Source organism: Pezoporus wallicus, unplaced genomic scaffold (genome assembly GCF_028554395.1).
Source record: "Pezoporus wallicus isolate ANWC-B61680 ecotype Strahan unplaced genomic scaffold, APGP_CSIRO_Pwel_v1 contig_818, whole genome shotgun sequence".
Classification (NCBI taxonomy): Eukaryota; Metazoa; Chordata; class Aves; order Psittaciformes; family Psittacidae; genus Pezoporus; species Pezoporus wallicus.
The window spans coordinates 1,850,681-2,138,365 of record NW_026636248.1 but is presented as its reverse complement, the minus strand read 5'-3'; the positions used below and the strand labels follow the sequence as shown (position 1 = coordinate 2,138,365).

Here is a 287,685-nt window from a genome sequence, read left to right as displayed (position 1 = left end):
ATTAGGAAGGAAATAACAGGAAGGCTGCTATTTAAATTATAAATGTTTCTATATCCTCACCTGTGCTGAGGTGTGGCCACTGCACCCACCTCAGAGAATGTTTATTGAAAAAGAAAGAATAGAGAGAAAGATGACAAAAATTGCATTGAAATAGATGGAAAAAAATGTGTGAAAAACTTCTACCCCGTAGGCTCCTCTGGGAAAAGTTTTGTCCCCCTCAAGCCTACAGGAAGATAAACCAGCCAGTTGCACAGAAAAGGCTAGAGAAACACTTCCCTTAGCCCACCCGCATCACTTCTGCCTCAGGGACAACCTCAGCATATAAACTGATTTTCTCACCCTGCAGGGTTAACCTGCCCTAAGGCACACCTCATGCCGCTGGCTTTGGGCTCAGCAGAGAGCCTGTCATGCAGGTGAACCTGGCCAGCGATAGCTCTGCCAGTTAGCTTTGAGAAGAATATGAGCCTTCAGGTTTCATAATAGGACGCAAGTCACTGAGTGGTGGTTGTGATGAAGGTCCCTCTCCAGGCAGCTTAACCCCTAAGCGTCTCATGTGAAGTGCTTTCCTTGGCCTGAAAGCCCAGGGTACCCAGCACTGCTGCACTGATCCAGCACAGCATTCCTGCCCTCCAAAAGCATGATGTGGGAACAAAAAAGCCACTTTGCTTTGCCCACTTCACTGTGGGGCTGTGCCCCTTCACTCTCCGATAAAGATGAAAGCCTGGGGGGTTTATTTCTGTTTTGTGTGAGATGCTGCTGTCTGTGGGGATCCACAAACATCTCAGGGCACCCAGTCTGAGCCAGCTTTCAGAAAGAGAGACAGGCAACAGCAACACACCTGGATGAGCTGCCAGACCTTCTGAAGGCTGGTAGGCCTACCACCAGCACCCCTGTGGGAGCTGGCGTAGGATGAATCCTTGAGAAAGTGGAGCAACCTCAGTTTGTTCAGCTTAGTGTAAAAGGCAAAGCCTCAAAATGAGTCATGTTTAAGACTCATGTGGGAGACAAGGAGAGTTATGTTTTAGCATCTTTGATGCTGGAGTCCAGACAATGCTTCCTTGTGATGATGAGGACCAGTATTTTGTCTTCTGCTTAACATGCTGTCAAGAGAAATGGAGTCATGGACCTTGACAGAGATTTATCTCTATTGCAGCGTCACCTACACTAATAACTGCAATAATTCCTGCTCACTTAAGTCTTCTTTTGAAAAAATGCCCTACACACAGGAAGGTTTTCTTTTGTGATACATACGACAGATTCTACACTTTCAAAATGCACTTCTCTGCCTCTAGACAAATCCTGAGAGAGAGGATTATTTTTTGTCCATCCTTATACCACTCTGGGGGCTGTAATTGGTGCCTGGTTCATCCTGCCCCTTAAAACAGCCATGTTTCACTGAGGCAGATAGCCATCAGGCCCATTTCATGCATCTCCTTTATGATTGAATTGCTCCAGAGCAGAGAGGATGCTTTAACTTGCGCTTCTTTTTGCAGCTTTATTCTAACTGCTTCCCTTTATGCTTGTCTTAGTCTGGCTCCCAATTGCCCAGGACCACTTCCCTTTCTGTTCGGGGACAGTTCCACTTTCTTGCTCTCATCTGCTGGCACACTGTGGGTGTATTTAGGTTTCCATCTCTCTACTAAGAAGAGATTTAAAGATGATAACGTGTTCCTGTGGAAACTGCGCCTCTTTTCAAACACAAGAGGACGCCAGGGATTCCCTTTCTAAAAAAGAAAAATCCACTGCATTTTTGTTCCTTCTTCTTGAAGGTGTTCCTTTAACAGCACTCAACAGCTGTTAAATGGGATAATCGCCTGTTATCCTCATGTCGCTAATTCAAATGCTAATGGCTCTCAGTGCATGAGAGGTTATTCAGCCATCCAGCACCCCAGGTACACTTTGCATGAGGAGGATGCTGAAGCAATTAAGCTCCCTTCTGGGATTGTAGAAACATGAGAAAGAAATGTTTCCAGATGAGCGCAGAGAGGAGATGTCCAGGACAGTGAACTGGGTTTGCGTGGCAAGCTTTTGGTAGGGGGGGCGGCTACAAGGATGAATTCTGTGAAAGCTGCCAGGATCTTCCCCTGCAACTGACAGAGCCAGTGCAGCCGGCTCCAAGATGGACCCATCACTGGCCAAGGCAGAGCCCATCAATGATGGTGCTAACGCCTCTGGGATAACACAGTTAAGAAGCTGGGGAAGGAAGTAACAGAGGGGAAAGGAACCACACTGGAGCAGTTCATGGAGGACTGTCTGCCATGGGAGGGACCCGACACTGGAGCAGGGGAAGAGTGTGAGGAGTCCTCCCCCTGAGGAGGAAGGAGCGGCAGGCACAAAGTGTGATGAACAGACTTCAGCCCCCATTCCTTTTCCCCTTTTCTGCTGCTGTGGGGGGAGAAGGCAGAGAAATTGGCAGTGAAGTTCAGCCCGGGAAGAAGGGAGGTGGGGGGAAGGTGGTTTAAGGTTTAGTTTTTGTTTTCTCATTACTGTGCTCTGACTTGATCAGTAATAAATTAAACACTTTCCCCAGCTCCAGCCTGTTTTGCCCGTGACAGTAACTGGTGAGTGAGTGAGCTCTTCCTGTCCTTATCTGGCCCCATGAGCCTTTCATTGTGTTTGCTGTCCTCCATCCAGTTGAGGAGGGGAGTGACAGAGGGGCGATGGTGGGCACCTGGTGTCCAGCCAGGGTCAACCCACCACAGACAGAAAGGAAAACTGGACAGGAAGGAGGCTGGCAGGAAGGATTTGTGTGTTCTGATGCCTCAGAGGGGCTCCATCCCCACATTGAGTGACCCTCAGCTGAGCCCAGACTCTGTGCTAGCAGATTTAGCCAGCGCTCAGTCTGATCCCAAGTAACTACTACTTGTACTTCTGTATTCCGGGCTACATCAAAAGGAGCGTGACCAGCAGGTCAAGGGAGGTGACTCTCCTCTAGTCTGCTCTCATGAGACCCCACCTGCAGTCCTGTGTCCCACTCTGGGGGCAACAACATAAAAGGCACATCGACCTGCTGGAGTGAGTCCAGAGGAGGGCTACTAAGGTGATCTGAGGGCTGGAGCACCTCTGCTGTGAAGACAGGCTGAGAGAATTTGGGTTGTTCAGCCTGGGCATGAGAAGGTTCCAGGGGCACCTTAGAGCAGACTTCCAGTACCTAAAGGAGGCCTAGAAGAAATGTGGAGGAGGACTTTTTACAAGGGCATGTAAGGATAGGACAAGGGGGAATGGCTTTAGGCTGACGGAGGGTAAATTTAGATTAGATTTTGGGAAGAAGTTCTTCCCTGTGAGGGTGATGAGGCACTGGAACATATGCCCCCCCTCAAAGCTGTGGCTGCCCCATCCTGGCAGTGTTCAAGGCCAGATTGGACGGGGATTGGAGCAATCTGGTCTAATGGAAGGTGTCACTGCCTATGGCAGGGGGTTGTGAGACAAGGTTGTGCACCAAAGCACAAAATGTAATCAGTTCTAAGTAAGGTTAAGTTTGATGGCTTTGTAATGGAAAATAACAGAGGTGCTTGAAGGTAGTTGACATAGTTTTAGGTCCTTCGGACCTTAGTGCAAAAAATGTAAGAAAAGCAGAATAGAAAAACAGGATCTGGGGATGGGGAGTATCTGGGACTAGCAGATGCCCAGGATAGGCACAGTTAAACTAACTGATAGGTAAAAGGACAGGAAGATTGCTATGTTTGTGGTGTTAATGAACCCATTAAGCTGGTGTAAACATCTACTGGGGAGTATCAGGGACTAGCAGATGTCCAGGATGGAAGTAGTTAAACTAACGGAGAAGTAGAAGGACAGTATGATTGCTATGTCTGTAATGTTAATTAAATTGGTGCTTCAAAGACTGCCATAAGTGATGAAGGTTGTTGGAAGAAGTAAACGACCCTCAAAGACCACCACCACATTTTACTATGCATGGGGGAAACTTTCTGAAAAATGATGTAATTCATGTGTAGCCTCATGAATATGTATGTACGCCCAACGACTATATAAGGATGGCCTGTATAGCAATACGGTGGTACACGGTAGGAGGAGCTACCCTGCGTGTCTCCCAGCACTGCAATAAGGAATACCTGCTTGTCAACTTGAAAACTATTGGTGAGTTTGCTCCTGGAGTTTTCTCCGAATCAGTTGAAACTGAATGATCTTTAAGGTCCTTTCCAAACCAAATCATTCTATTGTTCTATGTACAGTAGTAGTGATCAACAAGCCCAAACAAGGGTCATCTTTTCACTGTTCCTAGCTGAGGCACTGTCCCAGCAGTGCAATATTTGCTATCTACATGGAAACAGAAGCACCTCTTCCTAAGGGCAGGGTCACTACCACAAGGCTGACAGCAGCAGAGGAGCAACTCTGCTCCTGGCCAGATGACAGCAGGCTCAGTGACCCTCCGGCCATGTAACACGAAGTGGCAAGCTGTTGGTGCACTGTGGGGCAAACCCTCTCGTGCTCCTCACCCCTGTGACAGGAAAGAGGCTGCAGAAAGCACCAGCAAAATCCTTAAAGGTCAACATGGCTCTTGTGGAGCACAGCTAGTAACTAGACCCACTCTTTTGTGTGTGTGTGTACGTGTGTGTACCAAAATGCGCTCCAATGCACTCGTTTACATTTCACAAATGCAATTTCCCCAAGTCCCTACAAAACTATGTACTAGCTGTTACATGGCAATCCACAGATTGCATAGTCACACTGTTAAACAGGTCACGCTATCACCTGCCAGTGATATCAACATAGAAGTAGAGCTGGAGTCAAGATGTTGTTTTAGTCTTTTTTTATGATACTGCTGATAATACGTGGCCCTCAGGAGTTAGGCTACCAGTGTCTGTCCTTCCTTTGCACAGAGACCGGAGGACAGTGTTACAGGTGATGCCAAAGGAAAGGAACAGCAATGGCTTTGGTTTCCATCACAGGAACTGGTGGATGTGCCTCACCCATCCCTCCTGTTCTCCAAGACATTGGTGTCATCTGCATAGAAAGTGGCAAGTGGAAGGAGAAAAGGGGAATTAGCGGAACAGTGTAATACCCTGGAGGAGAAGATGAATAGGGTGAATGGCTGGACAAATAAAGGATAGTTCTTCCATGGCTCTCACCCATGATCACCTGAAATACTCGTGACCGCATTTTCCAAAAGGGTCAATAGTCAATGAACACCCAGTTTTCTCATTTGAAAAACCTATTTTGATGTCAAAACATCAAAATGCATTTCTAAACCTGGTTTTCAGCCCGTGGAGGCCACTATTGTTTAAGGAAATTCACTGGCCAAAGCACCTTCTCAGCCTCAGTGTCCATCCTTGGCTTTCTTTTTATCTTTGAAATGATCCTGTATACAACTCTGCTGGCCTGGTGTCTCCAGTTCCCTCAGTATTTCATTCTTAAGTCTACTTTCTCTATATCTTCTCCTCTGAAGATTACTTATGGGCAAGAAAAGTGAACACGCAATGAGAAAAACTGTTCTTATTGCATGTTCAAGAAAAAAACACATGTATATCTCCGTTGCCACGGCAGTGGTGTGGATTACATCCAACCATTTTAGCTGCACTAAGTTTAAAATGGTAACCAAGTTAACAACTCTTTTGTTTCCTCCTGGGAAATAAAGAATCCGTGCAGCCGGCTCAATAACAAGTGCTGGGACGTGTTTGCTCTTGTGGGCTTAGGGGTGACCACCAGGCAGCCACGGCTGATCCCCTCCACAGGCTGCAAGGCTGACCCAGTTTCTCCTCTGAGCTGTCATGGCAACCCCCAAGGTTGTGTTTGCCACTTTGCATGGCGAAACCTTCAATTTCTGGCTACAGCAAAGCAGGAGCACAAAGCCAGTGGCAGTGTGAGCGGGAGGGCAAATCAGTCTTCCACCCCATGTCCTGCTCCCAGCAAAACCTGTGTCCACATGATAGTGAAGAATTTAGACACAGGAGGGAAAGCAAGCTGTCACTTACTCTTTCCCATTCTGGTATGGCTTTATTCCTCATCAGGAGGCATGTTCAGCCTGGCTTGTTAGAGAAATGAGGTGCATGCAGTCATTTCATGTGTGTGCAGCCTGGACAGAGCCTGCCTCTCTTCTCTTCCAGTCCCCCCTTACCTCAAGGCCAGCACCCACACAGACCAAACTCAGCAGAGATTCAGTACCCTCAGATCTGTGAAATCCATGGGAAGAAGGACAAACAGGGTAGAGTGACAGGGGGAGCTCAGCCCATACTTGATATCAGAGAGTCTGCACATAGCAGCACAGGCTGAGGGGTGCCTGCCAGGCCTGCTCTAGGGACTTCTGGCTCAGAGGTGGTTGCGCATTCACCCATCCCCAGCCATTTATTACTCAGAGAGCTGGCTGCCTACAGCCAGAAAGAAACATCAGCACTTCACACTGAAAACCTTGTCAGCCTGAAGGAGAGAGGTAATTGTTCCACACTGTGGGGCAGACACCCCAAAATCACTTGTGTGTTGTGGGGAGGAGAGAAAAGGAAAAAAGAGGGAAAAAAAAAAAAGGAAGAAGAAAGGCTGGGAGGTTTGATTTATAGAAGGAAATGAGCTGTAGGATAATGTGCCTGGACTGGCTAAGCTGAGGTGGGCGCAGAGAGAGAAAAGCATCAGCCTGCTTGGAGGGAGCAAGAAGCACAGGAAGAGCATGCTAAGTAGGAGTACCAGGGTGACATTTGAAAAGGGGAGAATTTAGGCTGAGCGGCAGGAAAAGCTTCCTGACAGTGAGATGCCTGCACTGGAGCCATCCCGCGGGAGAAACCCTGGAAGCCTCATCACTTGGCATGCAAGGACTGACCTGGAGGAAAGCTGCAAGTCCTGGAAAGGCCTTATCCAAAGCTTGCTGGAAGTCAACAGCGAGGCTTGCATTAATTACTGGAGGGTTGGCTCAGAGACCAACTCCACTGCCAGGAAGCAGGGAACTCCCAGCAAGTGGCTGGGTGGTGGCAGGTCCCTGCCATGAGCATCCCCATCCCAGGGGAGCTGGGAAACAAATGGGAGACCGTGATGGGGAAATGGATGGGGAAATAAAATATCCCTTCTCCTTTAAGGCAACGTTATCTGTCAGCAAGGAGCTGCTATGCTCTGGCCAAGGCACAGCAGATTCAGGGCTCAGGCTTCTGTTAGTCTGGGCCCCTGGGAAGGCCAGCTGCCAAAAAAAAGAGCAATTTAGCTTTAGTCAGGGGGCAGGGCAGGGGTGCATGGGGAGGGGAATGAGGGACAGAGGATGGGAGAGTGAGGGAAAAGGGACATATGCACCGTGTCTCTAGATGTGCAGAAAGAAGCCCAGCAGGACAGGGTCTAGGACTGGGGGAAGGAGGTGATAGCTGCAGGTGGGAGCCAAGGCAGAGGCACTCCAGGGATGATGCCGTTTCCCTCCCATCAAGAAGGAGCCTTGGCTGAAGAATACCGTATTAAAAACAGCTGGGGTGCTGACTCCTTTCCCAGAGCTCACTGACCCACCAGCCCTCCTGTCACAAGAGGCAGGAGGCAATTTCCCCTGTGAGGAGGCAAATGGAGCATTTTCTCTTGCAAGAGACTACCCCTGTGTCTGCATCCCTGGGTATGCTGTGCCCAACCAGGTGAGGTGGAGCCTCTCCACATAGTGGCATATGGAGAGCTACAGCACATAACCCCAGAGTTGTGGATGAGCTCACGGGTACCCTGGTGTGAGCTAAGCATCATCCCACTGATTCCAGTGGCCTTACTGGGAGCTGGCATCATGGCACCACCTCCGTGCATGAAATTGAATTTCAACCTCCGATCCCACGTGGGTTCCTTCTACACCCAACAAAAGCATCTCTGTGTGTGCAAAGGGCATCCACACATTCACATAAGAGAGAGCCAGGCATGGGCAGTTAAAGCAGTAACTGTGCTGTGCACACAGCATCCTTGGAAGTGCTTGTTGTGTTTACAACATCTCCCGTTCATGCTTTTACTACTGTGTTCCTTTATTCGGATACACGGCCTTCTCCATTTCAACAGTAAACCCGTGAGGACAGGAAATGACAGCCCATGCTATTGCCAAGCCAATAGAAATGGAGCTAAAGTGGGAAGCCTAATTGAAGAGTAAAGTATGATACAAAGAGGTTGTACTTATTTCCAGACCAGGCATTACAAACACAGGGAATTCAGAGTTAAAGTTATGCTTAAAATAAATCCAAACTTGTTGAAGTGTGGCAATGCGCAACCAAGGCATACAAATAGCCTTAATTCTGCCCTGAAGTGACACGTAACCATATGACTGTGATTAAAATGTTTTAGTGCTTGTGCTCCTAGACTAGATTACCCTGATAAACACAGTATTTTTTCATATTCCCTTGCTTTGCCCGTCTCCCAACAACCCTGTGCCCCAGATATTGCCACTAGCACCAATTTCACTGCTTACCAGGAAAAAAAGATTTATATCACAGGTCCTTCACATCTGTAATGGGAGCCCCAGGCTAAGCATTGTCTTGGAAATACCCTCCCTTCTACAGCCACCTATTCCCCAGGCTCTGGAGAGTGCAACTTCAGCATGCACCAAAGGAGCATTTACTCCTGCTGAGGAGAAGGGAAAGACTTTCCTCACACCCTTTATACCACTAATCTACGCTCACATATTTATTTTACGAGTGCATTAAAACCTTGGGTTTAAAGCATAGAGAAAATGGGAGACAAAGAAAAATCATCTGGATAAACAATTATGGCTTTTTGTCAAGGATTCAGGAGCTAATCGAGTCCAGATCTGTTCCACATTCACATTTACATGCAAAATTGTACTTACTGAGCAAGAAAAAGTCAGATTAGCATCAAGAGTCAGATCTGCCCTCAGCTATGTAGTACGAACTTCATGGAATGAATGGGGCTCCCAAGGTGTTACAGAGGGCAGAAGTCTGGCCTCAGATACCGAAGGACTGTTTGGCCTAGGTGCACAGGAAAGTGGATGCTCTGCACTTCAGTCTGAAACGACTCCCCAGAAGTTGTATTTGCTTAAGAGTGTGGGTGGCCTGAATTGTCACGATGTGATTAAATATTTGGCAGTAAATCACAGCTGTCCACTTATTTGCACTTTTGCTGCCGGGCAGCAGGAACAACCCTGGAATTAGTCAGCATCAGACATGTTCATGAGTTAACAGATATATCACAGTTTACAGTTCAGACTTATTTTGTTCACATAAACACACACCCCACCTCTGCTTCTTTCCCAGAATAGTCTATCTTTTCAAACATGCTGACTTTCTGTGCTTTATTGTATTTGGCCATTATTAATGAGCTTGCAAAGTTTTCTGTTATGTAGAAAAGCACCTTGCCCCTAGCAGGCTTTCTGTGCCTTATGCCCCATCCTGAGGAGACTCATTGTGCAAGGGGAAATGGTCCAGCCTCAGAGAAGTTCCTCTTCACAAGCCAAAAGCCATCCTCTGCATGCGAAGATCCGAAGTTAAATATGGAACCAATAACAACCATGGGCAAAGACCTTTGCACATGGAAAATATTTACAAAGCCTGTGTTACAAATCACAGTGGCTGGAGGAAAACGTACCTTTGCTGTGCAGAAAGCAGAGGATTTGTGTCACAAAAGGAAAGGAAATCTTGTTCTCTGGGTTAACAGTCCCACATCACATTCATTCCACTTCCCCACTGCCAGTAACCTTTTATAAATCACAGGCATAGCATAGATCATGATTTAGTAACTCACCGACAAACTGCATCCAGTGCGGGAGGACCGCAGTGCTGGTATCAATTCTTTGTGACTTGTATGCCTAATGGATGCTAATTGCAAATCATTAGTTTTGATTAAACAAAACACTAGAGATTTTACCAGGGTAATGCTCTAGCATGGAATCAATGGGAGCCAGTTTTTTGTGTATATGAATAAAACAGTTTTTCATCAAAAAGAAAAAAAAAATGCTTATTTGCTGGCACTGAAGTTTCTTGTGGGAATACATCACTTTTGTAATTAAATTTTCATCTGGAAGATTTTTCAGGTCAAAAATGGAATTTCTGGTCAAAATCATAGCAGGGAGGAAAGCACAGGAAGCCGGGCTCTGAACTGAGGGAAGTCAAGCCTCTTACATCCCAAGCACTCGGCTTAATTACAGAGCTAACAGCTCGTCTGCCGCATGGCCACTCCTCGCCTGGTCATGCTCATTTTTGGCCATCCTGCTCCAGCACCATTTCCCAGTTCTCCCTCCAGCCCCTCCCAGGAGCAGAAGGTGCAAAGCCATGGGCTGGAAGCATCTGCCCACTCTGCAGTTGTATTCACCGGGAAGCCTGCCTGAGCGGGTGGTTGCCTCCAGCTGGAAAAGCACGGAGGAGTAACCTCACCACCAGCAGCCGCTCTCACCCGCACAGCAGGATCTGGGGAAGGATGTCTGGCCATATCTGCCTTCCCCTCCGTGTGCAGGAATGCACCATATCAGCAGAAAGCATCTTCTCTTAAGGGTGGCTGCACAGCTTTATCTGCGGCAGCGCAAGGAACAGGGAGAGCTGGGCTGCCGGCAAGCCTTCCTGCCCTCACAGCCTGCTGCACCACATCAGCCTGGCTGCTCTGGGCCACCATGATGATGACACGCCAGAGCTGCAAACCTGGTTTAACCGGCCAGTTTATGACACTCCTGTGTCCACAAAGTGGTACAGAGTAGCTGGCGAGCCCCTCCATGAGCTCCCCTGCATCGCATACCTCAGCCAGGCTGCTGCAGCAGAGGTGCGGACTAAGCTGTCGCCAGCCACAGCACACATCCTCATCCTCAGTTCACCTGAAGGAGGGTGAAGTGGTTCAGCTCAGCAACGGCAGTCAAGTGAGCCTGAAGCACTGTTAGGAGGGATCAGAATCACGTGTGTGTGCGTGCTTGTGTGTGCATGTGTGGTTTCACAACACCTCCCTCTCCCCACTACCAGCCACACCAGTTTCCTCAAAGAAAAGCAGAACGGTAGAGCTCAGACCCAAAGCTACGCCGTGATGTAAAAGCCTTGTTTTTCCCACTGCTTAAAGAACTGACCCAGCCCCCTCAAATGTTCCCAGCATACTTGAATTGTGAGTCAGAAACCACAATGGAGATACTCGCCTAGCTTGACAAAGTTTTAGTTATCTCCTGCCAAAGAGTAATCGCTGAGTTTTTGCTCTGTCACTCATGACTCCTGTTTCTGCCGCCCTAACAATGCAAAGCACACTCACAGAGGAAGTGAGGATTACTTCTCAGGTGCTTCCCTGTAGCATCCTCAACTTTGCATGGTCCCTTTTGTGCAGAGCCCAGCTAATAAACAGGATGGAAACCTGCAGGTATTGAAATCTCATGTCTCTGTACCCACAGTGGAAGCAATGGAGATAGAGGATGGAAAGAATAGCAGCAATACTGAAAAGTGAGGCCAGGAAAAACTTCATCTTTGCAGGCAGGGTCTAATATTTGAAAGAAATAGTAATTCAAGAACAAAATTTCCAAAGACTGAACTAGCACCTCACTTAGCAAAACATTTTAAAGCTTAGGAGTTAATCTGTAATGGGCTGTCATACCCATCACAATAACCTTTGGCAAAAGGGAGCAGCCAGGAGCAGGAAGCACCAACCCTGTCGTTCACCGTAGCTCAAGTCACCGCCTGTCACGAGTTAGCATCCAGCGTGGCAAAGTTAGTTTTCACTGCTCTCACTTCTGGAGCAGCAGCAGGGCTGCAGCACTGAGCAGGGCTCCGTTTTCTTCCCCCCATCATTAGAACAATTCACAAGACCTTGCTCAGGGCAAAAGGATAGAATGCAATTTTGATTATTATTTTTCTATAGGTCACACTCATTTCTCAATTTTAAATATCTCCACACAAATATAAGTGCTAGAAACTTGAGAGTTTTAATTAGCGTTGTCTGTCAGCCCCCCTTTTTCTTCAGTTGAAAGCCAACTCTGGCAAAGAGGCACAAGGGCTTCAGTAAATCCCTATCACAGTTCAAGGCTTGATCTGCAGCAAAGAGACCTGGCAGCACCACGCAGCACTTCAGCACGCTGGCTGTTGCTCCAGGGTAGTCATGTAGGGAGGATTCAGAGGACCAGCAGCTGAGAAAAACTCAGACACAACCAAACTATTCAGCGTTACACGAAGCCAAGGTCATGTGTGTGTGCGTGCTTGCTTTCTTTTTGTATTTCCACCGCAACTAGACTTAATATTTCTTCAGAGGATTCATGCTCGTACTTGTACCAAGAAATCCTTCCCATTATCTTCTCCATCGCCCAAGCTGCAGTGCAAGAGCAGCCTGCTGCTCTCCATCCCTGCTGCCTGGGGTTTGGGACAGCTGGGCTACAGGGCAGGCGAGATGGGGGAGTTTCCAGGCTCTGAGGTGCACCAGGAGAAAAGAGATCATTTTGTGCACTGCTAATCTTGCTCTGCAGGCACAGTGCATTTTGCCTCCTTAGCGCCTGCCATGGAGAGCTTGGAGGTGCAACACGGGGGCAGCAAGGAAACAAACTTCAAGCAAGATTTACTCCCTTCTTAACTAGTAACTTCTTTATTAGTTAATTCTTGCCTCCAAAAAATGATACAAAGGCAGGGGTTGAATAGGTCTGAGCAGACTGCACAAAGAAGATGCAAACATCACACTTCATCCCTCTGCTTTCAGGAAGGGGAAGTCTGTGGCAGAAGCTGTGTCCAAAGACCTTAGGCAGCGACTCAGAAGGATGTTCTTCCCAGCCCTGCCTCAGGCTTGAAATGTCAGGACTGTGGTTCTTGATGACAAACCTGAGCCCCGCTAAACTGAAGATAACATACCAGTGATCCTTTTAAACTTCCCATCCCCCAGAGCACGCATTGCTCTGAGCTGTGCACATGTACTGACCTCTCCCAGCACAGTCCTGGTGACAGGGTGATGCACAGCACAGACCTGCACCCCCTGAATGCCCCACGGGCTTTTGTCTAGCACGGAGCTAAGACCAGAGGTACTCAAGAGGGAGCAAGAAAGTAAAAGAAGTTGTTGCATTGTGCAACAAATACAGATCCTAGTATGGATCTTAGGATCCTAAACCAGTATGGATCGTAAGGCCATTCAAATCCATCAGTGAGGGTTTCCAATGCTTTTAATGGCCTTTGTCTGAAAACACTAAAACCAGTAGTAAGTGTCATGGCAATAGAAATAGATTTTACAGTTCATGGCTTAAACTCTGGGCGGAACACTGAACTCATCTGTACAGGTGATTCCTCCAGGACAACTGCACTCACAAAGCCATGGGAGGTGGGAGAAGGGTGGGAGAAGGGTGCTTTTTCTCCCACCCATGGCCAGTTGGTAGGTGACCAGCTTATTATATGTCCAAGCTTGTTAATCTTACATCATCTGTGAGCAATAAAATATGTCCATTAAAAAACACCTACACCAGCTACAGCTATCGATGTGAGATAGACCAAAACAGCAGGCAAACAGTTGGAGTGAGAGACCTCAAAGGTCCTTGCGTCACACAGTTCAGATGATGCTAAGCTAACCAAGCTTGGAAGGGGAAATGCTCTTGCAAGGGGGACTTCTGCAACCAGCTGCAGGAGACCACCATCATCTGAACGGAAAGAAAAACCCTGTTGTATGGCCATGGTAAGAGGCTGGACCAGCTAGTGCAGAGGGAGGTGATGTGTCTTTAAAGCACACTGTTCTGGACAACATGTTTTGGACAGTGTTTCTGGAGGCTGAGCCAACCTCACAGCACCGGCCCCAAAACTATGGAGCACGTGCCCTTCTCAAAAAAAAAGGCATTTTAAAGAAACCTGGATTGCAATCTGAATGCAAGCAGCTTCTTTCAGCTCTCCATCCTTAGAGGTAATCCATGCAGGCGAAGCAGTTTGAGGGGCATAAACTGGTGCTGGTAGAGTCTCAGCACAACATCTGGGCTTGCTCCTTCAGTCAGAAAGAAAGAAGGTGGCTGCAAAACCATTGTGTATTCACCTGGAAAGTTTCTAATGCTGCTTGAGTCCCACCAGCAGCACACTGTGGTCTGTCCCTGGGAGTGTGCTGCCATGGAGCCATGGGCTGGGCTGGGATTGTCAGCTGTTAGCAGCCCAGGCTACTTGCATTACAAACTCTGGGAGAGAGAGCGGAGCTGAAACCAGAGGAGTTGCAAATAAAGGGTAGCAGCCTCCCACAGTACAGCACGGCAGAGGTACCTCCATCACTTGGGACAGCACAGACACAGTTCTGGGCACCCAGAGATGCTACATGTGTATTTGTACAAGGTACAATGAACCGCTGGCTCTGGGCAGGTGACATTCAGACATGAGGTTTTCAGAGGCCTACAACAGGGATGCACCTCTCTCCTGCCCCTGCTAACTCACTGCAGTTGCAAGGAAGACCACTGCAAATGCCCCCCTTCCAACCCGCTGCTGGCACCTCCATCCCCAGCGATGTTCCAGGTTGTTACGCCCTTACACACAGGCTTGGCAGGGCACCTTCCCCAGCCAAAGGAAGGTTTGCATCAGGGGCTAAAGATCAAACTGTATCTATCTCTGAACACACCTTTGTTAGTTTTGGCTGCGCCCTTTCAGGTATCACCTGCCTCCCCAGGCAAACAACGTTCCTGTCCCGAGCACCGTAAGCCTGCTGCGCTCCTCCAAGGACTGCTTTCTCCTGGAAGGTATCTGCACACCTACCACATCCACAACAGCACAGGAGGGAGAGTGAGCCCCAGGACTAATGCAGCTGCAGCAAGCACAGCGCAGGGAGTGGAGGAAGGAGCTGGAAGCAGATTCACGGTCAGGCTGCTGTTTGGCTCTGCTGGAAACGAGAGTGGAAAGCTGGCACTGACATCCAGCCGCCCCAACAAACATTGCATTCATATGCAGAGCTACGGAGCAAATGATCTGTCAGTTGTTCATCTGGAGAACAGGTTTCACCAGCCTGGATTAAATGATTACGTTGCTGCAGCCTGTGCTTCTAGCTGCTCTGGGAGATAAAGGAAGTAAGGTGAAAGTACTGTAGAGGGAGGCCTGAACCTGCAACTCAGCTCCAAGCACCTTTATGCTGGAGAAGGTTTGGACCGGAGCAGGGCATGCAGTGAGAGTGCATTTAAAAGGCAGGACTTTGGCACTGATGTGCTGGAATCGCTAATGCAGGAAAGCACCCCTTTCGAGTACAAGAGGTGTATACTTTGCCTCACGTTACTGCCTCCAGATGTGCAGCAGACTGGCTGTATTTCTGAGCCTTCTGCTCCTTGTTCTCACAAAGCTGAAGGCAGGGTGAGTGCAGTTGGAGGTCTAACAGCACATGTGCACCAGCGACAGGCTCCACCAAAGCCTGCGTCCTGCCTTCACAAAACCCCCGTTGAGTGACTCCCTTAGGATGTAATTGCAGTCGACTTCATTCCAGGCTGTGAGCATATGTCTGGATACGGGCATTACTGAGAGCACACAAGGAAAAAAAGCAGAAAGGAGAAAGTGCAAAACAAGACTCTTTAAATCCAAGCCCTGTTAGGGTAATGGGTGTTTTCCTCTATAGGAGAAGGTTACTGCACTACCTTCAACAATCCGGCCAGCCTCCCTGCATTAGCCTTTTGCAAGGCAGAAAAGAAAGGCTGCCATCAGCTTAGCAGACTCGGAAACACAACACTGCACCAAACCCATGGCCCCTGGCAGCACCCCCTGAGCCCTCTGCAGACCATGTGGGCAAAAAGTAGACACCCAAAGAGCTGACACAGCAACTTTAGGACTCTCACAGACCTCAGGGGACCCTGAACCCTTGTATCAGGGAGCCCACAGCATCTATCTCTGCTCCATGGCCTTTGGCAGGCCCCTGGGGCTCGCCCTTTGGCCCCATGTCTCAGGGGAGGATGCATGTGCAGTGGGGGCAGTGAAGGACATAGGGATGCAGCTGCGGCACAATGTGGGCAGCGGGCACCACCACCCTCTGCCCCCACCTCTTGTGTTTCACAAGAGGAGCGGTAGCAGAAGCGCTATTGCTTTTCTGTTTGCCTTTCTCTTGTCCAGAACGAGCAGACCCATGTGTTGGTCCATAGCTCACCCAAGGGAGCTGTGCAAACACTGCTCTGCAGGAAGTTCCCCACAAATAGCCCACGGAAAGCACTCAGCACCAACCCCCCCCCTGCTACCAGCCCAAGTAGTTGCAGGCTGGCAAATCTTTAAGTAAGGTCTTATCAATGGGAAGTGTCAGACAGGCCGAAGCAACGCTGAGCTGCCCTCCCCACATCGAGTGAAAAACAGGATTTGTCCAGCTGGGATGGCTCCCAGTCAGGCATTTACGTTTGTGACTCGAGTCTTTAAAAATACATCCCAGTGCACGTACGGATGTACTCCAAGATACACTTACATCCACAAGCACATGACCTAGGAGGTGGGTTCAAGCTAAAGTGACTCAGCCTCCCGGTTACAGGAACAAAATTAGCAGCCACTCATACACGTCTTATGTCTTAGATGGGGCTAGGTGGCACTGTAAGTTAGTCAATGTGCAAGGCCTTTGCCTCAGGAGACTTCACTTTGGCATTATGATGAGTGGAAAACCAGGAAAACTGGTGCTCCCTAGGGTATATTTTCCAGAGCTGGGCTAGTAATTCACACTGACAGCCTGATTCAACACATTTTCTAGGTGCCTAGTTAGGAGCTTTGTCCAATAATTCAGTCATTCCCTGGAACTTACTTGTTGGTTTGTTGTTTTTTTTTTAGCAAATAATTCTTGGCTTGCAAGCATTTAAACATATGTTTTCCCCCCAATACTTGGCCTGCATTTTTCCTGCTTTAATTTATCCCATTTCTTCTCATTAACCCTTGTCCCCCACCCCCGTTGTTCCCATGCTGGATCCCTCTACCTCTCCCAGGAGAACAGTGATGAAATGACAGTCGCCTCCCAGACCTCCTGGCACATCACCCCTTCTCTTTGGGATCAGCCTGGCGAGGCAGAGAGCCCTCTGGCCGGGAGCCCCTGATCCACTTAAGGATGCACAGCTGAAACAGAGCAAGGCAAAGTGGCAGAGGGAGGCAAGGAAGAAGGCGAGGACGCAGCTCTCAGTGCAAGCGTCTGGCTGTATTCAGGTCAGAGCATTCAGGTCCCATGGCCTCAGGCCTCTGCCTGAGCTGGCTGGGAGATGAATGAGTAAGGATCTGCCTTAATCTCACACCCAGACCTTCCAGAGCCTCTGCACTCGAGCGATCACACCACAGCTAATGGCATTGTGCCACTGCAAGGGAATGGCATCCACATGTCTGGGGGGGCAGGAAGGGGGATGTGCCATCCCGATGCAGCACATCTGTCCCCGGGGCTGGGAAGAAGATGGCCACTTCTTTAACTGAGGCTGTACCCATCACACCAAGTACTCAGATGAGTATCTGTCTCCCATCACTTAGCAAGGGGAGCAGCCCTCTGAAAATAAACTTTTCCCAGCAAGGAATCCCATCAGCTTCCTGACAGCCTGGGTCATCCGTGCTTGTGAATCTGCCTCCCTGTTCCTCAAGTAACAGATTAGTCACGTACATTTGCAATGGCAGCAATCCTGCCAAATAGCTGAGGAGCAGGGCAGGAGGAGGAGAACAGCAGCATAAGCACAGGCAGAGGAGAGGAGAAACGAAACGTTTCTTCCTCTTCACCCAGGCCCCTTTGGTTTTCAACAGCGTTTGCATGCACAAGCTGCAAACCAGCTGCATCACGTGCTGGAGGTGACACCCAGACATTATCTAGCCCAGAGACTTGGGCAGCCCTGTGTCTTCTCTTTCACCCGCAGGCTGGCAGAAGCACCGCGCAGCAGCCAGAATGCTGACGGCTCCTCTGAGGCTGGGACCAGAAGCCTCCCTAAATACGGGTGACGTTTGGCAACTGGGAAAACCTCTCGCTTGAGTTCCCATCTTCCGAGTGACTGACAAATGCCAGATCCCTCCCAGCAGGGCTGGGAAAGGCTCAGGGCTGCAAAGTGTCCCTGCTCAGAGACAACTCACTTGTAAAGGAAAACAAACAGGCAAAAAGTCCCCCAAAACCTTACTGCAAACAGTTACTTCCTTCTTCCACTAACATGCATGAAAAGTCACCATTGTCATTAGAACAGCAGCGCATGGAGCCTGTCAGCAGGTCAGGCTGCTCCTCTGTCCTGTACATGCTGGTGTCACACTGTCCCTGTCCCAGTATGCTTGCAGCTGCAAATGCCCCGGTGGGTAACAAAGGGGCAGATTCAAAGCAAGAGCACCTGAGTGATCCAGCAAGAGGAGAGAACAAAAAAGCAGGCTGTTTCGGGTCATCTGGTGTGTGCACACATTCCCAGACGCTCAGTCTGTCCCCTGTAGCTTGGGGAAATGCTAAATGGGCATCATGGCCTGCAGAAACTGTAAAGAAGGGGAAAGCAGACAAGTGCCTGCGGGAAAGCAGATGAGCAGGTTTTCGAGGCAAGAGCTGCTACTGCAGTAACAGATAGGGGCGTACGTAGGCGGTCCCTATCCTGGTAATAAATAACAGCTACAAACCTCTTATTAACCTCTGTAAAACGTGGTTCTGCCAGTGTGTCCATCACAAAGCTCTGTCACATATTAGCAGTGCAGTACTTACTTAGCTATCCCAGAGAAAGACAGAAAATGGTGGCAGGCTGGTCACAGCATCCCATATGCCAGTCAGCAGGAGTCACAATCTCAAAGGACACATCCTTGTTAACGTAAAAATTGTGCTCTCTTCCTGTATCATCCACCTTATGGGGCAGTGCTGAAAAAGGAAAACAAAATACAAACATCACATTTGAGGCGGGAACCTTACCATAATGTGAAATCATAGACTTATAGAATGGAAGGGACCTTCTCTCTGCCACAGGCAGGGACACCTCCCACTAGACCAGGTTGCTCCAAGCCCAGTGCAGCCTGGCCTTGAGCACTGCCAGGGATGGGGCAGCCACAGCTTCTCTGGGCAACCTGTGCCAGGGCCTCAGCACCCTCATAGTGAGGAATTTCTTCCTAATATCTAATGTAAATTTACTGTCTTTCAGTTTAAAGCCATTCCCCCTGTCATATCCCTACACGCTCCTGTCCCTCTCCAGCTTTCTTGTAGGCCCCCTTTAAGTACTGGAAGGCTGTTATAAGGTCTCTCTGGAGCCTTTTCTTCTCCAGGCTGAACAACCCTAACTTTCTCAGCCTGTCTTCAAGGGAGAGGTGCTCCAGCCCTCTCATCTTTGTGGCCCTCCTCTGGACTTACTCCAAGAGCTCCACGTCTCTCTTGTGTTGTTGCCCCCCAGACTGGATGCAGTACTGCAGAGCAGAGCAGAGGTGCAGAATAACCTCCCTCAACCTGCTGAACACAGTCCTTTTGATGCAGCGCAGGACACAGTTGGCTTTCTGAGCTTCAAGTACACACTGCTGGCTCATGTTGAACTTGTTGTCAATCAACAGGCCCAAGTCCTCATCAGGGCTGCTCTCAATCCATTTCTTTCCCCCAGCTTGTATTTGGATATATTGTGTGAAATACCAAAGAAAACCTCAGAAATCTTCTAGCTTTCTTTCCTAGAAACAAGCAGGCATGGGGCTAGGTGTAAGCATCTGGTCTGGTGCACTCACCCGCAGTCCAGTGCAAAACTGGCCCCATTCACCAGCAGGGATGGAGGCGCATCTAAACACTGTCCCGTTTCAGAAACAGCATGGGGAAGAGGAGGAAGTGCATAAACCAAGGGTCTGATATCTGCCACTACACCAGGACATAGATTAGACTGGTCAACATGTTAATCACTATCCAACAGTAATAATCTATTTGTGCAGCTTACTCTAAAACATGCACAGTGCTATGGTCTGTTTACAACACCATTTGGGGCAGTTACAAACCAAACAGCCACCCTGGGTAGCAAAACTGTGTGTCTGGAGGGGATTTTTCAGTTAACACATACTTGCCATGCATCACAAGGTTATTCTTCCAGGGCACCCACGTCCTGTTCCTGTGTTGTGTATGTATCTTTGTACTCCTGCGAGGACTTGAACGCTCAGGAAAGATGCCATTTTTAGAATTAAAACCTGGACCTCAGTAGCTGGAGGTACATAAATGAATAGTATGCTGAGACTAGAGGAAAGCCAATGGCTTCACTAGGTCATCAGCTAACCTGCACAGCCAGGAGTGCAGGATGTCAGTGAAGGAGATAAGCCAGCTCTAGGACAGACTCCAGCATGCCTCCATAGGAGTTCTTCGCTCCCCCTTAAGGAAGATGGGACATCAAGAGATTTCCTCCCCCTCCATCCACACAGTTAACTCCTCTCTTATTGCACTGGGAAGGGTATGTTGGGTACGAGGAAGCTATTACCTGCCACATACTAAGCAAAACCACAGGGAAAAGGATTGAGCAGCCTCTGTTTTGTCTGTGTCCATCCCACAGGTCAATGGACAATAAAAACAGAGCACTGCAAAATAAACCCCACTGCTTTAAAAAGTCCCCAGGAGAGTATCTTCAATGGTATCATTTTTTTTCTGCTTCTTTCCGATCCTTTTTTTTCTGCTGTTGAAGTTGACATCTTTTCCTCTTGCTGAACCAGCATTTCCTGACAGCAAACAATTGGCAGAAATTTTCCATCCAGCTCTCAATGGATTTCAACACTCGGTGCTTGTGCATGCTTATGAGAAGAGGTTAATGTCAATCTCAGAAAATTATCTACAGGATGTGCAAAAGGATGCCACCAGCGAGGAACAGCGCCTTTGTTTGGAGAAGTTCAGACACTAGCTGGTTTCTTTGCCTCAAAACCAGGGTCAGCGCTTCTCTGCTCAGTTAGACCTGTAATGGCAATCCTCCTTCACATGTTTACTGCCCGACTGACCTGTCGCTGGAAAAAATCCTCCCATGGGGAACACTGCCTTTCGTGACACAGCACATCCCTTTCCAAATGCCCTGGGGATATTTTGATGGTTTTAAAACCAAACATCTCGGAGAATAGCATTGCTCTCCCGATAAACAGCAGTACAGACAGGCCTCAGAAGCCAAACAAGCAAGGCAGGAGCTTGTGGGAGGAGATGGTAATAAATGCAATAGCCAGCTTGTTAATCACGGCCCCTAGTGCCTGATAACCATTACCTTGTCACAGCTGCCCTGTGCCTAGTAATGGCAGGACAGCTCTCCACATTTGGAGGACCTTACCCAGGGATGAGCATGCACTAAAGCGTAAGCACACACGAGGAACTTGTGAAGAAGTTGGAAAAGAAAAACCTGGTGCCAGATCTGAGCCATGAGGCAGCCTGTGAACGACAGCCCCCAGTCTGCAGCAGCAGCAACCCCAACAGCCAAGGCTTTTCTGGAAGTGAGAAGGGATGCAGTGAAAACCAGCCGGTCCCCAATCAGAATTTCTGCCTGCAGGGCACTCAAGCCAAAGCTGCCTTAGTGTGCTTTTAAAGGCAGGCAAATGACAAGGCATCTTCCCTTTCAAAGCCGAGCACTCCTCCTCCACTGAGACATCTATGACTGCTATCATCGGCTTAAGGGGCAATAACTTCACCAGCAGGTGAAGCTGGTTTATGAGGGGGAGGGAAAAGAGCTAACCCAAATTAACCAATCCACCCACTGTCACTGGCCAGCAGCTCTGAGCACACTCACTGGGAGTGGATGCGACATCCTGGCACATCCAAGAGAGGATGCCTTTCCTAAAGGACACAGCTGATTCACCGCTCTGCTGGAGTACCACAGGCAGTTTCAGCTCAGAGGCCTGACCTGTTTGGCATGTGGCCAGTCAGCGTCAGCTGCCATTGGAAAAGGGAAAGAAAACATAAAACCTTTTAAATCACAGAGTGAGCAGAGGAATGGGGGGGGGAGAAAAAGGAGGGGGCAGGTGGAAGAGTTGGACTTGCAGTCTTTGGTTGGGTAAGAGGCTAATTCCCGCCTGCTCCCTGCCCACGACTCCATCTAATTACCCTGTTTCCTCTGAGCTGATTGGAAAGTGGCCTTGTGTCTGGAAAAGGCTGTAAGCATCTTACATGCATCTGTTCCACCTAATCCCTAATAACTAGCGCCTGTGTGCTCGGGGAGAGGAGGAGGAGGAGGCGGAGGGGGATGAGCTGGGAAGGGCCGGGAAGGGTTTCCCATGTGCGCTGGCTGCCATGCGGTGGTGGGCAGGGCTGCCCTCCTGCCGGGGCTAAGGGCTGTCAGGGAACTGACGCTGTTCCTCTTCTGCCCGTTTCACAATCTGGGGCCCTTTCCTCCTTCCCCTTGCAAGAAATGAAAACCTATTCAAAAGGACAGAGAGGGACAGGGGTAGGAAGAAGGACACGTTTTGCTGAGCCTCACTGCAGCTCAGATCTGTTTAAGCCACTCTTTTTCCCCTTGCCCTAATCCTGCCTTATCCTTTAGGAATGACGTTCAATTCCTGAAGGGGGGTAGGAAGTGCTCTCCAGGGCCCTGCCTGGTTTGCCCAGGAATTTGAATTGCACTTTTTATGTGCAGCTCCGGGAAGGGGCTGCAGGACAATTATGCAGCCGTTTAGTAGCAAGGCAGGCACATTTTCAGCAAGCTCTTCCTAGCAGGAGCTAATTCAACGCGAGGAGAGCACAGGGATAAACAGCTCCATTTGCCAGTAAAAGGATTGTCACATCTGGAATTTACACAAGTTACGAGGAGCCAGGAGCCACTATTTTGTTTCCCTCACACCGCGTCATAAAACATGTTAGCACTTTCAAAGTGTTGTGAGGCAGACACACGCAGGAGGATGTCTCGCACGACTCCGCCATGCCCTCACCCTTCCTTGCCATCAGTGGGGGACAGTGGACTCAACCCCACATCTTGCTCAACACCCTCAACTTTGCTCCAGCCCCTGGGAAGGGAGGCTTTTGGCCTCCAGCACAACCACATCGTATCTCTACGTGACAGCCCCGCAGGGCTCCCAGCTGGAAAGGGACCCATTGTTCCACTGCACACCTCGAACGGGACATCAGCCTCCCCCACCCCGGCTCAGCCCACACGGAGGAAGACTCAGTCACTGATCGCTTTAAAGTGATTTCAAAAAGCTTGGCTGCGCCTCCGCGGAGTGTTTATTTCCAAGCACTTTCTGCATTTATCCAGCCAGTTTTCCACTGTTTTGCTTTGGGATTTCTGCAGTTGCAAGCCATGAGCACTCCTGCAAGAGCCTCCTCGCTCATCCCTCAGCAGGCTAACAATGCCAGAGGTGGTAACGAGTCCCATGGGCTGAGCCACACCAGGTTCCCATAGGAAGTCCATGTCCTCACAGCATCACAGATGCTGGGAAACATCCTGTGAATGAGTGGTGGGATACAGGCTGGACAAGTCCTGTCCATTGACAGTGGAAATAAAGAACTGAGGGGAAGAAAGCTGAAGTCAATGGCATTAGCTATTGCTAATGGCATTAGCTGAGGTTTTCACCTTTGGTGCTTCAGACCTGGATGCAGCCCTTAAGAATGAGCAAGGCAAACCCAACGGCTTGCCTTTTCCTATTTATTTGTTTTTCTCTCCTTTTGTGTCACTGAGCAGCAGTTACCCAATAAACCTGCTGCCCACTGACTTTCATGAAGGACTGAGCCAGCCTGGGTGGGAAAACAAGTATGAGCACAGAAGTCATCTTTTGGCCCGCCACGCCAGTTGTGAAACATTGTGCAGAGGTAAAGGCCTGTAGGTTACTGTGTGGAAACCTGGCCCTGATTTACACCTCCTCCTCCTCATCCTCCCACCAAGGGATGAAGGGATGCCTCGGGGAGCATCACGTCACCCTATGGAGGACCAGAAGTATCGCTGCTTGCTTTGTTGCCTACCAGCAAGGTGGAAACCCAGCTGTCTGCCTGGTCCATCCTGCAGCAGATCCACTGCTCAGTCCCACCAGCGCTCACACACGTCTGTTGAGGAGCGAAACGCATGTCAGGGACAGGTTCCCCACACTGGGATGCGCAGCACCAGCCCTGTGAGGGTGGTGTGAGATGGGGAAGGTTGGCTGCCTTCTGCTTGAGCTCTTGTGACCAGCTGGAAAAATGAAGTGAAAAAGCATAACAGGAAGCTGCAAGGTCACACTTCGCCTGTAGCGATGTCCTCCCTCCCGCTTCACAGGCTTTCCTTTTTTGTTGTTTTTTAATCATAAACTGTTAGGTTTTATTTTCTCATCAAGATAATAATTTGTTATCTTGATGAGAAAGATGATACAGTTGAACTTCAGCTTTGTTAGCGTGATGCAGAATGCATCCCACATCACTCTAACTAGAATTTAAAGCCCCTTGAGGTAAGTTGGTGCAACTTTCCCATGAGCACAGGCTCCTGCCACTTCAAGATTAGCAGCTGGGAAAAAAGTCTTCAAAACATCCATCTTTAGGTAACAGATAAGTAGTATAAACACTCAAATGTAGTGTGTCCAGAACCACTGCCCGTTTTCTGTTAATTCAGCCTGGAGTGCTATGAAGAAAACAAAGGCCACCTTCCTCCCAGGCTGCAAAGACGGCTTCAGTGAGGAGTGCTCAAGGCTTCTGAAACTCAGGCCATGCACCTGGAGCCCTGCAGAACCTTCCAGAGCCTGCTTAGACACTTTCTTTTCCCCCATTCTTAGAAGAGAGAAAAGAAACTGTGAAGCATGAGCCCCTAAGCTGCAGAGGAACACCTGAAACAGGCAGGCAAATACAGGTTCTTTTCCCTACCTCTGCCTGCTTTGGTTTGTCAGTGCCTGGAAGTCATTTTGTGCTCACCTGGTCCCTGAGGCTGACCTTGTTCTGGCTATGACCATGGGTGTCCCAGTACCATGGGCTTGCCTGAATGTGTGTGGGTTGGCATGGAATATCAACAGCAGAAAGCAGATGGTGTTTTAGGACAAGGAAATATCCAGTTGATCAAGTTTATGGCCAGAGATTATGCTTCCAATTACAACTGCAGTTTCATTCCCTCCTCCTCAATATACCACTAGCTCCAGGGAGGAAGAGACCAGCCATGCCACAATGGCTCCAGCCCTCTAAACACCTTTTCCACAGCCTGATCATCACACCCATCTGTTGAAAAAAACAATAGAACAACCCAAGCTGTTCCTCAAAAGGCACACTGGCAAGGACTCTACCTCCAGCTACACCTCTGAATGACAGGAGCTGCAGAGGAGTAATGAGGAAGAATCTTAAGCTTGAACAGATCTCCTCTATTAAAGAGTCAGCGCAGGAGGACATTTACTTGCACCAAAATACCAAAGACAAGGTAGGTATCCAAGTACCTCTGAAGACTCAGGTTTGTCCAGCTGGAGACCATGGAGGCATAGCCATCTATGCTTGCCACACTTAGTGACTATAGCAAATGATCACAGTTCAGAAGCTGTGTCTCCTGGTCCCATGCTCTACACAGAAATCTGCAATCGGTCCTTCAATGTCTTGCGTTCTCTGAGATCCCTTTCAAACCCTTTACAAGGGTGTTTAAAAAAACAGAAGTCTTTGCATGACAAATTCCATACACTGCATGCACAGACATGTGATGGTTTTAAAAACTGCTGAAGGAATAAATCCCAATTCATGCTCTGCATATGGAATGATGTTCCCAGCCTAGATACATGAAATAGAACAATAGCTATATTGTATGAAGAGGTTTAGTATGAAATGGGCCTCTAATTTCTCCTCTGCTTTCACTGAGGTCTTATCTTTCCAGGATGAAACCTTCACAAATTTCAGTTTGGGGACACTGAGCAGACTTACCCTGACACCTGTCTCTGGGGAAAGTCTGCAGCTTCCGAAAGATAGGCCATGGATGCAGCATCAGTATGGTCACAGCCTGCTGATGGGCATTCATAATCACCCATCCCAACTGAGCTGATTAGTTCTCAAAAGCAATGGCTTATTTTAATGGTCTGAACTTTGTTAAGGCACGACCGAATCCCCTTAACTCCTCTAATTCTAGGAGCTGGATTTTCAGCTCACTTCATGGTCTGTTTTTTCCTTTCAGCCTTGCATTGTCTTTGCACTAAGTCACACACTGTGGACCGTACGTCAGAAAAACACGTATCTGCAGATACCTGTCCTGGCCAGGAAAAGAGCTGATCTAACTGGAAGGATTGCCATGTTTTGAAGGTGCCCATCCAGAGGTCCTTTCCAACCAAAATGTCTCTGAGATGAGGGCATTATACCACTGAAACAGGGAGAAGCAGAGCTGAAGCATCATGGAGCTGGGCTGACCCAGAGCATGGCTGGTGCATCAGGCTCCCCCATAAGCCTGGAAATACCTAACTGAGAGGACATCACCCAGCAGAGACACTCAGTCTCCTTTAGGACTGTTCATGCTCAGCAATGGTTTAAAAGCCCATAATACCAGGCCAAGAGGCTTCAGGACTGGGCTACCGCTCCTGAAAGTCTCAGCTGAAAGAGGTCACCCATGGCTAGGCAGCGAGCGAACTGGCAGAAGCACAAATGGTGCCTCCATCCTCCCCATTCCCAGAGCTCTTCTTTAGCCAAAGGCTCTCAGGTGGTAAAACCTTAACTGCTGCAACTTTATATTATGTCATCATTAGATTTCAGAAAGCACCTGTAAAATCCAGTTAGCTTACCGCACCAGGAACAAAAAGAGAAAACTAAGGTCCTTCAGATGAAACAGTGGCACTATTTTCAAGGGTGAAGCCTTTATGGTTTGTATTTAAATATAACCCCCCCATTTAAGCTATTAACCTAAAACTTAAATGCAAATCCTTAAGAACTTATTCTGTAATGGGAAAATGTAAATGAGAAATTTCCAAAGCAGATAACAAACTGCTTTTATAAACAGCAGAAAGCATTTCACCCACACCACAAACATTACAGGCGATGCAAGTGAGGGGCTGAGCAGACGCAAACCATACACATTTCTATTTCCTGGTGTAAATCAGGAAGAATTCAACCGGTCATCAAGCACAACAGAGATCTAGGGTCTTGCTCTGGCTGTAGGCTATTGAACATACAGGCTTTATATTTAAATGTTTTTACAGTACCTTTCACATTGGGGTTTCGGAGCTCCCAAGCAGTCAGTGATGCAATTAGAGAAAAGATCAATTTAAGGGCTATTTGACTTCACTTCTTACTGCCTTGCATTTTGTGGGTTTAAAGCATCATCTTTTGACTAATTAAATACATATGAATATTTGTTGCCTGTGCAATGAATGTATAATTAGACACAAGAGAAAAATTATGTGTTCTCTAGCTGATACTAACGCTTCAGCATAAAGGTACCCCAGACATCACTAAATGTAACCTATGAGCTTCTGCTAATAACATGCTGCCTCTGATCTCCAGAGGATTATCTTACTCTGGAGGTCTTATAGGAACTGTACTTTGAAAGCAGCCTGAAACAGATACCCTGTAATTTATGTCCTTTCTTACTGCCTTGGTGAGAAAAGGCAGCCTTTGCTTCAAATTGTGTTTCTTTCCTTCTCTTTTTTGGAGGGGTCTGAAGTTAACACATATGATCTTGAGGGAGCAGGAGGCTGTAAAGAACCTCTGTGTGGTTTCAGGGAAGAAAGCATATTTTGTTGCCCAAGCTCCATCCTTTTGGGTTTTTTTTCAAGTCCAGGACCACTTTCTTGCTTTAGAAACACAGAGAAACCTCTTAAATTATATTAAGCAGGGCCCTTTCTCTCTGCTCCAAAATTGAAGAAGTATGTCTGCTGCTTTATTCTCACTATATCCTCGCTAAGCACATACTTTGTAAGCAGTGCTACCTCCCAGTGCTAGTATTTGCTATACCTCATAAATATCGGAGTCCTTTTCCTTTCCTCTACTTGGCACTTTTCCCATCACTTTTAGGTTGCTGGGGTTTTTGTTGTTGTTGTTGTTTTTTAGCAGAGGTTACCCTCCCAGCCACCCCATGATAATGCTTCCCCCTTCGCCATGGTTAGACCAGCTCAGACAACTAGATAAATATTGTGGGGAACTAACCCTCAAATATCAGGTTTGCCTATATTTTTTCAAGGAGGTCTTTATTTCTTTAAATTGTAGGTGGTCTCCTTAAGACAGCAGGGAGACGAGCCTGATGTATCAAAGAGGGGGGGAAGAAGAAGCAGAAAAATCCCCTCAGGATGTTTCTTGTGGTAAAAGAGAGCAAGGAATATTTCAGGAACAGTAAGAAGTATTTCAGGGCAGCTCCAGACAAATTCAAACCCAAATCTTCTGTGAGGTTTGGTGAACTGTGCAAATTATGCGTTTCCTCCAAAACCAGGCAACTTGAACCTGGGTTTGGAGTGAGCAGAGGGGACACTGGCATTTCTGTACCCCTTGGCAGCTGTGGGGAAGGTTGGGTGGGCTTCTTTAAGATGTCTGTTTTTTCCAGAGCAAAGTTTGCTTAAAAAAACAGGAGGCCAGCTACTGGAAATGAGCCTCCATCAACTAGTGTCAATCAAAGATTCAGACAAAGAGAGGAAAAAGCTCCTTTACTAGAAGTATGGTCTCAGTGTAAGTGATCTACAAATTACCCTCAAGTTAACGTAGCAAATCATGGGATAGCGCTGGCATTCTGTCACTTTTCTGTAGGGTCCAACTCCTTAAATAACTTCCTTTAGCAGGAGACTGGCTTACATTTTTTTTTGTTATTTACATTGTCCTCTGCTGTCATTGACAAGAACGGTACTAGGGAAGACACAGGACCTCTGTCAGTGTACTTGATCTCCAGATTTCATCACACATAACAGGCTTCACTGCAATTGCTTTACTTGCTCAGCACAAAGAGGTACCTGAACTTCAGTCACATATCCATGTTTAAACTTCAAGGTTGACATTTCTGAATATGAAGAATGAAGTGTGGTTCTCTTTTACAGCCCCAAAGCAAGCAACTTGGAAAGTTTGGGGATGAGGCAGGTACTTGGCTGCAGAGTGCTGTGTGTGGTCCCAGATTATCAACCAACTCAAAGTAACTCTGGGGGCGACAGGTAATCAGGTCAGCCCCAGTGCCACACCTCTGCAGCACATCCCCATGACACTCATCACACTCTGCTTGCAATGCCTTGATGGTTGCAGGCACCTGACATAAGCAGGCATTTGCTGGGACCCTTCATTCACTTTTTGCAAAGCCCTTCCCTTTTGCTGGGAAGGAAAACCCAAAGTATCTGCCTACTCACATGGAAGCATACCAGGTATCTCAATCAGGGCTGCTCAGGCAGATTGCTAAACTTAATTACCAGTTCCAAGGGCTGAGACTTTGAATGACAGGTCAATTCATGCAGTGAGCTAGCAAAGATTGCTGATAAATGCTTTCTAATTGAAAGGATGATAAAACACCTATTAGTCACTGAAGAGTTTGAAGAATGAGTTAGTACTGGGGATTTTTTACACTACAGAGATCAAGAGGTGCTAATTTCGTCAGCACTCTGCCATCATTTCCTACCAGTCTAGTCACTCAAAATGTTCAGGAAGGACCTTGACATTGCAGCTGGGTGACCAGTCACTGCTTCCTCACTCCTATTAAGGAGATAAATAGAAATAAGCATTAACAACATAGATGAAGTTGGTTGTACTCTGGAGAACATAGAATATTTTTGTGAGTTAGGAAAACAACAAAGAAGTAAAATATTCTCTAGCACACAGCTCTCTTGGAAAACTAACTGTATTAACAACATGACATATCCTCTGCACAACGCCTTTTAGCCTAAAGCATACGGTGGAGGCTAGTGGGCATTAGGAGTTCAGGTACTTAAGGCCCACCTCCAGCAATACCAATGATCTGCTGTATACAAGCAGTTTGAAACGTGAAGGCTGGATTTTGCCCGAGAAAAACACTACCTAGGCATCAGTACCTGGCTTTCACCGACTCAGGCATTAGGACAGTCCCTCTAGCAGTAGGACACAGCAGTCACACAGGATGAGATACGCTCTTAAATGTCACAGTGGGAAAAGCTGCCAGAGCTGCCCTGCAAAAGCCCTGTGCGTAGATGTGACCCAAAAGTTACCTTCTGCAGCATCAAGTGACACGGCACTCGCTGCTGGGAAGCATGAAAACAGCCACCACCCATTAGCAGTAACCTCTGCTGCCTTCCACACTGTGCAACCCTAGGTGAATTTTTTTCAGCTGATTTTCTTTCCCCTCCTGCTCTTTTGCTGGTCTGTTTAGGCCGTGAGATGTTCAGAATGAGAGTGCCACTCACCGTGTATTTGACCTGCGCCTAACACAATGGGTTACAGCCCTGACTTAAGCCCTCAGGTACTGCTGTCATATAAATAATAATTCGTGACACTTACACACACCACACTGCTGAAATGTAGCCACACTAGAGTTAGGGTTGGGATGTGGCCAAGTGACACAAGCCACAGAGCACGTATAAAGCTAAGCTTTGCCAAAGACAGAATGTCTCCATCCTTGAGGAGCAGACATCACCTTATGTGTTAGGATATGCCTTACTTTCCCCTTTCTCCCCACAGAGAGTTCTCACTCTATGGTATTTAATATCTACATTGTGAAGTTTGTCCAGGAGGCTGGAGCACTCCTGAAACCGTGCTTTACATGTTGAACTAGTGACAGATCTATTGCCTCTGCATCAAAAATTGTGTAAGTTCTTTACACAAAGAAGAGCATTTGCCGTGGAAACAAGTGTGCCTGACTGGCATATCTTAGTAGAAACTGGCATGAAGAAAGAGAGAAAATAGTTGTACTAACCAGTGTGTGAAAGTAGTCCAAAGATGGCTTGATTAGTGGTGTTGTATTTATCAATTCCAATAGTGCAGAAGCTTATAAAACTGTAAGGCCCCATTCTTTTAATTTCAAATCCCCAAACTCAAGAAAGTACATATCAGTCTTGGTTATCTTATTCTTTCTGTACTTGATATGGTTTGTCTCAAGGCTACAAAGGCTACAGACAGCTGTCCTTCATAATCAGATGCACAGGTATGTATTTTGAGTGAAGTGCATGAGGTAAATCAGATCAGCAGCTCAGCCAGTAAATCTTAGAGATTTAAGACTTGAGAAAGGAGACAGTGATAAGCAACTGTGGGCAAAAGATTCTTGCAGCAGCTGGGACCAGAACACGCATTATCTAGTACAGTAGAGCCTGCAGTTTTACACTAGTATATAAAACAGCCTCATCTAGTGCCTGACCACGAATGAAGGTCATCTCATGCCACTCACTTTACAGCACACGTCTCAGACCTGCTCTCCATACACTCTCCACACATTATAATTATGTACCAAATATAGGTGGATGCTATTATATATATATTTTTAATTTATGTGGTCTCTAAGTGTACTCTCCCTGCTGTGCAGGTGCCTATACTAGTGTATAACCACTTTTTACTGACTTAGTATATTATCTTTCTAAATTGAAGATAGGCCATGCCACTCTGTGTCCATATGAACTACTACAGTCCCATCTCACTGCAAGATTTCCTACTAGGTGTTTGGAAAAGTACACCTGCTGAAGTTGTGGTGGTTACACACAAATCTTCAACATACATCCCAATAAAGGCTCCCTAGCCATTTTCACACATACACTGGAATAAAACCCACATATTTCAATGAAGCAGAACCTTTTCTCCCTCCACCCATGTTCCCATCATCAGTGAACATCCTTTGTATCAAAAATTGTTGTTTGATCCCCAGGAGAGGCTAACAGTGACTGCAATGCTTAGGCAGTTGCTCCAACAACTACTGATAGGGTCACACTGCAAATCAGATCAGGCAACTGATCTTTTTCAGATACATATATATATATAATCTCTTTAATTTTTCAAGGTGGGTTTTTTTCATAAAACCTTTTCTCAAGCCAGCTGCAGCTATATCTGCAGCCTCCATCTCATCAAGACACAGACTGAATTAGCATCCATTCAAATGAATAAGACAGATATCCCAAGTTCTATGTTTCATGCTTACTGCAAAGATGAGCAGATGTGAAGTATGTTTACAAATGCAGAGACATCTTGGGAGTTGCCCTGTTTGATGTCTGGACTTGTTTTGTACGTAGTCCTTATATTGCTGCAAGTTCATGGAGGAGGATCCTTCCATGGTGACCTTACTAAAGAAATAAAATAAAGCCTCCTCCTGTGCAAGCCAAAGGGAACTTGGCTTAAAGCTTTTTGTTGCAGTTGCAAGATAGCTCTTTAGCTTGTATCTTACTGTGTCATCGGTAATTAGGCATGTACAGGAAATCGATCTTACAGGGACGTAAGATTCAAAACCTGCCAGTAAGCATTAGATAACATTTTTTTTCAAACCCAAGCTCTACAAAATGATGCTTATTGGGGAAATACAGTGTCTGAGTCAAACTCCTAGATAACCTAGCAATAATACATTTTGTTCCAAAGAGTAAGCCTGAACTGTTTTGGTGACCACAGGAATACAGATCACTAAGATAAAGTCGGAGTTCCTCTAGGCTGAGAAGTATGAATAGGCAGCATGACAATTGCTAGGAGAGATGCCAATGTGGAAAAAAAAAAACAACCCTCCAAACAGAAACTTAGGCCTGGAAAATGCATGTCAGCCAGTAAGGAACTCTGCTCCTGTTAGCATCTCCAGGCTAACAGGACGTCCTTACCAGGTGCAAACCACAAGGACCGCTTTCAAGACATTTGTTTCTTCCAGTGGTGATTTGTGTCAGAAAGGTGACTCTGATGACAGTTACTATAGCTAAGATTTCCCACTTAAGCAGACAGGAAAACATGGTAAAGCATAGATACATTGTGTTCATATCTGTACATTCGTATCTCTAGACCCACAAACGCATACAAACAAACAAACACAGGGAAGGTCAAATGTTGGGCTGAAGGGAGGCAGTGTCACTCCTCTGATTATATGCCTGCACACGTAACATCAGGTTCAAACACTGAGATGTTACGGAAATAACTGGAAATATGTTTTTAAGTCAGTAGAGCTAGGCCAGTTAATGCTGATCCAAATTATCTGCTTTAAGTACACAGGTAGGGCATGCCTCCCTGAATCTGAGCAGATCCACAGTGTCAGAGGTAGTTTGCAAAGAATCAAAGGTACGTCTTTTTCCTTCCACCTGCAGCCTATTAATCCATAAAAGTTGGAAAATCATGAAAACCCATTGCAGTCTATTATTAGATTGTGAAAGGTCCTGTGGTCTGTTGGAGTTACTTGCAGGAGCTGCATTAGCAAAGTCACTCTAGCAACACAATTCTTCAGATGCAGTCAGCAAGCCAAGTCTAAAAGAAACAAAGAACCCACAAATCAAGCCCACAAGGACACACAGCTTGTTTCATTGCTTCTGACAGCAAGGTAGTTTAAGCCTCAGTTTCATTTGGGCATGTGTCCTTCGTGATTTTGTAGCTGGAAAGGACCTATTAGATATGTTGAATTGGGGTACTGCCAGTAGCTATTGCTTTCAAGACCTTTACACACCGAAATGGGAAGAATGCGTCAATGAAATAGATACTGGACCATGTGTGTTTGTGCATGTGTGTGTCAGCTTCGGAGGCAAAAAGGCCTGAATGAGTTAGATCGGTAAACTTAGCTCCCTTTGGGAAAACTCCTCCTCCAGAAACCTTCTACTTTTCGGAAAATACACATTCTTGTTATTCCAGCTCTCCTCATTTTATATCCTTTGTAATTCCAACATGCAGTGAGATCAGTGTTTACACTGGCATAAAGGATTCCTGCAATTATGAATTGCACGAATGAGGAATAAAAGACCAAGACTGCCCCACAGGTACACAAACTGATCTATAGTAAGGCTTAACATGCCGCTTAACATTCATGAATAATAGTTCACGGGTACCTGCGCACATCATCATCTTTGCACATAATAGTTTTTACTTCATTATTTAGTCAAAATTCTTCTGTAACATAGAAAGAGGCACTGGAAGACACTTTGAATGGATATCACAACACTTACTTCTCTGTTTCCATCTTGCATCCATATCCTGTGGTTTCACTTCCACATCCAAGTTGGAAAGAGATGGGAATGAAGTGGAAGATAAACCAGCAGCCCCTCCACAGAGTCACTCTGATGGGGAGAGAAGGACGTGGGTGGGATGGAGAGCAACTCAGAGGATGATGCATAGCTGACTATGGTTGCTCTGCTGCACCCCTTGATTCTGTGCCACTTCCACACTTTCACTTTAGCTGTGGACCATGGGCCCTTTCATCAGCCCTAACTCACAGCAGCTGTCTGTCTTCAGGATTTTAGAGCTACCTGCTCACTCATAGCTAGTAAAGGAAGCAGCCAGCTGGATGGAGGGATACACAAGTCCCTGTCACCCTCCCATAGAGTGGGATATGCCCTCCCATCCACTTGCAGAGCTCTCTGGACCAGGAGTATGGGAAGGGATGATGTCCTTCCCCACATCCAGCCATGGCAGCTGAACTCAGCTGGGAGATGCCTGCAGCCAGCTCCCAGGTTCGACCCCTCCACATCCTGCAACCAGCATTTCTCAGATGAATGGTCCCGCCCTGGAGCTCACTCCCCTTGGCAGCCACTCAGACCTTGAGTCTAATGACCTTCAGGGCACCATACAAGCCTCATTCATTCTGCTTAACATTTGATTAACTGTTTCTGGGTTTCTCCTATAATTTACTCTGAGACTGAGGCCTCAATGGCAAACAGGAATGAGAAATAAGCTTTGTAAATTTTTCTGCAGATGACAGCATGGCAGCAAAATAAATGCAGTTACTCCATAAAACCTAAACCAAAACCCAGTGCTGAAGCGTATACAAGAAAACCACCCTAAAAACGACAAACCTAAAACCACTTTAAGGGGTCTTCAGAGAGTTGACTGCCTCTGCTTGTCTCCTTGGTAAAAAAAACACTTCAGATACAGAATGGAGATATAGCAAAGGGCCAAATAAAATGCACAATTAATTTGTTTGATTTGTTGTTTTTTTTAAAAGCGCCTGTTACGCTAAGGATGCAAGAAAAGATTTTCTATTTCTTTTCTCTCTGAATAATTTCTAGAGCTGCTACAGAGATATTTTGCAATTGTAAATACAAAAGGAGGTGGTTTATCTGGCAGTCAAATTGTGGTTCCCATGATGAAAGAGTCCGAGGACTCTGGCACAGGCATGCACATACCAGCTACTCCCTTCTGTGATCCTCTGTACTGCAGCTCACCCATTCCCCCTTTTTTCCCATGTCAGGACTTTGTCCTAAAGTTTCTGAAAGCCTCGACAGTGGCTTCAGATCCTCTTCCATCACAAATGAAATAACTGCATCAGAAAAAGACAGCCTAGCTAAAGGCTCATGTGCTAGTTCCTAAGACAAAGTAGGGGAGGGGAGAGATTTAAGGGATTTAAGAGATTTAAAAGTATGCTGTGTAATTTGGCAGTTATTAATCATGCTCTCTAAGTGCCCCCAGCTCCTTCATAGCTGGGTATGTACCTGCAGAACTCAAAGGTTTTGTACAGAACTGCATAAGGTGAAAAGAAAAAGTACTGAATGCTTCCCAAAATTAATTGGGTAGTTTATGCTGCTGAGCTTTTCCAATAATCCTGACAATTTACATGGACCAAATCAGGGCAGAGCTGGCTTTCAGAGTCAGCAGGGTTGGAGCACATTGCATTTCCTCAATGATAAGAGGGAGAATCATTTCACACTTAGCCCAGATTTGCAGTAACACTGGAGGTACATGAATCATGATGAAAAGTGTTGCAATGCACAGCACACTCCTCAATCAAAGTCTTCTCTTTATGAAGTTTTCCTGTCTCTAACAGAGCATGATTTAGCTCTTGGGTAGATCCCAGGATGGTGAGAGCCCACTTCAGCACAAACCCTACTGAGACCTTTCTGGCTGAGGCAAGTCCTTTCTTCCTGGGCAGACAGTACAAACACAGCTCAAACATGCTCATCCTCTGTGGATTTTTCCAGGTAAGACCTGATATAAAGAAGACACCAGTGCTACAATTTGTGCTTCAGCCATAGAAAAGGACAATCCGTTGCATGACAAACACTTATATAACCCAGCCGTTAATGGTGTATCCATTGGGCTTTCAGCTTTGCAGATTTTCAGTTTGATCCTTGGTATGGCAAGTTAGCATTCAGCACACATTCCCCCCTCACCATTCTGGTGGAACCAAGCAAAACCCTACACCTTCAAAACCTAGATCTGCACCCATGTTTTGCAGCTATTGCCCAGCCCTGCTTTTCATTAATAGTTTTGGAAAACAACATTACAAGCAGAAGGGAAAATCAATAGTTTCCTACTATCCCTGCAGACAAGATGCCAGGCATTTCACCCAGCTGAACGCAAATACAGATCCCTCTAGTAAGCCTGCAGCTCCAAACACACACAGGCTTAAAAGAAGAGAGGCAAAAACCAAACTCCAGCAAGCATAAGTAGGCACACTGCTGGGGAGCATAGGGAAGCAGAGGTGCAAATCATTTAGCAAGAATCCATGGTGGGAATCTGAGTGACTCACAGGAGTAGCAGCTTTCATTATTTCCTACCATTGAAAAACACGCTTGGTTCCCACAACACGGTGTGGCTGCACGTACCAGCACTGTCTTAGGTGCCAAGTGGCAGCAGTGACTGTGGGGCGCCCAGGTACCCCTGGCGCTTCTCCCTGCCCCGTTGATTCCCAGGCACAGTGGCAGGACCTGCACAGGCTCTGAAGGGCTGCCTGCACTCCCACTGCTTCGGGCAGGTCAGCGCGGCTGGGGGTGCAGGTGCTCCACACAGGGGTGCTCTCCTGAAGGGAATGCTGGCAAGGGGATCGGGGCCTGTGTGCTGCTGTGAAGATGACTTTGATCTTCTTCCATCTTCTGGAAGTAATGTGGTGGGAAGGACAGAGGGGGAAGAGGAGATCACAGAGCATGTGAGCACCCAGATGTATTGCCCACCACCTGGGAATCCCCCGAACATGGGAGAGGGCTTTCTTTGCCAGAAAGATCAGCCAGCTGTTTTCCCAAAGGGCTCTTTTGAGCTGCAAGTATCTACGCATAACAAGGAGCATCTTTTAGCCTGCTCTGCTTTTTATTAAGGACATAGTAAGCAATTTCTTAATTCATTTAATGACATCTTCCCTTTATTTCCCAGACACAGTCATGCACTGAAATCAGACTGAGCTTAGTTTAAAAGAAAAAAAAGAGTATCACTCTTTTCATGGAAAAGCTTGGCATTATTTCCCAGTAACAACTGCAGAATCCTTGTGGAAGAAGCCAATTAAGCAATAAAGCACAATAAAGTGCAGCCTATTACGTTAACATAACAATTCACACCTACAGTATTGCTACTAGAATCACACCTGCAGTGTTACATAAAGCCAAAAGCCAGGAACTATTAAAATAAGTTAGCCAGTTTATTATTACAACATAATTTGTGCCTGGGGATACACTGCAGAAATTATAAAATATTGATATGTATTTTTATTTGAGTGTGAACAAAAATCTGAATTTTAACAGGGAAATGATCAGTGGTTTAAGGGTAAAATCAGATGGAGCTTGATTCGTTTAAAACTACACAAGGCAAAATGCTGACAAGTAGCCATTGGGGTGGGGGTCTGCAGCAGAAGGGAGAAGAATTGAATGAGGTGATGCCATGGCATCTCACATCTGCTCTGTGGCCTGCTCTCATAGGGCAGGTACTCAGCTGACCTTAGCTGAAGGACCTCATTGAAGCCAATAGAGCTATTATGTGCATACAGCTAGCTGCTGGGCTGGAAGTAATTTGATGGAAAAAAATTAAGTGCTTAGTCAGAGTAAGCATGAATTCCCTTTGAAACATCCCCCAGTGATAACTATCATAAATACACTTCCTTGCTCAGATTGGTTACAAAGGAATTAGGCTGCCATCATCCATTCTTGCTCTGCAAAGAGTTTCAGTGGAGTTCAAGGCATGGTACATGGCACAACTCAGCTGTGTCAGCAGCAGGTCTCCCCATCCTAAATAACTCCCAAACAAGGAAGACCTAAAACCAACAGATCCAGTCAAGACTCCCTCTCTTATGACACTCCCCAAATCATTCAGAAAATGAAAACTGTGCTGTTTTGTTACACTTATGGCATGAATGGGGCTGGATGTTTCCATTTCACTTGGTTATGACCCTAACTGAACCACTTGCAGGATGTAAACGAGGGAGGGAGTTGAGTGGTACTCTGGTGCTTGGGATATAGCTTTTCCAGTCCAACTTTTGGCAAGCCAGAGAGCAGATGTAGCCTGCTCCTGCTCTAACACCTGGTGGGTACTGGGGGGCATGGAGTAGTTGCATGCCAGTGTTCATTGTTAGTGCACCTGTAACACAGTGCCTGAAGGCATCCCTGGAATTACAGGCAAAATGAAGGCATTGCCCATTCCTAAGCAATGTCTAAGAAACCATATTCATTACTGTTGGCTCCTTTGGCAGGCTGGGACCCTGACTAACAAGCCCCACAGCTTCTGTGTCTCCTCATCAACCTGATGGCCCGAGGCTGGTCGCCTCAGCTGGCTACCACATCCTCCTCCTGCCTGACCTCCCATGCCTCCTCTTTCCCGTCTACCTACAGAGCTGCCACAGAAATAATCTTCCCCTCCTGTGTCTGACCTTGTCCCCAGGTGCCCCTGGGAGGCAACAGGCACACCAGGTCTGCAGTGTAAAGCCTGCAGCCACCTTCGCTGGTAACACTTTAACTCCAAGCAGTCAGGCAGCCAAGTGAGAGGTCAGAGTGGTCCCTGCATCACCACTGCTGACCGAGTCCATTTCTCCAGGTCCCTCGTACAGTCACCTTCCTCACACTGTTGTAAACCTGTCCATCCTGCCCTTGTCCTGGCCTGCACTCAGGATCCCCTGCCCCAGGTGCCTTCAGGACAATGGCCAGTGATGGGGCTGGCCCCTCAGCCAGAGCAGAGAACTGCGGGGCAATCTGCTTCAAACCATGTCCCTGTGCCCTAGGTGGCTCCTCTGAGATCTCCAGACCATGCCAGACAGTGTCCAGGAGTCTATGTGCTGCAACATCCAGGGGTCCACAGTCTTCATGAGGAGCTGAACACAGAACCTGGTGGAAACACCATAAATTACAGCCCACAGAGTTACTCAGAATTACTACTCAGTAGTTAAACCTTAACCACTGTGATTTCTATGGAGACTCAGTGGCCCCAGCCTCAGCTGCTTTAGTGAAGGTGCTGAGAAGTTACCAGGGGCACTTGGCTCAAAACTGGGTTGTCTTGCAACATGTTTCTAAAGTATTGCTTGTTTTGGCCTGCGGATTTCTGTGTACAAAACAAAAACCAAACCAAGAAGCAACACAACGAGCAAGCAGATAATTTCTAGGAACAAACTAATGGCTGTAGGGATCAAGTTGGTGGAAGGGGGAAAGGAGAAAAACAGTAGAGCTGAGGGACTTAGGAAATGCCTGGAGTAAGCCCAGAGCTTGGGCTAAAGTGAAATGGGGTGAAAATGGGTCAGATCTTTTTCTTTTAAATTTGTATTCTACCTGTTTAAAGGGCTCCTTGAAAAGTTGCAACAGCCAAAAGTGTGTTTCACAGCTCTGAACACTGAAGGGAAGTAAAAGAAATCTTGTCTGTCTTTGTGAAACAGCATCCCTTTGCAAAGGCACAGTGCTGTGCCCAAGCTGCAATATTAAACCACCACACATACATAAAACTAATTCTAAAACCTAGAAATATAGGGGAAGGGGGGGAGCACTTTATTTTCTTAAAGAAGCCATTTCTAAACATGTGGCAAGGGGAAAAAAGAAAAAACGCAGAAAGACACATTTTATATTAGGACCAGATGTGGAAAGGGGGAAAAAGTCAGGTTTGTGCCAACCAGCATCGAGGAGAATTCTTCATATTTCGGCTTCGGAGTTGAATCTGCAGCACGCAGCACCACATGCTGATATCCGTCAGTCTAACGACTGTGGTGTTTTAGCATCATAGCGGTCCTGCCAGCAGAGAGAAGGGAGTTGGTAAACTAAAAGCAACCTCTTCTCTCTGTCTATTACGGTATGAACTTCTGGACAGTTAGTGAAAACCGCCTCAAACTCTGCTGTCATCCAAACTTCAGACCCATTGAAAAGCTTGCCTTGGCCCCAGGCCAAAGTCCAGTGTTTCAATACCAGTCTCATGTCTTTCTGTCCCTCGCCTTCCATTATCCACTTATTTTCTTAGCTTTTTAGAAAAGAGAGAAAAAAAGAAAATAAAAGAAAAAGCATCCTTATAGCACAACAACTATCTTGACAAATCCTGGTACATGTCGTGGACCTCGTTAATTGATTCCACATCCAAAACACAAGACTTTGGGCTATTTTTGTTGTTCAAAGCTGTACATTGGCCAACATCCTCTGCATATAATTAACCCCCTATTTCCATGGAATCTCTGCGTTAACTTATTACAGACTTGGCTGGTAATGAACTCCCGGGAGAAGTCCACATATAAACACTGGCCATTGGCTTCGCTGCCCACGTGGATTAAACAAAAATTAATCTCATCTATTTGGTTATTCATTTGGTGTCTTTAAATTGGAAGCATTTTTCTGCTTCGTTTGATGCACACAAAGAAAGAGGGATCTGGCTACTGAACTTTATCCAGAAACATCCATGTGTGGAGCAGATTAATGGGAACTTTTCATATCCATAATAGCTTTACAGCAGTGAAGTAGAGCACACAGTTCTCCCTAGGTGACTATAATGCTCTGGGAGACCAGGAAAACAAATGTGGCTAAAAGATAGTAATGTTTTGCTCATCAAGTGCTGCTTAGTTTAGACATCATTAAAGTGACATGTTTAGAACCAAACCTGTCTGGAAACTTAGCTACTGGAGTTGGGGGGGGGGGGGTAATGCTTTGAGGGGGTTTTGTGGAGCACTGGAGCTTCTGAGCACTGAAATAAAAAGAAGGATGTGACAGAGAAAGATGTCCCAAAGCAGCTGCTGGTGTCAAGTGACCACATGTGAAATGGTGAAAGGGAACTGACAGGCAGCCTAGCATGGAAAGGCAGCAGCAGGGCTTACCGATTCCCCCTCTACCTGCTTCCTGCTGGAAATGGGGATTTCTAAATACAGAGAGCAGAACACTTATTTTTATGTTTATCACTTATAGCTTATCTTGTAGCAAGCACCTGGCTGGAATCCAAGAGAGAAAATCCTTTCTGGGCCTTGCACCAACCACGGATCAGTCGCCTTACTGTTGCATGCCTCAGTTTCCCCATGGGTTAAGCCAGGGTAAGAATAACAACATCCCCTGGAAAACACTCTGGGAGTTACTAGGACTGAAACTGTAAGTGGATAACTCTAAATGAACTCATTTGTCCCCTCCCTCTCATCAAACTCCTCAAAAAGAGCAAGGCTCTTGGGTCTTGGGGTTACAGTTTTCAACAGCAACCCTCTTCATACTGTGTAGGCATCCCTCTGGTTCATCAGGCTCACATTGAGGTGGCCTGAAAAGGTGGCCCGAAAAGGTGTCACAGGGCTTCACGGTCTCTTTTCCCTGCCACAGACACAGAGGCTGCTTCTTGGCACGAATTGACTTTGTCAGGTTAAAGACAATCCAGCTGTGATAAGCTTCCTCAACTAGTCCTTTCCAAATCCATGGTCTAACTTCAGTAGACAGTACTAGTCCAATTTCTCACATGAGGTCCCAGTGCAGCAGAGCTGCCTCTCCCGTAAACACCCCTTCCCTGCTTCTCATGTGATTTTGGTGTGATTTAGAAAGAATCTGCTGCTTGGAAAGGTGGGAGGTGGGGGCCATGTTCTGTAAAAGCCCACAGTCCTGCCTAAGTTACCTCTTTGTATGATATTCCTGTTGTTGTAGGCGCTTCTGGAAGAGAAGCAGACATAGACACATGCTTCTGAGTCCTTGAGATTTCCCATGGCTCTTCCTCCTGCAAGCCAAGGATGAAGCCCCTCAAAGATCATGACCTTGAATCCACCTCCAGGGTGCAGCCTGGAGGACCATCCACAATGCAGCCCATCCCTCACAAGGGAGCTGCCAGTCGGGATCAGTGCAGAACAAAACCTCTGCCTTGCTCTGCAAAAGGGTCATGCAGTACTCATTCAGGTGATTAAAGATTTGAGCAGCAATTCCCTGCCTACCAGGACTCAAGCCACCTGGATTAAACCTCACTGGCATCTGCTGCCTACATGCATAAAAACCTTGGGCAGCCATGAAGACATCGCCTTTGACAAGCAGGGGCAGATGGGCTAGGAGGAAGGTGAGCATGGTGGCCCAGCTCCTTCATGGAGGCATTTCTTCCCTCCTGCCGCTAACTTACATCAGTAGGAAAGTTGCCAGGCTTCACTGATGTATGGCGAGAAGCAAAAATGGTCAACATGCCACCTCTGAAAACAGCCTGGACTTCACAAAATGCATGGAACACACATGGGTGAAGCCCCTCAGAGAGGAGGGGTCTACCTGCCCTGCACCCCAGCCTTGCTGGAGGGGAGCAAGAGCAGCTGTGTACCCCTATAATACCCCTTTTAGATACATCTGAACAGAAAGTGTTAAAAACTGTTGAAGTACTCAGGAAAAGGGGGCTTAGAGAAAGTGCTCACACCCATGGCCTTAAGTGCTCTTCATCTGAAAACCACCAGATGACCCCCAGGTCCTGATACCTTGAGTCTCACAGTAATGCCTCCAGGGCAGTATGTCCTGGGGTGACATGAACACACATCTGCAGATTGAGAGATGAGCAACAGGACCGTGACTGGGCTTCCTATGCCTTCTGCTAAGTTTTCAGGCCGGGCAGAGAACAGGCAGGCTTTGTTCATCCAACGCATGTCTCTGTCCACTTCTGACAGCCTGTCACAACTCACTGCCAGTGTCTCCTGCCAAACAGCAGGAAGGAAAGGGTGTCCAGAAAACAGAAATCAGACTTGAGACAACACAAAAGCCAGTGACCAAGACCCACCCCCTTCTTCAAAGCAGCTCTGCAAGTTCTTCTGCCACCAATATTTAACCAGTCAACCAGTTCATCTAGTTGTCTACGTCCACAAACATCTCTGCTCCAACCACACTGTTCTTGTCCTCCATGCAGGTGCTGCAGGGACATGAGCACTGCTCAGGAGCACCCCAGCCAGCTGGAAACACACTTGCTCAGGTAATGAAGCTCTGCGAATGGGCAGCAAAGCACAGGGATAGACTAACTGCTGGAAGGCTGACTAACTGCTGGAAGGCTGGAAGTTCTGCAATGAAGCTGCTCCACTCCCTTTTTTCTGGATGGAGGGTGTCTCTGGACAGGTAACAGAAAGTGGAGCACAGCTACACCCTAGCACACAGAAAGAATGAGCAAAGCAGAAGTGGCACTTACATTTACTGCATCAAAGCCAACATTTGAAGAGCATTGCTGCTGTTGACTGTAAATAGTGCAAGATGGTTTCTGAGGCAAACAAATCAGTTGGACATGTCCAGGGCCATGCTTAGTATCAGTTGGAGACGAAGTTGGTGGGATGCCTGTATGCCAAATTACTTGGCTTGTCACAAGCCACATTCGCACACACCAGTTTTTCACCAAACTGCAAGAATCAGTGTGGGCATATTGTGACTTTAGGAGCAGGACTGTGTCTAATCTAGCAGTCTTACTTCCTTTCACATTTCCCATGAAAACAACAGTGTGATTGCCCTTTATTCAATATTTACTAATGGTTCTAGAATACTAGGGAGAATTTTGCTAATCATCCATTTCCTTACACTTCACAAAGGAGCTGAAATAAACCCTTAAAAATTACAAGACATGCAACGACTAGTGGAGGTTTGTAAGCAGCACCGGTTAAATAACCAGCCAGCAGATTACAGCACAAAAACCTTTCAAAGGGAACACGACAGCAGAGCGCTGCCAAAGATGCGATGAATGAAGATTGCAGAGCTGTCTCTGAAGAAGGATTTTGCTGCCACTGAAGTCAATGAGACCCTAGGGGAGAGATTTAAGGAATTCACTTCTCATTCAGCCCGAAGTGTTCTCAAAGCAACTTGGATATCCACACTGATATCAAAAGCTTCCAGATCAAGCACCCAAAATTCAGACCACCCACAGCTCTCACACATGTGCAGGCCCCCCTAGCAGAGTCAAGGGGATCCTGGTGGATACTGAGTCTCCCATTTCTCTGCTTCTCATATTCCCTGACCCCATGGAAACTACCCTCAGCACAGAAGGAAGTGGCCTGTATTAGCAGGGAGCATGGGCTAGAGAAGAAGAGGAGAAACCAACTGCTCTTCAGCTGACTCAACCACCCTGTGAGCCCACACAGCTTTGCAAAGCTCTGTGAGGAAGAAGATGAACCTTGGGTAAACCCCCAGTCACAGTGGTGACAAGCTGCCACAAAGGGGTCAGACATCCCATACACAGATGAGTCTTGACCTTGGCAGGTCCCTCAGAAGAGAAAGCACACTCTGGAGGGAGGTCAAGCTGTAGCTGCTCCACGGTAGGGTGCAGTACATCTTCCTTGCCACCATCCTCCTGGCAGTCCATTAAAGAGAGAGCCAAAGGAAACAGTGACTAGGCAGTGCACTAGTCACTTGGGAAACCTTGGGATTTCAGACACTTCCTCACAGTATAAAGCTTGATGGCAACCATGACACATGCCCAAATCAGACATCCCACAATCCTCATCCATTTTATCTTTACTCTCTCTCTGATGTTGTGGATGGAAGACACCAGTCCATCTGTAATCAGACACACAAAAAAATGCTGTAAAAAATCCTGATAAGCTTCTAGGACCCAGTAGTTTCTATAGATCACATTCACTGTTTAAAATCAGGGAAGGAAAAAAGAAAGTTCATCTACAGTAAATCAGACAATGGTGTATCAGGCAAGACTAGAACTTCCTGATTTATCAGAGCAGTGTCAGACAGGGTTTTAAAACCCAACCTCTACATCTCAAAAATGTAAAATTTACAGCAAAGACAGGTTGCCAGAGGGTTAGCCATGCAGTTGCGAGCCTTGCACAGACATGAGGAAGTTCTAGCAGCTCAACAAATAACATGATTTTTAAACTGAGTTATTCAGGCCAACTCTGTGAATGTGTGTTTCATTTTCAGGTTATTTTGGTTTGTTTAAAATTGACTTCAGGATTGATTATTCAGGTTTCAAAGAAAGGTGTCCACTTTGTAACAATTTTAAACCTTGCTTTCAGTCATGGGAATCAACTCTCCCACAAAACAGGGGACAGGACAAGTTTTAATTCACACCTTTGCTTATTTGAGAATTCTTGTGTGGAGCTATTCTTATTTTAGAACAAAAGGACTCATGCAGGGACCAAAGAACAAGAGAGTTAGAGCCCATATAATTATTTCCGAACATTTTGCGTGTACTCCAGCTTTGTATCACAACACTAGCTCTGTATGCCAGTCCTGATACAACGACATAACACATTGCAATTGATTATTTGGGGATTAAAAACAAAATAAACAGGTATTCTAAGGAAAAAATATTGCCACATGAGGGCATGCTTCACCTCTTCCAAAAGCTTGCATTTTTGGCTCAGACATTTAAGGCAAGCTACATTTTAAGACATAGTTTTAAGAAGGGGAAAACTCAGGTTTTAATGATGATTTGCTAGGTTGCTTACGTACCAATTAAGTGCAAAATTGTCACAAACTCTGAAAAAAAATATTCCTTATTCCCATTCGTGGACATCCTATTTCCCCATGCTGACAGCAGCATACACTTCGGTCTTTGGGCAGAGGAGATGAGCTATCTGTAGTTTCAGTGCATAATACTTGGTGTTTGTACCATTTGGTACAAATAACCACAGGACACAAAATCAAACACAAAGCTATGAAAGACATAAATTTCACCTTTTGCCCAATGGGAACAGATTCCTGGCGATGAGCCACACCAAGGCAAAGGGTGGCACATCTTCTTGTGTTCTTGCAAAAGAAAGGCACAGTTGCAGGGTTCCCCCGGGGTTCCTCACCTCTAGTGCATGGCTAGATCCCTCTCTACCCAGGAATGACCACCTGTGCATCCCCCACATCCTCAGATCACAAGATCGCTCCCAAACCTGCAACGTACCTTTGTCAGATTCCTCAAATTACATGGTTACCCCCAAAAAGTCCAAGTGTCCCCCACAAAGTCCACCTTTTAGGCAAAACTACCTCCGTCAGGCTTTCAGAGCCTGCCAGGTCATCTGTGGGAACAGCCCAGAAATCAGTCTGCAGGAATTCCTGATGGGCAGCAGGAGGTTAATCACTCAATGAGCTGCACCAGAGCAGGAAGGATCCTCAAGGCCACAAAATTTCTCTGGTCTTCAAAGGAGGATTTTGGACAGACCCTGAAGCATGGTGATTAACTAAGAAACAGCAGCATCCAAGGCTTTGAGTCACTAAACTAACTTTTCTTCTTGTGAGTCAGAGTATCTGCATATCCTTGCTTCCTGGAAACTTAAGTATTTAAACATGCAACATCCCACTTGAGTATCATGTACGTATCATGGAAATGATTCTCCAAAACATTAGGCATCTCCCAGCTCTAGCCAATATCCACAGATGCTAACAAGTTGCAAGACCTAGCCTCAGAGTGATTTGTTAAAACCAAACAGGAAGGTGTTTTCCCAAATTCCAGAGGAGCAGAGTCACACACCAAGTTGCAGAGGCCTTCCATTCGCCTGACTTGGGCTTGGCAGTCCCTGCCAGAGGAGCACCATCTCCCAGAGCCTTCATCCTTGGCTGATCCAGGGAACCAGGAAGCTGCAGATGATGTAGCCCTAGCAGCAGCCAGCTGCAGAATTGTGGCAGCTGGGGCTTGCACTAAGACGTTTGCACTTACAATAAGAGCCACCTTATGAGGGGATCTTTATTCAGCTTCTCTCTTTATCCCAGAGATTTAAATCCACTACATGCATCTTTCACATACTCCAAGATGATTTCATCTGGCCATGGAAAAGACAAAACATAATTGCTCTGATGCTTGTGGAAAAAGGTGCAGTAAAAGCCATAGGAGGAGAAGTAAGTAAGTTAAGAGACAGGTTTTTAACCCAATGACCCAAAGAATACTGAATTCCCACAGATTTTTGTCATTGTAAACATGTGTTGCTTATCAAATTGGAAGATGCCAGGCTTTAAGTTCTCATTGTAAAATGTAACAGGAAAATGCACTGTTTTATTGGATGGGAAGATCACTGGTATTCTGTGCTAATGGTGACTAAAATTCTGCTTGCTCTTCTGTGATTTTACCAGTAGCAGTTTTAAATTTATGCTTCAGCACATAAGTGAATGGATATTTATAAGCATGCACAGGCCAGGTACATTGTGCTCCTAGATGAGTAGACATGAAGAAATGGGAACCCTGAATCATAGAATACCAGGTTGGAAAGGACCTCAAGGGTCCAACTTTTCCAGGCAAATCATGACCTAGACTAGATGTCCCAGCACAAGTATCCACTTGTGGTTTAGGGAGGAATCATGTTTTCCCCTAACTCACTTGCCAGGCCATAAATGTTTTTTTGCACATGGCCTGGCTTCCCTGTCAGCTTTTGGGCCACAGCCTGAACCCATCCATCCACTCGAGGCCACCACTGAGCCCTGCAGCTCCCAGTGGGGCAGCAGCCAGCCACTGCTGCCACTTGCCTGAGGGCCTTGCCCAGCCACCTTACTTCCAGAACCTGGAAGGGCCACACTGCAGTTTGCCAATGGGGCAGAAACAGCAGCAGGATCCTTCTGTGCCCACCAGAAATAAAAGCAAGGGCAGGGAGATGACCCAGCCCCGAGCGCACACATCAGTCATGTTATCTGCACCTCTGAGCATCCCAGACTCGCCTGGTGTCAGGAGATAAAGGAATCATATTGTGTCTTTAAAGAGGGACAGGGGGTCAGGAGAGGCAGCCTCCGGCCCCATCTCAGACCTGGCAGGAAAAGGGCAGCAAACATGCAGAAGCAGGAGCACTGGACAACTGAGTCACACGTGGTGAAGACCAGACTGGCACAGGCACTGCCACCCAGTCAAAGCAGTGGGACAGCCTTCCCACAGCTCCTCAGACAAATGATGGGCTACATGCAGGGACAAGCTCCAGTATTCAAGGAACAACCTTCCTATCAAGCAGCAAGAGAGGGAGGTGCAGAGCAGGGAGAGAGGGACTCTCAGCCTAAAGAGCACTCAGGCAGGGAATTAAATACAAAGCAAAATAAAAAAGAACAAAGCAAAATTAAGTATTTTTTTAATAGGAGGAGATGAAGTAAAATAAAATAAATACATTTTGAATGTAAAATAAAATGTGTTGTGGAGAGGGAAGGAGAAGTAGCCAGTTTCTCACTTACTCCTGCCTCAGCAGCACAGCTGTGTCCCAGCTCATGCAAAGACAAGGGTGGGTCCCCAAGGCTTTATCCCTGCCACTGGCATACAGCCCCCACTGCAGTGGTGGGAATCCTCTCTATAGTGGGGAGCTGGCCACCACCCACCGCAGCCAAGGAGGCTGCCCAGTGCCCAGGTGGGTGGCGAAGGGGCCTCCCCTGTGCTCCAGCTTCCTGTGCTACCTCACCATGACTCACAGCGCTGTTTTACAGGCTGCTCTGGCTGGCAGTCAACAGGAACCTGATGGCCTGGTCAAAGGCTGGAGCAGCTCCAAGGCCACAGCAGGCTCCTTGGCAGAGCCAGTGCCACAGGTGCTCCCAGGAAAACATGAGTGGATTTTGGTGGCAGAGGAGGGAAAGTGCTTCACTTTTAAGGTCATGCCTTCCTGCATCAGGGCTGCCCAGCGTGAAATTTCCTGTGAACATAGCAGGGCACAGATGTCCCCTTTCCCAGGACCACAATGTCAAAGGCATTGGATGGCTCACCAGCTTCCCCAAAAGCTGCTGGCAGGATGCACAGAGGGGCAGGCTGGGAAATCTGCAAGCCCTTGGCTTCACCCAAGCTTAGCTGGTATTTCTGCCCATCCACTGCTTCAGCAAGTGGCACTTGAGCTTGTGGACCAGTGTGTGTACTTAGAGACCTCTCTGTTGAAACTTGCTGTTACTTCACATCACTGCAAGTGTGGCCTGTCTGGTAGGATTCCCCAGTGGCTGCGGAGGATGGGAAATGACAGCATTCCAAAAGCTTACAAGGCAAAGCCTTAGCAGGAGTCAGGTACTGAAATTCCTTTGGTACCACTGGAAATCACGTCCAGCACAGGCAGGTCGGACAAGCTCACATGCCCGTACACAGGCACCACTATCACTAGGAATTTTGCCTCATTCACAATGAGTTTATTTATAAAGCACCAGCTCCAGCACCGGTGCTCACAGCATCAATGGCTGCAAGGATGCTCCTCACCATTCACTCCCTGCTCCCAAAAGGAGCCAGCAGGACAAAAAGCCTGCTCTGGTGAAGCCACTTCGCTCTGCATGGCCACAGCCAAGGTTTTGTTTGCTTGATGGCTGGTAACCTGTGGCAGAAAGGTGGTGAACAGATGGGTTGAGAAAGATGCTTGTTCTTGCCAAGTAGACATGGTCACCATAGAGAAAAGCACTAGGCTTTCCATGGAGTAAAAGCTAAGTTTGAGCCTCAACATCAGCCCAGACACAACTGCGCCTGCTTCTCTCTCTACAGAGAATTTCCCTTTGACCGGGGAACAAAACAGGGAACAGGCATAAGGAAAACAGCACATGGCAGCAATCATGGGAGAGTGGCAAACAGCCATCCTAACTGGTGGTCACAAAGCTGTCCAGCAGCTGCAGAGAGGAGCCGGGGGGGTGGGGGAGAAATGAGCCTGAGGGAGATGGAGTGGAGGAGGAGGGGAAGAAGCTTTAAAGACAAGCAGATTGAGGGCAGCTTCTCAAACAAGTCAAAACTCACTGAGACATAGTCACAACTCCTGTTTAGCAGGAGGCAGTCACAAATGAATAAAAAGGAATAAAATCTGGACAAAAAAATAACCCCAAACCTGGACAAGTAGGAAGTCAAAGTCAATTGGATTCATACATATTTAACAGGGACATTCATCCCAATAGAGGCCTGCCTGTAGCGTGTTGGAAACAAGTCACGCTGCCTGGGAGGCTCACACAGAAAACCTCACTCCCAGCCAGAACAGGACAGAAAGGCAGGGGATTGCTCTCTGTGCCTGGGGGAAAAGCAGCCCCCATGTGAATGGAGGAGAAGATGAAGGAGTAATGAAGTATCTCCTGCACTGGTGAGATGCTGGGGAAAGGGCACACTTTCTGGACCCCAACCCAGGGAGGGCAGGATAGACCATGCTCTATTTTGCAACTGAAACCCACCTCCTGGCACACACTGCAGGGAGCAAGCAGGGCTGCTGCCTGTGAACAGCTGAGCTGTGGCCCAGGAGAGAGCACAGCTGCCCGGGCTGGGATAGCCTCAGGAAAAAGTTTTAGCTCTCATTTTCTGGTCCAGAGCTCCTGCTCTTAGTGCAGCAACACAGCTTTGACAAGAGCCCCAGAAAGCTGGAAGAACATGTGCCAGGATCATGGCTGACGTCAGGAAGACAAGGGATTGAGGGATCACATCTCCTTAAGTCTCTCTGGCAATGGCCTGGATCCAGGCATGGACCTGGGTAATAAACATATTGTCACACATCCCAGTGGGTCTTTTCAGACACAGATTAGTGGGAATTTAAGCCTAAGAGACACACACCACACCAAACCAAACCACATTGCTTCTGCTTCACCTCTGCATGGGCACTGGCTGAACTGATGCCCTTGGATAGGGCTCTGCAATTGCATGTCCTGTATCAAGGCTGCTCCACAGCAGCCCTCAGCAACCCCTTGGCATTTGATGCAAACCCCATTAGTACATAAATGGGAAATCACCTTTGGTACTACTGGCCTGGGAAGCATCATCATGGGATTTCCCCTCCTTACTGTCCTCCTCTGGCATCCCTGTTAAACTCAAAACCAATTCCTACCAAGACAAGCTTCCTCTCTGTCTGGCACAAGCTGTCATAGGAGTTCTTCAACCCAGGCTGTGTCCTTGCTGACACCTGCTCAGCCTCAGAGCCCTCCAGGGGTTTGCACAAGCACAGCTGGCTGAACCCTCTTGATGAGGCACAGGAACACAAGCACTCTCATCCCACAGGTATTGCTATGTCCATGTTCACACAGAGGCTGCTAGATGGTGTTTCCAGAGCAGATCTCCCTCTCTCCTAGATCCAGAGGCTCTCCCTTGGGGCAGAAGCAGTGGCTTTGGTCCACGCTGTCACCTGTGGCAAACTAGCAGCAGCCAGACAAGGAGTGGATCCCACCTGGCAGAGGGGAGGGAGGACATAGCTGTGGAAAAAAGGGGAGCACACCTACAACACATGACAGTAGTACGTGATACGTTCCAGAGATACGTGAAAATGACGGTTATGAAAGAGACAGGAGGGGAAGGGAAAGAAAACAGTCTTTTGGCCCGTGTCCAGGGGGAAAGGTTCATTTCTGTCATCAAACTTAATGGTTCCGCTTAGGGAGAAATGCAAACGGCATTGTGTCCTCCCTTCCCAGAGAGGGAGAGCAGGGTCAAAGGCAGCACCACCTTTCCTCTCTCAGTGAGTGCCATCTGCCTCAGCCTGACCCGAGGCAGGAGGTTGTCCTGAACTACCATTGTGGCTGGGTTTAAGGAGAACAGCAGTGGTCTGGTGACGGCTGCATCATGTGGGGAATCAGAAGTACTTTTGCCTCAGGCACCACGGTAAGCTCAGTAGGAACCAGTTTTCATGCATCAGATATATTACATGGATGCCACACATCCCATTTGGCAGTTCCCTCAAGTATTGCAAGCTTCTGGACAAAAGGACTCCAAACTCGCTGAATCTGGCACAGCACTCCCTGGACTTGAATTTAGACTTACATTCTTGGCTGGCAGCCCCGTGCGCTGGGAAGGAAGCATCCTCACCCCCCTCTCCTCCCTCCTTTCCCCTCCTGCCCCCGGATGGAAAGCGTATTGGATTGCTTCTCTCTGCGGGTGAGGGAACACTCTCCTGGAATAACACCCTCTGCATGGGGAGCTCTGCTGGTCCTGCTCTTCTCCATTCACCAGGAAAAAAAATCTCTGCTGGAATTCTGTTCTGCTGGAATCAAAGCATATCACAAAATCCAGCTGATTTCAACAGGATTTTCCTTAAGAAAATCAGGAAAACAAAGAGTTCCATCAGCACTATAGCAATTTTCAGCATGTTTGAAATGCGACATAGCTATCTTCTTCTATTTCAAAATTACTTTCATTCTACTTTTGTGTCTGTATTGCACCAGGTAAACTGCAAAGCTCCAAATCAAAGCTTCCAACTGGTCCAAAACAAAAAAATAAAAGTAAACAAAACAAAACAAACAAACAAACAAAACCCACAAAAAACAACACACACACACACAAAAATATATAATGTAAAAGAATTGGGAATAAAATATAAAAAAAGGATTTTAAATTTTGCCAAATCAAATTCTGAAAAGTAAATATCCTTTACAAAACCAAACCTAAATCTCAGTTTCAACCCTTTGTACAAATGTTAACTATCATGTGAATTCAATTCTCAATCCGGGTGTAGATAAGCCTTTAGTACTAAATAGGAGGGGAAAAGCACTGTATTGTGTAAAAAGCTGTTATAAAATTGTTATAAGGCAAGACAGAAGCTAAATCAGGATTTACAGACTTAGGAATTATATAATGACATCTCCCAGCATCAGTCCTCTAGACCATGACTTTTCAAAACAGCGAAACAACTTCAGCATCGTATTAACTGTGACCTCACGTGCATGTGTGCAGCTTCATCGGTCTTACAGCTGTAAATTAGGGCAGGATTTAGTCCATGACACCCATAGCCCTAAAGAACAACTGCAAATCCTTAAAGGAGACAGAAAAAAAAAAAAAAAAGACAATAGCCCTGAAAAAAATTAATGACATTAAATACAAAAGAAAAATAATAATAATGTTGACAAAAGCAATGCTATATATTAACTTGATCCAAATAAAACCTTGGAGACTGGCTAGTATGTTGTTGAGATCACTGAGCTGAACACTAAAATAAAGCCACTTTGGAGGGGGCAGCAGCTTTACATACCAATTGCAAGCAGCAAGTAAAGAACCCTGTGTTTAAGCAGAAATTGCAGGAAGCATGTGGGCGGCAATAGCCATCCTCCATGGTAGGTTTAGTGGAGGACACCACAACCATTCCTGTGCCCGGTTCAGGGAAATCTCCATGCCATGGTGAGGTACACTGCTAAGGCGCACCCTGCTTTCTAAGGTGCACCCTCCTTTCCAAGTGTTTGGCAGCCAGGCTTGGGATGAACCTCCTGGAATTGCCAGGGACTGAAGCTGAATTAGAAGAGCCAGAAATGAAAGGTGAGACCTTGGACCACATACAATAGATCTTGGATGCTGTACAAAAGTCACAGAGATCAGATGTTGCCCAGCGACTAGGGGAAGATAGGATAATATCAAGGGGAAGGTAGGCCAGATATGTTAAGAGGAAGAAACTCCTTCAATTATAGCCCAGACCTACAAGTCAGAAGACCGAGTTTATACCCTTGGCAAAGCTGAAAACTTCCTGTGACAACTTAAGCAAACTAGTTTGCCCTGCAATACAACAAGATAATAATTTACACAGTCCAGAGCAGTAAATTAACTGAAGACTGCAGACTTCTTGGAACTCCTGAGGTGAAAAGTGCTCTTACCTTTTTTAGCACTTGCTACTTAATGCCATTGACTATAAGGTCCCAGCACACTGCTTCCTCCTTTGCTTCCTTCCCTTTATAAGCAGCTATATCCCACCACAGTCTTCATGAATGGAAACTATTCATATCCTTATACTAGGTATAGCCAAGTAAATAGAAAAAAAACCAAAAGATTTGCTAGCAGATGCTAGGAGAAGGGAGGAGGTGATGGCCAGCAGCAGCTCTGGCAGCTATGTAAATGGTACCAGGCGTGGCAAATTCGTTAACCACCTCCCTGCCAAGAAAGCCGGAACTTGGGGATTCCTATTTAGAGAAAGCTTTCCAACATGCTGTTGGCTCTTATCTTGACCCAGTGTTGCATACGCTACACATCACAAGTCATGACAGAAATTATATCAGCATCAGCAGCAACTAGAGGAGCAGAATGTTCTGTGTGGAAAAACACAATCACCAGAAAAACACCAGTGTTTACCATGAATAATGTCAGTTGTTCTAAAGTTTCTACCTTCCAGTTGGGGTTATTTGACTCTGAGCTGATGGAAGCACTTTCAGAATATAGTCTGGAAGGCAGACAGCATCCAGATGTATTTGACAGGAGTAAAAACCAATGCAAGCGCTACATTTCTTGTCTAAAAGTCACCACCCCAAAATAGCTTGTGATCTAGTTATTTTTATTTAGAGAAGAGCCTGTGCCTTGACTTTGGATCCGAGTTCAAATTCCACTAGAGTTTCAGACAGTTGTTAAGGTAGGATGCTCCATTCTGGCCCCATTTAGAAATAGGATGAGCAGTAAGTTAGGGATCTCAGAGCCAGAGCCAAACATTAGGGTGGATCATTTTTATAGGTTTGTGTTGCACAATAAATCAGCAGCTTTACACAAAAGAGCAAGTTTGCTTCTTGATGAAAGGAGAATTTGAAAATTGTGTGTTCGTTTCCATGTTTCAGAAAGCCTGCAGGTTCTTTCTGGGATGCTGGGAAGACTCATGAGTCTCATCAGTCCTCAGAAGGGACCATGAAATAATAGAAAGCATGTTTCACTACCTGCAAATCATCAGCTCTCCATGTTTAAGTGCTACTTAAGCACTACCAGCACATAGACATGTTTACCATGAGGCCACACAAAGTATTATAACTTACTCCATTTTGTCTGTGCATGCATCAAGGATTCTTTAACAGTTCAGTATTTTTGGATCTGGAAACCCTGTAGGAACTCCAGGATCTCTTAAAAACCATCTGCATGTTTTCTTCCCACCTCCTCCAATTTCTGAATGATCCCTTGAGCACAGGGGCTTTCTTCTTTGCCCCAGCTGGATATTGTTAAAGGTTTTATTGTAACTTGCTGGTCCAGCTTTAACCACAGTGGTACTAACATGATAATTAATGCCAATTACTTATGAATACTTTGTTAGTAAATTTGGATAATAATGATATTTTAGTTACCTGGGCTTCTACCAGACTCTGTACCCATCATAGAGCTCTTATTTACACAGGAGGCTGACACAGCTCCTAATACTCCGTTTTAGTTGCTCCTGTAACAAGCAAGTATTTCACATGTGCTTGGCACAAAATTCCCAAGTACACGCTCACACAAATGAGGAGTAACATAGTCTATTCCAGTAGATGCATCCAGTCCCATAAGCATGCCTTACCCATCTTGAGACCTGTAGAAGGCATGCAGGAACTGTCTGGGGCTGGGGAATTGTTCTTTGGGAAAGGCTGTCTATGCAGCTACCTTCTCTCCCTCCTTTCTAAAACTCAGGGTAAGACTATACTTTCATACAGCTCTCTCTTAAAGGTGAAGCAATGCTATCTGGGTTAACTACCACCATTTTTGTCAGCACTTAAAACTCTGTGAGGCCTCACCTGACCGGTTAGGGAGACTGTGGACCACTTTTTCTAATAGCAGAGCAAGGTGTACAAATGCCATCAGCAGAGAATTGGTAGCAAGCATCTGGAATGGCTCTAAGATCTCCAACCAGCTCAGCTGTTTGAAAATAAATGTCCAGAGCGTTATGGAACTGAGCTGGTACATCTTCAGACACCCCTTACATAAATCTCTTGTACACTCAAGAGATTTATGGTAAACACTTGCTCTTTCCTTAACCTCCAAAACCTTTTCCACCTGCTGAATAACACAAGATTCTTTCCCCTTAGCCAGCCTGTTCTATATCTATATAAAGCCTCGAGATTCGGTGGCACCATGAGCTGACTTGTCAGCAGGACACGTGTGACACCCATCTCTACATCACCTCCCATGCAAATAACACCATTAGCCAGCTCTCCAAGGGCTTGGCTGAGATCAGCAAATGAATGAAGAGAAGCTGGCAGAAGCTGAATTGCTGTAAGATCCTGAGCTGGCAATGGTATAGGAAAGTATTTCACATTCCCATAATGTCTCATCCGTTCTCTGTTGCTGGCATTAAGACTAACTGAAGATTTAATGTTCATCTGGACCCACTGATCCTGGAAACCCCAATAACTGTTGCTGCAACCCTTGATCCTCCAGCATCGTTTCCTATCAGATAACTTGCTAGATTGAAGTTGGTTCTTATGCTTGATTTTTACAACCCAGCGGGTTTAGAAATGACACCTTGTACAAGAATGCTTCAGTCCATTTACTCAGCAGCACAAGACCACCAAACAAGCTAAAGCTTTGTTCTGTGCTCTGATGGCAACTCAGGCCCACCTTAAATTCAAGGCTTCGCCCTTATTTTCAAAGCCTTCATGAGCTTAGCAAAAATTGGTTGAAGGACAGCCACACTTTTAGTGTAATATTGAAATCTGACAGTTGTATTGCTCTGGAACAAAATGAATACCCAATTTGAAGGGTGTGTGCACCAGGGACAGAGATTCCCTACTGACTAGGATACAACTATGGACTCCTGATCCCCTGCAGGAGACAACTGTAAATCTCAAAAGCGCAGAACAAAAGAGAAACTCCAGATTTTCAACCCATCCTTCCCCCCTCTGTTCTAACCATACCAAAACCACCAGTATGAACAAGATGTCCATGACTGACAGACAGGATGAAGTCTGATTTCCAAGGGCACACTCCAGTGGGGGTTCTCTGGTGCCTGATACAACGTGAGCTGAGCTGGCAGCACAAACAGGCTCTCTCACGTACAAATCAGCCTCTCTTTTTCAACCTTAAAAGAACTTCACTTTCAGATCTGTATTCTTTTGCCAAATAAATTGCCAACAGGCTCACACTTCTGGGGAGGTGGGAGGTAGAGCAATGGAATCATATACAGACAGACATACACATAGAGCACGAATTCAGAGGCATTGTTTTACTATCAAATATTTTTTGGCAAAAGTGTCCTCTATAAAATATGAAAGGAAGAGAGAGAGGAATGTTGAAGATGCCTCATGTTCATTTTCGTGAGCTCATAAATTAATTGGAGGCAGATACATAAAGGTATCCAGGAACATCTGAGCAGTTTTTGCTTTCCAACACACCATTTGAGAGGGACTCAGAACATGGACAGAATTACATAAACATTTTCAAATGACAAATGAGTCACTAATGATAATCAGATCAGAAATTTATTTCCTTCTAAAACAAACACAAAAGCTACTTTCCAATTTTATGAGATGCAAAATACGTCAAAAAATCTAGAAGATATCATTGAAATACACCTGAATCTATGCCTATAACTCACTGCTACTCATGAAGAGGAGTATATTTTAAAGTTGCATTTCCATATTACTTTTGAATTTCCTGACCGCTGCACAGTTGCAGTGTATTTATGTTTAAATTGCCTGCCAAGGAAAGTAAACCAGAAGTACCTCAATAGGGGAGCCAACCAGATGTGTATCTATACAGTGTTCAGAATAAATGCTCTGACGATGCAGAATCCTCACGACGCATGTAGCATTGCATGAACCCCTCAGCTGGTTTTGCCTGGAAGGAAGAACATGCATGTATGCATGTATGAGCAAGGATACAATTCAGAGACACTAAAACAGGTTTATAACACTCCATCCTGTTTTCCTCAGCACAAAAATAAGCCCTGAAGAATACATGTCACATATTTATTTCAGACAACAGCTGTCAATAACTTGGCAACTGTGCATTTCAAATGCCAGTTGGGAAGCTTTTCAAAGGGTTAAAAGGTGTATGAAGGTTGAAAAGACTGGAAGTCTTGCCAAGGATGTAAAAATTTGTTGAATTTGTTAAACTTATGTTTCCATGAAGTTTTCACCTCAAGAACTGTTCAACTTGACATATGCTTAAATTTGTACAGACCTCTGAGCTAATCTGACAAGAAACAAGTGACCAAGCAAACCACTAGAAGAGGAGCTTGGAATCACTGAGGAGGCCTACTCCAAGCCTATACTGTTGTGGGGTCATATCTCATTATGTTCTCCCAGTGGTTGATTCCAGCAGCAACATTTGGGTTGGCACACCATGCCCGTGAGTCAGCATTTTTAAGTTACAACTGAGAAAACAAGAAAAAAAAAGAAAAGTTTAATTATTTGGCAAGGCAGCTAGCATCATCATAAAAGTGTTCAAATTTTGGTGGAAATCAACCTCCTCCCCATTCCTTCCCAAAACCCCATCTCCTTTTCTTAAACTGACAATTCATAAAACAGCCAGGGTGCTGCTTCTTTCTGCTTAGTATGCTCTGTCCTGCCTGCATATGTGCTTATCCAGTAACAGGCATCAATAGTGAAACGGGATTACGTTCCACTGGTTTAGAGCATGAGCACAGCCCAGGGTGGGGCTGCTGGAGGATCAGCTCTTAATAAGGTGTCCAATTTATAATCTAGAAGGGCGAGGAGCAACTGGCTTTCAGAATGAATAGCTCTTCTGTGTTACCATCTCCTGAGGCTGGCTGCCTGGCCAGCCTGCTTCATCATTTTCTCTCTCTCTCACACACAGATGTTACTCTTTTCACTAACATTTTTTTGCTGTTTCCCAGACTGGAAATATAAAAGAGGAAGGAAGACAAGAAGTTTCCACCCGTATCTGGTTGGATGCTGCAAACTGTAGCAAAATGAACAAACTATCTGCTAGCTTAATAGGAAACAAACCCCTGGGATTTACTTATTTCAAGGAGGTTTCATTTCCACCTAGGACCCCACTGCTAGGGACTCTCTTTGTGATGTTGTTATAACCAATGGTCTGCACAACAGCCCCGTATCTGTGGGACACCAGGCACCACACACAGCACGCAGCCGATGGGGTGAGGAGGAGTGGTCAAACGGTTGGAGGGCAGGAGACGGGTGAAAGGATGTGACTCCCAGGGTGATGCTCTCTTTGGTTTTGTCTTAAAACTCTTCTGTTAAATGACGCCTGGTGACTCTGCAGAGGAGTGCAAAGTTAATAAATTGATCCTTCTTAACTGCCAGATCGGTTCCCTCAGGCGTTACTTCCGACACACGTCCCCGAGATGCTACCACCGCCTCACCCGCAGCGTAGTTTTCCCCTCGCAGCCCAACATGGCCACAAGCACTTTCCTCAGGGGCAGCCGACCCGTACCCAACAGGCACGGCTAGCTTGCAGGCCAAGCTGGGCACCACCGCAGCGCGCTGCCTCGGGAGGTGAGGGGAGCCCGGCGAGGGCGGCGGTGGCGGCCCGGCCCCCGCACGGCGCCGCGCACTGCGCAGCACCCTCTGGTGGCGCGCCAGAAGCCGGCCGCCGCCGCCGCCGCCCGTGCGTCCAGCCGCCCGCAGAGCGAGCGGTCTTGCAGGGACCGGGCTGGGTCCCGCCTCAGGGTACACCTGCCACAGCACCCCGGGAGGCCAGGAATTACCCCAGGCAGTGGTTTAAAGAAGCACCGAGACTTACCGGGCAGATCGATGGACGAGTACCCGGCTTCAGCTGCACATAGACCTGCAGGGAGACGTAGCAAGTACCGTGAAGACTGGCAGCACAGTTGGGCATCTCCCTGTCATGTTTCTCTGATCTCCAAAGGCGTTCTTTGGCCAAAGATTAACCCTGCTCCAGGAGATGTGTCACAGAGCCTCCCATACCTCCAGGAGATACATTTAATAGATTCCCTTTCCACATGATAATCCAGCCTGTCAAAGTATACATTCAGGAATGACTATAGTCCTCCTTTCTGTCTGCTGCTATTGCATTGTGTGGAATGACTCTTTCCCATCTGCAGCACTTAAAAAATGCAACTCCACCTGAAAACTTTTCATCATCCTGTGCTTCCCCCCTTGCCAAAGCGAAGTGAAAGGTGATACGACCAGCCACTTGATCAGTCTTTGTGAGGGTCAGGGGCATCTGGCTCCTGTAGGATTTTTATGGTGGGAGCCTGTTTCTAGGACCATTGGCCCTTCGGCAGCAAGATGCTGTTTTCAGGATCTGATTTAAGCTGAACTCCAGAAGACCACAGAGAAAGAAGAAGCAGGGAGCGTGCACTTGACTTCCTGGAAAAGACACCCGAGCTGGTCTTACAGCCTCCTGCAACCGCAGTTCATCCTCCCGGGCTCTACAGCTCATCCCAGCCATTGCCAGCCCTGTGGGCTCAGAGGGCACAAGAAGCAGCCCACAGCTGGCCCAGGGAGCCTGCCTAGTTTGAGCAGTGTTTTCAATTAATAGCCTGCTCAGCAGCCACATCATGGTCTATGAGAAATGCTACGTGTCATTAGCAGCCTCTTGGTTCAAAATGTTTTGGAGAGCCACTGTTCTGTCCCATCCTCACAGGGTCTTTGCATTTGGGAGGAATGCCTGGGATAGAAAACACAAAAGGACAAGCTGGACTGGAGTACCCATTACGCCATTGAAAAAAAAAAAAGAAAATAAGATGTCAACAACTTCTATAGGCCTAATTGTTTCTTCTCAAACAGATTGTTAGCTTATGTGAATCAGTGTAGCTCTACTGGGTAAACCAAAGAATGGCAAGGGGGAGGGGGATAGCCTTGAGATCAGAAAGGCACAATATGGGTCTTTATCCCCAGTGCTTGCTGGCTACTGAGTAACATTAACTTATTGCCACCACCCCACCACCCCAAAGAGATAGCGGCACTAAGAGAGATGAAGAGACACAGGGTCGCAAATAGTAAGGCTGCATGAGTTTCTGCAAATACCACCATGCAAGGCTGCCTGAAGGACTGGGCCTTGACTCTGTGACTCCTGCTCTTGCCCTGCTGCTCAGCTCTATTGTGAAACTGAACTGCACAAAACTGAGCTGATTAAAAGCCAGAAATGGTATTTTTAATAAGCCAGATTGCTTCTTTGCTCTGGTCCATCTTACAGCTGCATGCACTCTGGACCAGTTATAAAGAAAATACAACTGCTTCTTTCAACATCAGCACCAGCTTGAAGAATTCATCAAACTGCAGCCTGGTGAAACACTGGGAAATCCCACAGAAAGCAAAAGAGAAGGAAACTGTACTTTAATTTCAGCAGAACACTCAAACAAAGAGCAGGCAGGCAGTGAGTGATGCAAATGCACCTAGTCAGATTTCTCCACTGGACCTTCACGAGAAAACGCAGTAAAACATCAAGCACAAAGGGCAGCCTGAGTCCTCCAAACACAAAATCAGGACAAGCCAAATCCTGCCCAATTGCACAACATTAAAGAGTGATTCTGCGCTCCCTCACCTTGCGCTAAGGGAACAGCAATGTTCTGACCTGCAGTGATTTATGTGTAGCAAATTTGTGCTCATAAACAAGTGAGAGGAACCAAAATCTCATGCCCTAACTCTTCTAAGCAAAACCAAACTCTTTATGGGCAGCAAGCTTGCTGTTGAAGGAGGCAATGTTTATCCGTATTTGAATCCAATAAAAACACAAAAACAAGAGAAACAATGTTCCAAGAGCTCTTCTCCTTACATTTGCAAATAATGCTAAAAAAAAAAAAAAAAAAAAAAGAAATTGCTTCACATGCTTTACAAATATTAATTAATTTAGCCTGATGTCTCCCCAGCTGGACAGGTGTTATCATCTCCACTGAACATATGAGCAAGCTGAGTAAGACAGAACTGGCCCTGTTTTTTCTAAGTATCATCTAATTTTCAGTGCACTTCTGCATTCAGGCAGCTTCTGTTAATTTTGGCTAGAGCTGTAAATTATTAATACATGTGCAAGACAGATTCTGTGCATCTCAGGCTACAAGGCTATTAAAACTCATGCTTGAAAATGTGAACCTAAAGGATTTGCCCATGGCTGGGCAAGACAGGAAATATGTTGCATGATCAGGAAAATAAGCCAAGCCTTCAGATTCCTTGAGGCTTGTCTCCACAAGAAGCGTAGGGAAGCAATGTAAAATTGCAGCACACTAGAAACATGCTCCCCAAGTGGACCCTTTAGTGTTCACTACTTTCAAAGAGCAAATTTTCACCCCTCCAAAAGTTCACCACTTCTAGACAAGCATAGAGAGACCTACATCTCATTTACTGCTCAATACCGTATCTTGTTGCCACTTTCTAAACTGAAAGGTGACAGTGGCAAGAGAAGGATGTGGTGACTCAAGAGGTAGCAATAAGAAAGCCAAGTTTCACTTTGGTTTCAGCAGAAAGCTTCCCCATGAAGATGCTCTTGGTTTGCAATCAATGATGAAATACCTTATCTGCGTTTCAAAAAGAGGTGAGCTACCCCCTACGTAGCATACATAAAGATTATGTCTACCCATGTTAAGCAGACACAGACTATCTGAATAACTGCACCTAATTAGCTGGAGCACAATGTCAGCCCAAAGGAGGAGATGTGTGGTTTCATGCTAGAAATAAGCAGCAGGCCTCTCTGCAATAAACTCTCTAGAGATAATCTAACAGCATTCACACAGGCGGCTGGCCTACAGATGCACATCCGCCCAAGCAAAGGTACTGGTGGAAAAGGCTATCCTCCCAGTCTAAGGTTACCAGCCCTTCAGGTCTGCTTTGTTGAACTGCTCTCGAACGCTTCTCACATTTTTTCAGTCTGAATGACGTAGGTTAGCAGAGGTTATCAACTACCAGCAATCCAAGATGGGAAGTGGTCACCCCACAGCCTCCTCCCTGCATCTGAAGCAGCAGGAACCTCCAGCGTCACGGGAAGAGCTGGAGACAGTAACTTCCACCAAGCCTACATGAAAATCTATGGCCTAAGTGTGGGATGACAGTGTCCACGAAGTTCATACTTGGGCTTGTCCCATGCCAGCTTTCACATGAACCTGAGCCTGGTGCTAGTGCATTAGACATGGCTAACATTTTAAACAGTGCAGGCATAGCTTTGGCATTGTTTACATTGTAAGATTGGCATGATAACAGCTGAACTGGCAAAAATCAGTGTATGCTAGGCCTACAAAAACCAGTGGGTCCAAAGGAAGACACTATGCTGCAGCGGGTACCCTGCAATGAATATGGCAGCCAGTAGGATGACCACCTAGTAGGTGAATACACTGTGGGAGCAGGTGTCAGGATGCTTTATGGTCTTTGTGGACTTGAGAAGAGTAGGAACACCAGAACAGATGTAACACTGTTTTTGACACTTGGAGTTACAGACATACCTCTGTTCAGACTAGAGGAGATCCCCTTGGTGTAGCTTCCCTCATCCCTCACACACCCACAGAGACACACCTGCTGCCCATGACACCCAATCAAGCGTTTGTGTAGCTGAGCTCTAAGGATTTTTTTACGGACTTTGGAGTTAAAAGAAAAATAAGAAAAGACTATAGATGCTCCCTGAAAAGCACGTCTTCTCTTTTAAGTGGATCACTTCACAGAACCAGTGTAAAGGACAGCTAGACAAACAGCTGAATCAGCACAGCCGATGAAGCAGTAACCTAGAGCAGCGCAGGAGTGGACCAGAGCAGCCGCCTCACTCAGCTGCAAGCTGGAGCAGGACACTTGATTGCAGCCCAGCTCCACCAATACTCTTCAAAATGTGTGTTTGGGTTTGGATTTTTGTTGGAACTTTTTGTTGTGGGTTTCTTGTCCTTAGGTGATAGCCACTGCTACCAGTTAGCCGACACACACCTCTGGCCTACAGTTTCAGGGGGAAAGGGAGGGAGCTGAGATGGTGAGCCTGATGCTCACATGAGGCCAGGCTTTATCACTTTGATTGCTTATGCACAGCCTGCTTTAATCCAGACTTTCAAATTCATGGTGTGTAGGCTGCAGTGTGTACTTGTGTCAGAAGTTCCTTCTGTAAGTCATTAAGATGTAGCTAACACTTTTAACTCTATTCAGTGATTTCTGTATCAAGCTATTGTAAGTTTAATTATATTAACAACACAAGTATTAACAGATACCCTTAGTGCAAAAAGGGTGATATTTACTTCTGTGCAGGGGCTCAAATGTACCATTTGTGCAATATGATGCCTGATGCTGTATTTATATGGCTAAAATGCATTTTCTGAAGGTAGCTCAACATGGAGATGAATTCCATCCAACATGAGAGGAAAGAAAGAACTTGTCTGCCGGATAGGTTACTCACTGATCTACAAATCAGAGAGAATAACAAAGTATACTGTATTCCTGCCTGTTCTCACACACTCCTTCTTGTCATCACAAGAGGTCTTTAGTACCCTGAAATATAGCTTGACAATAAAAATTAATTGAAAGTGCGCTAGAATCATTAACTTTTGGAGCTTCACAGTTTGCCCATCCTTAAATAACACTGGTTATAAAATCCTTGTTTGTTCTACAATTCCTTGGCTCTCTTCCATGTAGCATGTACAGAAATCAGCAATATGTGCAGCAGGGACTTAGCTGGCTATAATACGAGTGCACATTATGGACCTTCTTCTTTAGCTCAGCAGCAATACACTGACTCAGATCTAGAGACCAGTTATAGTCCCAGCAGCGTTTATTCCGTGTAATTAGCAGTATCAAGTGTGTTGTCTTTTGGGTAGCCTGATTGTTTCCATATGCACGAGTACCTTCTGTGAACGTAGACAGGGCAAGAAGCAGACAGCATTCAAAGCGCACGCAGCGCTACAGGAAGCACATATGTTTTAAATACATTATCTCTACAATTAAGAAGAGTTTATAAATTGGACGTATAAATCTTCAAGAAAGGGGCCAGCAGAGAGAGAAAAAGACTTTCTTTGCAAGCATGAACTTTGTCTGGGTAACTACCCGCACCCATGTCCCTGAGATGGGGCAGACATCTCACTGCTTGCTGATGGGAGAGCAGCATGAATCAGTAACTCCAGCAGAGCCTTGCTCTAAAGGCGGTGTGCATTGCTCCAGGCAAGAGAAGGCTGTTGGTGCTGTGTTAGGGCCTGGAGGAATATCAGGCTGGTGTTCGTGGTGGGGCGTGCCTGGGAATGCTGCACAACATTCATCTTAGGGGCAGGTACTTGCTGAAATTCCAATTACTGAGAGAGAAGGCTGAGGCAGAGCGAGGCCCTACCTTTGCCGTGCAAAGCGGAGCAGCTTTTTTACCTCAGGGTAATGTTTCTGACCTGTCCCAAGGTAAAAAAAGCAGTGAAGCCAGGCAACTTCAGCCTCAGTGTAAGGCAAACCAGGCAAGATTAACCCCAAAAGGGGGTGTGCTGCTGGCCTCGCCTACTTTGCCGTGTTAGTAGCAGTTACAGCAAGTTGTTCAGGCTTTTTTAAAGATAGTTGAGAGCAGGAAAGACAGGCCCTAATGTCTGTTTTGACATAAAGGGTATGAAAAGGAGTTTGTTTGGGGTTATCTTCCTCTGGTTCTCGCTCTCCCTTCCATGCCCTGCCATGCTGCCATGTCTGATGGACTCTCTCACCCCCAGCCATCAGGCCTTCACCCCACAGCTGGCAGCGTGGCGGAAGGTCATGTGGAAGCAGGGAAGAGACAAGGAAGAGATGGCTGGAGGCAATGGGGAAGTGCTGAAGCTTGGATCCTTCTGCTCCACACTGTTCTTGGGATCCTTCAAGCACCTCTCATTACAGCAGGGCCTCCACACCTCACCCTTCATGGTGGTGCGCCTCGAGGCACACCTTGCTGTTTGGGAAAGGCCCTCCCAGGATATTCCCTCACACGCCTATTTTTATGGCTGCAGTAGGTGCTTGAATAAAGGCCATCTTCAGTAACTGGCTCAGCCTCTTGCCCTTGGCGTGCTCCCTTGTACCATTCAGAGTTCCAGGACAGCCTAAACAGCCTCCCCGCCACACTCCTCTGAGCCTTTCAAAACCTCCTACATACTCATCTTCTTTATCACTTTGCTAATGACATACTCAGTATCTGTTCTGTAGCAAACCACTCTATCCAGAACATGAACTCACCAAAGGAGAGTACTTGTCCGGAGTATTACAGCTGTCATCTTTACTACAGCAGATATGGTCAAGATTTAACCTTGCAATACAGAAAATATACCCCTGCAAAGCACCTTTAAATCTGAGCAGCTGGGGCTGGGCGCCCTGGCTGTACCAACTTGAATGATACAATTTCACTTCCGTTTCTCCTCTATCTCTAGGGACTATCACAAGAAGCTCCCCAAATAAGCTGTTTATTTAATAAATTTTCTCTATAAAGTACTGCAAAGCAATATGTTATGCAATAAATCCAGACAATCCATTTTTCTGTACAGTTCTTCTTGGAAATATCTTGCAGTTTGTGATTTGGAGAGGATCTTTGCAAGCCTAGTAAGAGCTGAAAATCCTTTATAGAAAAAGGCACATGCTGCTCATTGACAATCATTCTTTAAACAGCCTAGCAGTTTGTTTGAATTGTGTTTTCTGACATTAGGAATGGGGATGCTACTATTTTAATAACAAGCTATTAGTGTTGCAAATAGTCACTGTTCTTTAATCTGTAGAAAAGCTCTGAAGAGTTGAAAAATGCCCTTGCAGCGCAGCTACTGCTGTCTATTCATTATCTCAACCAAAAGATTTGGTTATCTCAGCAAAAAATACTGCACTCAAAATTAGTTTAGCAGCTTTTACATCTGTCACTGCTGTTGTTCTGCATTTATTATTTTCTTGGTGCTTTCTCCTGGCTCTTTTCTAATTTTCATTTGCTCGTTTCCACCTAAACATCTGTCATTGACAAACGCACTTCACAGCATGCAGTTGCTGTCATAGTCACAACAGACACATTACCAGGAAGGGAAACAATCTGTGTGCAATCTTGTGTCCTCACATACACCCCTGCAGGTGTGTAAGTCTCTCCTAGCGCATGGCTAGCTATAGATGTCAACTCACCGTAGTGCAGAAATACCTAAGGAAGGTTTAAAGATGCTTGAGCTACCAGCTTAGTACTGGCAACACACAGGAGAGTGCATGCCAATTTAAAGTTTATGTAAATAATAAATATGGTTTAGGGTCCTTTTATGTTAGGTTAAATGAGACATATGAACATTTAGCTCAACTATAATAACTAAAAATATAAATGTACTACATAGTACCTAGAACTCTGCTACAGGCACATTTATAGAGAGAGTATCTGGAAAACTACCTTTTCCATCATGATGGAAATAATGTACTGCTTGTGTGCCATTTGATTTTGAGTCATTATTAACTCGACTAGTTTTGTAAATGTGGTACAGGGCTGAAGATTTAGGGTGACATTGAAGATTCAGGCCCCCTACTCTGCAGACATAAGCATGTGTGTAACATGTGCTGAAGTGCTTACAGAACGGAGCAGAAATATGTATCAAGCCCAAACTTGAAAACAGGTGGTTTTAAGTTATACAAGCACAAAGAACAGTGAACAGTTTCTTAAGCAGCCGCTTTTCGCTTTCAGAAATTAAAGAGCAATCTTTATTCCTGTTTCCACCACCCAAAAGAAAGCCCCGAGCTGAGACGCAACACATCAAATCTAAGTCATAGTTTTAGTTGAGGCTCAGGCTCCTTCCCACCATGGAGGAGGGGGTCACGATCATTTTTTCTGCCTTCTTATTTTCCCAGGGACCTCCCAGCCTGTGTCTGGGGCAGAGGATATCCAGCACTGTGGGATGTGGGACTGGGGTGGGAGTACTTCCCTGGCTGGAACCAGGGCACGCTCGCAGGGTCACCCTCCGTGTCATGGCTGGAGAGCAGCCTGCTCATGGTCATAACCGGTGTTTTGCAATAACTGAACAAAAAGAACCCAACCCAAAATGGTTCCATTAACACCTCTCACAGCTGCTGCAGTAGGATGCCGCATGTCCCAGCAGCAGGGCTTTCCCCATAGTCCCAGGCACACCTGCCTCCTCAGGCACTGCCCCCCTGCAGGTCCGGGTGAGGAGGGAGCTCTGAAGCCTGCCACCTGCCCAGGGACCGGGTGCCACACTCCAAACGTTGGTACCCCCAGGGTGGCACACAGACCCCCACACCATGCCTGCACCCCTCCAGGCAGCAAGGCACCCCCCAACTTCTCTGCATGTTCCCTCCCAAGCAGCAATGGCCTCCTGTGGCCTGGCTAGGCCTGTGGATGCCTGTGGTACAAGGCTGGGCACATATGGGCAAGCCCTGGTGGCAAGGTGAGGCGAGGTGAGATGTGGCACGGGGGTTAATGTCTGCCCCCAGCATGGGGTGAAATCCCTCTCAGCTGCCTGCCGGGGAAGGGAGTGTCCCTCACAAGGTGACAGACGGATGCTGTGAGCAGTCGCCAGGATGCAAAACCAGTCAGGAGCTCACTCCTCTTACTCACCTACCTGCCTGCCACGTTGGGAGGAGGGAGGAGGTTTTGCAATATCTGGGCAAAGGGATGAGCCCCGGGAGCATGAGTGGGAGAGGAATGGCAGGGTTACATAAAGGAGGTGGGCGAGGAGGGGAACAGGACAGCCAGATGCACGCACCTAGGCTAATCCGGAGGCGAGGGGATGGCTGAGGGGGTGTTGGGAGGGGGAACTAATGCTTGTCCAAGCATGGCTGGCCAGCTGGGGAGTGGAAGGAAGGGAGACAACTTTACACTGCGTTTGGTGTGGGTGCGTGCTTTGAAGAGAGTGCATGAAAGTGCTGGACAAAAGACAAAAGACAGAAACACCATCACTGCACATAAAGGGTGGTGAGAGGGAAGACCTCCTTTCCGGGAGGTTTGTGGTTCCCCCTCCCGTTCCCCAGGCGCTGCTGGGGAAACCTGCGCTTCTGCTCCTTGCTAGGAGACAGCACACAGCTTGGTGGCTGCGGGTGTGTGAGGCTTGCTAAATGGAGGCTCCTGCTGCCCTGCTGGTTGCTGCTGTGCTCAGGGAGGGAGGAGAAGATGGAGGAGGAGGAGGGAGGGATGTGAAAGTGGGTCAGGAATGTAACTAGACTCTGCCCCCCTTGTTGCAGGCGCAGGCGGCGCTGCCTTAGCGATGGAAAGCAGGCATTTCACTGTTGATGTTCCCCAGTCCTACCGGCTGACGGTTACTAGGGGATCCTGAAGGATGTGTTTCCCTGTGACCCTTGGAGAAGAAAAACTTAGTTGCCGGAGTAACCGAGTTTGGCTTGGATGCAATGATGCAGTAAATATCATAGGTGAGCATAGCTAATGGAGGAGGAGGAAGCTGAAACTGTATAGGCTGGGTAACTCTTGCAATCAGGTCAGGAAATATGTTAAAAATGTCCCAACAAACTGCATTAGTTAAGTACTCAACGTTTACATTTCCTGACGCAATAAAACTCTCAGGATCCATCCCCTATGTATTGTGAACTACTAAGAAAAAAGAGATAGAAATAAACTGCCTTACAGATACAGCACGAGGTGCAGAGCTCACTCACAACTCTGTAGTAGCCCTGTGCAGCTCTTTTGCATGAAAGTAATTTTTGTTTGATGGCCTGAATTTTTGAAAGTGAAGGGGTGTGAAAGAAGATGAACACTGACTCTAAACCTAAAGTTTGCATCCAAAATTTTCAATATTGATAGTTAGATTAAAAGGGACACCTCATGAACTCCTCTCCTACAAGAAATTCCCAAACTAAATACTTTCAAAGTGGAAAACAAACTAAAAGAACAAGTTAAAAAATATTCAACTTGAGGCCTAGTCATGCATCATTTCTCCTTGCTCCCTCCAGTTCTTATCATCTGATTTCTATCTTGCTCTTACAGCGAAATAGACCTTTATTCACAGGGGTGGGGCATCACTTTTCAGAGTTAGAATGAAGAATTGCAGAAAAAACACAGAAGACAGATACCATGATATATCTGTTTCTTCTTTAGCTTTCTGCCAGAGTCATGTTTTTAATAAAGCACTGGTATTCTGAAGAAAAAATGGGTTGCTGTACATGGGACCAATTCTGCTCCCAGCCTGAGGATTGCCAGTGAGCTGTCTGGCTGACAGATGCAGTAGGAGTGAGGGGACACACTGAGTGTGTCAGTGCAGGCCACGCAGCAGATAGGTATGCATCCAGTCGATGGATGTGGGTATGCGTGTGCATTTCATTAAGGGAACAAAAGTCACTGGAGTAAACTGTGCAGCTATTCCTTTTACTGCTTTGCATTATTTGTCAAGGAGGTATTGCTATAAATGAGCATCCCTTTAGCTTCTTTCATCTCTGAAAGCTACTCTGTGTTTAAAAGCAACCATGCCCTTTAATTCAAGGACATTCAAGGATGCAAAATGAATGTTAAAATTTCGACTTTTTATGTGAGATAAATTGTCAATTTCCCAAATAATTTGCTACTAAAAGCTGAATTTAATAATAAAAGTTACATGGACATGAGCAAATTGCGTTAAAATACAACTAATTTATTGTACCACTACTCCTATTTGAACAAAAAATTAGAAACCAATAATGGTTTAAGTGCTGTGGGCCACAAGGCTTTTCTTAAAACGAACTCAACAGAGGGCCATGGTGACACCTCATAGATGAATGTAGCCCATGGCCTCAAGTTACTTAGAAATTATTTAGAAAATATTTAGAAAAAAATAGAAAATATTTAGACAGTCTTTATCCACAGTTTTAAGATCAATAATTGTTTGGGCATGTCATGCTTATATTTTGTGGAATATTACTTGGGTTTGTGAACTCTCCTGGAAGTACGGACCAATGAGTGGACACAGTCTGTCATGCCATCTGCTTGCATGGGCCTCTGTTGCTGTGCAGTCTTGCAGATCAGGGCAGGGACCCCACAAGTCTCTCTCGTTATCGGGTGAAAATGTCATGTTAGAAAGCTTCCTCTTCTGGGACTGCCACAGAAAGTCTTGATAGTCCCACCTATTATCAGCAGACTTCCACTGTGTTAAGGCAATCCGTTGAGCTGGGAAAACTAAACATTACGAAGAAGAAGCACTTGTGTTAGCAACCATTCCTTCACTTGCTGGCAGGGAGGGTCTGATTTCATTGTTAGGCTGGACCAGTTTTACGCCCCTCTGGACAAGCAAAGGGCATGTTAAACCTTAAGCCTCACGAGAAAACCCTCCTGTGCTCTGTAGAAGCATGGTGTTTCCTATCTATTCCCCCCGCCCTTTTCTGCAGAGAAGATGTGAGGAAGGAGGAGTGGCCAGAAGGTTGCTGCTTTCTAGTTATTCTTGGCTCTGGCAAAGGCCTTTCTATTCAAGGGTAAATGGCAAGGACCTTGACACCGCTCTAAATCTGTATCGATATCTTAGAGGTCCCCAGAAGGATCAGATAATATAACTAGGCACAAAGCATAGCTTAGGTATAATGGAGAATTAGACCTAAAACCTGTGGCTGCTTTCTACAGGAATTGATTATGGCATCTCAGACTAGTCCTTTACTGACAAGCTTTGGGCATGGACCTAGTCTGCAGTGAGAGGCTAGTTAATGCAAAAGTATGGAAAAGGAAACATGGGAAAGTTCTAGGTCTGATACCCGAGCCCATCTGCAAAAGTGTTTTTGTTTTGTTTTCACTTTAACTTGCACACTGGAAAGTTAGGAGATAAAATACACCAACTATTTAAATAAGGCTTTCCCTAGCTGTGTCCAGTAGCATCCCCCGGTTATTAGAGAGAAAAAAGATGTATAAACATTTAACAAATCATGTTAGCAGGCTAGTAAAATTACTTCAGTGAAATACTTGTTTCCTGAGTAATTTTAGCATGTTTTGGCTTTTAAAATCATCATTTCCAACATAGATAATATATTTTTTTTTTTTAAAGTTACTAGTTTATCTTGTTTTCACCTTGCAGGGGAACTATTTTGCATCATACTGATGTGGCTGACTGGCTTCAGGGAGAGGATAGGTTGGACCCTATTAGGATAGACGTAAAGATTTAGCCACGTGCTATTTTGGAGATTTATTTCCTTGGTTAATATCTTGTTCTTACCAGACTGAATCGCAGAAACTTCTGTGTAATCAGGCTGAAATAACAGCAGCAAAGGTGTGATGCCGTGCCATGCTGAATAGGGACCTCAAAGCCAATTACCATTTTAATGATGGCATTGTTAAGCAAAGTAGCCTCAGATGAAATCTTTTACTTCATTAAGAAAAAAAAACATGCTGTCTATTGAGTGTTTTACCTTTAGCAACCAAAATACAGCAATGTCTGTCTTGTGTCTGAAACATGCTCATGTAGTTTCAAAGCTGTTTGCAGCTGGAGACTGCTACTCACTGCACTTACAAAACAGTTTTAAAAGCAGACACGGTTAACAGGATGTGACATAGATTCTCTTCAGCACAGTATGATGTGATGCATCCCTGTATTTTTCTAATAACTTTGAAAGAGGCTGCTTAAGCTTAGAATGCAAAACGTCTCCTTAAAGATTGAATTCAACACAAAAGCCTTAAGAAAGGTATATTCCACATGTATCTTATTGAGAATTATAACAATGAACTTTTGCTTATCAGTACTGAAAAGATGTGTTAAAACCAGTCTGACAACTTTTTTTTTTCTTGTAACGCCATGTGCTGGAGGGCCTTGAGAAAACAGTTTTGAAACAATATCAGAGTCGAACTCCTGAGACGCTTTGAACAAGAAGCATGTTCATTAAACAGATTTCCCTGGGTTTTGTAGTGTCCCAAACAACAGAAGTCAGGTATTTCATGATTTATAGTCCCTCTCCAGTGGGATGCTTCAGAAGGAGCTAGGAAGTTTTGCATCTTGCAAGTAAGAACACGGTGGATTTAAAATGCTTAGCGTACACTATTTCTTCAGAATTTTAGCTGTGTATTTACTGGATCCTGTTTCAAAACATGTATATGAAAGTCTTAATTACCCACCCAGTTCCCCTTATCTTAATTCACTGTAATTCAGCCAACACCCACGGGAGAGGCTATGCAGTGACTGGACCATGGGAGATGCAGGCACCTTGTACTTTATTGGAAGCAGTCACTGAGGTATAATCCTGCTTCTTCAGAGTTCACATTAACTAGAACTCCTTGGAGGGAAATTAGGTTTCATTGCCCAAGGCTGTACTCTTTTCTCTCCTGCAGAAGGGCTGTGCTCCAGGTCACAGGACTCTGCATGGGTCTCCCACCCAACCCCAGGGCATAGTCAGAGTGCCTGACATATCAGATCCTCTGCAGGCACCTGGCAGTACTTGCTCTGTGCTGGAGGTCTGAGGAGAAAATATGTGGATAAGGACTTTGCAAAACACACTAGCTAGCTTCCTGTTTGGTTCTCCCTTTCCAACTGCAGATTTCTTAGTGCTTCTCAGCACCCCTTTCTTTGATGTGTAGCAAAGCGTTTCAGGTCAGAAAGGGTTATTCAGCACTTCTGAAAAACACAGTCTCATTGTATGCAACTTGCTCTGAAAAATCAGAAGCAAGTGGCATCAAAATGCAAAATAAGATTGAGAAGAAACTGTAGATGTCATTTTTCAGGATATGCTTCCTAACACAAAAGATGATGCAAACAGTAGCATCATGTTAGAGCAAATTGAACTGCGTTTGAAATATACCAGCTCAGACTAAAAAATAAATTCTGCTAAAGCAGAAGGACCTTCCAGTACAGCTGGTCAGCAGCATAAGAACGTAAGAAAAATCACAATAGTGAGAGAAACATACATGTTGTAATACAAAATGTAGGCCCTGACTCTAGAAATGTACATGAATCACTGGGGATGCTACCAAGCAGGGAATGGTAAAGGAAGAATTGTATTTACATCTAGGGCTGTTTTGAAGAGCTGTTGATGGTACTTCCTTCTAGGCATTCCCAGGAGCTGTGTCTGCTTTGGCAAGTAGAGAATAGATAGAGGATCCTGGTATTGGCAGGACCATTCACACATCCGTCTTGGTATTTTCTTTGAAGTCTTGGGTAATAGCAAACAAGAGTCTCTGTAGAGATGATTTTTGCAACACAGGAAACACCTGTACGCCCTCCTCAAATTATTTCTCTGCGTGACAAACGCACTCCAGCTCTGCTGTGTCACAAGGCCTTTTTACCCTAAAAGTTAGGGTCAGGAGCGACGTCACAGAGAAGTACTGGAAAAGCAAAATCCTTCCCCTAAACCTTCCATCCTTTCACCTCCTAATCTCTGTTTTGACTCTGCTCTTTTCCTTGCTATTCCTCAACCCACAGATTGCCTTCCTAAAAGCATCAATCCATCATTCCCTATATTTGTTTCTGTGCCTGTTCCTGAGTTGTCAAGGACTAGCAGACTCTTTTTTATTACCAGTGTGTGTAGAGCAGAGGTCCAGCTACAGGCTGGTTTGCATTCAAAAGCTGTAAAGGTAGAACTCCATCAGTCAGTGATGAGATTTCTGCAACTTCTAAAACTTTTTCTTTAAATATGGCTATACAGCTGACACATCTCTTCCTCTTTTAATGTGAGCCTATTCTATTTCATGCACTGAAGTGCGCATGGTTGATATAAGCAGGCCTAGAGCTAGGAGAGGGGGCTTCTGTTCCTGGCCTTTCTACATCTTGCTGATTAGCTCTCCTCTCACTGCCTGTTCCTTCAGCTGCGCAATGGGGCTCACAAAACTGTCCTTTTATTATAAAGTGATTTAACTGGTGAAGAACATGACATGAAATTAGACAGCAGTAGCTGTTGCAGAAGTATTATATACCTCCACCACTGCGTGGGGAGTTCTCCAACGCCGTGTTGCTGTAAAGCAGCAAAACTTTTTTCAAGGTTAGCATCTTCTACTCTTTGGCCTGGCTATGGTACAATAGCATTGTAGATACGAAAATGTTTGCCAAGTGCGATGTCATTACTGTGGTCTTCTTAAGATCCTGTCAGGATCCTGGCAGAAGTTATTTGCAATATGGAAAAGTTTCCATTTTAACCAGTTATTAACCTTGAGACCTTCTGTATTTACAAGGAGGTAGTAAATGTCATACACACAGTATTTATTGTATTTATTCCTTTGTTCTCTGAAATCAGGACTGTTTCTAATCATTTAAGTATTGTTATTTTATTACTAAGTGCTACTGGGTATCTCTTACAGAAAACTGACAGTAGGTGAATCACACAGTTCTGCAATTCCTTACCTTTGGGTATATCATTTCTGTAGCTTCATCTTTTCTAGGAGCAGGCCTCAGAAACTAGTCTCAGGATATGCAGGAAACAGCAGAAGAGTTTTGTAAGCATTTAGACCTGCCAGTTACACTATCTTATTTCCTTGCTGATGAATATGTCCAGCATGACACTGAATTTATTTTATGAGAAACTCAAAGTAACTTGGAATGAAAATCCTTCCAATTAAAAAAAAATAATAAGAAGAATTCATTGCACTCAATGGTGTACACAACTTTGATACCAGAGGCACTGTTCCTTAATCAGGCATCTCAATTTACTGATGGATAGATTTTAATTTTGTTCATAAAGTAATTGAAATGCACATGCAGATTTAGGGTTACGTTGATTCTTGAGCAGGGAAGAAAGTAATTGCATTGTATCTATACCCTCTTCTGACTCATCCCCTAAAATAAAAAGTTCTCCACCAAAGCAACAGGCTACATAAGCTGTGCAAAGCTGTATATGTTGTACATTTTATTAATGTGAAGCTGAGCCTTTTCATTACTCCATTTTGTCTCCAAGTCCTGTAATAGCCTTGCACGGGATCTGGCACACGTTTTCCAAAGAACACCCCAGAAAGCGCTGTGTGGGTGATACTCTAATTCTGTATATTCCTACAATGGAGCAGTGTGCCTGTGTAATGGGATGAGGAATTTTGCTTTGGAGAGTTAATGTGAATGCCAAATGATATATAAAATGTTGAAATGAAAAATAGGCCCTGAAGAATGGTAAGCATTGTAGTAAGACAACATTTACCTTTCTAACTTGGGCCCTCTGAAGTCTGCAGAAAGGGTTTATGGATGAGACGTGACTAGCAGAGAGCATGCAGGATCATTGTAAGAGCAGATCACCAGAATTCTGCAGAGTCACAAAACACATAGCTATTTAATGTTCAGGTTAATAACTCATAGAACCTTGTGTAATATTACTGGATTGCTTGAAGATGTTTGCAGGTCACATTTACAGGTGGGAGTCTGTTATCTGGCATTTTTATACGCAGTATTTTTAACAGCTCTTTTTGCTATTATCTGGACACTAACTTCACACTGTACCAGGAAACTGTATTCCATTCCTAGATAGCTGACTCCATCCTCCCATTTTTAATGCATAAAAGGCTATAGCAGAATATCTCTTCAGGAGATCATTTTGTTATCCTGTTTCCAAATCCCTGTTAGGGGTGCCTGATAAAGAAAACCTTATTAATCATACACATTTTCAAATTATCTATATAAACAGCTCTTACGTTGCACTTCTTTAAAGTTCAGTATATTTCTTCATTAGTATTCCTGAAAGCCTTTTCTTTTGTGTTCATAGCAACCTTCTTATCTCCCTTTAATCACAGTGGCCTCCACCACTTTTCCCAGCCGTTTAGAATTCGTTGGGAAGAATTTAACCTGTTTTCTTAGTAACAATTTTTCAAGTGTTTCAACATGCTGCAGCATATTTGACAAACGGTAGAGGTTTCCAAATTAATATTTCTTACTGAGTTTCACTTTTAAACTAACTTCCTGGTATTATACTGAGAACAGACTATTGGTAAGAAGATTTGCTCTGGAATTTTTCCACAAATTTATGAGATGCGATTTTACTTTTACATCCCAATTTTTTTTCACTCAAATATTTGAGTGTTGATTAAGCCTTTCTTCAAGAGTTTATTGAGTCAAAGGTGACCATTAAACACCCCAGTAGCTTGGGCAATTACCTGAAATGCAGAAAAGTATTTCCATTCATTTCCATCAGAGGCCACACAACTAGTTATATACATTATGCGATTCATTTTTAAAATGGAATTACTACAATTCAGCATCTAATTCATACTCAAGTGCTTAAGTTTCAGGGGTGCTCAGCAGCCATAGAAGTAATGAACATGCTCAACATCTCTGAAAATCAGGCTATGCAGGTGCCTAGAAAATACAAAATCAAATATCCAACTGCAAGCATCCTAACTGGGATTTTTAATTTGTCGAACATGGATGAAGTATGGGTTCCTAGCAGAAGCAGAGCCTATGGATTAATACGGATTTTGCTCATTCATATGTGGTAAATCTGATACATACATTTATGTTTGACAGATGTAATGATTTTTCTATTTAAAAATTAAAATGCAGTTATTAAAATGTAGCCTGATTTTCAACATATTTGTTTCATTTTCTAAATTTGAAAAAAAAGGTAGTGCTATGTTCTGTAAAATTTGGGGAGAAAACAGCTGGCATTGTGAATTGTGACATGACGTATTTTACTGATCATGAAAGCTTAGTTTAGGCCTTCCTAATTACATGAAATTCTCTCTTCTCACACAGCCCTGGGATAATTGGATGGTATGGCAGCCCAAAGCCTTTGGGATGCTAAAATAATCATGCATTAACCCTATAAACATACTTTTGCTTTGATGTTATCACCACTAGCTGTTAGCTGAATAATTACAGTTCCCTTGTGATCAACTTTCATATGATAAGAGTGATAGCAATGATAGAGAATGAAAAAAGTTGCAAGGCAGTCGACATGTGGTTTTAGTTTGTATGAAGAAAGGACATCAGTTTATAGAAGTTGATGTGGAGCACACCATGTAATTAAAGCTTTTGGTCCCCATTTTATTACTGCAGCCAAACGGGGCTTGCACTCGGTGATGGGGAGCAGCCACAGGAACTGGTTGTGGCTCTCTGGCTGAGATAAGTGTATGCTGTTCCCTTTGGCAAATCATTGTCTTTTAAATTCCTCAACACTTTGTTCAAAGTACAGCTGTGTTTCAATAATAACTTATTTCTGTATAATTCCAGTTCAGTGGGGTTTGTTACATATGCTGCTAACATTTTCACACAAGTACTCCAGCTGTACAGCAGTTCTCTGCAGTCATAACTACCTCCAAATCATGCCAGGAACTGTCTCTATTAGTTTCCATGTTACCAGACTTCTGTATGCTGAACTATTATACACCATCCTCATCTTACTTTCTCTTCACCCTTTTGTTGTCCTAGTATTCGAAAACTCTCCATTTTTATGGCTAGCTCCAACTTGCTGCCACAAGATCACAAGATTTTCCTGTAGTTCCTATTTACACGCAACATTATCAAGTTTTACAAGAGCTGTTGTTTTCCAGATATGAAATCCGAGCCCATTCATTCTTTTCCAGTATGGTTGGGTAATATGGTGTTCATCATAGGACAGGACTAATGATACCAGCTCTGCTGAATCACCACATGCAAGTAAGCGCATGGAATATTTCCTCCCTTTTGCAGTGTCAGTAACCTGGAGTCTAGACCAAAAACATCATCTGTGGATCTGCCTTTAAGAATATCCCAATAAAAGTGTGTGGACTGTGGTGAAATGTGTTCATTGGCCGGTGGATCAGGGCTTTAACAGCTAGCACAGAAACAGGGAGGATTTTTACTGAGGAAGTTTGTGCCCAAGACTAGATCTTCTGAGGTGAATCATCCCCACTTACAGCAGAAACCACAGTTCCGAATTTCATGTCACTCACGAGACTGTTCACTACTCAGTTCTTTATTGCATGTAACTATAATCATAGCACAGCTCCTATAAATACCAGGTAAAAATGAACAGGAAACAAAAGCAAGCTTACTTGTCAGTCAGAGAGACCTTTCATGCAACTTTCTAGCCTTATTTAGTGTGTGTGCATGTATGTGTAGGAGATAAGTAATTGTGGAGGACATTGGTGTCCTTCACAGATAGTATTTGTACATGTGGATCACTGCTCAGAAGCCTTGAAGGTGAATTCTTCCCATTCATTTTTACATGTATTTTTAAATCAGGCTTTGCATCCAGATCTCTAGAGGCAGAAAGCCACTTCAATCCACTCTGCTACTGATCACTTTAGCAGTGTTCTCCTCAGCCCTTCTCTTGGATTGCCTTCTGTACAATTCTTAATCTAGTGATGTTTAGAGCTCTACTCTCAGGCCTCTTCTTGGGTTTTGGTGTTTTTTTTTTCATTTCTTTGCATTTGACCATTTTGTACATAATTTTTCTGTACTACGCAGGCTGCTCATCTGCAGTCTAAGAATTACCTTTAGCTACTTCTGTGAGGAAACGGACGTAGAGTAAAACAGACATCTTAATGAAACAAACTCAGAAGGTCTGTGTGAAGTGAGTACATAAGATTGTTCAGAAAATTATAAGAGAAAATCACATTTGCAGTTGCCATTTCATCAAAATTCCTAGCTGAGATTACTCCACCACTGAGTTTAGGGAGCTGCAGTTGTCTATTATTAGTTCCCAAGAGGCTTCAGGGAAAAAATTGCATGACTGTTAGGATTTCAGGATGTTTTCATAGACATTAATCCCAAAGGATTTAATACTTTGCTGTAAACACATGGACCACTGATTGCAAGCTGAAAATTTTGAGTTTACGTGTTTTCTGCACTTTCCAGTTACCTGGAGTTCTTTTGAGAAAAATGCTGAGATCCGTGCCCTGTTCTTAGAAAACACTTGTTTCAAGAGTCGAGATTTCCATTCAGTGAATCATTTCAGGTAACAGCTCACTTATGCTCATTTTAATAATAGTGGTTTGGAGTTTTTTTCCTTTTCAAGTTTCATTTTAGATAGAGCACAGCCTCATCTGACCACCAAAGTAATTGAAAGGAAAAAACCCAAGAAAGTTTAGTAGCACATCTACCTCATTTACCAAATCTTTCCTCTCTGAATGCTCATTAAGAGAGTTTTCACTTTCTTTGTATAGCACAGGAGGAAACAAGATTATGGAATGTGTTATCTGTTATGCAAGTTGAAGACAGGAATGCAAAAAAATGTATTGAGAATATTTTATTCTCAAGAATCCTTTATTTAAAAATGAAAATAAGGGAATGGTGAAAGATAAATGAAGGTAGAAGTGTCGCTATTAGGACTTAGGTGCTCTTATACACATTTTTCTAATACTCAGACACTTTACAACTACTGAGTTTTCTTTTTGTAGAAGCAAGTATTTTCTTACATGAAAGCCCCAGAAGTGATCTAAAATACGTCCCTATCTTACACCCCTCTGGTCCACAGAGCTATCTTTTTCTGCCAGGAGAAACCTTCTGCTGGCAGTTTTTGCTGTTGTTGTGGAAGTCACTTTATTATGTCGGTGGAAAAATTCCTTTTACCTGTTTAAATCATGTCCCTGTAATATATTATCTGCTGATATTGTAAGGCTGATTTGACAATCAAAGAGCTCTGCTGGTATAGTCACACTCCTGCACACTGCAGCAGAGGTTATGTGTACCCCCGATACAATTTACATTAGCAAAACTGTGCTTTTGCCAGTGTCATTTATCATTGTCTGAATGACACAAGCTGCACTGGTGAAAGTATAGTTCTGATTACGTAACTTTGAACATTTGCTGCCTTTTCGTAGGGAGGTAGCTTTGACCTCAGTTCCAAGTTATGTCCCTTTGTACATCTGACTAGTGTAAGCAGGCCTGCACAACTTTATATCATATTCCTCTCCCAAGGCAATTTTGCCTTTGATTTAGGGAGGCATACAGCACAATTTAAGCAGCTACAAAAGCACAGGTGACTCTTTTCATGCCTATTTACCTGAGCCCTACCATTTTCTTTTGCTATTCCCTTAATTCTTTGCCTACTACATCCACTGATCATTTTTTCCCTGGTACCTTGTTTCCATTCCTCTCTTTTCCAAATCCTGTCACTGCAGCCTCCCCAAGTTATATTAATCTCTGCCCTTGAAAGTTGTCCTGCTTTTTTTCTTCCCTGCAGGGTAACTGCTCCCTTGCATACTTTCTTCATGACTTCTGCATCGCTCCCTATTTCTTCACCTCTCTGCTGATTGCTGGCCCTCTCCGCGTATTTTCTGCTGCTGTGTGGGTGCATCTCAAAGCATTGTCTATCATATTTTCCCTGAGCTGGTTGGGGTTTCCTTATTCCCCATTCCCTTTTCTAACTTGCACTTTTTGAGCCATAATTAGCTGTGATATGAAGAAAATAGAAATCTAGGCTGGAAAAATCAAGAGAAACATCCTAACAGAAGAATCTGCAGGTGTACAGACCAAAATTTGCAAGTATCCCAACAGCAGCTGTTGAATCCTCCGGGACTGGGGAGATTTAAAAGTAAACCAAGGCAGTACAGAAAAGTATATTGCATAGAGAAATACAGTGGCAACCTTGGGGAATGAATAGCAGCTATTTTCTGTCTCTAGCCTATAATATCAAATGATAGTAAGTAATGCTTTAGCTGGATATTGCTGCCTGCCTTTAGCTGCTGCTGCCTCTGCTGATGCTGCAGCAGTCCTTTGAATGAACATGAAGAAGTCACTGTTAATGTGAGCATGTATTTTGTCTGTGAGACATTTCAGAATGAGGTCTCCCTAGCAAACAGGACACAGCTGGCTTACTACTTGCATTCAGGAGAGAAAATAATCACATTTAAACTAACTAGGTGTGAGAGTCTGGGTGGCCAGTAAGAATGAAGCATATCATGTTCAGTACCAAATCACATTAAACACTAACTTATTTTTTGCACATCTGTGATTTTTGCATTACCTGGCAACAAAAGCTTCTGGGCAATGATGTAGAGTTTTAAAAGAAGTGAAAGTATTGCAGTGGGTGGTTCTGCTTGCCGTTGCTGTTTTCCCCACTTTGTCCCCAGACAGACACACTTGCTTATGGGCTATACAACCTGTTTTTGAGGCTGTACAGTAGTGATCACAGAACTGTTTGAGAATGTAAATGTCAAACATCTGCTTGCTAAGTTTTTTCATGCTATGTTTTTAAACAGGCTGAGGAATAAGTAGGCTGTCCTGTTCCAAAATTTGCCAAGTATGCAGGGGAAATCTTATTTTTATGCACATAAAACATACTATTTTAAAAAATTCTCCTGTATGAGGAATTTTGGTAATAATGTTCCTTTGTACCCATTTTCTGTTTTGTTAGAAGGCTGAAAGACATGTCAGCTGCTTACGTATCACTTTAGCCGTTCTCTACAGTTACCATCATACAGCAACTTGAAAAAGTAGGTTTCAGTTGCAGATCTTCCCCAGAAAGCATTTAGAAACCTTGGTCATTGCTAAAATAGTTTAGGGGAATAGTTCATGCTACTTTTTACACCCCCAAAATTAGGGCTGTGGAAGTGACTAGGTCATCAAGCTGGTCCAGTCCCAGCAGCAGGGCTGCTCTGCATTGCATCTCTCTGCTAGAGACTTCCACAGTGAAAAGAGAGTAGGAGATGGGGCCAGCAGTTACTGCAGGTAGAGACTTCAGGTAGTCCTGCAATATGCCCTACCGGCTGTGATGTATAGGGGGGGAAAGTGATGTGGGTTTCCAAAACACTGTCTTCACATTGCCAGATAAGTCCTTAGACAAGAGGCAGTCTTACCTGGCTAGGTGGGTCAGCTCAAGGTCTGGTTTGCACTGTTGAAACAGCTCAGAGCAAACAGGGAGCAAATACTTAGTACCTAATCTTTTCTTTTTGCTGTGTGTTATCAATACAGTACCGTCTGGTTAGAACAGGTCACAAAGCAGAGTGTATGGTTTGGTACCTGAAGAACTACACCAGGATGTGGGGAGAAAGAGGTTTTATTTCCAGCTTTGCCATTGCTAGCCTGTTGCGATGTGAGGGAAAACTGCTTAAACACACTGTGTTACCTCAGCTTTTCTTTCACTCACTGAAAGCTGCTGTTAAGGTAAGTTTGGACTGAAGCTTCAGCCTTGACTTTCTGACCATCCAACGCTGCCCTTGGAGATAATGGGTGGGGTTGCTGAAGGAGCAAGTTCCGCCACTGTGCTCATTTGCTCCCCAGCTGCCTGATTTCCAGAGGCTGAGGTAGCTGAGCACAGTGGTGCATCACATTCACCCACATGCAGAAAACGGGAATGCTGTATGATGCTGTGTCATCCAACAAATGCTCTGAGAGAGTCTGTGTTTGGTCTTATGTGATATGCTTTTCTGTGTGGCTTTCCACTGCATGAATTCATCAAGTTTAGTTTTCCAAGCATGTTTTAGGAAAAATATTTAATTGAATCTCCTCCCTTTTATTCTGTATAATTACCCTGCCTGTATGGTGGTCACTCTTGTCAGTTCTGCATTTGTTCTTGAGGAGGTTTTGATTCAAGAAACTTGTATCTCAGATGAAGGAAAAAAAAAGCCCTCAAAAGCAAAACAAAACCCCAACCCATAAGAAGACCCAGCAATGACATGTTTGTTCATTTAAAGAAGTAGCTGGTTGAAATGTAAAGGAACTTCGAGCATTTCTCTTGGTCTTAGGTTTTATAAAGACTTACTTTTCAAAGCCCTGAGGCTGTATTCTCTGATCCTCCAAGCAGGCTTTTCCCTGTCTTTGTATGTCAGCTGAGTTCTGCCTCTTGGCACAAGTGAGGACACCAGGAAAAGGATGGCGGTGAGAGGACTCCGGATGCTGTGCAGGCCTAAGCTCCCGCAGCAGACGGGGCCTCCGATGCCTGACATCCTCTGTGGCTGCACAGCCACGTGTCAGGATGAGGGAGCTGGTTCTTGGCAGCTGCCCTCACCCAGCAGTTGTGAGGTGTTAGAATGTCAGGGCCCAATGCTGCCTCTTATTGCATGATAAATACTTCTGATTAGTAAGAGAACTGATTTAACTCCAAACTGCTTTGGCTGAAAGGGATGTGTAAGCACTGCAAGAAATCAAAGTAACTTCCAAGTACCATGATCTAAAGCAGAGGACATCAATAATGTCTAATAAGACAGAGGGAATATAGATTTTCTAGCTAACCTTCACCCCCTCTTTTAATGGCAATATTAGCTTCAGTCTCTGCAGTTTAAGACATCAGTGTATCCTCGTGTTATGGCCTTCATAAAAGATACACATCCTGTTTTTCTTCTCTCCTTGAATACCTTCAATCAGCATCTCTGATATTTGAACTGCAGGTAGGGGCAGAGTTTTCCTTTTCTTGGGACCGCAGCAGATGGCTTTTATGTCACCAAGACAACTGTGTCACCCAGTAGTTTTAATGGAATTGGTAATGCACAAAATACCTCCACAAAAATTCTGGGTTTATTTCTACTATTGCTCATTGCAGTTAACATCACTATGTAGGACCAGAGGGGTCTGTGAGGGTTGCATAGAAGCTGGAAGTTATACAGAAGTTAGAGATGAGCTTTCTTGCCCCTTATCATATCTGTTATATATACATATACTTCTGTTACATATACATATATATACATACATATGTATATCCCATCGCTGTTCTGATGTCACGATACCCAGAAAGTACACAAACCATGTGCAATCTTAGGAAAAAAAAAGATTTAAACTGTCATAAATAGAGTGATCAAAGGAGATGGGATATAACAGAGCAATGTAGATGGTAGAAAATAGAGTGAAAAGGATAGTAGTTCTATCGTGCAAGCACTGCAGTAATTTTTGGAGAGTGATTTTATTCAAAAAGTGTTTTTTATTAGACAAAAACTATCTCCACTTTTATTGGAATAAAAAAAAATAAAACCATTTGCTCAGAATTTCACATTAAGCCTTAGACCACAGTTTTGACGTCTCTGGAGAATTATAAAAGTTGGGATGATGGAAAGTTTAGAAACCAAGTTATTTTAATTTCTCTTGCCCTGCGATAGCCCAGAATTAGAACTCATTCCTAAACTGTTAGATACATCGCTTTTTCTATTTCATGAACCCTTTCTTTAGTTATTACATAAGGGGCTTTTGTTTTGTTTTGGGATTTTTTGTTTCATTTACAGCATTAACATAGCATGTGCTGGCTCACCCTTCATTACATCTTACTAAAAGAATAGGGATGTTTAAAACAAAAACATAAATGCGATTAAAGAATACCTACGTATTTTCTCCAATCACTTAAATCCTGATTTAGTTCTTGAATGTAAGCTTTACAATACCTGTAGTATTTGCATTTTTATGCTTCTGGAGCAGATTTTGGATGCTGAATTGAATAACGCTGTTTTCCTGTTCTGTCCACCCACTTGCTAAAAACTTCCCATGTGGAAGGCTGCTTACGCACCTCTGAAGTTAGAAAATACAGCAAGCGGGATCTTCATGCAGAGGTGCCCCATGATGCCTCCAAGACTACTCCAGAGCTACCAAGCACAGACCTGTGAGACATGGGTCCCCAGCCTCCAAAGATGATTATCCATACAGGAATTTGCACCAGTTTCAATTACAGCAATTCATGCAAATGTCTGTGCAAACAAGGCCTGAGGTTGTAAACTCGTAGGCCTAATCTCCACCAGTTTATATGGATGCGCCACACAGGCTTAAATCCCTGCAGCCTGCCAATGTGAATAACATGCTTTAAGGGCTGAGCTTGTGATGGGAAACTGCTCAGGTTATCGTTTAATCTCATGCATGACCACTAGAAATACTGAAGTAAAGATGTAAGCTGGCTATAGAGCTGTTGGACTCACCAGCAGTTCTGCCTCTGTGGGCTGGCCAGGTGTTAACGGGGACAGAGATGAAAAGGTTAAAGATACCTTGCAATGAATTTATTGTTAATGATTTCTCGATTGTTTGTTTTGTAAAATAAGAACATTGTAACATAACAATCAAAATGAACTTTCTAATGTTTGCCCCTACTATTGCAGGCAATATTAGCGGCAAACTTGGCTATTATGTAGCTGTTCTGTCAGTCAGCAACCCTGCTTTAACAAAGCTGAATAGTGTTGAAATTTATACGCAAAGCTCATGTATAATACCGCACAAAATCCGGCTGACAGAAAATTCAGCCTGCAGAAACAGCCACGACAACAAGCACACGTAAGTTAAAGCTGCAGGTTCGTGTCCGGAATACACACGTGTGCACCTCTTGGTCTTGCACGTTTGGCATTGCCAGGTTCTGTATCACCAGACCTGCAGGTGTTTCACTTGGAAGAGGGTTATTCCTGACAAGAAGCACAGCTCATGTCTTTGAGACAGGTCCTGTGGGTTCTTGACCTTATGCCTTCATCCAGTATTTGAAAAGAACGGTTCAAAGGAAATCAATAATGACACCTTAAAGACAAAAGACTGTGAAAAGAGCTGGTTGAGGGCTTGCTGTCACATACCAGGAATTTAGCCCTCCTTTCCATGTGAATCCCTTTTCAACCAGGAGATAGGATACCACGTAAACTGGTACCAGCCTTTCACTTACAGGCCAGGACTTGATTTTTTTCACAAAACAGCCTGTGACTTCAGTTTCCATCTCACCAGTAACAGCTTTAAAAGGCCTGGGTTTTTAATAGCTCTAGAAATCGTGCAAATAACCATTTCCTTCAAGTGTAAACCGGTTCCTCCCATCCCCATTATCCCCACTCACCCTTGCTTTGCTTCCCCCCCCCCCATCGAGCTTTCAGGATGGAGTATTTCCAGCTACGTTATTTTCCCGTACTGTTATTATGTTATTAACATAACTCTAAGCCGGTACGGGCTTTAAAGTGCAATCCCCGAGACTCTGAACACCTCTCCATCACTTGTTGAGCCTTCTACACCTTTGAGCTTCCCCTGCAGTGACGGTGCCGGGAAGGACCATACGTGCAGTGCCACACACCGCGCCTGTGCAGCCTCTTAACTACCTCTGGTTGCAAACGTCCCAGTCTCCTTTGATTAGCCACGGGGATATTTGGACCTCCGGTTCCTCTGCTGATGTGCTGGCTCTCTTTGGATTTCACGTCCTTCAGGTTCCGGCAGCCGGGTGGATGAGTGACCCCCACAGGGACCCGAAACGCGCAAGGACGAAAGTTTCCTAAGGAAACAAACCAACCAACCAACGCAAGAAGCTGAGTTCTGCGACCGGAGCGGCGGGCTCCTGCCTGCGGCCGCTGTACCTGGTGAGCCGCCGGGCTGGCAGGAGGAGGAGGATGATGCACAGACATTTCCACAGCCAGCGGAGAGCCCCGATGAACTCCTAAAGCCGGCAGCCGGCTGCGCGGCCGCTCCGGATGCGCTCCAGCGCCGAGCGCACGCCGGCTGCCGGGGGACACGCACGCTCGGGAGGGAGAACAGCGGAGAGCCCCGCGGGAGAGAAGAGAGGGACAGGGCGGGGGAGCCCCGCGGGCGCGGAGAGACGGGGAAGGGGGGTGTCACGGAGCGCCGCGTGGCACCTGGCCGCCCCCCCGCCGGCCTGGGGCATCCCGGCGCGGCGCTGCCGGGGGGCGGGCGGAGGCGAGGCCGGGCCGGTGCGGGGAAGGGGGGGGCCGGGGCCGTGCTCGCTGCTGTCTGTCCGGAGGGGCGCCCCTCCCCGCGGCGAGGGCGAGCGAGAGATGCTGCGTGCAACAGGCGGTCCCCGGGAGAGGAGCCGGGGCGACACGTGATGTGTCTCCTTATCAGGGTGCGCGGGGCAGCGCGGGGGGCGGGCAGGGGGCGGGCGCGGCGCGGCGGGGTCCCTAACCGTGCCCATCTCTCCCCTCCAGGGAGGCGCGGAGGACGGGAAGTTCGCGCGGAGTTGATGAACTTTGCACACATCCACAGAAACGCCATTTTGATTCCTTTTTCCGGAACAACTTTGCGGCTCCCTCCCGTGCGCGCTCCACACACACCCCACACACCACCCCCCTCCCTCTCCGTTCTCACCGGCGCGTCCCCGCGCCCCCCCCCGGCGGCCCATCCTCCCGGCATGTCGCGGCGCAAGCAGCCCAGCCCCAGCAAAGTCCGGCGTAAGTACCGCGGGGGGACCGCCGCCGCGCTCCTTCTCTCTTTCCCTCTCTCCCTCCCTCCCTCACAAAGGGCAGGAGCTGACCGAGCTCCAGAGGGGTCTCTCTCTTTCCTTCTTTTTCTTCGGGAGGGTTGGTGATGGGGGGGGGGGGGGGGGGGGGGGAGGGAAAAATGCTCTCCCGGGCCGGGGAGGGCGCGGGGTCGCAGCGTGTCGGGCGGTCGTGAGAGTTCTTTAAACAACTGAAACGGTTTTTAAAGGAGGAAAAGTTTCCTAAAAAAAAAAAAAAAAAAGGAAAGAGGAGGAAAAAAGTTTGGCTGGCAGCGGTGGAGATGATGATGAGTTCGTGCAGCCTCCCTCTTCCCTTCCCTTCCCCCGCTCCTCCCTCTCCTCTCCTCCCTCCGCGGCTCCTGGATTTTTTTTTTCTCTTTTTTTTTTTTTTCCTCTCTCCCCCTTCCCTGTTGCAGACTTTCTACCAACCAGCGGCACCAGCCGCGGCGTTTTGCCTTCAGGACCTGATGCTCATCCATATTAAATCGTCTGAGCTCAGGAATCCGGCCAGATCATCCCCCCCCTCCTCCTGCTGCAAAGTTTATTTTTAACCAGCCACCGCCACAATTTGGATGGGGCTGCGAGGAAGCAACATCTTCTAGCCCGGCTCGCTCCAGAGCCCGCAGCCGCTTTGCCTTTTAAACTTTTCCTCCGGGCTGCTTTTCCTGCCGCCGGCAGCGGCGGCGGGTCCCGCGGCGGCCCCTGACCGCTTTTCCCGGACGGGAGGGCCGCTCCGGCGCTGGGAAGTTGTGATGAAGGCGACCCTTCGTCGCAGGTAGAGCCGCCTTGCGCCGCGCATCTCTCCTCTGACTTTAAGCCGCGGGGCCGGCCGGCCCTGCCTGCCCTTTCCCGGTACCTCTGCCGGCGCCTCTCCCCCCTCCCATATCTTTATTTTAGTCTATTTTATCCACTTTCCTCCGCTTTATCCCCCAGCTCCAAACTTCTCTCCCCCTTCCTTCCCCCCCCCCCCCCCCCCCCGGGTAGCGACGTGCGTGTCCTTTCCCCTCCCGGCCTGCTAGGAGGCGGGGGGAGCCAGGCCCTGGGGGAAGTAGATGGGGTGGGGGATCGCTGCCCCCAGCGGGTCCCCCCCGTCCCGCTGCCTTTATGCGGTGCCAGCAGCACATCCCAACGCGGCGAGGCCAGCGGCGGGCAGGGACTCCTGGGCGGCGTCACCACTACAGGAAGAAGCTGGGCAGCATCCGAGGCGGATGGACGGCGGGGGTGGGGGGTCCGTCCCGGGGTCGCTCTTGCCCCCTTCTTCCCCATCTTGCCGGAGGGACAGTGGAGTTACCCCCCGCAGCGCCGGAGTTTCGGGTGAAAACGAAGTTTCGCCCCCCTTTCCATCCCCCCCGGCCTGTACCGCCGTGCCCGGTGCGGACTGGCTGCAGCCGCGACCCGTCTCTCAGGCGACCCATCGCCGTTGCTACGGGCCCGGAGACACCCCCTCCTCTTTCCCCTCGTTGGCTCCGCGGTGAGGATGTGAGGCACAGTCTCCCGCCCAGTTAATCGTACACTGGGCTGGGATGTTTCCCCCATCGCCCCGCTGCGGGGCTCTGGGGTACCGGGCTGGGCCGGGCGCGGGGGCTGTGGGGCAGAGCCGGGCCGGGCCGGGCCCCGGAGCGGCGAGATGCTGCAACTTTTCTTTCAGCAGAGGAGGGAGGGCGGTGGATTGAACTTTGTCATGTCGCAGATAAGTTTCCTCTGGCTTCTTCTCCCTGCACTTCTCCCCGCCTCTCCCCTCCGCACGGACGCTTGAGTTTTTTCATTTTTTCCTCTTTTCCCTGCTTTTCCCCCCTCCCTTCCTTAATGTTCCCTGTTTCACCTCTCCGTATCTTCGCCTGCTTGGCATCCTGGCCTCGTTACGCAGCAGGAGGAGGCGGAGAGCGCTTCTCCTGGCTCAGCACTTTTCCCTGCCTGCCCCGCTGCGCTGCGCACCCCACGGAGGCCCCCACTGGTCGCCTCCGTGCCCGCTGCCCTCCCACGGCCATCCCGGGGTGTCCGGCCCGGAGCTGATGCTCTGGTCCTGCCCGGCGAGGAGCCAGCATCCTGCCCTGGAATCACCGATTTCTGGTGGGAAGGGGGAGACACACCAACCATCCAGTTTGGATTCCCGACTCCCTCTTTCCCCTGTCTGCTGTTGCAGATAAGATCTGGTGTGGTTACCCGTTTGAGAAGGTAGTTAAAACTCCTAGTTCAGTGTGATTTGGGGACAGTGGAGAGAAGGCAGATGCGGCTGATGTTTCTTACCATTCCAACATCCAACCCTGTGCCCTGGGAGAAACAAAAATGCTTATTAACGACAGGAGCAGTTGCTAAATAACACCGCCTTGTCACCCCTGCAGTGCACAGTAGACAGCTGTTAATGATGGCTGAAGTTTTTCGTTGAGGTCTGTCGTTTTGACATGAGCACTGAGTTTTGTTACTGCAGTTCCTGTTTTCCACAGGGTCAGCGTGCGTGAAAGGGATGCAGTGACTCAGGGTCATGCCAGCCATATTTGTTTTAGGTTTTAATTTTCTCTTTGAAGACTTAAGGGTATATAGTCTTTTCTTGGTGTGCCTGCATAATGCCGATTAGCTTTAACGGGAGCTGGGTACATCCAGGGAAGAATAGGCCCTTTTGTTTGTTAGAAACCCAGGAACAGCATGAATCCATCATCCAATCAATCAGAGTACCAGGGCTCCCCCTCACCTGCTGCAGAGGGACACATCCAGCCTCCTCTCTTGCTGCGGGGCAGCTGTGCTTGGCACGATGCGGCCTCTTGTTACTCCTTTACCTTCATCCTCCTCTCAGTCATATTTGGAACTCAGTTCATGTCATATAGTTAAAAATACCATCCTTCAAGTATGATCAATTAAACTTTTGCTCTAATTTTGCAGCTTCTAGTTGTTAAGCTGTTGTTTGTCCATCGGGAGTGACTGTTTATGTAGCCACTCTTACACATATCTTTTAATAATGATAAATACATGCGTTTTTGGCTTGGTGTTAAGACAGAATATAACAGGGTGTTTGCTGACTGGTTTTAGCAATTGTTGATTTATTTTTTTTTTTTTTGTTTGCACCCAGACTTGGGTGTTTGAAGCTTTATTTGCTTGCAGGCTTCAGTGTAGTGAAACATCTTATTCTGGCTCAGCTCACCCAGGTTGTGTGCCCATTCTTCACTCTTTACAGTGTTTAGTGTCCGTCTGACCAAGTGGCTTTTTGTTCTGATTTTGAGGGTCAGGAGATTTTTGAAGTTTCCAAACTGGGGAAACTGGGTGTTTTCATTACCTGTTGGTGATACCTATAATCTCCTTTGGTACCAAAGGCACGTGTAGTGTTCCCCAAGGCATACAAACGCTGGCTTCTGTAGTGCTTTTCCCAATCCTTAAGGATTTTATCACTTTGCCGATGTCAGAGTTACACTGCAGTCGTAACAGTAGCTTGACTTCAGTCTGTGAAAGTTTCTTCTTAAGCAGAAATAGTTTGGGTTGCTCTCTATTGGATTTCTAATTTAAATAAAAACTGTCCATGTACTTACACTGTATAGATTAAAAACATACAGATAAATCCCTTTGATTATATTCATTATCCCCTGCAAAAGTAGGTGGTGCTTAGAAGGTCATAGGATAAGTGTTGCTAAGCAGCTAAACAGAAGGATGCTAAAATTAACCTCAGCGTTTTTGTAAGGGACTCACTTTTTAAGTTGCAGTAATTTTTTGATTTACTTAAAATAAATTTTTTGATACTGAAACATCTGGGAAAAAGTACTTAGATGCATGAATAAAACCTTCCAGGGGACCGAGTTGAGTGTTGAAGTTATTGACATACAGGAGTAAATCCACCCTCCCCCAGTATGCCTCAGTTTTACCAGCATTGGGCCCTCTATTTGTGCCCTTTGCAAATGTCCTTCCAGAGTTATCTGTTGCTCCAGGAGCATCTGATATATGTTGGATAGCAGCCTGTAGGGACAGTCTTGGGAAAAAAAGAAACTGCAGAGGTTCCCCGGGAACAGGCAGAAAACAAGTAAATCCTGTTGGTCTGAAATCCATGCGTGTGCAGAAAAAGCCCCTTTTAACTTTTTGATGAATGATGCCCAAGTTTGGAAATCTGTGTTTTAGGTGTACACTCTTAAAACATGTGAAATCATGTCTTCTTCTTTCAGTGAAATAAAGGTTGTTCTAAAATGAGTGTATTATTGGACCATGTTACTGGACCAGTTTGAGAAGGCTGCCTTGATGATGTGGTAGCTTTTTCCTTGGGAGGTGATTGTCTATAGAGGAGGATGGTAGTGCTGCTTTCAGTTCTCCTGAAGGCAGTGAGAATGCCTGTTGCTCTCTGTCTTCTTCTACCTCCTTTCTGAATTCAAGAAAGACGGTCAGTCATGGGATTGCAGCTTTAAAATGCATTTTTCCAAGAGTATTCCTGCAGCTTGGAAAGGGGCCAGGAACTGCTTTGTGTTCTTTTGAGTGCAGCTTCACAGTAGATGGGAGTGCTCAGGTACCCTGCAGCTTTGCTGGGAAGTGCCTCAAGGAGCAGATGTAAACTTTGGTGAGAAGGAATCGCCTTCCGAAGCCATGCAACAGCTCGTTTCTTTTTTTGGGGGTGGGAGATCTGACTTGCCAATTTGTTCAGCAGTTAAAGCAGGTTTTCTTTGGCCAGAGGAATCCTTTCTCTGTGTGTTGGGATATTTTGTTTTGCTTTTAGTATCCTATGTAAAGCAGCACCTATGGGAGCTGTGGCTTTCCCCTCTCATCCCTCCCCCTCTACTTAGACGCATCTATTATAGGCAGTGATTTCAAAGGCAGGACCTTGGTATCTCTGGAAGTGCTGCTTTCTGGTCGTACACTGAAAAGTTAGCTATTTGTGTGGTGCCAGGAAGGGCTTGAAGCTTGCAGAGCTTTGCCAGGCCAGGTTTGGTTATCAGCGTTTGATTACAAGTGAAAATAGGTGAGGTTGGCTGAGGTGGAAGTGCTGGCTTTGTTCTGGGGTACTTCTTCTGAACAGGAATTCCAGGAGCACTGGCTCTTTATTCTTCTTGGGTGCAAGAAATCTGATGATGGCTTATCTTTGATGTCTGCCAGTCATGATGTTTCTCCCACCTGGAGGTGTTCCCTCCACTCCACCCCATCCCTCTGTTTTGAATAGCAGCATTTGAGGGCCAGAGACTTGGAAGAGCGTGGGCTTCCAAGGCAGTAGTACCAGAGCATCTCAACCCCCTTCCCTCAGGATTTTACTCGGAGCAGGGTGACAAAACTTACTTAGAGCTGGTACTAATGCTGTATTATGTAATGTTAAAAGTACAAATAATTGCCAGCTAGGGCATATGCTGTGAACTCCTGCTGGATGACTTTTACGTGTGCTGGAAAAGGGTCAGAACAAGGAAAAGAGCCTGGACTAAAGGGAGAAGAGTCAGTGGGATATTTGGCTTGTGGCTGTGCTGGTGTTAAACCTGTTAGAGCAGCCTCCTGCAGTGAGAAAGGAATTGCCCTGTTGCAGCGCCTGGACCTGTGCTTCCTTCAGAAACAACACAGGCCTTCTGCTGTATCCTGCCTTTATTTTTCTTTTTAATGGTGCCATTTCAGCTTGGCAATCAATAAAGGTGGTTGCCTTTGAATAGGTGCTTTACACAAAATAAGTAGTTGATGGGTGGAGACTGTTTATTCAGGGTGATTCAACTAAGTAAGGCTAAGAAAATCTGAATACCTCTTTAAAGATGTAGGGAAAGGCAGCTGTTTTAACAACAGGATTCACCTGCAGAGTCACAGCCACCCTCAAAGGTGCTACAGTCAGGGAGAACTGTCAAAATCCCCCACGGCACTGTTAGGCTCTTGCACTAAAATAGGTATTCCAAGGACTATTAGAGAGGGAGGTCTTTCAGGCCTTGATTACCTCTCCCATCTCCCCTGCCGATCTTTCCATAGAAACATATGGAATGCAACTTTCAAAGTCCACTGTTTTCCTGAACCTAACCTTCATAAAGCAAAAATGGTTTGTTCTTAAACTTGTTTAATCTCAGGATTTCGAGAGATCCCTTTCCTTTTGAAGAAGACATCCCCTCATCCTGCTGCCTGAAGTTGCTTTGAAGATCCATTTGCAGGAGGGATGCTATTTGTGTAGAGCTCTCAGAAAGTGTGGGAAAGCTGCTTGCACACAATGGCCAAGTGACTTCCTAGTGTAATTTCTGCCAGCTTTGAAACACTGAATTTTTACTTTTAAGTCACTCTGGATAAAAAGTATGTTTAGCATCTTGGGCATTTTCTATGTGATGTGAGCAAGTGACTTGTTAATTTGATTCTAAAAGGGAAATGTACGTTGTGGATAATAGTGGAATTGCCAGCCTCTGATACATTTAAGACTTCTCCACTTGTCATCTCCTGGTGGGTATTTTAACAGGTGTTAGCATGTGCTTTCTTGAAACAGCAGAAATGTGCTCGTAGGTGTTTTAGGAATGGGTGTCCTGCATCATCCGCCCTTTGAAAATGGAGGATGATCAGCCGCTGACAGGCCTTTTTTTAGTTAATTTAGGTATGTGCTTCCTCTCTAAGGGTAAGAGAAGCAGACTGTTCACGTTGGAAGCATAGTTGGCCTCTGCTGCTGCTGTGTGTGGTTAGCTGGCTTTAACTCGAGCCCTTGTTAGTCCTGTTTCGTACAGTAGGTGATGTCAGTGTTCAGGTGTATTGGTACCTGGGAGTGCTTTGCTCAGAGCACTGCATCACAGCAGTAAATTCCATTCCTTGTGTTCAGGCCGTACTCCTTCACACTGATAACGTTACAGCTTGTTCAAGGGAGAATTGCTTTGGATTTTGCACCAATAAATTTCCTTTAGGGAGTAACATCCCTTTTAATTTGGACCACTCACAGCTTTGCATAGGGGAAAGAGCTTAGTTCAAGTTCCTCTTTTTGTTACACAAAATGCATTCTCTTCGTTAATTTAAGTTCATTATGTACATTGTTCTCAGTGTTTTGAGAATATGAGAAGCAGCCAGGACATGAATACCTGTGTGCTGTTCTTGATTTGTGTGTGTATTTTTTTTTCTGATGCTGGTGCAATTGCCTGTGTATTGAGGACAACAGGCGGCTGTGGTATCTTGTGCATGTGCTTGCCTGCTTCGCCTTCTCTTCTTCCCCAAAAGCATTAAGGTATCCTGAATTGGTGTTTACCCAGATAATTTGCAACATAACGCAGGTATTTTGCTGTCTATACATCCTGATGCTTTTGGGTAGAAGGAAGGAGGGCTGCAGGAGGAGGCTTGCTTTTTAAGTGAGATGCTGAAGGTCCAGGAAGTGGAAGCGTGTGCCATAGAGGCTGGTGGTGGAAGAGGTGTAGCTGGGTTACTAAGGGCTTCCATTTGTGAGGTTTGATTGTATTTTCCAGGGGAAGAAGTATGAGTACAATCGCAAGTGTGTTACAAGAGATGTAACTTATGCCTTGTGTTTAGTTGATTTGGAGGGTATATTTCTTTTGGTCTGCTTTTCTAATGGCTGCAGGTACCATTTGTTCTTCCTCCTTACCCGATGGCCCAGCCAGGTGTTGCTTAGTACATCTTACTACATTTCCAAGTAAGGTTCAAAGCTGTGGTCCTTGGCAACTTCTGGAACAAGTGTTGGAGCAACTTCCAGATTTTACAGCAGATTGGTGGCTTTTCTGCTTGGTAAGGTTTCCTAGCAGTCTGTGAACTGGCAGTAGCTTAGGTGTCCATGTTGCAGAAGGTGAAGAGAGCTATATCACAGTGCCCCTATTTCCCTTGTGTAAACTTGGTTCATTGTTGGAAACTGTGCTTTTTCTTTAAATAGCAAAGAATTTATTTTCATATCGGTGCTACCTATACTTTGGGGGAGAAGTCTTCTCCATCCTCTGCCTTCAGTCCTCCTTTTTGGGAAATGGCAGCATCTTTTAGCTGAGTGTGAAGTGGCCACCACGTTCGCCCTCACCAGGAGGTGAATTTCTATGGGTGAGTGAGATGATGTGTACCTCAGTGGATGCTGGTTACCTTGGGAGGAAGCCGTGCAGATTGTAAACTCTGCAGGAAGGAACTGGTGGATTCTGTAAACTGTGCAGCTGTACTAACTGCAGTTTGAGCAGCTCCCAGTCTTGACTTGCAAAGCTTTTGGAACTTATAAGTTCTTTAAATCTAGTGACTAAGGATTTTCCATGGCTCCCTTTTCCTCAAGAAAGATAGAAATAAATGGTAAGGTATTAATTTCAAATGCTCAAAAATCAGCAAACAAGGTGTTCACAGAAAAGTGGGCCAAGCGGAACACAGATCGTGGCCCAACGTCGTTGCTGTTATGTATTTAATAAATCAGTAGATGTGCAAATAGTATGTAGATGTGGAAAACATGGCTTCATTTAAATCGACAGCAAAATTCTTCCAGGCTTCACTGGACTAAGATTACATGTGGGGTATATACAGCTGAAAGCTCTTGAGCATTCACAGCATGAAAGATGCCAGGAAACTTTAAAAAAATTGAAGCACTAATAGTGTCTTTGTACTTTTCTGGTGCTTGAAATTCCTACAGGTGTAGTTACAAAGTCAGCGGTTCTGTTCTAGGAGCTTGCTTGATAAACAGCAAACTGAATTTGCAGTGTAATAGCCTAGGTGACTAAATTCTCTTCCATCCCGGTTTTGGGCATCACTGAAGCAGTGTCGCCATTGCTGCATCCCTTTTCTAAATCCCAGAAGCTGTGCTTTAACTTCCTTGAGTGTATTTGCTCTGGTGAGTGGGAGGAGGAGGGCTTGTCCTTCCCAGGCCTGTCCTTCCCTGTAGGAAAAGGGGAATGTAGAGAATTCTCCCCGAGGATGGATCTGGGACAGAGATGGCCCCTGCATGTTTGGGGCCAGAGTTTTTATTTACACCATTGCATAACTCTTAATCTCCATAGAAAAAGATGCGGGTTAGTAGATCTGCAACACCACAGTCTCACATGTGGACTGTCTGATAGCCAGTGTGTGCTACTATTGCATAGTAGATGTACTGATGACTGCCTGGGATGGTCCTGGAGTATTGGGTGACCCTGTGCTGAAGGATCTGCTTGTTGCCTGACTTCTGACCTTGTGTGCTGGCAGCGTGTCTTTTGCCTGCGCTGCCTGAATGGTCTTGACTTGCAGTAAACGTTTCAGTTTGTGTGCTCACTGTCTTTTCAAGACGATTGCTGAAAAGTAGTGCAGCCAAAAATAATGTACCGTGGGCAAGAAGATGCCAGCAGCATGTGCAAATTGTGCGCTGTAGTTATTGTCCCGGCTAGTAATTCAAACAGACTGCACAGATGTGGGTAAGGAAAGTCCAGGCTGCTGATTTAAAAATTTCCACTATTTCTGGTAATGGCTGTTTATATGAGCTGCCTAGTCCAAGGACCCCAGAAATGAGCTGCTGGTGGTCTTTGTTTAATTCCCAGCATACAGATGCCAAGTGTTATGCTTTGATTTCCCACACTGTAAACTCTTCGGGGCAGGGATCAGCATTCAATTACCAAGTTTTGAAAAGCCACCTAACACATTGTGGAACTGACCCGCTCAGCACTACCTCACTATAAATGTTTAATTGTAACTATCTTCTTACCCAATGGAGGAGTCTTTCCAGATATCATGGTTGAGGCATGCTGGGAACCTGTACTGCTGCTGAGGTGTCCACTTATAAATAGAGAGCTTTGGTTGCTAGGCAGAATTTGGGAGGGTCTCAAAAATTCCTAGTTTGCAGTATAGGTGCTGCATGTGTTCTGGGGTCTGTGTCTGGCTGTTTAGTTTAGAAGCAAATACACTCCTAGCATTGATACATGTTTTAAAGCATCACAGTCAGACTACATCCTTCTCGCTCCCTTTTGCTCCTTTTGCCTTAGGTCTGTATGTAAATGTGACATATGTAAAGGTTCTGAAATTGAGAAATTAGAAGAAGAAACTGGGAATAGAAAGATGTCAACCCTCAGTACGTCACCTTGCCAAGACTGAAATGAAATACAATTGGTGGTTCTCACCACTCACAAAATAATCTAACTCTCTTGCCTTGAGTGACTTGCGTTGTAGCTTTAAACCGAATTCTTAAATCATCCCAACAGTGATGTATGTACTGTTTGTTGTGTTTATACAACATGAAAGCATATGGAGTAATGGAAACATCTAGAAATTAGACCTCCAGAGAAGACTCCCATTTTAATCAGGTTACTTACTTGGATTAAACCAACCCAAATTTAAAACATGTGGGCTCATGTGCTAAACTAGTTGCATTTTCAGCACTCCGGGGGTCCTTCTGGGAGTTTATCAGTGCGTTGTCTTGGTCTGTTCCAGGCAGCTTTGTAAGAGCAGTTTGGTGTTACTAAGGTTGGAATAAGCTGATGTCAGATTTTTGTCCACAGTGCAGAGCAAGTAGAGGTCAAACGCTTGTACAGCCGGTGATACTATGACTTGTTAAGAATGTACGCAGCAGGTTGCTTTTCAAAACATCTTTTGAAAAGCAGCCTGAGAGAGCAGTGCCATGTAGCAGAGACATGCATCTTTCTCTGGCATCAGCAAATGGATGCATCCTATCACATTGGACTGCTGAGCATGTTTAGTCATGTTACTGTAATAAGCTCTGGGAACAGGAATGGGTTCTGCCCTGTTGCGCTTCGGGAAGATTTAAATGAATTTGACTGGTTTGTTCCAGGGAAACTTGTGTTTGTATCTTCTTCTTTTGTGCTTGGTACGGAGAAGGAAGGAGTTGAGTTTGTTTCTTGGCCGAAGCAGGGTTTCTTTGGAGTGTAGGATTGCTAACGTTACTGAACTTAAATTCTTACTCCTTTAAAGAGGTAACATTAAAATGTGACTCCCAGAATCATCAGTGGTTTTGGTGCTGATAGTGCACGGATCGGCTTGGTTTTGAGACTCTTTGCCCAGATAAACCCAGTATTAGGGACCATTCTCTCACTTCCAGCCATAGCCTTCAGGCATCCCTATTTCTCCTGCCCTGGTGAATCATTCTTCAACATACGCAGATGTAAATTTTACATGTGTTGTGGTGGGGGTTGTTGTCTTTATCCTTTTCTTTCTGTCTTAACAAGGCTTAGCCTGGTGGCTCTGAGGGCATTTTTTTCAGTTTGCATCCGTGTGTATGTCAGAGGCAAGTCTGTTTGAAGCCAAGCACTGATCCTGCAAACACTTTAAATACAGATATAATTCTGCTTAAGTAGGTTGTTCCATTTAAGTCAAAATACTGGCATGGGTGAAGTTGGAGGAAGTGTTTCGGGACTGGGGCCTGCATTTAACTTCCAGAAAAAGTATTCCCAACACAAGCCAGAATCTTTAACCCGTGTGAGCTGCAGCTCCAAACTTGTCTCACTGACTTCAGTTTCTGACCTACCTGAGCAGGTATTGCTCAGCCCAAAGAAGTGTCACAGGTCTGGCTGCCTGAGAAGAGCTGCCTTTGAAGGGAGATGGCAAGAAACGTGGCCATGAGGCCAAACTCCTTCAATATACGGTGTCTGCAAGAGTTAAACAAAAGTACTCCAGCAGCTCATGTGCTCTCTGTGTGTGCATACTTTCCTAATCTTGACATGGGGTCTGAGCTGCAGGCTCCGAGGGCGTACGTGAAGTTGGCTTGGCTGTCACCTTTCACTCCCCAGATCTGGCTGTGGCTCAGCACAGGGATGCTCCCTGCTGCTGGGATTACTGGCTGCAGATACCCAGCTGCCTAAAACCAGCCTCCATGGGGCTGGCTGGGCCCAAAGGTGCCCTGGCATGCCTCGCCTGCCCTTGCATTGCTTCATGCCCTTATGGGGAGCAGCTGAGGGAGGAAAAAGTGCTGCAGTGGCCCCTTTGCTGAGCCTGGAAGATGTCTTGCACCCGCGGTGTGCTTTTGGGTGAGCTTTCTGCTGCTCTGCTATCATCATTTGGCTGGAGAGCAGCTGCCCCCAAGGATGGGTCTGCTTTAAAACAGGGCAACAGCTGTATGGAGCGGGGCCTGCTGCAGGGCTTGGTGAGACGGAGGACAGAGCATGTGTTTTTTTCCTCTAAGTGACAAAGTCCTAAGGGCGACTGGGGCCTTGGCTGCCCGGGAAGCCAAACTACATACAGCTCCTTCAACCCACAGCAGGCTGTCAGAAATCACTTGGGTGTTTCTGACCAGGGGCTGCCCATGAAAAGCCGCCTTCTTTTCCCTTTCCCTTTGCCTAGGTTTCCTGGGAAGGGCTGTCCCGGCCACCTCGCTGCACCCTGCAGACGTGTGGGAGGGAGCGGGGGTAGCCGGCAGGAGGGAACATCACCAAAACGGCAGAGCGGCTTGGCTCTGGGCCACGCACAGGAGCAGGAGCAGGAGCAGCTGCCGGGATGGCCCCCGGAGCCTCACTGATGTCAGCACAACCGGCACTCCTCCTCGGGACACCGTGCCACGTGCGGGGGGCCAGGGGAGCGCGGCTGGGAGCAAAGTAGTGGGGTAAGCAGCGCATAGAGCAACCTCCAGGCTGCTTTTGTTGTCCCCCCTTCAAAATACCTCTGCTTTCTGTAGGAATGGGAAGGGTTTGGGTGGGTTGTTCGTGTGAGAGATTCGCAAAAGTAGCACAGGTTACTGAAAGCAAGGAGCAGAAAGAGTACGTGTTGTAAAATCCGTGTGTGCGCCCGGTATGTCTGTTTGCTTGTTTTTATTCCTTTTCAGAGAAGTGTGGGTAGGAACAGTTCGGCGCTGTTGGATAAATCTGTCAGTGCCGTTCCCTTCTCTCTCCCGTGTTGTCTCTGAGAACCTGTCACACGGTGACAGATCACACTGTCAAACACCATACTGTGTTCAAAAAGTATCTGGCTTGCCTCGGGATGCCGTATGAAATACGGCAGGATGTGGCATCCTGCAGGGAGCATGTCATGTGTGCTCACTTGGCCTCCTGCGCTTGCTTGAGCAGAGGAAGGGAATGCACATCAGAAGAACACAATTGTTCGCAGTTCCTTTCCGCTCCTCTGTGTTGTTCCGGAGAGATGGCACTTCCTATTACCCATGAGGTTTACTGGAACTGTCTTTCCTCCCGTGTTGGTACCAAGGTTCCCTCACAGAGAGAGCCTCTGTGTGGTGAAGGGTGGTGGGGCTGTCATTCTGACATCCATGGCGTGGGATGCACAGTGCCAAATTACCCCCGTGGTAGGTACTGAACTTAATGGGTACGAGTTCCTCTCAGGCCTGTGATGACTTCTTCCCATGTAACAGCTAATACAGTAGTTTCTAGAAGTCGCAAGAAGACACGTAGCTGAAGTGCTGAGGGAGGAGGATACCAGCTTTTCCAGAACTGTGCAGCTCAGTCACAGAACGAGGTTGAACTGGACATGGAACTGGATTCCAGGGTGACGTGGTGATTGCAGCCTCCACTGGCTTTGCTGCTTCCCACAGCTGGGGAATTGATTTTCCCAGTAGGCCTGTGCCAAGCATCGTCCTGCTGCTAGTCTTGTGGTGTTACCCCAACACAGAAGTTGTGCTTGAATTGCTTGCAAGTGGTATGCAGTGCGCAGATGGAGGCGACAGGGGTAAGCCAGCCTATCCGGGCTTGTTGCAAAGCTGAATTTGCAGAATGCTGTCTCCATCAAGGCCCATGTAATAATAAGTTGCAGAGATTCCGTCTTGAAAAACAAACAGCGTAACGCAGGTCTTTGGGGAGGAGGGTGTTGTGCTCCTTTATAAGGCTCTGCTTTTTGTTAGCTCAGGTTGCCTCTATCAGTCAGATTAACATTTTGTATATCATTCCAGAATTCTTGTAGTAATTAGCAAAAAATGACACAGGGTCACAGCAGTTGTATGGATTGTAAGCGTCTATTCACAGCTCTTTTCAACTGGGACAGTGGCATGAAGAATTTATTTACTGAAGGTCGCAGAGGGAGACAGTAACAGAGGCAGAAAAAGAACCCAAATGCTCTAAATCCAGTCCCATGTCCTCGCCATTAGATCATGCTTCCTGTCTAGGCAGATGAACCCACATAAAAACCTTGGTTCACAAACAGATGACATTCAAGTACTACCAGCATTGTAAAATATGGCTAGGGCTAATATATTTGCTCTGACTTTCATCTTGAGTGCCTGGTGGAACACCTGTAAGTATTTACATTTTAACATGAGCTTTTGTGCTTGTGAAAGCAGACAGTTTGACAGCAATGACCTCTCGCACAAAAGCCTGAATAAGTGATGAACTTCCAACAAATCCATGACTTGAACTCTGCTGGATGCATGTTGAAGGCGACAAGTTAATATGGCCTCTGGCAGTACCAACAAGAGGCCTGGATCTGTGCTGGACTTTTCTGCTGGAGGTGGTCTGCAGACAAGCCTCTAACCACGATCCGTGCCCAAAGGCCTGGATGTAAGTGTGCTTGTACTCGATGCCTAGGTGAGGGCCTCAGGCAAATGTCTGAGGCAGAAGGGACTTTGTTTCCTCTGGAGGTTTCTCATGCTGCTGCTCTGCTCTGACCCAGGGTGAAGGGCTTGGTTTGTGTTGCAGAGATGGCAGAAGGGTGGATGTGACTCTCCTCTCCCAAATGGTGCACTTCAGAGCTCGCTGTGCTTAAGCTGAATTGCGTGGTAGTTAAAACTTCAATTATGGGCAGCTCTGGAGCTGGACGTGTCTCTGCTGCAAGCGTGGTAACCGCTGGCCGTCAGACAGGGAGGACAGCCGTCGCATGGTAACTAACCTCTGAAATCACCCTGGCCTGAATCACACTGAAGCTGAGGCTCTGGTGACATTTCTTCAGGACTGCCCTGTCCTGGAATGAGCAGTCCTTTCCCCACACCTCTCAGGACTCTGTGGGACTCTGCTCTATCACCGCTGTGGCCTTCCTTCCAGGTTGGACTCCCGATTTGAGTATTGGTTATTGTGCAGAAGTTGTTCTGTGCTTTTGATTACGTTGTCCACCAACACTTGTTAAAGCTTCAGTTGCCTTGTTAACATCTATCACAGGCACATGCCAAAAGCACTTTATTTGCCTGCATATTTATTGCTCTAAGACATACACTTGGACAGGCTTAAAGATTTCCAGGTGCTGCCAGAATTCTCCAGCAGCTTTTTGGGAAACTTTCTCAATGTTGGCAGGTTATAGGCAGAAGATGCTGTTTAGTGAGGGTATTGGCAGGTCCAACTCTGTTACTTCCATCCTGATTGCTTGAGAACTGCTTGTTTTAAATGGTGTTTTGCTCACTGCTTTCCTTCCCAGATACCCTACTGGTTTATAAGAGCAGTATCCATGTATCTCTCCGCTTAATATTCCCTCCCCTGCAGATGTCAGCCTGAAGCATGCCCTGTGTATCTGAAACCTTAGTGAATGCAACTTATCCTGAGACAAGAGAGCTCCACTCAAACCAAGGGATACTACCCACAAAAAAGTTTGCCTGCTTTCCAGTGATAGCTTGCTTGTTTGGGATACTGATTTCAATTCACCCATCTGTTTGGTATCAGCAGGTATCGAAAGAATTGTTTAGAGCTTTCTGAAATAATGTTTATTGATGTAACTCTACTATGTTCTCATCCTTTTTTTTTTCTTTTCTGGTAGTCCCACTTCTCCACCTGTAGGACTGCTCCATGTTGGTGAACTTGGTGATCTTAATTTTTGCGAACAAAAGAGTTTTTTTTTTGCTTGCAGAAATTAACCATACAGTTTGTATTTATTTAGTTAAAGGGTGCTTTAAAAATCAGTGCCTGCACTGCTACTGAAATGCAGCCACTTCTGAAGTGGAGAGTGAGAAAGGAGAGGTTTAGATCAGGTCATGGTAACCCCTTTCTTCCTCTGTGTAAAGTGCTAAGCATTCTTCAGTACTGACATAGCCTAAAAAGGAACCTTGGCTTTTAAAGCTCTACCTTAACCTGCCTATCAAATGATGCATGCAACTTGGTTTGTGTTTAGCTGATGAAAAACTTAGTCCAACTTGCCAGAACTGGGAATGTAGTTGCAAGGGTGGTGCTAGCAATTTCAAACCTTTTGGTAATAAAGAAACTGCTTTTCACAATGAGAACTCAGCTTTATCTAGGTTACTTGTTCCTTTATTAAGCCTCTGGAGGTTGGTGAAATACTGTAGTTTTAGGAGAAACCAGCCCTGTTCATCGTGTAGTACTGATTTATAATTAGAACCTCTCAGTGTCACTGCATATAAAACCATTCTAATAAGCTGTTCAGCATGTAGTGCTGGGCCCTGTGGGCTCTGTGAATTATACAGTGCTTGGAAGTAGCAAGCATGTATGTTTGGAGAAAGGAGGCAAGGGCTGTCCTTTTAAAGTATCAAACTGTGATTGTGGTTCTGATGGTTGAATCCAGAGCTTGTCTTGTATTGCTCTGCTGCTGCTTTACACATTTAGAATCCTGAATTTAAATTTAGTATCCTAAAGGCCGTGTGAGGACCAAGGAATGGAGTCCTGGCATGGCATAGGCTTTGCAGGTATCTCTCTGCTCCTGGGTGTAGATCAGGAAAACCTAAAAGCTAAAATAAAGTCATTGCATATGGAGGGCATGTTTATGTTGCTTTAATTAGAATATTTTTTAAACTGCCTCTTTTTCTTAGGGTATATAACCTAAATATTACAGACCTTAAATATCTTAAAGGTATGCTCTAAAGTGCTAGGCCAAGAAGCTGGTAAGGACTGAAAGTTCCATTTTGGCTGGATCAGTTCTCTGATCTGACTTGCTATGCAGCTGATTTTGATGTGCTGGGACAAGGAGGCAGTGGAGAAGACATAGTAAAAGGGAATAGGACTTCTGATGGCAGTGCAGGTAGAACAGATTTTAAAAGTCCTTTCAACCATCATTAAAAAGATGGGGTGCTCAAAACATCAAAACCACCATGTCTTGGTAGTGAAGCAAAGGCCAGGAGGAAAAGTGGAAGCAGAATGCTTTTTTGCCAGTCCTTGCAGGGGGGCCTTGAATCAACCTTGGATGAAACAGGAGGCGACTGCTTGCTGAGATGGATCTTGGAATCCATGCAGCAGTGATGCTGGGTTGATTAATTCCTGCACACAGAGCCTAATCCAATCTCTGCTCCATGGGTCAGGGAGGTCATCAGCAATGTGTGTTCTGTCCTTGTATGTAGGAACTGCATCTGCCGTGGTGTTGGGCTTAGAATCTTTGCTGGCTTGGAGTTGTGATGTTGAAAAACCAGCACAACCATTTTTTCTTTTCTTTTGAAGATGCTTCATTTTTAACTTGCATATTCTTATATACATTCTGGCTTCTAGCTTTGTTGAAGGCTGAGTGAGCCTCCACTCCGTGGCTGCTTTCAGTTATTGGGTGTCTGTAGCATGATGCTAGTAACTGTAAGAGTGGCAGGCTTATGTTAATAGTCACTTCCCCCTGTATCCCTCCCCCTTTTGATTTTCCCACTTGCCCCTGTCTTTCAGGTCCATGGTGGTGTTTGCCTTCAAAGGCTGTATTTAACACCACTTGTATTTAAGGCTTTCCCCCACCACCACTTCAAGGCAAGTATTCTTCCAGGTATGTGACTGCAAACAACACAAAGGGAGAAATCTCAATGGAAATCTGTGTGAGATCTTTGAAGCTGCCTTTTTCTTAAGCGACTTCTTATTTCTAGGTGCTTCCTCCCAGCTTTCCCCTTTCTGGTGTGTCTTTGCCTGAGTAAGTGAAAAAAATTTGTCCTGATGTTGAATTAGTGACTTCATAATGCTCTCCTGGGCAACCTGAATGTGTGTTTGACATCGTAGGATGCGGAAGCAGTAAAACCAGCTTGCGGAGAAGGGGTTATCTTTGTTTGCAATAATTTGTTTACCCCCTCACGTCTAGTAGTTCATTCCTATTGTAGTGTAACTCACTGCCCTTCAGAGATGCTGGTACAAGGGTTTGTGGGGTTTCTCTGTAAGCCTTTATCTCTAAAATGATCAGGGTAGCCAGTCTTCTTTTCATTGTTTGTGTCTTTCAACACTTACACCTCACCAACTTTTGTTTTGGTCACTAAAGGGGAACCAAAGTAGGCTTTCTCTGGCATGAGAATAAGCAGCTGAAGGAAGGTGAAGAGGTTCTGGAGAGGTGTTGACCCTCAGCACAAAACTACTCTCTGTGTCAAGAGGCTTGAGAGTTTCAGCTCTGAAAATGGTCTCATCTTCCCACCTTACCACACATTCTTGTCTGTTCTCTTGATGCAGATCTCTTTATTGCAAAAATTCTGTTGCTTCTGTACAACAGGTCTCCTTTAGCTGTTCTTTCTGCTCCCAAATGAACTCCCATCTTAAGAGAGTATCCTCCTTAATTACGCTTGATATTGTGTAAGGCAATCATGTTTCATCATGTAAGACTGCGGTCCAGGTTCTGTTCTGGCTGAACAGGTACAAATCTGGTGCAACTTTGCCAGTGTAGGTGCAGCATCTTTTGTAGAAAAAGTTGGTTTAAGTAGCCAGGAGCAGAGTGTCAATCACTGTGCAGGGATACCAGCTTAAAGACAATAATAATGAAGACTGATGTAGGTTTTACTGGAATGCCCAGACTTCTGTTGTAAGATACGGAGCTAAACATATGCTAACGGCCAAGTAGGCACAATAACTACAACAGCAGATTTCCAAGAAAAAAGTTTTGTTGCAAAGGAGCATGGTCTGTGAAGGGGCTTTATGCCATCTGCACACTTAATACAGTCTGTATCATTAGTTATCATCAGTTACAATAGTCCATTTGTTTGTAGATTTCTGAAGTTGTTTTTTATAACTCTTTGGGGGAGTAGAACGTAAAACAGGGCAGCATGCAGAAATCTAAAACTCCAGCCAAAAGACACCTCCTTTTTGTGTCTACGTGTTGCAGCTGTCTATCTTTTGGCAGCAGGCAGCCTGTGTAGAATGTGGGGTTTTAGCACTGAAGTGTGGAAGAGCGAATTAAGGAGTTCTGAACTTAAAACATTCTTCTTCTCTAAGGAATTTTGGTCCTCACCACTGCTTAGCTATTTGGAGACTATTTGAAGGGTGCTTTTTTTTTTTTCTTTCAGTAACTCCTTATATTCACAATGTGATAAACTGCGACAGGTCACTAATTCTTCAATTTCCTCGGTTACTCTGCAGTTGAGTTGGAGTTGGTTACATAGATACCCAGCTGTGAGGAAATATGAAAAAGAACATGCATGTAGTTTTGGCGAGGGAGGGAGTGGAGGAAAGGGGAGATTTCAGTTTTTCACCCTGAAATAGGCTTTTGTGTAAGCCAAATAAATGTTTTGTTTCAGGGATGTCAGCACAGGACATGTTGGTTTTGCATAAACTGTGGATAGCATCATAACAGGTATGGTATAGTTATACATTTTATGGTACTTATTACACCTAGAAAGGCAGGGGATTCTGCGAAATATGTCAGTGCAGCAGTTGCCCTGCAACAACTTTACATATACTATGAGTACTTGCGTTTTGGAGTAAGTAGATGCACACTTTTGTACCGTGCAAGCAAACTGTCAAGGGAAAGGTGTAATAACACATTGTGTGGCTTTCCTTTAAAACCTATATTTTTAAAAGTACATCGTGCATTCAGTTACAGTGGTGGTGTCAGAACAGAGGGTGGAAACTGCATTCTCAGTGCTTTGGGAAATGGGATTTGGGTGATGACCTCCATCTCCCTCACTGATTAAATCCTTGCCTTTTGCCCAGGCTTTTCATTATTCCAGGCTGGTCTGGGATACAGTTTTCCTTTCAGCTGAGACACTTGTACTGCTGTAGCTGTTGCATCTCCCGTGAGGAGGGTGGAGGAAGCCAGCACGATCAGTTGTGTACACCAGTAGTACTGCCTTGCTGGTGAGGGCTGAGCTCTGACTTGAAAAGGTATGGTTAGAATGGGTCAGTGTTTGTGTGCATGGATGAAATCTGACTTTTTGCTCCACAGAAGAGGTTAAACCTTTCCAAACGTGTGTAAGTTGAAGTGTGTAAAGGCAGTGTGGTGCTTCAGCAGGTTTCGGCCTTTCTGTTGTTGTTGTTCCTAACTTCTGCACAGCTTCTGAGCCCTTGGTCTTCGGGAGGCTGGTATTGAGAGGAGTGGAAATCATCCCGGGGAGAGGAAAAGGACAAGCTAACCTTGGCACCTGGGGCCTGCCTATTATGTTGCACTTCCTCTGCGGGGCGGCGCGGGGCCGGGTCCGGCCGGAGTGATGTTCTCACAGCAAATGGAGGAAGCTGCTCTAGCAGAAGCAGAGCTTCTGGATCTCCTCTCGCGTGGGGGATGGGACAGGGTGGTGGAAGGGGAGGGGGACGGGACGGGACGGGACAACCAACCACCCTCATCCCTCAGCTGAAGGGCAGAGCTCGACAAACTTTGTGGAGAGCTGAATGCTTCGTTGAGGCCGGTAGGGGTTGGGGAGCAGAGATTGTTTCCCTGCCGTCCGCTGGCGGCAGGGAAGGTACCAGGGTAAGGAAGGAGCCGTGGAAGGATGGAGGGGGGCGGCTGCTCCTCTCCCTGCTTGCTGACTAAACAGTTATGTCAGCTGGCAGTCGGCGCGGCCTGGGGATTTGCGATAGAGCTTCTGGAGGGTGGGGGTGGCTGCGCAGGGGGAAGGGAGGGGAAGGGCTGGCCCTGCCATAGCGACTGCTGCTCCTCCTGCTTCCCTGCCCCAGGGTAGGCCTGGCCGCCGGTGCTGCAGCATGACCCCCGGAGGTGTTCGCGGTGATGCCCGAGCGGAGGTGCCTCATGGCAGCCCCAGCCGGCCGGCAGACTGGCCTGCGCAGGAGAGCGTTCCCGTCTGACTGGTACCCGTGCCGTCCTCGCCCGCTGAGTCAGGGCCTCCCGAGCACGTGCCGCTGCCAGAATAGCCGGAGCCTGTTGCTGGGGCTCCCGGCCGAGCGTGGTGCCGCTTCAGATGTGGGGGGAGAGGGGCAGAGCTGCTGTGTGTTCATCCCTCTGCCCGGCTCTGGCGGGAGATCGTGCGGTGGTGCGGAGGCAGCAGCAGCCACCCACGGTTGGCCAGTGCGTTGCTGCCACAGGTAGAGGCTTCCCCGTCTCAGCACGGCCCGGAGCTGTTAGAAAGTAGACAGTGCGTTCTGGCTGCTGTTCAAGTTCAGTGTTTCCTTTCTTGGCCTTGAAGGCAGAGGGAGCCCAGGGTAGCCCTTACACAGAGCAGGAGGTATTTATAATGATCCTTTCAGGTCGGTAATGTTCAGATCCTATTTTTCTGTTCTTCTTGTTTTGTTTTCCATAAATCGTGTACTGTGAAGTTGGAACAGCTGCAGCTTTTCACCCGTGTGCTTTCCTCCCCTCCACCCTCTACTAGGAGTAGGTAAAGGATGGGTTGCATGTGAATCACCTCCATACCTATTTCACTTCTCCTGTCCCAGCAGTGCAAGACGGAGAAGGACCCTGTCTTGACAGGCAAAAAGGGTGTGTGTCTCAATTGTTTGAGGTCAACTGAGTTAGCTGAACACAATTAAGGGAAAAAAAAAAGAAGTTAAAGCTCTCCTGATGCTCCCTAAGGTACAGCCTGCTGTGTCTGAAGCCATGTTTGTGGGTGTCGAGACCAGTTAGTGTGTTAGCCTGCATCTTAATGAACATCAAGATAGATTTTTAGTAATGTTAATCCGACTCAACTGAGCTACCATGGTTAGAGTCGTGAGTGAGCCTGTCTGGCCCACATGGACAAGCTGGCTGGAGGCTTTAGCTAGCAGGACAGCACCAGTCAGTGTTTCTAATGGTCTAATTAAGATGTTTGCCTTCTCTCCCCCCCCCCCCCCCCCCAGCTGAGTGCAGTATGAAAGAGGAGAGAAGGTTGTAGAAAAATGTTTATATTGCGATGTGGAAATCTACCGATCTTGCCCAGGAGTTGCTTTGTTGTACCTTTGTGCAGCTCTCATCACCTCAGCGCAGTTCTCAGCTGGGTGTGTTGTGCCTGGCAGTCCTTCACAGCACACCTGGATGCTCTTTTATGCACGAATCAAGCAGTAGCATGATCTTGTAGGGCCTCTCAGTCCTCTGCCGAGTGGCCTTACAGACAAGCTGGGCAGCTGGACTTCTGTCAGCTTGTTCTCAGCAACGTAGGTGTCTGCTAACTGGTGTGGGAAGGTTATAAAGCACTGAAGTGCCTGAGTGATGCCTCAGTCTCCCTTCTGCTTTCAACACTGCTCCTGACCACAAGAGCGAGTGCCTTGTGGGAGGGTGTTAAAATTGATAATGCCTGAATCCTTAAACATGTAGCTTTTTTCTCTGCTTGTTGCATGTAAAAAGGCCTGTTTGGTGGTGGGTGTTTTGTGAGCAGAGGAAAAAGTCTCCAGGAGATACGAAGCCACTCTGAAGTTATTGCTAAGCCAGATGTACATCATCTGGCTTTTTTAAAGCAGTCAGATTATCTGTTGCTCTGCGAAAATGGAGTTATTTTGAAAGGAGAGGGGTATGTGACTGCTTGAGTGCTTAGAGATAGGGTCTGAAATGCTCAATAACCACAATTCTCACAAACTTCACAAGGAGCGCTTCTGGAAACGGCTCTTGATGCGTTGGGTACAAAGCACTACAAGTGCGGGTAAACAGTTCTTTAAAATATTTTGGCACGCTGAGAAAACTTCAGTGAGTGCTACTTGGAAGCTGAACACTTGACTTTCCGTGGATAAGATCAGTTTAAATAGGTGCGTTTTTCATCCCTCTGTGTGCATGAGAGAGGGGAACGGGAGGGCAAGTGAAAAAATGAGAGGAAAAGACCTCATTGCTGACTTGGGAGACTTGTTTGACCTTCTGAGCCCTGTGCGCTTGTCTGTGGTTTCCAGCCAAGGGCTCTCACTTTTAGAATGCCCTGCTTCTTGTGCTGAACTATTTTTTGACGCACTGAATGAATGCAATATGTTAACACTCCTGTAAGTCCCAGAATTGCTTGGCTGCCCCTTGCCCTGCCTGCCTTGCGCTGGCTGAAAAGGTACCATTGTTTGTTCTGCAAACAGTGGGTGATGGTTGTTTCCAAGGTGACTGTGGTGCTGTTGCTGCCCTCTAGTACAAAGGGAAAAATTGGCTTTAAGCACCTGAGCGCATCCCACTGTCACCAAAGAAGGTGGGAGGGAGGAAGGAGCTGTTTGGTAGTGCTCTCTGGGCTCGGTATTAGAATACAGACAGGAAAGAATGCGGGTGAGCTAAGAAAGGGCAATGCATGAATTTGGCTTATGCTACAGAGCATTCTTCCTGAATAGTTCACGGTTACAGCTACTGAAACAGGTGATTATTTCTAAAGCTGTGTCACTAGTGAGTGGAAATTGTGGTGAATTTAAGGTCACAATCATACTGATCAGCTACTGTAGTTTGAATTTACAGTCATAGTATTATGCTTTTTCCACTTAATTGAGAGGATGTTTTGAACACTGCTCTAGCAAGGGTATATGGACTTCCTACAAGGAGCACCCAGCAGTTCTGCTGGACTTGTATGTTTTCAGATTGTTTTGGAAAACAGTTAAATAACTGTATGCATCCCCCCACCCAAAACAGATCCTAAATAGTTCATTGATAGCTTTTGTGTGTTCTTGGAAGGCTTGCGGTACTCAGCACAGTGACTTATTTTGATGTGTCTAGGTGGATGGATGAGAAGCATTTTTTCAGCCAGAGGAATGTGCTGCCTGCCCGTCTACTGATGCAGCTGTTCCGGGGGGGGGGGGGGGGGGGGGGGGGGGGGAGTTTAAAAAGAAAAACAACCAACACTTCTTTTCAATTGGTCATGGATGCTGCTAGCAGAACTTTGCCTCCCCCTGCATCAGGTTTAGTACAGTTCATACACAGGTTTCAGTAAACATTAACCACTTTTATCAGGGCTCGCAGCATGCTGAATGGTTAGCAAAAAGCATGTACTGAGAGAGACAGAAAAAACGAACAAGTCCAAGGTCAAAAGGATGGTAGGTTTTCCTTCATTAAAATGAGGGGTGGAGAAGATTGAAAAAGCTTTGTGGAAAAAGTAGTCCCATGTGAAAACTGTGGTTCTTAAGCTTTCATCCAGGTAAGAGCACGTGGTGCTGCAAGGAGGATGTGAATCTTTGCTGCTGCTTTAGTGAGATGACCAGAACACATCAGCCCTCCTCGTGCTCTTGCTCACTGACAGCATGAACTCCTCATGACTCAGATCAATCAGGAGCAGAGTATGATTTTTGCTATCGCTTTGTTCCATCTTTATACGAGGCTGCTCCTACCCAGCATCCACAAAGCTCCCACTGATTTCAGCAGTGCAAAGCCTGGAGCTGGCAGTAGGAGATCACAATGTCCTCTCCTCCCTGCCTGCATGAAGCAATGGTACAAAGCCATCCTGGTTAGGAGGGGTTGGTTAAGGAACCGAGGTTTAGCAGTTTGCCTCACCTTTCTTTATCTTGCACAACCTGGATGTTTCTTTATTGCTTTTGAGGGATGCAGCGCTGCTAATTTTTTGTGCAAAATGAATTGCTGTAGTGATTAAAAAATAGTTTATCGTCTTAGGAGTGAAAATGAAGTCATTTGCAGGTAAATTAGTGAAATGATTTTTAAGTTCATGTATGGGGAAAAAAGCATTTGAAAAGAGCATATGACCTGCGCTAATTAAATCTGTTGAAGCATCTGATGTCAGAGTTCAAGTTATAAGTTATTTTTACTTGTGCAAATCTGCATATCCTGTCCCTTCTAGCTCCATTCAAATGGTACTTTGCAAAAGAAAAGCAGCAGTGTTCACCTGCGTGTTTCCTAGAAAACAGCATCACTGAAAGGTTGTACCTCAGTAGAAAAAAACACACAGATTTACTTAAATGATACATCAAACACGAAAGAAATCCAAACCGTCTGTGGCTGATCTGACAGTAGTTTGAGAAACACCCTCCTCTGCATGCCCCTCAAATAAGAAACGTGTGCGCACAGTTACAAATCTCATCTTTGTGGTGACACAGATGATTCAGTGCAGGAAACGAGAGGAATCTCATTCAGCAGTTAAGCATTTGTGGGGCGGGGGTGTGAGGAGGTCATGGTGTTCAGCACACTCGATTAGAAACCTTTGGGCTCCTTTCCTTGCTGTCTTTTATACTGATATAAATTGGGGCCAATATTGGCAGCATCACCACTAGGGCTGCAGTGGTGGCCCATGCTCTTCCTGCTACTGTGGTTTCATGGTCCTGGGGGTGGCAGAGGGAGATTCAGATGCAGGCTTGCAATCACAGCTTCTTGGAAGGTGCCATAGTTCATCTAAATATAAAATATGGACTGTGGTTTTGGTCTTAAATATTTGTGGGATTTTACCAAACCACTACAAACAAACAAAAGTGAACAGGGAAAAGGGACACATTTCAGGCAAGATTTATTTTTTATTTTCCTTTCACAGGGTGATGTGCAGACTTGTATTCTGTGACTCAGTGTTCAAGGGAAAGACATTCCTCAAATTGAGAACTTCTTTGTCTCTTATTCACAAACTTCCCAAAGTGCTCTATTTGAAAGCTTTTCAGGAGACCGGGGTGTAATTTCCTTCTTAACTCTGATGTTCTCCCACAGCTTCCCAGATGTTTTTGCCTTCTCCAAATTTAAAGCAAAAACAAACAAACAAAACTGACTTTCCTAATAAGTTGACTCTGTGTTGTAGTGAAGTCTATGGAGGGAAACAAAATCATGCCTGTTACTTGAATTCTGAAATACATTCACTTAGTTCTAAGGGCAAGTTTAATGGGAGCACATACAAAACATTTATGTGTATGTGTAAACTTTTGCCTTGCCTGGAAACTGACCAAGGAATAGGGTCAGAAAGACAATTTTTAGGTTGCTTTGATGCCACTGCAAAAGCATTTGCAGTTTCGTATTTGCTGTAGGTCTCTGACTGATAACCGGTGCTAATGAAGCGGCTTTCCATACAGTTGTATTGAAACTATTTATGCAAATACAGTGAAAGCTTTATTGCAAAAGCAATCATTTACAGTGCACAGCTGGTAAACAAAAACATTACCATTCATTCTCCAGTGCCTCAACAGCTTCTGCTTGGTTCTCCCCTCTGTAGCTGGCTGTGTGTGCTCCCAGCATTTATTCCTTGACTCCAGCAGTGCTCTACTAGCACTGAGGTGCAGGAATGGCACTCTCTTGCACTGTCAGTCTGTGCAACCGCAGTCTTGTTCCCTTCTGAAATTGCTTCATAAAAGGTTTCTAAAGGACCTTTAGGTGCACTGTGGGTGGGAAGAATTGCATGCATCCCTCTTTTAGAGACCTTTGCATAGGCTTCAGTGCAAGAGTACTCTCTTCAATCTCTAACACACAGAGTCTTTTGATAATACAGTGAAGGGACTCATTCTGTCAACCATTACACAAAATTTCTGTCCTCCTTCAGCTGGGCTCCTCTAGGCTGGGGAGGATGGTCTCTTTGCTCCAAGCTGTCATGGTCAGGTTTGGCAAGGCAGGATGTGAGAGACCTCTGTGCCATGTGACTGTCAGGAGAAAAGGAGGTGAATGCCCCATCACAACCTTGGGGCAGCAAGGAGTGATGGGGGAGACTTGGTTCTTGTTTCCTGTCAGCATGCAGGTGGGTCTCAATTCTTTTCTCCTCATACAGAAACTTTCATGGCACTGAACTTCAGTTATAGCGTATGATTTGGTGGTTTTTTTTGGGGGGTGGGGGTTAATTACTGAGCTCAGTAGAGCAGAGCAGGTGATGGGTATTCATTAATAAGCCACGCTGCTTATTAATGAAGGGGCACTTTTGCGTCGACTTTTGTGGGTGTCTCCTGTATCTTGAGGGCAAGCAGGTTTGGCTTCAGCCATACAGATGTCAGGTGTGTTTGGGGCAGGCAGCAGTGCCTGGCATTTCAGCTTCAGGAGCCATTGCTCCCTAGGCTGAGGGCAGACCATACAGCATGCTCCCATCCTGCAGCATACATAGACCTCTCTGGGCCCAGCAGTGCTGACCAGACAAAGCATCTAGATAGGCTACACATGGGGTAGTGGCCATGATCCGAGCATCCCCAGTGTGAGGTAGCACTGGAGCCTGGAGAGATGGCCTGTTGCACACTGCAGTCACTGCTCTGCCTGGCTGAAAAGCCTGGATTGTTTCAGTCTTGCAGCTCTCGTGCAGGGTCTTAGATTCAAAGCACTAATGACTTCCTCATTGGGACCCAGACTCTTTAAATTTTTATTAAAGGGATTGTCTGTGCTGACATTTAGCTAGCACCAGATGTTGGCTTTGAGTTACCAGTGTGGAGGTGGCATAGCTAATAAAGGCAATGGTAAGAAACTTGTGAGAAACTGCCTGTCAGATGCAGCTTTGTGTGCTGCAGCCTGTGTGATGTCTATCGCTTCTTCATGGGCCAGCGTTCTGTAAGAAAGCTTTTTTCTTTCCTCCTTTTTATTCTATACTCTTGACTGGCTGAGTGTTTTCTAAGCACATGTCTTTTTCAGGTGGCCTTGGTCTTTTGTTAGAGACTGGCTAATGCAGGGAGAGTGCAGAGGGAACAGAGTGGCAGATCTGGGGGATTTCCTTTATATTTTGGTATTTCTTCTGTACATAACTTTCCTGTAGATCATACTTCTCCCCCTCAACCTCTTTTGGCCATACCCTCCCTCAGAAAATGTCAGCAAGCGATTGTTTCCTTTGCAGAACTGTGAGCCCCTAGACAGAGGCTTTTCCAGTTTTATGAATGCACCATTTGTTGCTGAGGGCACAACTGTTCGATATAACTGGCTGCATCCCACTCTGCTTGGGACCAGCATGCACTACAGCCAGGCTATGCATAAACCAGATTTTTGTATTAAATGGCACCATTTTGTCCACAGCAGCAGTCTGTCTGTCTTTTGTGTGTGCACGCGTGTGAGACTTGCAGTTTTCAGATGCAGAATACATAAAGAACAGCAGTTCTGCAGACATACACGTTACTCAGTGAGCGTACCGTGCTGCTTTAAAGTTTATTTTTCTTAGGGAGCTCCTGATGAATGATATTTCTTCATTATCCTGTGGAGGCAGGCTGAGGCAAAAGCACATTTTAAAGTGTTTTATAAAATGGATGCATGGTGTAACACTACAAATGTAGTAGCTTCACTGGGGACGTACTCAGTTGTAACTTAACTGAAAATACGTGTAGTGCTTTGAAAGTAAATGTTTTTATGTTTTATTGTATGTCATCAACCCAGAATCTTTTCCCCCTCTTTTTCCTGTTAAGTGCCATAGGGCTGGAGATGTAACCACTTAAAGATGTGCTGCATTCTTAACTACGCCTAGGACATGTCATTTGATATCAGACCTGCAGCTGGAGGGGCTATATAAGGCCATCAAGCATGGCTCCCATCCTAGTTGAGATGCAGTGCAGTATTTCCCAGCACAGATTTCTACAGCACACACACATCTGTGATGCTTGGGTTATACTTCAGCTAACACAACTCAGGCCTTACAGCAGATTGGGAGGTGCATGAGGAGGGGGCTGAGGAGCGGTGGGGATTAGTGGGTACTGCACTGTTTGCATGTTGTTCTCTGTCATTTACCCCTTGGCCCTGAAAAGCAGCTTTGGTAAAGTGCTGTCCACATCGTCAGTTACGTGAGTGCAGGCTGTGGAACAGGGAGATTGCATGAGGCTCTGGTCCCAGCAAATGAATCACAGCTTAGGCTCTTAGTCCACACTGCCTGTCTCATTTGTGTCAATGCCAGGAGTTTCTCCTCTGAAGCACAGTGGACTCTTATCCCCATCTCTCCTCTCTTATACCTGTTGAGTACCCCCAAGCAAATAAGAACACTTCCCAAGCAAACCCACCAGCTTAGAAATTGCCCACTCACGCTTCAGTAAAGCCATTTTCTATGCTCCATCATAGTTGTGTTTAAGAAATGGGGGAAACTGGAAGCATCTCTAATTTTCCCTCTTTAAAGAAGGTCATACTGAGTGGGGAAGGAGGAGGATTCTCCACCTCATCCTGTTCTGGGTGTACCTGAACGAGTCTGAGCATTAGGCAGGCTTACCTGAAATGTAATAATCCATATACCAAAAAGGAGTAATAAAGTCCAGCTTTGTAGCCTTTCTGTGGAGGTTCTCCCCCTAACTCACCCTGTTCCTTCATATATTCACTGCTCACTTAATGTTACCCGTGGGATGAGGGTGGGAGGGGGAAGCTTGTTCTCTTTCATGTGACTGCAGCACAGTTAATAATTGTACCAGACTTCAGGCGCTCGCGTGACCAAAGGGACTGATTGGATTCTGAAGCGGACAGAAGTTTTTTCAGGCACATCTTCATGCCTCAGCATCCCAGCAGAGCAGAGAAGGAGCTAGATCTGCTTTCTCCGTGATTGCTCATTTGTTACGAGCTGGCTAGCATATAACATGTGAGACAAAGGCCGCGCTGGCCTGAAAAGCCTCCCCAAAAAAGCCAGTATAGTAAATACACCTGTAAAATGGTGTGCAAGTTACAGATCTCACGCGTGTCATGTGCTCTTGCTTGCTCTATCTCTCCCCATACTGCCTTAAAATAGGGATGGCAAAATAGTTTGATAAAATGCATCAAGTGCTATACTGTTGATATGATTTTTCTCAAGCACATGTTTCCAACACTTTAATCTTTCATGGGCTGCATACTTGCTGCGGGAGTGGAAGAGGATGTTGCAGGCTTACTTTCAGTGTACTTGGAAATCTTTCCCACAGAAACTCCCCAGAAAACATATGAAATGATGGCCTGGAAACCAGGAAGTTCCTGATGCCTAACACTCATTGCTCTGAGGGATTTACTGTGCTCTGGAGGTCATGTAATAGTCTTTCTTCTTTGTTGGTTTCTCTTAAGTTTTATACGTGACGGCCGAGTAGGTGTGTGTTGCTGAGCTTTTAGGGGCCCTTGTTTCTGTAGCATAGTTTTGCCTCTGGTTCTTTTTTACCAACACTCTCATGATTAATATGTCTGCTGTTTAAAATGGCTACTGAACCACCACCAAGTTCTTACACCTGGTTACCAACTGCTTAACCCCTGTCAGAACCCACCCAGCACATCTTTTGAGTTGATGCTTTTGTTGCTTGGCAGATACGTTTCTGATCTTTGGTCTGTCCATTAACCCTGTGAATACTGTACACAATGAAGACATAAATCTGCTGTGGTGATGATGGTACGTCGTGATGCAGTATCACTGCTGCTGCTCCCACATTGCACTCTGGTTAGATTAGCGTGACATGCAGTCTTCTGGGCGTGTGGTTCTGGGTTTGGGCTTTTTGCTTTGTTTTCCCACCCCTTTACCGCTCTGTGTAGTTTTGGGTTTTTGCGAGGAGCTGCAGAAGTTGGTAATGTAGAAGAGCAGCAACAGAGACAGGAAGTCTGGCACTTGAGGGCTGATGGTCCTGTTGAGTTGGTAGGGAAGATCCAGCAATCTACAGAAATTGTGCATCCAGTTTCAGTCTGTGATGGAGTCCTCTGGCGTCTCCTTTCCATGCGCCTATGTTTGTGCTGGGGTGCGATGGAGCATGAAAGGAGTCGGAGAAGAGAAGGGTTGGAGCTTGGGTTTCGTTGCCAAAATTTAAACCAACCAACAAACAAACTCAACCAAAAGGAGAGTTATCCGGAACATACCACAAAACAGGTTAGGCAGGGCACTGAACCCAGATAAGAACCTTCTCCGTGCTTTAAGGCATCTTCAGTACACCCTCCTCCCTCTATCCTTTCAGGGTTTCCCCCCCATTCCTCCCCACTATGAGATAGTCCTGTGCCGACTGGGTTTGAAGGGGGGCAGGAGGATGGTTGCAGTGCTTGCTTGCCTGCTGCCAGCTGTCTTAAGAAATAGAGGGTGCACTTGTCCGTGCCCATCATCCCGTCGCAGAGGCAGGACTCAGTGTGGCATGTGCCTGTGTGCATGCCTTTATGGCCTCCGCTGTGTTGCCTTGCGAGCAGTCCCATCCCCAGAAAGTATCAGGGGAGGAAGAGCAGCAAGGAGACAGGGAATGCTGGCGGGTGGAGCTTGGAGGGCTGATCCTCCCCATAGTTAATCATTGCTTGCAGCATAACCTGTTCCTGTTTTCTAGAGGTTTCACTGGCACCCGCAGTGAGCAGCATATGAGGAGTATGTGACAAGCTGCTTTCCAAGCAGGATGGTTTGCCTTGCAGCAGGAAGCCCAGAGTCTTAATACAAGACATCGTTTCTTCTGTAACATGTTTATGCCCAATCCTTCAGTAAACATACCATATATAGTCTGGATTGTGCTCGCTATAACACCCTGCTGCAAGGCGACTTTGCTAGTACCACACAGATTCCTTAGCTCCTGGTAACCGGCTGACAAATAGGATGTTGCCATATGTAACATAAATATTCCACACAACTGGGGTCTTTTACACCCTGCTCCTAGTGCATAAAGCACGTGTTTCTGATCATGACATGTCTGGCACTTGGAAAATGAAGAGTCTTCTACAAAGCAAGGTGCCTTACCAAAGGATGGACCAGGTCCCATAGGTGCATTTTTGTTGCAGAATAAGGATTCCACTCTTTTCATAAACAACAGATGAAGCTCGCACTTATGCATCAGTGTTTCGGTGACTTTTCTTTTTTTTTTCCTTCTTTTTATTCCTCTCTCCACTTTTAATGCCAGTTGCCTCTTAGGTCCCGAGCTAGGGCTATGATTCACTGGGAATTTTCTCTTTTCATGTAGCATTGTTTGTAGAACTTCTTCTTTCCTGTTTCTCTGCCTTCTTTTTGTTTACACCATGCTAGCAGGGTGCTGAGCATGGCAGAGGATGTGAGCAGCAGCGCTGTGGCTGGATTCATAGCTTTCTTAATCAGCTGTTACATATTGTTTGCCTTCAGCTTCTTTCTTTCATTTCACACCATGAAATGACTTCAGTAACATTCTGGTTCTTTATTAGAGATTCCTTCACAGATTCTGTGCTAGCAGAAGTGGCTTCAGAGAAGGAGATGGAATCTGCCTGCCTGGGCTGGGCTGGGGTATTCTTGCCTTTTTGTGCCTTCTACTTCTTGCCCTTGGTGTGTGAGAAGACACCGCAGTGGTGTGGACCCCGGATAACCTTGCACAAAGCTTTCTGGCTGTCTGCTTGGTGAATTGCTGTTAGCTCCTGGATCCAGCAGTTTAACTACTGGCAATGACTCCTGTACCACTGAGGTAGTTGCTTAATCAGAGAGGGTGCTGGTTAGATGTAGATTCATAGAGATGGGTTTTCCTTTAGTGACTTGTTCCTTAGTTAGGCAATGCTTCCCTAAGGGAAGACTTTGCAGGGGGGAATGTTTGGGCATTACGTAAATGGACGGGACATGCATTTCTCTGACTTGTCTCTCATTGGCCTCGTCAGAGTGAATTATGTCTGACTGCTTGGCAGTTAATTGGACCATCCTTCCCATTTCCTAAGCTGATAAGCCCCTCGCTGTCTGCCTCAATCAGGCTTCTTTGTTTGAGAAGTTACTAATGCTGCAGCAGAACAGAGTAACTACTTTCCTATGTACTGTAACCAAGTAAGGTGCTGTGATCACTAAGTCTATGAAGATTCATCGTATTTCTGCAGCAAAATCCTTTCACGAGATTTGTACCATCACACCAGTAGCAGTCGGCAGAAAAGGCACTGAAAAGTAGGTGTACTTAATACGCCTCATCCCTTTTTGAAAGAATTACATTTGTGTTTGTTATCTTGAGAGCAGCTTTATTCTGGCAGATCCTTGTAGCTGTGCAGAGTACCACGGGTGTCTGTAGTTGTCGGCCCATCAGGCTTGGGTCTCAAAAATGGCTCCCATTTACCACAAAGCCTTCAGACTGGGACTGTCTTTCTTGATGTGTCTGGATGGTGCCTAGCTTAAAGTGGGTGTTGCCAGAAGGTGAGTAATAAATGATGATTAACCGTCTCTGAGCTATGGATGAGTTTGTATGAAAAAGCACTTGGCTAAAGGCTGTGCTTCAACAAGCTCATCAAAATTAACCATGCAGGAGACAGTAGCGCAGCATCTTAAAGGCCTGATTCTCCTGTCTCTTGTCTAGTTTTGTTTTGTCTTCTGTGGATTTACTACATCTGATTGGTGGAGAAACGTGGGTTCCTTCATCTCCAGTGTTAAATGGTATCAGTATTAGAGATTGCAAATGGGCTGAGTGATACAGAATTGTATGCGCTAAAAGTAAACACCCTTTCGTTAGATTGCTCAGTAATCTTTTTAGTGCAAAGGTGTGGTTATGAACCTTGCAGGTATGCATCCTTGTGTTAGCACCAATGAGTCTATAATACGAATGTGTTGGAAAGATGCAAAGGTACTGATTCCTGTGTTAATTATATCTTGAGGTTGAAAAGTAATTTTATTCCACCATTTGTCCTTTGCTGTCAAATCTGTAAATAAATAGAAGTAGAAAACCTAAAGCCATAATGATTTTTAAAATTATATACCCTCTGAGTTTGCATACTGATTTGAGCAGTGCATTGCATTTGTTTGATCATACAGTTATTTCTAAAACCTTTTGAAAAGTAGGGTTCATCACAGAAATCTTCCTTCTCTCCCCATCCTTAGGCTATTTCTGGCAGCTTTCAGGGCCCTGAGCACACAAAGGGAGTACTGGAGGATTTTCTTCTTGCACAAAAGTCAGAAGGAGTGGGCTTTTTTGTTCTTAAAAGGCTTTCCAAAATGGAGTTTGTCTTGACTTAGGCATAGAGGATGTTGCGTATGCAAAGAAAATAAATGCATATCACATTATGAGCCTACATTTGTAGGTACACTTTGACCTCGGGAAGTGACCACTGATTTATTCTTCGTTGTACTTCCAAGTTGGTGGTGTTGAGCCCCAGGATGTGGCATCACTGGAGGAGGAGGAGAGAACATGGATGCTGTTGAGTTCAAGCTGCTGTTAGTGGCGTTCAGCCGTTATTTGTTTATATTTGTTTGTTATGTCTGGGAGACAGAGGAACTCCAGTGAGCTGAACAGGGGCCTGCCAGTAGGGCAGGGTCTGGTGGAGAGGCTGAGAGAGGCAACTACCATGGGTGGCCGAATTGCTGTCCCTTCCTCCTGAGTTGTCAGCAGTCGTTGAACCCCAGACAGGTAGCTGATGGCTTTTCATCGTCTGCCTTATTTTATTAGCATTGTTACTGCCTGACATTGAAGGTGATGGGCGGAGAATTTGCATTGGGATTTTAAAGTTTGTAGAAGAGTGTTTGTACTCTGTATCTTCTCTGAACCTTACCCAGACTGGTTCAAGACCAGCTAGCAGCCACTGATTGAAAGGCCTTGCCATCTACCATGCAATCAAGTGGGCTTCAGCCTTTCTGAGTGGAGGCGGTGAGCGAAGAGGGGGAGGAGGTGTCCGTGTCTTAAAAGAAGAGTTGAAAACTGGGGAAAAGGCAACTGCTCGCTCTAAGGTTCTTGGAAAGAAACATGCTGTGTATGTAGTAGTTAAGGTGAATTGCACTCTGCATGCATGGTAGCACTCTTACATGGCTTATGGGAGAGCAGCTTGGTAGGTTGCCGTGGAGCCTTAGCGACTGAATGGAGGAAAGCAGGAAGCACCTTGATTTCCCTGAAAGAGGTAAGGGAAATATCAGGGATGGAGAAGTTTAGGAAGTGTTTAGCCTCAAAATTAGGGCAGCTTGAAAATGAATTAACTGCTGGGCCTGTAGCAATCTGTGTGTTCATGTATGTATAGGACCTTAAGCACAGAAAGGTTTGGGGTGAGTCTGGAAAGGGTCCATGTTTAAGGAATGTAGTTCTTCTGGCTTCCGAGATAGCTTTTTGTGTAGACAGCATGGAAAACAATTACAAAAACAAGTATTGCAAGACACTTAATGAGATGGGAAACTGGCAGTGCTAAGGTTGTGGTTCTTGAGCTCGAGTGATTGTGAGAGAATTACAGTTTTTTGATGCTTCCTTTTTCCAGGCAAGCATTTTCTTTCTTGTGAACAACCACGAGTGGAGTTTATCCTCTGGGCTTAAAGTCAGTAACCCCAAAAATGCATTGAAAATCTCTCCTGACTTTTGAAATGAGGGGCTATGACAGCAACTGAACTCGAGGAAGAAAATACACATTAATGTTTGCTGGCAGTTCCACTAGTGTAGTCTGAGACTTACTCTGCTGAGATGTCAGACTGTCCTCTTCCCCCATTTTGGAGCAGGGGTTCCTGGGCCTGAGCATACCGGTTTTTAGAAAACATAGCTTCCTAATTTCCAGATATACCGGGAGAGTCATCAGGGACAGAAAAGGAGGGAGAAAGTCAGAGGTTCCTCTGCATTAAAAAAGCTGGGCTGCCAGGAGGGTTTTCAATTGGAGATCACCAGGCAGCTTTGTTAGGGGTCCTTTCTTTTGCAGGCAGCTCTACCAAGCTTTGTGCTGAAACACTACATCAGGTGTTTAGCTTCAGGCCACATTTGTTTGGGTTGAAAGAAAAATAAGTAGTAAATCTCCATCCATTTCTAAGAATGCAGCTAATGAAGAAGGAACTTCTGGGTCATTTTTTTTCTTCTTTCCAATAAAAAAATCACAACAAACCTAGAATTCCTAAAAAAGAACGGAGAGAGTCCAACTGGTTCTTCTCAAAGCTGTAATGCAGGGGCATTGAGACTTGGGAAGGGCGAAGCGAGTGGTGGGAGATTGCAGTTGTAGCTATTGACTGAATAACCTAGCTATTGATTATCATAGCTGATAATCATTGGCAATGATGATTTCTCCAGTGCATTCTGCTCTTAATGTCTGTTGCTGTATGGATGGTGAAAGGGGCTGTGCATGACTCAGTGAAAGCCCAGCATCCTGAAGTCCCTCTTACTCCAGACCAGGGTTAGTTAGTTCAGCTCTGTCAGTACTGAAGTTGGCAGCCTAGAGCCACATCTTGAAGTAGCAGTTTAGTGATCTTGTGTACCTCTACTTGTCTGCTCTTCCAACTGCAAAATACATGTGAGGGATGTGTGCCTGTTTCTTCTGGACTATGATGTGCAGGTATAGGTAGAGAGTGTCTTTCTGGTTGAGGGGTTTGTCAGCCTAAGATGAAAACACTGTTCTTGTGAATGTGCTTTACTTTGTAGGCACTTCTGTTCCATATGGAGTAAGGGTACTTTGGAGGTTGTCTGACAAGATTTGCACACCTTGCCAAACATGCTGGTTTCCCAAGTAAAAACAAAGTCCCAGAAGCTGGTAAATACCTGTGCATGTGATGCAAACAAACTTCCTGATGCAGGGGCTACATAGCAGTCCCTTGCAGACCACAGCTTGCACTGGGACCTTTTTAGCTTCTGTTGGGACCTTTTTAGCTTCTGTTGAAAGCTATGGGGTCTCTTCCATAGAATACGCCTGGTGGTATCAATTTATTAGCTGGACTGAGGCCTTGATTTGTAATGAGCCCTGAAGTGTAATTTGCAATAGTCGCCTGACTCTATCTTACTAAGCTGCAGTGGGTACAAGGGGGAAACATATCGAGGCTGGAGTAATATTTACCTTCGCTTCCAGTCAGGAGGAGTACCTAGAGCAAAAAAAAAGTGCCACACCTAGGATCTCTGGAGATGGTTTTCCTGGGAACTTGGGCCGCAGAGAGCAAAATACCCCTGATGCTGTATATGCAGGGCAAAGGTGGCTGCTGTCTTTAAAAATACACATGTGAAAATTGAACTGGAAGTTACTGCAAAGCTGAATTTGCAGGTATCACAGCAAGGAAATGTATAGAAACCAGATCTGAGAGGTTGTACAACAGTGAGTATCTCAGGGTACTCCCTGACAGTTCTCATTTGCTTTGCTGAAGTGTTAAATCCTTAGTTATGGGTGGTAATTAATGAATTACTTTAGGCTTTTGTTTTGATTATAGGCAATGTGTGTATGTAATATGTATTTTAATATGCATTTGAAAACTGCTTTTTTTCTTGGTCATGGAAGGGGAGACTGTGGGAAGAGCATTTTAAGTTCTTTGAGAAGACATTTGATTGAAGTAATTTATTCCTGTTAAACACTCCAGAGCAATACTGAATAGCTGTGTCCCCCTCAATTTTGACAGACTCCTCAAGAGGAAAATCCTTTCTTGGTTTGTTTTCCAAGAGAGAAAAACCTGAATTTCCAAGTGGATTAAACAGTTTAGCAATCCCTATTCCATTTCTTGCAAGCTTCCCCCTCCCCACCCCAAGCCAAATCACTCTTCCCCTCTGCTCTTGTCCACAGATTTACTATTCAGCTAATTTTAGAGGTGGGTTTAGGTGTTTGTTTTAAAAACACTGCAGTGTCTGTCTCTGGTAATCCACCAGGTGGAAGCAGATGTGTAGAATATCTGTACATGTATTTGTAAATCTGAATTTGAGCAGAGGGTGTTTCTAAGGAGGGCAGTGTATGTGCAAAGGTGAGGGAACCCTCAGCAGTATAATGCCATGAGTAAAGCAGAAATTTGCAGTTAACCACCAGCTGGATTCGTTGGTGGTTTTTGTTCATGTGGTGGGCCCTGTGACATTGTATTAGCCAATTCCTCTGATGTATGGTTAGAGACCAGTTGCCTGGCTGTTCTGAATTACAGCAGGGAGAAGGCTACCGGGGAGGGGATGGGGAGAATAAGATAGGAAGTGGTTTCTTGGAGATGGGTGCTCTTCTGCTAACAGAAGTTTTGGTCTATCAGCCTTCAGTGTGCTTTTCTGACCTGCAAGCTTGTTCGTACCTTACTGATGTCTTCCCTCCTGCCTGCATTCCCATCAACTGCCTATCATCCCTGTGCCTCTCTGCTCTTGCAGAAAAATAGCTTCTTTGAAGTTTGGGGGTTATCCCTTTTGTATTGAAGTTTGGGGGTTATCCCTTTTGTATTGAAGTTTGGGGATTATCCCTCCCTTTTGTATTCAGCCCTTACAACAATTTTGGTCTGAGTCCATCTTTGTCTGAAATATGCTAAAAGAGCTAGATTTTTATTCAGCTTGGTTGAGGGATGGGTGGAGTCCACGTGGTGTCAAACAGGAGGCTTGAGGTAGCTCTGAGGGACCTCCTGAAAGCATCCCTCCGTCCTGCAAATGCTCATGGTCTCTTAAAGGGAGTAATTTGGAAAGGGGCTGTGCTATACAGATTTGCACTGCCTGCTCCATTTCATGCAACAGAAATGCTGTGGCTGTGCACTGCTGCAGGATTTTGTGCTGTCCATTTACAGTTTTTTGTCATCTCTCCACTGACCTGTTGCACTAAAATTAATGTCACACTGCCTGACAAACTGTGCTCTTAATAACTTAAGCTTTGCTTGCAGGGCAAAGCTAGGGCAGTAAGACATGTTGAATATGCACTGGCTTAAATTATTTCCTTACTGACTTGTCCTCTTTGAGCTTTGCTTAATTCCGAACATGTTACAGAAGCAATCAGAGTGCCTAGAAGTGAAGTGTTCCTTTCCAGCTCCATCAGTGAGGGTGTTTGCATTTTAAGCCCAGAGTTGCAACACTTAGTCCTGTACTTGTACTTCGTGCATGTTAGGACAAATAAAATGGAGGGAGAGCTGAAAGAGACCATTTGCATCACTTGAGTCCCAGTGGGAGCTGAGGGTCAGGATCACTCTGAGAATTAATCAGTTCACTAGAGAATATGATAATACAAGGAAATGATGGTATTGCAATATGGTTTTCTTTTTTTTAATTGGTAGCAGAAGCTTTAAAAATAAAGAGAGCAAGAGAAAGCCTGGGAGCAGAAGTCGCCTGAAGGGGAAATGACCAAGACCAGCTTAGAAGTGCAGAGAATGGTGGTTCAGGAGTGCTGGTTTGCTGTGTCTTTGTGGGAAACTCCTTTCTATCTTGTGGAGGGGGGAGAAAGCAGTCACAGCCCTATGAAATCTGACTGCTTAATGCTGCTTTGAAAAAAGTGCAACAGTTCTGGGCCTTCTGCTTTTCTTGCGGATTGAGGATTTTAAACAGGGAAAGACGGGCCTGCGGAAAAGCGAGTGTAATCACAAAGCTGAAAGCGGGTCTGGCCTTTCTTGTCATTTTTAACAAGCCAAAACATTGCAGAAATCTGCCCAGGCAAACTTTCGGTCCTGCTGTGCCCCAGTGCAATAATTATAATGCAGAAACAGCTGATGGGTCACGTCTCCAGCCCTGCACAGTGTTATGACTTGCTACCTACATTCCATGTTTAGCTTTGAGCGATCAGATGGTGCAAGCAACGTGAGCTAGCAGCGCCTGAGGACATGCAGCCAGGCAACATGTCCTTTCCCTCTGCAGCTTTGGTTTCTTTTCTCCACTTGTGTCTCATCCTGTCCCCTTAAGGTGATGCATTTTACAATAAAGGCTGCTCTTTGGTGAGGGTCAGCTGCCCTTGCAGGAGCATGTGTGCCATTCCCAGTGTGCTGTTAAGTCCAAGGGCCCAAGGTTTGTAAATATTGTTTCTAAAGTACCTGAGAACTCCAGGTGAGCTGCTTGCCCTACTTACCAGGGACTCTGGAGCTGTGGTTGGTACATGTGGTGGCACATGGTGGCAGACTGCATCAGCATTGTTACTGATGTGACTTAATGAAGCATGAGTTGTGTTGGAGGGATAAATTTTGTCTCTGTGCATAGGGAAAGGGTCATTTATGAATGTTTACAGACAGACAAAAAAGTTGAAAATGATGCTTGTGTAAAGAGCGAGGGAGACAGGGAGGGAAGAGGGATAGGTTGGACTAGTGTTTTGTATTGTGCTTAGCACAGTGCAAAAGGTACACACAGTCCTTGATCTAGGAAAACTGGATAAGTAAGCAGTAAGCATTCATTGTCTGGGACTGCTCTTGCTCTCTTGAACTCCTCCAGGGATGCTATGGGAGAGGTGCAGTGCAGACATTTTGCTTGTTGTAGTTTGTATTATTGTGAACTTACATTCATGTAAATGGGTTTAATTAGAGAACTGAACTTCAGGTTGACTTTTAAATGATAGGAGTGTTCTTTATGGCAGAGGGGTTGCAAGCAAGCTCTGAGCTGGAGAGAAGGGAGCGATGGGGAGCAGGAGGAGGGAGTCAGGAGATGGAGCTGGCTGTGGGTACGTTCCACTGCATCTTTTCATCTTTCACCGGTACTGCAGCACCACGGGAGTAGAGTTACCAACAACATTCTTGCTCAGGTCTCTCATCCCTCACTCAAATAGAGGGTGTAATTTGACGATGTCTCAGCTCCCCTGTGTGAAGGCTGTTGATGCAACTATATGTACATACGTTCTTAAGTAAAAAACAAACCCCAACAAACATAAATCCCAAACCAGATCAGTTCTGTGATCCCGGATCACTGTGGAGTTGTTCAAACACCAGGAGTGGCACAAGGCTGGAGGGGGAACTGTGGCAGGAGCTGTGGGGTGAAGTGAGGACTGCCAGCCTGTCCTGAATGGCAGCCATGGCTTACATCAGGTTGAATCAGTCTGTACACCGCAGGCTGAGGCAAAGCAGAATGGATTAAACCCAGGATTTCAGTTCTAGCCTTCAGTTCCCTTGTGACTGCAATTCTACGTCAGCTTGTGGGGGTGCATGTATTTCTGCATCTCTGCTGCTGTCAAATATGAGAAGAATCTTTTTACAGGGCAGTTCTCGCAGCCAGTATTCACTAAAGTTTTCTTTATTCAGACTGCTGTTCCACAACTTTTACAAATAGGTTGTCAATCTGGATTTTTATCTCCTTCTCCGTCCCTATCAGCTGTTATCGGCTGCAAACAGGTTAACAGTGAGGCCTGCCGGGCTGCTTAATGGGTGGCCGCGTGGTGCTGCCTTTGGCTGAGGCAGATCATTTCTATTGGCCAAGGTTATCTCCCTGCTGACCTTGTATCCAGAACTCAGGCTCTGGTGGCACGGTAATTGAGGAGAGCTTCTGAAAGAATTCAGAAAGGGTGGAATATCCTTTCTGCTTTTGTAAAAGCTGTGTTTTATTTTCATCATTGCTCTGAACAAGGAAAGAAAGTGCTCTGATGTTAAGTTTGCAAATTCAGAGAAGGTTATGTTTAAAGGTTCTTTTCTTCTAAAATCTACTATGGATACTGCCCTATTTTAGCATGGCAAGAGGCTGCTGCACCTTCGTCATCTTAAAAGCCTGCTTTTGCTACTGTACTTTCTCAGTTTGCTCACTGAGCACTGGTAGCTTGCTGTACGTGATACACAGCATCTGATTTCTTCCCAGCTGTAGCCTTTTGTACCAGAATGTCTTTTTCTTGCTTGCAATTGGTTCAGTTTACTGGACTAAATATGTTTTCATGATTTTGGGATGAAGAGGGACTTACGTTAGCTGTGTAATGGAATGAGGCACAGGGATTAATGGGGAGATGGGGAGAGAGGGAGGAGTCTGGTGGGTTTTCTTTTTGATTCTTCCAGAGGCATCAGGCTCCTCCCGTAGCGAGGGAGAGCATAGTACATCGAACCTAAAGACCTTTAAAGTACATGCTGAAATGGATGCTGGGAAGATACAGTACAGTGCTTGGGCACAACTCCAAGGCTCCCAAGGCAAGTAATATTTAAACAAGCTGAACAGCCCCTTTCGGCAAGCAGCAGGAAATCCAGCACTGAGCTTTGTGTTGTTGCATGGTCAGCAGAAGATAAAAGCTCAGGCTATGCAGCTGGGGTTCCCTCCTATCACTGGATGGCAAACTGTTAAGAAAAGATAAAAGGAAAGAAAAGAACAGGGGGTCGTCTAACTGAAAAGCATTCCTTCGTATATTAAGCCGTCGAAGTACTTTGAAATACATTGGGCCTGATGTTAGTCGGAAACAGCACCATCGGCAGCTCTGGTGTGTACTGGAGCTTTTACATCAGTTGGCAAGCAATAGGTGAATTCATCTTTCCGCTTCACCAGAGATAAATGTTTAATGTGGGTACGACTGCGATACGCATAGGTGCCTTGCTGCAAGCCTCACAGCAGGCAGGAGCTTCCCAGAACTTTTTTAGGAGCAGGGTGTGTAATGGTGCGGCTGCTGCTGACTGAGAGTTTGTGCTGAAATGCAACCAACATTCAGCCGTAGGTAGCCTTTCCAGGTCTCCCTTTCTGCAGCTGATCCCCTGGTTAGGAGCCATTTTAACAGTGAGGAAGAGATCTTAAATGAATGAGACTGATTGCTGGTTTGAGTCGTCTAATTATTTACTGTATTCCTCCCCTCTGTCCCTCCTCCTTTTTTCCTGCATCACAGCACTGGTGTCTTGGGAAAGAAAATGCTTCAGAGCATTTGTTACCAATTTAGCAGCAAGTACGTGCTCAAATTTGGGATTCTGAGATCTGTGTGTGCCATATGTAGGCAAAAAGTAATATTTGCTAGTTCCAGTAGAAGGGAACAAACACAAGTTTGCTGTTCTGCAGATAGCGTTTCTTTAATCTAGTGAGACTTACATTTGTGCAGCCTTTTTGTTTTGGTAGGACGGTTAACCGTCCTCCCTAGGGTGCCTAATTTCTTATCATGAACTAATCAGTCCCCTGGGTATATGAAAGAATGGAACACTGCCAAGATAGAGCCTGTGACTTCCCCCAGAGGTGTGATAACCCTCCCAATTACCCCACCCTTCAGGGAGCTCCCTTATTGCTATTTTAAAGTCCTCATTACTTCAGAAATTACCCATGTTTAGAGGTTTTAGGAAGTTCTAAAGGGGTGTATGTGCTGAGAAACCTTTGAATTTTTCAGCTTTCATGTTTTAATGTCAAATCTGTATTGAATAATGTTTCAAGTTTGGTATGAAATATACTGAACATGGTGCTGCTGCCATTTCTGTTTATGAGAGTGCCTACCTCCATAGCCTTTGTGGCATGCCAGACACTAACAGGTGAGGAAGAGGCCAGTTTCTGTCTTCAGTTGCCAGTAAGGAGGGATGGTGAAATCTTCGAGCTTCAGAAACCCCATTTGAAGTCTAGATGAAGGAATGAGTGAAACAAATCTGGTGGTAATTCTTCTAATTTTTGTTCGAATGATAGTTGCACATTACCATGTGTGAAATGAGTGGGTAGATTAAGAAAAGTTTTCACCTTACACTGAGAAATAATATATTTAGCTGGTGGTTTTCCTTGTTTTTTCCTCTTCATTTCGTATTTTAACTCATTTAAATACATGCTTGTCTGCTCTACAGGTGAGGCGGCTACCTATTGCTTGAATTCTTCTCTTGATTCTCTTTATATTGAATGGTTGAGCTCCATAAGGCATATAAAACTTTCCACAAAGCAATGATGTCTGAGCTGGAAGTGAAAGATAGCTCCTGCTATTTAGTACCTGAGTGAAAGTATGAGTCCTGTGTAAAGGTTTTCTTTTTTCCTTTCCTTTTGCTCTGAAAGCATAATTCTTTATATGAAGTTTGGAGAATGGGATCTGTCAGCTGGGTAAAAACAGTTTGTTCCTTTAGAGGACTGTAACTTGATCAAAGAGCAATAACAAATTTATCTTTTTTTAATTATTTTTCCTTTTTTGCGTGTTTTAAAACACTTCAGGTCTTGTTCACCTCTGGTCATAGAGTAGATTCTACATAACCTCAACAAGATGAATGTAAATGTGTATACGTAAAATATATGTGTGTGTGTCTATATATATTGTATGTACTGGTTTAAAACTGTAAAGCAAGGTGGTTTCATTTTTAGGATTAAAAGAAAGTGCCTGTGTGGGTGTGTATGTATATATGACTGAGAAAATGTTCACATGGAAATATCACTCCTCAAAAGAACATGAATTTCAGTATCATAGGTCTGATTATGATACTTCAGTGTTGCTTTGCTATGTGGGCATATATGAAAGTGATTAGTCAAGGTCCCACTGGCAAACTTTTGCTGTCCTGCTGCAGAAACTGAGGTGGGTGTGTGTGGGTACACAGGCCACTTGGTTGGTTTTTTGTTGTCATTCATTTTTCTCTATGCAACTTGCAACTAATGTTTTACTCAGGGTTGTGTTGAACCTATGCATAATTCATACGAGTTTGTTTCAGGCTAACTTTATGGTATATTACATGTCAATGGGAGTCAGCAGAAGGAAATGAGTTTGCCTTTTCAGACATGAATTGTGGGAAGAATTGTCTGTATCATGTGTTTGATGGCAGTGTGTGAAGCGCTAGCACTGGAATTGTGTTTTTGGAAGAGGAGGGTGGTTTTGGACTAGCAGCAGACGTTTTTGGCTGGAGAATTAGCAACTTGAAACTTCATTTACTGAAGAAACCTGTTCACAATTTTGTCTGTTTTGTTTTTTGTTTTTTGTTTTTTTTTTCCCCAGCGTTCCTGAAATAAACTTCCTGCAATTCTTTGCAGTGTGCAGGTGTCCAGACTCCCCTTTACTCATGGTCGCCTGTGCAGCCCGTCAGGCGACTGAAGGCTGTACCTAAAATTCTGCCGGCAGTGCAGCACACACTGCAATGGTCTTGATATAGTTACGGTGGACACCTTGCACACCTACTGGTTGTAGCATCCCCTCCTAGTCCGAACGACTGAGTGTTGAGTTCCAGGAGTCTACACGTGTGGAGTACTGCCTGGACTAGAAAAAGGAAAGCTGCAGAGATTGTAAGCTGCTGCTTGATCGGTGTGGCTGTTGTGCCGAAGAGCATCAAAACTTTGCTGGATGGATCCGACAGCTCGTTGCAGAGTAGAGGGTCAGTCTCACTGGTTACTTACAGTTATTAACATTAGTGGATTGTAATTTTTTTTGTTGTTTGCTTTGTTTTTATATTTCTCTCTGCGTGCATAAGAGGATTGTGGCCTCACAACAAGAATGCTCATGTTCAGGAAACTTAAGGCTGTTCCTTCTGACAGGCTTTGAAGATCAGCAGGCGTTTCCTCCAGGGTTTACAGCATTGTTGGAGGAGCCAGTCACTGCAGAAATCGTCAGGCCTATCTGCCTGACTTTGGTCATTCCTTACCTTCCCAGCACGTGGATTATGCTGTTTGCAGACTGTCCAAGCCTCCATGATGACCTCCGTGGTTTCCTTATGAGCTTTTACAAGGCTGGGCCTGTGTACTTTGTAAAATCCTTTAGAAACGCCTGCTAGGCTTTAAAGTCCCAGAGCAAAGGCTATGCTATAAGGAGCATGGAAGGTCAGCAGCTGGATGTGGTTCTGGATGAAGGGGGATTTGTGTGTATGTTTGTGTGTATGCAGTTCTTGTTTTGAAAATACGTCTTTTCTCAAGTCGGATAGAGATACGTCATTTCTGAGGCTTCTTCTGCTCATCTGATAAAGCTGAGGTGCTTCTGAATTCCATGAGAAGCTGCTGAACTGGATCCCTGTGCCCCATCTTTCTGCACGCATGTTGCAGTCTATGAAAACTAACAGATGCTGTTTCATTTTGTGAAGTATGCAGGAAGCACCTCCCACAGGTTAGTTTCACTGTGTGTTCTCCAAAATAGAAAGAAAACTCGTACTGAAGAATACCACAGGCAAGTAGCGTTGCTGTTTAAAATTTTCCTAGTGGCTTTCCTGTGAGGATCTCAACTTGGAGAGGCTTGCCAGCACCATCTGCTGCTGTAATTAATTTACCTAACTAAAACTGAGAACTTTGTATTTCAGAGTTCAGAGCTCTGCGAACAGCCCTGAAGGCTACATTACGTGTCCAGCTGGTATAAGCCAGTGGGCATGCTCACGAGACTGATCATCAGTGACAGCTTGATCATCAGTGACGGGAGAGAGACATTTTTCTAAGGTTGAGTTCTCCCTTTACCTAGAGGAAGCAATACATCCCAGTTTGAGTGATTTGTTGTACTCTAGTATCTATAGCAGATAGATAGATATTGCACCAGGTAAAATTAAACTTCTAGTTTGTATCTTGTAACTCTGGTTCAAAATAAGAGGAGGATAGCAACTGATGGTCATATAAGCTGAATATCACATGGAGATGATGTAGATGGTGTATATCTGTTCCTGGTCCTTAGCAGATTGTAGGAGGTGGTTGACTTGAGACCCGTTTGTGCCTCATAAGGTGCAGGCAGGGGTTGGCTTTGGCTTGTGGGTCTGCAGACAGTCTGCCTGGTGTGGAGATACAAGCTAGGAAGAATTGCTATAGGTTACCTTGTTCATGGAAAAGCTGTGTAGCCGCTTTGGATATTGCAGTTGGAGGCTGGCATCACAAGTGCCGGTGGATGGGAGAGTACAGCATGCTTCTGAATCTCTTTGCTCCAGCACACCTGTCTTTCCTCCCTGTGGCATGTGGTTTCCCCTCTTAAAATTTTAAGCTAAAAATAATTAAAAAATCTATTTTGGGGGGTATGTGTGTTTCTGAATGTTTTAGATTGTCTTGATTGTAGATTTTTGTTGCTGTTGTTGTTTGGGGAGTGTGATAGAGGGAATAGTTCCTGTGCTGACCAGAAACAGAAGACAGGAAGGTAATGATGTTAACAAGGTGGGGGAGAAAAGGAGGTGTTTGTTTAGAAAAAGCCTAGTCACTAAAGCCTGTGGAGCAGAGGAACCCTGCTGATAACACAGATGAAATAGTCTGCGTCTCTCCTAACTTTAGAGGAGTGGAGCTTTGTAGTAAATGGCTGCCATGTGGCAGCTGTCTCCCAGCTTCGTGAGCCTGGCAGTAGTTAATCCTGTCAGCAAGTCATGCTCCCTGGAAAACAGCAGTGAGAAAAGCTGCAAACTCTTGAATCATTCTCTCTGCAAAATATTTGCATGTTGAATCTCCTTCGGCTGAAAATGAGTTTGGTAATGTGGTGGAGGTTCTCATCTTTAAGTAGCATTAAAGTGCAGCTGTGCTGGCTTTTAACTAAAACACTAGAAATGTGCCGAGATGCAGCGATTCTTTTCCCTCCTTAAAAAATGAAAAAAGCCATTTCAGTTTTGGAAATTGTATGTTCCAGGGTACAAAACGTGCTGCTTAAAGATGGGACACAGTCTTGCTATTGGAGTGTGGGGGTTTGTGTGTGTGTGTGTGTGTGCGCGCGCGCGTTAAGAAATTACAGGTTGAGCATCTGAGATGATGATTATCCTTAAAAGCTGGAAGCTTTAAAATTAATCTGTTCACTTCCATTTGCTTTTTGTGTTCTGTTGAGCATGGAATGTTTCTGTCTTTTCTCCACAACACTGAAATCTAGACGTTTTAGTTAAAAAAAAAAAAAGAGTTTTAGATTTTTGTGCAGTAATGTAATGCCATCAGATTTTTACAGGGCTTGTGATAAAATCATGGTGGTTGACAACGCTACCACCAGGAAATGAGTTTTAATCCTTGTAATTTCTACTCTTCTCAAGTTGTGCATCATTTTACTACATTATCTTGCAAGGTGTAAAGTGCTTCAGTATGCTACCTGGTACAGGCTACAAGCACAGACTGGTCTGGCACGTCCTGCAAGCACAGGGCAGTTGGGATGTAAAGGATGTGTTGGGGGCTCTGTGGTAAGCGACCCCATGCTCTCCACCTTGGGCTTGCCTATGCAAGGAAATTTGCTAGCATGTGAATGCAGTTACGGTGGTGAAACACCATGTGGGACATAGCTACTCCAAAAGGAGAGTCTTGGTTTGGATTACCCTGTTTCCAGACCTGGTTTTGGAAAACTGCATGTGCATTCAGGCCCTCTGTGGAGCTTTCTCTAAATCCATCCTGGAGGAAGAGTATTGCAATCAGGGTGCCGCACAAGAAACAGGCACTAGCACAGGGGATTTTCTGTATCTTCCTTGGCATGATTTGTCCTGCCTCTCTAATCCCTGCTCAACTCATCCTGCTGCACACACACAGCTCTGGCTGAGTGTGAAGAGCAAGCATGAAGGGGGTGAAGCGTTTCTTGTTTCTCCCACCAGAGACTTGCTTTAAACCTGCACTTCAAGTCCCAGGTCTGAAGCTGCTCTTGGCTGAGCTGCTGGCCATCAGTGCGAGGGACAGGGAAGGGGATGGTGACAGGGACAAGCCCTCCCTTTTTCCCTCCCTCCCTCCCCGACAGCTGCAGGCACCAATTGCCAGCAAGCAGAGCAGCCAGCATGGTTTCGTGGCTTTTCTTCCTATGGTCACTACTGTTCTTCTTGTTTCCGTGATGCTGTGCAGAGGAACAACCGGATGGATTGTATCCTCTTGGGGTGGGTGCCTGGGCATCTGCACAGCCAGTTGGTATGGCACAGAAGCTCCTGTTTTTTCAGTGACACCAGGGGCTATTGATGGCAGGCTGGGACTGTACTGCTGCTGCTGCACAGATGCTTGCTCTTGGCCCACCTTAAAAGGACAAGATATCCTGTGGTTTAGACTGGCCATATATTGTCGGGGCTCTCCGTCACAGCTACCCAGCCTAGCCCAGTGTCCCACTTTGCCCGTCCTGTGCCCGTGCAGCCTCTCCTCCAGGGGAGCCAAAGGATGCTGTAATCCAGCCTATTTGGAGGGGAGGTCGCTTTTCTTCTCTGTTACTCAGAAATGTTTTCCATTTGGCCTTCCCAAGTGCAATCCATCCAGCTCACCCCTCAGGCTCTTGGACAAGTATCTGGTTCCCCCAGTACAGTGCTTGCTTAGCCATGTAGGTGATGGGATGTCAGGCTATAGCTTCCCCCCCTCCAGTGTTTTAAGTCAACTGGGTTTGGCAGGGCAAAGCAAAAAATGAAAAAAAAAAAAACAACCCAAAACACCAAACAAACCCAAACCCACAGAGCTACATTTTAGATTGTTTCCTCATTTTGCATCTCTCATCCCCTCTTGCTGATCTGAGGCAGCAGCACCAGCAGATGAGGTTTTGTGTCTTGAGCTGGGGCTCCCCTTGGGCAGGCACGCCCCCCCTTCCTTGGCTTGTTCCGCAGGGAGACATCCGTGATAGAGATGGCCCTCACTTCGGCTTCCTCTTGTCCCTCTGCTCTGTCCCCTTGTCCTTGGCTCCACCAGGGCCATGCTGTGGTTTTGGCAGGCAGCATGATGCTGCTCGCCTGACCCATTCCCACCTTCCAAGTCACCTCCATCCTGCCTGCCAAGGGAAAAGCCTTCAGGGTCTGCTCCCTCTGGTCCTGGCTTTGTTCCGGGCTCCCACCCTCTCCCACGCTGTGTCCCAGGGCTGTCCCCTTGCCAGGTGGGGAGAAAGCCAGTCCCGGCCCCGGGGAGAGATGTGGCAGCTGTACTGGGGAAGGCCAGTGGGTGTGGGGAGAGACCCCTGGCCATGTCCCAAGGAACTGTGGCCAGTGCCAGCTCAAGGGGGACGCGAAGGGACTTTCTCGGGTCGCCACTTCATCTAAGGCAAATAAACTGGAGTCAAAGCCAAGAAACACATCGACTTCCTGGAACTCTGTGAGCCGTCCGCACAGCTGTCCCTGCTCCCCGAACACATGCAAAGCAGAGCTTATAAGGACAGACAGTATTGCTTTTGTGTCCTCCTCAGCCAGTGGGGAGGGCGCAGGGGAGGGGATGTGCCCAGTAAGACCCAAGGCCCATCCTGTCCTCTCTTGTCACTGCGTTGCCGGGGTGCCCCGTGACGGGGTTGATGCAGGCCCCCTCCACAAAGGCCTCCTGAGAACGGCTGCACAGGCAGGCAAGGGTGGGGATGAAGGGGTGTTTGCAGTTGTCTGCATCGGAAGGAGTGCAGGGATGTCTGCTTACAGCCACTTGTTTTACTCTGCTGTTGCTCTGACTTTAGTTCTTTTGCCTGTCTTAAAGTAGTGCTCCATGGCCCCAGGTTTGTTAAGCTGTCTTCAAATCTCAGAATCCTTTTTGCTTGAACAAGCTCTCAAAGCTGCCTGCAGTTTGATGACAGAGGCTTCCTGGTAGGCCAGGTGCTCACCCACAAGCTGATGTGAACAGTGAGGATGAGAAACAGCGAGGATGAGAAACAGCTTGTAGATACTTCTTTGGTCAAGGGGGGAGGAGGGCTAAGGCGTTACAAAAATCTCATGTTTATCATCAGCTGTTGAGCCTAAATGTGGCCACAGGTTTTTGCAGTGCTGATCAGGAGCTTAGTGCAGGCTCAGATCAAGCCCTCTGCCCAGTGTGATGGCAGAGACCTAGGCTTTCCTGTTGGGAGCTGGGGGCCGTTGGGTTTTGTTTCCGCTCTCAGTGCTGGAGCAGCATGTGCCTCAGTTCTACTTTCTACCATAGTAAGACCACAGGCACCTGCATGAGGGCTGTTCCCACAGCACACCTCTTGTGAAAGGAGCAAATGTGTTAGTTTGCTCACTGACAAGTTAGCAAACTGAGTGCAGGGCCCAGAAGATAGGTACAACCGCATTTTATATTAAAGTTGCCTGTATCTCTGTGCCTTGCTGTAAAACCGTTGGACCATATAAGTGAATTTAATCCAGGAAATGCGTGCCTGTATGGCATCTCACTGTTACATTGTTTGCCCTTGTTTCCAGTGTATTACATCAATGTAATACCAGAGTAGCGTGGTGATTCAAAGTTGTTGTTAGCTTAAGACATTAACAAAGTTCATATTCTGGTATGCTTTATAGAGAGGTGCTTTCGGTCATTTGAGCCAAAGTCCTGAGGATCATTAGTGGTCCATAAGTCATGAGGAGGTGATTTTCAAAGCCTACATAAAACCCAAATGCAAACACTTACCCATCATGCAGTCAAGGAAATAAAACAGGAGGGGTAAGTATGTCTGAATCTTTAAAATGCAGCCTAACTGTTAGATGTTGTAACAACAGTATACAGAATAATCTAGAAATACAGGGGTCATCTTGTCCTTGTTTGGTGCTTCTTCCCCTGCCCCACTCCCAAAACAGAAGGTGGTCTCTAGCTCAGTTTTAAGGCATGGCCATGAGCATGGGCTTCACTTGTTTATTGTGTGTCTGGGTGTGTACATGCTAGGTATGAAAAGGCATATGGATGTTGTGGACGCGTAGGGTTATTTTAGAAAGCAGAGTATTACAAGTGCTCTAGCACAGATAAAGCAGTTCTATCACTGATAGCTCAGAGAGTTCATAGCAAGAGGAACAGTCTGTCTTTTGGTGCTTGGAGAACACCTTTCAAGAGGTGCTGCTCCTTCTGGTTGCTATCTTTCTTTTGTTTGGTTTTGATTTTCCCTAGAGGAAAATATTAGTTACAGGTACAAGTTCAAAACCTTAGCAGTAACATTCTTGGCTTTTACCAAACTACCACCAGATACTCCTGAGCAACTGTCTTTCCTTTTAGGCTTGCCCTCCTTTGCCCATAGGCTGCTCTGTGCTGATGCTCCAGCAGTGGTGACTGTGAGGTGATGCTGCCAGTATAATTCTCTACCACTGGGGTGCTGAGTCAGCACCAGCACTTGAGTAGCTAGGGCAGAGTTGGTATTAAAAAGGTCAGTTGGGAAAACATTTTTCTTTGCCTTGAGGCGGTGCTTTGATTAGTGTTAACCCTTTTTTCTTCTCACATGACGCCTTCTCACCCGCTTTCCTTCCTGACAGCTTTGATGCAAAATCACGTTCAAAACGGAGTGCTGGTGATCATGTGCATCTCTTGGGGTGGTAATGAACATTTGTGCTTGGCACCATGTACTCTGAGAGTAAAATCTCTGTGTAGAAGCTTAGTAGGAAACCAGTGCATCAGAAATAGTTTGTAGTGCGGTGTAGCAATCCTTAGGTATTACAGTCTCAAGGGTAAACGGTAAAGTTTGTTTATTCAAATGCGATACCCTCTTTGAAGTTCTGTTCTCATCTAAATTTGTATACTAGAAGGTCTGGCCTTCATTTAAATGATCTTTGGGTTTTTTTTCCTACCACTTAAAAAAAAACACAACCCAACAGTGGGAAAGCCTTGAATAAGCTAATAGCGCTGCTAAGATGGAAATGATGAAGACAGCTCAGGATTCCTGTTTGGTCCTCACGGGAAAAAGTGGTTTGAAATGCATCTGTGGGGGGGTGCACATTCCTAAAACTGTCATTTGTTTCCCCTGTTCCTCCTCCGTGTTCTCTAATACGTACTAGGGCATGTTTAATGAAACCAACAGAAATATTTGGCTGAGAGTGTTAATCTTTCCCTGGCCCAATTAGTGCATGGCTTCTACTTTAACGTTAATGTGGATTTTTTTCGGAAGGCGGAACAATGAGCAGCTTTGTGCTACACATCAGGTTTTTCCCCTCCTTGCTTGTATTGTGTGTTTCTTCCTATCTATTCCAAAGGGAGAGCTCATGTGCAAAGACAGTGGAGCAATCTGGAGCAGAGACTTGTACCAGCTCCCAGGGGCTAGGACGTACTGCTCTGTGCTTGTGTAGCCGCCTCTCGGCAGCAAGTCAAGTGACTGTGACTTTGAAGACTCATCATTTCTTCTTCTTCCTTCCCCTATGACCAGTGTTCCTTTTTGTTTCATCCCTGATGCTCCCATTAGAAGGAGAAGCAGCTATAACTGTTGAGAGTGGTCTTAAAACAAGAAAATTAAATACAAATAAATACACTTGAGTTAAGGGGGGAAGATGGGCTCAGGTTTAGCATTCACTGGAGTCATACTTTATCCCAGAGGAAATAGGTCTAGCAAGTGTCTTCCTGTACAGACTGAATGGGAAGCAACAAGGCTTTTTTTCTTGTTTTAGCTCTCTGTTTTCTCGGTAACTCTCACATTAGCTGGTTATGTGGGGCATCAGGAGTGGGCCTCTGTCAGAAACAGGAGCTAAAGCCCCTCAGGTTTCTCTCTAGGATCAAGGTTGCCCCAGTCTCATAGTTTCAGCAACATCATCAGGTAGAGGAGACACCTTCCTGCAGAAGAGCCAGGTCTCTTGGTGTTGTCTGTGAAAATAGGACTGATGCATTGTTTTGTTTGGTCCTGTTGTTTATGTCCCCCCACCTCGCCATATGTTAGTGCTCTTGTTCTGTCACTTGCTCTCTGCTTTTCCTCTTTTTCACAGAGGATAACTGTGTCACTGGGGGGTTTCTTCAAAGTAGAAAATGACTTGAATGCTTGTGATTACTTGCCTGTTTCCTAGAGGCTTTGGTCCAGTGTTGAATGCAACCTGAGGCTGCACTGTTTGCCAGCTTATTTCCTCTTTGTCCTCTTTCCTGGAGGTCTTTGTTTTCTTTTGGAGAGAGGGAGGAAGAAGGCTCCATCAGCATGATCTCCAAGCAGGGGCATTTGGTGTGAGCTGAGAAGGCTTGCAGTCCTGAAGGCTGTGTGGCAGAGGGCATCCGTGTTGGTTGCTGCCTGTCTTATTCCCTGAGTTTCTTAGGTGCTGTGGGAAAAAAACCACTTCCCCATCCTTAGTGATGCATTTATTTAAAGAAAAAAAAAAAGAAAAAGGCCGCAAGAGAAATATCTCAGTATGTTCCTGCCTAAAGGCACTCTGCCATGGGTTTTCCCACAGGAAGGAGTGATTTGGCCCAGTATTCTTATTGTTTCTATATCCTATTGCAAATAGAAAGTTATGCTTCTGAAATCAGTGTGTGCTGCTCATGTAGTTGTCTTTGTTTCAGTGGTTCATTTCTGCTTCATGCAAGAGATTAGAAAATATGTATGTAAAGAAAAGCATGCAACAGTAATAATACCTATTAAGGTTTTTGACTGCTTCCAAAGTAGGAGATTTTTGATGTACAGAAAATGGTTTTAAAAACAAGATCTGTGACTATACATCTTGGTTTGTGTTAGCAGGAAAATTGTAAAATAACTGTTGGTTCATAGAAAATATGAAAGGCTGTAACAGCACAATACATAGTTTTCTTCCTGAAAGAATGGAGAACAAGCTGGCATATGTTCCTAAACCTGGAGGTAGGTTTGTTTATGTGTTCATGTATTCATTCCTCTTCTATGTGATAAACAGTTCCCATTTTCACTGTTGCTAAATGCAGCCCTAGGAATTCTGACTCTAGTTCTCTGGGAAGCTCCTCAGCTACCTTGGCCAGCACAGGAGTCTTCAGGGTTGCACAATAGATTTTCTTCCTGGATGAATCAGTGGTGACGTTAATGTCCTAGGTATTGACTAAAAGAGGAATGAATAGGTCTGCTTTGGAAAGAAGAGTTATTTTGTTTGGTTGGGTTTTTTTTAAGCACTTAGTTGCATTGTTTTAGCGGAAATCCCTCCAAATAATTTAAACTGGTCTTTATTTTTGGCGGTACTAAGCAGATACAGCAAGCAACTTGGAAGATTTGGCCACTCTTGAAAGTAACTCTGTTTATTCTGTTCGAAATTAAGTCAGCTGCCACATAAATGGCTAAAAGAAGATACAGGGTGGAGTGAGAGAAAGAGAAGAAATTACTGTGGTGTTCTTCAATGAGATGGACCTTTCTTTTTAAGGCCAAAAAAATAAAATAAACATGTCCCATAATTACTGGAGAAAATAGTGAAGGATGGGTGCTTGGCCTTGCCTTGGATCAAAAAGTCCCTGTGTCACAGGGACCACTAGTGTTTTTTCAGAAGAAAAGTAGAAAAATTACTAGGGAAGAGTTACTTTGAGTTGTTCAGGGTAGCATAAAAGTAGTCTTTCTGCCTGATTTTGAAGATGCAGAATGAAAGCAATGTTTGTTAACAAGTTGGTGTTAGCCTTAGACACAGGGCTTAGTTGGGTCCTAGGTTTTGTCTCTTGACTGTGCTAGCTCTCTATGTCAAATCATCTGTGTGCTACTTCTAGGAGGGTCAGCAGTTAAATGTAGGAAGCTTGAATCTGCTGCTTTGTCTGGCATTGTGTGAAGTAAGGAGCTGTTTGACACAAGTTGGGCCCTTTCTCTTTGTCTGCCTTTTCTTGTGCGCTTTAAAATGTCAGTAGTTGGGATGATGTAGTCATTTATTGTTTGCAAATGCTGTTCAAACAGCATTTGAAGATGTGTTATGTGACTGAATTGCATGTCATCCTTGAGAACATGGTTTTTTTTAAAGGAAGAAATCCTGCTGAGATAACCACAGTTTGAGGCTGATGGCTTCTGCTTTTTGAAAAAAAAGAAAACCTGTATTAAGTTTGCTGAGTTTGTAAATCTGAGGTGATGAAATGTCCCCAGCGTCTTCATTTCCATGACTATTTTACTTGTAAGGTTGTAAAGGTGTATTTCTCCATTAAAATGTATCAGTAATTTTCCATATTGCAAATAACTTTTTCCAGAGGCTATTACTGCGGGTGCCATGGGAAGAGAACTCCTCTCTTCCTCATGGTTGATCATTCCCCGTCACCTCTAAAAATGATGTTTAACTGCCCTGTCGTTCCCCAGCCAGAACAGGCATCCCTCTTGAAACCCCAGCGATAGCATGATAAGTCTGTGGTTTCAGAAAGGGGTGTGGTGAAATTCTGTCGGTATATATGGTGGTTGCTTATGTCTTCAGCTCATCTGGAAGCCTTGGGCAGTGGGGGCAAGGAATGTGCCAAATGGCCCCAGAAACCTCAGTAGTCACTTCACCAGTGCTAGAAGGAAGAAGAAGGTCACCACGAATTCATGTATTGGAGTAAACATTCATCCTCTGAGAAGGGGGGAGGAGTGTGCGTATATGTGTGTGTGTGTGTGTGTGTGTGAAATTGAACTACTTAAATTCTCTAGCTGCAGAATATTCTTCCAACTTCTTAACCAAATGTCATGACCGTCAGTGATTTTACTGGCTGAATACTGGGGACCAAGCCAGTAAGGGTTTCTTTTCTTTGTCTGCCCAGGTTTCACCACTGGCAGAGGCAGCAACATCTCCCAGCCCAGTGCCTGGCCACTTGTGGGAGTAGGCTGTGCTGGTACTATTTACATGCTTCATCAGACTTCATATAGCAGTCAGGGGAGCCCTCAGACTAAAGGACTGTAGTCTTATTTTTGCTAAAATGGCTTCCAGAAAAACTTAACTCCCTTTTTCTTTTCTCTTCTTCCTCATGCAGTGCTAGAGGGTGCTGCTGAAGAAGAGGCTGAAGAGCCAGACGCTACTATACATACTACACTAAGTGAGGAGACCAGCAACCAAGGAGAGAGCCCCAGTCAATCAGGGGACAAAAACGAAGGTAACTGGTTTGACTAGCTCTGTTTGACTGTGTAAAACTAGGACATTGATTAAGGCTTGTAGAAACATTTCTTACCCATTCGTGCCCCTAATTTGTGTGACATGTATAAGATACATTGAGCAGAAGCACTGGTGCATACATTTCTTTAGTCATCCCTAACCTTTATAGAATCATAGAATCACAGAATCATACAATAGTTAGGGTTGGAAAGGACCTTAAGATCATCTAGTTCCAACCCCCCTCCCATGGGCAGGGACACCTCACACTAAACCGTGACACCCAAGGCCTCGTCCAGCCTGGCTTTGAGCACTGCCAGAGATGGAGCATTCACAACCTCCCTGGACAGCCCATTCCAGTGCCTCACCACCCTAACAGGAAAGCATTTCTTCCTTATATCCAATCTAAACTTCCCCTGTTCAAGTTTTAACCCGTTACCCCTTGTCCGGTCACAACAGTCCCTAATGAAGAGTCCCTCCCCAGCATCCCTATAGCCCCCCTTCAGATACTGGAAGGCTGCTATGAGGTCTCCACGCAGCCTTCTCTTCTCCAGGCTGAACAGCCCCAACTTCCTCAGCCTGTCTTCATATGGGAGGTGCTTCAGTCCCCCAGTCATCCTCATGGCCCTCCTCTGGATTTGTTCCAACAGTTCCATGACCTTTTTATGTTGAGGACACCAGAACTGTACACAATACTCCAGGTGAGGTCTCACGAGAACAGAGTAGAGGGGCAGGATCACCTCCTTCGACCTGCTGGTCACGCTCCTTTTGATGCAGCCCAGGATATGGTTGGCTTTCTGGGCTGTGAGCACGCACTGAAGCCGGCTCATGTTCATTTTCTCATCAACCAACACCCCCAGGTCCTTCTCCACAGGGCTGCTCTGAATCTCTTCCCTGCCCAGCCTGTAGCTGTGCCTGGGATTGCTCCAACCCAAGTATAGGACCTTGCACTTGGCATGGCTAAACTTCATGAGGTTGACATCAGCCCACCTCACAAGCGTGTCAAGGTCCCTCTGGATGGCATTCCTTCCCTCCAGTGTATCAACCGAACCACACAGCTTGGTGTCATCGGCAAACTTGCTCAGGGCGCACTCAATCCCACTGTCCCTGTCACTGACAAAGATGTTGAACAAGACTGGTCCCAACACCGATCTCTGAGGGGCACCACTCGTTACTGGTCTCCAGCTGGACATTGAGCCATTGACCACAACTCTTTGTGTGCAGCCATCCAGCCAGTTCTTTATCCACTGAGTGGTCCATCCATCAAATTGATGTCTCTCCAATTTAGAGACAAGGATGTCGTGTGGGACAGTGTCGAACGCTTTACACAAGTCCAGGTAGATGACATCAACTGCTCTACCCCTGTCCATCAGTTCCGTAGCCCCATCATAGAAGGCCACCAAATTGGTCAGGCAGGATTTCGCCTTAGTGAAGCCATGCTGGCTGTCACCAAGCACCTTGTTGTTTTTCATGTGCCTTAGCATGCCTTCCAGGAGAATCTGCTCCAAGATTTTGCCAGGCACAGAGGTGAGACTGACTGGTCTGTAATTCCCCGGGTCATCCGTTTTCCCCTTCTTGAAAATGGGGGTTATATTTCCCTCTTTCCAGTCATCGGGAACGTCACCTGACTGCCATGATTTCTCAAATATGATGGACAGTGGCTTAACAACTTCATTTGCCAGCTCCTTCAGGAGCCGCAGATGGATTTCATCAGGTCCCATGGACTTGTGCATGTTCAGATTTTTAAGATGGTCTTGATCAAACCAGATCCTTTCCTACAGTGGACCTATGGTCTTCATTCTCCCAGTCCCTGCATCTGCCTTCCAAGACCATCTGTCTGAAAAGCATAAAATAGGTTAGCATGGGCACATGAATACTCGGCTACCATTACTTCCAAACTAAGATTTTCTTGGCTCCTGGTAGCTTGGCACCACATTACTTAGCCTCAAAAAACACCTGTTTATAATACTCAAGCTTATCTTCCAAAGACAGTATTATGCAGAGATCAGATGTTCACAAACATGTTCCTCCTTGTGCACCCTCACACCCTCTTGTGTTTCAGTGACTTTCTCACATCACACATTAAGATGTTTTGCTCTCCATCAGGGTTGACAGAGCAATAGACTTACAGGGTGTTCCTGTTTTTTGGAGAGACTTCTTTTTGAGGAACAGAATGTTCAGTTTGAAAGTATTTCCCATTTCAAACTCATAAGGAGGAAAGTGGAAGGCCTTACCTTGTGTTTGACATGTCTGTATGTTGAGAAACCGGAGATGAGATTTTAGGTGTATTTTGAATTTGTTAGAATCCTTGCTACATACAGAGTGTGATGGAGAAGTCTGAATCTGAGCAGCTTTAGCTGTGGCATTATTTATGTGTGTAGTACATATGCTCCATGGGCCAGCATGGCTTTGTAGAAAGAAATCTAAATAAATGCCAGCTGTGGTAGTAAAGAGGCATTTGGGGGAATTTGGTGTCTTATTTTGGTTGCGTTTTTTTCTAAGTTAGCTTACTCCATATACAGAGCTGGATTAAGCTATACTATAAGGAGGATCCAGTATCCTACGCTGTGTTGCTAATGCCTTAATTGTGCAGTTCCGTTCAAATAAGTTCTTGCTTGAACAATTGTGCTTGCCAGAGCATGCATTCATCTGTACTGCCCTACTAGTTCATGGTGATCACCAGGTACCACGAATAATACCATTTTACAGTAAGTGTGTATCACTCTGTAAGCCCCAAACTGAATTAAAGTTGAAAATGAACATAACGTGCATGTCCTATGTGAAGGTAATGTACACTTTGTCCTATGCTTTCCAATACAAGAAACTTCTCTTGTTAGAAGAATTGCAATTATTATGGGCTGTCGCCTGTACTCTGTGATGATCCAGTAGAGTGTGTTGCAAGTTACAAGCAGCTGGAAACCATGTGGGGGTTTGGGTTGGTTTTATTTTAGATGGCGTAGAAACTCCTATGTGTTTTTAGTTCCAGAGAAGCAGCTGGAATGCTTAAGCAGCTACCAGGTATCACCAAGCCCCCCAAACAGTTTGGACGGAGCAGACTTGTCCTCCATTGACGCCATGATGTCAGCAGTGATGAATGTGGGGAAGATTGCTGAAAATGGCGGGAGCTCTCAAAATGTCAAATCCCCCTCGAAGTCTCCTGCACCAAATCGGATTGGCAGGAGAAACCAGGTATGTAAACCCAAATGTGGGGTTTGTAAACCCAGAGGGATGGCAAAAGGGAGACAACTGCATGGGAAGTGGGAAGACATAATGATGTTCTTCGACTGTTTTGCCGCCTTCTCCCTCAGCGGGTATTTCTTGCCTCCACCATTGCTCCTCTGTGTGTATTTTCTGGTCGCTCTCCAGAACATAACTTTAGAAAACTGTAAATCAAAGGGGTCTGCTTGCTTGCATTCACACATAAAACATTTGAGCATGAGCTCTTGTATCATGCAGTGGCAAAGCCACCTAAGAATTGCTGCTTCTTCCCTGATGCATCCTTTCTTCAGGCTCTTGTATTCACTTCATCTGTTGGGGGACCAATTATTTCATGAAACTAGGGAAAAAGAAGTAGTTGGAGAGGAGCAGAGCAGTGAGGCAGGAGGCTTGGTGCTGCCATCATTTGGGACCCCTCATGAGGTGTGTGGCTGTCCCTGGGAAAGATTCAAGTGATGGAAGATTAAAGGTGGTACTAAAACAAAACATCCATTGAGACACTCATTTCACAGGTGTGTAGTGTAAGGTGCCCTTCATTGTTGATAAAACTGTGAAGAGCTATTGCAGAATGCTTTGTACAAATCTTGCAAAGCAAATATATGTAGCTTTTATCAGTTTTTTTCCATTTACCAGTTGATGGCACTAGTTGATAGCAGTATTACTCTAAAATGAAAGGAGAGAGTCGTATCAGTTAAAGCTGTGATTATTTATATCCATGCTTTTCTCCTGCTGGGCCAAGCCCCTACCAATGAAGGTGCTGCAGCCTATCAAGAAATTCCCCAAATTCATGTGTCCATTTGACTTTAGAGCTTGCAGTGAAGCATGGAAAATTTATAAATGAATCAAGATGTAACAGGGACCAGAAAGGTTGAGAGGCATGACTCATGTGATGTTCCTATAGTAGTTTATTAATAGCTTGTCGAGTAGCTGCCCAGTTGACAGACTTATGACTTGTCTTGGATTTTTTTTTTCTTGGAAGGAGTTAAAAGCCATTAACTATAAACGAACATTCTTAAATGAAGAGCCTGGGCAGCATACGAGCAACTGTGTGGGATTGTTTTGTCTCAACACCTGGCTTTAAGGTTTATTTGCAGTGTTTCCACTCAGGGGCTGCCCTCGTTCCTTGATTTCGTCATGTGAAGTGAGGCACTGGAGTCCAGACTAGTCTCAGTAGCAGTGCTGTTACACAGCCGTCCGTCAGTACACCATGTGGTTTGGCTTCAGGGAAGTTTATTAGTGTTAGTGACCTTTATTCCACCTGATATTTCGATGGGCATCGAATCAAAGGAAGCTTGAGAGTAAATGTGAGAGGATTAAGAGGGATTCTTACAGCGTAAAAATAAACAAATACATTGAAAACATTGTAAATAGCCTATTTGTTTTTAGGCTGAAAGGTCGTTATCGCCAGAGGGGCAAATCGCTACACTGCTGAGAAAATAGAAGTGAGATGTGAAATATTAAGTGGGTATCAGTCTGGTTAGCGAGTTCTAATACAGCAAATTTCCACTTCCAGCATAGCAGAATGAAAGCACTGGATTGTTTCATTGTGTAGCAGAACACAGATCTCAGATTCTGGTCAGAATGTGCCCCTTATTATAATTTCAAGGATAATAACAGCTAGTTTTCTGGGCCTGACCACTGTTTCCCATGAGTTGGCAGTGAAACATTTTGCCCTGAACCTTTGTCCCAAAGTCTATCGTTCTCTTTATAATGCTGACTTTATCTTGGCTGTAGTCTACCCACGGTCTCATAAACGTGTTCTCACATCAGCCTGCATCCACTTTAATTTCTCATTTACTTTGCTCTCCAAGAAAATGAAAAGTGTGATAAAGGGGTTTCTTTGTGCTGGTTTAAAACAAACAGACCTAATGCACAACTGCAAAAGCATTTACCATGAGTTGAATGTAGAGCAATCATGCCAGCTTGACTTACTGGAGAGAGAGTAGCTAACAAATTAGCTGCTAATTCTCTCTTCCAGTTCAGGAAGTGTGTCTTCAGCAACCTGGCTCCAGTGGGGTAGCCAAGTTTTAAATGTTTTAAATTTGTGAGTGGGGGTGCTTTTACAGTAAGGATGCTGATATTTTTTGGTCTGAATTGGGTCACTCAACAGCATTCCTATTGTAGCTACCCTGGATTTGCTTGAGCTGTGTTATGGTATGCAGCGTGTACCCTGTGTGACCATTGGAGAAAGTTTGAGTTTTAGTTAATAATAAACCCCAGGTTCAATACTAATCAGCTCTGGCTGAGCTGTAGTGTGTTTCTGATCTTTGCTTCAAGGTGAACCAGTAATTACTCTATATTCTGTTAATTTGCTGATTTGAAGAGCAGGCAGTCTAGAAAGCAGGCTTTGAAACAAGTGCACTCTATGTAGAACTGCAGCACTTGGGAAGGGGGGGGGGGTGTGTGTGCAAATAATAAAAGTAGTAGGTTGATAATTTCATAGAAATACCCGGGGGATTAAACACCATCTAAACTGTCAGCACAGCTGCAGGGATTTTCCTCACAGAGCACAGTGTGTTTGTTCTCTGTCCTGAGCCAACTTTAACAGGGTTGCAGTGTAATTGGAGCTAAACATTACTCCGCAGAAAGGTGGCATATAGTAAAATTGAAGTTGTATAAGTAATATGGAATGTGTGCAAATTATATGTTTGTATATAAACAGGATGGGGGGCACTAAGGTAATGAACTGGAAATTTCTTGGGATGTTCAAACTTCATAATGGCAGCCTTTCTTGCTTGCTTTCTAATGTTTTGCAAGTAAATAGTATATTAGGCCTTGGCCTGTGTGCATGGGCTACAGTGATTACCTTTAGGATGGAGAGCCCTGAAATAGAGTTAGAAAAGATGTACGTGAGAAATGGTAGGGAGGAGTGGGAGAACCTGATTGTTTCAGTCCCAGTACTTTTAGAGGTGAAGTCACAAGTTTTGTTTGCTTCATGCAAAATGGGAAAATAACTCTTCATCCATGTCCACAGGTCACTGAAGTTAATAGAAAATTATCCTGGTGCTGCTTTTGAAAACACGGTATTAGATTTTAATTGGGGTCTCTGTAGCATGGTTCCCCAAGTCATACAGGAAGTAATATTGCTTTTTTGAGACTTAAAAATGCTTTCTAGAGCACTGTGTCAGCATCTTTCCTCCAAACATGCCAGATAATTTGTCACAGAGACTTGGGTTAGTCATTCTCAGTATTCACCACAAACGCTTGTGTCTGACAGTCTGGAAGTGGTTGTTTCCAAGTTGATAACTTTTGGGATGGTAGAGGGGGGAAAAAAGTTGTGTGGAGAGAGGAAAAGCATAGATACATGCATACCCATCAACTCCCTCCCAAATAAAGAGCTACTGCTAAAGAGCTAAAGCTTCATTTTTTGCTTGTTTTCATGATTTTACTAATGATACTTAAAATAGCCAGCAAAGAGGTCCAGTTGAACATGTCCTTTTGGCATAATTGCTGTACTTTCCCATCAGTCACACAGAGATGGTTTTTGTACTCTCTTTGTCACCAGAAGTGTAGTTAACAGGCAATTAACAGGTTCTATCTAGCTGATGAAGATTTGCATCATTCTACAGAAAGCTGAGATTTAATTTTCAGTGGCTTTTAATATAATGGCTTTGGTGCAGAAGCTGTTCTTGTGCTTCTTAGTAAGGTGGTGAAAATACCCTTTATGCCACGCAGTAGCCATCCTTGCAGACAATTCAGGCAAATGCCTTTGGTTCCTGCGAGAGTGCCACTTCATCCTTGGCTGAAAGAGTGGTGGCTTTGCTTGGTGTCCCAAGGGCATACTTAAATCAGGCTGAGCTCTTGGATTGGCTTCATAGTTTGTACTCGTGGTTTGAGGATGGTTACTCCTGCTTCTCACCTGGGTGGAGAATAATGGGGTTCATAATGTGTTCATTTTGAGTCACGTACACTCCTGCATTGTCACCTCTTTCTCGCTATGATCTCATCAGATCCTGCAAGCTTGTGAAGGGTTGGGCCTGGCTGGTGTGCCTGGCTGGGATGCTTCCAGGAGAAATACAGGATGCTAAGGGAAATGGTGCTGGTGATTCAATAAGCGCCACTTCCTTCTGAGTCAGCCACAGAGCAGAACACACAGCCCCTAGAGAAGGGCACTGAGCTAGTGTCTTGCTGTTGAGATAGGGTGGAAAACCTGAAGTCCCTGAGATTTGTGCTCATTAAAGATCTTTTGGGGAGATTAGTGGCACTTGCTCACATATTCTGGCAGTATTCCAGGGATTACTTTCTGCTCACCTAAATTTCTCCTGGCAGTTTGAGCTGGTCACAATAATTGTCTTCCTGTCCTAAACTGCTACTGCTGAGTATCCGTGTGCTGTTAAAGTAGCTGCTGAACTTCTGCAGTAGTTGAAATGGCCCTAATTATAAATTCAGAAGTTTCTGAAACTTCATGAGGGGTGTAGCAGGATGATAAACATATATGTACAAGTTATTTTGTTAGCAGCAGCAGTGGCCTTTTTATACTTACAATGGATGATTTTTCCATCCCCAGCAGTAACAGCTTTTGAGTTCTTTTATGTCAATATTCCGCCTGAATTTTTGTTTTTGTTTTGTTCACAGGAAACAAAAGAGGAGAAGTCTTCCTATACCTGTCCTCTGTGTGAAAAGATTTGCACTACACAGCACCAGCTAACTATGCACATTCGTCAGGTATGCAGAATACTAGCTCTTGATTTCTGGCTGTTAGTAAGAGTGTCTGGTTTGCCAGGATGCATTTTGCAGTGGTAAAAAACAATTTCATAAGCAAACCAGAAATATTTCCAGTATAACTTTGTTTTTGCTTTTATTTTAGCCTTCCCCTTGTATTTTCTATTAAACCTTCCCCCCAAAACTGAACCCCAAGGTGGGTACTCCCCTTCCTTCCCCAACACTAACCCCCATGTTAGCTCAAACAAGGATGTATGTCCTGTTCTGCATAGTGTAAGGTATCCCAAGGATCCGGAAAACCACTTCCATCATGAGGCACAAGTCCTGTTTTGTTATCCTCTTTGAGTACAGATCTCATTACTGATCATGCAAATTAAGAAGCAGGAAGGAACAATTTTTAAGTCTTCTCAGTGTAGGAAAGGCTCTCCGTTCTTCAGAGGGTCTAGCATTTAATTCTGCCTCACAATCCTGGGAGGCAGAATTGAAAATACACTTTTTAAATAGGGAATGCACATTTTTGTCAGCTAAAGGCCTTTTCTTACTCCTCTTGAAGTATATGCATGCCTAATAAGGAGGTATGGCCTTTTCTGTGTCAGAAGGTTCTGCTTTGGATGCTGAGGCTGTGGTTCACCACTGTGAGTCCACAAGATCCTTACTACCTCAGTTCTCCCTCCTGTATTGTAACCATTGTTTTATTTTATTTTTTACTCTCCTGGCTGGATTTTTTGGTTGTTGTTGTTGTTTGTTTTTGGGGGGTTTTTGTATGTGGAAAAATCTTTAAGTCTCTGAATGCAAGAAAGAAAGAGTGGTGCATATAGCACAGCAGCTAATGGCCATAATTACTTTCCTTTTTCCCCCTTAACTGCTCACCCAACCCCAAGCCACTGCACAGCTCTAAGTATCCCAAGGTACAGTAGTCTGATGGGTTGTTTCTGAGTCCCTTTCTAGCTCTTCTGCTGCACATCCATCAGAAATGCTGCATGTGGCAGGCATTGCAGGCTGTATGAAACAGCTGCTCACGCTGGTGCATTAAGTAGTTAAAAATGAAGGGTAGGGGTGGAGTTGAGGGGAGGGCTGGGAAGGAGTGGTATATACAGAGCACACCTTAATATAAGGTGTTGTGCCTCGTGGCTTTTTAAAGCTGCTTTTTCAAATGTTGTCACTAATATTTTACTGGCACTTCAGAAGGGGCATTCAATGAAAAAAAAATCGTTGCTTTCTCTAGCATAACACTGACACTGGAGGGACAGACCATTCCTGCAGCATCTGTGGAAAGTCTCTGAGCTCAGCAAGCTCCCTTGATCGCCACATGCTGGTGCACTCAGGTGAAAGGCCTTATAAATGTTCAGTATGTGGACAGTCCTTCACCACCAATGGAAACATGCACAGGTGAGTGATGATTGTGATCCAGGAGTTTGGAAAGAATCAAAGGACAGGAACTCTTTTGTTTCCTTGGAAGGACTCGCAAACTAACCAAAGACATTTACTTGGGAAAAAAATGTGGACTGTGTGTGATCTGCAAGTGTGGTGTGACACGCACACACACTGCAACTACTGGGATGCTTTAGTTGTTGGAGGAAGTCAGAATTGAGAAAGGTCTTCTAGCTCTCTTCACATATTATCAAGGGTTGCTACAGATATCCAGGAGTAATGCTTTTTTGGTTTTATTAGTAGTATTACTATTATTTTGACAAGTAGGATGGATTTTTCTCAGAGGACAAAAATATATAGCCAAGCCATGTAGAAGCTTCTCATTTTGCAGCTTCACCATCATGGGTGAAAGTGGTTGTACTGGAATATTTGTGGTGCTGTTGCATGTTATATAGTTAGGTATCCAGGAGCCGTCATGAAGAAGATGCTTTTTCAGAGTAACTGATCTTGTTTCTAAATGCATACATCAGTACTTGCTTGTACTGTAGACAACTTACTGTACTGTAGATCCATGAAATTCTCTGTAACCGAAGTTGCCAAAAAAATTTCATGTAGTTCCCTTCATAGGGATGTAACAATATGTACAGTAGTCAACTGGGGAAACAAAATGTTAAATTACATGGATGTTCCTTCCTCTCTCTCATCCACCGATTCAGTATTCATGTATTTGCATGGGTGGAACACCTTGGAGCTGATTAAGACTTTGAGAATTCCCACATAGCTGTAGTCCCCATATCAAAGAGCTTACAAACTAGAAAGAAACAGCAAGAGAGGTGGGGGAAAGGAATATCGCTTATAAACAAGATTGCAAGAGTGATGGTTCTGTGTGGGAGGGAAAAATCTTGTTTCCTTGATTATTACTAGTCATTTTTCAAGCAATGTGTTACAGATGGAATGAAAAGGGTGATTTCAATGACAGTGGGAAAGATAATGCCATGCAAAGGAGGCAATAGCTGCTTGCAGATTTACCTTTTCTGTATCGTATTGTCCAACTTAAACAGTTACATGAAAACAGAGGAGAAATGGGAGGGAATGCAATTTTGGAATTCTGTATTTATTTAACTTTTACTTGATTGGAATTTAGGAGAACTGGAGACAGAGATGTAAAATGAGAAGGGAAAGACAAAGATGTTTGGAGGAGATACTGGCCTTGAGCACTGAATGAATCACATGTCTGACTCATCTGACCAGAGGTGTTGCAAGCCAGACTGGGTCATTACTCTGTCTGCCATGATCGTGGCAGGGTAGCTGCTGAGTTGCAGCTGATGCCACTGTTGGCACTCAAGGGTGAGTTCCAGTAGTGGGACTCTGGGGTAGTCAGACACTTGTGTCCAGGTCCTCAGCCTAGGCTGCTTGCTGAAGGACTGCTTGCATGAGTTTTTGGCTTTTTGCTCACTAGACATCTCCTCATCCTTTCCCAGAAGCTGGAAAAGGAGTCTTCCCCTAAGACTTGACTCCAGGCCTATCAGATGTTGATGTAGTCACCTTCACTTACACAGGTTTCCCCTTACAGCAACTCTTACTGTACTTTAGTAGCAAATTTGCCAGAATGGCCAGGTTCAGTGACTTACCCAAAAGAAGTAAATACCTATCAGAGCCTTCTGATGAGAAGATTGTTGGGTTTTAATCTTTTCTCCTAATGAGGTGTTGCTTGAAGTTATCAGGATGGAGTGCTGTATTTCCTGTCTGCACTAAGAAGAGCCTAAGCTCATGCAAGGAAAATCATCCTTTTCTTTTCATCTGTTAGGTTCCTGTCTGCTCTTTAAAACTCATCTAGAGTCGGCCCTGACCACAGTAGCTTGGTGGGACACTGCAGAAACCCATTACTGACCTTGGTGGCACTGCAGCAAATGACCCTAGACAGGCAAGATCCTGAGCAAACTGAAACAGGCTAGTTTTGCTAAAGGAGGGTTAGGATTGGCAGAACTGTGCCACCATTTTTTTGCAGTAAGTAAACTTTTCTTATTGCTATAGCAGAATATAGTAACAAAACTTATTGCTGAAGAGGAAAGCATGAATGTGCAAGTAGGCAGATGAGGATAAACGCAAAGTGAAATGAAATTTGTTATCTAGTGCTATGATGCACACATAAGGAAGATGTTCTTATTTTGCCCACTGGATACCTCCTTCTGAAACAGGTATTTCTAGATGGTGTGAATCAACTTCTTTCATAGGCATCTCAAACTTAGCAATAGCATTAGGTCCAATGGCCTGCCAGTGCCTTTCGCATCACATTCAAAACTGCTTCTGCCGCAAGATCCTGGAGCAAGGACCTGCTTGCCAGGTCCTTCCTTGTGTGCAACTCCTGCAGGCCTTGCTTGTGGTGGTGCCATGTCTGTTCTTCTGTGACAGCTGGATGATACTACAACTCCATCTTTCTTTGCTTTTGGGCACAGTTCCTTTATTGTTCACTGTTTTTGTTCTACAGTATCTAAGTAGTGACAGATATATGCCCAAAACAGCAAAGAATAAGATTTCTAACATGCCCCTGGTAGCCAGCATGGTGGTATCCCTGGAGCATTGCACAGAGTGTGGGGTCAGAGAGAGATTTTCTAGGGTTAGCAGAAAGTTGTAAATGTGCTGGTGAAGAATCAACATACCTTGTGAAGGTCCTGCAGGAGCCTCCCAAGTATTGCTGCATTTCCACCACATATGCTCAGTTGCATAGGAGAGGAGTGAGGGAGAAGTTAGTCAGCCAGTGCCTGAATAGGGGGAAAGATGTGCAGGCACATGCTAGGCACATCCTCTCTTCTTTTTCTGCCCCTCTGCCTTGTTTTAGCTCCTATTTAACTGTCTATACTTTTTTTTAATCCAGATTTTTAAAAGATCTTTTAGGGGAAAAAATCCAATGAAATGGTTTTGTCCAGAGCAATATTGTGCCACAGGAGTGCTTCTTGCTTCCACTACAGGATGAAATTTCTGACCCATTTTTCCACCTCATAGGAGCCAGGTCATTAGACATTCAGCTGAGCAGAGGCGGGAAGGAGACAAGTCTTGGTTGTTTTTTTGGGTTAGAAAATACCAAAGTTGCTACACTCTCAAGTGCCCATCATCTCAACTGAAAGTAATTTTTCTCCACTCTTGCTTTATTCATGGATAATAGATAATGGATAACCACTTCCAGAGTTCTTATCTTTGGCTCTTTTTCATGACGGCAAAACTTTTTTTCAGAAGCCAGACTCTTTGTGGAATGAAAATACTATTTTCTGCCTATATCTTCTCTGAGTTAGTTTAGCTGTGCTGGGGTGTTGCATGCACTCTTCACCTGTGAAACTGATGCCGCCCTTACAGATTCCCACAATGCATGCAACACTTCATTTGTAAGTGAGTCATAGCCTCTCACATAAAGTCCGATTTCTTTTTGTTGTATTCCTTGGCTCCTTGTCAACAAGTCAAGTTGAATGGGCAGACAGGGGTGGAGGGGGAAGGTTCTCTTGTGCAGCACCATTCAGAAAAAAGAGGCTAAAACCTGCTTCCTTTTGTGACCATGGTGGCTCTTGGCCAGGATTTTCAACAGGGAACGGAGAGCCCAGGGCATCCCAGAAAACTCTCATACAACTGCCAGACTGCTCAGGAGCGGCCTGTGTGGACAGTTGGAGAGAGCAAAGGTCTCTGGAGAGTGCTCAATGTCACCAGCAAAAAGCTGGTGTTCTCATTCTTCCGAATGTGCCGTCAAGCTAACTGCTTCCATATCAGTGCTGCTCCTGCTGTTTGGGGAGGGTTGTTGCAACCTGGCACAGTAATGAGGATCCTTCAGCATCTGGTATCGGGACATGAGTTGCTCAGGAGGGGCAAATCTGGAGATGATGCTGAATCTTTTACAGAGATTTCTCTTTGACCAGTACTGGAAAGAGCAAGTTTTCTTGGAAATAACAAGTGTTCTCTAGAATCAGGGAATGATCTGGGGTGAGAAGGTTGTGGTATTTTCTCAGTGGTTTTTAGGAATTTGGAGTAAAGAGATCATAGTAATTTTTAGTTCTAAAGGTTCTGTAATAATCAGTACATAAGAAAGTCTGCACTTAGGATATGCTAATCCTTACACTTTCACACTAGAGACACAGGCACTGTGGCTTCTTCTTGGTCACAGAAAATTGAAGTTGAATATTATCAGTTCTTGAGCAGGAACATAAACTATATGGAAGGAGTGTGTGTGACAGGTTGCAATTATTAAAGGCTTTCTAAAGGCTTTCCATCTGTACTGTCACAGTCACAGTAGCTCCCTAGGGAGTTTGTCTGTGAATAGTGGCAGCTCTGAGGAGCCTTTTGGGTCTCAAGACTGCCACCAAATAGGAGGATGAAAGGCTCTTATTCCATCTCCACTGCTGCATCTCCCCAAAATGCAGATAGGGGAGTTAGGCTGCTGCTGTGGGTTTTAGTGGTGTTGGTGGTTTTTAAGGGCCCTTGCTAATGCTTGAGGTAGAGAAAAGACTTTGCTTGACTTACTGTGTTGCATTCCAGCAGAACATAAAGCAAGCTTCAGGGGGAAGGGCGATGCCTCCACTTGCTCCAGAAGGGTTTCCTTTGGGGGTAGGAGACTTTGCCAGCAGCTCTTTTTCCGTTCCTGTGACTGAGGATGGTCCGTGCCTATCACTTTAAAATCACATTTTCTTCCCTGCCAAAGACATGCTCTCCATGGAACTTGAAAATGTTATAGAATATAAATGCCAGAAGGGAGATGAGGAATGATCTTGCTGCCAGTTTCCAGTGGGCAGCTATTAAAGGCCCTCTGGCAAGTCTGAAAAGAGTGAGGGGCTAATAAAGGTATTAGAGCCACAGTTTCCCCAGTTTGGTAAATGAAGCTGCAGTGTCAGTAGCTGGTGTTTGCCAGGATGTCCATATGAGTGTGGTAATGACAACTGTTTCACATGGAACCAAAATATCACATGCACCAATCTTCTTTCTCTTTCTCCATTCCTTACCTCATGCCTAGCAAAATCCTTCACAATGGCCTTTTATTTACATCCTACTTAGGTACTTGTGGGCTGTTCATGCACTGTCTCCGGAACAGGTCTCCAAGTTTGGGGATTTTTTTTTCTTTTATTATTTTTTTTTTTGGCACGTGCAAAACACCACATGCAACAACCACATGCAGAAGTCTTTGAAACTCAAATTGGAAGATCTGGATCACAGAAGCTATGCTTTGAAGCATGCTTACAAAGGGTCCTATCAAAGAAGGTATTTCTTCTTTTAATTAAGAAAACACTTTCATTCTCAATCTCATTTTCAGTGCTAGATAATTTTCCCAAGCTTCTCTTGTTAATCTGCTGTGGAGAGACAAACAGCTGTTTCTATTACCAGGGGATGGTACTATTCTGATGTTCAAATTGAGTCTTTATTATCTGATGTTCAAATTGAGTCTTTATTAAGTGTCACTTTATGAGTGTATATATGTTGCTGAGTGGGTTTTTTTGAGGAAGATAGAAAATGCATGTGCTGGAGGGGAACCTGTGAATTTTGATGTTTTACCTGGCCACCTTCACTGGCAAATGAAAAGTGTATGCTTGTAGGAGATTGTGACATCTTGTTTGGAAGAGGAGTGTTGGATCCTGATAAAGGCACAGATGCGTATGCTCCAGTGGTTTCCCCACTCTCTTTAACACTGGTCTGTGTTTCATCATCAGGCATGCGTGCGGGCTGCCTGTGACTTTGCAAATGCCCAGTAGGCAGAGTGTCCTCAAGATCTGGCTGAATCCATCCTCTCCCTGCATTCCACCTGTGAATTGCTCCTCTGTTATTTATGGCATTGGCCTGCTTCCAGTAAATTGTGTGTGCTTTGTAGGGTGCAGTGCAGTAACAATGCCCAGCCTCTAAGTACAAATAGGATCTCTGCAGTCTAGCACGTGCAGTCTGGCATTTGCTTAAGATGGGAGTTTTTGGAAGCAGAGCATAGCCAAATGTGATGATGAGCTGTTTTTCTTCCAGAAGAGGAGATGAACAGCCTTAATCGCAACATGGTTTGGTTTCTGGTGGTTTTAAAGGTGGCCAAATGGAAATTTGGTGTTGAAGACTGGGTAGCTTTGAAAAACTGAACGTACAAGATCTTGAAGCTGAAAACAAACTCGCCATGCTGAAAATGATTGACACTTCACACGTGTGAAAAGGCCCTCTCTTATTGTTTTGCACAATAGAGATGTCTCTTTGGTCATTTCCTAAGGAGCTTGTATTTCAATGTAGTAGTTGGTAGGCAGTACTCTTAAATATGAAGTAGCACCCTGTATTACAGGCCTTCAGATTCATTCCTTATACATGGGGGGTGATTTAACCACTGTCAGCATGCTAGTGAAAGATAAGCTTCTGCTAATGCAAGTGACCTAATTCTTGAACAGGGATAACAAAAATAAAGGACTGATTTCTGCTTCTAGTAATTGATGACTGTAGTTGCAGGAGACAGGTGAGATGCGATAGCTGTTTTGTTTTTCTTTGCAATTTAAAAGTTTTCCTTATATTTTGGTGATGCATTTTGTAAATGAGGATAGGGAAAGGGGGGAAGTTTTTTTTTAGTCTCTTTCGCATCAGCAGATAGATGCAGAGTAAACATTTGGTATTCTGCTGGGATCCCCATGTTCTGAAGAAGATTGGGGTGGGGGCAAGGAGGAAGGAAAGAAGGAAAGAAAGAAAAGGTCAGGCTTTTTCAGCAACAGTACAGCAGCAAGAGTCTGTTTCTCAGTGTCTTTGATGAGAATTAGAGGACTTTAGTTTTTTAATGGTCCCAGGCAGAATCTTTCTTCTGTCCCACTGTTGCTGAGTAGATTGCTCATTTTTTGTAAAGACTATATAAACTTCTGTTTAATTCACATGATGTATAAATACAGTGCTCCAAAAACACCCTCCGTAGATGTCTTCAGTGGTAGAGACTCTGAAGGAGCTCTTGAGCCCCAGTATCTCTGTGAGAGCTGAAAGAAGATGCCATGGTTTCAGATGTGTTACATGCTGCTTGTAGCCTTGGACAGTATCCCCCTTCAGTTATCATTAAAGAACAGCAAAGGAAGTTAACACAAAAACACGAATGCTGAGATCTGATTAGAATCAAGCGAAGCAAGGAAGTGCAGAGTTAAGATTTATACGCAGACCTTAATTAGCTCCATTGTTCTTGAGAACTGAAGCGTACACAATGAGGAACATTATGCTTGCATCTCCAGAGCTATTCAGTACCTAAACATGAGAGAGACTTCAGTGTGCTTTTTGGTCTTAGATTTTGCATGTGTTGCCTTTAAGTAATAGCTAAGTTGGATCTTGTGCCTTGTAAGGCAGTGGATTTTTGTCTTGGTTTTCTGCAGGTGAAAAAAGGGGACACGCTGCTCTCAGTAAGTTCAGGTTTCTGGTGCGACTTGTGCTGAGGGGAAGGTGGTCTGACACAGCAGAGTAATACCACCCTCCTCACGGGCAGTAACATAAATCTCCACATAACAGAGCGTATTGAGCATAGCTTAGTGCTGCTTTGTTACCCTTGTCACAGCTCAAATAAGCACAAGCCACTTGACAGATTAGACTCTAGCCGGAGAGCACATGGCAGCGCAAGACCTTGATCTTTCCGCATAAGTACCCTTTCAGGAACATCACCTCCGCTGAAGGTCTAGTATTCTCAGGGATGTTACCTCCCCTTCTCACCTTGAAGAGTTAAAAAATAAATACAGGCCTTTACTTAGCAAGCACTAGAAAATCCAGGCAGTCTATGTGGGAGTTGAGGTGCTTTTAGTCCTTTGCCGTAAGCCCAACATTAACATGGTTCTTCAGAGATGTTAACTCTCAAGGTTAACAAGTAACATGTTTTCCTGGCATTTCAGTTGGGGGTTTATCTTCCACCTTGTACTTCAGTTGGGTGATTCTGTGTAGAAAATGCTGGTGGTGAGAAAGTTTGCTGGGAGAGTTTGTATGTTAAGGTAATCTTTGCTCAGCCTGTTGTGCATGCACATCAGAAATACCTGCATTGCTTCCCTGATGAACATGTGTTCACTCTCTTCCTCACGTTGTTTGAAAAGACTCCTGGGCCAAGTGCCCACGAGAATGAGGTAAAGAGCTCTCTCAAACTGCATTTGTGGTTACTGTTGTTCCACCTTTAATGTATGTCTTCCAGCTTTACCTTTTCTCCCCCTAGTACCTAACCTGCTCAACCTGTTCTAGTTCAGCATGCTGAAACCAGCAAACTGTAGAACCCTCTCTCAGGGTCAGCAGGTTTTTTCCTCTTTCTTTTCTCCCCTCTTTTAAAAATAGGCTTATTCATTAACAGCAGATTGTCAGCATTTGGGGAAATGTCTCTAGCTGTAAAAAAAAAAAACCAAACAGGGGAATCTGGTGTGTGGGCTTAGCCAGAGCTAAAACTCGCGTTTTTGGTCCATGATGCTCACTTGGTTGATGCTCACAGCTTAGGCAAAGACGTGGCCTAAAAGTAGTAGTGCCATCATACAGCTGGTAAATAGCACACAATATGCTAATGCTGCTTTTTGTTTCTCAAGGGCATGTATAGATATGCTGAGTTCTTCATGCTGCTGTCTTAGCTGAAGCTTTCTAAACACTCAGTGGATTTTTGGTAAACTCAGAGTCAGCTCTCATGTCTTAAAACAGAGGAGATGTGTAACTTCGGTGTGTCTCATTTTTGACATCCAGCCACCTCAGTGTGTTGTCTTTTCATGACAGTCTCAAACTGAGGGTAAAGAGAGTACGGCAATCCATGTTGCTTATGGACTGCACCAAGATTAATTTCACTTGGGGGCGAAAGTTCCCAAACTCCTATAAAGCAGTACAAGTCACGCAGGGAATTCTATTTCCAGCTACTACACTTCACTAAACAGACATGTAACAAGATGTGAAACCTTTTGCCAGTGCTTCTCTGCTCAGTGGGGGCATGCTGTGAGATCACCACTGGTGAGGAAGGAGGACCACATGTTCAGGAACAGGACAGGAAATGGGCTGAGCAGTGAAACCTCTTTTGCTAGGATGCTGTCCTCGGCGCTGGGAAAAGTTTGCACAACTTGTGTGTTGTGCAGTGATAACCTCTTACTTCCTTGCCCATGGAGTCACATGGTGACTGCTGATATGGGGGTGATGCAGAGACCCTGCTTTAAGGAAGATGTGCTTCTCTTATCTGGTGCAGCTTCCTTGCTTGCTTGCGTGTTTGTGTGCCGGGGAGGGGAGGTATTCGGCTCCATCTGCATGGCATCCCCAGCATTGCTGTGGCCATCTACTTTTTCCTCCTTGAGCAGTGTGACGCAGCCAAGTTGTTCTGTGCTGTGTGCCATCAGGATTGCTCAACAGTGGAGTGTGAGAGGGAAGCAACTGCATAAGGGCTTTGCCTGGTTCTGAGAAGTAGCTGGGGCTTGTGTTTGCTTGGTAAAGGGGTGCGGTTTTAGAGAGGAGGCAGGATGTACCTGGGACTTCTTCAACTGTGTTTGCTCTTAAGGATAAAACTTTTCCCCCTTCTGACATCCTTTCTCTAATTTTCTACCCCACCCCCCCCCGCAGCCTCCTGATGCTAAGATTTAAAACTGCTTTAATTGTCCTCCATTTGTTTTTTTTAAACATGAAGTTTCCTGAAAAATGAGCAGTGAAGTCATTGATCAAGGTTATATACCATGATAACTAAAGGATGAGCCTGAAAACCACAGATTTCAAAAAAAGATGATGGAAAACAGCAGTTGAGAATGTCCCAGGCTAGGTTTTTGATGTACCTACTCCTGCTTAATATTTTTGTAACTGAAAAAGTTTTGTCTCAAAGCTTAAGGAAGGAAGTACAAGGGCCTTGTTCAAGTATCTTGTTTAATACTGTCTCTCATGAAAGAGCTCTTATAGCTTGGAAGTCTCCTTGAAGTATTTGGCATTGTTAATTTAGCTCTGAATCTAATACAGACTGTGGGTGAAGTGATACTGGGAGGCTCACACTGAATTTCCCTCTTGTTTTGCCCTCCCATATGCAAGGACTGATGCAAACTGCAAATGAATGCCTTTTTTTGCTGTCCTTTGGGAAGCTTTCCTTTGGAGGCATGGTTTGAATCACTTCCCTGTCACAGCATCATCAGGCAAATATTTGTCTCCTTATTTTCCTTTGAGGTGTCCTGACAGCGCTGCTGGTAGGGAGCAGGAGTAACTTTAAGCCAAGCTGGGATTCAGTTGTATCAATCTCAGCCTGTTTGAACTTGCTGATCCTGCATAGCAAGTAGTTGCTTAAATGTGAATACAGAGTAATTATTCAGCAGTGGTACCACCCCCCCCCCCCCCCTTTTTGGATGTGTAGATCAGTATCTTTCCTCTCACTCATGCTTACAACTTGCCTTTATTCACAGCAAAGCAAAATTTTACTCTCGGATAAAAATACAAAATGCTTTGTGTGCATGTGTGTGTATCGTATATCCATCCTTAGGTATCGTGTATTGGCAGCTGCATGGCACTGGTTAACTTTGCAAACTGGCCTGGTAGCCCTGAAAAGGGACTTCTAATCTGTCATTTGAATGTAATCATAGGAGGCTTGCAGCCTTAGTACGCCCAGTTAGTCTTGGTGGATCTAAATAATAATGCTCATGTCATCCTAACGATGCTGTCTGCTGCCCCACTCTAAGGCTATTTTTGCTTTGCAGGGAGAGCCTCATTGCTCAGGGGGACAGACAGTGTGGCAGACCTCTCTAAACCTGAGGGGTTGCTTGCACCACATCTCTGTGGTACTTGGGCTGCAGCAGTTCCCGAGGAGAAAACCAAGGGGACTGCTACACCCACATACTGCTGCATGTTGCTGTGTGGAGAGGCTCACCCGGCCTCCAACCTTACAGACAGAGCTAATCAGCACTGGGGCCTCCATGAGGATAATGAGCTATGCCACTACACTGGCAGGACTGCGGCGCCTGGGTGCCATGGGGAGCACTAGCTGAGGCATCATCTCCTGATGTGCCTGGGTGCAGACACACGGCTAAAGTGAGTCAGTGCTTCCCAATCTGATCCTTCCTGGGACCTGTGTGCCCCACCCTGTTCTTTCACTGCATGCATTGCAATGGCTTTACTAGCATAGCTATGGAGGTTTCTTGCTCTTCAGCTTCGTTTTGTTTATCTCATGTGAGTGTTCAACACTGGTAACCACTAGAATATTTGGTGGTACTTTAAATTTGTTTTGATACTGCTTCACAGTTGTAATAGGGCATTTCCCAAATGGTTGGGGTTTTGGTATTTGAATGTCTTTTGACTTGCTGTGAAGTGTATGTGCCTGTCTGAGGGCTTTTTGGGTCATTTGGTTTTTTTTTTGAGGATGCAAATATTAAACAAACCAAGAAGAGAAGACAAACAGAAACTTGTCCAAGTACAGATTGTGTCTTGATTTGCAAAATTACCTGCATCTTTCTGGTTCCTGTGATTGCAACTGGCAAGAGCTGAGTGGATTGCTCTCTTAAGTGGGTGATGTTGGTAATTAACAGTGGAAATACATTGTCAATACAGATTCTCTACATGTTTTAACAAACAAACAAACAACTGACTAAACTCTTTAACCCAAGGGTATAATGTTACTGCACTTTTGACTTAAGTTCCAGTCATATTCACGAGACTGTTAAGGAGGGTGTTAGCAGCAGTGTATTAAATGATTGCTCTTAAAAATGCTGCTGCTTCTCTTTCTGTTTGTTTAGGGTTTACTTCCCATGTGTCGTAGAATCATAGAATCACAGAATCAATAGGGTTGCAAAGAACCTTAAGATCATTTACTTCCAACACCCCTGCCATGGGCAGGGACACCTCATACTAGGCCGTGTCAAATGGCAGAAGCTTTAAAGATGAGCTCCCTGTGTTCTCCTGCACAGAAATTTATAGAAAATTTGGGCTGAAGTAACATTTGTTACACAGAATGAAACAAAAACAGTGCCAAAGATGATGTGACACAGAAATCTCTGAAAAGAGTCATTCACTATCAGTGTAATTTTGAAGGCTGTCTTCTCTTACTCTGTTATCCGCTTTTCTTTCCATGATGCCTGAAGAATGTCATGGTCCAAATTTCAACTTGTCTTGGGTGCATCCTGCATTTTTGCTGATTCTGATTGTGGCATGAAATTGAAGCTTAGACAAGGCAGACTTTGATGTTTGGTCACCTTCTGAATAATAGACATGCTTTTTCTTTACTGTAAATTATTGAAAACATAGGAAGTTTTGATTATTTGTAGATTATTTACTGTTATTTGAAGTCAGCAATAAGTGAAAGATCTTGGGGAAGAAAACAGTGGAAGAGGTAAAGCAATTGTATCAGCTAAATTGTACTTAGGGCATCTGATCACCTTCCCAGACCAGCTCGGTGACCTTGAGTAACTCTTTATGCTGGAGGGGAAAACAAAATGTATTTTAAATAAGGTGAAGGCTGGAAAGCACTAATTTTTTATCCTTAGTCTCTGGATGGTTGGATGTGTGCCTCCCTTGTCTTTAGATAAGCATCAGATGAGGATCATCCCTTGATTTTGATACCAAACTGTTCAGAAATCACAAGGGAGATGAGGAACACCATGTGCAATACAGTAGAGTGTAGGGTACATCTAGTGGTAAAGTGGAGAAACTTAGAATAATATGTGGGATATGAAGCCAGAACCTGAACATGATACTGTCAGATGATCTTTCTGGACTGATAATGCCTGGATTCATTGGCCTCCCCACTGCGTTTCCACAGGCGTGGAGATGTGAGGGAGGAGGAGGGTGTTTATACACTGGATCCTGCTCTCAGGAATTAATCTTGATGTAGATGCTGGGACTTTCCCAACCAGGCCTCAGTGAAATTGCTTGCTGCTCCCCCTCTGGACATGCTGCTCCTTCTAATCAGACCTACCTGGCATAAACCTCTGCTTGACTGAAAGCCAGCAGCACTTATGCTGACATAGTTATAAGGGAGAGGCTTAACCCTGGACCCTGCTCAGAGGCTGCAGATACACCCTTTTGTTCCATACCTTCCTGTTGCCCAGGCCTCTGAGCCAAGCAGGCCTTTTCTCTTAGGGATGTGGAGCACGTCAGCAGCCGTGGAAACCTGGGGTGCAACTATGGTGTGGTTTCTCTCCTCAGAGTTAAGAGGTGAGGGATTCCCACGCATGCAGAGGGATGCTTCCTCTCCAAGAGCCAAAGTGGCGCTGATCAGGTTATCTGCATGCAAAGCAGGAGCTCCTCGTTTTGTTCATAATTCAGTGGGACCCGGAGATGGGAGCAGCTGCATCTTGCAGTTGCCTCTTTCAGGATGCTTTGACTTCTCGTTTTAGCCTTGAACCAACCAGTCAAAACCTGCCCACATTCTGGTTTTGGCATTGAAGCTGTGGGCTGCCCTGTTTCAAGACCTCCTGAAAGCTTATATGATCAACATGCAAATCCCCTTGGCATTAAGAAAATACAGCAGCCCTTTTTGGAGATGCGGTAAAGGCTGGGCTGTGACTAGCAGGAGCTGCATGTCACTTCAGTACGACACATGCCCTTTTTTTCTTCCCTCCTCCTATGAGTCACCTCTCTGAGGCACTCATCCAACACCATCCATGGAGAGAAAAAGGAGTAAGACACTTCAGTTCTGCATTGGTTTATTATTGCAAAAGTCTCTTCTTCAATGTAAAGTAGTGAAGTATTCACTTGCTGCTGTTCTGGTGGAATAGTCACCCTTCTGAAATCGTGCTCTGCATCACAGTGTGTGGCTGAAAAGTTTTTCTGTCCATCTGCTTTAAAAAAGGGGGGAAAAATAAGGAAAGAAGCTGGGGAAATGCTTGTGCAGTATGATTTTGGTCATCCTGTTCATGTGACTATTAGAGGGGAGAGGAAAGCTGTGGCAGGAGAGGGGAAGAGGAAGGTGAGTCTCATGGGGAAGATGGAATGAAAGGCAGTCCAGCCCTTGAAAAATGCGACTGATTTTTGTTGGGAGGGCTGACTGGCACAGAGTCATAACACAGCTGGATCCTCCTGGTTCACCTGAGAAATTCCTTGTATGAGGAGAAGGGAAGAGATTACAAGGAGAGCTTTTCCACATACAGCTGTACTGCGAAAAGCATAGTGTGTAGCAAGTTACCTGCATTTTTGCATAGCAGTTCTTAAACATTAAGAATTTAGATCAGAGGTGGATCAGACCTTGTTTGAAAAATACTTAATTTCCTCTTTCAACTTCGGGAATATTCTTTGCAAATTCTTCTGTCTCTGGTCTCATTTTAAGTAGACTTCCACCACCTTCTCTGAGAGGTTAATCAAGGCTAGCTAGCACTAGGTGCAATAGAGCCCTCCCTAATATTAAGCTCAATTTTTTATCTCCTTCCTTTCATCCTGTGTATTGTAGTTGCATTTTAGTGTTCCACCACCAGTACTGTCCAAGTGTATGTGTACTTGCATGCATGCTGGGGAGACTTAACAACCACCATACAAAGTTCAGGTTTCAGGGCTCTGTACCTTCCTGAGTTTGGCTGCAGTTCTTGAGTTGCTCTGTAGGATGGCTCAGAGCCACGATTCATTTATTTATATTAGGAAAAAGAAAAGCCAGGTTTCATCTGCTGTGGCTCTGGCTCTCTTCTGAGCTGCAGCAGTGGTCACTTGGGAGCTGCTGGTAGTTACTGTAACTTGCATCTGTGGCTGAATATCAGCATTTCTGTGCATGTCCTTATTTTGCCCTTTTTTTTTACACCACATTCTCACTTCCAGTGTTGAGTGTTTATCTTTTTTCTTTTTTTTTTAACTGATGAATGTCATGTCGTTTTCCTTTATCATTGTAAGATGCTGAAAGCCAGGCTGACTTACAAGCCTGGCTTTTGTATTCAAAGTATGCCAGTGTTGTCAGGCCAAAATATGTTGTTATAGTCACAATGGGAAAATAACTTCTAAGCACAGCTTTGTTCCTGTTCTCCTTGTATCTTGGCAGGCTAAGCAGTGAGGTCGAGCATTTTCAGTGTTAGATGTAAGATCTAATCAAGGCAAACTCTTCTAAAGGAGGATAAGGCAACATAAATACTTCCCCGCTTTCTCCCCTTAATTATAGCTAGGAAACTTTTTAAGTAGAAGAAGCCTTGGTGAAGGGAGTGTTTAGCTTTAAAAGAAAGGTTGTAGATGTGGATGTGACTTGGCATCTGCTGTAGTTCAGCCCAAATTGGTTGATAAATGGTTTCTTGAGGCAGAATGACATCCATGTTGCAAAGTAAAATAGAGATGAAGATTGTGTCTATCCTTTGTACTGCTCAGCTTTATCTTCCCGCTTATCTTGGGCTCTAGTAATCTCTTTCCTCTCCACCCTTGCCTTGATGTAGTGAAACTCGCTTACCTGCCAAAGGAACAAACCTGCTGGCTGTGCTGTGGACAGGTTGTGACTCTTCTTGAGAACTCTGGAACCTGCTGCTTTGGTTTCAGATTCTTCTTTTTTCCTTAATGATCGCATGCAGAGAGCTATCACAGTGGCTGTGATATGTGACCTACAGACTAAAAGTCAAAGGTGCAGTCAGGGTGTCTTCCTGTTTATAGCTCAATAGCTCAGGCTGCTTCCTTTCAAATATGCAGAACTAAAACATGAAGGGATTACCACATTCCTTGCTGTGGGTATGGATTCCGCTCTGGCTTTTAGGGCATGGCAAAAGCGTGTGCATTGCAGGGAGAACTGCAAGCTGAGGGCAGCCAGTGAGTGACACCAGGCATAGCAAAGCCTCATCACTGTGGTGCTGCATACACATTAGCAAGCCCTGCCTTATTAGCATACATTATATTCAAACACGGCTGTCCTGCGTCTGGGACTTGCAGGAGCCCGTGTGTTTGCATGCATTAGGTCATGCCAGGCAGAGGTGCCAGGTTGGACTGGCACTAACCTGGAGGTCTCAGCAGTTTCTCCCATTGATATGCTATGGATGTGTCATTGTACCCATCAGAATAGAGTTCAACAGGTGGACATCAGTAGGAAGAAAGAACTTAGCCCTAAGGAAGCTGTTTTTCATAGTAGCTACTAAACAGGAGTTCTTCATACTCATTACTGTGGGAAAAGAGACTTTAAAAGAAAATAGGAACAAAAAGTCTCACACTTAATACATAGCAGGTTTTTTTGTTGTTTGTTTTCTGGGTGAATGTGATTTAGCTTGACTGCTTTTGCTCTCTAGCTATGTTAAAAGTAACTGGCCAAGTAATACTAGCTGTGCATCACCCAAGCAGCCAGAAGGTTAAGCATGCAGGCCATGTGTGTGCATCTGGGGTGGAGGGACAGAAAGGCACATGCAAAACATTGCTGTCTAACTTTAAAGAGCTCATCGAAACTGGAAAGCAGTCCTTACCAGAAAGAAAAACAAAAAAGACCAGCAAACCACCTTCCAGGTTTTGCTTTGCCTGTGCTGTTGCACACTATGGTTTTTTGTTCCCAGATGTTTGTGTTTTATCTTCAACCATTGTAGGCAGAACAAGTAACTGGCTTCTTCTCCCTTATTCTTGTGTGAATACGGACAACTGCTCCTCACACTGTTGACTTATGACCTATAGGAAACTCAAGCTAGCACAAGCAGTTAGATCAGTGCCATGGGTGTGAGGAGGGAGAGACTAAAGTAAACGAGGTAGTACAGTACCTGTAGATGCCTTCCCTGCAGATTTTGTGAGATCAGGGAGCACTGGATTCATGCTGATAAATCAGTTAGCATTAGTGCCTGCGGTGGTAGGGCTACCAGAGGGCCAAGGCAGGAGAGTCCATTGCACTCCAGAGGCTGTGTCAGCACTCCAGCTTCTCCCTGGGTCCTGTCAAACTGGGAAACCCTCAGAGCTTCAGCCTTCTTTCTGCTCCTAGTTGGACCATGGGGAGGGAAAAGAGGTCACAGAAATGAAGCAGCGTTTCCTTGATGCTGTGCCCAACCTGCTGGGCACATATGTGCGCAGATGCTCTCTCCTAATGAACCTCCCACAGGGTGACTGGCAGATGCCACCAGTGTCCATCCACCATTTGCGTGACCAGTGAGGGTTCCTGGCAGGTATGTGGACCTGGTCCTCCAAGCAGCCCCAGCCTTGCTGAGTGTTGACAGCCACTGTAACGTTGCATTGGTTCTGGTACATGTGGTGCTTTTGGCTTGAGGCTGTTCCCAAGAATACCCTCAGAATCCTGGTTGTAGTTTGAGACAGTAATTTAGCTGCCTTCTGTTTGTTTTCTTTTTTTTTTTCTTAAAGGTTCAGCAATTGTGAAAGAAAACATTAAAAATAGCATTGTGTGAAGAGACAGTCCTTCCAGCAGTTCTAGTCCTATTTTGCCTGTGGGTCAGTTTGGTCCAGCATGTTATCTTGAAGCATCATGCCGTTGGCATCCAAAACTAAAACAGATTTTATGTCATAACATCCAAGCAGTTATGAGGACATAGGAGGCTTGTCTAGGTTACAACATTCTCTCATGTTTGAACATGATAGCGTGCAGTCGAGTTAAATGGCACGGTCCTGAGCCGAGCTGTGGGTGTGACTTCTGAAGGATGTGCCCAAATGCCTATGACCTTGTCTCCCTCCTGCTGCTTTGCAGTCAGTCATATGGACAAAGGGCAACTTTCTCCTGCACTCCCATTTCTAGTTATTAGAAGCAAAAATCTGCATTGCCTGTAAGAGCATAAGTTAGATTTTTTCAAAAGCACTATAAATTTGAAGCGAGGCTAAAGGCCCTACATAAAAAAAAACCATAACAATTGAGCTTTGAGAATTCAGAAAAAGCACAGGTGCAATACCCTTCATCTAACTGAAGGGAACTAGGCAACAGTGTCTTCCTCACGTTGCAAATACAGAACACCAAGAAGCAGGCGGGTCAGGTATACAGATATTCATGAGATTGCTTCCTGAGCTATTTTGACCCTCTCCCCTTCCCAGTGTCTTTGTGGCAAGAAATAGTTGTTTTCCTGGGGAAGCAGGTTTGTGAACATACTTTGGCAATAATGGAGTTTTGCAGGCCATACCTGCTGCAGCTTAACAGTGTGACCAGATATATCTTGACTTCAGAGTTGCAGTTGAAATTCAGTATTGGGGTACACCAGTGTGTTAAGGAAGAGAAGGAAATAAATGCATTTAAGAAGTGTTGCTCTGTTGGCATATACAGATGGGGTATAAAAGTTATAAAAGGAGACCAGCTGAAGATGGGAGGCTTTTTTTGCATTGGGTGAAATGGATGCTAAGCCGTAGGCTTTTACTTACTGGACCTCCACCAGACTGGGAGGCAGGGCATGTAAATTACTGTGCAGTATTAACAAGAAGCAGGGCCTCTGGGATGATGTGAGACAGGCAGGGTGCTCCTGGGGCTAGGTGCCAGCAGGGCAAGTGCCATGCTGTGGGCTGGGACATGGGGGAGAGCTGTAGGGCTCCCTGCTGTGGTCCCAAACAGTCCCACATGCTGCAAAGGACCGATGCTGGATTGTACCCCAGCTGTTTTGCAGAAGTTTAGTCCAGTTTATGGGATCTCTGCTGTAGAAATGGTGTTGGCATTAAAATTTACACAGGCTTTCTGCCCCAATTTGCTGCTGACAGCGTCTTCTTCCCCCTCCTGCCCAGGCACATGAAGATTCATGAGAAGGATCCGAACAGCACAGTGACCACAACTCCCCCATCACCACTGAAGCGCAGGCGATTGTCTTCAAAACGGAAGTTTCGTCACGATGAGATGGACAGAGAGGAGAGGATACCTGCAAAAAAGGTTCTTTATGGGGCATGAAGCAAAAAGATGGTTACCTCCTAAACTCTGTCAGCTGTTGAGATCAGGCAGTCAGCATGGGGATACTCAGATATGGGCATTTTACAGCCCTGTATATATATTTTAAGATGCCATGCTTGTCCTGTATAGGCAACACTGTTGTCTGAGATTGAAAAGTAATTTCTCGTTTCAGACACTGAAAGAATTGATTTATTTTTTTTAATTCTTTATTGTTTAAATTTGGGGTTGCTTATGATTTGTATTAGATAATTGATGTTGGATGACAAAAGGATGAACTATTCTTTTGCTACTGCAGTTTTCCTCTAGGTTGTTGTTTTTTTTTCTCTTGTTTAATTTGTTATAATCTTGCTGGATAATGATTTGAACTTGTAAAAAACTAGTGTTTATTCCAAAAGCAGCAACAGCTTAAGTCTGTTTCTGTCTTGAACTGGAGAAGAAAATCTGTAGTACATTTCCCTTTCACAGTAGCACAATCCTGCGTTACTGGAGTTGCAAGAGAAACCAGAAAAATATTTGAAGGCTAGACATTTCCATTAGGGTTTTGTTTATGAAACATTTTAGTGCATTTCAGTAATTTGTACAAAATGTATGGTGGCTGCCAAACTTAACTCGACCCTTTCCATTTACTATCTCTTAACTGGCTAACTAGTAGCAGTTCCATTTAGCACAGCATCCCTTGTTTTGTGCATGCTTTTCTCACTGTAATCAGAAGAGGGCTACAGAAAACTCATTGCTTTTCCCTGGACCACTTGAGTTAGCAGTTGGCAGTATCTGAGCGGCATAAATAATTCAGGCTGACAGCTCGCTTAGCTTTCTAGAGGGTGAGGGTTGCTGGTTCAGTGGTATATAAACATACAGGTTTATAAGTTGTTCAGATCGTAGTTTCTCATTAGAACTGATGTATTAATGAGTTAGCTGCACACTTTATCTCCTACTGAGCCTCCTTTTCTCTCGTGCACGTTCTCACACACACACAGAGGCTCTGTTGCTTACTCTCTCTCTGTTACCAACATGAGTCATTTCTGGTCGCCTGCAGCAAAGTTATGGTTGAAGCCTGCTACTTTGTTTTTAAGAGAAAGACTTCAAATGGATTGCATCTTTGGTTTGTTGCTTAAAATTTGGTCTAGTGAGGCTTTTTCTCCTCTCTCTGAAGGTTGTCGAGGATGGTCACTCCTGTGAAGGGGATAAGAAGGCTGAGGAGGAAGTTTATCATTGTCCAGTGTGTTTCAAAGACTTTTTTTGCAAGTATGGGCTGGAGTCCCACATGGAGACACATCCAGATAATTCTCTGAGGTAAGAAATAGTCCCGAGCGTGTTTCTGGTCACCTGGTGGCCTGAGACAGCCTGCTGGGGAGGGGCAGGAACCATTTACCCCGCTGCTCCCTTCCTGACTTTGTACAGGTTTTTAAATGCTTCTGCTCATCTTGTGTCACCAGGGTGCTATAGCGCTTGGTTTTGTTATTTTTTTGCAAGTATGGGAAATCTTGCCAGTTAATATCTGGGAATGTTTTTAGGAGAAATTAAGGCATCCCTTCCTCCCCTCCAAGCCGATTGCTGATGTTACATAAAATTGCAGAATGCCAACGTGGCAGAATTTCAACAAGTTAAACTAAAAATGCTTAAAACATGAAGCAAAACTTGATAAAAGTATTCAGGTACCAACTTCTAAGATTACTCTGTCGGGGGAGAAGGCGGCAGCTGGATATAAAGGTTTTGTTGTCTGTTGTGGGAGATGAGTTTCTGGTTCCAGACTTTCAATAAAATGTGTTATGCTTTTCTGCCTGTTGAGGTTAGGGAATGGTGTGGATTTTGGCTTAAATCAGCTTCTTTTAACAAGGAAAAATTAGTTATTAATTGCTTGGGAAGGTGCTTGGCTGTTGTGTTTTTGTTCAGGTAATTGCCTCTGGGACTCCTGATACTTTTTTATTTCCAGTTTTTTATCGTGGAAAAATGTAGAGCCAGATACATGAAGATATAAAAGATATTCCAAGTCTGGTTTACGCATGTAGGAAAGCTGCTGTTTCAGAAGAGGATATTGTCCATTTGCAGAAGCTTGTCAGTGTTTTAAGCTTATTTTGGGGCACTGGACTCTGATTTTTTCAGAAGGGTGCACAATTCACCATCTTGAAGGTGAACACCCTCTCCTGAATGCAGTTTCTTAACAGAATGGCGTGGAGCAGAGCCATCCCATTCTGTTAAATGGGGTTACTTCTATTACATTTTCCTTCTTTAAGAAAACCTTGGAAAATACGTGTAAAAACATTTTTTAAAGTCATTGTAAATGCTGTAATTATTGGGAACAGGAGTTGGAAACCTCTTTCTTAAGCTTGGTCCAGCAAATAGTAGTGCATTAAATGGAATTTGCTGTTTCTGAAGTAAATTTTCATTGTAGAGCGAAGCTGAAACAATTGTTCTCTGGGAAGAGTTCTACAATCCCCACAAAAGGGAGTCAGAGATAATTTTGCTATACACTGTACACTTTGTAGAAAGCAACTGTTATATTAGACTTACCCTAGCATTAGCCTCATTTTGAAGCTTCTATGAAGATATGACCTCTTTGCAAAGTTCTGTGCCATGGAGCTGAAAGGACAGGTGGATTCTCTTGCTCCGAGTGATGGATAAAAGTTAACAGAATGAATACCCTTCTAGCATGGCAGCTTTGCAGTCTGCTGTGGCAAGGCAGAAAGACACAATGGCTATGCAAACATGCTGTTCCTCTTCATGCAACTTCTTCTCTATGATTAGGAGACTTGCTTTTGGATAATATTCTCCTAAAATGGATTTTGCTAGCCTTGACTGGGCTGAGCAACAGAGACTAAAATGTGCCCCTAAATCAAAGCCATGATTGTCAAGCTGTGTGGGCATCAGTTAAGGGTGATGCTGGTCTTCATGGACTTGCCTAGATGATGGTGGGGTTTTTTGTCAAATACTTGCTTTAGTAATTTAGAATGTGTTAGTGGAGATAGGACAGAACAAGAAAGCTGTGGTTCTCCCTGGTCAGCTAACATATTCAAACACAGCTTGCCCTGCCTCTATGGTTTAAAACACATCTTTTGTCCTAGTCTAGACAAGTCAAACGTCACTGTGTGCTTGGCCCAACCAGAAAATCCTCTGGTAAGCAGAGCAGTCTGGGCCACTGTTAAGGTGACTGATCCCAAAGGAAATGGGTTAAAACGCTTTGCAGGCAGAGGCTGTAATCTCTGGTTCCCAGGGTTCTGCAAGACAGTAGGAATCAAGAAGATATGCTGAGCATGGCATGCCATTCTGTCCTGAGGTCATGTTAATGAAATAATTCCTCTTGCTGATGCTTAAGGTTGTTTTGTTTGAGTGAAAGAAATGAAGAAAAGGGAAGATTTTGCTGGAGTATCAGAGCAGAAGGTACGTGTGTATGGGTGTGCTCATGGCGAGGGAGCAAACTGCAAAGTGTTAGAAGGCGTTCATCAAGTCCTGGTGTTTCCTTATTGTAGAAGACGAGGAGGAAGAACTCTCCTCAAAGTTCAAACAAACAAGCCTAGCAGCTGTGTTATGAGCAAAGGACAGGGTGCAGAACACCCTTAGTCTATTTTTATTGCCAGTGTTGTAAAAGTAGGGTCATCTTACCAGGACTTCTGTGCTTGGTTTGGAGCTACAGCTTTAAGTAGCCCAGCACAGACTGTTTTGTCATGTGATCATGTAAGTGATGCTCAATCTCCCTAACCGTGCCTTTCTTTGTAAACCACAGGGCAAACTTCTGACTCCTTTTTGCTCCCCCAGTAGTTAGTATAGAAACGATTAGGGACATCATCTGTGGAGTGGTGCACCAGCATGCATTGCCTTGGTGGGGGTACCAGCCTTCCTCCCTTTAGGGATGCATCCGCAGCAGCAGCAGCAATGTGCTGGGGTGGGCAGAAGCTTCTGCCTAGCTTCCCTGTGGTCCTTTAATCCTTCCATTGTAGTGCTGTTGTGTAAATACAGCCTCTTGCCCTCAGAGCTGCCCAAGTCTGTCTGTCCCAGCCCCCTCTGCTAAGCAGCAGAAAAGGTAAGGCTGTCTGGCAGTTGATGATCAGTATGTGAGCAGCTAATTTACAGGGTGGGTCATTACCCTTCCAGATACTGTCAAATGAGCAACTTTAAATCACAGGGTTAGCTGTTTAAAGCCAGATGAAAAGACACCCTGAATTGTCTTCCCCAGTACTGCTTTTTAATGTAAAGCCCCGAGCAGGGAGCTCCTCATTGTTTACTTGCAGCAGAATAAACAATACTTAATCCACTGATTGTGTGAGAGGGGCTCCCCCTTGGGAGAGTATCTCTTGATTATGTAAAATCCTAAATCGTGCATCTTTTGTCTCCTAATTACCGTAAGAACTTCCCTGCTCTTGGGAGCAATAATAGGGCCCTTTGTGCTGCTGACAGTAGGCTGTGGCAATGCATCTCCTTCATGGCATTACCCCCCCTGGTCAGTCTCTGTCCCTTTGAAGCCCTGGGGCCTGCACCCTAATTAGTGACATGAGCTGGTTCCTGCAGGGTTGCCTGCAGTGAGAGGTGGCTCAGGGGTGCTTTCTGACCCCCTTTGCCCTCTCTACCTGGATTATTTAAAGAAGATGCCTGTTTCCCTGCAGCTGGGGCCTCAGAACACCATCTATTTTGGTGAGTTTGTATCTGAGTGCTGATATAATTAGCAGAGCACTGAAACGTTCTGCAGCCAATAGGGAAAATGAGAAAGCTTGAGGAGCAGGGGAACTTCTCTGGAAACTTTTGTGGTGGAGGGTTGCTGTCAAACATGGTAATGTGCTTGTAAAGGTCAGCTGACAGACAGCTCTGAGCAACATCAGCAGTGCAAAGGAGACGGGAGGATTTTCTGGGGAGAAAAGTTTTGAGGCACTATGTGAGGTTTCTCCTCCTTCCTTTGGCAAATACAGTGGAACAGGCTTAAAGTAAAATGTGTGGCTTTTAATAAAGTACATGCACTACAGAACTCCTCTGTTGGGTTTCACTGTAACCAGAACATACCCTTTATATTTTGCTCTCCTCCTCCAGGAGCCTTCTTACAGCACGCTGTACCTGCACCTAAGAGTGGTTTAATTTTTCCTTCCTTGCAGCAGCAGTGAGATGTTTGTGCTGCCTTTTGTGCCCATGTATTTTCCTGAGGAGAGAAGGTGGGAAATGGTGACATTGTGGCAGTTACCTGCTTTCTTGGAGACATGTTTCAACGTTTGATCTTGGCAAGGATGGTTGTGCAATGTGGTAAAAGCCTGGAAATTAATGAGTGTTATGGGGGCTTTCTAATGACATTTGGTTCAGCGTGGCATTGACTTCAGTTACGGGATTTGGTTTTGCTAACTTCTTACAAGAAGAAGTAGACACTGCAGAGTGTGAAAGACGCTGTCTGCCTCAGTCACTGAGCTGACCTAGTGACCAGAACCAGTAGATGCCTGTTGCCATGAATGGATTCAGGGCAGATTAAGTTTTTTGACCTTTTACAGAGCATGTCCAAACAGTGATATAATATATTAAGCTTTGTAACTTGCCAAAATCCCAGGCATATTTTCACAAGGACAGCAAAAGCAGCTCTCTTGCCGCAGGGTAACGTGCTTCTGTAGAACTTCCAAACAAAGAAAACCAAAAGCCATTCACAGCCTACCTTGTTCTTCAAAACAGCTGACCCAAGTTTTGCTGAAACTTGTAAAGTCAAATTGGCTAGAGATTGAATGCTGCTATGGAAAGCTGTTGTTTTGAACAGTTAGATCAGTAACAGGCATAGCAACAGAATAGCTCAGTTCCTGGAATGGAAAGTGTCAGGATGCCCTGACCATTGGTGACTGTTTTCATTTGCCTCCGGTTTTGCCAGGGTAACTAATGTGAGCTTTTGTTTCTGAAAACACTCCCAAGTGGAAAATGTTGTCATTGTGTCTTGGTGTTACCTGGCTTCACACCTGAGAGTGGACAACTTAAGTGTGTTAGAAATGGTGTCTTGGACTCTGTGAGAAAAGTGTTTCACAAGATAGGAAGTGCAGCTTGTGATTCAGTCAGGCTGGTCACCAGGTTTTCCCCTTTGCTAGCACATCCCCATTCTTCAGTGCATGGTGACCGCTGGTGGGATGCTGCAGGGCACCCCAGGCCTATGTCCCTGGGTAATGATCTTAAAGCATTATATCAAATGCACATGAGCCGCCTTTTTAAAGTCAAGACAAAAGGAAGTGGGTTTGAGTCAAAATTATTCCAGCTACTTAGAACATTACATATTTATTGTCCACTTAACTGTTTTTCAGCACAGTTCTGCACATAGGCTTTGGGGAGATAAAGTAACCAAGAAAATAAATTAATGGAAATTCAAAGTGTGCGGAGATGATTTCAATCATTAGCACCAGTAGAAAAGACTAGTACAAAACTAAGTTGTGTATGGAGCAGCAATGTGACAGTAAAAGTACATGGTACAGGATGTAAAAGAAAAAAAACACCAGAAAAAGACCCTTGAGTTTCATTCCTGTTTCTGCCAATGCCTACTTAAGCAGCTTTAGGAATACACTTCCTATCTTTTCTCTCCTTATATAGCAGGGAATAATCCTGCTGACTTAATTCTTGTGAAGCATGTTGCTTTCTACGCATGGTCAGCCTTCTGTGGGAAGAGGGTGTTAGTGACACCCTCTTATTGCAAACTTAGAGGAGTGAATGTGGCTGAAAACTAAATGTTGTTTGCAATTTATATTACTTGTGAGGCAAAACTATGGGTTCATGGTGGGGAGAGGAAGTTCTTTTCCTAGTAGCTGACACTTCTGCTACTAGAAGCAACTTACATGAATGACAAGTAGTATTCATGCACCATCTCTGTCACAGCTGTTGGTGAGCACGTGGATAAGCCTCATTCCTTGTTAGCACTTCAAAATATGTAATACTGTACTCTTTTAATGCAGCTGGATAATTCAGAGGTGGTTGTATCTTACATGATTGTTGAGTACCAAGAGAGGAATGAAGAGCACTCCAGCACAGAGGTTCATGGACCAGCTCTGGTAAATGCTAGGACCAAAAATAGGCTGCGATACAATGCAACTCTTAGTGTTGATAAGGCAGAGGAGAGGCTATGCAAGCAGGCTGGTGAATGCATCCTTTTACTGAGGAAACAGAAGTAAAATCAGTGGGTTGGGCATCTGCATGCTGGCTTGCAGAAGCAGACCATAACTATATTTTAAGCGCTTTCTGTAGTTTCTGTTCAGAAACAAAAATGGGAAATATCTGAAGAGCAGCGTGAGTCCAACGCTGGCCTAGAAGTGGACAGCTCACATCAGGAAGCTCGTTGTGTGAGGAGACTGGGAATCCAGAGCAGCCGGGTAAAAATAGCGGGTAGTGAATGGACACAGGGAGTAATGCTCTCATGTGAAACTGTGGTGTATCACATGGTGTTGAATATCTTAGCTCGGTTGCAAGAATAGAAAGTGGGTAAAATGCAAAGCTGGCTGTAGAGGAAAGCATCTCGTAAAAGGGAATCCAGGAGGGAAGGAGGGTTGTGCCAAAATAGGTTGTTAGCATGCCTGCCTGATCCTGGTGACCAGGGTTTGTTTGTACGCAGGCTCTCTCAAAGTGCTGGCTGCTGCTTACTGTGTTAGCAGTCATGTCTGCGTGCTGAGCATAGCTTACCTGCAAATGTTGATAAGGGCAAGGGTGTGCAGTCCAGATTGGGCTGCACCTATTTGTGAGCCCTGTTGTCATCGGTGGATGGTTATAGGATAGACAAGCACCTCTAGATATGTTTCTACTTGTGAAAATCGGTACCGCTTTTAACATGGTCAGTACATAGGGTTTGGCTTTTTTTTCTCACTCCATTGTGCATTTTAAAACTGCACAAGTACTTGGCTTCCATATATGAAAGATGTGTTGAAAGGCAGGAGGGGCTTTCCTTTTCTTACCCCAAAAGAATACCAGAAGGTCCACTTGAGTTTGTATGCACAAATAATGAGTTTTATTCTGGATGCTGTGCAGCTTCCAATTTTGGTACCTGTAGAGGTCAGGTCAGGATTTTTTTCTTCCCAGGTATGCTTCCTGTAATTATTAAACCCTTCATTGTTACTTAAGTTGATCTTCAGCTCTTGCTTCAGGATTCTGTCCAGCCAATTTCTTGACATGTAAGTCATTGGCTAAATAAAAAAGTCATTATGAGCAAATGAAATACTTGTTTGTGCAAGTGGCTTCAAACCATCCCCCATTTTCCCTTTATTTGTTCTTAGTAGCATGAGAATTCTATTGAAGTAAATGCTAGAGTGAGCTAGCATTCCACTGGGGCAGAGGTATTTAAATATGGCACTGCTGAAGTATTGCTGGTACATAATTCATACAGCTTTGGGAAGAAGTGAAATCTTTTCCTGATTTTACTTTGCTTACACACAAAGAAAAAGATGGCACAGGATGGCTCATGCCTTTTTATTAAATCTTACAGCAGTTAACTTCACTTGAGTTACTCTGTGGGAGTCAAAGTGTAACTGGTATGCTGGTATGGGCACTGGCTCTGCTGTATGCTGACCAGTTTCTGAAGCACGATATCACCCTGGTTTATATCAGATCTGTCCTGGCTCCTACACAATACTTTTCTTGCCTGGACCACAGCGCAGCTGTAGGAATGCACATAGCATTGTGCATCCCTCTATTAATAGAAGGGCTGGTGCAGTGGTTTCAGCCTTTGCTGTACTCAAAGGTGACTTCTTTGAGGGAGAGGATTACAGGGAGTGATAGAACATGTTGGTAACAAAGTCTGACAGCACTGGGGAAGTGGGAGGGAGGAAAAGTTAAAAGTCAAGTCCCACCTTTTCTGAGGAGGTGAAACAGCATGCACTGAGCTTCTGGTGAGCTGTGTCCATCCCCCTACACACTGGAAAGTGAAGGGGAGACTCTCCAGCCTGCCAGGAAGTTGGTTCCTGGTGCTGCTGTGCCGCTTGTGGTTTCAGCACAGACCCATAACGTTGGGCAAGACGGAGATGGGAGAGTAGCAGGTCCTTTGGAGTGAGACACGCTGTGATGCTGCAGGGGAAGGAAGCAGGACCGGTCATTGCAGGACAGCAGGAGGACCCACAGGGATCCCTGGGAGGAGGCAGGAGCGGTGTTCACAGCACTGCTGCTTTTCCATCACTCATCCGAAGCAAGTGGGAGAGATTAGTGCAGCTGTTGGATGTTATTTCCCAGGGCTCTGGGTGGGGAGGCCAGGAACGGTTTTTCATCCAAAAGGAGATAAGTATCTGGACCTGGGTGGGGTTACACAGGAGCAGAAACCAATTTGCTGTCTCTCATCTCCCTCTCTTCACCTTGCCCCCCAAAAAGTGAGAGAGAAGTAAAGGAATCATTTTGTGAGGGGGAATGTGTCTGTAACCAGCTAGTTTTTCTTTCATAGGTGGTGAAAGCCCTTAATGTTTAAAACTGGCCTTTCCCCATCTCCCCCTCCTTGTCGGCCTCCTCTGCAGCACGTGTTAGTGGTGTGGAGGCAGGGAGCCTGCTCCCATCCCTGGTACGGACATGAGTCAACAGCAGGGAATTGCCCATCTTTCTCTTTTGCCCAGTTGTATTATTTTTAGATCAGCACAGGATTTTCTTTTCTCCTAAGGAGAGCTGCATTAATTCTGCCAATAATGTGAGACAGAAAGAATAACAACAAAAGTAGAAATTTTTACACATAGCTGACTTCTATACTTTAGCTGACTTAATATAACGTAACTGTGTATTAATGACTTCTGTCTCAAGATGTGTTTCATTCTTGTTTTGTTTTCCTTTTGTTTGTGGCAGTTGAAAAAGAGCACAGACAGGAAAGGAACAAAATTGTATCAAGCTTTTTATTTTAGATAAGAAATAGAAAATTAACATTGTTCTTATTTGTTGACATCCACAACTTGGGCAACATAGTGTTAGTGAGCTGCATGGGTGAAGACTTTAAGTTTTGGTCTACTCTTGTCTGTTTTCAGCAGTATAAGTAGAAGAATGCTAAATGTCACTTTTCCACTGCAGTCCAGGGTAATGCATAGCAAAGTGTTTGTTGAATTTCTTGGAACAGAATGATGAATATAAATATTTGGCATTTGCATCTTGACTACTGAAATACAAAATTTAGAAGGATTGAATGTTTGACTGTTATGTTAACCTTAATTAAAATGAAGGCTGATTAATTTTGCTTTAAATTTGGCTCTGCATTTCTTTCCTAAAATGTCTTTCCTTTTCTTAAAGAAAAAAAGCTATTTCCAGTGCTGACAAATTGGAATTAGCTCAGTGAAGAGTGTAATGCAAGGCAGCAGGCATTGCTTATGTAAACCTTCCTTGCAACAGGCAAGGTGCTGCTTGTTGTAAGTGTAGCAAATCCTGGCTTGCTTCTTAAGAAGCTGCACAAAGCATTGATTATTTCTTAACACCTGTTAAAATGCTTTTATATCTTATGTAGCATTACAGATTTCAAGAATACTTACTTTAGTAGAAAGCTTTTTGATAGTGTGGTTTTACACAGAGACCTTGTCTGCATTAAAGAAACCCAAACTTTAAGAGGTGCACTGGTGTAGTAATAGTTAAGCAGACTCCCCTGGTATGATAAGTGGCCTGAGCCCCAAGATCAGCCTGGTCATTGCACTGTCATCCTGCAGTTACATCTTCGCTCTGTTTTTGCATTGTTTTTAGCATTTCTGTTTTCCCACCTGCTTGCTTTGTACGCTTCTGCTAGCAAGTCAGAACTCTAGTATTAAGTTTGCATTGAACAGATAGAAGTTGACTCCAAAACGTAAAGGCAGTTGAGAATGAAGCTCACTTTAAAGTGTCCTTATCTGCCAGAAGCAACTGAATCTCTGTGCTTGGAACTGAACAGCTTTCTGATCTTTGTTCTGTAGTCATATTTATAGAAAAATGGAAAACTGGGGCCAAGGCTTGCAATCACGTGCATCAGAGCAGCTTTTATTAGCTACATCTGGAAACTTACCTTGCAAGTAGAGTGCTTTTATCTCCACTCAGGTGTTGAGCCATTGCTCTGCCTGTTCTGCTAACAATGTCAGAACCTGTTCCCATCTCTGTTCTCTGCATCCATACCATCCCTGTTTGACTTGGCACTACACATAAGCAGACGTGTGAATTTGTAAGGAGAGGGGGAGGTTTTTGGTGTTTTGTTTTTTAAAGTTCATCATGAGCAAAGTATTGCCATGTTTCAGATACTTTATTTGATATGCTGGACTTTTCAAACTTCCCACTATTATTTAACTCTGCATTTTTTTAAGCAGTTGAAGCAATATGAAAAACTGGTCCTATCACCTAGGATTCCTCTCTCTTATCCTTCTTAGACTGTAGGTTTAGAATTAAAAATACTGAAGGCATTGACACTACCAAAGATGTAAAATAGTACTGATGGCAAAACAGAGAAATTAATGGTTAGGCTTCCTTAAAAAAGAAAGAAACGCTTCCAGTTAGTGCATTGTTAGGCATGGCAGCTTACTCCATTTTAAATTAACACAAGCCTTAGTGCAGCATGGTGCTTGCCTTAACTAGTTAGGTTTTGAAGTTTAGTACCTGTAATTTTTTCTTGAAGGTGGTACACATCCATAACTGCATCCATAAAGCTCAAGCCGTGTCATTTGAGAGAAACTTGGACTGCCTTCCTACTTAAGATGAGGGGGAGAGAACGTGAGAAAACCACACATAGACATGGACACAAAAAAAGATGATGTGCATACACTTGTGCAGATGTTTCATGTATTTTAAATAGCTTGCACCCGCAGCAAAGACTGACAAGCCCAAGTGAGGTCTGCAGAGCCTGAGAGGCCTCCTGAGCCAGCGACATGATGGCACCCATCAGTATCAGGAAGAGCTTTACAATGACCTCCCTTGTTCTTGGCGAGTGACGTGGGTGCAAGGTGCCAGCACGGTTGCTGTAGCCTGACAGGCTGCCTGCTTGCCTGGGAAGCCTGCCCCAGGGAAGCTGCTCCACATGTTTCTCAGGCTGTTTTTATTCCAGCTCTCCAAGCTGTGGCTGCCTATACAGGTGTGCTTGAACCGTAGAGGAAGGGAAGGCATCCACAGGTCCCTCCGGTGCTCCAGCTCTGTGTGATCCTGTGAACTGTGATGCCAGGGGCAGGTGCTGAGCCAGGGTGCAGTGCATTTTTATGCCTCAGAGTGCCTACATCTTGAGATGACAGGATTTTTCCTTTTTTCTGCCAGGAGCTTTTTGACAGAATGGAAAAAGAGTTTAATCCTTTTCCTGACTTCTCCTTTTTCTTGCTGCTGCTTCACTCACAGCAAGGAAACGAAAAGAGAAGGCTAAAGCAGAAAGAGAAAAATAGAGGGGTTTTTAATTGTATGCATTATAAAAGACAGAAAGTACTAGTACAAGATACTGCTTTTGTTTTGGGGGAGGGGATGCGGTTCCCTTTGAATAGAAAACAGCAATTTTAAATTGCAAATTTTTTACTGTCCTGAGGCATAGTAGTTGATACAGGTGTACTGCAAAGGACTTTCACACGGGTCTTTGCTCTGAAAGATTAACTCTCAAGTGCAGCTTTTGATGGGAACCCTAAATAAACCAGTACTTAAAAGTCTGTGAGGTGAAGGAGTGTAAGATGGATGAAGTGCGCCTTCCTGCTGGTGTGGATGACAGTTGGCTGCTTGGCCAGGAGCACTGGCTCCTGCAGCGTAAACTGTGGCAGGCACTGGCTCTCCCAGTAGCCCTGTGGTCCCATCAGTGGTAGCTGTGCCTGCCCTGTCACAGACAAGGGGATACAGCTTCTGCATTGGGTTGCTGGCACAGGGAAGGCCAGGCACATCAGGGACCTTGGATCTGCATCAAGATGCCCCAAGGTGAGGGTCTGTGTCCCTCTGCAGAACAGCTGGCCCCACAGGCCACCAGTGATACTCCTTTGGTGCAGGAGCATGCCAGAAGCATGGCTTCATCACCTTTAAAAAAAGATTTATTTCATTAGTCTGCAAGTTCTTCAGGTGACTGCTGTAACCCTTTAATGCCTTATTTCTCCAGTGGTTTTGGTGATTGTGTGCTTTTGTTTTCACTGAAGATTAAAGCCTTGCATCATGGAATAGGTGCTGCCAAGCGAGCTGGAGGAGGGCCGTAGATCTTGACATTTGCTTCGTAAATGACATTGTTTTGGCATTTAATGGAATGCAGGGACTATGCTGGCAATAATTATAAAGGTAGGATGCAAGTGAATTGACAGGGAGAAAAGACGGGAGATATTAAACCTGCATTGCATAATATTTATGTCCCAGCCTTCTGGGTACTGTGATAATGAAGGCCATGTTACATATACTTCACACTTGCTTCTTTCACCACTCCGAGACTATGCGTCCAATTGCTTTGTTGGTGACTTGGTTATCTGTTTCATTTTCAGGGAATAAAAAAGGTCTGTGGAAGTTTATGTAGTGATAAAAAGAACAACAATGGGAGTTTATTAGGGACAGGACAGGGAAGGGGTGGTTTCAGGATTTTGTCAGGAGTCATTTCTAATTGCAGGATGTTTTTTTAATGAGTAGGCACATGTCCTTTTCCTTGGTATGGAGGGCGAAGACAGTATGGGTAGAATTAAGGCAGGGGGGACATGAAAAACTCCTAGTGAATATAATATTCTTGCTGACAAAATCCGACTGCTTCACATTCACTCGTGTTTGTTTCTCTGAAACTCATGCTTTGGTTGTGAGCTGGAGCTGTAACCACAAGGAACTGTGTTGAGTGAAACTGTGTCACTTGTTGAGTGCAGAGACGATGTGACCTGTCATGCTGCTGAGCTCCAATCCCAGATATTCAAAAGGCAGTAGGCTTGTTTGTTGACGTGTTGGCCAAATATTGCTGCTTAGTGTTTATTGCCTGCAGCATAACTGCATTTTTGGTATCTTTGATTTTTTAATGCAAATTTACTTTATGTGAGAAACTTCTGTTTAACTGAATTTGGGATTTGAGAAGTTAGGAAAAACAAGAAATCATAGCAATAACATGTCAGTAGGAAAAAACGATGCATCTGCCTTTTTCTTTGGGGCACAGTGACTGTTAAGGGCTGTATGAGTGCAGACATGTTGAATATATTTCAGGTCTTTCTCCTCTGCCTCTCTTCCCCGTCAAGGAGCACTAGTTTTCCTTTTAAAACAGTGTATTTCTCATAACAGCTTTGAGAAAAATCAGTGAAAACTAACGGAAAAGACAGTGTAGAGGAAATTCATACATGTGTGTTTCAGCGGTGTGCAGTAGTATGTTTTAAGCAGTAGTTAAAAAGAAGGTGCTATTTATTCATTTGCAGCAGCTTGCTACTTAGGTCTGATTTAGGCTCCCTTTGTCAGAGGTTTTTAAAAAATGTCTTTTATTTTAGTAGCACTTTTCAGTAAAAATGAAATGGTGTAAAGCCATTGAAATATTTTATGTTGGACTATGGGAAGGTTGTCAGAAGGCAGTGGTCTCAGCTGCCACTTTGCAGTCTGCCCACATGGGATGCTCGGATCTCATGTGCTATATCCGTTAAACTTCTAGGGAGCGTAATGGCCAGAAACTGGTAGAGAGTGACTGTAATTCAAATGGCCTTTCTGTGGTCATAAGTTTTTGACGTGCTGTAGCTTTGTTTTGCATTTAGCAGGTTCTTGGTATCATGGGGTAAGAGGAAGGAGGCTGTCCTAATGCAAGAATGCTAGTTGTTAAGCTTGCAGCAGTCAGTAAGTCATTTCTGTTTTATTCCTTTCCTTTCCAGGTGTGACATCTGTTGTATTACGTTTCGTACTCATCGGGGCTTACTGCGCCATAATGCAGTTATCCACAAGCAGCTTCCCAGAGATCCCATGGGAAAGCCTTTCATTCAGAACAACCCTTCGATTCCAGCAGGCTTCCATGACTTGGGATTCACAGACTTCTCCTGTAGGAAGTTCCCCCGCATTTCTCAGGTACTTTCTGCTCTTCATAGCTTAAGGTAACAGCTGATAATAGCATGTATCTTCTGAATTCATTGAAAGATGTGTCCTTGATGAGGCAGAGATGGGGTGTAGAATATTTTGTGGAAAGCACATTACCACTATCCATGTAGGCTTCAAACGCTTTCTGCTTTTCTTCTTTCCTTTTTCATCTAAAGAATATTGGGATTGGGTTGTGTTTTTTTTTTTTCAGCATTCCAGAGGGTAACTGTTGGTGTAAAGATACGTAAAAATATTTTAAATGAAAACTTTGGTGTTGTTAAGTCCCCTTGCCCCTTCCAGCTTGCCCATTATTTCTCTCCTTCCCAAAACCATCCCACATCTAAAATAAGTAGGGAAGATACATGGTAAGGAAAACATTATTTATTTAATTTCCTGTTAAAAGGATGTAGTTGTGGTGTGAGAGATGTTATGAAAAGCTTCAGGAAATCACCTTACTTACTAAATGGCGACATCTTCAGTGATTTCTTCTCAAAACACTCCCAGGCACCTTTCCACTATGTTCCTTACGTGAGGTCTGAAGATACTGCATGTTTGAGGGCCAGTGGCTGGGGAAAGGCACTAGGTAGTCTGTAAATATTTCTGTGACAGCCGTAAAGCTTTCTGTTGGATAGTATCATTCCTCTTTCTTATCACACCTTGCCTGCCTTAGTTAGTTTGGGTCTTGATGAAGCTGTGTATTCAAAAAGCCCAAAGAAATAAATCAACAGCACAGCCCAGCAGGACCATGCTTATTCAACGGCTGCACTTTTCTTATTCTACTTGGATTAAAGCACTGAGTTCCAGCTCTTCTGGCTTCAAGGTGTTAGACCTGAAATTTGGAAGGCAATTCTCAAGTAGAATTTTGGTGTAAAAGTTACTAAATCAGGACAAGAGATAACTTTTTAAACAACTTGGGTTTCTTTTGTAATTAGTGGCAGACATTTAACATTATTAAGGGTTTTAAATGTTGTGACTTTCCTTTTGTAACAATTTTGCTTGCATTCTGAGGCAAGATCTATGAAGTATCTGAACAAAGTGTGTAGAGTATATAAAGATCTTTCCAGCCCTCTACTTAATTTATCACTTGTGTTCCTCTTTGATGTGGAACCTCTGCAACATGTGAGCTATGTGGATAGCATTTAAATGCAGCATTTGGATTCATGATTGTTTTCAGCGACAGGTATAAAATCTGTTTGTGAGCCTAGTGTTTTTGTTTGGAGAATAAATATGATTAGACTTCACTAACCAAAAGCCTTTCCACTTTGGGCTCTTTGTTTCATTGATTTGTTTTAAGGTGTTATTATTTTGATTGGTTTATGTTATTTTGCCTTCTTGGATGCCTTTTATTTAATCCTTCTAGTTTCTTTGTAGTAATAAGACTAAAGGAGGTAGTCTCAATGAAGTTTGCTGTTTAGTCCAATGAGGCTCCTGTCCTGTCAGAGAAGCGAGAGAGGTTTCTGGAGGGGAAGTTAAGGGTGGAAAAGTATTTGAGAGTCTGAATAACTCTCTGGAGCAGTTTGCCTCTATAGAAAGGAGCTCCTGGAGGATCAGCACCTAATTCAGATACACCACTTAGGTGACTAAAGGCTGTGGAGCAGGAATGTCTCCATGCCAGGTAGGTGATGGCTGCTCTAACCTCCTTAACTTGGGCAGCGGAAGAGGGAGTAAACTGGTTTTGTTTTGCAGAAGCATATGGTACCTTTCCAGTTTGAGATACCTACTCTAAATATTTTTGCATGTCTTGCAGGTCTGGTGTGAAACAAATTTGCGAAGGTGCATCAGCGACTTCCATCGATTTATTTGTGAGATGTGTAACAAGGCATTCCCCATGCTTTCGGCGCTCAAACTGCACACAGAAACTCATGTGTTGGATCAGGGAAAAGACAAGCACAAGCAACAGTCCATGATCCCGCCTGGTGAGAACCCAGACCAGAAAGCCTTCATGGCATCCTTGGGCCTACAGTACACCAAAGATATCAAGCCTGTCAAGCAGGAGGACAATACACAAGATGAGGTCCAAGAAATGCGGCTCAGAGCACTGAAGAGTAACCTACCTCAGGAACCCAGCAGCACCGGTCTGCTCAGCCTCTCTCCTCTGGAAGCTGCCTCTATGGGAGGGTCATTTTCAGTCCTTCCCCCTACAAAAGAGAACATAAAGCTTCTCTCGCTGCAGCCTTTTCAGAAGGGTTTTATCATCCAGCCTGACAGCAGTATTGTGGTAAAACCCATCTCCAATGAGTCTGCCATTGAGCTGGCAGACATTCAGCAGATCTTGAAGATGGCTTCTTCCGCTCCTCCTCAAATCAGTCTTCCTCCCCTTTCTAAGGCACCTTCTGTCCCTGTGCAGTCTATTTTCAAGCATATGCCGCCACTGAAGCCAAAGCCTTTGGTAACGCCCCGAACAGTCGTTGCAACCTCTACACCTCCTCCTCTTATCAGTGCCCAGCAAGCCTCCCCTGGCTGCATCAGCCCGAGCCTCCCACCTCCCCCTCTGAGGCTGATCAAGAACTCAGTGGAGTCTTCTTCCAACTCTCACCTTCCCCAGCCAGGAGCCAGGTCGAGCCCTTCCTCGCAGTTGCTCCTCCAACCCAAAGTAGAGCCTTTAACTCAGCATGAGATGAAGACACAACTGGACCAGGACAGCATCATCGAAGCTCTCCTGCCTCTGAGCATGGAAGCCAAGATCAAGCAAGAGGTCACAGAAGGAGACCTTAAAGCCATCATTGCAGGGGCAGCGAACAAGAAAGCCCCAACCATGAGGAAAGTTTTGTACCCCTGCCGTTTTTGTGACCAGGTGTTTGCCTTCTCTGGTGTCCTGAGAGCTCACATCCGCTCTCACTTGGGTATTTCCCCATACCAGTGCAACATCTGTGACTACATTGCAGCTGACAAGGCAGCGTTGATCCGACACCTGCGGACACACAGCGGGGAGAGGCCTTACATCTGTAAAATCTGCCACTACCCGTTCACAGTGAAAGCCAATTGTGAGAGGCACCTGCGAAAGAAGCACTTCAAAGTGACCAGGAAGGATATAGAAAAGAACATTGAATATGTCACCAGCAATGCTGCAGAGATGGTGGATGCCTTCTGCTCCCCAGACACTGTGTGCAAGCTGTGCGGTGAGGACCTGAAGCATTACCGAGCCCTCCGCATTCACATGAGGACGCACAGTGGCTGCCAGAAGAAGAAGCCGTTTGAGTGCAAGGAGTGTGGCACAGCCTTTTCAGCCAAGAGAAACTGCATTCACCATATCCTCAAGCAGCACTTGCATGTGCAAGAAAGGGAAATTGAGAATTACATCTTAGCGGTGGACTGCAGTGCCCATGCAAGCCAGACAGACCCTTCTTTATTGGAGGACAGCACTTACATGGACCACAAGACCATGACGCCTTTCCTGGAGCCACAGAATGGCTTCTTGCTTGGGACATCGTCTCATGTTCCCATCAAACTTGAACCTGCAGGCAGCTTCCCAATGGATTTTGATGAGCCATTGGATTTCTCTCAGAAGAGCAGAAGCCTGAGTGCTGTGCAAGTGAAGCAGGAGAACCTGTTTGGTTCTTCTCCCGTGCCCTTCTACGACTGTTCCATGGAGCCTATTGACCTGTCCATCCCCAAAGTCCTGAAGAAGGATAAAGATGATGTCCCATATGAAGCTAGAAATCAAGAGCTGGCTGCTTCTGGGAACAGTGATAAAGCCTACAACTGTCTGCAGTGTCCTTTGGTTTTTGGTGCCAACGGGAACTCAGAGAAGAACAGGGGTGTCAGACATACCCAGCCACTGAAAGGTTCGTTGCATTTGACTGTCCCAATCATTTCCCCTGCTCTCCTTGGCAATTCTGCCTTGCTGAGACCCTTGAGGCCTAAACCACCACCTCCACCTCTCTTGCCAAAGCCTCCAGTAACTAAAGAGCTGCCACCGCTAGCTTCCATTGCACAGATCATTTCATCTGTGTCTTCTGCTCCCGCTTTGCTGAAAACGGAGGCTGAAGACACTGGTCCCAAGGCAGTGAGCAGCTCCACTGGATGTGACAAATCAGGGAACGCCAAAGCAAAAGTGACAATCGTGACCACCGTGCAGAGAGACTCCAGCCTGCCCAGTGACCTGGCTCAGGCATGTGATCCAGAGCCGTCTCCCGTTGCCGAACCTGTGTTGACTAAGAGAAGAGGTAGAAAGAAAGGAACAAAAAATAAGCCTAAATTTAGCAGTGGTCTGGATCTGGAGTCAAGTGGGGAATTTGCCAGCATAGAGAAGATGCTGGCTACCACAGACGCTAATAAATTCAGCCCGTTTCTGCAGTCCACTGACAATTTCAAGGAAGAAAGCAGCAGAAATGGAGCAAATGAGGATGAGAAGGACACTGCTGAAGATAAGCTGCTGAGAGGGAAGAGGAATGCTTACTCAGACCGCCTGCAAAACATCCCCTGTCCTTACTGTCCTCAAGTCTTTCCATGGGTAAATTCCCTACAGCAGCACATACTCACTCATACAGGTAAGAACGCCTTGTGCTCACAGTGGATCGTAAGCCCCTGAGAGTATTCCCTATGGAAGGCTCTCCTTGTGGAAGGATGTTCATTTCTTGTCCTCTCTTTGATGTTTGAATGGTATTCTTGGTTATTTTGGAAATCCCTAGCCAATACTTTATAGTGATGGTGGCACATTTTTTAGTAATGGAATAACCTCTGTGCCTTTGAGTATCAAGGGGGCAAATTAAACTGCTAAAACCCATCTGACTTCAGTGGCATACCTTGGCGTACCTGGGTTTGCTAAGACTCTAGTTTCAGATGTTCTGTTATTACTGTCTTATCTTGAAGGTGAGCATGTGTTTTGAATATTTCACTGTACTTTACACAGTTTGTTTGACTGGTTCCAGCAGCTGTTTGTCTGCATCAGTAATGATAAAAAGATCCATAAATATGAGAACAAATAAGTATAGAATTATGGCAGGCAAATAAAATAATACTGTATTTAGCTTTTTCCTTTTTTTAATTACGGTGGCTTTTATTTGACAGATCAAAGAAGGAGGATGCAAGAAGCATCATCCTGATCATTACATAGACGCTCACCTCTAGAAAATGTTTGTTCTCAGTGCTAGGCAACTAAAGGTGGGCTTTTGCCCTAGAGTGTAGAGATGCGTGTGGAGTCTTTAATACTGTGCCACTGTGTAAGTAACCTCAAACCTGGTGTAAACAAAAGGAGGAATTGGGAGGCAGATTTATATAGGTTTGGGGTTATTTCTCATTCTTCCCTGTAGAGGAAATACTTTGTTGAATGCTGTGCCGACTTGAAGTTCACCCCTTTTTCCACCCACACTGTAATAAAGTAATTAGTAGATTCTCATCCTGCTGGGAGAGAGAGGGAAGACAAAGCTGTGCTTGCTGTTGCTCCGTTTTAAGTCAGTCACAGTTGTTGATGCTATTTACTTCATTATGCAATCTCAACTCCTGATGTAAAGAATAGAAGCTAGGAATATTTGTGAGAAACATAGGTGAGCTGACCACAGCCTCATAAAACATAATTTCGTTTTTTGGAAGGTATAGAGGTTTTCTGAAGCAGCTGATTCATGTCTGTGCTAAAGAGGGAAACCTGCTGAAGAGGTAAAAGAGGCTAGCTAAGAGGTTTAAAGGCAATCTGAGCTGTGGAGCAGTCCCTATTACAGTTTGCCTTGGGTGACGCGAGAACGTAACTTGCAAGGTATCAGTGCAACAGTGAGGCTATTGTTTTCTGGCCCACAGAGACCAAGTTATTTCATCTTATTTAGCATACAGTTTACTTTCAATGGTGAAGGAGGGCTCTTTATTTGTATCAATTGTTTTCTAACACCCTGCTCTCCAAAACAAATACATAGTTACTGAAGAACTGTTCATGAGACAAAAAAAAATAGAGAGGCTTTTCCCAGACTTAAGAGGTTTGACCTGCTTATTGATGGCAGACTTCCAAGGGTAGCAGCACTGGTGTAAACCCTCACTGAATACAGGAAAATGCGTTTGGACAGGAGTTACACTGGTAAAACTGATCACTGGCCTTGGAAGGAGACACTGCCCCTTCAGAAGGCCTGTGCTGCAGTCCCCACAAGGAAAGCAAGGGCTGGATCCTCAGTGCAGGTACAAGATTTTTGGTGATACTACAGCAGTGGTTATAATCAGATTCCGTTTGGTGTGTTCCGGCAATGATAATACTGAGCTCTTTCCTAATCATGATCAGTGTTCAGGGAGACTTGTTGGAGGACCACCCCACAGCAAGCTTTGACTGGCATCTCCTTCCAGGTGACACCAGCACTCTGTTTCTAAACTCTGGGAGTTTGCAGCAGCTCCACTGTGGCAGCAGTGTAGATAAGACTTACTGGAAGGAAAAAGGGAAAGGTAAGCAGGGAATGCAGAGACTTATGGAGATGATGCCAAAGCAAGCACTGGGATGCATTCAGGTGGAGTGAGCGCTGTGTTTTCGTGGTGAGTGTCAGGTGCTGGTGGCATGGGAGGAGTTTGGCAGCTGTGGGATACATGCAGCAATTTGTTGGGTTTGTGTTCAAGGTGGGCGAGTTGTTTTTCTGATGGAGACATCTACAGTGTCGTAGTGCAATGCACTGTTTCTGTCCCCACCTGTTGCGCAGGCAGTGACTTGTTAGATAGCTCTGTTATTTCAGAAGGAGTTAATTAAAAATGCTATTCACTAATCTTATTGTAAAGAGAAAAGGAAAAATTTGTTGTCTGGGCTTGATAGCTGCTCCCTTAACCTGGGGAGAGAAGGGGCCAAGAGGCCAATGTGGGTGGGATAGATGAGAGTCCTGGTGATCTGCTTAAAGAATGCATGTGTTTGGTGTCTGCTCCATAGGGAATCACTGCAGCCAAGTTGATCCATGCTCCTAGATTTATGTAGTATTCTGTTATAAAAAAACAAAGCAGTCATTTGAGCAAAGAAGTGGCAACTAGCTCTCCTCCATCCATTTGTAAGGAAGTTGGAGTAATCTGTGTAAGTGGCCTAAGCTAATAATGGGTGAGCATGGTTGAGGAAAAGTTATTTGTTTTTGAGCATTTAAGTAATATCTATGTATTACTAGTCAGTTTGGACATGGTAGACCCCTTCCAAGCAGTGTCAAGGTCATATTTGCCTTCTGTGAAACTGCAAAACCACGCATGCTACTGGTAATCCGTGTCTTTTGCACAACCAGAAGGCACTCTCGTGAAAGCTTTCACCCTGCTTATTCTTGCCTCAATACCACTGTGTGATTTTTAGTTCAAAAGCATTTCCCTGAAGAAGCACACACCTTCCTCACTGATTTTTATTTTAATGGAGAGCTCACAAGTGGGGCACTGGGAATTTTGCATAGCTTGGATTTATACAGTATTTAGCACAGTACCTGTGTTTTGTTTGAACATGCTTGAACACTTGCTTGTAATGCTTTCTTTCTCTTGATGTCTTTATTGTTTAATTTACTCTTCTATGTTCAGCTTGGTTTGCCTTTCTTTTTTGCTCTTGCCTCCTGCTCTTGACTTTACCCATCCTCAGAGCATCAAGTAAAATGTGCCCTGGAGGTGGTGCAGTTAATTTTGCTTCTTTTATGGCATGTGCATCAGAGCAGGTTCAATATAAAGTTTTAAAAATCATCTTTTTTTGACCATTAGTTTGTTACAAGTAACCTAAATCTGCAAAGAATTGCTTAAGGATATTTTCAGAGTGATAAATATTTGGCTCAAGTTTATTTTGTGTAGAAAGTGGCAGAGGAGGATTTTTTTGTTGTTTGTTTTTGTTTTGTTTTGCAGTTAACAACAGACATGAATTGGACAAGAAAAGATCTATAAACAAAATAAAGTAATAAATAAATAGAATACAGTTACAGCAGCCCAAGAACCTGAATGTTTCCAGTTGGTCAGAGAACATAAGTCATAACAAAAAGCGACTGGAGGCATTTTTTTTCTTTGCTTTTATGGCATAAGTGAAATGGTAGACATCTTAACTTTGCAGCATTTGTCCTTACCATGGCAATAATGTGTTTCCACTAGGAAAAGAGTGGCAGGAGGTATCTTAATTAAGGGATGATCTTCTTACATGCAGTGATTTAGATCACCTTTTACACTGAAAAAGACTCCCTTCCAATGACTGTCTTCCGTGAAGTGCCCAGCCTAGACTAGTCCTGCTGCGCTAACCGAATTTTACAGTTGGTTCTGAGTCAATATCTAGGCACAGATGTATTCTAATCCAGCCCATGACCATTCTTACAGAAGAAGCTAATAAAAAATCAAGTCACATTGCACTTAAACTGACTGTTTGGTTACCCTCCAGTGAGCAAGTGTAATTTATCAGAAGAGCAGTTGCCTTTAAGGGACAGTACAGGAAGCAGAGAATTATCTTTTTTTTTGTTTTGTGCCTTTGAAGGTGACATTTTTGGAAAGAGGTCTCACCCCCATTTGGGAATAGGACTGCAACTTGGGGTGGGAGGATTGGAGTTTGCATGGTAAGCAGGATTTTTGTTTGTGTTTTGAGACTTCCAATTAGGACACTTGTATGGAAAGGATATCTTATCTGTTCTAAGTATTGGTCTGCATGACAAATACTTGGTTGATAGGAAAGTTTTAAAGGCTGAAAATACGAGAAAATTGTGACGTGAGATGCAGGTTGAGTTTCAAGTAATTAATCCCCAGCTAATCCTGTCATTGCATGCTTGAAAAGAAATGTGGAAAGGAATTGGGCTATCATGAAGCAAAAGGGTTTCTGCTCAACTTTCAAGTTCTGTTTTGTATTTGCATTGTGAATGTAGCCAAATAAAAGTGCGGAAACTGGTGGGGTTTGTAACCATAAATTTATGGTTGGCTTAGCAGGCAACTAAAAAGAAAGAGTGACTTGAAAGTATGCAAAAAGCAGTGCCTTAATGCTTCTAAAAAGTTCTGCTGGCGGTGGAAGAAAATTAAGAGAAAGAAACAGCACCTGAGGTGTCTGTGTGATGCGGGGAATCCCTCGTATGGGCTGAGATTTTAATTAGAACAGAGCCAGCTTGTGGAAGATTAAAGTGAGAAACACAGTGGTGTATCAAAGCGGCTGCTGGCTGGGAGGGGGTGTGCGAGGAGGTGTGTGCACACATGTGGGTGCATGTAGGGGGTTGTTCAGAGGTTTTGGGTGTGAGGTAGAAGGTGTGAAAAGCACTGATCTCCTTTTACATGTAGGTGTCCTCACAATCTCTGTGTTCATCACAAAGATGTCTTGCAGGACTGCTTTCCTCATTGCACTGCATGATCCTGGCTTTTCTTTCAGCTCTTCCTGTGCTCAGTCAGTTCCCTTGTTCTAGTCATTTAAATGAATTACAGATGTGAAAAGCCTTCTCCTGTGCGGAAGTAATTGAAGTAATTGATTTCTTATTTGACATGCGGGGCTTGGTTCCACTGAAGTCAATGAGAAGATGCCCCATGGCTTTGTTGGAAGTTGTGTCAGATTCACATGGGTGATAGATGTCTCAGGAGAGAGCCTGCTGTTGAGGAGCTTTCAGTCAGGGTGTTGCAGTTGGTCACTAAGCAGTAAAGGGGAAACAGTTTCGTATTTCACATTACAAGGACAGATAGGCATACTTTCTCCCTTTGTCAGGCCAGAAGCCCTTCCCCTCTCAAAGTGTGGTGTTGTCATTTCTGCCAAATCTAACAGAATTTGCACAAACCTGGACTTGCCAGCTGCTACCCGAGGAGAAACGTGCATATCCCCCAGTCTAAGGAAGAGGATGCTAGATCTCAGTGGTACGTGCAGTTTTCCCCAGCTGTTCAGAATAGCAAGCCCAAGCTGTGTTTGGTCAGACTGAACACTGCAGACAAACAAAGCATAAGGGTATGAGAAGTGCCCTGTTGTGTTAGAGCAGTGGTACATGCAGCCAAGTACTCGTGTCTCTCATGGTAGCAGTAGGATGTGCTATTTTGGGTGAGCATGTGGGCCTGGCCACTTCCTCCGATCTGTTCCACTTAATGCTCTATCAGTATCCACAACTGCTGCATTAGGGTTGCATGTTCAAGGGCACATCCCTGCCTACTCCCTTTACTACCTGTTTATGGGCCTGCTGTCTGCAAGTCTCTCCAGTGGCTTTCTGAACCTGCTGATGCTATCTGCCTCCAACCTTACCTGGCGTCAAGCTTCAGAAGTTCACTGCCTGCTGTGTCAGGAACAGCTGATCCCCTGCTATCTTCAGAGTTTCCCCCTTAGTTCCAGTATTGCAGGATTTGGTGAATTGCTGTACTGTGTGTGCCCTCTCAGCTGACATCATGATTTGTAAACCTCAGTTGTAACACCCTGTTCTCTCCTTCGAAAGAGAAGCCTGAACCTTTCTGGTGTCTTCTCGCAGGGCAGCTGCCCCATCACTTGGGTTGGGTTTGCTGTGTGCCTTTTGCTGTCTCGTTCTTGTGGCGTGAAGACCAGAAGTGTACACACTACCTGAAATAGGGGCACGTCAGGGCTCTAAACAGCAGAGGAGGGGCACCCTTGGTCTTGCTTTCAGTACTGTTGCTCATGGTACCCAGTCTTTCTTGACTTTAGTTTGGCTACTCCTGCAGGCCACGCCAGTGATCCTGGAGAGTTATCAGCCATGGCTCCAAGACCTCCTGCCTGAATGCACCTGCCAGTACCACATTCAGCATCACATAAGCATGTTTTAGATTATTTTTCTAGAGGTGTTCTCCCCTGTATTCATCTGCATTGAAGCTCACCTGCCACTGTATTGCCCCCTCTGTTTTGAGAGTTTAGCAGTGAAGGAGATTGATTGTCAGATCACGCAGGCTTTGTTGTAGGCAGGCAAGTGGCATTTAGTCAGGAAGGACAAGCTGACGTGAAACCAAGGGTGAGGGCAGTCAGTCAGGTTTTTTATTTGCTGGCCAAATGGGATGGGGGCAAGAAGGAAGCTCAGCAGATGGTGGTGCATGTCCCTTGCCTGAAAAGTGTTTGCACAAGGGAGCTGTTGCTGTAAAGGTATTCACACCTCCAGGAGAGATGACAAGGGTCCCTTTGTGACACTTTGAGTTGGTTTCACAGGAGAGTTGTCGAAGTAACAGACCTAAAAGCAGCAAGAAGTTGGCTCTGTGCTAAAATTACACGAATGAATTGTTACTCTCAACCTCAGGGTAGCTGCTGATCAGATTGCACAAAAGTGCGCAAAGGATTTTTCTCTTACATTTCCAAGCTCCAGTTTGTTTGGGAAGCTGCTGTCTTCCCAGCCTATCTCATCCTTTCTTCTGTTAATACAGCAGGTTTCCTTGCAGCGATTCAGATGTAGTAATACAGGTCTCAGTACTAGTCTGGCATTAAAACCAGCCATGCTGGGGACATGTTACAACATGATTTGATCTTGCCTATCATGAAGAAACTAAGTTGCCTTGTTACCATGTTAACAGCCTGTAACTTCACAGGGCTGTAGCCGCTGTATCTGGGGTGTCACGTGAGCTCATCCTGCCTATGCAGACAGCAGATGGCTACGGGGCGAGAGAAAGACTCATGTTATAACATGATCCCCTCACAGAACAAAAGTCTGCAGAAAAGACTCTGAAAGTGCTCACCTCTGACGATCTTCACAGCAGAATGAAACTAAAACCATCTTACTTGGGTCTAATGAAAACTTCCTTTGTATTCGGAGTGGGGCTAGAACAGCTCAGCCGATCAGCAGGGTAGAGAGGCAAGTGTTTCTAAAGCCTCTCCAGTGAGTGGTGGCATGGCATGTAGGATGGGTAGGACTTTGGTGGAATGTAGATGTTGTTCTTAGCAGCCAGCACTGGGCTGGTCAGAGTGGTTTGACCTGCCCCTGGCAGACAGAGCCTTGGGCCATGGTTGGATAACACAAAGCACTTCTCAGCAGTACTGGCTCAACCTGTTCCCAACTGTTCATCCCAACAACTGTAGCTGATCCAGCTGCCCAGAAAATGAAAAGGGCAAGGGGAGGGACCAGCAGTCATGAAATCAGTTCCTGGATCCGGCACGGCCCTAAAAGAGCACATTGATGCAGCTGAGGTGTGGAGTTGGCAGCATCTCCTGGGAGGTGCTGGGGATAGATGCTGTTGAAATTGGCTTTGCTGTCAGATGCTTTGTGTCTTCTCTAGCAGCTTTACACAGCAAGAAAGGAGCCCAGATCCTATGCTGTTATAGTTACCGTGTGCACTTTATAGCGCAGCTTAGTGCTTGTAACTGACTTCACCAAGTGGTGCTTAATCGTGGTCCAAAGTCATTCAATGGCTTTGGACTTGTGGTCTCCCTCCATTGTCCAAGAAAAATGGATTTCAAATTCAGTGGAAGTAAATTAAAAGTTGGAAACTGTGGCTTATTTTTAAATGGGGTCATTTCTCTCTTTGTTTTTTAAACGTGGGTAAGTAACGTGGTTGGGGCTTACATGCAGACCCCATGCAAGGGCTGTACTTGGAAGAGAATAATCATCCAGTTTCACTGTATGCCAGCAGGCAAGCGAATGAAGGGAGATGCTTGTGTGATGTTTGGTCAGCCATAAATGAAGTGAAGCTTTAAGATGAGGTGTAAGACAGGAAGCGCAATTCAGTAGAGTGTCACTGGGAACAAGTTTATAGAGGGTTTCTTTTGGTCTTGTTTTAAACCAAAACAAAAACAGGATGGTGGTTTTGAATAGGATTCAGAGATGAGGAGGCTGTTGAAGTGATGGGGCTTGTGTGTGTCCTTGCTGCATGGAGAGCATGGGAAGCAAACTGAGAACATCTCACCTGGTTCGCAGCCTTGGGACCAGGAGAGACCTGAACTGGCAGAGAGGCGGACAGTGAAATTGTGAAGCAACCTAATGAATCGCCAGCTTTCATCACATTAGAGCAGCTCTGCCTTTGTCTCCTTAGGGCTTTCTGAATGCTCCCTTCTTGCAGCAAAACACAGTTGATGGAGGAGAGATGTGGGATAAGGAATGGGGTAAGGGATTATCTGTTATGTAATACAGAGAGAGACTGTGCTAAGGAAAGATCTCTTTCTTAAAGAGGCTTACCCCTAATGTGAGAGGGTCGAACACAACTGCTCTGTGCTAACTAGGCAAATATTGACAAAGTAAGTATACTCAGCAGTGAATTCTGCAATTAGCATTTTAGCAGAATTCATCTTTGCTCTAGATATCTGCCACTCTGTGATCCCTCCAGAAATCATGTGAGTCCTCGGTACAGCAGGGACTTCTTGTTTTTCCAAACTGCTCTAGCTGTTTGTACCTCTGAACTACATTTGTGGGTATTTCCTAGAGGACAAAGGCCTTCAAACTGCATTTTCAGTGTCAGACAAAGTTTAACAGACACTCCAGAGCCACAGCTCAGGGTAAAGCAAGAGCTGCTTCCCACTGGGGGTTGGCCTGAGTGCTAGAGCTGTTGTTGGGAGGATACTGAGAAGATGGTATATAGCTTGCTGATTGTATTGCTGGCTCTGTATCAAAATGCCTTTCTGCTGAACAGTGGAAATCACCATAAGGTGAAAGTCCAGCATTCCCTATGCCCCCCACCTCATCATCAGTGCAGTTTTCCACTTGGTAGGTGCAGTCAGAGCTAGTCCTGCACTTTTCTTTGTGTCCGTGACTTCAGGTGCTCTCTTGAAGGTACTGGTAGGTCATTCCTTGTGTCAGAGGCAAAAAGTGTTTTTTTTTTTTCTCCAGGATTGGTTTTCTCCTTTCCCCCGGGATATATTCAGTTCCATTTACTGCAAATAGTCCTTTTCTATCTCAGATATTTTCATTTCAAGAGGCATGCGGATATGACCAAATCTCCCACACCTGTGAACTAATACAATATTTGTGCGTGTTCATGCAATATGATAAGGATGGCTAAATTTTAATGTTTAGATTCTTTATAATAGAAATAGGCAAAGATAACTCCCAAAATTTTTCAAGTCAACTCCACAGGTTGGAAAGATGTTCTCCAGATCATGGGTGGAAGTAGGAGCAGCATTGTGTGATGCGTCCAAAAAATGCCAAATTTACTAGACTGCTACCACCTAGTGGTGTCTGTGTCCGTTGTAAAATACAAAACTGGCTGGGGTTATTTAAGTTAACGTAGGCAAATAGTAAATCGTTGGCTCATCTGGCTGATAATGCCGACTGCTTGTACAACATCCATTTCCAGTGCTCTGTCTGCTCCAGTTTTGAGCATTATTTAGGTAATGGGCTTTCTAGCACTTCTCTCAGGATGCAGGAGTGTTTGGCAATAAACACTTGCTCTAATCACAAAATAGTTTCTGTTATAACACCTCATTTTTTCTTATAACTCCTTAGCATCTCAAGCTCTACTCTATTCCACCTTAGTTCCAGGAAGGAAAGAAAACCATAGGAACACAGAATGAAACCAGCAACCTCCCCACCTTGATCTGTATCTGCTCTTTTATCTGAAACTTTCCACATTTCATGTCTCTCTTGCTAGTTCGGTTTGTGTTTGCAAGAAAGCAGTTTACTTCTCTTTTTCTTTCTTGCCACCTATAAAAAATTAAGCAGACTCTTCCAGCTAGGCTGACTGGAAACGGCAACCTGAACTGTAAATGGACTTCAGCAAAGCAGTCTTTCCTTTCCAGAGTTTGAAGGAAAAATGATTTTGGCTACAACTATATAGTGGTTTCTTTCATGCAAGCAGAAAAGTTTCTGGATTCTCAGTTGGAGTCCTTGAGGTTTTGCTTATGAATATATCTCCTGAGAAGTTCATTTTTTCCCAGGAGCTGACAAGGCAGCAGCTGAGCTACTGGTGGTTGTTTTGTTACCTTCCTCCGTACATCCCTACCTCCCTGCTTATCTCCTCTCTTGACCTTACCTTGCCCATGTTCTTTGACTCTGGTGTCAGAAATGACATCATCAAATGGTGTCACCCTCTGATCTTCCCTTTGGAGGAATGACACAAACTCTGGTTGTCTGTGACAAGGTAATGTGTTCTGCTCCCACGGTTGCTGAAGAGGTGGCGGTGGTGGGAGCCTTGGCAAGCAGACCTCTCCACTCTTGTCCTCTTGACTCTCTGAGTGTAAGTATCTGTGGGATAACAAATGGACTGGAAAGCATTTTACAGCTTCAGTAAGTGAAAGATGGGAAAGGGGTGAAAGAAAGGCAGGCCTTTCCCATGCGCCCTGCCTTCCTCATCGCTTGGATGCAAGTGGCTGCTCTGCACTATAAATCAGGAAAATTCTGGAAATGGGAATTACCCTTCTGAGAGGAACATGGCCTTGCTGGAGCAATGTTTGCCCAGATCTGAAGGCACAGTCAGAATCCTCCTCTTTGTGTAAGATACAAGCCTGCTGGAATCGTACGGCCAGTGAGGTTTTCGTTGGTGCAGATAGGCATGTAAGCAGAGAAAAAACAGTAGTGTAGCCAAGCCTAACTTCTGCTGGAGTGGATGGAGTGGCTGCCAGTGCAGCCATCCCTTGCACTGCAGGAGAAATCCCACACGAGACCTGACACAGCCGCCTTGGCAAGTGTCATGTTTCCCACACACCTTCCCGGCTCCCCTGCTGATATTCCAGTTCATCTGCAGGAGAGCTGGGCAGATTCTCACGCATCCCAAACAGCTGGGGCTTGTGCAGAGCAGCTTGCTTCTTCACCAGCTGCAAAACCAACCGCACAGGTTGGGGGTAGCCACAGAGCAGCTCAGCTAGTCAGGAGCTGCCACCCCACGGTATGCATGAGGCTTCATAGGGGCCTGTAAAACTCGGCAGAGAAAACAGTAGGTCTGGTTTGTGCAGGTAAGAAGGAAGAGTGCTCACCGAAGCACGTACATGTGTCAGCACGTTCCTGGCTGCGTCGCTACCTGAGCTTGAATGTGGTCATTCGGGGATGGCAGGCCAGCTTCAGAAGAGAAAGCCTGCGTGCATCTGTGTTCCCGGGGTCTGAAGTGGTCTTTGCCCTTTGTGAAGTTGTTCAAACATCATGTTTGCTTTTCTTGATGTTAGCCTCATCTGTTTGTTGTGCTAGTAAGGCAGCATAACTTACCTGTGGACAACGTATCCCACCTATCCCTTGGTGCACAGGAAAATGTAATTTCACGCCAGCCGCGCAAGAACAGAGTAACAGCTGGGAAAGGACTCAGGGCAGAGAGGAGAGGAAAAAAGGAGATAGAGCTTGGGTATGATTCACTGAAGGATGAGTGTACTATAAGAAAAATAATGTATTTTTTTAAATACTGGAAGCAGAAGAAGAAAAAGTTACAGAAAATTAAGGGGAAATTTGCAAATCATACATGATATACATGCTGAATGTAAAAGTTGGGACTTCTGCAGTTGAGAGTTTAAAGACATTGTGGTTTTGGCTTGCTCTTATTTGAGTGCTACCAGTGTATATTCTGCTTGTTCACTTTGCTCCTGATACTTCCTGTTGAAAACACAACTTATTCTGCATCTGCTGTTTTCAGTTTGGCCAGCAAAGAGTTACAGAACATCTCTCTGGGTACACTAGAAGGGGAACTCTCTCCATCTCTGTCTTCTTTTGCTCTTCACTCTTCTCCATCCCAACAGAGCTCACATGGTTTCCTGCCCTGCTCCCTAATGACCCCTCTGTGCTGTGCTTGCAATCTTTCCTTGGCCTGACACACATCCCTCTGGGGAGGTGTTTCCTGGCCTCAGTGGGGATGGGACGGTGGCCCATGCCTGTTAGGAGGTGCCCCACACTTCACTGTGGATGAGCACTGATGGCAGGGATACAGGAGCTGTTCTAGGCACTTTATTTTGGTGTCACATCAAGGTCTTTGTGCCTCAGAGCCACTTGGCCACTTAGGGTTTGTCTGTCTATCACGCGCAGATAGGTCTTTGTGATGGTAGCAACCAAAGGCAGCTGGGGAAGCTTCCACTCCTCTTAACTGTTGTTTCCCTTCCCTCCTACCTAAAGGGAGCGGTGATTATGGGGTTGCTTTGGTCCAGCAGAAACCTGTGCTCTGGTGAAAAAGACCCTGTGTGAATGCTAGGGAGTGGGTAGCAAGGAAGGACAAGGACCCTTCCAGCAGTAGCAGGGAGTCACATCAGTTGCCATTAATCCTTGCTTTCATCCCCCCTCTTGGGCAAAGATGAGGTGCTGCTCGTGAGAGCCAGATGTGCTCATCCTGCCCCCAAACACGGTGGAAGAAGGCAGCAGGCTCATAGCTGTGCTTCCATTTTAAACAACTCCCGTGTGTAGATATGGCCTGGGGTTGGCTTCTGGGCTCCCTCCCTTGCCTGTGCCAGCAGCTGTGAGACCCAGCTAGCTGCTTGTAACGAGGAGAACCATGCAAGGGCCTGGTTTCTCATACATGCCTGGCTTCTGTTTCTTGGGGTTGTGGAGCAGTGCTTCCTCTTAATTATTATGCATCAGCATTTCAGTTTGGTTTTTAGAAGTGACCACTCTTTGTTTATAATAGCTTTTTTTTTTCATCCTTTTTTTTTTGGCCTTACTGTAGCTAAGAGACAGCAAGCCAAAACACAGAATTCACATGGAGATTCATAGGGCACTTGTAGGTGACCTTTGTTTTCAGATGCCCACATCCTCGAATTCTCCAGCGTTATACACAGATTATGGCTCGGTTGCATGTTTTAATGGGCTGATAATGAGATGAGTGCTGGACTTTGTGGAAAGCTTTTGTGCAATCCACTCTCTATGTAAACGGATCTGTTTTGATTAAAAGGTGAGATTATTTTTTTTGACAAGTCACTTCTTCCCCAAGAAAAAGCATACTGAGGATTATGTTCTATTGAGTGATTGTTCATGATTACTGGAAATGCTGCTAAGCTTTGACATTTATTTAATGGCCATTTATATCACTTGTGCAAGGAGATGGCTCGATGCAAGTCATGTTGCAAGACTGCATTCAAAGTACCAAATGCCTGAGGACTATCTTACCTTCTGTAATTCTTGTTTATGAAAAAAGCCTGCAGTAGGAAATCTAGGTAATTTGGAGGCAAGCACAAGCTGTTCTGTGTCAGATGGAGAACTTAAACTGCTCTACTGAAGTTTCTAAATCCCTGTAGTTACTCAGCAGCTATTGCGCTGCAGATGAATGCTGAAATGCTGGGTAGGTTGTGTTGCTCCCTTAGCTGCATGCTGTCAACAAGAATGAGGTGGAGGAATTAAAGCAAGAAAAGTTTCAACTTGTAGAAAATACAGCTTGCAAAGTTCATGTGCTGGAACATTTGCTGGGAAGTGGCACTGGAGATGCAGTTATATGCTGTTGCATCATTGTCAGCTTTGGCCTCCAGATCCACTCCAGCTTATTTCCTATTTACACTTAACTGTTTGTAGGGAGCTCAGGAAGGGTACAGCTCTAGCCCTTTGTTCTCCTGAAGTACCTTATCTGTTCTAATTTTTGGGACACATGTCCTCAGCAACATTAATGCTACAAAATGCTAACAAAGCACAGGAGGTCATTAAGGTGGACATCTTAGGTGTTTTGTTTTCTTGTTGGAGTAGTTGTGAAACAGCAAAGTGTGCTGCCTGTTACTGCATCTTGGCTTTAGGTTTTGGTTCCAGGTGATGTATTGGTGTGTGTCAAAGACCCACATGTGGATGAACTTCTGCATCTATTGCTTTTGTAACTGACCTCTGTGTCATCATCTACACTAACCTATAACATTTAATTGTACCAGTTGGTTGCATGAGGCCTTTGCATTCTCTTTGAAAAGCATTTCCTGCTACTTATAAATCAGTTTGATTAATATGTGGATGCATATTACTTCGATCTGTGTCAATGTTTATCATACACAAGTTTATAAATAACACATTCATATGCCTCTGGAATGGTGTATCTGTAGTAGTAGTGACATCAACTCTTTTTTGAGTTCAGCAACATTTTAAGTATCAACATTTTGTATTCTCTGGTTAAAGCGATTATATTAAAAATTACTTCAAGAAACTGACAAGGATGCGAGTGTATTTTGGAAAAGAAAGCCTTCTGTTATGGATTTTTAATCATCTGGTTAATTGGCTTCTGGGGTTTGATCTCTCTTCAGCTCTTAAGTTGTTGGCCTGGGTCACAGATAAGAGAAACAGATGTTGTGAGTCTTGACCAGAAGCAATGCTCATGGGTCTTTGCGCAGCCTTACTGCGGGTAGTTGTGAATTAGCAGAGAGCATCCCACTGAAAGTTTCTCTCTGTTTGCTTGCAGACAGCCAGTCTGATGCAGAGACACTAGCTACAGGAAATGAAGTCTTGGACCTGACCTCTTGCGAGAAGGAACGGCCGGAGGAAATAACAGAGCTACCAGCGAGTGAGTGCGGCCCCAAGGAGCAAAAGGCTGACTCCCCTCCAGCAGAACAGGATGCCGAAATAAAAGCGGATGGATACGAAGAGGGCCCTGAGGAAGATTCTGTAAGTAACAAAAGTCTTGACCTCAATTTTGCCAGCAAATTAATGGACTTCAAGCTGGCAGAGAGTGACCAGAGTGCAGGCAGCAGTACTCAGACTGAAAGGAAACATGCCTGTGACATTTGTGGCAAAACCTTCAAGTTTGCTGGCACTCTTGGCCGTCACAAAAAGGTCCACATTCGTGAGGACAGAAAGGATGAAAGGAGCAGTGAGGATGAAAGCAAAAGCATTCAGGATAATGCAGGAGCTCCCTCGATGCAGGACTCTGGTATTGAGCAGGAAGAGTCTCCGATGGACTTGAAGGTAGTGGAGTCTCCTGTGGACTATGAGGCAACAGGAAAGGAAAATGAAGAGAGCGAAAGCATCTCTGAGGGGGAAGGCACAGAGAGAAAGTCCACTGAGAAGAGCAGTGATGACAAAAAACCAAAGACTGATGGGGCTAAGATTACTGCAAAAGCAGACAAAAGAAAGAAAGTCTGTACTGTGTGCAACAAGCGTTTCTGGTCTCTGCAGGATCTGACGCGACATATGCGGTCTCATACAGGTAAGAGGAGGCTTGAGGGCAGAACAGATCACAAGCAGGTCTGCCACCAGACTGCGGCATCTGCTCTGTAAGTGCACAGTTGCTGCTAGCACTTGAGGTTGGAGACAGTGCTTTTAGTCCCACAGGTATCTGCGAGGTGTCTGCCCCAATCCCCCATGCTGTATACACAGCCTGTCAAGGGGAGTGGTAGTTGTCACCACTGCCTTATCTTCAGTTCCCAAACTGTTTTTCCCCATCTTGTTTGCAGGATTTAGAGATGAGGGCCAGTGTGGAGATCCCTGTGCAGTTGTTCTGCCCAGTTTCTGACTCCCTTCTTCTCATGTGCGTGTGGCTCTACCTCTTCCCAGTACTTTGATGAGCAGTGGAGAAACCTGTCAGTATATGATAAGGCTTCATCTCTGAGGGAAAGTTGAGAGAGAGAGAGTCTGGTTTTGTCTGATTATGTAAGCCTGGTATGGGCAATGTATTAATGTGCTGGTCATCTGCATGACCTGCTGCTTGAGTGAAAAGCAAAGCAACAGTGGGCACCCTGCTCTTCAGGCTTGGGCAGGGAAGGTAGAGCACAGGTAGTAAACCACTTGTCTGATGACTTTGACTCAGTTAAAATACATGACGTTGCTTTATGTGATACACGGTTTGCAGCAGTACCATGCAAATAAGGTGAAGTTATGAGCCAGCTGAAAGGTGAATTAATCATTCATCCTTATTAATGAATGCTTATTAATTATGCATTTTACTGTCAGCAAGCTGCTCTGACATGGGAAAACTGGTGCAGTTTGACATTTTGTAGCTTTCGAAGGTGCTCTCTGCTGAAGACAACATCTCTGTGATTAACAAAATATTTGTGCTGGTAGTTGACTGAGATGCTTAGTAAGCTACACCGAAGAGTAGAAAAAAAAAAAACAGACTTTTTACCCTTCTGAATCATAAATACTGGCCTATTGAGTGCAAAACTGACCTGTTTTCTTCTGGTGTTGAGCCACATGTGAATATAGGACAGGTCCCATTCGTGTGCCTATTTTTCACACTAATTCAGAACCTCTGGGAAGATGACAGTATCTAAACTACTGAGTTTTATGCCCAAATGAAGAATGCCCAAATGATAATTCAAACAAATACCATATGTTTGAATTGTTTTCATTGCATGCTGAGCTGTGTAGGCCTTGTCAGTGTGCTTTTTTCCTGTTTGGTTCTCTTTCTTATTTGACACTGAAGGATGTCTTAATGTAGAATAGGTGTTGAAAAGGAACCTGGGACAGTACTTTTTTCAAATTTAATAAACATAAATACCACCTATAGCCAATACATTTTCAACTGAGAATCTTCCCTCCATAATGTGGGTTCAGTTGGGGATCTTCCCTCCATACTTCTCCTCTCTGTCCCACTTGTTCATTGATATTGATAAAATACCATCAAGTTGTTACATTGCTTATACTTTGGGTTTAATGCGTGGGGTATTTAAAGATAACTATAAGGTTTCAGAATTACTTTACTCAGAAGAGGAACATTTGGGACGTGCTGAAGTGTGCAAGAAACCTCTGCCCACCTACTGAACGGCAGTAGGAGCCATTGGCTGCGAGCATTTCATTCTCGCAGTGCTGGCTGCTTCCCAGCAAGCATTTGTGGGGTGCTCTGGTGCTGCCTGCCCAAGCGCAGGCCCAGCCACAGCGCTGCATCCCCAATAGCCAAGTGCTATGGGCAAAGGCTGTTGGCCCAAAATGCTCCTGGGGAGCTGTGCCCTCCCTTGACAGCAGCTCTCCTAGCAAGGCACCCAAGAGAAACATTTCCCAGGGACAGCGGACCTACTTGCACAGATTTATCTTTTAATGACCCCAAGCATTATTACAAGTGAGAAGTGAGCTGCAAGTGTCTCATTCCATGCGCTCATAGGCAGAAGATGGTGTCTGGATGGAATTGCAGCACTGGCAAGTCTTTAATAGGCACATTCAGAAATAGAGGATGGGTCAGGATGATGGGATCTTTGATTCTTCAGGGCAGGCACTACCCTGGGGCACTGTGCTTGGTTAGGACTTGGGGGAATTTTGTCTCCAGGGCTGTGGTTGCTCTGTTTTTGATGAGCTCCTGCTTAAGGAAGCATTCAAGTGTCTCAGGTGTAAAAAGCTTCTCTGAGACCAGAGCAGACCATCAGTTGGTCACACCAGAGGATGCCTGCAGCGGCTCTGCAGCTTAAGAGTCCAAAATAAGAGAGAGAATTTTGTCCTGCAAGTAGTGTTTCTGGAACGGGTATGAGGAGGTTTTTCAGGGGCTTTTACAAGTCACTCCTGTCCTGCAGCACCAGAGGGCTGGGCAACACCAGCAGCTCTGTAAAACCATCCAGAAGCAGGCATTTTTCACTTGGACAGTAGATTTTGGTCACCCTCTAACAGACACTTCCTGTGACCCATACTAAGTCTAGGTCCTTCAGCTGCTCTGTGTCCATTCTGAAATGAGGTGATACTGTCTTTTGCTTCACAGAAAGAGGAGGAGCTGTTGTAGCAAGGGTAGTTCCTAACAGCTTGAAGTCAGTGATTAATCTGCATATTTCATCCTTGCCCATGTGTCAGCGTTTGAGAAGGGGGGAGATGCTTTCTCATGTGCTGTTTGGTTCAGTTTGTAGGAGCTGCGGACCACAGTTAACCTGTGCAGTCCTCTCTCTCCACGTGTGTCAGGGCTGACCTGCAGCAGGGAGACCCCATGGTGGGCTGTTTTCCCAAAGGCTTTTGAGCTCCACAGGACAAAGTGCAAGCTTCTTTCAGAAAAGTTGCTGATTGAATTAGACAGGGTATACCTGGGGCCTACGGTCTTTCTCCCTCCTCAGTGCAGCGCCATACCAAGCTTGCAGAAGTCTCAAGACACTTACAAGTTCTGATTTTTGATTTGTGCCTGGGAGGATTTATCTGTATTCCTGCTTGCGTGCCATCAGCTAGTTTGCTAGTACAGAAGCAAAAAGTCTGCATAAAGGCAAACATCCATGTTTGATATAGGTACTGAATTTCCGAAGCAAGGAGCATCCATGCTACTTGAAACAAGAGGGAGGTGTGTTAGTGACCTTAGTGCTGACTTTGTATTCTAATTGTCTTCTAGGTGAGAGACCTTACAAGTGTCAAACCTGTGAACGGACCTTCACTCTGAAACACAGCCTGGTTCGCCACCAGCGCATACACCAGAAAGTCAAAACCACCCGAAACCATGGGAAGGAGAGCGACAAGGAGGAGACGCAGTCAAGGTGTGGAGAAGACAGCGAGAACGAGTCAAGCCACAGTGGTGCCAACCCCGTCTCAGAAAACGAGTGCGACTCTGCCGGGGGCATCGGTGACCAAACATCATCGTCCCTCATGGGAAGCCGAAAAGAGTCCCTGGCTGGCACGGTCCCGGGCCTCTCCCCCTGCAGAGAGGAGAGGCTGAGCGGGCGAGGAGCCGGCACCTGCCTGGTGGAGCCCACCAAGAGCGCACAGAAACAGAGCGCAAAAGACCAGGAGCCTCGGGGCGGCTCGGAGCTCGAGAGGCCCTCGGGTTTCATTCAAGACTTGCTGGAGATGCACAACAAAAAGTCTCCCATGAATCACATCCTTGCCTCTGCAGACAGTGCGCCTCAGCTCTTGGGGGTTGAATGACTTTGCTCAGAGGTTGGAGCCGTCCTGGCACACAAGCTGAAGCCAGCAGAGCAAGGTTTCCCTGGAGTCCTGTTTCGGAAGAGCGACCTACAGCTGTGGGGAGAGTATGGCAGACTGGATGCGGTGCCATATGCCTTTCAGTATAATAATGCAAGAGACTACAGTATATACTGATTTGAGTGCCTTACTACTTTATTAGATCTTTTGGTATTATAGATTTTTTTCAAAAATGATTTTTTTTTAATATTTTAATGAATTATTTGGAGAGGACCTTTTTCATTTAAGCATTAATGTTACCTTTTGTATTGGTGTGCGTGAGCTTGTTCTTGTATATCTGTGATAGTCGCTGTGTTTGTTCTCTGAGCTGGAAATGGGGGCAGTGGGGTGGGAGGCCCTTGGATACCACAGCCAATAACTGGAAGAAAAAAATATGTGAATTTCATATGAAATAGTCAGAGGAAATGGCAGGTGAGGTGTTTGTTTTTTCTCAGTAGATGTTCTTGCATTTGCCACACGGTGGAGCATTAAGCCTGTTCCAGGCCTGAACGACGTGGCAGTTGAAGGTGTTCAAAGTGGTTCAAGCCAAAAAGCAGGAAACACAAAGAAATTTCAACCTCACGCTTGTTTCCACTTTTCAGCATTAGAAATGGTCTTCTGAATCTTAGGGGGTTTTTCTGGCCGTCATGGACTGAGCGTGTATGCAGAGAAGAGTTACATAGCAACGTAACCTATGGAAATGATGCACCCGCTGTTATATATGTTTGATTTGCTTCAGTATATTATTATTATTATTTTATTGTTATTTTATAAATCCATCAGTTCGCTTGTCTCTGCAGTCAGCAGAAACCAATGGGCAATATTTGCCCCCCGCAGACATATAGCGCCGCTTGGATCCCCTCTGGAAATGTTTTAGACTCGACGCTTTCACCAGCTCCTCTTCTTATGTTGCAGCTCTTCTACTGTACTTTAAATGAGACCCTTCTTCTGGCCGGAGAGTCAAACAGAGGCCGTTTGCGAGGTATCAGCACACCCGTACAGGCAGGGGAGCATCTCACTCGTGTGCGTGCATGTGTGCGTGTGTGTCAGGGGGAGGCCCCTCCAAGTGCATGAGAAAGGTGCTGCGAGTGCTGAGGTTAGTCTTGTGGCCATCACACCGGTGACAGCGCGCGTTACTCAAAGAGCAAAGTTATCCCGTCTTCCAGCCGAAAGCAAGCCAGGGAGAAATGCGAGCCTTACCGTCATCTTGCTACTGTCATGTTCTAGAGCAAGAAAATACTACTGGTAATAAAACTACAGATTTAAGACATGTTAAAGAATAAATAAAATAAATTAATAAAAAATAAATTCTTCCTGAGATTTTGGGGTTGATGCTTGAAGACTTGAGGTGTGTGTCTAAATTTCATATCAATAATTTAACCCCTTCGATGCTGGCAGCTGGAAGTTCTTCTCTCTGTGGCTCCTGTTGCCGGCAACAGGCGACACTCCGGCCACCACTGTTGAAGGGGTTAAGTGAAATGTATCCTACTGTAGCTGTGCATTTCTAGGAGTGCCCAGCATTTGTTGTTGTTGTCCTTGTTGTTGTTGTTGTCCTTGTTGTTGTTTGTTAATTGTCCTTCAGTCATGACCTCTGGGACAGACAGAGCCATAATAGCATTGCCGGAGCCTCACTGTGCTATTCCACCACTGCAGACCCCCAGCCCAGCCCATCCCAGCCCACACTGTGACCCCCCCTCTCCTTCCCCCCCACCCCTGCAGAATCGCTTTTCCTGCTCTCACAAGACATGGAGGAAGTGGGCCTTGGACCCAGTCTATATTATATAATATATATATCTATATATAACTATATATTAAAGAATTCTCTGAAAAATTCTGGGACTGAAATCTCACTGTCCAGAATGCAAAGGAAGAGAAACGTTCTCGAGTAATATTCTTGCAAATAGAAAAAAAAAAAAATACAGCAAATGGTTGAGGTATATGATGTGATTTCTATTTTTTTGTTGTTGTTTTGTTTTTTGGTTCTTGTTTTTAATAGGGATGTTTGAACCAGTTCAGAAACGAAGCTAACGCCACATAACGATAAATCAGTCACAACCAATGATTCATTTGAAACTCTACCCAGGTGCATTCTACTTAATTAAAACCAGTTCACACATCCCTTGAATTGTTATTACTATTATAATTATAATTATTATTATTATTATTTTGGGTATTTTTTTTGTTTTTGTCTATTTTTTGTTTGGGGTTTGTTTTTTGTTTTGTTTTGGGGTTTGTTTTGCAACTCTCCACACTAAACTGCGCAATACTGTGGGGGAGAAGCCATTACTAAACTATATGCTGCAGAACGATGTAGCAAGTAATTAATTCCCAGCAGCCTGCCGGGACATCTGCTAGCAATAATCACTATTGATTTAAAGCTTTATATAGCCTTTATCTATATCCTAGTAGAGTATAAGGTCTTGCCACATTTTATTGACATTTTTATTAGTTGAGTTTGACTGAGAACCGTTGCTGTTGTTGGGGTTTTTTTTTGTTTCCCCTCCTCCCCCAATATTAAACTGTGAAATTTATAATGTGTTTAAACTATGGGTGAATCGTAGGCTTTAGTTTGCATGTTCAGCTAATTTGTCTCTATACGATTTTTGTTTGAATCTTTTTATTTGGGGGGTTTGTTTTGTTTTTTGGGTTTTGTTTTTTTTTTCCTCTCTCAGGGCTTTTACAAATAACAAAAAAGAGAAAAGAAATAAACAAAAAAAAAGGATCTTCTGAAATTCTTTTGCCTGAGTTGCAATGGACTCGTTGACATTGAGAGATTCAATCACTACATTGAGCACTTGACTGTGAAAGCGCAAAAAAAAAAAGATTAAAAAAAAATAAACAAAGGAAAAAGACAAAAAAAAAACAGAGAACTTTGTTTGAGGCTGTTGTGAAACAACTGTCGGGGCTACGTGACAGTGATTCCATTTGCAGAATGATTCGTCATCTTCTCTCTCCTCTCTGTGTGTCTCCTTTCTCTCTCCTCTCTCTCTCTCCACGAAGGAAGTTCAATCCTAGTGATTTCGTCCCATGCAGGAAACAGTAATAAATGTGTAGAATTCATATTTTTCTAAAGGGAACTTAAACTGCTGCTACGAATTGTGTACAAGACTGGTTTATGCCACATGAACAGAGAATCACACATTTGTTTTGGTACTTTTATTCCTCTTTTTATTCAGTTGTACAGTACTTCCAAATTCAAAATAAAAAGTAAAACTTGTTCTGTATCAAACCATCTAAGCAATAAAATGTTATATTTAAAAATTATAGGTTACAAAATGGACGTGGCTCTTCTTGTGGGTTTGTTCTAACTTGCTTTGAGACATCTTTGCTAGAGGACAACGCACAGAGCTTGTCTGTGCAGACAGCATCGCAGTTGCTCTTCCTAAGGCTGAACTGAGTTTGAATTGGGGATGATCGCAGTACTTGGAAGATGCACATTCACTTTGACCCCCATATTTCCCGGTAGTCAAGCCCCTCGGAAACGGTGCCTTTCTCTTGGTGCAGTTCCTTAATGTAGCAACCAGCAGGAAAGTGCTCTGGTGCTGATATTCCTGCCCAGGCGTTGGGTCAGGGTTCTCTTAACCCCAATGATCACAGAAGTGAGCATCCTCCCAGCTCAGTGTGGTGATTCACAGTGCTACCAGTCATTTTCTCTGTAAAATAAGTAGGTTTCTGCAGCATAGTTTTCTTCTTGGATGAATGTGTATAGACGTGAGATCTTCACGGTGCATTCAAGAGCCACATGCAGGTGTCAAAAGAGAGAAATCCTTGGTTTTAGCTTGTCGGAGCTGCCTTAGCTGCATTTATATGCGCTTTTCTATAAATGAAACACATTTCACAGGACGGTGAGCCAAAGATTCATCTGGATCGTGTGTCCAGCTCTGGAGGCCGGGCAATTGCAGCGAAGCTGAAGCATCCGCATCTTCCTAAGTCCTGGCAGGGTGGTTCTTTCTGGTAGAGAAGGGAACCAGGTTCAGAATCAGAGAGACCTACCCAGGCAGTAACTGCTGCCGCTTTTCTCCCTCCAGCCTCCTGGACCTTCATTGACAGAGGTTACAATTGCCCACAGCACTTTCTCTGGTGGGATCTGGTCCCTCACCACCAATCAGGGACAGGTTAAAAGCAAAGCAGCCAGCCAGCTCTGCCCCAAGCCGAGCGTGTCTGATGGATGAAGCAGGGCTCTGTGAGCGATCTTGGGGTGGGCTCAGGGGCTGGGAACAGGATTTCTGAGGGAGGAAACCTGCAGAAAATCACTTTCTTGCCTTTCCCCCGCCCCCCAGCCACAGAAATCTCCCCTCCTCCTGTAAGACTGATGGGAAACTTGCACCCGAAGTACGTGTGGGCCTGTCATGAGGTGTAGGATCAAATGGGATGAGTTTACGTGACAAGGAAGTGATGGCGACCGATCACTTACGAAATAGATGAGTTAGCACTTGGCTGTGGCAGGGTGTAATCAGTGTGCCCAGCCCTTTGCTCCTTCTACCGCAATTTACTTGTGACTATTCCCAAGTTGGGAATTTCCCTGCTCTTCTTGCCTTTGGCATGGTAACATCCTGCAGGCCAGCTGAACTTTGCTCCTTGTTGGCATTTTCCTCTTCCTCCTCCTGCCTCCGCTCCTCCCCACACAGAGCTGGCCTGAAACATCAGGTTAGCGGAGGGATGGGGAGGTGGTGGTGTCTCCCTGTGCTGTCTCCAATTTGCCGCTTCCTTGCTTCATTCCCTAATGCTTTTAACCCATCTTTTCAAAGGTGAAGCTGCAGGTTAACTCTTGACATGGGTGGAGAGAGTGGCACAGCCCCCTGCGTTGAGCATCCATCTCACAACAGTGCCTCAGGTTTGGAGTCACCCCAGAGTATTAAGGTTTGGGGAAGACCTAGGTCCTCGCACCAGGAAGGTGTTCATTTCCAGAAGTGTGGAGTATGAACCCGTGGCCCAAGAGGATGGGCAGGAGGGCTGGTTTGAGATAGGAGGCTTGGATGGGAATTGGCTGTCCCAAAGCAGGATGTGGAGCCCACAAGGAGCTTCTGTTGCATTTTTACTACTACTGAAATGCAAACTAGTAAAGAGAACGGAACAGACGTATTTGTTTTCATTATCCAGCTGTCACAAATACCCAGCATTTGAGGGATGGGAGGACTGCATACCTGCACTGAGACCTTCAGAAAGTGTGTGATGATTCGCTATAATACTGTTGACGTCAGTGTTTTGCCCTGCTGTGTTGCAAAAAGTCTCTCAAACAAAATTGGGTCACGATTCCACTAGCACAGTGACAAGTTTACTTGAGACCTTCCCTTGCAAACAAGCCTCCTGATCCGGGAGTCACACGTGCCTGTTTCTTTAGGCGTTGCTGTAGAGTTACAAGGGCATTGAAAACGTCACTTCTGGAAACCCTGGGGCTTGGGGCTATCTGCAAAAGGGAGATGCCAGACCCTGGCACGGGATAACTGGCACTTTCTGTGTCAGACAGTCTGAGAGGCACCATCCTTCATCGTCCACTCTGACAGTGCAGGAAAAGGCTGGAGAAACACATCGGGTTGTTTGATCAGGACTTCTCTAACTGCTGGGCTGGGGGGAAATGGGCCCCACCAGCACTGCGCAGACACGTACCCAAACAGCCAACATCAGGAAGGAAAGAGAGTGAAACCTGCACAACACCAGTGTCTGCTGGTGGCATGGTCACTTGAGCTCACCAGTCTGGGACCTGTGTCAAGTACTTTCCCCTCTGGTTCCTTTCCCCTCGGCCATGCAGGGCAGAGGCTCGCTGCACCCGTGCTGCAACAGCCGAATGGGCAGTAAGGGAGATGCTGGGTTTTGCTGTCCGATGTGTTCAAACAAGGGAACAGTCACATTTTGACTCTGAGGGCTTTGAAAACCTCCTCCATGTCAGAGGGGAGCTGACATGAAGGAACAGAAACAAGAAACGTTTCACAAGAAACAGCCCAGGGCTTGGGGAAATGTCCCCAGAGTGTCAGGAGGTTCAGCACAGCCGGGGCTCCTGAGCTCTGCTGAGGGGTACACAGCAGCTCTCTGCACGCAGCCCCCTCCGGAGCCTGAAGCATGTCCGGCAGATGCAGGAACTCGCACTCAGCGTTTGGTGCTCTTGGCCTTTCTCAGCAGGGCCCTGGTCACCTCAGCTGAGCATTGCGCTGTTGGGAATGCAGCTGTAGGTGTTTAACCCCTCATCACCCAAAAGGATCCTTTATACCAGGTAAGCACAAGGTATTTCTCCTGGGGGTGCCAGATGCTTGTGGTGCGTGGCTTTGGTCCTGTGGAAAGCTATGGACTCATTCACACTGTGTTTGCCTGGAGGGAGGAGGATGTGTGAACAGCACAGAGAGGAGTGCTCCAGGGAAGAATCACTTGGTGCTTTAGGACCCCTCACCAGCTGCACCTCATCCAGTGCAAGGGCTGTGAGAGCATCCGTGGTGCTAAGAGGCCTCATCAGTGCCTTCACCTGGGCAATGAGGTCTATGTAAAGCAAGGCAGGAAGGGAAGAATAGGATAAGGAGACTAGTGCTGTATTTGTGTGCTGCTGAATAGCAGCAGTTCCTGTATTGTAAAAATACGTTTCTAGAACTGTTTCTTTTCAAGAAGTTCTTTTTTAGTTTTCCCCCAGATAACTGAGTGGATTCACACCTGGGACAAAGATGGAGGAGAAGGACATTGGTCTGCTCAATGATGCAGGCTCCTGGCACATTACTGCATGGAATAGGATGCTTAAAGAGACAAGGAACATCTACTTTGCTGTTGCTGGCTGCCTCAGGCAAGTGGTGTATCATCTGCACACACATGTTAATGGAGTGCCTGACAGTGGAAAAAGCTGACAGATTCCTCTAGGACCCTCAGGGTCTTCCTAGGTAAGGGGCTAAGGAGCCTTCAAGCCTTCATTTCAGGATGACTGAAATAGCCCTATAGAGCTAAAGTGAGGTAAAGATGAGTTGAGAAGCATTGCCGAGGCTTTCCAGAGACTCTGCTACTGCCTCCTGCTTCCAGTGCTCGAGTCCCCTCAGTCTAAAAAGTCCCTCTTCACAGGAAGCGGGAGTTTTTCATATGTTAAATATGAGTGAGTGGGAAGAGTTCTCTGGCTCACTGAACCTCACTGTGTAACGTGGGAGAAAACCTTGCAGCAGTCCTTGGAGCAGTAGAACTGGAAATAGCTTTCTCCTTCGCTGTGCTTATTTCTCCTGTGCCAGATTCATCTCATCTGGCAGCGAAAACTGCCAGGAGCGTATGAGGAAACTGTACGATGGGCATTTGGAATACACTGCTGTGAAAGTGTCTGGACTTCCCTAGTGCCCTTCTGCAAAGGGCTGTGAGGCGGCTTACAAACATCAGTGAACAGGAGGAGGCTGTAAGAGCAGCTTGCTGGGGAAAAGGCTTTTCATCATGGATGAATCTATTTTCCTGCTCCCAGAGGCAGAGGTTAATGCAGTAAAGGCTGGCTCTGCTGTGGGCTCACTTCCCATCCATAGTTTTTAGCCTGTAAGCACACAGGGAGCGTGGCCAAGGTGCTCGTACAAATGAGCAAGGATTTGGACAGAACGTCAGCCACAGGGGCTGGTGGCTCTACTGCAGCATGTGATGCCCGCAGCTGGGATGGGAGGAGCAGCAGAACATAGAATCATAGATTCATAGAATGGTTTGGGCTGGAAAGGACCTTAACATCATCTAGTTCCAGCCCCCCTAGACCATGTCACCCAAGGCTCTGTCCAACCCGGCCTTGAACACTGCCTGGGATGGAGCACTCACAGCTTCCCTGGGCAACCCATTCCAGTGCCTCACCACCCTCTTTGCAGCAAGTATGTAGAAAAACTGATCTTCCACAAGTGTGTGTGCACACAGGGCTGGCAGCCCCTGCCCTCAGACAGGGAGTGGGCACAGGAGTGAGTTCAGTCACATTTGGGTAACTGAAACAATGGCTTTGTTAACCTTCCCTCCCATCTCCTGTTATCCGATTGTATAGAGAGCGACTGATGGCAGTGCTAGTTGTGAGACATAGGCTTGCTTTGACCAGAAAGTATTTCTCCCAGGTGTTTGCAACTCGAGCTTTTCCATGTAACCTGTGCTTAGGAATGGAAAAGTGGGTAAAACCTGGCTGTAAACAAAATCCATACTCTTTTTCATTGCCACTTTCCTCTGTTTCTACTGAAACGCAGCCCTCCTTGCACACAGGGGTCCCAGGCAGTGGCTGGGGAAGAGGTAGAACATGGGAGGACATGTGCTGAGTGATAGTTGTGCATTTCCTCACTTTGCCAACCCCTTTGTGGTGGCAGGATACTTAACACCATTTCATCCACTGCCTTTGAGGTGCTTGTACGACTGAGGCTTCACAGGCTTCAAGGTTACATACATCACATCCATTGTACTCCACAGCTGGAGAAAATCAAAGCATTGAGCTGCCTGTGTGTACACAGCCATCTGTGAAGTCTGCACCACTACACAGTGGGTTTGGTTTTTCATCTCCTGTCTAGGTGGCTACCTGCCAGTATCTTTTGGAGTTGAAACCACCAGGCATTGTAGCACAGCTACCTGAAACTCAGCATTAGCATTGAGATGGTCAGAAAAGCTTCCCAGGGCTGCAGGTAAGGGAGAGGAAGGGACCTGGAGTATTGAGGAACCTGTGCATCTCATGGCAATGCACTCTGGCACAGGATACAGAGCCTCATGCTGCTTTTAATGCATTTGGTTATTGCTTTATGGTGAATGCACCTCTCATAAACAGTTCTGAAACTTTTTTGTGACCCAAAATACTCTCTTTAGCAGCTGTAAAACACCTGCTAATAAATGAAAGTACTTATTTGGGACAACACTTGATTAAAAGTGATTGCAGCTCCTCCCGGGGCTCCTGTGCCAGTGTTTTATTGAGCTGCAGCTGAGGGATGTTTTGCAGCTTGTCAGTGGGTCCTTGGTGGCCTGCATTTATTACTGCTGCAGCCATCGGTGCCATCTGTTTTGGTGCAGTTCTACAAATTCAGCAAAATAGCAATGACAGAGCTATGGCCCTTGGGGATCCTCACTAAAGGAAAAATGGAGTAAGCACACAGGGTGCTGCACCTAACTGAAGTACCAGGACATCCAATGAGACACATTTTGTTAACAGGGCAGAGGGAGTTCACTTTCAATGGGACCTCGGGGGAACGTCTTGCCCTGTAGGAGAATGGAGTAACACCACTGAGTGAAGCCAGTGATGGTTCTGGCGGCATGACTGCAACTGATGCCTCAGACATGGTCTTCATCATGCCTTTCAGCTGGGAGGGTGAGTGGCAACAGGATGCTGCGGTAGCACAGCCTGTCACACTAACAATACATTGGAAAGGAGATGGTCCCTGTGCAGTGTAGCTCTTAAAGCACAAAATAAATCCTGCTTCACACATTTTACTGGGGGTCTTTTTCTTTCTGAAAGGTTGCTTTTCCTGTGGTGCCTGACAGCAAGACATGCTGCTTAGTTTTCAGCTTGCTTATAGTAGCAACCAATTAGGATTAGTTGGGCAAAATGTCATTTCCAGCTGTGAAAATCACCTTTGCTCTGTATGAATGAACCACTAGTACCGCTAACCAAGCATTAACTAAGTCTTAAATAGTGGCTCTAAGGAAAACGTAACACATTTCATAATCAAGTTTGTTATTTACACTTGTTTCTAATTATAACCTGTTATTTTGGTGGCAATGTTTCTCATACTGTATGCGACAGTCACCAGAAGCTATTTAAATCCTAGCTCTTCCTTTCCAGTGGAAACCCGCAATAGGCTATTTTAAGACTTTCCCCCTTTTTGTGCAAACTTCTGCTACAGAAGAGTTTGTTCTTTCTTTCTGTCTCTTTTGGAAACTTACTGGTGGACCTGCCAGCTGAGGCTGGCATCGAGCACGGTCCTGCTCACTGCTCGCTTTGTAGCGCTGTGGATCCAGGCTCATGTGAGGAAGCATGTATGTTTCAGGGTTCTGGATGGACAGGAATGTTTGATTCATCTTCCATGGAGAAAATACTCCAGCAGAAGACAGAATGCAGACTCTTTTGTGTCTCAACATGGTCCAGGTTCACATGGAGTTAGAAGCCCCAATTTAATCTAGCTTTAATTGCAGGAAACCTTGCTGAGGAGCTCAGGACCAGGAAACCAAATGACAAAGAGGCAGTGTGCATGCAGCATCACTATTACTGCTGCTTCTGAAGTGCCTTAGGCTGGGCCTTTAGGTGCCTATCACCCTGATTTTCATCTTTGGAAGCAAATGCAGGACACTAGTATTGACAGCTTTCACAGTTTCAGCTTCACATTGTCACAGACTTACTTAAAGATATGGAAAGGCTCAGACTTCATTCGGTGACCAAGACAGAGCAAAGAATGATTAAGAAAAACCAGACATAGGTGCTCTGGCCTATCTACGATGCTGCCCTTCAAAACTGGACTGAAGACCTCCTGAGCTCATCTGTTACAATGAGCAGCTGCCACTGGCTTGGGTGATCCCTCAGCTGGCAGCTTGCGGTATTGTTGGCTATAGTGATTCCAGCCTGTGAACGCAGCACTGTATTTTATCTTCAGGATAAATGCTTTAGTCACACATGGTCCACCCATACAGCTTCACCTGAATGAAAATGTACTGCCTCACACCATCCAGGCCCTGCAGGGAAGGACTGTATCTGTTATACCAGAACTCTAAATGAAGCTACCTTGAAAATTCCTCTTGCTTGTGCGGCTATGTACATTTAACTCTTGCTGTAGGAAAGATCCAGCTCTTAAGTTACAGTTTCACTATGTCGATTTAAGTGGTACAGGGAAAACTGAGTTAAGGCAGGAAAACTGCGGTTTCCATGTAAGCTGAACAGATCCAAAGTAATGAGGCAAGGTGCGGTAAGTTTGTTTTCCCTCACCAGTTAAAAGACTGGAATGTTGTAATGCTGAAATCTTACTGCATCTTGGTTAATATAAATTTATCATCAAGATTATGAACATGAGGGGGCAGAAAGCCAGCCTACTGCAGTTAAAGACTATAGCAACTGACTTGGAAAGAACACAGGCCAGTATGAAGTCTCAAAAATCTCTCTTCATCTTTTCAAAGAAAGATGAGGCAGACTTCAAATTTAAAAGTTGTTTTTATGTTCTCTGGGAGCTGAAAGTACATCTTAATAGATGTGCTTTTAATTTTCCCTTATTTATCCACAGAAATGGTTCACAAATACAGGAAGTTTTTATTTTTAGATTTTTAGGCCATTTTTTTGCTTTTGCTTTTGTTAGCCCCCCCCCCCCCCCCGACGTCTTACCTTCTGTTTGTATGCAGTACACCTGCTTGAACTGCTACTGTCAGTATTACTGCCTGGAATATGAGTGCACTCTTGGTCGGACAACAACATGCACCTAATGAGGTTTGTTATAACCTTATACTTCAGCAGCCTTTAAGAATCTTAACAGATTCTTAAATGGTGCTTACAGTTCAACAATAGGTTATTCTTTCTGGAAATGCAGGGGAGTATGGTTCAGTTTGAATGGATCAGGATTCCAGAATTTTTGAGCATTTTCCCAGTGCCCTCCCCTTATTCTTACAGAATTCTAATCTTACTATTAGCCCATTGTCCAAAACATCACAGAATACTTCCTCATTATTTCCATTCCAAATAAGCTTGTAGCAAAGCAGCTTGTTAAGAACAGCATGTTTTCACTCTGCATATTTGCTCCTACAGGTTGGTTATTAAGGACAAGAGCACCAATTCCCACTCAGGCTTTTTGGTGCCATTCTCATGCTTTATTTAAAAAAAAAAAAAAAAAAAAAAAAAAAGCAAGCAAAAAAAAAAGCTACACAATGCCAAAAAAAAAAAAAAAGAAAATCAAGTTTACTTTACAAAAAAAACCCTGCAGTCGTTTTTTTTACCCCCCAAGAGATCTGATCTCACTTATAAACACGAGTCAGCAGGTAAGAAAGTAAACGTTAACACTTCAGTTGCAGTACATCATCTGAACTTAATCATCCAAAAGAGTCATTCTTAAACTGACTGTTGATTGTATCAACACAAACAATCATAAATGATATAAATATCACTTGATTAAAAAAAATCCCTGGGAAAATTGAAAGAGAAATGGAAAAATGTCAAAAGAATGTTATTTAGCCCACCTATAAACTCTTGCAGAAGCTGAGATCTTTCTGGCCTTGCTCTCCTCTGGAAATGCAATTCCTCTGTTTAAGAAAAGTCCTGGTGTAAAGCTGCTGAATTCTGTTCAGTGAGGGGATTAAACCGGTATAACATGAATCTATGTAGTTACCATCAAGCTACACTAGTACTATGTCTTACTCTCTCCATGGATGTGTATTGTGCAAGTCTCAAGTAACATTAAAACACTCCTGAACAGCCCTTGTGTCACTCGTATGAGGTAGGTACTGTCTTTCCTTTGAAGAAAGAAACAGAACAGACTCTTAACTGCTGCTCAGTACATCAGGCACACTGAAAAAAGAGGACAACCAGCCTATGCTAGTCCTTGACTTTCCTGCTGCTTCCCTGAATTCAGAGCTTTCAACTGCAACAACTGGGTTAGCACCACGCATTCCAGGAATAAAGAGTCGAAGATGCTTTTAATTATATCCATTCCAAGGTAAGGAAGATGTTCAGCGTAAGTGTCTGAAACAAGCAGAAGCACTGCCATCGAGTCTGCTCCATTTGTCTCCATGGCCTACAATTTAATTATCTTCTACATGAAGAATAAGATGATACTTCATCCTTTAGTCTGACAGCAGCCACTCTTCTTTCTCAGATTAAATGATACAGGGGAAAAATGAACTGCTGTCACAAAGCAGGCAGCATACAGAGGACTACAAGTATCAAATGTTGTTCAAGTATAGCTAAATTAATGATTTGCTACCATGGCAGACATGAACTCTAAAGCCCTTTCTTACCCCAAATACAGACTCTTTAAGTCTCTACAGTTTTTTGAATTGGCTAAGGAGCTGTGAAAGAAATGAACAGTGGTCCTTCACACTAAGGCCACAGTTTATTTGTGGCCTAAAACTTATTTCATCATCTCTTACTAATACGGAAGAAGCCCACATCTTCTTTTATAGTCATTGTTCCTCTTCTCATTACCTAACATGAGCAGTTGTATGGTAGTGTAGTAAGCTTGCTGAAAACTAGGCTGCTAAGAACGCTGGATTATTACAAATGCTTGTGCTGCCACATGGAAAGGGGTGGCATAGAGAAAGGCAGAACTGGTAATTTTCCATCTTAAGTCAATGAAACTGTACCCTACTCAGATGATAATGATATCTAGTAACATATCTCTGACACTAAGCTATCAGTATGTGTTTAAAAATTGAGTAGAAAATTCAAGTACCAAAATAAAAATTGTTAACCAACAGGATAACGCAACAACTGTGCTCTCCCATTTGAAGAAATCCAAGTGTAGCAGAATGTCTTATTTACTAGAAATAATGTAAGAGATGCCAAAGTTCAAATACCACTGTACACAATGTTATTGCTAAATTTCAGCTACAGCAAACTAGCAAGAAACAAGGAATTCAAAAATGTTACTTCATTTATCATGAGCAGTAGTGGACTGCTGACCACTGCTCCTATGAACTGCACTGGCTGAGAAAGTTACTATGAACCCTCCACAGCGAATGCCAAGTAGTATGATCAGAAAGACAGTTTTGGTACAACTGGACTTTCCTATTGCTAGTTACAGTGTGAGTTGCTAAGCTATATACTCTCTTCTTTCACACTTGGAACTTAAGCATTTGGATGTTAACTGAGTACAGAGAAGAAAGCCAAAACCTTCAAATACTTATTTCTTACTTGTACAGTGCTTCAGTCCTTCAGTTTCTCTTAAGTCCTGGCCAGTGTAAGATTTCTGAAGGCCTAACTTGCTCCAGAACTGAATCTCTAAGGACTAAACTATTCATCTGAAGAAATAAAACTAGTATATTACAAATTAATACCCTCTGTTCTGATCCTTTGTCCTTTTTTCTTGGAGTACCACTGTATCTGGAGTAACTTTTATCATCACCTTCTCTAAACAGTGCTTTTCCTCTCTTGGGAAGAATTACAGTATACAGTTTAAGACTACCCATTACAAGAAGATTAAAAAAAATATCTTGATTTCAATCCAAGAGCAGGAACTTAGTTCAGTACATCAGGTACTGCAATAGCTATAGGGCTTTAGTATACAATGCATGTAGTACGAAACACTTCGTGGAATCAATGCAAAGTGAAATATAAATCCATAAACCTACCACAGGACCAGTCAGATTACATCACTAATGCCAAACAAAGCTGTTCCACACAATCCGAGTGGAGATACCTCTGATGAAGGTAGCATGCGACTGTTTGCTAAACAATCTTAACTATTAAAAATACTCTGCCTGTTATACTATCAGGAAGCTGAAGCACCTTTGGGGTTGCTTTTCCTATTTTTAATCTGTTCCATAGCAAGATAAGTCAAGAACATCTTCACAGTTCATTCTGAAGAAGTATATAGTAAGATAGTGCCAGTACAGATAGCCCTTTCAGAGCTCAGATGCATCAAAATTGCTATGACGTCATTTGGAAGCATTGCTCAGCATTCACTGACTCAGCAGCTCAGTCCCTACAGAGCAAGTTCAGATCTAAAAAGGTGCTTTCACATATGGGGATCAGGAAGGGGAGAAAAAGAAGAAAACAAAAGTCTCAGATCAATGCCTCTTCCTGAACTCAACAACCTTCCAGACAACTTCACACCCAGGAAAAGATACAGCTGAGAATGCAACAACTGAAGCCTTGTCCAAGTGCCTGAATGGCAGCTGACAGCTCTGCATTATCTACTTTTTACTGTCAGTTAAGTTCCTGAATGCAGTGGATGTGGATCAATCACAGCTGTGCCTGCCACAAAAGAAAATCCCATTTTGATTGCATATAGCTTTTCTGCTTTAGTACTGAACTAACAGGTAATTAACAATGGGTATGCATCTGTGTTACTAGCAGGAAAGGTGTTAAAATAACTCTGACCAAGGTACTGACCAGTGGAAAAAAGTTTTGAGATTCAAAAACTGCAAAGGGTGAATTAAATAGTTTGCATTTAAAAAGATTATTTGAAGCCAACAGTTTTTCAAATTCAGTTTCAAGTGTGCACAGAAAATGCAAAGTCCTTGCCCCATGTAAAGCTCTAAGAAAAGTCCACATTTTGATACATACGACATTCTAGTTTTTGTGAGAGAACCAAGAACTTACTGAAAAGTTGTTGTGGCTTATTCAGTAATTTCTTGAGTAAACATTGCAGAGCTACCACTATAACAGGAATACCTAATATGCTGGCACAACTCAATAACTAACATTTAACAAGTTGGGTATAAAAAAGATTTATGTAGTAATACCAATTCAGCACACAAATTCCATGCTTCACAAGTTCTGCTGCTGTGTAAGAGTATTCCTAACATCTATGCAGGTAAATTCAGATCTTTAGGTCACTGCATGCCCAGATCAAGCCAGCAGCAAAATATCTACCACTACAAGCAGTTATACCCAATTGTGCCTTTAGAATGCAAACTATGCAGAAACCTAGATGATCAGTACCTCAACACTGAAGTAGGACCACACACACAAACTTCAGTGTGTGCACACTGGAGAGATTAAGTTACTTACTGAAAAAAAATGCATACAGTTTTTGATATAGACATGACACAATCAAAACCGATTAAGTCACTAGACATTCAGATTAGGGGGAGGAAAAAGACCCTTCCAAGACAGTGTACAGATGACAAGCCAGCATTACAAAGAACTCTAAAGGCACATTTCAGGTAACATAGTTCTGTTAAGACCAACTGCTTACACACACAGGCATAAACCTTAATGGCTACCACCCCCTTCCATCCCCCCCAGCAATCAAAACCAAAACAAAAAACAAAACAAAAAAACACACACACAAAAAAAACACCAAACAAAAAACTCCAAAAACCAGAGAAGTGCATTTTCAGTAATATTAACACGTTCAATTAATCTGTTCAGTCCAAAAGCTTAGCAGTATTTTCCTTATGGTGGCATGGATTCTCTGCACTACTCCAATCCAAAAAACCCAAACAGGCAGGATTAGTAAAGGTTCAACTGTTGTACTAGTTAACATTTACTCATCAGAGCCCACTGATCTCTTCTGTGCTCTCTTGTAGGGCAACCTCCTTGGTGAAGCTTTATCTAGAAAAAAAAGAAGATAGTTCTATCAGCTGCTACAGTTACTTCAGATTAGATATGATATGACCATGTATTTTTCTCCCTCCCTAACAGAAGCCAAGCTCCCCTCTAGTGCAATGCACCACCACAGAGAAGCCACTTCAAACAGCTTGTTAAGGCTTTTTAACTACTAAATCATTAGCATACTAAACAGAAGGTAACAAAAAATAATGTTCCTATTCTGTAACATGCAGCTTCAAGGCAAAGTTTGTTCAATTTGCCAGTTACTAAAATGCAAAAGTCGAAAAATCAAACACAATAGAAACCAAAAGAACTCCCCCACCACTTCCTGATGAAACCGCATGCTCTGCTGTTCAGAAAAGCATCACATTTAATAATTACACTTTTATAAAGTTAATGAATTATTTTGATCAATACTGGTTTCATTTGTCTGCCTGAGGAATGTGACTGACCCTCCTTTAGACAGCTTTGTTTTTCATGAAGTACTGCCATGTTCATACAGATTAACAGCAAAAGACGGTGAAAAAAAAACATACTTCCAGGAAGCACCCACATTTAACTATGAAGATGTCACTTTGTGATCAGATATCCCTTATGGAGAAGCCACCCAGCTGTACAATCACTGGATGCCAGAAACATCATCAACATTTAAGACTTTACGACAGGCCTACAGCTGTCCTTTACAATGATGGTCCTTACGTAGGTAGAATTTCAGTCCTTGTAATATTGTAGAGAAGCTACAATACTTTGTATGAAGTGCTAAAACAATTGCTAAGTGTATCTGTTCACTTAAAAATACACATTTTCTTAAACAGAACCATCTCCAGTAATTTTGCTGTTTTAAGTATGCGTGAAGACAAGGAGCTCGTCATTACAAGCCAATCAGTACACTATGAAGAGTCTTTCAACAATAAAATAGTTAAGAACCTCTGAGGATCTTGAAGGCCATGCATTTCAAAGGACTGTAGTGCAGAGTTCCAATTAAAACTAACCCAGAGCTAGAAAACCCTCACAGGTTTTAATCAACTTCAGTTATTAAGACGTGAATACCTATTCATCTTAAGAAAGGGATGGAGAGAGTACCAAAACATGCCAGGACTTGGCCCATTTAAAGACAGTTTGCTCTTTGAAAGAAAAGGAAAAACAAACAAAAAACCCCAAAAAGCAGCATTTAGAGCTTTCGTCTTCCTTGCTAGATTGAGGCTTTTCAAATTACTGTGTCTAGATTTTATATTGTCATTCTTGTGTCTCACAGAAGACAGTGTACAAGAAAGCTTACATTTTCTGAAGTAAAACACTTACAGGTACAGTCCTTATTATACCTGTAAGTGTAGTTAAGAAGGGTGAAGGAATCAGAAAGTGAAGTCATCAACTCCTGTTGCAACTTCTTATCAGAGCTAAGGTCTCTAGCCCTTCTACATTGAATAAAGATCAAAATATGCTCATTTCATCAAAATGGTGGTCTTTTCCAAGTAAAGGCAGCTCCTGCAAAGGGTATTCAAAGCACTTCTCTTTGTCTAGGATGTGCTCTAGGAGAGGCTATCTAGCCAATGCTACTGGTGATACGAATTCACCTGGGATAAGGAATACCAAGAAGATAAGCCTCACCATTAAACTATTATACCAAAGGCTCAGGTTTGTTTCTCACTGTGACAAGATGCGCTCAGCCATTGGTCACGATCAGTACTCCACCTCCCTCATGTAACATCAGCCTGACGCTACACTAAAGTAGCAGGGCAGGCAAGATACACATCTGCGTTTTAGATAAAGGGTACTGGGAACTGTTAAGAGGAAACAATAGTACTTCAGCAATATTCTACTGAAACTATGTTACTACAATATAACCAGAAATAATACATAGGCATTTTTATAATATAAGAAAACATAATTTATATATATATAAAATGTGTTTGTGTGGTTGCATGCATCTGTTCCATAATCTTTTACTGTTCATGCTGCATCACCAATCACTGCATGCAGGAAGCTGTTGTACTCCTATCCATGCCTTCTTATCACATGGACAACACATTAAGCACTTCCACTCTTTAGATCACCAGTTTGCCTCACCTCTTCTACTCTGCACTGAAGCCATAGGAAAGCAAAACAGAAGAAACAGCAAGAGAAGTTAGAAATACCCACAAACACACAAATGGGCTAAAGAAATCAGATACTGGGTTTACTGTTAGCATTTCAGATATCAAGCAGAACTTAGTCATTTTGGACTTGTGAAGGACATTAACATCAAGTCTTCATGTGTTAATGCACACTTCTAATGCTTATTTAAAACTCTGGTATAGAGGCAAGCTTCCAAGCAACTTACAGAAATTTTGAGATGACAGATATTTTTTCCTATTTAAACATCCTTTGTGATCCAGGTTTTGGGTAAAGATTTTATATGGTTGAAAAAGAGTCTACAGAACAAATTGTTAAAGTAACTGATAGTCATTGTATCAACAAGTGAAGTTTGTTCTATAAAAAATAGGCTGCTAATACAATTATAGTCTACAATCATTAAACACAGCACTTTAGACAATTTTATTCCCTAGGAGAGAGGTATGCTGCTCTGAGAAACTGGTATCAGCTACTTATTCAATTACAACTAATTGATTACAGAAGTTTGTTTTGCTCTGGGTTGTGGAAGGCAGGCTACTTACTTATTTGATTTAAAGTTTCTTGGGGAATCCAGCTCATATCAACATCGTTCTGATTTGATGTTCCCATTTCTACTTTCTGTACTGGTCTTTTCCTCTGAAAATTCAAGAAAGAAGTAAGATTTTCTTTCCACAAAGTGTTGGTAGCACAAGTATTAAAAATAACACATAATGCTATATGTAGTCAGTTGCAGTTATTTCACTAAGATGCAAAATTAAGGCTAGTCAATGTATGAAGCTGTCATTGTAGCTTAAACTATCTTTACCACTAGCAATTTATTCACCTAAGCCTGACATTACCCGTTTTAAGGACTTGCAATACTTATTCTGCACAAAGATACCAAGATTTCATGCATGCCTGGGGAAGTTCATTATACCTGTTAGAAAAAACGGCTGATAATTAATCAAAATGTGATGACCAGTTCTGTTATACCTTCTCAGATTGGAACAATATTCTCACGCGCCACCTTGCAAAATAGATTTCAAAGCAGAGTAATTACTCCTTATTTCTTCCCAAGGGAAACTTCAAAATTAGCATAAACCCGACTCCAAAAAGACATAACCTATGCACTGAATGCAGACTGAGACTTAACCTTTCCATGACTTTTACGTGCCAGATCACTTACATAAACAAACCTTTAGTTGTTATAGCATTTATAAATGGAATCCAGAAGGCCCGAATCAACATTATAGCAAAGCATAAATAAGAACTAAATAAAGGACTAGACTGGAGAAAACAGCTAAGTTTTACCCAGACTAAACTAACAGATAGAAATAGAGAGCATGGGGAAAGTCTAGCCAGTAAGTATTGAATGAACAGCTGCACACAAGACAGTGGCTGGACAGCATCAAAAGTTTGGCTCAACCGCTTCAGTGTGATGCCAAAGAGCAGACCCAAAGAGCATTAGATAAGCAATCTAAATGTCTCTAGTTATGAATATCTTCTAAAAATTCTCTGGTTTTCCCAGTCATCTATAAGGTCATAGTTTTAACTGTAAAGCTTCTAAAGTTTTACCTGTACCATCGTATGCCAGAAGCAACTACTGAATTACTTTCTTTTTGTATCAGTCAGGTCTCATACCAACGATTACACAGACAAAATACACTACCCACCTTCCTAGATTCTAGTAACTGATGCAGGCCAACAATGACTAGTAGACCAAGCCCAGCGAGGAACATGTACATGAAGATCCTTTAAAAAAAAACAGTTTAAGAAACCATTAACTAAAAATCTTAAGTGAGAGAATAAGAGAGGCATAGAAGCTAAGCCAAGTTTTGCCCCCATGCCCACTTGATCTTTCCCAAGAACTTTCATATGGGGCAGGTGGGGATAAAAAATCTGCAACTGAATTGCTAACAAATATTAAGTAATTATTCTAACTTCTTATTTCAGGAACTGTAATCCTAAATTTAATTCTGAGTAACACAACACCTGAAAAATGCTGAATAAACTGGGAAACTTACAGTTACTGAAATCTGGTAATTGCTAAGACCTCTTTTGCAGTATCATGTCTCAAGATGTTGGGTAAAAGGTAGTATTTGTTTGTGACAGCTTTAACCCCTTACAAAAGCCTTAAAAATCTTTTATATGCTTTTCGTACACTCCTGCAAATCAGGTACTGCTAGGATACCAATTTAGTGGCTGCAGAACTTTAAAAGGCCTTGATTATCTGGCTCTGTGTTCACATTCTAACTATGCAATCATTTTAAGTCTGTGTATTTTGGTTTGAGTAATTTTACCTGAAATACATGAGTTGGACATAAATTCTGTATTACAGGCTTAAGCTCTGTGAGCCAAAGCAGATGTGTAAACTGCTCAATGACATAGTAGCAATTATGAAGATCCCTAATTACTAATACAGTACTCAATTTGAGGGAAAAAGTTTGTATTTTCAGTCCACTGTTGTACAAACCAAATGCCTGCTACACCATCAGCAAAACAGAGCAGACCTAACATTCAATAAAATTAGGATATAAGAACTATTCTCTCTGGCACCATCAATAACCTCTTCTATCAGTATACCAAATAAACTTGAATCCCAGCCTCCTTACGTTTCTCCATCCAGTCCATCTTCTTTTTCAATTATTGTAACAGTTTGATTGAAGACAGCATCTTGAAACACATTGCCCTATAAAAAAAGATTCCACATAACATTTTAAATTCATTTCTTGAACACATACACAAATGTTTGTCCTTTTCCATGTTCCTGGAAAAACTCCAGAAAGTAGCAACTGCTGCACAAGACTTAAGTTTATAAGCAGTGCAGGTCTGACTCCACACAAAGAAGTGCAAACTTTTTGGTGCAAGACAAAGAGCAGTCTTGGTATTAGCAAGAAAGTCACATCCAGCCTTCAATATGTCATTTCCTATAACGTAAGATACTCCATATGAAGGGGTTTTACTAGAGCAATCAAAACACAAAGGTACAGAAGCCTGTTAAGCTTCGATCTGCAGTAAAAAAGAATCCCCTATTTTAATCCCCATTTATGCTTTCGGATAGTGTTGTCCTAGGTTGCAACTACTGGTCTTTTATTTGCCCAAAGTCAAGTTTGCAGACGGGATTCAGGTTGGCAATATACAAAACCAGGTGTACATGGGGGAATGTTGTGAAATATGTAGACAGTCTCTTACTGTGCTTGCGTATCTTCCGATTTGCTTAAAACCCACAAGGCGGTCTCTTTTTGAAGAGTTAGTAACTTGACTAAGCAGTTCCTTCCTGACATTTCCACATCAACTAGAAAGATTAAAATTAATTGCAACATCAGGCTTACATTTACATCTCTGTAGTTGAGATTGATAACTAGTCCGAAAGGACGACCACCCATAGGCTCAGCAGGGATGAAAGAGTACTCAAACGTGGCTTGTCTCTGTGGCGGAACTACTGTATTCAGAGGGAGAGCTGTGAAGTTCTGGATATAAAACTGGTAGTCTTGAGGATACCGGAAAGAAGCATCGAGAGACTCAACAATGAAATCTTCTGTACCCTTATTGGTGAAGCCCACCAGAAATTTTACGATGTTGTTTGCTGGAAAGTCTAAAACACAAAAGATATTCAACCATTAGAAACTTCATACACCAGACCTGCTCCTAAACAGTGTCTAGAACAGATACTGCTTTTTTCTTTCTTAATTGTATGGGTTTTTTATTTTAATGCATGGATTGATGCAGCCTAAGCAACAGTGAAGATGGTACATTAGCACAGACCTCTTACCTTCACCTTTCACAAACAAGATCGTTGTATCAGCATTAGGTGAGGCTTTAGGTTCTCCTGACAAGTCTTCTTCCTCTTTTTCTTCTGTCTAAGACAAGAGAGTTTTTTGAAAAAATCCTATAATGAACAGTGAAGCAAAGACCACACTTGTTTCATGAGAATCCCATGTATCAAGGCATGCAACCATGGCAAGCATTAGTATCAAGTCCTGCTGGGGCTGGATTAGCACACACTCTTTTCTCCCTCTACATTCAATTAGCATCGTTTTCAACATTTATCCTTCTATTTGTATTTGACGCAGTGACTAATCAGAACTGCATTTAGCTGTGCTGAAATGTTTATAATCAGAAAGCAACAGTAATATCTCTGTTTGGGAGTGGAAGGAAAAGAATAGAATCTAAATGTTCAAGCTGAACTAAACAGCAGTATGGCCACTGGTACAACAGACATACAGTCAACAACTGTCAGAGACTGGGAAAGTAGCAAATGAAAATGGGCTGCAAAATCAGGTTTTCAGAATTAATATTGAGGTTAACTAAGTAGTAAGATTCTGTTGCTCCTTGACAATCAATATGAAATAGGCCAGAATGAAGTAGTCCTATACCCCAATGTCCTTTTCAGCTTACTGAAACACAGCTTAAGCTGAAAAACAAATACAAAGGGCTTCTAGGAGAACCTGGTTCTCTCACTTGTGTTCTTTTGTGTGAACTGCAGCTTTGGTAGTCAGAAACTGGGCTGTCCCCACGTGGTTTTTCACGTGGTAATTCAGGAAGAAGAGATAAATCCTTCTGAAACTTCAAACTGAACATGAGTTTGGTTGGAGACTTGGAAACAGCTATGTGGAAATAACAATGTTAATTAACTCATATTTAAATATACCTAAAATATCTAGCTTCAAGCACTTTTAGTCTAATTCAGACTAATGAAGTAGCATTCATGTACAATTACCAAGTCTGTTGGCTCATCTTCTTCAACTTCAGCTTCATCATCTTCATCTTCAACTACAGTATCTTCCACAGCTTCCTCATCTTCTGTGGCATCCTGAGCTGCAACTAATAAACCTGAACCTACCAAAACAAAATGCAAATACAAGAAAGCCTTATCAATGCCTACTTAATCAACAGAAACCTGACACATTTTCAACCTGATTTTTGAAGAATTTCTTAAAAATCTGGCAAATACAGCATTTTGAAGCCTCAGCTGCAAAAATGTCACATTCAAGTGATCACCTGTGTGCATCTTTCAGCCTTTTTCCTGCTCTAACAACTTTCTGAACTACCTATTTATTTGCCATTAAGTTCAAAACCAAGAAGTTCAGCATTCACACAGCAATGCATAAATTCACAGAAGGAAAATGACTTGCCTTAAAACCGATTGTTTAATTTCTGAACACACCAATGCATGAAGATTTTGTTGTGTCATTACCAATGCAAAAAACAGGTACTGCTATTGACCAAAAATTAATAAGTACTGTTTCCTTTAAGACTAGTAAGTTTAATAAATAATTAGTATGTCCCCTTTCCATCTGTTAGTATCAGAAGCCTACACTTCCACAGGTTTTTAGTTATTATTTTTGCACTTACTTTAATTGAAGTTTTAAAACATAAAGAAGTATTTTATTAATATGTTCTCATCAATATCATTAACTACTACACCCACACGCTCAACAGAACCGTAACACTAGTCCGAAAAGAAACCTGACCTAGAGCATGGCTCCAGAGCACAGCTCCAAGACAAGTGCAATCTCACCATTCAATGCCTCTTTGCTTCTATGGAGCAGAGTCTCACATATTCAAACATTGGCTGGCTATGACTAATATAAATACTGGCAGACAAAGTTCTGCCTGTCTCCAGTCTGGAGCACATGCAGGCTAGGCTGAGAACTTTTAACATACAAAAAAACCCCGCATATTTTTGTTTTAATAAACCTAATGTTTTCCAAAAATGAAAGAGTAGAAACGAATGGATGTTTGCATTACACAAGCCTGAAGACGATTAAATTGCTACGAGTACACGCTTAAAATAAATACTTAATAACTTCTACAGGGAATAAAAATCCTTGAGCAGGACACATCTATACAAGGACTTCAGGATTGTTAGTGAGAGCTAGAAAAAGCAAATACAATCTCTGCTCTTAAGTGTCTTTAGAAGGTACACTCAAAGACTTTTGCTTGACCACGTGCAATACTTCACTTAAGACTACGTACTGTAATTTTATTTGACCACGTTTTAAGTTTGATAGTCTACAAATGCAGAATTTTACAAACTATTTTTTTTTTTTATTAAGACCCTTGTATCTGAACAGCGTACAGGCAAGTAACAGGCATTCTTCAGAAGAAACTGTGCTAACACGTTCTCTCAGCCCCCTAATTTAGTCTTTCAATGGATATCAGACGGGCTGATGATGTGGCAATAGCGGGAAGAGAGCTGCCCGCGGTGGGAAGGAACTAATGCATAGGGTGGGTGTGCTGCAGCCCACTGGAAGCGCAGGGCGAGATGGCTGCGCTGCCTCCTCTCCAGATTTAGTAGCAGGGAGGCGACTTTCAGACCGTGAATCAGATAACACGACAGCGTAAATTAGTACTCGTCCATTTGAAGGACGCTCGGGGGGCGAAGGGAGAGGTGGGCAGGCAGGCTGGCAGCCCGCGCATCTGCTACCCGTTCACCGCAGAGAGCAGCACCGCCTGGGAACGGGAGCCAAGACAGACACAAACCAGTTGCTACATCCCCGAGTAGGCTTTAAGCGGGGCAGCCGCGCCCACGTGGCTTCCCGAGGCCGATTTCACGGGTGGGCCCGAGCCCGGCGCCCCGGGCAGTGGCAGCGCCCAGTCTGACACCGTGACTCGCGGTTCGCCGTGCCGGAGAAGCCCGCACACCCGGGAGAACACAGACATGACTCCACAGTGGCAGAACCCGGCACGGGAGCCCCGGCCCGAGGAGGACAGCCCCAGCGGAGGCCCACGTGCGCGGAGGGGATCCCGTGCCACTGCCGTCCGCGAACGGCGGCGATGAATGAGCAGCGCCCACCGCCACCTCCTCCTTCCAATCGCATCACGAAGGTGGCACTGGGCTCCCCAGGCCCGGTGGGAGAAGCCCCGGCTTTCTCTCCCCGCCACCCCGTACATCGCCCAGGAGAGCCCCGCTGCTCAGCGGCCGCTCGCCTTCTCTCACCGGGTCCCCGCCTCACCTGGGCCGCCGCGCGCGCCCCCGAGCAGCAAGGCGGCGGGGAAGGCGAGCAGGGCGAGCAACAGCAGCTGTGACAGGCGCCTCATGGTGACTGCGGCGGCGGCAGCAACAGCAGCAACAACTGCCCGACACCCCGTACTAGCCAGGCGCCTGCCGCTGCGGGCGAGCTAAATGGCGGCCTCGGCCGCCTCCATCCGGGCCCGCTTCCACCGTGCCCGCGCCTCCTCCCCGCGCCTCCGCCCCGCCCCTCAGCGCCGCAGCGGACGTGGCTCCGCCGGGGAAGGAGGCAGTGTGGTCACGTGAGCTTAACACACGTCTCCCCTCCGCCGGCCCCGCCCCGCGCATGCGCGTCCGCTTCCGTTTCCAGGTTGGGCTAAAAGGGGGCGGGAGGGAGATGGGTATCTGCCTCCATCAGGTAGTGCGCGTGCGTAGTGCGTCCCTGTTTCAGCGGTGGCGAGGGCGGGAGTCTGGTTTGTGGAGGAAGGCGGCAGGGTGCGTGGTATGGGTGTGGGATGTGGGCACTGTTAGGGAAGACCGGGTGGTAGTCCTCAGTGGCCGGGAGCTCGTGCTGGGGCTGTGGAGCTCCCGCCGGAGGGAGCCCTCGGCGCCCGCGGCATCCCGTGAGGCTGCTCCCCCGAAGGGTGACGCTGCAGCTTGTGTGCCCCTGTGGGGAGGGCTGCCTGTCGGAACCACCGCAGATGGATGGGTGGGAGAGGGAGGGCACTTAGCAGTGCGTTCGTTTCGTGCAGGGTATGGCAGTTCGGTTTGTCTTTGCTGGTGTGCTGTGAGGAGAGAAGAAAAATAAGGTGTGAGGGGTTTGTGGTTGGGATTTGTTGGGTGATTGGTTGGTTGTTTTCTTCACAGTATGCTAACATTCCTCTGGAAGGAGCAGGGGTAAAGTGTATTACTGAAACAGAAGTGCTATTAACATCTTGCACTTCTGCATTGCTTTAGAATAATTGGTTTTCAGTCATATATTTGATGGTTTAATGGGAAAAAAAAATGGGTTGGAACTAGACGATCTTTAAGGCCTCTTCCACAAAACAAGGTGTTTTGACATGCAAAGCTTTCCCAAATCCTACAATCAAGACTGAGTGAAAAAAACAAAACTAGGCCCAAGCTTTCTCTTTTCTCCCATGGTTAATTCAGCACTTTGTATACAGTGTACAATGAAACCCAAGTCTTGTTATGTCACATCCCATATTTTGAAGTAACTTCAACTGGTTATTTCTGCATATGTAGGTTGCTGTAATGGCAATAGTAAATGTAGTCTTGTCTTTCATTTTCCACATTATTCATTTGATTTTTTGAACCTGAAAATTACACACAAAAATCTACCTTTCTAGCTAAGTTTTATCTTAATCATGTTTTTAATGTGCTGAAAATAATAGCTGAAATGCTGTTACATATTGACTGACAAGCATGATTATGAAAGCTGGAGAACATCCACTGCTACTGAGAAAAGTATTTCTAGTCAGATAATACCCACACAATGGTATTGATACCAGGAAATAAAGGGTTAACATTGTGCCTGCTTACTTAAGCAGTCGCTGTGCTTGGTGAAGCAGAACCATAGGAGTCAAAGTTGGTAGAATGGTGAAGCAGAATTGTAGGAGTTACAGCTGATAGGCAGAATTGTAGTAGATAAGATTCATAGCTTAAGACATTCTTGTTTAAATAGTATCTTTAGAAAGAAAAGGAACAAAAGATAGCCAGAGTAACAAAATTTGCAAACTTGACAAGTTTCTGCTTTAAGATACACAAAACTGGCTTGTACCGAACCTGAGGTTTGGATAGGAGCTGAAACCCTGTTGAGTCTGCGTGAAAGCAAGAGGTTTCTCGTGGTGATGAAGAGGAACTACAGGCCTTCATTCTCATGACCCCCTAACGACCACCACCAGGAGGCACTGCGCAGGCGCGCCAATGGGATGAATGCCAGAAAACTAATTATAATACCAGACGGGAATAGGTTTTGCATCTGTATTAGGTGTGAAGCAATCTCATGTTTAGGTAATCATTATATGTAATAGAAACAAACTGAGTGGCAAAGGAAAGGTGTGCATGCTTTTGGAGGAGCAATCCCCATGCACCTCAGCGCTGAATAAAAGCATACGTACTTTACAACTCTAACGAGTTGTGGAGTCTATCTGCCTATCAGCATAATATTACCTTTCCTGCAAAGGTCTTCAAATTTCACAGAATCGCAGAATCCTAAGGGTTGGAAGGGACCTCAAAAGATCATCTAGTCCAACCCTCCTGCAAGAGCAGGGTAACCTAGAGTATATCACACAGGAACTTGTCCAGGCGGGCCTTGAATATCCCCAGTGTAGGAGACTCCACAACCCCCCTGGGCAACCTGTTCCAGTGATCTGTCACTCTCACAGCAAAGAAATTTTTCCTGATGTTCACATGGAACCTCCTATGCTCCAGTTTACACCCATTGCCCCTTGTCCTATCACTGGACATCACTGAAAAAAAACTAGCTCCATCATCCTGACACTCACCCTTTACATATTTGTAAACATTGATGAGGTCACCCCTCAGTCTCCTCCAAGCTAAAGAGTCCCAGCTCCCTCAGCCTCTCCTCATAAGAGAGATGTTCCATTCCCTTAATCATCTTTGTAGCTCTGTGCTGGACTCTTTCAAGCAATTCCCTGTCCTTCTTGAACTGTGGGGCCCAGAACTGGACACAATATTCCAGATGCGGCCTCACCAAGGCAGAGTAAAGGGGGAGGAGAACCTCTCTTGACCTACTAACCACACCCTTTCTAATGCACCCTAGGATGCCATTGGCCTTCTTGGCCACAAGGGCACGTTGTTGGCTCATGGTCATCCTCCTATCCACCAGGACCCCCAGCTCCCTTTCCCCTTCACTACTGTCCAGCAGGTCAGCCCCCAACCTGTACTGGTCGCACACAGACTTCTAAGTCCTCCTGTTTATTCCCCATGCTGCCTGCATTGGTGTACAGGCATTTCAGGGAGTGAGCTGAGCATGCTAGTGGCACCCTTGGAAGGCGGGAGGCCTTCTGGTCTTCATTCATACTAGAACATTGCCCCACTAGTTCAAACCCAGCTACAACCCCCTTGCACTTTGAATCTAACCTAGAGCTCTGTGAGTGAGCTCTGCTAACTCTTGCCCAGGTACCCTTTTTCCCCTGCAGGATAGGGTTTAAACAACTATCCTTTCCCTCAAATGAAACAGTAGATTAAGAGTCCTCCCTAGTCTGCCATTCTTCAAGCCTAGCATGTTTCTCTTGGGCTTGTCCCCAGCAGGCCCAGTTATCTCCCCTTCCCCCTTCCTACCTAGTTTAAAGCCCTGTCAATGAGCCCTGCTAACTCCTGCCCCAGAAACCTTCTTCCCCTCTGGGACTGATGTATCCCACCTGCCACCAGCAAACCAGGTGTCTCATATAGCAGCCTATGATTGAAAAACCCAAACCCCTGCCTTTGGCACCAGTCCCGTAGCCATATATTGATCTGCAGTCTCTTCCTATTTATCTCTTCACCTTTGCTTGTAACAGGTATAGAGGCAAACACCACTTGTGCTCCAGACCCTCTAACCAGCTGTCCCAGGGCCCTGAAGTCTCTTTTCATTGCTCTTGCCCTGTTTGTAATAATTTCATCACTGCCAACCTGAAAAACCAGCAGCGGATAGTAGTCAGAGGGCTGCACCAGATCAGAGAGTTTCCTTTTAACATCTCCTATCCGAGCCCCAGGTAGGCAGCAGACTTCCCTGTGGGATGGATCAGGTCGACAAATGGGCCTTCTGTTCCCCTCAGAAGGGAGTCACCCACCTAAAATTTGTTTAACTTAATAATATTTGGCCAAACATGTTTGACTTAACCTAGTCATAGTTTGGTTGTTTTGTGTTTTTTTTTTTTAATGTGGTTTTTGTTTGAGGGTTGTTTTGGTTAGTTGATGGTTTGGGGATTTTTTTGTTTTTTTTGGGGGGGAGGGGGCAGGCAGGCAAATATTTTTTCTTGGGGAAGTGAAAGAACACTAGGATGCTATAGAAGTTTTTCCATTTAGAAAAACTGTAGAATCTGGAACATTCTGTGTTGTCTAAGCAGTGACTATGTACTTCGTGTGCTGCTTTTCCATCTGGGTTAGCTGATCCTGGTGTTACTAATTAACCGGTGTGGTGCTCTGACATGAGTTTGTGTGTGGTAGGGGCGCAAAAAGGTGTTAATTAAAAGTGCTTGTGAAAATAATTGAGATACCTTGCCTAGCTTTAGTAAAACACTTAGCCCAGACTGCAATATTAAAGCTGTGCCTTAAAGCCTACTAGGTTGCGGTTGTTTTGCGCCAAGTACTCTACCCATATTAAACAATTTACAATTTAAAAGACACTGAAAACTGAAGTAAGCTACTTCTTGCACAGACTGCTCTGTGTATGTATTCACAGACTTAACAAAATAAGTATGGAAAATGATGGCCGTTATTGCAACTTTTAGGTTTAACATCTCTTATGTCAATGCCACAGGAATTCTGTGTGTGGTCACAGTTATGTGCAAGCATTGTATCCTTGCATTTTAAAATTTTTCAGTTAGAAATTACAGGCAAAATTATTGGGGGAGAATGCCTTCAATTTCATAACATGTTTAACAAAAAGGTGGAGCATTCATCAAGTCAGTGGACTATAAATAAAGTTTATTTCATGCTTCCAGTTTCTACTTTGAACTTATTAAATGGTTCTCCTAGATGCGTGTGCTTCTTCAAAGATGTCAGCAAAAGGCAAATAATGGTTTACATGCATAAGGGAGAGACTATTTCTGCATTAATACTTTTGTTGAAGAATCTGTGTGACTGCCTCTTCAGCATTTACTCCACGGCTTATGTATTTTATCTATATTGATAGATAAAATGTTATTGTAACTCATCTTAGTGCATGGCAGTTGAAATCCCTCTCATGGTGATGCATATACACCTAAAAATACAGAATTTGCTGAGCTCCAAATTGCATAAACATCCAGTTAGAATGGTTTGGGTTGGAAGGGACCTTAAAAATCATTTAGTTCCAACTCTCCTGCAGGAACTTGGTTCCCCTAGACCAAGTTGTTCAAAGCCCCTTCCAACCTGGCCTTGAACACTGCCAGGGATGGGGTATTTACTACTCCTTTGGGCAACCTGTTCCAGCGTCTCACCACTCTCACAGTAAAGAACTTCTTCCTTGTATCTAACCTGAACTTTTGCTGTTTTAAGTTTGAACCCCTTCTCCTCCCTGACGAGTAGTCAATCTCCGGCATCCTTGTAGGCGCGCGCGCGCGCCCACCCCCCCCTTAGATATTGGAAGGCTGTAGATGGTCACTCATGTTTCTGCGGTAACCACCTAAAAACCTGTTGCGCAAATGCCCTTTTACAGCCCAGAGGAGGGTTCCAAGGCTTTTTAAGGCTTCTGACGTAAGGCGTTCGCAGCCAATTCCCGTGCCGGAGCCTGAGGAGCGGGCGGGTTGGCCGCGCCTCACTTGCGAGCCCTCGCTCGCTCTCGATGCTTTCAGTCCCTCTGCCGCTGCCGTAGGGGTACCGCGCGGTTTACCGCCGCCATCGCCATGGATTACCGGGCGCTAGCTATGAGCCAGGCCGTGCCCGGCCAGTTTGATGATGCGGAGTGCTCCGACGGGTAGGAGGACGTGGCGGGAGGGCTGGGTGGGTGTTGGCTTCTTGAGGAGGGGGGACGAGGTCGTACGGGCCTGCCTGGCGTGTCCCGAGCGGTTCCGGCAGGCCCTGCTGGAGCCGCCGGCGTGAGGGGCTGTTCGGGTGCCTCTTCTCCCAGGCGTGGCCGGTTAAAAGCGCCGAGCGGGGAGGGGAGCGCCCGGCGGCAGGGCAGGAGGCCGGGCGGAGGGGGTGGGTATGTTGCGCGAGGTCTGGGAGCATGTGTGAGGAGAGGCTGCGTGCGCGCTCTCAGCTTGCTTTCTCGGTTCCTTGTAATTTTCTGCTTCACCTCTAAAATGGGCAGACGCACCTGCCGGCTCGGGGTACTAGAGGCGATCTCACCTTGGTAGTATTTGATTGTAACTGAGCATGGGAAACAGTGTAAGAGAACAGTGAGTTGCTGAGGACAGCAGATCGGTTTGATTCTTTTTGGAATTAAAGCCCATTTTCTGCTGGACTGAAAGCGTAGAGCTTTTTGTATTTAGCAGGGAGTGAATAAGGAATGGTCTGTGTTATGGGTGCAAGCCGTTTTCTTTCCAGTTTATGATTTACTTAATTAAATGTCACGTACCAGCAGAGAGTCTGCTTTAGAATATACTTGTTCTGGCAGAAGAAAAGTGATGTACTACACTAAGGCCCAAGTAAGTCAAAATGGTTTATTTCTCCCACAGATTCTTATTTAGGTCTAACTGTTTGTTTGTTTTTGTTATTTAGACTGTGCTGGTGTCCTGCTTTACCAGCAGGTAGTCTGGCTGTCTCTGGTGGACTTTTGTGTGATACTTTGTCAGATGGTGATCTGCTGTGGCAGCAAGCAGAGTGGCTCATCTCTGATGAAGGAGCCTGATGGCCTGATCTAACATGTTTGTCTGATTGGAATCAGAGGGATCTAAATATGTGTAACTGCAGAACAACTTAGAAGGCAGCACTGCTGTGGTGAAGAAGATAATTTAAATGTAGTCCAGCCTTTAAACGCAGTGACATCCTCGTATATGCTTGCTTTTAGACAGGTGAAGTGAAAAACATCTCATGGAGAGCTAACCTTGTGAAATCGTCTCTTGAGATAAGTGTATTGAAATTCTGATGACTGTAACAAGCACTTGTACTAATACAAACATCTGTATTTGTTTAAAGTGAATTTGCACAAGAAACAGAAATAGCTGAAGAAGGTGAGGTCACCAACTGCCAGTCAAGCATATGTGAAGAATTTAACACTGAGGAAGGAGATGGTGATGATGACGATGAAGAGGAAGATGAAGACTGGGACTGGGATGATGAAGTGGGAAGACTCACAAAGTGCCACAGTACTGCTGGTGGATGCAATCCTCAGGTGTGTTGAAGGCTACTTTGTGAGTATAAAGGGTGCCTGAGAGCAAATGGGGCTAACCTGAAGGCATTATTCTTCATTAGTATTGTGTTGAGCATAAATTCAAACGGAAAATTTTAGCTTGAGAGAATGCCCTTCCTTTGACTCTTGTTCATCTGCCATGCCATGTGTATATATATGATGTAGCCAGAGCTCTGCTTCATTTCCTTTTCTCAAACTCTATCACTGGATTCTCTTTGTCATTGCACTTTTCTTTCTGTTCCTTACCTTCTTCAACTTTCCTTTCCTTGCCCGGGCTGATCTCTGCTGATTTTGCTTACCTTTTGATATTTATCCTCTGTGGTTTTCAGCATATTCCTCATCCTTTCTATTTAAAATTAAGACCATACCTGCTTGTTATTAGCTTTTTGTTTCTTCCTCTCATTTTTCTCCTTGCTTCTGTCTGCTCTTTCTCTTCCTGTTACAGATAGGAAAAGTATTAAAGTGAAAGACTTGCAGCTGAATTTCCAGATTAAAAAGAACTCTGAATTGGGGCACTTTTTTTAATATTTAACTGGTGCGTCACCTGTATTTTAATTTCTTGAATTAAATAAAATCTAATGTTAATTCATTGCCTCACCTTTTCTGGTTTTCCTTCTTTAGTTCTAGGAATAGGCATTTGAGCTGATTTTTTTTCCAGTGATATTGTCTGTATTTAAAAGGGCTATTTAGGAAGGCAACTTACATTAACAAATCCTTTGTTTCAGGCAAATAAACAGACCCCTAGTTGCTATTCAGCAAAAATGTCTACCCCTACAGACAAGGCTTTAAGGAAATTTGAACATAAAATTAATTTAGGTGAGTATAATTGCGTTGTTGTCTTTATGAAACCAGATACCTCTCTGTGATATTCTCAGACTAATTTAGCTTACTTTATGCCAGAACTCACTGGAGTGAGTTAACAGTTGTCAAACAGATGAAAAAATGGGGTAGACTTTCTGTGATGAGTGAAGGGGCTGCTGTCCTAGCCAGTGTAGTTTGGTGTTTACCATGTGATGGAAATGCCAGTTCAGGTCAGCCTGTTAGGCTGTTAGGGCTAGATGTGACTGGGGGCTTTTGACAGGGTAGTAAGCAGAGGTTGTGTTTTCCTTTATAATGAAGTGGTTCTAAAATGAAGATTCAAAAGAGTGGTGCTGGTATATATACCAAAATACAGCAGCTTTTATACATTTAGCCATTAATCAAACGCCATTTAAAATATATCATGCGGAAAGAATCCTGGAGGCTATTACTTAAAAATTTGCATTTGATTGTGATAAGAAAAAGGAAGAAAACTTTAAAGGTGAAGCGTTATCCAAAGGGCATTACTTCTGGATGGCATTGCATCTCCAGGTCTCTGGGACTATCTCAGTCATCTGTGTAGACATAGTGGAAAGTTAGGTTAACTTTAGTATGTAGCTAAGCTTCTGTGCTTGTTACAGAGAGCTCCACCTGTCTTTTAACATTGTTTTGTGGCATATTGACTGGCCACAGAATTATAGGGGCAATTGTTAAACTTATTTGGATTTTTTTTCTTTTATCTTACGCGTTTTTCAGATAAGTTGAATTTTGATGACTCTGTTATAAACAGAGTCACGGAAAAGTCTAGACAGAAGGAAGCAGACATGTGAGTATTATTCGTGGTTCTATTTTCAATCAAATAATTTGAACCCAGAAGAGTAGTTCTTATTTCCTAGTGTGAACCTGAGTTTTGAATAAATTTGTTAAGAAAAACTTAAATCTGTAAGCAGTCTGCATGCAGTTTGCCTTTTGATTTAAATCTTTTGGTTTCCCAGTCAATTGCGTGAATCATTCCAAAGTTTTGATTCTTCTGTTGCTGCTTCTGGTAGCACATCTGATTGTATTGGTGTAGTAAGATGGAAGTGATGGGTGTCATTCCACTAGAAAGAGACTACTTTATTGCTGCTATCCTGTTTCTAAACAGAGGCCCTTAAGATGTTGGGCTAAAAAGGTACTGAAAGCCTTTTCTCTTCCTTCATCATTTCCTTCTGCTGTGATTTGGTGAGGGAAAGGTGGTACTAAGCCTGCAGCTTACAGCCCTAAGTTGTTAAGACGGATACTGTTTTCTCCTGAATAAGCATAGTTCAAAGGAGGCAATAAGATACTATAAGAGTGAAGGGCACTGATGTTTATGGGTTTCTCTCCCTAGTCCCTCTCACCTGCAGGAGAAACCTTTGCTTTTGTATGAACTGAAAGCCTTACTTCTGGAGGCTGTCATCAGTGATAGAGAATGTGATGTTTTACTCTGAAGTACTGAATCCATATGTGGGTTTGTATAATTTTTTTTTCACTTTTGCTAGGTATCGAGTCAAAGACAAGTCAGACAGAGCAACAGTAGAACAGGTAAGTCCCTAATTCATCAAATTTATCTTTTGACTGGAATAAATAATGTGAAATTGTGGAATCAACAGTAAAATGATGTTGAGGTTTAACCCCAGCTGGCAATGAAGTAGACACAGCTGCTTGTTCACTCCTTCTCTGCCCCCTTAATGGGATGGGGAGAAGAATGGGAAAAGATAAAACCTGTGGATTGAGATAAGAAGAGTTTAATAATTGAAATTAAATTAATTATAATAGAAATAATAATAACAATAACAGGAAAAAAAGAGAAGAAGAGGATTAAGATTTGGGAAGCACAAGTGATACACAATACAACTGCTCATCACCTGCTACCCAGCTTGTCCCTGAACAGTGGTCAGTGGCTGCCAGCCAGACTCCACAGTTTAGATGCTGAGCAGAACGATCTCTGGTATGGAATGTCCCTTCGGCTTGTTCAGGTCAGGTGTCCTGCCAATGCTGCCTCCTGGCTTCTTGTGCCCCTCCTGACTGGCAGAGCATGGGAAAATGAGAAGTCCTTTATTTAGAGCAAGCGCTCCTTATTGACAGCTAAAACATTGGTGTGTTATCAACATTATTCTCACAGTAAATCCAAAACACAGACCTGTACCAGCTACTATGAAAAAAATGAGCTCTATCCCAGCTGAAACAGGTTATCCTGAACTGACCTGTTTCTTCTTTGTTTCTTGTATGAAGGTTGTACTTGCTTCCATAAACATTTTTAGCTTATTTTTGTGCTTAGCATTATGTTTTGCAAGGCAGAATTCCATCTTAAACTCGTACTAAATTCCAAAGAGCAATAAAGAGATGCTGGGTTTGGGTTTTTTCTTCTTTAGCAAGACTGAAATATTACTGACTGAAGGCCAGAAAGCTGCTCTATCCCAGTTATAATAGCTGTGTATCAAGAGAAAACTTATTTTAACACATTGAATGCAACTGTGGGTGGGGAAATTGTTCTTTTACGTCTCTTCTAGAGGTAGCTCAAGGACATATGCTTAGTTTAAGAAAGAGAAAAGTAATGTTGAAAAAGAAAGTAAAGTATCATTCTAGAATCATGGGAAAATTCAGAGTGGTTGCTGTTTGGATTATCATTTGATCCTTAAGAATAGTCTGATGCCATGGGTCCTTTAATATGGTGCTAAGTCTGGACTGTATTGTTAGGTTTTCTCTTCTTCAAAGACATCCATTGTGCTGACTATTCTGTATTAAATTTGAGGTGTTAGATCCAAGGACCCGGATGATTCTGTTCAAGATGCTAACTAGAGGTGTCATATCAGAAATCAATGGCTGCATCAGCACAGGGAAAGAAGTAAGTTTTATTACAAATGGTATAATAGTCTTAGTAAGCTAAGTAGAAGCTTATGCTGCTCAGATGATGACAGATGAAATACTAGGGTTTAGCACTATTTATTTCTCTGTGTTGCTTGATTGGTAGGAAGTTATGTTAAGATAAAATGCAATTTATAGAAAACAAGTTTCCCCAAGTATGAAAGATTTCTCAGAATACTTAAATGTTATCTTATATTTGTGGATCTTGTTAATTGTATGCTGCAACTGAAATTTTTTGATGGTTATGTATATATGTACACATGCTGTTAAACAGTGCATAAAAAAACATACAAAGCCAGGTAGTTCTTTCTTCACGTGAGACTCTCTTACATGCAGATCAGACCAGCTCCACATGTCGGCAGACATGGAAGTATCTAAATGGTGTAACAAAATTCTGTTTAAAATGCTGTTGAATCTTCATTGCTTTTACAAAATGAGCATGTTTGCGTGCTGTTATTATCAAGTAATATTGCAGATAATTAAAACCAGAAAACAAGTTTCCAAGTAAATTAATAAATCAGTCCTAGAATGCTTAGCCACCTGGGCAGATCTGCTTTTCTTCCAAGTCCTTGGATGCTGATTAAAGGCATAATTCCACCCTGTGCAGAGGTGTCAATATGAGGTATTTGGGTTATGCTTTAGAGCCAAAGTAGTGCACCGACTCAAATTAACCCTTTGCACAAGAGCTTGTTTCAGTCTCCAAAATGTGAACGAGGTGGAGTTTTCTTGTGCATTGTTATTTTTGTCTCATATGCATTTCACACCCCTACCCAGTCTCATGTACTTCCTGTAAACTGCCCTTGTGCACTCAGCTGGGTGCTATGTAGAGGCTGGGGTGAGATCAGATCATTTTATCAGATCTTTCCCAGGTGTTGGAAAGAGAAAAGGAGAGGTTATCCTGGTTTAAAGAGTTTTTATTTAATGTTATTTCTTCCCTTTATAATTTGATAGGCTAATGTGTATCATGCCAGTACTGCAAGTGGGGAGAACAGAGCAATAAAGATTTACAAAACATCTATCCTGATGTTTAAAGATCGGGATAAGTATGTGAGTGGTGAATTCAGGTGAGTTGATTCCTGCCTGGTTTTACTGGGAAAAAGGCATTGTTTGAAAGGTGGTAAAGTCACTGGTGCTAATACTGCATTGTTTAGCTAAGAGTCCCTGTTGGCTTCTTTATTTAAAGATTTCGTCATGGATATTGTAAAGGCAACCCAAGAAAAATGGTGAAGACATGGGCTGAAAAAGAAATGAGGAATTTAATAAGGTGATTAGTCCAGTTTTTATTTGAGCATCAAAAGGTATCTGAAACTTTTATAGGAGGTACTCTCCTATTGCTAGGTTGTGGCTACCTCTACCTTCTAGGTCTCTGGGGTATTCATAAAGTGTCTTAAGCTTCCCTGTGGGGGAGAAAAGAAAGGGGAGGGAGGAATAAAGATACTCCTTTGACTTGCTCTAAGCTTTTCAGTGTCTAAACTCCCAGTTTGATACGACTGAAAAGTGAGGAAAAACTAGAAATAACTGCTGCTGAGGAACGACATGGTGCATGATACAGGTTAATCTAGGATTAACCTGAACTGTGTAAAGATTCTTTGTCTGACACAAGTGTGCTTAGAGAAGGGTCAGAGCCAAAATGGTTGTGGTTTTTTTTCATTTCCTAGTTGTTCTTAACAAATGAGAGTTTCCTGAGTAGAGGAGCTCTTCCTGTGTATGATGCTTAAAGCAACAGAGTTCCTATAGGCAGAAGTGCAATGCAAACAGTAGAGTTCGTTTTAATTTTTCTGTGGCTTTGTTCCTGTGTTACAGGTTGAACACAGCCCAGATACCTTGCCCAGAGCCAATTATGCTAAGAAGTCATGTGCTTCTCATGGGCTTTATTGGTAAAGGTGATAGGTAAGTAACCTTAGAAAATCAAATATTTATTAGTAGTTTTCCACAAAGGTTTCTTAAAACCAAACCAACCAATTCTCTGGCTTTACTTATTATTACTTTAGGCCTATAAAATTAACATGTTACACTTCCATCTGCATGTAACTTTTAGAATACCCAGACATTTGCCACTACTACTGCAGACAATCTACATGATTCTGAAGCCTTGGCTGTGTGTGTAATGAATTCATAAATAAGCTTACTTGGAGATTAAGACTGGAAAGGTTTGCTAATCATATATAAAGATAGCTCATCATTTTGTAGTACAAACATTTATGTGGCATGGTCCAAATTAACTCACAAAACAGAGCTCCAGCATCTTTGGCAAGCTTATACCGTGCTTTGCTGCTCTTCATGCTGGCTCCATGTACTTAGCTGCTCATACTGACTTGCTTGACACACTGAGCATGAAGATCAGGTACAAGAATTAAAGCATTTGCAGCTGGTATGAAGAAGGAAAAAGTATTCACTTTCTGTTATTTGTATTGTAATTTGAAGGCCTGCTCCTCTGCTGAAGAATGCTCAGTTATCTGACTCCAAAGTTCGGGAGCTGTACCTGCAAATCATCCAATACATGAGAAGAATGTACCAAGATGCCAGACTTGTTCACGCAGATCTCAGTGAATTTAATATGCTGTATGTTTCTAAACTTTGCTCCAAGTTGTGACATCTAAAATGTATGCATTGGCAACATCTAAGTAAGAGTACTAATCTACCTCTGGGGGAGGGTGGGGCCCCTTTTGTGACTTGGTTTTATAACTTAATGAATTATGTAGCTTTTGACCCAGATCTGAGCTTTCTCTGTTTAAAAAAAAAAGCCAACAAACTGCGCATGAAAACACCCCAAAACCCCAGCCAACCACCAAAAAAACCCCAACCCAACTCCAAACAAACAAACAAAGAGGAAAAAAGAAAGCTAAAACCCAACAAACCGCAACCCCCTTGCAAACAAAAACTCTCAACTAGAGAACAAATTAATAAGGTACTTTTATTTTTCCTTTTTCTCCCCCTACTCGTAATGCTGCTTTTTGTGTTCATGGGAAGATGATTTCTTTAAAGTTTAATAATAAAGCTCGTGTAGAGGGTTGGAAAGGTTTGACACAAAAAAGCCACTTTGGTTCTAATATGTGAGGTGTATGATAGAGAAATATGTTGAGATTGCTGGTTCTTAAGTTTAAAGCACAGTTTGTTCCATGCCCCTTCATAATCTCCCATGTAACAGTGGTTGAGTTAGTGCAGCTCTGCACGTGTTGGATTTTTTTGGTTTTTTGTTTGCAGGTACCACAGTGGGGATGTGTACATCATTGATGTGTCTCAGGCTGTGGAACATGACCACCCACACGCACTGGAGTTCCTGCGTAAGGATTGTGCCAATGTTAATGGTGAGTGGGCTGCACTTCAACTTTGGTTCTGATAGCTGGTTTATTTAGGAAGGTGAACTGTGTTCACCTCTGTTCTTTCAGGTATAACTGACTGTAGAGGCTGTCAAACTTCCATTAAAATACTCCCTCTCCTAGGCTCTCATGACTTCCTCAGGGAGAAATGTACTGGTCCAAGTTCAGAAGAGTGCAGCCTATCCTGCCAGAAATCATCTGCCCAAAGTGAGGTCTGTCCCTGGCAGTGTTGAAGGCCAGGTTGGACAGAGCCTTGGGTGGCATAGTCTAGTGTGAGGCATCCCTGCCCATGGCAGGTGGGTTAGAACTAAATGATCTTAAGGTCATTTCTAACCCTAACTATTCTAAGAGCTCATAAATATGATAGATCTGAGGTCAGTCCCAGTCTGCAGCAGTGCCCACTCCAGTTTTAACTTCCCTTCTTAAAGGACTCTGCCCACTTACTGTGTTTCTTTCTGTGGGTGGAATCCACATCTGAAATTCCTCAGCTGGCAAGAAGTTACCATGCGTTACAAAGTTCCCTGCACTTACTTGTCCAGGTCAGATGAGGGGATCAAGGCTTGGAGTAATTTATTAGAGATGTTATCACTTGTCATAGTATTTTGATAAATAAGGTACCTTCATGGTATTTTTCTCTGGAAAATTTGGTCTTCATGTGTGAATATGCATGTTGTGTAACAGACACACAGCTGGCAGGGTGTGTTTCTCCCTGAGAGCAAGAAGTCTGTCCCTGCGAGCTGTTTTTGGCCCCCCTTTCTTTTACCATTGACTTTTTCCTAATTTTTCAGAGACTTTTGAAAGTCTGTGGGAATAGAACTGTGTGCATTTTGATGCTGTGTGTTTGTTGATAGCCAGTGTGCTTGCTTGTTTTTCCTTGCTCCTTTTCTGTTCATGGATTTCTAATAACCCCCTTCTGGCTCAGATACTTGCACCCTTGCTCTTCTTCATGTCTTTTAGCTTGTTCTTGCTAAGTGTCCTAGCGCTTCAGTGAGCTGCAGTGGTTTTGGTGTTTTGTTTGCTTTCTGTCACTGCAACTTTCTCTGCGTAGTCCTCCTACGGAGACTGAGAAACACCTTGCTCTGCCCTAGCTGTGATCATTGCAGAGACTTGTGGTTCCATGGGCACAGAGAGCTGCCTCCAAACGAAGTCTTTCTTTGTTCTTTCTGTGATTTAATTTCTCATGGGGAGAAATCTGAGAACTTTAGTGGGATACGCTTATTAAGCGGTATGCAGTGTCTTTCATTACTGTTCTTTAGTGCAAAAGCACAGCCTCTGAATTTGGTTATACTTGAACCAATTCTGAATGTGTTACTGAGGAAAAATCTGGTATGCTAATATCTTCCCTTTTAGGGAAGTCATTAGTCTGTACTGTGTTTCAGTGGGTACTTCTGTTTTACTTTTGTAAAAGCTTGAGGTCTCCATTTGTTATTCTTTGAAATACATTTTTCATCTTAGTCACTGCAAATACTACACCCGTCTTGAATTTTTTACTGCTTAGCCCCTACTCCATTCAGTCTGGCTCCTTGCTGAAATTGATTTGGCTTTTGTATTTATCCAGTTATTCTCCTTTCATTGTTTGTTGCATCTGGAAGATGAACAGTTTTTTTTCAGATGGCCAAGAATCATCTGATAACTAAACCCAATATGGTGCAGTACATGCTGCTGAGACTTCACCAAGTCATCAGGGCTGCTGGCTTGCTGTAACTGTCACTTTAACATCACAGCTGCTTATGTTACATATAATTACTTATGGTGTTTGTCTCTGCCCTTGTTTTCTGGTAGACTTTTTCCAGAAGCACCATGTTGCAGTGATGACTGTGAGGGAGCTGTTTGAGTTTATCACTGATCCTTCTATCACAAGCGAGAACATTGATGACTATCTGTCTAAGGTAAGACCTCATGGCCTTGTTGCTTATGTAGGAGGACATGAACAATAAAATCAGACCTAGTTCAAGGTCCTTCATGTCATGTAGTATTCATCCTGCTATTCAAGGAAGCTGGTACATGACATCATATTATGCTGATCGTATGCAGAAATGCATACAGGTCTTTTCTGTTTATACCATTATAGGATGTCATCACTTTCATTCTATGTTTTCTCTAAATATCTCATCATGAAAACTCAAATGGCTGTTTCAGGTGCTTTAAATTAGTTCTTTCTTGTGGCAACAAGAAGCTCTGCAGAAATATGACCATGCTTATATAGAGAATGGGGTTAAGGATACAAATTTGAGCAGGGTGGGCTGAGGGAGGAAGCAAATGACTCAGGGCAGTGTTACTCCTAGGTATGTGGTCTTGCTAGCCAAATTTATTGGCTGGCAAAACACACTGATTTCAGGAGGTGGAAACCTGCTATCCGCACCCATGTATTTCATCTGTAGCTGTCAATCTTCTGCTCCCAGTTAGATGTTTCTTTAAAAAGGGGGGACTGTGTGTTTGGCAGAGCTTTTTAAATTAACACAAGAGAAATGGCAAACACATATACTATGTTCAGAGTGAAGATTTGATGTGTCTTTTGTGGTCAAGACCATGTGACTGTGGTCAAAATACCAGTACAGCGTGGAGTTTTCCAGGTGCTCTGTACTTTCTATCATGTTGCGGTTGAACAAAACAGAGCTGTGCTGTGTCGTCTTGCTTGCTCCATGTGTGAGAAGAGCCAAGTTCCAGGACTGAACGCTGCTCACTGTATTCTCCTTGGACTGGTATGTCCTGTAGTCATGCTGAGCCTGCCATAATTCGGTCCGGGAGGAGCAGCAAGCATGTTTTCCCTCTTAATGGAGCAGATCTGCAGCTTCAAATGTGCTTCGTAGAAACGTTGCTTACCACTAGGTGTCGCTCAAGGCATTGCCATAGGGGAGGCTGGAGTATTTGTGAGTGACAGCGTGGATGGGATACAGGGAGAAACACAGATGGGAATGGTTAACTGGCTTAAGTGATGCGATTCTAGAGTGATGACTTTGTATTGTTTTATGTTTCTTTAGGCAATGGAAATAGCATCCAAAAGAACAGAGGAGGAAAGATCCAGCCAGGATAAAGTGGATGAGGAAGTAAGTGAGGTTTTTTGCTACAAAATTAATATTTACGTTGCCTTTTCTAAACAATGAAAAATGTCCTCTTCTATTTGGCAAAGTGTACCGTTGATAAGCAAATCGCTGTTTGTGATAGAGATGTCTTGAGCTAGTTGAGATGTGAAGCATTAAGAGATGCCCTGTGTAAAACCTGACAATGATAAGGTTTTGGAAGGCAAATATTCCATTTCCTAAACCAGTGTTTGCATGAAGCTAGGTCCCTTGATATATTTCCCAATTCATGTTCAGTTAATGAAAAAACTGGAGTGGATAGATGTGATTTGCAGGTGGTTTTAGACCAGTGATTCAGAAGCAGGATATTTGGATGTGTGCATTGACGAAATTGTCTACCTAGGTCCAGGCCCAGTCCAATTCAGTTCTTCCATGTACTGATTCTCTCTTTTACTTTTACAGTAAGTGAAGCCTTTTCAAGTCCATTACAGAAAACTGCTAACATTCTGAAAAGGCTTGATGTAAAGCAAAACAATTTCTATCTTTGTCTTATATGTGTGTTTCGGAAAAGTTTTTCCTTTCTCCCAAATGAAACAAACAAAAAACCCCCAGCCAACTCTGTGTTGAGCAGAATTTGTATCACTGAGAACTTATTTGTACTGGTTCACATGGAGAATATCTTTGGAGTCAATGCTGCTTGTTTTATCAGAGACGTTTCTTTTTCTCTTGGAGCTCTGCAAGTTTTACTAACTGCTGCTGGCTCAAGCTTGGCCAAGGAAAGATTTTTTTGTTTTGTTTCTTAAGCATACAACTTCTGAACTCTAGGCTCAGATACTTAGACTTCTCATGTGACCATGGCTAGCTTGTGCTACTCCCTTCATCACAAGAGTAGAGCTGATTAAGGGCAAGCTCTGTGGAGGTTGAAGTCTCTGCTTTTTTGCACAGCACTTAGTCTAGCAGCTATGATCGTAAAGCGTACTGAGTTTCTACTGGAACTGAACTGATGCCGTGAAGAAGAGAAGCAAAATACCCCCTCTGATCTGGTAGTGACTTAAGTTTGCTGGAGGACTGTTTCAGAAAGAGTGCATGACAAATTTTAAATGTGGTGGTGTTCATACTGCAGTTAGGTTTTACCATACTGTACTGCTGCAGGAACCTTTTGTGAGTTGGATTGTAGGTTGTAGCAGGTATTGTTATATAAAGAGATCAAGTTCTAACAGTGCATTTTAATGGAGTTTCCTCCTGAAGGCATCGTAAACATCACAATAAAAACATTAGAGGAAATCCTTAGAATATAAAATATGGCTCAAGTTGAGAGGAAGTTGGAAGGATTGGAGAAGTTTGTAAGTGCCTGGTGGTAGTCATGATAAGAAAGCAGCCTTTAGTCATCATCTATCAATAATATGTAGCTGGCATGATAAGTCCTCTCTTGCAAAAAACAGATAGTCTGTATTTTTAGTTTCTCTGAGCCATGAAATCGTTCATGATTATTCTCTTAAGGATGCACAATTAGGAGGAAAGAACATCATGAAACTATATGTAAATTAGAGAGCCTGTGTTTCCTTTCCCTCTACTAGGTGTTTAAGAAGGCTTACATACCTCGAACTTTGACCGATGTTAAAAACTATGAGAGAGATGTGGATATAATGATGAAATTGAAAGAAGAGGACATGGCACTGAATGTTCAGCAAGATAATGTAAGTAGACATGCTGAGACACTGTAAAAAAGAGGGAGGGAATATGGAGAATTCTTACTGGAAACTGATAGCAACAAACAAAACCAGAAGCCTTGTTACCAAGGTGTGGAGTACTGAATCTAGTGCCATACTTTAAAATCCCCTGGTTAGGCTCGTATTTTGATGATGTAATTTTCTTTCTCTCTCCCTGGTTGTAGATTCTCTACCAGACTGTGACGGGACTGAAGAAGGATTTGTCTGGTGTTCAGGAGGTAAGAGGGTCTTTTTGAAAGCCTTAATTTTAGCTGTTCTCAGAAAAGCACTTTCAGGGACCACAGTGAATGCCTTGTCTTGCAGCTGGCATCAAGAAAGAAGCCTCTTGTCTGCAAAGTGACCAGACAGTGTGTCTGCACCTCATGAATTGCTTCCGTGCACTGTGGCTGATGATGGGTTGCTTAAGAATGAAATGATGATCCTTACTATGGCCATGATGTTTAAGGTGGAGAGGAGGGCAGATATTTTCCAGTTACGGAAAACTTAATTGATTTAAATTGTAGCATGACTGCAAGTGTTTTTATGTTCAGGGTAGCTTTGTTGTAATTACTGTGTGTCCTGGGTTCAAAGAACAACCCTGCAATATAAGGTGTAAGATATTATGCCTTACTATGTTTGAAGTACTTGACAGTGACACTTCTGTAAAGCATGTTGGATAAGAAGTTGGGTACAAATTAGTTTGTAGCAATTAAATTAAAGGCAGAAGCCCTGTGTGGATTCTCCTCTGTAAATGTTCTGATATATAAAAATGTATGGGATCAGGCTGTGGCACAGTGAATCAAATGAATTTTCCAGTGTAGATATGTGTGCTCACAATAGAGTGTACATACAGTGCCCCCAAGGTAGATTTGGGTATAATCCAGGCATGATTTAAAATTGGCTTCCACATATGTTAGCAAATCGCTGATTAACTTATGGAAATTAGTTTGGAAGTGCCAATACAGCTGCAGTGTGATCCCTGACCTAAAAATCTGTGTTGCACATTCTAGATTCTTTGTTCTTAGTTTGGATTAACCTACTTTTCATTCTTTTTCTTGAGACTTGGGTGATGGCTATAGTAAAGGAGAGCAGACAAGCTTGCTCAAGCATTTCTTTGCAGCAGATTCTGGTTTGGGTTTTTTATGTATATAGTGTCTATGTGTCTATATATTGTCATTAGTCTTTTTTTTGTTTGATACAATTCTCTTTTGATATATATTACAGATTCCTGCCCTTCTTGAAAAGAAGGCAGATGTGTCAGAAACAGACTCTGATGATGATGGCAGCTCAGAGTACTCTGATTCAGGCTGTAAAGAATCTGTACATCCCAAAGATAAACCTGCTGAAGTTGGCATGGATAAAAAGGTCGGCGGTCCAGGAATTGTTGACTTTTTCCCCACTTCTGCTGATGTGATAGGAAAAAAATATGAACGTAGTTCTGAGTGGTCCTTGCTACTTCTTGTCTGAAGCAAATTATGCATGTTTCGTGTTGTGCAGAATGAGAGCAGAGAAAGTGAATTTCATTGTGCATGCTTTTATTAGTATGTTTTTTTAATGTAGAGGAACATATAACATAGCTCTCTCTAGCCTAGACAAAGCTAGAAGAGAGATCTCTGGAGGGAATTCTAAGGGTACACAAAGCAGAACTTAGTGAAGCCTGGGCAATTTTTCAGTGCCTCTGGCTACTCTTCCAGGCTTTGCTGTTCAGGTTTGTGGTCCCTGATTAAACTCCTTATGCCCAGGGAGCCGAGCCCAGTTGATCTGTAGAACTGGAGACTTGATGACAATGTTTGTACCACAGTGGCTTTTGCAGTACCATTAGTAGAGACTGGCTAGCTTTGCTGTGGGCAAGAGATGTAACACAATCATGCAAAGGGCTTATGGTTTGAGTTTGGTGTTTTTTTTTTTAAGGTTTTATTTTCCAAAATGCAGAACAAGTATGCTCTGTTTTCATGAGGCTTTTCTGCAGAGTATCAGCCATGGGTGAGAGGTTTTTGGCAGCTTTTTAGGTGCTCTGCAAAAGAAGGATGAAACTTGCTGGGCTTAACGGGTTCAAGATTTGGGTGTTTGCTTGTTAGGCTTTTCTTCCTAGGAAAGGTAGGCTAATTCATTCCATATCTGTGAGATAAAAATGTAGTGCTCTACTGGAGACTTTCTGTCAATCTAGAGCTCCTGCCTTTCAGATACGAAGCAGGCAAGTCTTGATCATTTCCCATCTTATAGGTGGGTTTTCATTTGGACTTCTTTTTGAGTAAGATGAGTTTTTTGGTAACCTGTGTGTTCAGTTGTAGGTTGAACAACTGATTAGCAGCAATTACTCTGATCCCCAAGTCGTATTAGGCTGACTTGGTGTTTTCTAGTTGAGTGTAGTCTATTTACTGTCTGGCACAAATTATAGTATATTGCAGTAGCATAGCACCTTTTCTTGACAATCTTGATGATGATCAGCTTGTTCTGAGTTACCCGTAGTTACTGGGTCAGTGTTTTTGCATAACATATAGAAACACAGTAGTCCTGTGGGTAGCAGAAAACTTAGATCAGGCATCCTGTTGTAATCTTCGGTGTAAATAGCATGAGTTAAGAGTGTCTTTTGTTCCCTTTCTTCAAAGGTCGCTTGAAGCTCAGGTTTTAACTAGTTTGAATTTTGCTTTGCCATTACCAGTGTGCAGTTTGTAGCTCCACCTCCAAACTGTACTTCCTTTTTTCTTTCCCCTCACCATTCCTTATTGACTTTTAGTTTTTATTTCTTCCTGTTAACCTCACTTTTATGTGGTGTGTTAACTAACTTGTTAATATAACAATTGATTGACCTGCTCAAAAATCTCTCTTTTTCTTCTGGCTTTAAATGATTGCTGTTTGGCTCTTTATAGGAAAGGAAAAAGATGGTTAAAGAAGCCCAAAGAGAGAAGAGAAAAAACAAAATCCCAAAGCATGTGAAGAAGCGGAAAGAAAAGACTGCAAAAATGAAGAAAGGCAAATAAAGTCAGCTTTGGCTTGGGGAAAGGGATGGTTTGTTGTGGGTTATTTAGTCACCATCTTTTTAAAAATTAAAAATCCTTTATTTATATACATACAGTATTAATTCTGAGAGTGATTTTGTTAATAACATGGTGTAATTGTTTGAACAGAGTAGTATGCTATTGGTTTTTTCAAAGGAAAGAGCGAGTTTAACACTTGTGCATGTTAAAATCCTTTGCCTATGCAGGTTTAACCTGTTGTTAAACTCACATTGCTTTGTTCCTGGGGTCTTTCCCCTGCCTCACACTGCATACAAGCTAGTTCAGTTTGTTCCAGAGCAGAGTGCTGTTCAAAAATTGAGTTCAAACAGATTTCTGGAGGAGGAGGAATGGCTGTTCAAAGGCCCATGCCTTCTTTGCTGTATGGAAGCAAATTTTGTTAGCTGTCTTCTGCAGTCACCTGTGGATAACCGTCCTGACATTGTGCCTTTGCTGCCTCCCTGTGCTTGCATTACCTTTGACATTTTCTTACTGAAAGCTGAGTTTTGTGATTTGGGAGGCAGCTGTCCTCATTGCCCTGTGCCCTTCTGAAGCTGTCATCAGGTGGACTCAAACAGACCAAAGCCCGATGATCTTTTCTTTTTTCCTTGGATCACAACATAGGGTACTCCTTCTCTTAAAAATATTATGATCTAATTATTTTGTGAGCTGGTCAGATGGATGTTTGCTGTCAAGATTAGTCATGTATGTTTGAATTCAAGGCTGTCTGAAGTCTTGTGACAGGATCTCTCTATGGTATGGCTCAGCATTACCAGTCCATGTTGTACTGAGGTGCCTCAGCTCTTCAGTAGGGAGAATTTGGCAGACTCACTTGGGCTGAGGCACAGGTGCTGTACTGAAGACAGGCCACCTCTCTTGGCAGCCTCTTTGGCTACTGAGGTTGACAAGTCTTGGGAGAGGTGTCCTCTCCATGCTGTAGCACATCAGCTTCCTTCTCCCACTGCTTGTAGTTTCAGAACTCCCTGTGCCAGCACAGAGGAAGGTTCTGATTCCAGTATGTATCTTGATATTTGCGTTATCCCACGTTTGGGGTGGAGTTGATGACCTTAGGGGTTTATGCTTGCAGGACATGCATCCTCTGTTGACAGAGGACAGCTTTTATCGATCAATGGATATCCAGCAATGATGGGTTGGTCAGGGATATTTTGAAGCTTTCTTCTCTCTGCTCCTCAACTCCCGCACCCAAAAGAGAGATGATGTTGTCCAATGGCACATGTGGTTTATTCCCCAGTGTGACCTTCACATCCTCTTTGGCTAGAAACCTGGTGAGAGAGAAACTGATCATCACTCTCTCTCTGCTCCCTTTCTCCCTATCCATACAAGGATTTACAGCACTCTCGTGTATAGTATTCATTAAGTGTAGGCAGTATTGCTGGAGCATGTTGGGAAGCAAGACTGGTATTTCCTCATCAAGTGGGGATGTTTGTTGGGAGACTGAGATGAAATACCTGTTTTGGAAAATGGCATTACATCAGGTGTAAGAAAGGGGGCAGCCTCTGACTTGGTAGTGAAGGGAGGAGGAGCTGCAAGACCTGCATTCAGAGGTGAGGGAGTGCTGTTGATGGCTGTTTGTCTTAATGCCGAGGGCTGAGATGCCGCTAGATGTATGGCATTATTTCCTGCTTTTCCTTGCTCACATGGAAGCTTGTGTAGTGACATAGTCAGGCAGAGGTGGCCTTGGTAATGGCTGCCCTGAACCTGACTGGTTGTGTTCATAGGTGCAGTGCTGAAGGTGACTGAAACAATAATAGTTTTGTGTGCTTTTGTCCTTGAAATCCCATTGTATTGAGGATTATTCCTGCTGACTGACAGGTTATGGTGTGTGCATCTGTGATGGCAGTTGTGGTTCATAAAGGTGTGTGCGCCAGGAAGTGTATGTAAGGGTTAGGGGGAGGCTGTGTCCAAGCTGTTGCCTTCCTCCAGCAACAGGTTGTCCGTTGAGCAGACCTTAGTGTTTTTGGTGAAGTGGGCTAAGTACACGTGAATCTCTAAGAAGCTTCATGTAGCCCAGCAGTGGGTGATTCTACCAGGAAACTGGTCTATGGCTGATCAGTGTGAGTCAGGGGCTGTCAGACACAAGACACAGTAACCCTTTCATTTGGGTTCGCTGCTCTGAAGACAAGGGTAGATGCTAGTTCTTGGCAAAGTGGCTGGAAGCCCCCAGAGCCCAAGTGGGCGTCCCCCTGTAGAGGGTTTACCTCCTTTACCTGAGGAGGCACTTCAGAGAAAGGAGGCTGCTATCATCTGTGCTTGAGGAAACATCCCAGCCCACGTAACTTTGTCTACCCCTAGGCTATACACCACAGCCTGATCAAGTTTGCCTGGCTCTAGCCATTCTGTCACATGAAGGTGGTCCTAAATCAGCCATCTAAGATTGCAGCCTTGCTTGCAGTGAAGTGCAGCAGGACTGTCTGTGCTGGCTGTGCAAGTAGGACCTATCTGCTGCCTCAGGTGTTTCTCTAGGGCATGTTTACATAGTCAGGGTGTTCGCAGAGCACCTGAGGTGGAACATGCCAGAAAAGCCCATGTCCAAGTGCAGATGGCCTGGGGATAACTGTTGCAGCTGGGTATGTGCTTGTTAATGTGGGTGGTGAGGGTAGTTCATGTGTCCTGGCCATTGCCGGCTTGAGATGTATCAAAGTGAGGCAGTCCACAAGAATGGGAGCTCTTTGGGCCAAGACCCTGAGATGAACCATCTGTCTGGTGGTGGCTGAAGCAACAGAATGGTCATTAAGAAATGTTAGACACAACTACCAAAAGGCACTGGGCTGATAGGGGAGGATGTGGATGGGATGGCATGGCTTCGTATCTTGTGCAAAAGAAAAAGCTTCCAAGTTCAAAGCAGCAGAGATGCTCAGTTATGCTCTATTGATATCAATATATGATGGGGTAGGGTTTTTTTCCCCTCCCCACAGGTATTAGGATCTGACAAGGCCCGCACATTTTGTTTGCCATACCAGCATGTTTACAGTGTGCCCTGCTGCTGGCAGCTGTGTGGACAGAGTAGTTTTGCCAGGGCAGGAATGCCAGTAGCTTGTGTAAGAACATCAAATTCTCAGGCGCAGGTCAGATGCTTGGAAAAATGCACTTCTGGGAATTTGCAGCCAAAGGATTTAGTGATATTTGAAAGCTTAAGTATGTGGAGTGAGAGTATTTATAACTATCAAAGATAAAAACATACAAAAGCAATTAAACCTATCTTCCAGGGCGTCCCCAAGTAGTCCCATCTTCCCAGTCATTCACTAGGACTCAGTGGGAGAGGGCTGGGGGGTAGGACTGGGAGGGAGATCCTCCTAGCTAAGATATGCTTAGCTGCAAACAAATTCATCAGTGAGGTGGTGGAGTTTTCACCTCCCATCTCCTTGAAGTCCCACAGTACCATATGGCTGGTTTGCAACTCTGAGCAGTTGGCATCAGGCTTCATCTTGGTTCCGAGGTCTGTGACAGGTATGAATTTGTTGTTTCTCCCACACTATATATTATATGTAGCAAGAGGAACATTGAAAGGTGGAGTTCTGCAGATTTGGTTTCCCCATGATGAAGCCAGTAAAACCAGCTTTGTGCATAAGGATATGTCTCCTTAGAGGGTTTTAATTTCTGTGCTGAAATATTTTGATTAAACAATGCAAAACTAGCTGTGGCAGGCTGCATGCTTGCTTTTGGCATGTGTGCTCAGGCAAGAGTCACACCTGCGCTCCTTCCAAGATACAAAAGCAGCAAAGCCAACGTTTTCTGAGGACCAATATGTCCTGCAGTTTGTGGTCCAAAGCTAGTGGAGAAGCTAATGATGAAGGGGTGCAAAGGCGAGAGGTGGATTCCAGAATACTGGGCTGCTTACCTGGTTCTCCAGCTGAATCTTTACCTGCTATTTTCACCTGCAGAATTGTATAGCCAGTTGGAGTATGATACTGTAAATGTGATGTACAGATACAGGACATGGCAGGTGCTTTGCCTCTGTGTACCCTTCACTCTGGGCTTCTCCCCCAGGGTGTGCTTGCGGAATGATGGGGGACTACTGGGGTGGGAAAGTGTGTAGGGGTCTCTTGGCTGGTTACAGGGACCTGCCTGTCATCACCCCTTCCCACCAAAGAAATTGAAGGATTTTGGCACTTGGTGAGTGAAGAAGGACCTAAAGAAACTTTTGTCACTCTCAATGAAGTTTTAATGTGTTCTGTAGCAAACAGCTTCGCAGATTGTTTAAATGCAAAAAGCTAATTGAGAATTTACTTTCTAAGGCATTGCTGCTAAAATGAATACGTAACTTTTTAACTCTGCTGTTCTTACAGGCGTAATTTTGGTCCTTCTAAAACCCTGCTAGACAAATTTTCAAAGCAAAACCTGACCCTCTGCCTTAGCATCTCTTTATTTTCCTGATCTTGACATAAATCTTGTGTTCCTTGTGCTAGTTTTCATCTCCTCTAGGGGGAGAAGTAAGTTCTTGCTCAGACTGTGTTGGACTTCCTTAATACATATAAAGTGCTACTGGTATTTCAGTTCTCTACATAACTTTCTATAAATGCTGGTGGGTTTTCACATGGCATCTAGACTGCATATGTAGTTTTTGGAGAAAGTTTTGTACTTTCTGAGGTGCTGGGGTTTAATTTATTCTGGGCTGGGACAGGCAGGGGCTGCAGTAATACTATTAGTGCTGGGTTTAGGATGAGGTTCTAGATGGCACATGACAACACCAAGGGATGCTCCTCCCCCACCCCCTGTAGGTATGAAGGCTTCTTGTGAGAATCTACAAAATGGTAAGGATGCTGTTCTACAATTGTCCAAATTCACAGGCATAAACACCTTTTGTGTAATGCAGTAGTTAGCAATTGTTTTGCCACAGTAACTAGCCCTAAACACAGTCTGAGTTGAAGCTGCTCTTCCCCCCCACTCCCCAGCTGTTTTACTTTCGAAGGATTGACGTAAGAACAAACTTGGCCCTTTTTCCTGATGTTCAGCAGCCTGCCTCTGACTTCTACAGCCTGTGCAGATCTGTAAGGTCTCCTAAGCAACAATGTGAATGCTAGACCTAGCCTACAGCACTAGATTTAAGACATTCTCTAATCTAGCCCAGACACCTGTGTCTGCTATGGAGTTTGCAAAGGCCGTGAGTCTGGGACTGTTGGGTAGGACTTGCAGCTGGCAGGTGTTGCATGGGGATTTTGAGTGTGTGTTTTCTTTCTGGTTCATTTTTTAAGTCAACAAGCTGTATTGCGAAGCAGAGCAGGATGAAAAGCAATGACCCTTCTTCTAGCATTAGCACTGGGCTAAGGGCTGGCATGAATGCTGGTGGTGGGGATATGAGGACAGAAAGCTGGGTTCATAGCTGTCTTCTTGGAGGCTGCTAGACCCAGAGTGTTTACTTGGCATTCCTGCCCTTAAGCATTGCTTTGCATCCCTGTACCTAATCCGAGCCCCAACCCTTGAAATCAGTCCAACATGAGCTCTGGGCTATCACCCTCTTCCCAGACTCAGGCAGGTCTGGTATTCTCTCTGCAGCCAGCTGCACCCCCCCACTACTCCTCAGGGTCCAGGGGCACATCTAGCTTTTCACTGCCTCCAGCCTTCAGCACTGAGTTCCAACTCTAGCCTTACCTTGAAACAGGAAAGTCCTGTATTCCCCAGGCATCATCCTGGGGCATATGATAAGCACCAGCTGTCATCCCAGTCCTAGGGCACCTAAAGGAGCAAGAAACAAAGCTGGTTCTTCAGCCCCTTCACTCCCAAATCTAAACCCATGATCAGATGCAGACAGCAGCTTGCTAGGCTGGTACTGCTCAGAATCAGAGTAGTTTGGTGGTACTTACAGGATCCAGCAATGAATTTATCTGTTCATTCTTCTCCATCCTTAGCCCTGACTGTGGGTTGCCTGAGAGATGGGTGAGACTTGGGATAGACAGCTCTGCAAAGTCCGAGTGAATGTTTGTACCATCAAAAATCATGCTGAATTCTGAGCAGGGAGACGTTGCTGGTCTGTTACCAACACTTTGGTTAGAGACTGGGACAGCAAGTCTTAAAAGGTGTAATTTCTTTCTGGATTCTTCACTGTGCGGATTGGTGTTCTTAAGGCATAAAAGTTAAAGTCGTCATATTGGTAAGATTGCTGTTAGCCTATAAAGAGTCAAAGCAGGTTGGAGGCAAGGTTTGGAGAGATGGGGCTGGGTAAACAGGCTTCTTGCTGCATCTGGTAAGGGTTGAGTGTTGAGGTGGGATCAGGTGCATAAGGTTGTTTGGGGTAAGGTTTGCTCTGAGGCGGTAAGAGGACCAGTTTTGGTCTGCATACTGGGGTTTGAGTTTGGGATGTACAGAGCCTCGAGCTGTGAGTTGGCAGGACTAGATGAAGGCTAATGCTACTAGAAATGTAGAGCAGAGTGTTTCCTGGTTGTTGCTGTCTAAGGGAAACTTTCTAATTTGTGTGCTTGAGATAAGGTGTTACTTTTCATGGCTTTATACTTCTGGTTAGAAAAAAAACTTAAGGAATTGTTTGTCCTCTGTCCGCATCAGGTTTCTCATTCTGTGGTCCAGGCATGAGTTTTCAGGGTATAAGTGTGCATGTGTTGCAGAGCATTGTGTCTCTTTGGGCTACAAACGGGCCTTTATGTGGACTTGAGGGCTACAACTATGCATGGTAGACCTCAGGTCTGACAGATAGGTGGGCCATTGAGGAAAGAAAGGAGGTAAACCCATAGTGCGTGAAATGCACGGTTTGTACAACTTGCTTTGCTCTAATAGTGGCAAATACAGGAAATGGCTGATTTTTGGAGATGGTGATAGCTCAAGTGATGGAGCAATGTCTTGGTAGACAAAGCTAGAGGGGAAAGAGCAGTTGATGAGAAGCAGAAGGAGTTGCCACTCTGTGGTTCTCCAGCCCCTTCTGCACCATTGCTCATTCTGGATGCTGTCTCCGATCTCTTACTGTTTGCCAGTTCCCCTCCCCTGTTGGTCCAACCTGACCTCCGCTCCTCACCTTCATCATAGACTACACACCAGCTACACATGGGGTAGAACAAAGAAACAGCAGGGAGAGCTGGCTGGAGACTCTTCTCATGGCAGTTTTGACACGTTTGAGAAGCCACTCCCTACAGGGGTACGTGACTGAGGTGGCAGATCTGCAGTGACTTGCCTCCATGACATCAGGAGCATCAGTGCAGTAGGGGTGCGATTCATTGTTGGGACTGGGGAGGGACCAGACAAGGGCTCAGTCCTGCTAAAGGCTCAACTCCTGGTGCAACTGATGCAAGTGGAGCTTTAAGGTTGGCTTAAAATGGGGCTGAAGAGTTGTAGAGGAGTAGGGGAGACAGGCACATGTCACGTTTTGGGTGGTCTTGTACATTGGTATTAGTGCAGCAGGAGAAAGTGAGCGGTTCCTTCAAAGTTGCTTTTAAAGGATTTAAAAGGAAAGTTCAGAAGAGTCAGTTACGTATGGTATTTATTTTCTTAAACTTCTAATGATTACTGCTTATGGCACTGCAAAGTACTGAGAAAAGAAGAAAATACCCTCTTTGTAGTGACCACTCTCAGTCATCCAAAGTGCTTGCATGAAGATGTGTTTTGACCTTATATAGATGATAGATGGTGGAGAGAAAAGCCAGTCCTGATCTTTCCTCAAAGTTGAACAAGCTCCAGCTTGTAGTATTTATTAAAAAAAAAAAAGGGCAAAATTTGTTGTTGCATAAAGGAGTCACAAAACAATTTGAACTTGCCTTCAGCGCTGGCTTTCCAAGCACTTAAATACCAAACTTTCTCAAGACACTGGGAAGTCCCTGTCAAACGTGTTCTATGGACACGGACCTCCTACCACAGGTGAACCAGGAACTCTCTTCCATCTTTTTCATTTGGGGTAAGCAGTAGCAGTGCCCACAGATATTACTAAGTGAGTTCCACTTAAATAGAACCCAGACATCAGCCTTCTGTGACCAGCCGGGCTCTTTTAAGGGAGAGTCCATCAATTACACTGAGTGCCCTGTGGCTGCATATGGGTTATGCAGTGCAGAACTGAAGGATTACCATTTGTATGGGATTAACAATATCCGTGCTGTTTGTATTGCTCTGTGCGTAGCTTTGAAAAATGCTTAATGAGTACATTTTATTGATATTTGGTGAGGCTGGGTGGTGCAATGTCCTCTTGCTTTGTACTGACTCGGATGCTAGAAGTGTTAGAAATGGGAGCTGAGTAACAAAATTAGTTTGGTGGTAAGGCTTAAATGAAAATGAAGTGCACTTTAATCAAGTCTTGAAGGTAGCTGTTACTGGTAGTGCAGCCAGGAGAACCTATGAGTTCTGTACTGAAAGGGAACAAGTGAAGGAGAAAAATAAGATGACACAATTGAAATCCTTCAGCGTAAGGCACAGATTGCATAGAACTGTCAGTGTGTGCCATGCTGTGAGCCATGCGTGCCTTTAGGGTGTTGGTGTATGATAAGAGCACCTTCGGACTTGAGCCAGCTCCTAGCTGATGCTTTTTGCTATCTCATAGTCACGTTAGCCAGGACCACAAAGAGAGACAAGCTCCCAGACCAGCACAGCAGCTCTTGCAAAAGCCTCCAGTGAGTGATACCTCTAGGGAGTTTTCTTTGTACACAAGGGGCAGTACAGGCAAAAGACACACAGATCTGTGTGGGAAGGAAGCGAACAGCAGGCATGACAAAACTGTAGCTCATTATGAGCGGTTTTACTCCTGGGGTAGCTGTAGCCTCGCATCAGCATTTGTGGGAGAGGTGAATTTAAAGGAGAGGTTTAAAGGAGGATGGATGTATGAAGTTGGCACCTGGAATTTGTCTCATTCGTAACAGGAGGATGGGCAGCTTTTGTGGGCAGGCAATGGGCAGCAGGGGAGGTAGGGCTTCCTCTGCTATTTCAAAATGAGGATTCTTCCATATCCTTAGTGAAACCCTTCCAAGTGCTACAGGCCAAATTTTGTTCCCAGTTACACCCATGCAACCTCACTGAAGTCAGCAATTGTCTGTTTTGCAACCATTGCCTGATGCAATAACTCGAGGGCTACATATCTTAAAGGTTTAAGATGTGCTTGCATTCCTAGCACTGTGACAGCGAGTAATGATGGACACGAAATCACTGCTGCCTGAGTAATTGCTGAAGAATAACTGAGGTCAGTGGCACTGCATGGTTGTAACTAACTGCACAGGATGGGGAACACTCATATGCAATATCTGTGAGTTCATTGGGACCCAGGAGAGATGGGCCCGTCTCTCCCTCTAGCTGGAATGCCACTTTCCCACATCAGACACTCCCTGCAGTAATTATACCCTTTTTAGACTCACCCTTTAGCAATTAATCGCCTAAACCCTGCCTCAAACTGACATCATTGGAAAGTCCAATAAAAATACAGCAAACTTTCAAACCATCCCAGGAAAGCAGAATGCTGTGTTAGTAGTAGTAGTAGTTCAATGCAGCTGTTCGGTGATGACTTTCTTAGCCTTATCTCTTAACAGAAGGAGTTTGAATTCCCTCCCAGCAAAATGGCCTCCACGGTTAGCAAAGTCCTTGTCTCATCTTTGGTGATGTACTGGCCTCAAAGAGTTTCATGTCCATTCATTTCTTTTTCTTGTTTTTAACTCCTCTTTGCAGTACTGAATACCTTCTTGTGGAAGACTCAATCTTAAGCTTCTGAGACCTCAGAATACCAGCAGTCGCTCAGTCAGTTTCAGTTGTACTTTGAAAAACAACAACCAAGACTTGTGTGATCTTTCTTTCCTCCTTTTAAAGTTTTATTTTCAAGTTGACCATCTCTTTAAACGCGTAAAGGCATATTCAGAACTTGCATTTGCTCCGGGGGAGAGGAGAGCAATGGCAGCTTGCTTTACTTTTTAAATCCCTTTTCTTGGAGGGGGTGGAGCGTGTTTTCAAATGACTTCATTAATTGGACCCTGTATAAGGACACAAGAAGTTACCACTTTTTTTTAGTACAGGTAAAGCTGAAAAGTTGAACCTGATTCAGGGCAAATAGTTGGGGGTGATTTGGGTTTTTTTCCATTATGCTCCTGTCTGAACTGGCATATACAGCTCATCCGATGACATCAGAGTTTTTTGGGCTTTGGGTTTTGTTTTTTCAGTTCTTGGTTTGCATGGGAACATCACTCCAGAGAAGAACTTTTCAAACAAACCCTAAGAAAGGATATGACATGCAGAAAAAGTCAAGGAAGGTAATTGGAAAATTTTGCAGGGAAGGATTCCTGCTCTGTAACAGCTGATGATGGAAGCATGAGGCTTTGCAATTGTAAACAGAAGTTCTTTCCACCCTGCTTGGCAATCGTATTCATTTTTTGGGTGTAACCCTTTCATGTACGCAGCTGCGCTCCCCATTCCCATGGCTAGGCATGCCGGGTAAACCTTTTGATCTTGCCTTCTAGCCTTTGCTTGCTTGCAGTGTGTTTATTACAACTTTTTCAACTCCTCCGGACCAGGGTGTGATGGATGATCCTGGAGGAGCTGCCCTCTAGATCTCTGTGATTACACTGAGTTGATGGTTTCTCCCTGACAGGTGCAGGCAAGTTGATTTAAAACCAAACCAAAACAAAAAGTCCTTTTAGTAAAGCGAAACCTACCTGATGTCAACTCCTTCCTCTGCTGTCGTGCTCAGGTTGGGAGAGAGGAGGATTTACTTGGCTCCCATTCCTGCCTCTGGCACACTCATCCCTTTGAATAGCAAATACCTCCGCATCATACTGTGTCATGTCATTTGGTAGCAGCAGTGGTTGTTCCTCCAGAAGCTGGGTGCTTCAGCCTCTTGGAGAGCACTCCAGCTCTTTGCAATCTGCTTTTACCTTTTCCTTTCCCCTCTGTGTGGTGTTTTGGTTTGGTTTTTCTGTAGCACTGACCCACCAGCCATGAAAGTCAAAGGGCTTCTCCACAGCTTGCAGCAGCCTCTAGGGAGGCATTGGACTGAATCCTACACTTGTTGCACATTGAATGCCCCTGTTAACATAGATCTCCATTCTGTGTCCTGTAGATGCCACAGACCATTCGGAAAGGTACTGTTGGTATTTCGAGCAGGTCTCCTGCTCCTGAACTATGGTGGGATTCGGAAGTGTTTGGCATGTTTGCGAAGCTCCATAAGTAAAAACAACTGTCTGATTTTTATCATCCCCTCCTACTTCCCCCTGTTTAACTAGTTTAAAAACTAGTTACAGAACTCGGGCTTCTTGCAAATCATTACTGTGTCTTCTTGCTGGTTTGGAGGTTATAGCATAGCTGTGATCAGCCAGAGCAGACACTCTTGAAACATGTAAAATTTGCTGCATTTTGGCAGTAAAGACACCTTTTAATCTTTGGAATCCTGCACATGTGCTGTTATCAGGTTTTGAGAAATAGAAGAGTAGTGGTGCACAGGATGCTTTGATTTTGGAGTCAGCCAAGCACCTTTCCCGTGGGATCTGTGCAGGAGTATTGGCAAAACTGGTTATTGTAGCCATCGTCTACATATGTGATTTGTGAAGCAATACCAAAAAGCACATTTCATTAAAAATATCACTATCTTGAATAAACTGGAGAGTCATGGATTTGACGTATGGACCACTCGGTGGATAAAGAATTGGTTGGTTGACTCAAAGTTGTGGTCAACAGCTTGATGTCCGAGTGAAGGCCAGTGATGAGTGGCATCCCTCAGGGGTCACTATTGGGACTGGCGCTGTTTAACATCTTTGTCGGTAACACGGGCAGTGGGATTGAGTGCGCCCTCAGCGAGTTTGCCAACAACACTGAGCTGTGTGGTGAAGTTGACATGCTGGAGGGAAGGGATGCCATCCAGAGGGACCTTGACGTATTTGAGAGGTGGGCCAATGCCAACCTTTTGAAGTACAGCAAGGCCCAGTGCAAGGTCCTACACCAGAATTGGGGCAATCCCAAGCACAAACACAGGCTGGGCAGAGCATGGATTCAGAGCAGCCCTGAGGAGAAGGACTTGGGGGTGCTGGTTGATGAGTAATGACCCAGCAGTGTGCGCTCACAGCCCAGAAAGCCAACTGTGTGCTGGGCCGCATCAGAAGGAGCGTGACCAGCAGGTCGAAGGAGGTGACTCTCCTCTGGTCCCATGAGACCCCATGTGCAGTCCTGCGTCCAGCTCCGGAGGCAACAACTCAAGAGGGAGAAGAGAAGTCTCCAGGGAGACCTTAGAGCAACTTTCCAGTACCTAGAGGAGGCCTGCAAGAAATCTGGAGAGGGATTTTTTACAAGGGCATGGGGTGACAGGACAAAGGGGAATGGCTTTAAACTGAAAGAGGGGAGATTTAGGTTGGCTATAAGGAAGAAGTTCTTCACTGTGAGGGTGGTGAGGTGCTGGCACAGGTTGCCCTGAGAAGCTGTGGCTGCCCCATCCCTGGCAGTGTTCAAGGCCAGGTTGGACAGGGCTTTGAGCAACAGGGTCAAGTGGAAGGTGTCCCTGCCCATGGCAGGGGGTTTGGAAATAGATGAGCTTTATGGTCCCTTACAATCCTAACCATTCTGTGATTGAATATTTATGCAATTTGGAGTGTGGTGCTTTCTGTATTTTTAGGTGTGCACAAATCACCTTAAGCTGATTCTTTAAAAAAAAAAAATGTTTTGGGTTTTTTGTTTTTTTTTTTTTTTGTTTTGTTTTTTTTTTTTAATCATGGAGGAAAAAACAAACCACATCCCCAGTCCACCATTTGATGCCTGAGGAGTCTGGATTGAATTGTACACTAAAAGAAGATGATATTCAAAGCACATGTGTCAGCTCAGCTACTTTTTAATCTGTTCCGTAAATTGTCCACACTCAGCAGCTTTTTTTTGGCTGCTGCAGAAGCCAGCACGGTGCTGCAGGCAAAGGCGTCACCCAAGCTACCTTAGTTGATGAAACTAAAGTTGCTTCCTGAGTGTTACTGTCCTCTACGTTGTTGGATGAGCTGGCTCTGCATCTGTGGCCAATTTGGATCTCTGCAAGTGATTTACTGTGCTCTGAAAAGCAGCTGCTTCATGTACAGCATCTGATCTGGGACCACCTCTGGGAGCCGTCCTCACTGAAAGTGAGGGAGAGATTAAAGCCAGTTGAATCAAAAAGGGATTGTTTTTTTATGACCCTTCTTGGTAGTTTTTTCCATTAATTCTTTTATAAAAAAATGGGAAACTCTAAACTCTCTGAAACATCTGAGCTCCAGTCCTTCCTGGTGGTTTCCTTTTGGTTGTGAGTTATTGGGAGATGACATGAAGACTTGCAGAGAGCTGCATCTTCTGAAGCCTGCACAAGGGATTTCAAAATATGAATACAAAAACCCCATTCTTGTGAGCACTCAGGCCTGGATTAACAGGGGAAATTCATCAACATGCATTTGATCTTGATGAGTTTAAGGCAGCAGTCCTTCAAGGTTTTGCATATGCATGAAACCCCACAGGGACAAGCTGAGAAACAGTGATGTTACAGCAGGGATCCCATCTTCTTTTTCTTGTACTTTCTCATAGTTATCTGAAAGGCATTGAGTACCTGTCAGAAAGGTTTAATGTGCCGTCGTATTTGTTGGTGGTGGAGTTTCTGTTGTGTAGGTGCATGCGGAAACAACATTTGGCATAAATATTGCCAAGATTCCCAGAAGCGTTACCTAACTAGTACTTGGGTAGCAATGCTTACTTGATATATTCTACAACTAGTATCGCAGAAAAGTAAGGACAGTCATGTATGAGTGTAGGTATTACTGCAAGGATTAATATACATTTCCTTTACATAGAGATACACTGACCTTGTCTGTGCTGGTTTGCGATGAAGTATAAAAACAATTATTATCAAAGAGGGTCATCAGAAAAAAAGACAATACAGAACGAGGTCAGAAAATACCTTGCTTAATTTTAATGAAAACAGATGGTGTTTCTCCAACTCTGGAGTCACTGTAAGGATAAAAAAACCACAACAACGGTTTTTTGTCTCTTCCAGTTCAAATCATTCTATGTAAAAATGTGCCATAAACGTCCTTCTCCTTTGAGCCACAATTTATTAATGTAAACCTCATGAGTCCGGTTATGTAGGGCATATCCAGCTCTGAATGTTTAGACAATTGAAAAGAAGAAAATCCATTTTTCTGTTTTCTCTCCTGACAAGTGAAGATAGTACACACAATGCTAACATGTTTACAGGATTCAAGACTCTTGGCACAAATATGGAAGTATCCTAGAAGAGAAAAACACCCACAAATGTGTAGTACTTAGCATGATGGTCTTAGCATTTTTGAAAGGAATAGATATGTATCTTAGATATTTTCATTCTAAGTTAGTGCAGGAAGAGCTGTCTCACAATAATATTTCTGTCCTGATAATGACTGTGTGTGGGCATGCACTTACTGCTGAGATGTGTGTTTGCAGACTCTGAGTACCAGGGAGAGGGGGGTGCATGGAGTCGTCATGTTTCTTGTATGTTTCTTGGAGGTGAATGTGTATCTCACCTTCCCCAAATCTGATGAACCTTCCGTGCCAGAAGAGCCTGTCTTCCTCAGACAGACACTGTGCAGCCTCTGGGAAGAAGGGCATTCCTTAAGCAAGCGTGGAAGCATATTTCATCCACAATTCTGTGTCTGGTACCCCTTTGTGGCTGCTGTTTGGGGTTGAACAAGAGGCTGGCCTGAAGGTTAAATGCCTTCAGGAGTGAGAAAGGCCAGGCCTTTCCTGGTTGAGGCCCTGCTGCAGCATTCCCTGTACTCCTCTGCCTGCTTGGTTGGTTGGTTGCGCTCTGGGGAAGGGATGGGATCTGATGCCATAATTACAAAAATCCTTTAATAATGGCAGTGAATGCTTGGACTAAGCTTTGTTTCAGGCACAGGGAAGCAATGCTCACCAGTGGCAAATGTGGCACCAACAAACGTGTTGGGTATTTAAACCACTCATCTGGTGGTACTCCGGGAGCAGCACATGGGCTTCTGTGAAAGCCTCACTCAAGTGGGAGATAACACGCACAGATTTGCTGTCTGTTGTTGAAGTCAGCATTTGTGTGGAGCATAAGTCTTAACTTTTATGGGTACTCTGTGTATCTCTTGTCCCATATATCCACTACCCCTGTAACTACCCACACAGTGTAATTACTGAGAGAGCAAAGTCAGTTAAAGAGAAGATTAGTGCTATGGTAATTAAAGAATTATTGACGAACAAGAAGCCTTCACCAATTGCTATGAGAGATGTCGCCCCCCGGGGAAGGAAAAGTGAATGCAGAAGCGTGCCCATGGAGGCAAGTCATCAGCCATGTCTTGCTAGAGACTGGGCTCTTCATCGTTTCTGCCAATGATGAGGGAGAGGGTGAGCTGTGGTGTGAGCAAATCTGCGGGCGATTCTGAGCCATCAGGGTGAGGAGGTTGAGGGTTGGTTGTGAAGGGCTGCAGAAGGACTTTGTGATACTGGCTGAAATACCAGGCAAAATGCGGTATAGGTAAGTGCAAGGTGATGCACCTGACAATGAGGGGGGAAACAATCCCACTGTTAGGTATACCATGATGGGTACCAGACGGGTGGCTGCAACACAAGAATGAGGTCTGGAGTTACAACTGAGCTGTGAAAATCTGCCTGATCCTCATTAAAAAACCCAACAAACAAACCAAAACCAAAAAACAAGTCCAGTAATTTTTAGGAAAGAGAGGGTGAATGGAAGGGAAGGCATCAGCATGTCACTGCACATCCATGGCTCTGGCGCCTCTATCTCAAAACCAAATTTGTACAACTGGAGAAAATACAGAGAAATGTGTCTGGGGTGATGAGAAGCATGGAATACCTACTCTGTGAGAGTTCCTTCAATGGCCTAGGGTGTATCAGCAGGGTTCCTGTGCCGGCTCCAGGCAGCACACAGGTAGATGGCTGTTGGAGGCTACTGCTGACACATGTGATGGTAAGGAGAGAAGGGAGCAGATTCCTGTAATTCACTCCTGCCTGTGCTCTTTCATGAGGCTCCGTGTAACCACAGCAGCCTGTTTCGCTCTGTATACTCATAGAATAGTTAGGGTTGGAAAGGACCTTAATATCATCTAGTTCCACCCCTCCTGCCATGGGCATAGTAGATGGGAGGGAAATGCAAGACACTGCGGGACTTGCTCCTCCATTCTTACATTTTATAGTACTATTTCTTGCATTGTAGTGAGATTTAAGCAAGGTTGGGGTACCTTTTGGCTGTAGTCAGCCTTTTCCTAGAAAAGGATGGAAGCTTAGCAGCTGTGTGATAAGCAAAAATGGGGGAAAGGAAAAAACATTATCAGTACCCCATGCTGCTATGCAGGATCACGTTGTGGTTCATCTGGGGCCAGGTGGGATCTGGGGCACACAGAGTGCCTCATGAAGGAGTTGCTCAGCATCTTCCCCAGCCAGATAAGAAGGCTTTCAGATAAGAAAATGGATGAAATAAACGATGAAATCCAGCAGGCACAAACATCTGCTGGGAACTGCTGCTCGCCTTTTTCTACAGTGAGAAGAAGGAGGCAAGAGGCGAGAGTAGGACCGGCCTTGTGGAAGCCGTATCTTGAAGGATTGGTTTTACACACTGCCATGGGGGTAGATCACAGTCTTGGGCCTCATAGCCAAAAGGGTTGGACTCTCCTGACATGAGATGCCATCCCTCCTTGTCCATTCCAGAGATGGAAAATAGTGCTGCTTTTACCGGGGCCAGTCAAGAGCGTAGCAGGTTGGGACTAGTTGTAAAAGGATATGTTCATCCATAGAAAAAGTTAATGTACTAATGAAAAAAATCTTGGCACAGAAACTTAGCTGGGCTGCTTAACAAGCAAAAGCTCACTGGGCAATGCATTGATGGGTTTTCCCTCCTCCCCCCTTTGACCTGCTGTGTCACTTGTAACCTCTACTGGCAAGTGACAATGTCTGGCTTGGTTTTGATCTTTCTGCAATATGAAAATGGTTATTCAGTGCTCATTGCGAGTATTGTTTTCTTGGATTGCATTGTCTTTTCAGGTTGAATACACTGCGCTTTAAAATGCATACGGTAATAAAAAGCAAAAGATAGTGAAACTATAAATGCATTTTGGCTTGCTCCTCAGGTGCTATAAATTATTCTGTATGCACTGAAACCTCCTGATAAAATACTGCCTTATTACGTGGCATAGTAAAAGATACGTTTAAGCAGGTTTAGTAAGAGAGATTAATAAAGTTAAGATGAAGTTACAGGCTATGTGATAAAGTGGCTTGAAATACAAAGCTTTCAACAGAGATATTCCACAGGATGGGTTTATGAGTTCTGCGCTGCAAAACACAGCAAGAACACCATGACCCCTTGCAGATTTCCTTCCCCAGAGGTCCCTGGGGCTCCCTACAGAGCTACAAAGCAGGTTGCTTGGCTCTGGGGCTGCAGCCGTCACTCAGTCCCTTTGGGGCTGAACCACTGGTGAGAGCAGTGTCTGTCAGCTTGGGCTGCTGCAGCACGGCACTGGAGAACACCAGGAAAGGGCATTACAGCAAAAGATGGGGTTTGTTTGTACTGTTGGTGCTGAACTAGGCAGCAGGGAGCTTCACTCTCTTCCTGCACTGATCACATACCTCTTGAGGGTGAGAATGTGGTCAGAAGTAAGGCAGGATTAAAACTAGAGCGTGTCTAAGAGCAATGCACAAGGATGACACGAGGTATTGGCAGAAGGCATCAACACTTAATGTCATTAAATGTTACACACCAATCATGTTGTTTCACATTGCACACCTTGGCATCAGTTAGGGGGTACAAACTGGGCAGTGAGTCCTTCCCTGAGTTTCTTACCTCTTCTTCCTTGGCATGGTATGCTAATGAAAGCCCTAGCCTAGCTCTTTCATCTTGTCCCACATTTTCCTCTGTTGATGTGGAAAAGGAGCAAGGGAGGGGGCCCAGGCTGGAGAATGAGAGATAAAGCAAGTTTGTTTATGGCTGAGTCAGAGGACAGTCAAATGGAGAGTTTTCCTTGTAACTTAATAGCAGCATTAATCACTGGGACTGCAGCTACTCCCACTGATGGCCAGAAAAGGGCCTCAGCATCTCACAACTTTGCTGATACTGAATGAGTTCTCTGGAAGGGCGCTCTCCTAGCAGGTACAATTACAGCGCTTTAATAGGCATGCAAGATGTGGAAAGATTTTTAATTATCTTGCATTAAACACAGCCAAACCTTAGCAGGAACAACCTCTCTTTATGCAATTTCAAATAAAGTGAATTTATTTTGGATAGTAGTGATGTAATAGAAGCATCCTTGGGCAGCTGGCTAAGGAAATAAGGTCTGATAATACCTTATCTCATTGCACATGGGATTTTGTGAGAAGCAATCAGTTTAGTATGGCTGCGGTGAAATCATCAGTCAGACTTCCAGAAGCCTTCGGCTGTCTGTGCTCAACTGTGTGTGACACAGTCGTATAAATAAGGGTTTTTTTTCTACCCCTGGTGTCCTTTAAATAAGGAGAGGTAAGATTTCTTCAGTGAACAGTTTATCCCAGCAGAAGGAAGTTCAGCACTTTACCCACTGGGCTTTGGCAGGTTCCTGTCACTGAAGCTTTCTGGCCTCACATCTTTTAGGTGGATCCATATCCCTCACTGCCAAGCAGAGGTAAAGGAACTGTCTCAGTACCTATAAATCTCGGTGAAAACAAATGGGACTCACTAAGGCATCTTTGAAGACTCCTCTTAAATTGATGACAAGCTGGGGAATCTAAAGTGACAGATTATTCATTCATCTGAATATGAATAGTACAAGAATGGGGGAAAGTGGGGTAAAAGGTCACACACACACACACACACACACCCCTTATTTATTTTAGCCCTTCTCTCCTCAGAGAGACTGTGACCACGTTAAATCCCCGGTGCTGCATCGTCCCCGTTTCTGACTCTTTGGGCATGTTCAGCCTCTGCTGTGGGCAGGGGCATGTTCACTTCCTCTGAAACCAGAGCTGCTTTTCCTTGCTCCCTGCTGGGTCTCCTGTCAATGCCCACGCAGGCGGCAGGTTGCAGCAGCGAGTGCCAGCGGCAACCCAGTCCAACCCTCCGTTGCCTCTTTGACCGGAGCTTACCCTCTCCTCCCTGGCACTGCTGATGGTTCCCACCTAGCCTTGGCTTTCCTCTTTCACCTGCCCTGTGTTTGCTGGAGCCAGGGCAATGTCTGCAGTGTGCACAGCGCTCAGGGTTCAGGGTTTCTATTTATCTGATTGCCAAGTGAGGTGCTTTTTTAAATCCCCCCTTTAATAGTTACCTCTCCTCAATCTCCTCGAGTCCCATAGATGACTGTGTGCAATTCATCAGCATCACAGTGGCTGGCAGTGCAGGCACTGCTCCTACCCAGCCCCATTGCTACAGGCTTCTGTTTTATACCACCCTTCTTTTTTACTCCCCTCCACTTTTTGTTGTTGGCAATATGATTGCCAAGCTGGGCAACCGTTTTCAGTCTGGAAGGTAAGCGAATGGCAGGGAGGAGCTGGAGTGTGTGCAGACAGAGTGGCAAGGGCTTTTGGCTCTCTAGTGCAACACTGCAGCAGGGTGGACCTGTAGCTGTGGAGGGAAGTGGGCATTTCCTTGAGCTCAGAAAGTGGAAAGCTGGCTGGATCCATATGCAGGGCACTCCCTCTCCACTGGCGGTTGGCAGTGTGGGTTATTTTCAGCCTTTATTGTGGTCCCTATATAATTGCAGCTTGCTAGACCCACAAAAACAGTGCCTCATGCTCTCTGCAGGGCTAACTGCTAGCTACTTTCAGCCACCTGTGGCAGAACAAACACAGGCAGCCATCCAGACAGCATGTTCCTACCTGTGACTAAGCGTGAATGGTTTGTCTTTTATTGATAGCGAGGGGATGGGAGGATGGAAGCCTCCTGCCTTCCACACCCATTGCTCTGAGCTGGGACAGCCTTATGGGCAGCTGCCTCGGGGGTGAAAGAGGAAAACTCTCCCCTCCTAGCCCAGGACAAGGGCATTCATAAAGGGCTTCATAAAGCTTAGATCCATGCAGCTTTGAAAAGAGTAAATGGGAAATAGCTTGCCCTGGAGGTGTTTGGCTCTCAAGTCGATGTGGTTTCTTGTGAAGGTGGCTATACTCTCAGACCAAAAACTGCTGGCTGGTCAGCTTGAAAGTTCTTCACGCCTAAATGTGTGAAGGAAATACCTGTAGACAGCCTCTGCTTCCAGGTAAAGGCTTGGAATACACGGAAACTTGTATGTGCCAGCTGCTTTTTGTTTCTTCTTTGCAAGTTTACTCTGTGAGTCCTCAAATGTCACCTAGCAGAGGCTCTGGAAGGTTCCCACTAAAAGATGGATTTCAGGGCCATTGTCTGTTTGTTTCAGATTACTTATTATTATAGTTAAATAACTAGAGATATTATTATTATTGATAACATTATATATATATATATATATATAGGTAAATTGTCCTTTTCTCCTCTTGAAATCCAAACAGTTCTTAGCACTGTTACAATCATATTCATCAGGGAATTATCCAAACATTTATTTTTCCATGAGAAATGTTTCTTTCTGAAGACCACTGCACTGGAAGGAGAGTGCTGAAGCTAGACGAACAGCAAGCCTGGGCCAAATTTGGAGACTCTGTGCTCCTTTCCACACTGAATTTGCTCACCTCAGCTTTCTACTTTCCACACGCATACCTTCCTAGCCTCACTGTTTCAAATGGGGTTGATGTTAAAGACAGTTGTTCCATGAATAACATAAATCAGGGAGGTGTGCTGAGGCCAGCATAGCCAGGACATAGAAAGCAGATAAAACCACACAGTATTTGCAATCAGCAATCTCTTATATCCAGTGGGTAGCTGCAATGTAATGAATCCATCCCTCATACACAGCCACTGGTATCAACAGGTTTAAATGCAAGATGTGTTTGGCTCAGCAGGTGGAGTTGAATATTTATCTCATCTGCCCTTGTGGCTTTTAGCATCCAGGATGACAGGTTGCAGGCAGATACCATCCTTCTTGGACCTCCCAAGCAGGCTGCAGGAGCCTAGGGAGTTAGGGCAGAGGCCTCAGCTCTCCCAGGTGATGTGGGAGAGGGCAAAGGGCCAGATCCGTACCCCCTTCCCATGCCTTTTAATCAGCCACAACTCAAAGGAGCTTATTAAGGTCTAGGGTCATTTTCATTTCATATGTAAGGGGGGGGTGGAAGCCTGTCTGTGTTTCCCACTTCTCCAGGATATGTGAAGATGGCAGATAGAGTGCAAATGACCACGAATGCATCGTGCTGTAAAAAGAAGGTAAGCTGCCTTGATCAGACTGCAGCTTACAAACATAGCAATTTTGTAATCCAAAAGGAGATTTCTGTGCCAAATTCTGCTATGAAATCAATAAACCTAATAAATCTAATATTTCTCCAGGTTGCATGTTTGTACAAACTGAGCAGATGTACCAGTCACTGAAATTGATTTCCAGTCCCTTTGCATCTTGGTGAGATCTCTTTGCATCTCACTTCGTGCAATTGCACAGAAGTGGAAGAACTGAAAATTATGCCTGCAATGTGGATGAACACTTACATGCATTAGTCTAAATTGACATTTAGATACAGGAATACGTAATTGGTGCCAGACAGTGCCTAATTCTGTATAAGTGTACCATAAGCATGGAGTGATACTTCACAGGCCGTGAAAGATTAAATCAATTTCCTTTTCTTGTATTAATCTGAGAAGACCAGGTGAAACGGTTCTCCACACCACCCTTGACCCACAAGAGGCTGATTGTTTGCTAACAATGACCAATTATATTTCCAGTTCATTTTGGAGGACAGGAAAGACCCAAGTTTGCTTTCCACTGATGGGATGACAAATGCAATGGAAAATCCTGCTTGTTTCCATCAGACCTCTTTTATCCTGGAGGCAGAGGACAGAGCACCATGAGGAGTCCTGCTTTTTCACCATGCCCCATCTTATTCCTCCTCTTTTCAGAGGTAAGTTTGGTAAGAGCTGCTGTTCTGCTGTACCAGGCTTCTCTCAGCATATTCTGTTTGGCCATAGTAGCTAGGGGAGGGGAAAGGCGCAGCAGCTCCCTGTTGAGGCAGAACCACTTGAATGGACCGTGCCTGGAAAGTTCTTAACCGCAGATCTGTTATTAGCTGCAGCAAGATAAAAGCTATATTTTATGAAAGAAACACATTCCAGCATTGCACGTGCGAGTTGAGATGGACAGCATGCATATGAATGCATTGCCTGTTTGAATGCATTATTTTACATCTGTAAGATCAAATGTTTGGTACTTATGGAATGCTTAATAACAGATCTTGAGACCATCCTACCTGGCTGCAAGCCACACAGTGGGGGTGTAATACACTTTGGTATTTTGCTGTGGCTTTCTCTTTTGTTGAATGATATTTTTGTGTATACTGTTTCCCAAGGTGAGGTGCAAGATGCAGGAGTAGAGCCGTGGTACCTCTGATGATTTAAGGATGAAAGAGAAACAAGGTTTTTCTAGACTAAAAACCTTTTGTCAGGTCAAGTAATACAGCTGGAAAGACAGATAAGATTTCCACCTCAGTATTCCTTTATCATGTTTCTTTTCCCCCCCCCCACCTAAGCTTTCCCAGCTGGTCCCATACAAGGTATCACTTCTCTCACAGCTGGGCAGGACTGAGGTGCTCTCACACTGCTTGCTAATCCAGGGATAGGGGAGGTTAAACTGTCAGCTCCACAGACCTGTGGTCCAAAATGATCTCGAAGCTCTTAACCACCCCTGTCATACAGTCATCTGAAGTAAAGTCGGGATTGCCTCTCTTTCCAAAAGTTGTGCTTTAACTGAGCCACAAAATAAAGGCTTGATTCAAGATTAGATTTACAAGGTGAGATTACATAGCCTGTCCTGTGCCAGGGACCAATTATATTATCAAAACTGTTCCTTCTGGCTTTAAAATGTTCATCTCTGTGAAAAGTAGCCAGCTGTTTTGTCAGCTATGGCTGTATGCAGGACAGGGCATGACTTAGAAAACAGTCTGATACATCTATGACAGCCATCTCATGCTGGCACATCCAGCTGTTCATTGTGCTTGCTGTTTTAATGGGAGGCAGTGGTTTGCTTTTCATGGATGAGAGCAAGGTGTGGAAGAAAATCCTTTGTGTGTTGCAAACTGGGGTTCCTGCAGTTGCGAGGCTGGCAGTCCCCAGATCAATGGGTCTCCCTTGTCCCTTGCACTGGGAGCACGAACTGCATGTTTGCAGGCTGTGGCAGCTCACCACGGGATTCTGCCTCTTGGTAAACCTGCTGTGTTTCAGGCAGCAATCAAGTCTGCTTTCAGCTCTGCATTGCTCCTGAATTTCTCAGTCAACTTCCAAGACACTGTTTTCTGCTGCTAAGGCTCACACTATACCTCAGCTCTGCTGAAGTCTAAATCCTTAATACAGGGTCAAACTGACCTCTGGTAAATGAGTATTGAATTACTAGAAAAGCATGAACATCACATGCAGAAATATGTTGTGTTGCTCCTTTCTGCAAGCAGTGACCAGCCCTCCTCTTGCAGGTATTAAAGAGAGAGATAAAGTCAATAGGTCAGGGGAAGTTCGTTCTGTAAATCATTCACAGAATTTTTTTCTGGAATCCTTTAAAGGACAACATTTATTCTCTTGTAGAATACATTTTTTTCCTACAGAAATCATCTGTATTTAAAACTTGTAGGAAAAATCAAATTGGTACCTTTGTAAGTCCTTGTTTCTCCTCATGGATTAATCTTAAGTGCAGCTGTCACTGAAGTTAGCCTCCCTTCCTGCCATACTATCCTCCTCACACTCCTTCTCTCCAGGTTTTCCTGTCTGTCTGCACTGAGTTTGAAGCTTCTTGCCTTCATAAGCTATGCCCTTTGTGACCCTGTCTCTCTCTGTATCTGCTCACACGTTCCTTCCTTATCTCACTCTTATGCTGCTCCAGATTCCCTCCTGACCATAGACCATACTTGCTTACAGATCCCAAATTTGTGCCTTCTAACTGGCTTTCATCCTGACAGTGAGTCATACGACCTTCCTCTCTTTTTTTCTAAAACCTTCTGTATATGCATGAACCCTTTAAACAATGGCATCTGAAATGTTCCCTCACCAGTCTCCATATTTGTATGTCTGCTTATATGATCAATGTTTATATTAGGTTCTGAATCTGTTCTAGCTGTATTTTGACTAGACTGTGGCGACCTTCAGGGAAAGGCTCTGCTGTGCATGCTTACACATCACTAAACACACTGTTGATGCGCAATAAATAAGAATATTATTCATCTTTGAAAGTACTTTGAAATTACTTTCAGATGAGGAAGCAGCCTAAGAAAAATCAGTAGGGTGACAACTGGGTCTATCAATGGGATTTTTGTTGTCCTGTCGTAGTTTTCAGTTATTAGTTTACTTTGTCTTTTATATAGCTCAGATCTTGTCTATATAAAGTGCCCTTGCTTTCTTAAATGTTGCACATTCTAATGACTTCTGGGTTTGCAAATTTGTAAATATCACTACGTTCTGTTTTTAAAAATAATGTGACCTCACTGAAGCGTAATTTTTTTCCCAAATGGGTCACGTGAGGCAAGGGCTCCTCTTTTTAGGGCGATATTCAGCTTCAGGGCCGCAGACTCCGAAATATGCTGAATGCGTGTTGCTGTAATGCCTGAGCCTAAATATGCGGTGGTGTTGCAGACTTCAGCCCTGTAGGGACCCTAGTGTTTATCAGTGTGAGAGGCCCCACCCCAAACAGTAATTAGAGTGAAGCTCACGTCATAAATCTGCTGGCATCCCAAGAGAAGCCGGTGTTCCCTGGGAAGGGAGGTTATCTCCTCCTTTTGCTGCTGGTCCTTTGAACTTCCTGTGGTCAGGGAATCCTTGTGTTTTCAGCTAGAATACCAATTACAGAACTACCCCGCTCTCCTGGCCGGGGTTCGTGTCTAATTAACTTTAACAGGAGTCATAATTTTCAGAGTGATTTCTCAAAAGCGTTATAACTCAAGACAATTAACGCTTGAGAGAGAGCGCGAGACAGGGAGGGGAGGAAAACAGGGGCACTCCTTGGGGCAGGGCACTTCATGAGTATTAAACAGATGTGACTCATTCCTGCCTCTAGTCCCAGCAGCAGTAATACCTTTTGAATAAGTTCTGTGCGCTAGATAAAAACTTGTTTGCTGGTGCAAAAATCCTACCGCGCGTGTTAGAACAAGCCCCCTGATGGGCTATTCCCATTAGAAACAAGGGCACACGGCAGTGGGTTTTTCAGTCTGTTGGTATACATTGGACACAGGATTTTTTAGCTGTGGAAACTTGTCAAAGTCTGCAGAAAGAAGGGATAAAGAGGAAGGAAATGCAGACCAATGAATGAATGAATGAATTCGGTTGCCCTTCTGGAGCAGGATGTTTTTATTCTTGTTACACATGAAATATGTAGTAGGGTATATAGAATACATTCATCCGCCAATTTGACAGCAAAACCTGATCTTCTTGAGGACGTGTAAAGCTAGAAAGGAGATTATAGCCACGCAGGAGAGAAAATGCTGGGGACCCTAGGTCTGATTTTTTGTGTCTTCATTTAAAGGTAGTTCTACATGCAGTACTGAAGCCTTTGTGTATATATGACAGGCATCCTCTTAAGCTGAGGCATCCAGTTTTATCAGGTTTTATGCGCCAGGTTTTATGGCCAAGGGTTGTAGCGAAATCTCCTGCTGCTACTAGAGGGATGATCCCTATCTTGACCAATGGCGTGAGGATTCTAGAGGAAACTGTTTTTTTTTTACCACAAAATTGGCTCAGAAGAAGGTTAGTCGAAGCAGTGGTTAAAACAGAGCCAGCCAGCCTACACAAAATCCTTACCAGTATTCCTGGGCATAGGCTGTTGCTAAAACAACAGTGGTCTGTTTCACTTCAGGTCTGTATCCACAGAGGGAATACAAGATCTGTATGGAGGGTGAGGAGGTGGCAGCAGGAGAGACAGATGATGTCATGCATTGTTACACTGATTATCATATGCCATGAGTAGCATGTCCACACTGCATCTGAAGGTGCAACTGCAGCACGGGTGGACTCCATGGTCTTCATCTAGTGGCACCAGCTGAAGTGGTAATGGCAGAATAACAACAGCAGTATCAGCATGTAGTTGCCCAGGACCTCAGACACATATTCTGGTCATGAGCCGTGCTGTGTGCTTGCTGCTGGAGCTTCACCACTGCTGGCATCTGGTTGAAGCTAACCCCCAGGCTTATTACTGTGCTGCAGTCATGGGCTAGTCAACCCTGGTGGTGGGTTGCAGGCTGCTTCTGGTACAGCACAACCACACACGGGCCCTGCTTGCAGCACTCATCTAGCCAGGAAACCCGCATACGTTCTCCCTGAAAAATACTGGATGGTCATGGTACAACAGCAGGTTTCTCTAATCAGCTCCTTGTAGTAATGCTTCCCCCCATCCTGAGGAATCTTTGATTTCAGCCATTCAGTGCTTCACCTCCTCCAGCTGTTCCCACAGCTTCTCCACTGCCTTCCTGCAGCCCTGGAGAAAACTGCTCATCTGCTCCAGATGAAGCAACACAGCAAAATGAATATCTTAGTATGACAAGAGGCTACAAGTGAGCCTACAACAACCCGTGGTCTGCCTGAGAAGGAAACCCTGATCGCCGCAGGAAGAAAAGTCTGACCTATCAAGCAGTGGAATGTCTTGTGTCCTTGGAGCTGGAACTTGGGAATTTTGTGCCCTCTGGGAGGGAGAGAGTTGATTTTCTCAATGTGGGAGCCTGGGGACAAACCAGCATGTAAGTGGTTATGGACAATCAGGGGCCCAGGAGTGAAACAGGGAGCGAACCACAATGATAGTGTAGATGTGTCCTAAGGATGATACTTGATAGTTTTACAACATATTGTTATAAGCAATGAAAATGAATCTTAAACTGTAAATCAGTTTGCTTTCCATTTATTCATAAGAATTTTGCATTGTTTTCTGCTTGTTACATTTCTAATATTAGCATAGCCATTATGTTGTCTCTTTTCATTAGGGTGGCTTATTTGGCATCTCTCAGAGATGCCGAAGTACAGGAGAGGTTTCTGGAAAGTATTTTGTTAGTATTGTTACTGGGGAAATTATGACCAGCTCTAGTGTTTTAACAAGCTTGAATGGATATCACTTAACACTTGGGCACACGTGTATCCCTTATTCTTTCATTATAAAAACCAATGCTGATAGCTCTACCTTCTCTTAAAAGCTATCATCCAGCAACAGGAACTAAATAAAAATTAAAAGAAAAATCCCCTAGGGAAAGTATTGTCTTCATCCACCCAGATGATAGAAGCATAGAGGTTTCTGCTGAGTCTGCTAGAGCTTGTGTGAATGTCACTGAATGACAAAGGAAGTGATTTATTTTGGAATAAGGACATTCCAGGAAAGATATGGTGTATTCATGTTGCTATCAATCATTTTTGAGGGACAGTGGTGAACGTGAAAGCTTTGTTACATGAATGAGAAGGTGATTGGGAATAGCCAACATGGATCTACTATGGTCAGATTATCAAGTCATGTAGGCTTTGTGGGACCTCTCCAGCTCTCTCATCCCACCCCTGCCCAAAGCAGGTCCAGGTAGGGCAGGTTGCTCAGGGTGGAGAATTCACAGCCCCTCTGGGCATCTGCTCTAGTGTTTACCCTCATGGTAAATCTATTTTCCCTAATACTGAGAGGGAATTTCACCGCTTGACCAACCTGATTCCTTTGTATGATAACAGAAGAGCAGTGGTTGTTACCTACCTTGGCTTAATGTTAGACATAATCTCCCACAGCGCATTTGTATCTAAGCTGGAACACTGTGGTCTGGACAGACAGATTAGCAGATGGGTAAAAAACTGGCTTGTTTGAGCTTAAAGGGTTCATATTCTACCTAGAGGGCTTTACAAGCAAAGCTGTTCAGGGATCTACTCTGGCAATTTAGTGTCTCTCAGTGATGTGAAACTGGAGACAATATGGACCCTTATCACGTTTGCAGCTGACACCAAACTGGGGAGAGCAAGTGACACACTCCAGGGCAGGGCTGCTGCTCAGAGGGACCTGGGCAGCTAGAGGAAGGGACCAAGAGGAAGCTTTCAACTCTGGACAAGGACAAATGCAAAGTCCTGCAACTGGGGTGAAGTAGCTCCCTGCAACAGTACAAGCCACTGATGAGCTCTACAGGAAAGGATATAACGGTGCTGCTAAGCAGTAGGCTAAGCATCAGCCAACAGTTTGCTCTGGCAGCTGGGAGGCTCAAGAGCCTGATGCAGCCTGAGCTGTATCAACAGGAGCACAGCCCCTGGGTGGAGGGGAGTGATTATCCTCCTATATGCAGGAGTCATTAGATCCATCTAGAGTACTGCATCCAAATTTCCACACTGGCTGATTGTTACTAAGCCACCAAGGTGGATAGGGTTTGGAGACCAGCTCTGCGAGGAGAGGCTGAGGGACCACACCTTGTCCAGCTCAGGGATGAGGCATCTTCAGGGGCACCTAAAAGCAGTCTGTCAGTAGCTATGAGCCGCCAAAGCTCTTCACAGTGGTGCCTGGCAAGAGGACAGCAGACAGTAGGCATAAATTGAAAAAAGAGAAGGCCCGAGTGCATATGAAGATGAACTTTTCCCCATGAGGACAAGTGGTGGAACAGTGAGGTGTTGTGCATGCACCATCAGTGGAAGTTTTCAAGACCTTGCTGGATGAAGCCCCAAGCAACTTTTTTCTCGTGGCTGAAGGGCTTTGAGTCAGAGGTTAAACTACAGGCCTCCTGACATCCCTTCCAAACCAAACCATTCTGTGATTTCTTGTTAAAACTGGGAAGAGAGACTTTGTCATTTAAGTCATTCAGTACCCAGAAGCCCTGGTGTTGTCCTAGTGATATCAGGAACTTCCCAGTGCTAGTCAAAGCTCATCTACAAAAGTCCAGAAAAACTTATGGTCTGATGAGATGTGTTGGGCAAAACTTTATAGCAAAACATGTCCAACATACATGACAGTCCCTTCCTCCTGCCCAGCACTGTTGCATAGGAGCTGTCCTTGGGCACAGTGGCTCATGCTGGTTCCCATACACCCTTTTCCCAGCTCAGAGGCAGACAGAGTGAGCCTTGAGTGCTTCTGCGTCTCCTGGGAAGAAGAGCTAGGTTGTGGTTCCTCTTGTTCTTGTCTGCGTCAACAGAGCACAAGAAAGCACAGTGCTGTAAACAGTAGCCCAGTTCGTAATTATTATTTTATTGCTTTTTTGTAGACAAAACTATCATTTTTTCAAGGATGTGGCTAGAGTCTGTCCTGGAGATGAGGCCGTACCTGTCATGCAACTAGCAGGACTGAAGTTATTTTTAATTTTAAGTCATACTACATTTAACAGAGAAGAAGGACAAGTGAGATTTCTTCTTGCACTGAAGGAAATCACATATACAGTGTATTGCGTAGTGTTCCACATAGAGTGGTCTTCCAGTAACTATTCACAGGTGCTTACAGACAACTTGAGCACACTTAGTTCACTGAGACATGTGTGTAGGAGGCATTTTTACAGGAAGTTGATCTTTTTTCCTACAGTGCCATTTGGAGGTGATTTCTAGGAACCCGCAGAGAAAATTAACTAAGGAGAGCTTGTCAATCCCTCAGCACTGGCACAAGAGCTCAGAGCTGTGTCAACAAGGTTAAAATGAAGCAATCCTGTTTCTTCCCTGTTTCCCAACAAAGTCTTTTATTGATGTTAGCCTTGCTGGTTCTTAATGCTGAAAAGATTAGCATTTTAATGGAAACAGCTGACTGTGTCCTAGAGGGGGTTAAATCCTCCTAACAGAAAAGAGGATCTGAACAAAAAAAGAGGAAATAAAGTGATTTTTTTTTTTTTCCTACATGTCTGACTCAGACCTACTTACATAGACAAGATATTGTAGATACCCACAGACACATCCAAATCAGATGAGGAGCTGGGAAGAAAGCATTAATGCAAAGTAGCCTCTTTAGCATCTCGTATCATATTAGGGCTCTAATCCTCTGGTCTCTTTATCAGACTTTTATAATTACATGGAGCAGAGAATGAGAAGGTAGAAAACCAAATGCAATTGATTCTGCTACTTGAACTACAAGGTTCATGTAGGTGTTTAGGGGAAGGGAGCAAAGCATACCAGCCCTTGAATGCTGAGCAGCAACACCATAGTAATAACTGAGGGCTGAGAAGGAGAATATTCCATTGCAAGTCTAATAAAACCTAGGCAGCACTGGAATTTGGTCTAGACAGGAGAACACTTCCACATTTACATTGTCACATCTTGAAAGCTGTGGTAATCACAGATGTTTCATGATTCCCGGTGGCTGCCTGGTAGTATTCTGGCCCCACTGATGACAACCACTCAAGATTTAAATGAGTTATAGTGATGCTTGTGCTTTTGTAATGGAGGAGAATAGAGTTGTAATAAAAGAGCTCCCATTTTTTGTTCAAAGTGTCTCAGCTGGAGGAAGGAGAAAGGCTAACTTCAACTTCTTACTTCAGAGAATTATGTGTGTGAGAGAGGAGGCTGACGCTTTTTTTCCCTTCCTTTTCTCATTTGTATTGTAAACGTTGCGTTACCAAAATTCCCTGTCAAGTGATTGGAATAAAGAAGACTCATAGGAAACTTTCTTAAGTCAAGTTTTACACATTTAAAAAGGCTTTTCAGCACAGAGCAATTCTTAATATAGCCTTTACCATTTAGCTTGAGGTCCCTTTGGTGTGGGGAGTTCTTGCTGGCTGGGTGTAAAAGCAAGCAAGCACAGCTGGAGCATACAACACTGTGATAACATTTGGAGTTTGTAGAGTGTTATCTTGGTAAGGAGGTTTCCAATTCTACCAGGAGATAAATTGCCCTCCATAGCCTTGGGCTTTTGGAGAACTTGGGGTAAGGATGACACTTCACTCCTCAGCTGTGAGAAGCAGAGCTTCTGGCACTGTAAAGAATGGAATCTTTATTTTCCCTGGTTGTTATCAAAATAGTTGTGGGATGACCCACAAATTGAACATGAAACAACAGGTCTACTTGCAAAAACTAATGCAAAGTGAGTTAATTGGCATTCTTTTGTATATATTAGATTCAGTTCTCCATTGTCCTCCACAGCCTGCAGCCACTGGATGCCACAGAAGTTCAGCACAGGGGAGATGTGCATGAAAATCTGTTCTAATAGTCTTACTCCTCTCCATCAAGTTAGTAAAGATACTTGGGACCTTTATAACTGCTCTGATCTGATGTTCCCTCTTACAAGATACAAGGTATTTTTAATTATGGTGGTAACATTTTAATAAGGCTATCAGTTCCCTAGGGCTAATGCCATAACCCAGTTATTTGACATGTTGGGATGACAGGCATCTGTTACAATGTGCAACCTTGTTAATGGAAGTCACGCTAATGAGTGGGAAACCTAGGTGTCTTCTATAGCAGTTCACATTTGACCCTTCACTCCCATTTCCAAGAATGAAGGCACAAGCAAGAGATGGGTGTCAATAAAATCATTGTGCTCCTCATCCCTTTGGGCTTGCAACTACCTGAGTAGCCCCAGTGTGAAGCAAGTGTAAAGATCCCTTGAGAGTTTTCACTGTTACTCTTCCCATCATATATTGCACATGCCCAAGCTGCACTGTGGTAACTAGCACCAATTATCAAACTGTCTGAATAATGAGGGGGGGATGCACCTTGCCAGAAGTTCACGGTTTATTAAAATAATTCATCCTCACAACTGAATACATTTTGCATACATGTAATGTAGCTGAAAAGATTTTTGTCCCACTGCTAAACAATAGCTAGTCAGAAATAGCCTTGTGTTGCTGTCAGCACTATGAAGTATCTTCCTGTGTGTTAGCTACTCAAGCTCCAGCAAATGTCACCAGGTGATGCTGAAGCAGAATTGTGGAGAGCATTTAAAGGAATAGAAATAGCATAAAATTAAGTAATTGACCCTGTACTGTCAATGCTGGGGTCCTCTGTATGCATCACATGGAATCAAGAGCTGTGCAGGAATGTTGTGTGCATGCTGTCAGTCATGGTGGAGCCATGGTGGGAAAAGGATGTCACTTGTTGGCCTCCTCCACCTGAAGCAAAACAGCGAGGCATCCAGAAACTTTTTGTCTGAGTCGTCAGTCAGGTTTGACAAGGCTGACACATCTCTTACCACACCCTTTGCTTTTGCATGGTACAGAAGAAATTGTGCAGTCCTAAGAGGCATTCCCTCCCACTGAATTCAAAGACATTTTTCTTCTTAACCCTACCAGAAGCTGGTAGCATAATATCCCAGGGACTGTCTAA

At 44.6% G+C, this 287,685-nt stretch overlaps 3 protein-coding genes across 15 annotated transcripts; 2 read left to right on the top strand and 1 right to left on the bottom strand.

Annotated features, from left to right (window-relative positions):
* Positions 1-86,004: 86,004 nt before the first annotated feature.
* Positions 86,005-209,938, top strand: RREB1 (ras responsive element binding protein 1). 12 transcript variants are annotated; one of them, XM_057399290.1, is made up of 13 exons: positions 86,498-86,642; positions 86,725-86,967; positions 130,878-131,250; positions 142,301-142,420; positions 145,397-145,605; positions 150,208-150,297; positions 151,520-151,683; positions 170,164-170,305; positions 171,477-171,616; positions 184,987-185,176; positions 186,933-189,675; positions 204,227-204,970; positions 208,055-209,938. In XM_057399290.1, exons 3-13 carry the CDS (start codon positions 131,220-131,222, stop codon positions 208,582-208,584), a joined length of 5,103 nt encoding a protein of 1,700 aa, XP_057255273.1. In that variant the 5' UTR covers positions 86,498-86,642; positions 86,725-86,967; positions 130,878-131,219; the 3' UTR covers positions 208,585-209,938. The 12 variants fall into 12 exon arrangements, with proteins under 12 accessions (XP_057255269.1, XP_057255280.1, XP_057255273.1 ...); XM_057399286.1 differs by lacking the exons at positions 86,498-86,642; positions 130,878-131,250 and adding an exon at positions 86,005-86,142; XM_057399297.1 differs by lacking the exon at positions 130,878-131,250 and having other exon boundaries at positions 86,497-86,642; positions 204,227-204,429; positions 208,055-208,246.
* Positions 124,887-233,940, bottom strand: SSR1 (signal sequence receptor subunit 1). 2 transcript variants are annotated; one of them, XM_057399299.1, is made up of 9 exons: positions 233,806-233,940; positions 231,567-231,685; positions 230,619-230,706; positions 230,179-230,441; positions 229,459-229,535; positions 228,520-228,598; positions 227,410-227,503; positions 224,681-224,758; positions 124,887-124,897 (listed from the first exon to the last, which is right to left on the bottom strand). In XM_057399299.1, exons 1-8 carry the CDS (start codon positions 233,888-233,890, stop codon positions 224,691-224,693), a joined length of 873 nt encoding a protein of 290 aa, XP_057255282.1. In that variant the 5' UTR covers positions 233,891-233,940; the 3' UTR covers positions 124,887-124,897; positions 224,681-224,690. The 2 variants fall into 2 exon arrangements, with proteins under 2 accessions (XP_057255282.1, XP_057255281.1); XM_057399298.1 differs by lacking the exon at positions 124,887-124,897 and having other exon boundaries at positions 224,534-224,758.
* Positions 233,941-239,340: 5,400 nt separating this feature from the next.
* Positions 239,341-255,605, top strand: RIOK1 (RIO kinase 1). The gene is made up of 17 exons (XM_057399284.1): positions 239,341-239,424; positions 240,588-240,783; positions 241,527-241,617; positions 242,356-242,425; positions 243,120-243,162; positions 244,373-244,465; positions 245,437-245,549; positions 245,669-245,749; positions 246,289-246,375; positions 246,910-247,047; positions 247,690-247,793; positions 249,588-249,694; positions 250,787-250,852; positions 252,403-252,522; positions 252,720-252,773; positions 253,759-253,899; positions 255,405-255,605. The coding sequence occupies exons 1-17, from the start codon at positions 239,354-239,356 to the stop codon at positions 255,513-255,515; spliced, it is 1,686 nt and encodes a 561-aa protein (XP_057255267.1). The 5' UTR covers positions 239,341-239,353; the 3' UTR covers positions 255,516-255,605.
* The last annotated feature ends 32,080 nt before the right edge of the window (positions 255,606-287,685 follow it).

Bases quoted from the DNA above. Each gene is read 5' to 3' on its own strand.
- SSR1 (XM_057399299.1), bottom strand. From the start codon at position 233,890: ATGAGGCGCCTGTCACAGCTGCTGTTGCTCGCCCTGCTCGCCTTCCCC. The intron at 231,686-233,805 runs GTGAGGCGGGGA...TTGTTTTGGTAG, and splicing joins GGGCGCGCGCGGCGGCCCAG to GTTCAGGTTTATTAGTTGCA. The intron at 224,759-227,409 runs GTAAGTAGCCTG...TTTTTTTTCTAG, and splicing joins AGAAACTTTAAATCAAATAA to ATAAAGCTTCACCAAGGAGG.
- RREB1 (XM_057399286.1), top strand. From the start codon at position 86,760: ATGAACTTTGCACACATCCACAGAAACGCCATTTTGATTCCTTTTTCC. The intron at 86,968-142,300 runs GTAAGTACCGCG...TTCCTCATGCAG, and splicing joins CAGCCCCAGCAAAGTCCGGC to TGCTAGAGGGTGCTGCTGAA. The intron at 171,617-184,986 runs GTAAGAAATAGT...TTTCCTTTCCAG, and splicing joins CATCCAGATAATTCTCTGAG to GTGTGACATCTGTTGTATTA.
- RIOK1 (XM_057399284.1), top strand. From the start codon at position 239,354: ATGGATTACCGGGCGCTAGCTATGAGCCAGGCCGTGCCCGGCCAGTTT. The intron at 242,426-243,119 runs GTGAGTATTATT...CACTTTTGCTAG, and splicing joins AGACAGAAGGAAGCAGACAT to GTATCGAGTCAAAGACAAGT. The intron at 247,048-247,689 runs GTATGTTTCTAA...TTTTGTTTGCAG, and splicing joins CTCAGTGAATTTAATATGCT to GTACCACAGTGGGGATGTGT.